The 288358-nt window shown below is 41.4% G+C and overlaps 9 protein-coding genes and 1 long non-coding RNA gene across 15 annotated transcripts; 7 read left to right on the forward strand and 3 right to left on the reverse strand.

Annotated features, from left to right (window-relative positions):
• Positions 1 to 1212: 1212 nt before the first annotated feature.
• arhgef2 (rho/rac guanine nucleotide exchange factor (GEF) 2) lies at positions 1213 to 36536 on the forward strand. Its single transcript, XM_062987631.1, has 22 exons — positions 1213 to 1495; positions 13867 to 14029; positions 23314 to 23381; positions 24116 to 24179; positions 25020 to 25152; positions 25595 to 25704; positions 25944 to 26087; positions 26665 to 26915; positions 27054 to 27179; positions 27318 to 27435; positions 28495 to 28746; positions 28847 to 28923; positions 29513 to 29685; positions 29934 to 30001; positions 30101 to 30289; positions 31194 to 31292; positions 31384 to 31439; positions 32142 to 32183; positions 32839 to 32889; positions 33016 to 33363; positions 33861 to 34011; positions 35246 to 36536. Exons 1-22 carry the CDS (start codon positions 1421 to 1423, stop codon positions 35314 to 35316), a joined length of 2829 nt encoding a protein of 942 aa, XP_062843701.1. The 5' UTR covers positions 1213 to 1420; the 3' UTR covers positions 35317 to 36536.
• A 1315-nt stretch (positions 36537 to 37851) lies between these two features.
• On the forward strand, positions 37852 to 42624 carry LOC134302511 (annexin A2-like). Its single transcript, XM_062987633.1, has 13 exons — positions 37852 to 37905; positions 38010 to 38090; positions 38527 to 38620; positions 39048 to 39142; positions 39289 to 39402; positions 39722 to 39812; positions 39887 to 39966; positions 40840 to 40899; positions 40987 to 41077; positions 41169 to 41264; positions 41895 to 41953; positions 42048 to 42158; positions 42413 to 42624. Exons 2-13 carry the CDS (start codon positions 38043 to 38045, stop codon positions 42473 to 42475), a joined length of 1002 nt encoding a protein of 333 aa, XP_062843703.1. The 5' UTR covers positions 37852 to 37905; positions 38010 to 38042; the 3' UTR covers positions 42476 to 42624.
• Positions 42625 to 45854: 3230 nt separating this feature from the next.
• LOC134302776 (tropomyosin alpha-4 chain-like) lies at positions 45855 to 60976 on the forward strand. Of its 4 annotated transcripts, none has more exons than XM_062987979.1 (8): positions 45855 to 46486; positions 49756 to 49889; positions 51596 to 51713; positions 51802 to 51872; positions 53139 to 53214; positions 56420 to 56482; positions 57128 to 57197; positions 59777 to 60976. In XM_062987979.1, exons 1-8 carry the CDS (start codon positions 46355 to 46357, stop codon positions 59857 to 59859), a joined length of 747 nt encoding a protein of 248 aa, XP_062844049.1. In that variant the 5' UTR covers positions 45855 to 46354; the 3' UTR covers positions 59860 to 60976. The 4 variants fall into 4 exon arrangements, with proteins under 4 accessions (XP_062844049.1, XP_062844050.1, XP_062844052.1 ...); XM_062987980.1 differs by lacking the exon at positions 53139 to 53214 and adding an exon at positions 53923 to 53998; XM_062987982.1 differs by lacking the exon at positions 59777 to 60976 and adding an exon at positions 57280 to 57362.
• A 1208-nt stretch (positions 60977 to 62184) lies between these two features.
• On the reverse strand, positions 62185 to 64790 carry pmvk (phosphomevalonate kinase). The gene is made up of 5 exons (XM_062987930.1): positions 64699 to 64790; positions 63749 to 63812; positions 63519 to 63671; positions 63014 to 63143; positions 62185 to 62801 (listed from the first exon to the last, which is right to left on the reverse strand). The coding sequence occupies exons 1-5, from the start codon at positions 64788 to 64790 to the stop codon at positions 62620 to 62622; spliced, it is 621 nt and encodes a 206-aa protein (XP_062844000.1). The 3' UTR covers positions 62185 to 62619.
• A 1658-nt stretch (positions 64791 to 66448) lies between these two features.
• On the forward strand, positions 66449 to 70201 carry eaf1 (ELL associated factor 1). Its single transcript, XM_062987723.1, has 6 exons — positions 66449 to 66660; positions 67749 to 67843; positions 67947 to 68083; positions 68205 to 68371; positions 68536 to 68748; positions 69102 to 70201. The coding sequence occupies exons 1-6, from the start codon at positions 66558 to 66560 to the stop codon at positions 69149 to 69151; spliced, it is 765 nt and encodes a 254-aa protein (XP_062843793.1). The 5' UTR covers positions 66449 to 66557; the 3' UTR covers positions 69152 to 70201.
• A 650-nt stretch (positions 70202 to 70851) lies between these two features.
• On the forward strand, positions 70852 to 176872 carry bbs9 (Bardet-Biedl syndrome 9). Of its 2 annotated transcripts, none has more exons than XM_062987587.1 (22): positions 70852 to 70915; positions 72780 to 72895; positions 73265 to 73415; positions 74904 to 74968; positions 75368 to 75481; positions 77106 to 77280; positions 80680 to 80764; positions 80962 to 81145; positions 82715 to 82844; positions 87295 to 87476; positions 90070 to 90146; positions 90470 to 90523; positions 90903 to 91005; positions 97410 to 97514; positions 102456 to 102596; positions 103242 to 103337; positions 103489 to 103661; positions 104726 to 104878; positions 121155 to 121337; positions 127158 to 127383; positions 135605 to 135727; positions 174801 to 176872. In XM_062987587.1, exons 2-22 carry the CDS (start codon positions 72784 to 72786, stop codon positions 175007 to 175009), a joined length of 2841 nt encoding a protein of 946 aa, XP_062843657.1. In that variant the 5' UTR covers positions 70852 to 70915; positions 72780 to 72783; the 3' UTR covers positions 175010 to 176872. The 2 variants fall into 2 exon arrangements, with proteins under 2 accessions (XP_062843657.1, XP_062843659.1); XM_062987589.1 differs by lacking the exon at positions 70852 to 70915 and adding an exon at positions 71175 to 71217.
• A 2469-nt stretch (positions 176873 to 179341) lies between these two features.
• bmper (BMP binding endothelial regulator) lies at positions 179342 to 197002 on the forward strand. Its single transcript, XM_062987225.1, has 14 exons — positions 179342 to 179453; positions 184310 to 184395; positions 188219 to 188318; positions 189669 to 189751; positions 190646 to 190736; positions 190840 to 190922; positions 191895 to 191994; positions 192465 to 192712; positions 192862 to 192966; positions 193102 to 193147; positions 193449 to 193775; positions 193859 to 194195; positions 196351 to 196481; positions 196695 to 197002. The coding sequence occupies exons 1-14, from the start codon at positions 179342 to 179344 to the stop codon at positions 196874 to 196876; spliced, it is 2031 nt and encodes a 676-aa protein (XP_062843295.1). The 3' UTR covers positions 196877 to 197002.
• A 3018-nt stretch (positions 197003 to 200020) lies between these two features.
• On the reverse strand, positions 200021 to 211192 carry nt5c3a (5'-nucleotidase, cytosolic IIIA). 2 transcript variants are annotated; one of them, XM_062987465.1, is made up of 9 exons: positions 211040 to 211192; positions 204571 to 204669; positions 204007 to 204076; positions 203847 to 203893; positions 203660 to 203745; positions 202798 to 202887; positions 202551 to 202713; positions 202205 to 202405; positions 200021 to 202118 (listed from the first exon to the last, which is right to left on the reverse strand). In XM_062987465.1, the coding sequence occupies exons 1-9, from the start codon at positions 211175 to 211177 to the stop codon at positions 202017 to 202019; spliced, it is 996 nt and encodes a 331-aa protein (XP_062843535.1). In that variant the 5' UTR covers positions 211178 to 211192; the 3' UTR covers positions 200021 to 202016. The 2 variants fall into 2 exon arrangements, with proteins under 2 accessions (XP_062843535.1, XP_062843536.1); XM_062987466.1 differs by lacking the exon at positions 211040 to 211192 and adding an exon at positions 207015 to 207211.
• Positions 211193 to 212698: 1506 nt separating this feature from the next.
• LOC134302457 (uncharacterized) lies at positions 212699 to 213883 on the reverse strand. The gene is made up of 3 exons (XR_010007535.1): positions 213749 to 213883; positions 213359 to 213446; positions 212699 to 212768 (listed from the first exon to the last, which is right to left on the reverse strand). It is a non-coding gene; the product is annotated as an uncharacterized LOC134302457 (long non-coding RNA).
• A 3704-nt stretch (positions 213884 to 217587) lies between these two features.
• Positions 217588 to 227545, forward strand: sri (sorcin). The gene is made up of 8 exons (XM_062987504.1): positions 217588 to 217742; positions 224669 to 224737; positions 224976 to 225045; positions 225217 to 225260; positions 225443 to 225590; positions 226005 to 226118; positions 227084 to 227142; positions 227250 to 227545. Exons 1-8 carry the CDS (start codon positions 217695 to 217697, stop codon positions 227274 to 227276), a joined length of 579 nt encoding a protein of 192 aa, XP_062843574.1. The 5' UTR covers positions 217588 to 217694; the 3' UTR covers positions 227277 to 227545.
• The last annotated feature ends 60813 nt before the right edge of the window (positions 227546 to 288358 follow it).

Genomic DNA, 288358 nt, shown 5'->3' on the forward strand with positions numbered 1-288358 from the left:
GACAGATCGCTAGTCCGTCACAGGACACACACACACACCTAGGATGGTGTTTCATATCTCTAGCCATCCTGACTGCATGTCTTTGGACTGTGGGACGAAACTGGAGCACCCGGAGGAAACCCAGGAGAACATGCACACAGAACTTCACACAGAAAGGACCCGGACCGCTCCACCTGGAAATCGAACCCAGGACCTTCTTGCCGTAAGGTGACAGTGCTACCCACCGAGCCATTGCATAACTGTCTACACTATAATAATATAAAGTGCTGTTTGTATATTGTGACCCGACTTATGAAATAGGCTGTGCGGCTCAGTGGGTAGCACTGTCGCCTCACAGCGAGAAGGTCCTGGGTTCGATTACCAGGTGGAGCGGTCCTGGTCCGGGTCCTTTCTGTGTGGAGTTTGCACCGTGTCTGGGTGGGTTTCCTCCGGGAGCTCCGGTTTTCTCCCACAGTCCAAAAACATGCAAGTGAGGTGAATAAGAGATACAAAATTGTCCATGACTGTGTTTGACATTAAAAACTTGAACTGATGAATCTTGTGTAAACAAGTGACCTGTTTTGTCATGAATGTAACCAAAGTGTGTAAAACAGGGACAGTGGTGGGACAGTGGGTAGAGCTTTGGGCTCAGCTATGCAGCCACTGTTGGGTCCTTGAGCAAGGCCCTAAACCCTGTCTGCTCCAGGGGCGCCGTAACGTGGCTGACCCTGCGCTCTGACCCCAGCTCCCAACAAGCTGGGATAAGCGAAGAAAGAATTTCATTGTACTGTACACCTGTATATGTATATATGACAAATAAAGGATCTTATCTAAAACTGTGAATAACTGTGAATGAATAAATCTGTTAAAGAAAAAGAACAGTTGCAGAAGACATCATATAAATAGAGACTTTTGATTGGTGGAGCGATGAAAGATCTACTTGATTAATAACTGAGATCGCGGTGAGATCAATACTCAACGCTGATTGGCCAGAAGTATGAAAGCCGTTCGTAATCAAACGATGTTGAATGAAGGGGGCGTGGCTTATCTCCGCGTCGCTTGGCTACCGAGCTCTCCTCACATCTTCAGCAAGTCCCGCCTCTCGCGCTCTGATTGGTGCATTGTTTGCGGAGTATGCCCTGCTAGCCTATGAGAATCGAGAAGGCGGTACTTAGAGAAATGCATCTGGGAAAAACTAGCGCTGCTGCGCCGGGTTTCCTGTGTGCAGAAAGTGTCGAGGAGACGAGTTGCTTTGTTTTAACGGTCAGGGATGAATGCAGAGGAATAAAAGTGAATGGAATCTCGTCTATGCACTTGTTATTAACACGAATACTCACTTCTCATAGTAGTCGGGTTGGAATCTATTGTAAACGTGTGAGTATTGTTCTGGTGGTGAGGCTGGTGTTGAACCGAGAAGTAGGATCTGTCTGACCGGGTCCTGATGCTCGGTATGTCCCGTGTTACAGACCCGTTAATGAGAACGCGTCAGGATAGAATGAAAGAAGTAAACTTAAAGGTGAGTGCTGCTTCATTTAACACACATGTCGACGTTTAAGGTCGGGAACTAAACTTGTGTGTTTATTTAAACGTATCTCATATTTAAATTTAAAACGTACAACTTTTAATTTATTGTTCGGTTAAAAATAGTCCGTTAGCTTAGCATAGTCACCGATTTTCCTCAGCAGACTGCGGCACATAACGGCTCGCGCTCTTCATATCACTCATTATAAAAACAAATATTTGTTATTTTTCCCGTCTCGCCTCGTTTAACCTTATTATTCCTTTCAAATAATTGTGATGTGATGTTTGTTTAATTCTGGTTCACTTTGTTACTTTTATTCGCCATGCCGTGTGTGTGTGTGTGTACAACTAAACTAGGGAGAAAGCGTGGCGGAAAAGTCCGGTCCTGTCCCAAACAGCTCTTGTGTGTAAACTAGTGCACTAGATAGGCTGCATAGATCATCGTATTTGTACTACGTGTAGTGCTGGTAGGTAAGGGAGGAGGCATGCGTTTGAGATGCGGTTACGGTTTTTTCTGTGGAAAGCGTTATCCAAGGCGGAGGGAGAGAAAATGAGTGGGGGATGGAGCTGAAAGATACGGCTTACTGCTTAGTAGTATTTATAAGCTTACTGTGCAAAAATAAAGTCGTTCTCCACCTGTACGCTTGGAATCCTATTGAAAACAAATCCATATAGTGTATTGATATCTAATTATAAAAGAAGACGTTATAAATCTAATTGTAAAAAGAGAAATGTATGCAAATAAAGGATAGTTCAGTCCACCAGAAATATGCATGCATTGGACTTAAATGATGTACTTTTTCTTGTTAATAATTATAATCAGCTACAGCTGGTCACTTCACTGTGACAGAATAAATAGGGCTAGTTTGACTGCACAAATGACACGAAGCCACATATATTACAGCTGGGAGTACCTGATGAGTGAAAGCAAATCATAGCTTCAGGTCCCAATGTTTATCTGTACAAACAGGTGTTGATAATTGCAAAGTACAGTATATGGAACAGTGGTCTCTTTGCCAAGGTCAGTACGAAAACTAAAAAATGTCAAAATGTTCGAAGCTGTTAGAACACACAGTAAGGCACTTTACCATTATGGGCTCAGAGGTCGCTGTGACAGCAAAAAAAGACTTAAAAAAGACTCAGATTTGTGAAAGGTGTTTTAATCGTTAATTTCATCATTGATTTACAGAGAAAAAGAAGTCGCACAAAACGACTAAAACCATACATGTCCCTTACAAATGTATGCCAACTAAACTGGACAGGGCTGCGCTTTACACATATACTCATTTACATATCCTATATCCACCTATGGTATGGGAGGCAGGAGGAAACCTGGACCTTGAGAAAGCCCATGCAGATTCTTACTGGTTCTATAATGTATGTGAAGTATCATACTGCAACTCAATAGAGAGAGTATAAGGGAAGATATTTTCCTGAGGGTATCAGTGTAGTTAAACAACATATGTTCACCAACTAAAATATTTAATTACCATGTAATATATATGTTATTACTGGTTTAGTAAGAGGAACTGACTCAGTGTTTTGACACAAAGAACTGAGTGTGACTGTTTGTGGAAGAATCAGTGTTTCTGTTAGTTATTTGTATGATGTTTGATGATAAAGGACAAAGCCAGTAGAAAATGTCAGTGTGTTTATACGCGTGTCTAGCCCATGTGTCAGAAGTATAAGGAAAAGGGAAGTACTTAAACTGACTTGTCAGTCCAGTAGAGTTCAGTGGCTTTATTGTATTTCAGAGGTGACAGTTAATGTAATAAACCCACAGGACACACACACACACACACACACACACACACACACACATGGGAATGCACAGATGCTTCTGTATGCACAGATGTCCTGTATCTAGCGCAGGAGTATGAAGGCTGGCGTGCGTTTACACTGACACACACTAATCAGAACTAACTTCGGAGTGAGAACTTGCACACATTTACCGAATGATGTCATTGTGAAACCCAGTTCAGGAAGGCTGTGCAGATGAGTGCAGATGCAACATGGTTTATAAAAAAAAAAAAAAGCAGTTCAGCAAGTTTTTCCCCATAGCAGCTTCGTATAGTATGACGTTATATACTGTCTGATGGTAGAACGATAGTCTACGAGTAGAGATTTTGCTACGGTATAGCCAGATCGTTCACTCCGTTGTGTAAACTGTCATTAGACAGTGGTGTTTATCTGAAATACACAGGGAAGGAACTGCTTTGTGTATTTTTCAAACCTTCTCACTAACCAACCGCGACAAACATGCCATTACGATAGCACGACAGTTCTGTTATAAATATATGTTGGTTTATGTCGCTGTAGATATAACAACAGCAATCTTCACCAGCATCTCAAAACGAAACACTTGTTGTAGTGCTGCCATCAGGTCTGACGTTTTTAGATGTACTAAGATTACATTTATTAGTAGTGGTTGGTAAACGTAGCAAAAGGAAAGTAAAGTCTGCAGCATGGTGTTGCATTCAACATAACGTAGACCTGAAAAATTTTCTTAGTCATTTATACATTTAACTTAACAGTGTTAAAGTAAATATATATATTAACATGTAATAAAATAGGCATATAGTAAAGCATGAATTAATTTACTATTATTAAGTAAATATTTATTCTATGCTAGATTTTTATTATAATTTTGTATAATTGGCGTACATAAGAACCAAAAATAACTGCTGTCAAAACATTTGCTCCTTTAGTTTTTGTTTGTGTAACTTGGCATTTTTAATTGCTTTAATAAGGTCATCAAAATATATACAAGTGTATAATAAACATCCTCTTGTTTTTGTTTTGAACCCTTGGAACACTTTCTTTTTTTTCTACAAAGCACGCGTCCCGAATTAAGGCAGCCCGGCCTTTTTGTCCTGTCCAGGGTGAGCCCATTTTAGTCCCAAAATGTCCTAAGGGCAGCCAGACGTCAATAGAGACAGAGTGAGGAGACACGGAAATGATTGTAAGCAGAGCCTGGGGCTTAGACATGAGACAGTACACATACATAAAAAGCATCACTAACAGACCTTCTATTATCACTGGAGCGCTCGCAGCGTCGACTTCACCTCAGCGCCCCGTCCCATCGTCTCACGGAGTGCTGCCTGAATCGGACTTCTGTTCCGCCGCGAGCTACGCTTACGGCTTTGTACCACATATAATAGTGGCACTTCGTCCCTGGACCAGAGTCGTGTGTGGATGCATGACACAGTTACGTATTGTGTTCGATCAGTGACTTCATTAAGCAGCAGCCGAGAGCTTTGCGCGCATCGGCCGACTCGAGGTGAACGACATGGTGAAGGTCGGCGGAATGGAATAACCTGCAGATAAACCTGTGCTGTGGTAGCCAATAGGTTATTAGAACAGGTTACAGGGATCCTGTTTCACAGGATGCTTCACATCATCCGATATATATGGGTGACGCCCTTACAGTAAATAAGCTGACTCTGCAGCGTGTGATTAGCAACATCCATGTTCATTATTTATTGGCAAATATAGATGAATAGTAATCATTGATATTGGTCCTGATATTAACTTATCGTGGCTTTAAAGCAGCATCTGTTATGTAAAATGTTTAAAGTCTGTTTTGTGGTACAGTTTGAATGTTTTCCTAACAAATTTAGATGTGTAGGAGTTTGTTTTTATGTTTCACCCTTAGCTCATGTCATGTCTTGAGTTGCACATTAGTTTGCCTCATGCTTTGAAACAACAGCTGGACTGTTCACAATTGTTGTGGCTGAAACACGTGCATTCAAAATTAGAAGGGCGTCCCCAGTGCTTTTGTCTTGTCCGTATGATGTTTTTATAGTATATGTGGGTGTTTACACCACAGTCACAACAGTCTGTTTTGCTGTGTGTGTCAGTATTTTAGTAGATGTACTAGGTTTTGTCTTTATATGACAAGATTGTCGTTAATCCAGCGAAAACAACAACAACAACACAGAAAAGCTGCGCCGCCGTTATGCGTACAGGTCAAATTCTGACACATTTTGTTCTGGTGTAACTTTAACAAGTCTGCATGTAGGACCGAGGTTTATCTGTGACTCAAATCTAGTCTGTCGCATTCTGTTGTGGCAGTGAGACTGAGGCTTTTTCAAAAGGAAAACACTAATAGCCGTACAGACGAAGGTATGATGTGTCTGGTTCTTTTTCCGTGTGTTTGGACCTGCTTGTATACTCTGAATGAAATTTTTTTTGGCTCTATTTTGTGCTTCAATAGAAACTTTAGAACAATATTGATCCATTTCAGTTACTTTCTGCTTATTGCCCCATAAAGTTGCGTGTATAAAAAATTTCACAGTATTGTATTGCCTAAAGCTCTGCTGGGATGTACAGTACTGAAATAGTTTTCTATCTACAGACTTGTGGAATTGCTTTTGCCAAGTAGCATAAATGTCATGTTGGCTTCAACCGGTTTCAAATTTAGAAGACACCACAGGACAGAGAAGATATTCTGGACTATTTATATTTTAAGCAGGCGCCCGATCCTGGGATTCGGGGTTCGAATCTCGGCAGCGCTATCGGCCGGTCGGGCATCTGTGTGGACACGATTGGCCAAAGGTTGGGGAAGGGGGTGGCCGAAACACCCGAGCAGTTGGGAGCTGCGCTTAAAAAATAGGAGGGCATCCGGCGTGAAGACGGTGCCAAGTCTGGTATGTCTGGTATGCAGACCAGATCTACTGTGGCGACTCCTAAATACAGAAGCAGCTGAAAGAAAGAAGTATATTTAAGACAGTTCTTTTTTCTTTCTGCACAACCCCTGACCTCTCCTGCCCGCAGCCAAAAATGCAGGTGTTGAATATTGTAAAGCTAATTACTAGCACATTTCTATTCACCGATAAACAAAAGACCCTCAGAGGTCTTTAATTCCCATTCCCAGCTTCCTCTGGCTGTGACAGTTCCTGCAAGACCATAGCTTATGGAAGTGGTTTCGCTACAGTTAAATACTGACTGGAGTGTTTTCCAAGTGCTCTCTCATTATACACCGTTTTGCCCTTGGCTTGATCACACACGTTGTGATGGAGGGGGGTCGTGTTGTAGAACAGCTTCCACGGAATACAGCCAGAACAGGAACGGTGTGTTAATGTTTTAAACCCGTTTCATGGACAAAATACAGTTTATAATAATCACAGTAATAATTCTAATGCATGAGAAACACTGGATGACGACTGAGTGGAGCTTTTGTCTTGACATTGAGCCCAAGTCATGTGCATATTAAACATGTACTGACAGTCTTGATTGCTCGTGAACAATAGCAAACTAACATTATTAAGCGTTTCGGTTCGTTAGCACGAATGTTTACGAAGCAAACAGTGCAAGAGAGTTGTGTACACATCTATAATTAATGCTGTCATTTCAAGAACACACACACACACATCAACACACACATACTTAGGCCAATTTTTGGCAGCTCCGGTTTGCCTGACTCTATGTCTTTATGTACACCAAGGCGTACACAGGGAGAACATGCAAACTATGCACAAACTGGACCCTGGCCGGGGAATTGAACCCAGACCCTTTTTGCTGTGAGGCGACAGCGCTACGCACTGCACCACCATTCTGCCCAGATGAATAAAGTGATTGTATAAATTGATTGAAAAATACTAGGCTTCATTTAGTTGTTTGTATAACCATTATATTAGATTTTTTATGTTTTACAACCACTTAGTCCTGGTCAGGGTCACTGTGGGTCAGGTTACCCAGAATCTCTCGGCGCAAAGCGGTAAAACACCCTGGATGCCAATCCATGGGTCTCTTCCCTATTTTTCCTTGTTTGTGTTAAAGTGACATTTCTACGTCAGCAAATTATTTTCATATCACAGTAAAGATATAAATGCTTGAGTGACCATCTGTAACTCAGGTCTGTTTAGTAAACACTGACCATTTCTTTAATTCCTGACCGGTATTTCCAGTTTTTGTAAGGCACAGAGATATATACTTATATTCTTAAAAGACTTAGGTATTTCTCTATCATAGAACATGTGGTTAATAAAGCCAACACACAAGGATGATTTCATTTTCAATCCAGTGTTTGGACTCCTATGCTGCCACCCCACCTGCTTAAGCTGCAAATGGTACGGTCCTCACGTTACGTATCCTCCGCATCCTATCGATTTCGACGTAGCGCTCGCGCAGTGCATGCTGGTTACAACGTGGCAGAATCTGTGCAGTCAGGCTCAGCTGCGAATGCAAATGAATCCAGCCGCTGCATTGCGTTTAACCTATCAGGCGAGGGCTCGACAAAAGGGAAGGCTTTTCTGTGCCATAACCAAATCCATAGAAACGGCAAGCAGAGAGGGGGGTTGCGATGACATGCGGTGACAAAATGCGCTAGTGCAGGCAGAGCGCCGAACCTGTTCCACTGCGTCTATAAACAGGGTTATAAAAACGTCACTCTCTCGTGATCTGCTCAGTAATGGATGGATGTCCTGTAGATCTGGGCACCTTTTACAGCAATAGACATGTGACCTGTATTTTAAAACAAATTAAGGAAACAATTTGTGACAAACAAAACAAGTGCAAATGCAAAGTGCAAGATCCAGACAGACTGCAGTACTGCATGTTGCATAGGTGTGATAATCATCCGAACATGCTCTATAGCAGGGGTATTCAACTAAAATTTAAAGGGGTCCAGTTAGAGAAAATTTCTTGAAGCAAAGGTCCAGAATGTTTAACTATATATATATATATATATATATATATATATATACAGTATATATATATATATATATACATATATATATATATATAATGTAAATATATTGATATTTACATTTTCAGCATTTAGCAGACGCTTTTATCCAAAGCGACTTACACAATGAGCGGAACACAATGAGCAATTGAGTGTTAAGGGCCTTGCTCAGGGACCCAACAGTGGCAACTTGGTGGTGGTGGGGCTTGAACCGGCAACCTTCTGTTTATTAGTCCAGTACCTTAACCACTATAACATATATACAATATAGTATAATGTAGCCTAGTAGTTGTATCAACATCTGCATGTTATCAATAACTGTCAAATCAAATGTCTGTTTATTTATTAGGATTTTAACGTCATGTTTTACACTTTGGTTACATTCATGACAGGAACGGTGGTTACTCATTACACAAGATTCATCAGGTCACAAGGTTATATCGAACACAGTCATGGACAATTTAGTATCTCCAATACACCTCACTTGCATGTTTTTGGACTGTCGGAGGAAACCGGAGCACCGAAGGAAACCCATGCGGACACGGGGAGAACATGCACACACAGAGAGGACCCGGACCACCCCACCTTATCAAACCTTTCTCTTATCAAATTAAGAGAAAATAAAAATAAGTTGTGCTCCAGTGGGAAGTAAGAACAGAAATGAGTCTCTCCATCACGGATTAAATGCTGTAATTTCGCTGTACACGTTTCTTTTTTGGAGAGCGCCATTTGTCTCCTGTCTCACTCGTCTTTTTCTCAACTTTCTCCTGCACAGTTGTCTGTATCTCTCCCTTCGTTTTTTCTACATTCGCTATCTTTCTTTTTCTTTCCACCGTCTTTTCACATGTAACTCGCCTCTAACTCTCTCAACTGTCTGCACTGCAGTCGCAGTGTTTACCGGCTGGAATGCACAGACTTGATTGGCTGAGTGGTGTCACGTGATTGGTTCTCATCCGCTAAACCGCTACCGTAAAGACTACAAAAGCTGCGCCGGTTAAAATAGAAGCGCTGCGTCAGGTTTCAAATCCTAACTTTCTGTTTTGGCTGTAGGTCCGGGTCCGTATGGGACAGCTTCTGGGTCCGGACCCGGACCGCGGTCCGCCTGTTAGTGACCTCTGCTCTATAGGATGTAGAAACTTGATGAGCAGGTCCAGTTTCATTTTGGTCAGATGCAGGGATACAGTAATTCACAGTAAGGCCAACATGTTTTGTGTATCGTTCAACGATTAGACAAAATAAAAATAGGTTTATTGTATTAAAACGAGCTGAACAGATCATGAACAGAAGGCTAAAGATCAGAGGGACAGAGGTGGACCCGAAGCACAGGAACGCACCCTTGCTGTTTGAAGTTCGGAGTGATTAGGCTTGTTATTGTCCACATGCGGTGTGGGGTGGAGGGCAGCTGTGCAAACAGCAGGACCAGAAAGGTCTTTGTGTGCTGTCAATTATGGCCAGTGAAGAACCTCTTTAACAGCTGAATACACAAGTACACAGAAGGAGGTTTACATCGGGCTCAGTCTGAATTCACTACCAGTACCTGTTGTGTTTGTTTAGGAATGAAAATGAAACTAAGTTTTACATTTTTAAGGGGAGTTGCTACGGTGTTTTTATTATTATGTTCCGGGTACCGATCTTAGCTGTGCTATCCACTTGGGGGGAGGGTGGTCAATAAACACTGACTGCATCATCAGTGTCCTTTAACCCACCTGTCTTTGGGCTATCAACCGACAAGTTAAGAGTTTAAACCCCAGCTAATATCGGGTAGTTTCTAGTACAACCTGCCAACAACAGCCATAACAATGATGATGACTAAAGATATAAGCTGGATCGAAACCACAAGATCAAAGAAACCAAAGATAAAGAAGAGGAAACAATGAAAAGTGCCAACTTAGATTACTAAGAAAAACAAAATGTAAACAAAAAGCACATGCATTTGGAATTGCACTGCTAAAGCTTTGACATATTAATAGATAGTTTATGTTCTGGCACTCACTACTTTATTCACGGGCTTATGGGCTAGTCCGTGTTACCGTAATCAGTTTTTTTGTTAGAACAGTGAAACAAGAAGATGTGGACGTAATTCTTTCATGGAAAGCCCCTGCGATGCACTGTTGCTTTAGTTTGCATGCATTCCGCTGCAGGACGGTTTATCCCTCGTTAAGAACACATTCGTCGAATCTTTACATTCTCCTTTTGCAAGAGTGCTTCGTTTTTAACGACCTCAGGTCTTCAGGATCGAGCCTAATCTTCAGGTTTTACTAAACCTTCTGCTCTTGTCTTTTTGCCTCATCTTTGTACATCTCCAAATCGAAGACACATCCATTGTTTTTCATGTCTGCCTCCCCAGCACACTGGTCTTGTTTTTTATTATTATTATTCTGCTTTTTGTTGCTTTATCTCTCTGCCCCTGCTCAAAGACTCCCACTGGTACCCCTCCATGGCCTCTCGACGCAGGTCTTTCTTCTCCTACAGCAGAGGTTATCCTTTGAGCTTTCTGTGTTCACGTCCCAGACCAATGCTCTCTTTGTTTTCTTTTTCAACCTGAAGACGGAGGCGTGGTTAATGTTAAGTACCTGCAGAGCTGGAGTATAAAGACCCTGTTGTTGGTTGCCAATTGTGATCTCATTTAGACCTCATCAGTTTCCAACTTTATTGCGATCTGATGACAAAAAAGGACATTTTGTGCATTAGGAGGTTAAAGACAGAAGCTTTCTGGTTAAAAGTTAAATGTCAACTAATTATGACCTGTATATTTTGGCACAGTTTTCATCCCCAGCTGATACTGATGCTGTTTCGATACTAACATCATCACAGAAGAAGCTAATGCTGTCTATGCAAGTTAGAAACTTGTTAAACCATGTCTTCCTGGGCACATGCATACTGGAACAGAGAAGGGCCTTTCCTAAACTGTTGGCGAGAGGTTGAAATCAAAACTATAACAAGTGTTTTGTGCAATAACTGGACTAGCTGCAATCACTCGTTTTCTTAATAACTTCTGCTCTGTCGTGTTGCCACACTCGCCCTCTGTCCTCTTCCTGCTTTCCTTGTCATTCAGATCCCCTTCTAGGGGAAGTTCGTTTGATGAACTTCCCTTGCAAAAGGTTGTGTGTAACAATGCTGATTTAAAAAAAGGACAATCAGAGGGATTCAATGCAAACAGCTTTGTGTGTCTGTGGGATTTCATGTACTGGCGTGTTACAAAGCACATCCAGTACTCGATCGTCATGGTCATGATCGTTAGGGTAAAGTTGTCGACTCTAGATAGATAGAACAAGCGATGTTACAAGGACTGTCAGTTCTCGCAGGTTCCGAGGTCGGACGTTTGCAGATGAGACGTGATAAGATGAAATTCTGCACAGCCGAGGCCTGAAGAGGAACTAGAACTTCCTCTGTTGCTATGAGAACTGATAAAGCAAACACAGCTTATAGACCATTGTTTAGAACGCCTGCTGAAACACGCCCTGTCAGCTGTCTTCAAAAATAATTAAGATCTGTGCTAACTGTTGAAGGGGAACTGTCAAATCGGGCTACTTTTAATAGCAGTGAGGATGCAATAACAGCAGGCCACTGGAATTTCATTATGCCCAGCCTTTCTTCATGTCTTTATAGTTTGTGCGAAGTTGGAAGTCTATAATTTCCTTTATATCATTTTTTTTACACCTGTTAGCAATTATTGTGGCCGAACTGCAGGAATTCAGAAATAAGAAGGGGTGTCCCAATACTTTTGTCCATATAGTGTAAATGTCTAAGAGCCTTTTCATCAGTGGACTGGATTTACAATGAGCTCCGTCCCAGTTTTAAAAGCACCACAATGGCAGATTTTATACACATTGCTTGGTAGCTGAAACTGCGGTGGCCGATAAAGCAGATTAAATGTTTAATGTTGTTTTTATTAAGAATAAAAGGGGTCAGCGTGGAGATTTAACTAATCCAGATTAGTTTTATCAGACCTCATGCTGCTGTCGGCTCAGTAACTTCTTTTCTTCTCACAAAGGAGAACTATTGCTGCTGTGGTACATTTATCTTTAACTTTTAGCGTTGTCACGGAAGGCGTGATGTAATATTTTACTATATTTGACACGAACAGTATAGTTTGTGGTCACTTTTCATAATTATTTTGGCTAACAGTTTTATATGTGTTTGTTATACAGTTAGACCAGAGACACCCAAGTAAAAAAATCTCCTACAAATTCATTCATTTTTTGTTTTAAATAAGAAGAAATGTGACTGATGTGCCTTTCATATAGTGTTTTGAAGTGGAGGTGGCATCTTGTCGTAGATCTGGAAACCTGGTCGCTCCAAGCTGCTACGGCTTTCTGCAAATTTGCAACTGTGATCCTCTTATAAATGATTTCAACAGATTTAATAAGGCTTTGCTTTTATTTAAACCTCATTATTGCCAAAACAGTAGATATGGACACTTTATTTACACCAATGCCTTATATACAGAGAGTAAAACAGCTTTAATCTTCCCCATGTTGCCTCTGTGTCACCTCATAGTTTCTGTTGTATAGGGTTGAGCTTATCAGCCAAAAAGATTTCATGTCGTTTTCCAATTTTTACCAAGAGTGGCAAAGATGGGCGGCACGGTGGCTTAGTGGGTAGCACTGTCGCCTCACAGCAAGAAGGTCCTGGGTTCGATCCCCAGGTGGGGAGGTCCGTGTCCTTTCTTTGCGGAGTTTGCATGTTCTCCCCGTGTCCGCGTGGGTTTCCTCCGGGTGCTCCGGTTTCCTCCCACAGTCCAAAAACATGCCACCAGGCTAATTGGAAACACTGAATTGTCCTATAGATACCTAGCCGCTTGATGCACAAAACCAGCGCATTGCAGTGCCGGTCCCAAGCCCGGATAGAAATAGGGAGGGTCGTGTCAGGAAGGGCATCCGGCGTAAAAATTGTGCCAAATCGATGCGCGGTTCGTGATCCGCCGAGAGCCGACCCCGTAACCGAACGGGACAAAGGCCCAGGAGAAGAAGACCAAGAGTGGCAAAGATTCTGGAGCTGGATTTTTTAGGTTTCTCTAGCAAAGGTTTGAAAAGTCGCTTCCCAGCCCAGCGAGGAGCCAACCGCTCGAAGCACTGTGTATTAACGGGTCAAATGGAAGTGCGCAGAATTAAGCGAACCCCATGCTGGGAACAGCTGGATCAGACGCTCCCATCTGGTCTGGTTCATCCCACAGTTCTAAAACCAGACTCGCCTGTCCGGTGCATTATAAAGCCTGTCAGAGACGTGCCTGCACAACTGCATGTTTTAACAGATCTCTGTTGTGCAGGGTGTCCCAGAACAAAAACACCTTTTACAATCAGGATAGAATTAGAATGCTAATATGTGGCTCTTTGTTTAGGAGGGCAAAAATGTTTAGGATTCTTGGCCCTACATTATTTTAGGCACATGTAGACTTAAAGCTGGCGGTAAGGCTTGATTTGTAGCCCACTATGGCTGGAGTCCATGGTTTGAATACTCAGAGGTGCTATCAGCCGGTCGGGCAACTACATACCGTGTGTGTTGCTGCATTGTGTCCAGTGATTCTGGGGACACTAAACCCACCACAAGCACTTCATTTGTTCTGTGAATAGTCTTTACCAAAAAGGATTGGCTATTGCTAGTATACAGTAGATTGAACTAAAGTCGGTGTGCTGCTGCTGATCATCTACGCATTGTGTTTTCCTCTTTGTGCGCAGAACAAAGAGAAGGAGCGAATGAAGGAGCGGGAGAAAGAAGCCAGAGAGAGGGAGGCTCGTCTCAGCAATGGCCACTTCTTCACCTCGCTCACCGTGTCAGCGACGACCCTCTGCTCAGCCTGCAACAAGAGCATCACAGCCAAGGAGGCTCTCAGCTGTCCTAGTGAGTCTCTCACACACACACACACACACACACAAGGCTTTGGATTGGCACCCTGTTCAGGGTATTCCTGCCTTGCTCGGGTAACACAGTGGTAATGTACACTAGTCTACTACCCCATGGGATCCAGGGTTCCAATTCCCAGCGGTGTTATCGGCCGGTCGGGCGTCTACATACGGACATGATTGGCTGTGTCTGAGTCGGGGATGGCCGAGGACCTGCCATGGATTGGCATCCTATGTGGGGTGTGTTACTCCGTCCAGTGATTCCAAGGATGCCAGACCCACCACGAACCTGACCAGGATAAATCTGTGCTATCTGTTTTTCCTCTTTTGTTTCTAAAAAAAAGTCTAACAAAATTATTCACAGCTATAACTCAGAGCGTGGCGTCTTAATGAGCTCTTCTCAGTGTCTTGGTTAATGTGCTGCTTGCCGAGTGTGTTCAGCATAGGCATTAACACTTGGCGTGTGTGTGTGTGTTTGTTTGAAAGCTAGCATGTGCAATTTGTCATTTAAACCAGTGAAGCATCTTCACCACCCAGTAAAGAGTGCCAGATCTGTGTGTGTGTGTGTAAGTGTGTGTGTAAGTGTGAAAAGGGGGTGCAGCCGAATAATACAAATCGTCGACGGGAAGACGGGACGAGAGAGATGAAAAGGAAATACCAGTCGATCGAGAGCGACTAGGCAGGGAGCTAACTGCAGGGATTTCTCCTGCCACCCCTCGCTGCGCTCCCCCCCCCTCCATCTCCCGCCTTGTAAAATCGATGGGCTGCGGGCTCGCAGCTCCACCCCCACCCCCAGTCTGTACCTCACACACAATGGAGTCAGTGTGTCAGTGTGTGAGGAGCCTGCCTCGCTCTCCTCTGAGCCAGCAGAACAGCTGGGGGATAGAGAGATGCAGAGAGCCAGAGCGTACAAAGAGAAGGAACCAGTGAGAGATACTGGGACTGTAATGTGATACGCACCAAGCAGAGTAAAAATCAGCTGTCTGGCAACATCACCAGGTCACAGAAACAACAACATCCGACCAGCTTCTGTCCAAAACACAGTTGTAAATAAGATAAGATAGAACTTTATTTATATCTTGTAAATATACCTTATATTTATTCATAGAATAGATATCAATATAAGAAAGGTAAAAATTGGAAAGTGGAGAAACAGAATTGTGCATAATATCACAGTTAACATTAGCAGTGCTTTTGAAAAGTAATTAATTTCTATACATTTGTAGAAACAATACACATACACCGATGAGGCAAAACATTACGACCACCTTCCTAATATTGTGTTGGTCCCCCTTTTGCTGCCAAAACAACTGTAATTAGAACCAGAGCTACAAGAGCTCGTCTGTTGGATCGGACCACTCTGTCGCCGGTTTACCACTGTTCCTTTCAATACTGACCACTGCAGACCGGCACACCCCACAAGAGCTGCAGTTTTGGAGATGCTCTGACCCAGTCGTCTAGCCATCACACTTTGGCCCTCGTCAAACCCGTTCAGATCCTCACGCTCGTCCATTTTTCCTGCTTCTAACATCGACTTTGGGGATAAAATGTTCACTTGCTGCCTAATATAATAATATATCCCCCCCACTAACAGGTGCCATGATGAGGAGATAATCAGTGTTATGCACTTCACCTGTCAGTGGTCATAATGTTATACCTGGTCGGTTTAATATTGATGTTATTAATATAGAATGATGGTCTAAAAAATCCCTATGTTTTTATTATGCGTGACAAATTATGTACTTTAAAGTTTTCCACCACATGACTGTGTATAATGTACTTATAAATAATGACATTACAGCTTTGATCACTAAATAAAGCAGAACAGCACACCAGTTGCGCTCTGCGCTGAGACTAATCAAACGCACTTGTACTTTGTTCCCGGCCAGTGAAAGGTCCTTTTGTTTTATGAAGATGAATGACCACTCATTTAAAGAAAGTAACCTACACTACACATTGTGTTTTTTACAGATATCGAAAGAACACTGTTCACTGCACTTGAACTGTTAAGAAATAATCTGATATGGCGCTCGGGTGGCGCAGCAGTAAAATATGCTGGCCTACTAAGGACGTGCACGTGTCGGTTCGCTATCAGTGCCAGGCGAAAGCCCGGAGAAAAATAAGGATGGTTGATTCAGGAAGGGCAGTCGGTGAAAAATCATGACAAATCACACCATTAAATAACAATACGTATACAAATACATAAATACATAATCTAATACCATTTTAACAGACTGCATTATGGGGATACAGTAAGAAAGAGATTCAGATATTAGGAGAACACACAGAGAATCAAAGTGAAAGAGATAATGAAGGTGTGATGATGATGGAGAGATGAGATATGGGCACGAAGAAAAGAATGAATGGACTGCAAGGTGCTGCAGAAGGACCTTGGTGTTGTTGGAGCTGTGCTGAGATCAGCACTGCATCTCGCTGACCTTGAAATGAGCCCTTACAGCCCTTGTACTGGTACTGACAAGGAGATGTCCATTTTCCATGTAGCTGTCAGTGTATCTCACTATTAATAGAATTAATTCATTCATAATAATATTAAATCTGTTAATTACATTATTTTCTGATTCAGCTCTTTGCATTGATGACCTGATTGCTAATAAATGGATTAAACAATGTCTGTATGAAACGGAACTATAGTCAGGTCCTGAAATGTCTCGTTGGAACCACTAGGGTGCTAAAATGCTTTAATACTGACTTTAGAGATGAACTACAGTCAGTAATTGTAGAACTACAAAGTGCTTTTATATGGTAAGTGGAGCTGATAAAATGGACAGGTGGTTTTAATGTTATGGCTGATCAGTGTATGTATACAGTATATGTGTGTGTGTCTTGATATGTAGGTGTGTAATACTATGGACTATTATTTAATGTATAATTTTATATACCTCATAAAGGTTTAGCCTGTTTGTCTTCAAGTCTTTTGAACCGTTAGTTTAGATATGCACCATATACTTTACTCCAGGTCATAATTTCATGTCCTATTACAACACTGGAAATAAGGTCCGCTTCTCACCGCGGGTTTCAGCATGTGCATCAGGTTCAGCCTGCCCATACAACCTTGACACGCTGTGCCCGTGAAGTAGAACGAAGAGCGGGGGGGGATGGGTGTGTAGGGACGGTCTGTAGCAAAGACCGTAATTGCGTACGTCTCTTGCCAAGGGCGCAGATAGAGTCTGTCTGTCCGTACGTTAATCACCGAACGTGCAAAGGAATCTCAGAGAAGGGCACTCGGAGCAGGACGGCGTCCAAATCGTCCACTTGCGATGGCGCATTGATTTGGTCCCAAGGGTGTAATTATACTTGGAAGGAGGTATTGGACTTGAATGGAGGCGTGGCGGATGGAACTGAATAATAGATGATTAACACTGGCGCAGCGGGTGGGTAAAACATCTAATGGCTGTGACATTGTATATCAGAGGAATAGGGATTCCTTTTTCCTTTAATAGTGTTTGATCAGTGATTCATACAGTGATTAAGAGCCTCTTTGACCTTAGCCTGCCTTTATCTGGATGCATAATATAGTGTAAAACGCCTTTATTGGTCATGTATACGTACACACCACGTGTTTTTTTCCGCATATCCCAACCTGTTTGGAAGCCATCAGTGCCAAACAGTGGCTGTTTGACAGAGCTAAGATTCAAATCCACAACCTTTTGTTCGATAGCCCAAAGCTCTACCCACTGAGCTACCACAATAGCGCGGTAGGGTTCAAGTGTAAGCACCAAGTACTACTATTCATTACCACTTAATCCTGTTAGGGGAGCCGGCGCTGTTTTATTTTTTTTTTGCATGTTTTGAGGGGTCGGAGGAAACCTAGATCCAGCAGACACTGGATAAGCAAGCAGGACTTTAGGAAACTTGTTGCCATTTATATCATCTCAAAGAAACAAGACTGAGACAAAGTCATTTAGCTGTTTCTTTGGGTTCTGGTCAGGTGACTGAATTGGACCATGGCAAGGTCTTAAAACTATTTTGTGTGGCTTTGGTGAACCATTGGATGGTGAACCACCCCTCCCATATTACCCTCTTGACAGATACACGCCAACATACCAGTTAGGGTCTTTTATTTTATATTTTTGTTTAAACAAAAACATGTTTGTTCTTTTATATAAGTAGCATTCAGTCTTGTTTGGGTATAATTTCTATGATTTGTGTACTTTCTAAAATTAAGACTGCATGCTTGGATTTGGAACATAAATGCTGGTCCTTATGGCCACCCAGTCCACCATCATTATACATCCAGTCAGGCATTATTTCACTGGCACAAAATTACAGTAGAGCGATCATCCCTGGCTTTATAGGAAAGTCTTCCGTTCTAATTCAGCATGTGGCTCTTTTGTCCGCAAAATCTTAAAATCCTTTTTCTGCATCGTTCACAGCTGCTGCTCCCCTTCCCCCCCTTCAAATGTAATCCGGGAATAGCGTTGGCAAGTGTGGAGAGATTACCACGCTGTCTGTCACACCAGAACCCTTCGGCTCATGCGCACTCTCGCACCCAAACACCAAACCCACAGAAAGCAGAAGTGCTCAGGGGTCATTTACATCGTCCTCAGTGTGAGTTAAATAGACCGTCTTGTATTGATCGGCCCATTTTGGAAGCGGTATTGACATTCGGCTACTGCGTTCTAAGTAATGGGAGCGAATTGCTGCTCCCTTTGGGAACTGCGGCCATTGAGTCAGACATGGCTGTTGAAACCACACCACATGTTCCTATTTCCTAACCCGCCCCCCATTATAAAAGCACTGTGGGGTTTCCAAATCTAACACACACACACACACACACACACACACTTGACCTGGATCCTGAAATGTAAAAGCTCAGCTACTGAATTTTGTGTGATAAAAAAGGTCAACAATGCTTGAAGATTTAGTGAAGACATGGTGGGATCAGAAGTGCTAGATTCCACACTGCTGTCCAAAAGTATTTGGACAACTGACCATGATGTTAAAATAGACATTTACATTTCCAGCATTTAGCAGACGCCTTTATCCAAAGCGACTTACATTACAGTATACAGTCTGAGCAATTGTGTATTAAGGGCCTTGTTTAAGGGCCCAACAGAAGCAACCTGGCAGTGGTGGGGCTTGAACCAGTGACCTTCTGATTGAACCAGTGACCTTCTGATTACTAGTCCAGTTCCTTAACCACTAGGCTACAGCTTGCCCAAATAGAGTGACCTCAATGTGATCTTTTTAGCTATAACAACAGCCACAATTCTGAGAAGGCTTCTCACAAGACTTTAAAGTATGTCTGTGGGAATTTGTGTCCATTTGATCAAAAGAGCATTCGTATGGCTGGGCACTGATGTTGGCCAAGAAAGCCTCGGTTGATGTTACAGTTCATTCCAAAGCTGTTGAGTGGGGCTGAGGTCAGGGCTCTGTGCAGGACACTGGAATTTCTGTAAGTCGAGCTTTTTTGTGCACTTATTCACGTCTGATTTCTAATTACCACTGACCTCATGTGGGCCGTTGGGGACAGCCAAAGTCCCCATGGGGCCCGGGGTCTGTACAATGCCCCGGTGTGGACTAGACTTTGATTTGATTAGACTTGATTTTTGTTTAGGTTAGCAAAGAGTGTGAAAAGATGGTGTCTACAGACGCCTGGGAATGCTGGTTGGACAGTACAGACAGAAGTGTGTGTTATTTTAATCACTTAGACTGTTGATCAACAGAACAAGCCACTGTATGCCAGACAAAACATGTACTTAGTAGGGTTTGGCGGTGGGGGGGGGGGTTTACAGTGTACAAACTTTACAGTGTAATCACAGTATTCAAATGTTTTATTTAAAACAATTAAGCGATCGGAACATCAAACATTGCTTATCCTATCTGATCTATAATAAATATTTCACGCATAAGTGTAAATGCGTCTCTTTATATATTTTTTTTATTTCTGCGCAGTTCTTATCGCCTGTAATCCACCCGTTCAGCTTGGCATCAGTAGAAGGAATCAGTCAGTCATAATAAGAGCTGTTTATTGTCGAAATTTAAATCCGAAAACACTTTTAATTAATATCGCGGAGGGCGAGCGAGACACACACACACACACACACACACACACACACACAGAGAGAGAGAGAGCGAGAGAGTGGTAACCGAGCTACAGAGAGAACATACAGAAAACGAGCACAAATAACTAAGAAATAAACTGATAAACTTAATGATGTTAAATCTGATTATTTCATGGTGCGTATGTTTTAAAGCAGAAATAAACACAGGCACATCTCTGCACAAGAGAGGATTGTTCTGAAACTTAATGCGATGCAACCACAGTATGTCTCTTCTCTGTAGTTTTTTCTCTTCTTTTAAAATAAATCTTCTTTTCTCATTTAAGTGTTGTTTGAATTAGGCCTACATTTAAGGCAAGGTAGCAAAATGTTCATGATTGTTCATCATTGATATTAATATCGGGGTCTTTTAGTTTACCCAGTAGCGCCTCCCGAGGAACGAAGAGTCATTTTTTTGAACGGCTCTTTAAAGGGAACCGAGCCAAAACATCCGGCTCCCTTCAAGGAGCCATAATTCCCATCACTACAACCAATCAGTGAGCTCCAACCGCCCACCCCCCCACCCCTCCCTTACTGTGGATGCGCGAATGTCTTAAAGTCTCAGTTTTCAAGGTAAACCTGAAGCAGAAATTTGGCGCTTCACATTTTTTAAAATACCGTCACCATTTTAAATACCGTCAACATTTTTAAATACCGCGGTATACCGTAATACCGTCATACCGCCCAACCCTAGTACTTAGCACGGTTGTTTGATTCTTGTAGTGGTCAGCTCTTTCTGATGGCTTCTTTAAACACAGACAGAAGAGCTTACATGAAAAAAAAGATGAGACGAACAACAGCATCACAAGAAAGTCCACGTCTGTTCCCAAGCGCATGAATAGAGCGGGATTGTTTTAGCCATGTTGGTTTAGTTACTCGGGGCATGGTGTGTTTATTTAGCGTTGGTGGGGCTCTGTGTGTGTGTGTGTGTGTGTGTGTGTGTGTGTGTGTATGAAAAGAATATCAAACCAGTGCAGTGAATGGTGCTTACTGTGTTCCTTGTAATGAGCTTTTGGGCAGAGTACATTCTCTGCCTCATTATTACAAGGGAAGTTTGCCATATTGCATGTGCAGGTTTATTCCGAGACGGGCGTGGTGTTTAAGTGTAGTGGAAATGCGGCTCAGTCTTTAGGAATGTGTGAGGTTTGGTTGGTACTAGGGAGGCAAAAGTGGCCAGTTTCTCTTAACCCACAACTGACAAACCTAAAGTGTTTTTATCATATAAATAGTGTACACACCCCTATCTATCTATCTATCTATCTATCTATCTATCTATCTATCTATCTATCTATCTATCTATCTATCTATCTATCTATCTATCTATCTATCTATCTATCTCTCTCTCTCTCTCTCTCTCTCTCTCTCTCTCTCTCTCTCTCTCTCTCTCTCTCTCTCTCTATCTAACTATCTGTCTACTATCTATCTAAAAAAACCTGGATTTTATGCTGTAAAGAATAATAACTAATTACATAAATACTATCAGAAATCTTTCCACCTTAAATGTGACCTATAATCTGTGCTAAGTGAAATAAAGTAGTTACATTTGGGCGGCACGGTGGCTTGGTGGTAGCACTATCGCCTAACAGCAAGTAGGTCCTGGTTTTGATTTCCAGGTGGGGCGGTCTGGGTCCTTTCTGTGTGGAGTTTGCATGTTCTCTCCGTGTCTGCGTGGGTTTCCTCCAGGAGCTCCGGTTTCCTCCCACAGTCCAAAGACGTGCAAGTGAGGTGAAATGGAGATACTAAATTGTCCATGACCGCGTTTGACGTTCAATGTAATGAATCGTGTGTAAAACATGACGTTTACATCCGAATAAAATAAATAAATAAATAATTGGGGATGTGGCTGTGATGTGGCAGAATGAGCCAATCACATTCAAGCTTGTGTTAACTAGAAGTCAGTACCTGCCATGAATTAAAGTGACTCAGATTAACCTTATATAAAGTTCAGCTCTTCTAGGAGGAATTTCCTGACATTTACTTAGTAGCGTCTTACAGCATAAGCCACTGTTTGTAAAGTTCGAGTGGTCCGGTTTCCCTGGAATTAATGGGCGCAATGCAGTAACACACCTTCCAGTCCATCGTGAGGCCTCGGCTATCCCCCCTTTACCACAACTTACTGCTGCATGACCTAACTTTACATCATAAGTCATAAAAATATTCTGATATATTTTGGCGTATTTTCCCAAATGTGTAGTTTCCCACAGACACACTCCACTAGGAATTCCCCTCAGAGGGTTCATGTCACACTAATCATTGTTACAAAACCTGGATGAAGACCATTTACCTCTTGACAGATGAATGCCCCTTACAGCCCCCCGACATGGTTACCCGTGACCCTAATCACCCTTTAACTGTTCTACCAACCTTCGCACACTTCCTGCCGCACAAGAACAACTTCCCGTCTACCAAACACTGCACAGGAAGCCGCCTCTTTGGAACAATGCGGAGACATGAGAGCTCCGAGGGGGCTGGAGGAAGGGATATCAACAGAGAGAGAGCTGAGGAAGCCTTTTCTTTTGTTCTTGGCTCGCTTTCATCCAGAATGAGGAATGAAGATTTGAAAGATCAGCCCCGGTGATTAACTCGCGTCCCAAAGCTGATTGGTGCTAGCGCTTTTAGCTGCGAAACACATCGATAAGAAGGTTGATGGATTTTAAACGACCGTTTCAGCTATTTTTTTTTGTTGCTGAAGTTGCAGATTTTCAGCTAAAGAATCAACAACATGCATCCTAATGAAATAAGAACAGAAATGAATAGCATCAAGACTGATATATTTTAGTACACTCTGGATAAGGGGTCATCAGTTTCATCTCTCTAAGCCTGAAAACCCGGTGATGGTTTGGTCTAACATCCTACCCAACCACAGCAGACATGGAGTTCCAGATTTTCGGTCTCAGCAATGTTACAGACTTATCCGAGCACCCAACGGACACAATTGGCTATGTCTGAGGGGGGTACGGTCGGACAGGGTCTCTCCTCATCAGGAGTGCTGGAGAGACACACAGGGTATAGCATGATTTGTTGATGGTGTCACACAACCAAGAAGTGTCAACCATCATAAGTCTGTGTTCTTCTAACTAAAGAAACCATAAGGCCGAACTGTCAGTATTCACTATGCAGATGAGATATTGATATGCGTGATATTGCAGCCTTAGTTATTCATGAAGCGCAAGGTCCTCGATCCACATGCTAATGCATCCATTTTTTTTTGTTTTCGCAGCCTGCAATGTCACCATCCACAACCGCTGCAGAGACACACTGGCCAACTGTGCTAAAATGAAGCAGAAGGTAAGAGCATAAAGCAGCGTCACGTCAGAGATAACATAAAAGCAAAATGTACATAGAGGTCCACTATAAACATTATGATTATTGTGATGATCTAGTACGCTAGAGCCCTACGATACAGCTGTCAGCTGGCTGGCTGTCTACTTAGACATGATTGGCATTGTCTGAAGCCCTACGATGGACTGGCACCTTGTCCAGTGCAGTGTGCACTCATGAAGGATGGAGGCTTCATAACAAAACCCAACATCCTAACCTCATCAATGCTCTTGTAACAAAATAGAAGGATAAAACATATGGATTTCGGTGCCCAGGTGGTGCAGCGGGATATTCTACTATCACACCAGCGCTGAGATTCTGAACTCCTCGGTGTTGCCACCTGTCAGCTGGACGCCATCTAGCGGGCATAACTGGCAGTGCCTGTAGGGGGGGATGACCGGAATATGTGGACGGGGTCTTCAAACGCTGTGTAAGGACCCTGATTGGCGGATAGAGCCGCCTGTGCGGAGTGCAAGAGTGGAAAAGAGTTCCGTTAAGGGCTGCGCGCGGGTCGGAGGAAGCTTGAGCAGCAATGCACCCACCTCAACTGCAAAAAATCGAGGATCCCCAGCAGCGGAAGATGAATTGACTACGCTAAATTGGGAGAAAAATGCATAGAATGTATTTGTCATTCATGCTGTCATTAAATATGTGCTTTTCTGTGGGCGTTATATCTAAAATTATACATTTGATTTATGCAGCAACAGAAGTTAGCGCTGGTGAGGAACAGTTCAGCTCTACCTAATGTGGCACTACGCACCAAAAGTAAGTGTTTCCTCTATTTTGTGTATTTGTGCTTTCTTCCCCAACAACTACCTCTTGTTTCTGGTTTTTTTTACCATCTTGGTTGTCTGTGTTCAGCTTTTAACACACATCTACTCCAGGTCAGTGCACTAGCGCAGCAGATCTGTCTCCTGCTGCTGATGCAGTTTTTGTACACGCTGCGTATCTGATGTAGTTAGAGATATCAGGGCGGTCCAGGCTGCTTGGATTTTCCACACAGTGTTAATCTTATTACACAGAAGGACTCCCGAGTGACCAGACATGAATGATGTCTGATTTTTTTCCCCCAGAAAAATTAAAGGTCATACTCTGATCAGATGAATATTTTGTTATGTTATCAGTATTTATCACACTAACTTTAAAATCTGGACATTCTTTCTATCCTGGGCGGGTCCGGGTTCCCTGGAAACACTGCGTGCAGGGCAGGAATACCCCAAACATGGTGTCAATCCATTGCAGGGCTTGGGTCACCCCCTTTTACCCCCCAGATAAAGCCAATCACATTTGTGTGATGCCCAGCCGGCCAATAGTACCTCTGAGATTCACACCCTGATGAGCTAAAATAATAGCTTCGATTTTATATATATTTTTTTTTCATTTTGGTTTGGATCACTGTGAGTCTGGTAGCACTCAGAAACATAAGGCGCAGGGCATAAATACACTTAGAACAGGGCGCTTATTTATCGCACCTACAATACAGGTGCCATGTCTTTGTGACTTTGTTTGTGCTTCATATTTCATTGTTATTTTGTTGTATAAGATTTCACTTTGTTTGAGAAAGTAATTTAGACTCATTTATCCTCGACTCTTTTTTGTTTTCAGCTCCCATTATTAAGGAAAGACCGAATTCGGCCATCTACCCCTCTGACAGTCTCCGCCAGTCTTTCCTGGGCTCTCGGCGAGGACGTTCCACCCTCTCCCTAAGCAAGAGCGCCTCCATCAATAACATTGCAGGGTAGGTCAATGGTTAAAAACTGAGAAGTTTGGAAATGATCATCTTAAATCAGTGCACACTTAGTGCTGGGCCCAAGCCGCATAAGCCAAGTTTAAAAGAAATCGTTCATTCATGCTGTTTTCTTGTCCATAAGAGTTTATACGTCATGTCCCTGACGTTAAACTTGCACAACAGAGAGAAGAATCGACCTCTTTGTATATGGTCAGTCTAAATTCAGCCTAAATGCAGCTGTGATTAGGCCGTGATTTGGTACATTTCACACTGTTGGCTGCATTATAACAATTTAAGGAATTTCATCATTCGATGAGCATTTGAAGGCGGCTTTATGTGAGAGATATGTGATGTGTTTTACATGTTCTCCTTGTACCCAGAATAAAAGCAGTGCAGTGAAGTTGATTCAGCGTGTGTGTGTGTGTGTGTGTGTGTGTGTGTGTGTTTGTAGAAATCTGAACGACGACTCTCCTCTGGGCCTGAGGAGGATTCTGTCTCAGTCCACAGACTCGCTGAACTTCAGGAACAGGGCCATGTCCATGGAGTCTCTGAACGATGACGGTAAGACGCTTTTAAACATCGTACAAATTCTGGCTCATCCGCTGGCTGACCTACATTTTATATTTAACTTTAAATGCTTTAAATGGAATGTTGGTAAAAATCTGGGACAGTGGTGCCAATCCCTGTCGGCATGCTGAGCGTTTGGCACCAAAATGTCTCATTTGACACTTCTCTGTGAGGGGCTGGCATAACCGGATCGAAATGTTCACTTTGCCGATCTCATTTCCAACCTCCTACAGGAGAGGTGTATTATGCGTCCATGCTGGAGGAGCTGGAGAGAGAGGGAAAGGACTTCCAGGCAGACTCGTGGAGTTTGGCGGTGGACGCCTCCTACCTGCAGACTCACCGCAAAGACGTCATCAAGAGGCAAGATGTTATCTACGGTGGGCATTGACAAATTACTACTTTTTTTAATAATACACCTGTAATATGTTTAAGCATCTGCTACTATTTTTTTCGGGTGCAAAAGCCAACCACTGTATTGTCCTGGTCGGTGTGCAATGCGGTACATACCCCAGACAGGATGCACGTCCATCCCATAGCCCTGTATTATGGGAAACAAATCCCCCCCAACTATTTTCTAAATAATTAAATTATTTGTTGAAGGGCTCTTATCTAAAGCGCAAGTTCGAATCTCAGCAGAGTCGCTGACCCGTCTAGGCATCCATACAAACACAATTGGCCGTGTTAGAGGGATAGAGGTAGGAAAGGTCGAATGGGGTTGGATTCTCTTCCCACTGAGTGGGATACGGCTTTTCGTGGGAAGCTAACACTGGCAGGTGATAAGAAGCGGCCACTGGAAGAAGATTGGACACACACGTCGGAGGGGGTATGTGGTGATCTGGCTTTCCCAGATCAGAATGGGGGTTGTGCAAGTCTTAAACAGGACTTGAAAATGACTAGATTGGAACCAGAAGAAAATGAGATTTAAACCCAAGCGCTTCTTTTTTATTTGCTCAGAGCTGATTCAGACCGAACTTCACCACGTAAGGACGCTGCGCATCATGGAGGGTGTCTTCCGACGGGGTATGCTGGAGGAGGTGATGCTAGAGCCGGGTGTAGCGCACGCCGTCTTCCCCTGCCTCGACCAACTGGTGTCACTGCACTCGCGATTCGTCAGTCAGCTGCTGAGCCGCAAGAACCACAGCCTGGCACCGGGTAGCGCCACCAATTTCACCATCCACCAGCTTGGAGACCTGCTGGTAGAACAGGTAGGGTGGGACCTGATGAGAAATAAATGTGAATAATAAAGGACCTGTAGTGCATGGTAATACATTTTAGTAAGGAAACAGGCCAAAAAGTACCTGGAGATTGTAAATATAAATCTGTTATTTCTTTCTCTTGTCCAGTTTTCAGGTCAGCACTCTGACGAGATGCGCAAGTGCTACGCAGAGTTCTGCAGCCGACACCTAAAGGCCGTGAAGCTCTACAAGGAGCTGATCGCACGCGACAAGAGGTTCCAAAACTTCATCCGGGTAAGTGAGAGGACGCACAGACTCGGCGTCGTTGGAGTCGAGCGGTGAGAAAGGAAAGAAGGGAAACGTGTAGCGAGTGTGTGCTTTGCGTAGGACGTGTTCCATAAATCCTAAAGCTGTGTGTGTTTTCCTGTGCAGCGAGTGAGCAGAGGCCCCCTCCTCCGCCGCCACGGAGTCCAGGAATGTATCCTACTGGTCACACAGCGCATTACCAAATACCCAGTGTTGATCCAGCGCATACTGGACAATACGAAAGGTGAGACACGCTGGACGTTCGGCCTTCAGGGCAGGGGAGAAACAAAACACCACACACTAGTTCACTTACTCACACCTGTGGGTGCTTAGAAAAGCTATTCCACCTGCTGCATGTTTGGGAGGTGAGGAAACCGGATCAACTAAAGGAAACCAATACAGATACAGACATGGCACATATAAACAAAGCCACGGTTGATTAAACAAGACCCTTGTGTCTCTGTGTTACTAACTGTACCAGCTGTGCCACTAAAACCACTAATATAGGTTATATGTTTGTTAAAGTGGGCTGCATGCGACCAGTTTATCTCTAGGTAATTGTGTGCTGCCCTGCGATTGATTAGCACCCTGTCCAGGGTGTGTTCTAGCCCTGAAATTATAAACCATCTCAAAGAGCACATGCATGGTGCAGCAGACTAATACCCTAGCCCACCACAGAAGAGACTGAACGTCCGGTCCTACAGGCATTTAATTTATTCCATTTTTTATGTTTTACCACCTCTTTATCCTGATCAGGGTCGCAATGGGTCCAGCTTTGCCAAGAATCACTGGAGTAACAATGCAGCAGTGCAGTAACACACACCCCCTTTCACTGAAGGGAAGCCAATTCCCAAAAGCCTACATAGCCAGTGATGTGTGAATGTAGACACCTGACCAGTCAATAGCACATCTGGGGATTCGAACCCTAGATTCCATCGCTAGTAGTCCGTAGCAGTACTGATTTATTGATTAACTAAATGATTCCCCAAGAGGCGTCCCAATGGCTAAATTTGACTTTGACAAGCAGATAAATACAATCAAAATTCAATACAATCTAGGGCTGTTCTGACCATATAAGCCTTTAGAATACTGGTCCCTCACAGGCTGGAATGTCCAGATAAACCCTTTAACTGATAACCTACTGATCGTTCACTGCGTCCCGTTTAACCTTGAATGCTCCAGATACGAGTTTTTTGTTTGTTTGTTTTATTGTACATCCAAGTGTTTCTGGGATGTATAAAAAAATATGAGAAAAAAAAACGAAGTACAAGCTAACCCGACGTGTGTGGTGTCGGTTGTGCAGGTAGCGAGATCGAGGCGGAGTCTCTGAGCCAGGCGCTGCTTCTGATCCGTGAGCTTTTGAGCTCGGTCGACCAGCAGGTTCAGGAGCTGGAGCTCACGCAGAAGCTCCAGGAGATCCGGTCCCGTCTGGACCCGCGCACCGAGACTGAAGTGAGGGGCGGAGGAGCGTTCCGTGGTGGAGAGCTGCTCCGCAGGAGACTCATCCATGAGGGAACGCTGCTCTTGAAAACCGCTCAGGCTTCCAGGCTGAAAGGTAAAGTGTGTGTGGGTGTGTTCGTGCAGGATTTTACTGGAACTCTGCTTTAACGTTCGTCAGTCACGGGGGTCTTCTGTGTTTCCGTTTGTTCTGGTAGACGTGCAGGTCTTGCTGATGACGGACATCCTGGTGTTGTTGCAGGAAAAAGATCAGAGATATTTTTTCCCCTGTCTGGTGAGTCAATGCTTCAGAACACAGTGTGGATTCATGCAGAATGTCTATTATTTGCTACAGTATTTTGTATTTGAGCAAGAAGGAGACTATGAGAGTAAATACCTCGACTCCAAATTTCATTTTAATACACCACGTCCGTTGCTAACTTGCACTTTTGACGTCTCTTTAGTACTTAGATCTTGTTAAAAGTTCATTTTAAAATTCCACATGGTGTCCCATTTCTTTTTTATTCTTTGGTTTATGTTTAACTAAGTAGTTTTCTGGGTGCTCGGGTGGTGCAGCGGTCTATTACGCTAGCCCACCAACGCTGAGATCCAGGTTAGAATCTCAGCGGCGCTATACAGGCATGATTGGCCGTGTTGAGTGTGAGTAGCCGAAGCATGCGATGGATTGGCGCCCTGTCCAGGGGATTTCTGCCTTGCAGCATGTGTTTCCCAGTGGAACTGGACTTGACGCAACATGAATTACACACAAAGGTTCACCAATTACATTTGAAATCTATTGGAATTCAATATCTTGGTACATGAGGGTCTGAACGTATTACAAAATGTAGAATATGTGCGATATTATTTCTCTTTTTTCTGTACAGGACAAGCCTTCCGTTCTGTCACTGCAAAACCTGATCGTGAGAGTTATAGCCAACCAGGAGCGAGGGATGTTCCTCATCAGTGACTCCACCCCTCCGGAGATGTACGAGCTCCACGCTGCCTCCAAAGAGGACAGAAACAACTGGATGAAAATCATTCAGCAGGCAGTGAGCAGGTTAGCGTCACTTTCACTGACCATTACTAATACTGTCACTGTTAGTCCACGTCAGGCTGCTGAAATGTCAAATTAAATAATGGCAATGATGAAAAGCAACCAAATTCAGAAAGGAAGACATGCAAGTTAATGTTAAACCATGTCATTCCTTTATTTATTTATTTATTATTCCTTTATTATTTAATGTGAGCAGTAGTTAAATATTTAATTAATATGAATCATCTCTCATTAATATGACTCTCTCACAGATGTCCATCCAGGGAAGACTTTCCACTGATTGAGACAGAGGACAAAGCTCTTCTACGTCGTCTCAGAGGTCAGTACCAAGATAAACCCAATAAATCCAAATCTTGTCATCATTTTTAAGCATTACCACAGCACTGTCTCTGTGTCCGTGTGTCTTTCTCTCCATCAGCCGACATTCAGCAGAAGGACCGAGAAGTTTTGGAGCTGCTACAGGAGCGTGTGACTCTGTTCTCAGACCTGGCAGAGGTCACAGGTGGTCAAGAGGTGATGCTGCCCACCAGCTCCAGAAATGTGTTCAGAGCAGACACGCCACATGCGCCCCAGGCTGAGAAATTACTAAACAATGCAATCTGTGAAGGTATGGCAGCAGTTACAGCGTACAATGTAATATATAAAAAACAAAACGTGTTTAACCCTTTGATGCACAACCTGGGTCAAAAGTGACCCAACTGAGTTTTTATTTTCTATATCTTTGCAATAAATTAATTTCGTCATTCAAGCTTCCATGAATTTTTCAATTAACTTGTTTTTGATCATCACAAATCCTTATTTCAGTTTTATATCTTTTGCTTTTTTTTAATAAAAATTAATTTTTGTATCACTACCCTCCTAATGCACAACATGGGTCAAAAAAAGGTTTACATATTCTAGTGTAGATAGCTTTTATTAGCTAAGACAGCAAATAGAGTCAGAGTCAGAGTCAGAGAGGTTTTATTGTCATTTCAGCTACATACAAGTACATATTGAAACGAAACAGCGTTCCTCTAGGATCACGGTGTAACACGGTACAAAAAGTGCAAGACAAAACAGTGTAAATACAAAACAGTGTAAATACAAAAAAAACAGTGTAAGTACAACAATAAATACAAAAAATCCTATAATAAATAACTACAAAAGATATTCCTAATTATCCCTAATCTAAACAAGTAATTAGAAGACAGGACTAAAGACAAGTGTTAGTACATGATGGTGAATAGATGGTACAATGGTTCATGAGGTAGTGACATGTTGTACATTAGCAGCGTAAAATTGGCAATGCAGATAAGGTGCCTAAAAAGTAAATATGGTGCAAAAATACATGAATAACTGACAGATGTGCATATGAAAATATTCTAGAATGGATGAATATGGGTCATTTTTGACCCATGTTGTGCATTAGAAGGGGTTTGCTTAGCTTGTGCATCAAAGGGTTAATAGGAGCAGGTTAGAGCAACAGTTTAACCATGAAACATGGTGCTTTTTTTTTCTTGTCTCTGAAACAGTGGATCGATTGAGCGAACTGCTTCTGGGTTCCAACTTCGAGCTTCCTCGCTCCTGCACTTCCAACGGTGACCAGAACCACACGGCGGCGCCAGTGAGCAGTGCGTATTCGACTTTCTTTAACATGGACGTCAAATCATTCCTTTCTGTGATAAGAGATCATGACACTTATGCTTCCTTTTCATTTTATAGATGGAGAGACGGTTTCAGTCAACGGAAGTCATGATGGGAACGATACATCGAGTAAAGTAAGAGGATGATTTTATTGTATTGCACTGCAAAGAGAAATGTGATAGGGTGGCAGGGTGGGTAGCACTGTCGCCTCACAGCAAGAAGGTCCTGGGTTTGATTCCCAGGTGGAGCGGTCTGGGTCCTTTCTGTGTGGAGTTTGCATGTTCTCTCCGTGTCTGCGTGGGTGTCCTCCCACAGTCCAAAGACATGCGGTGAGGTAAATTGGAGAAACAATATTGTCCATGACTATGTTTGATAGTAAACTTGAACTGATGAATCTTGCGTAACGGTTAGAATACTAATAAATAATTAAATAAGAAGTGTACTTTGCTTGAGTGGTGCTGCAGTCTGTTTGAATCTAGCTTTTTCGTCTACCATAGTCTTTTCTCATTAATATTACATATGCGCCCTCTGCTGGCTGGTTTAAGGCACCTGCACCTTTACCAGAGATGATGAATAATACAGGGGAGCGTGTGACTTTCCGTACGTGATGCTGCTCTCTGTGTGAAACCGTCTCTGGCAGGTGAAAAGAACCGCACACATGCCAGAGCAGGCGTGTGTTAGATATGGCCCATTTTGGTCAATATAGGGGTCTCCAGCAATAATGGAAAGACACAAGTTATTGTATAATAATTAGATATGATTTTTAAGCCTGCATTTCAGTCTGAATCTGAATCTGAAACGATATGAAACAGTTTATTGTATTTTTTTTTTTGCAGGACAAAAATGGTAACCAGCTGCAGGACAGAGCACCCAATGAGGTAAAGATATGTTACTGTAATTTTCCATTTCAGAGGTGGCTCAGCTGGTAGAGTGGATGACTCTGGTTACCTCTCACCTTTTACAAGGATGCATGTAGGTTTAATTGTCCAGACATGTAAGTGAATGGATGAAGATGTAAAGAAATGAAAGGATGTTGGTGTTGGACCCATTGGTTATAATTGCTGAATTAATGTAATCAGCTGGCTATTTAGTGCAATGAGTAGTCGGGCATAATTATGCTACATACATGCAGAAACACACACTGGACTGGCTGGCACTTCATATTTTGGCAACACACACTCACAAGGTGGGTGGAGACTCAAGTAGCCAAAGAAAATCCACACTCCTAACCAGTGACCAGAGTCAATATTATGCCCAGGTCCTCAAAACCTGTGTTTGCTTGACTTGTACCTAGAAGCAGTTTAGAGAGGTCATTCTGGGAAATCCATGCTGACACAGGCACGGCAGTGACCTGTTTTTGGGCACCAATCAAACCCAGGATCTTAAGGATTAATGTTGCTATGCACCACCCACTCTACCAGCTGCATCACGGTTGTGCACCACTAGCGAAGCAGTCTGTTTGTTAAATGCATCATTGCATTTGGTTCCTCCCTTAAAAAACAAGCTTTTCATTTTGCTGTGTTTTTGTTTCAGGACGTTTGCCAAAGGCTGGTGAACCTCAGCACACATCTCCACGCACTACAGGTCAGTTTCTGTCCAAGAAACACTCTGCATGGATGTTTATGATATTAATTTTAGTAGACTATTTATAGACTATAAATCTGCATGGATTTGTAAAACAGTTTCTCTTCATCCTTTCTCTTCCCTTAGGCTGCTGTCATCAGACAGGACTCCATCCTAGAGCTGTGCATGCACGACGGCTCCACCTCCTGCTCGACTCCATCCACAACCTCCCCGAGTCCCCTAGGTTCGGCTCCCCTCCGCCTGAGCCGCTCCCTCTCACGCGACGCCCTGTTGGAGGGCGTGATTCCCGGTGTCGGTGCGGATCAGGCCCTGCTGCAGCGCCACTACTCCATAATGCACGAAGAGCTGGTCCGTCTGCGCCCGCTCGAGGCCCGGCTGAGGGAAAGCGAGCGGGCGCGAGCGCAGCTGGAGGCACAGCTGAGAGAGCTGCAGAGCGCACACAGACGAGACAGCACAGACTCCATCACACTGCAGGTGAGTGGGTTCATGCCAAGTTCAGTGAGAAATGCCAGAGAACTGGCATTATTGTGGGTCTGTCATTAAATCCTTTCTGTAAAAAAGTTACACAACAAGTTTGACAAGAAGTCAGACTCCATGCTGACACAAAACCTTCGTTTTGGATTTTAATGCCTAATAGTTCTGTGGTTTATTAATTCAATTATATAAATGCATAAAAAGAGTTTCTGCTTGGATTTATAATGTCAAACAATGATATTCCAGCAGCAAAATGATAAGGATCAGGATTTAAGATCCTATGACACCAGTAATCAGGTAGCAGCTTAACGTATTTAAAGGTGGCACAAATTGTAATGGGATTTTTAAAGCTTTAAAGGTGAAAAAAAGCTTTACAGCAGAGGCTTGTTAAAACACACATTTCATTCTTTACGTTTTTCTTATTTTCGCGCACAAAATAAGTTGGCTTTTCATTCTGACTTGTGTAAAACTGATCTACCGTTATTTTCAATCCTCAGAGGAGAGGAAGCGACGGCAGTCACGCGTCTCTCGCCCCGCTGGCCTGCCAGGAAGCTGACCAGTTAGACGGCGTTCAGGAGGCAAGTGAGGAGGAGGATTCTGAAGAGGAGGAAGAGGTTCGAATTTCCCCTCGGTCAGACAGTCCCAGAGGTGAGCAGAGGAGTTTAGGACTAAAGTGTAATGTTGTTCCATTGTTTGATTCTGCAGGTCTGTTGCAACAATAACCTGTTGATTTATTAATAGTATTAATAATGAGCTCATGCTAACGTCATTACATCCAACTGCATTAAACAGAGCGTCTTCTAAATTAGTTTCAGTAAGGAAATGGTACGGAATAATGCTTTGGCGTACCAGGGGGTCTCCCCACAGTCTCAGTTGTTAAGTATGCAAAGGACATGATTCAAAAGCCGCAAGGGCCGAATGGTGGCGCTTCAAAACAGGGATTCGTACTGTGTAGTAGAAGAGCGTGGAGAAAATAGCCTGATCAGCCATATAGACTTAGACCGTCTGACCGAATCTGACTCAGACCTGCGCCCCTCCTCAGCCAGCGAGGGGTTGTGCAACCGGCAGAGGTCGACCAAAGTGCAAAGGAAAACTGAGTATATCTAAAAGGGGGATAAAGATACTGGCAACAATAAAACTTCATCAAAATCACATTTTTCTTCATTTGTAGGTAGAATTTGAGGTTTCTGTCTCGTCCTGACCCTGAGTAGCATGCGGTATTCGGACCGTCTCTGTTTCTGTTTACACTGTGGGTGGTGCCACTACTCTCTGTCAATATTTAACTATGCAGAACATAACATCACAGCAAAACCACTCCCAGTTCACACACACTTGAAAAGATATCCACTTACAACCTTTGATCACTCATTCAGAATGCAGGCTTTAAGTTACCCAGTAAGCTCCAGTGGCCAAGCAGTATGAAATCCATAAACATGCGGTCCATTGTATAGTCACGCTACATCACGCCTGTGTCTGAGGGAGGGACGGATGGCCGATGCCTTGCGATGGATAGGTGGAATGTCCAGGGTATAACTGCCTTGGTGGGACCAGATAGGCCACAACCAGTTGCAGTCATAGTTTAGTGGTTAAGGTACTGGACTAGTAATCAAAAGGCTGCCACTGCCAGGTTGCCACTTGAACAAGAACCTTAATCCTCAATTGCTTAAATCGTATAGTCTCAACTGTAAGTCGCTTTGGATACAAGCGTCCGCTAAATGCTGAAAATGTAAATGTAATGTTAATGCAACCCTGACCAGAATAAAGCAGTTGATTAAAATGAACACTGAACAAACAGCCACTTGGAAGACATTCCACTAACTGATGCTGGCAAATTCCATTTTACTATCTGCGTAACCTGACGGAGTTCTTTCTCTGTGTTTAGATCTACAGGACATCCCAGAAGAGAGCGAGTGTGTGAACGAGGCTCCAGACGGCGACTCCCCGAACAGTTAACGCTGGTGCAGACTCTGGTTTCTGTACACGTCGCTACGTACCGCTTCTGCTCCCCAGCTCTAAAGCTTGTATGTTAATGAGAAGCTGTGCTGTACTTACGGACTGAACTACTCAACCGCATTCGAGATACCTGAAAAACCTTAAAAACCTTGCTTCAGTTCAAGCAGGGCGGAGAAGATCCGAAGGACATTTGATGTTTGTATTTGTGGAATTTAAGCCGTCGAAGCAGTTTGTAAAATCTCCTATCATGAAGCGTCGCCTCCGACCGCCTTTCTTTTTATATTTTCCGATATTTAGCGCGAACGGCTGACTGAAACGGAAGGAAGATGAAATGTTAAAAATATAAGAAGGATGTAAATAAATGAGTCATTTCGGCTGCTCCTGTTAGGGGTCGTCAGAGCGGACGATACGTCCACGTATTTCACTTGGTGCGGTTTTTACTCCGGACGCCCTTCCTGATGCAGCACTAAGGGTGCACTGATATGTGCCCCCCAGAACGGCTAGGTCTATGTAATGCCATGCACCTACTGTACTTGTGAGCCCAGCCTGGGATGCAGTCCTCCAGAACTCGGGCACTGCTGTATTTAGCGCTGTGGCTCTGCTATTAAATATAAAAGGATGTAATAAATGGATATGAATTCATGTACTGTATTTTGATGTCAGAGCCCAGACTGAGTTTGACAAGGTCGTAAAACACTTGAAACACAATGACCATGAAGACAGGGACTTAATGAAGTACCAGCCACAGAAGAAAAGCCTCTAATTGCAAGAGAAAAAGACCAAAGTTTTTAGCCAGTGTGTAATCTATTACATGATATCTATAGACTAGATGAAATGTGTAGAACTTTGGTAAATGTTGCATGAAGGACATAGGGAATCGTTCCGTTCCGTCCCCCCCCCCCCCCCCCCCCCCCCCAGACACCGTATTGGCGTAATCCATCTGCTCAGTGTCGTTCTCTTCATTCTGCCTCACAGTTACAAACTAGACAGACTAGATTAAAAGGTCAATATAGGGTTTTGTTCTGTACTATGTATATTATGTATTTGTATAAATATTTGAAGGATTTGACAAAAAGAAAAAGAATGCTCTTTTACATGTACACCTTGTATCTTTTTTTAACTTTTATGTTGTAACTTTATTTTTTTTATTTTTTTTAATTATTACTTGAACGTACCGCTTGTTTTGATTGTGCTGGTCAAATATAGCCAACTGTAGGAAATTCAGTGTGTTTCTGCTTCTTTTTTTCTGTATGTGTGTTTTCTGCATGCCACACACACACACACACACCACTGATATTATTTAATGACTGATCAGGGTCTCAGTGGCATTAATTCACCATGACTACATTTTTCTTTTCTTTTGGCTGCTCCTGGATTTAAGAGTCACCACAGCGGATCTGAATTATTATTATTTTCTATATTCTGATGTAGTCAGTTGAATTTTACAGCATGTGGTTATTGAACAGGTATAAAGGTAATGACAGGAAACTTAAACTGACATTTCTATAATGAGAAGGTATAAATCTATATACCTGACACCTGAGTATAAGCTTATTGGACATCCTATGGTTACCAGCCCATGGCGCCTGGGCAGAAGTGGAGGAGTCTCGTGCGAATCCACCGAGGCACAGGCGAAAAAGAAGGGGGGTCAAGGAACTGCGGAGGGGCGTGGGGCAGGCGAATATTCCCTCCTTGGATACAATCGGGATCCCCAGCAATGGAAGACTAATTGGCTACTCTAAATCAGGAGAGAAAGGGAGAAAATGCATAAATAAATAGACAAATGCTATTAAAATGTGATCTTTTCAGCTATAACAAAAGACACTTCTGAGAAGGCTACTCACAAGTATGTCTGTGGGAATTTGTGCCCACTCAGTCCAAAGAGCATGTGTATAGCTGGGCACTGATGTCGATGTTCCAGTTCATTCCAAAGCTGTTCAGTGTGGCTGTGGTCAATGGTGCAGAACACTGGAGTTTCTTTAAACAGGGTTTGCTTTATGTCCAAATATTTTTGTAATACCTGTGTAATAACTGCAGCTGGAAAGTGTAGACAATGATTTTACACTATTATTGCGATGGCAACAAGAATATAAAGAATTTCAGAGAAACCCAAGACACTCTTTGTGAAAACTAGAACTGGAGAACTGCGAGAGAAGTTTCATGATAAAAAAAAATACTGACCAAGACTTAAATTCATTTAGTCTGTATTTCTAGTTTTTTGTTTATTTTGATTCCATGTTACTATTTTAGTTTAAAAGCAAATATATTTTTGTAGTTTTTTGTTACGAGTGATGACAGAGAACTCAGGACTTTCTGATGAAAAAGAGGGTTGAATAGGTTTTTTTTGCTTTCTAAAACGGGGCGGGGCCTTTGTGATAGATAAAAGCACCATGACTGACTGTATTCTACATAACTTCATCCTCGACCAATCCCATAAACCTCCCGCTGTAAGTGAAGAAGCCAAGTCCAGTGTTTGACAACAGCTGATCACGCCCTTGTCAGCAAACACAAGAGGACGACTCCGGTACAACAGTCGTTCACCTGTGAAGAACAGTCGAGTTACAGGAACTGACAGGATCAGGATCTTTGGTGAGTTGTTATGGAATAAAGGACCAGGGGTTTAAGGTAAGGCATGGTGTTTTGGGTAAATACAGCATTTTGTCTTTACCGTTTTTTATTCTGTTGTACTGCAGACACGTCTGTCTCTACTGAGTCGCTCTGAAGAAATGGAAATGGAACCAACCACCGTTGAGTATTTTCCAGCCAAACAGACTGTATGTATCTTTTTCTTCTTTTCTGGACTAAACCCGTTGACATTTACATTTTACAGGTTTTGTTTAGTATTAATTTTTTATCCAAAATTACCTTTAAGTCAGTCAGAACCCAGTTCAAGTAGTACTCATGTTCATATCAGACTGAGCTGTTATTTATACAAAGGGAGCCAAACAGAGTACACACACTTTAACAGATGTTAACTGTGGACTGTTTAAGTTGAACCAAATTATGTAAGCGATAAGTAGTATAATTTAGGATGTAGGTGACACATTCATCCCTTGATGTTTGTATAAATTTTGTGTAACTTTTATACAAGTCTGTAAATATTTGGCACATCTGTATGTATTTTATATTAAATTATAAACAAAATTTTAGAATTTGTTCATTTTCATTCATTCCTTCATTATTATGTTTATCTGTTGGCTTTTATTTTAGATGTGGTGGGGAACTCTTGGCACTGTCCGTCCATTTCTGCTTTTTGATCAACATCAGGATGCTCGGGAGATCCACGTTGCGCTGGAGAATAAAAGTACGACCCTGAAGTAACAGTCTAATGAAATTAACTGGAATTAGTTCAGAATTTGCTAAAGGTTACAGTTCTAGATTTCCCTTACAGTGTACACTGTATGTCCAAAAGTATTTGGACACCTTACCATGGGCGCGTTACATAGAGCCACCTCCAAATTGCAGTTTTTACCTGTAGTGTGTAACTTCTGATTCAAAAGCATGTAAGCTTTGTAGGTAAAGTTTAAAAACTCTGAATCCAGTCCAATGATCATGTAAAATCAGCCCAAAAGCAACTGCAATGTGAGTTTTAAGCCTCACTGAACAAATCAAATTTACAATAAAAAGCCGTTCACGTATAAAGCAGGACCAGTGTGTGAGCAGTGGAGTTTATAGGGACAGGGTTGCACCACCGAGCATCTTTGCAAGTTCTAGTCTTGTGTGTGTATCAGATGTTAATGTGATGACCCTGGTGAAGATACTTACCAACAGGACCAACAACCAAAGACAGAGCGTTGCAGCAGCCTATAAGAAACTCACCCAGAAGGTATCTGACGTCACACCTCACAGTAAACACGTCTAACCTTTAAGCTTACTTTCCTTCCTTTCTTCCAACCCGAAAGAATGAAATCTGAACAGTTTCTAGACTTTTGATCCGTTGCTGTAAAGAGCTGCGTGTTTCATTGTTCACAGGATCTGAGTGCAGCTCTGAAAAAAGGCGTGTCGGGCGCAGTACAGGAGCTTCTGCTGGCTCTCATGATGACTCCAGCTCGCTTCGATGCTCATCGCCTCCGACAGTCCATGGAGGTAAGGCTGTAGCATGCAAAAGACTGATCAGAACACTGTAGGGAGGGTCCCTTCCTGTTCCAGCATGACTGAAACCCCTGTGCACACAGCAAGCTCTATAAAGACATGAAGAAAAGCTTGGCCCCTACTGAACAGCTTTGGAATGAACTGAAACATCAACTGGGGCTGAATGGTTACAAATTCTCTAGAATAAATACTTCTTAAATTCTAATTATCCAGTAATCCCAGAGTGACATGTGTAATAATAATTACGTACGAGGATTTTTTTATAATATTAAAAATATATGTGTGATGATATGATATGTGTGTGATTTTGCAGGGTTTGGGCACCGATGAAGAAGCTCTTCTGGAGGTGTTGTGCACCAGATCACCAGATCAGCTCAGAAACATTACTGTTACATATCATGAGGGTAAGAAACGAGTGAAGTCCAGAAATTATTGAGGAAATGCATGTCCACTTTTCTAAGCTGTTTTTGGTGTGCAGAGTTTGGACGTTACCTGGAGAACGACCTGATCAGTGAGACCAGTAAGGACTTCAGCAAGCTGGTGTTGGCTATACTCAAGGTACAGTCTAAGATACAGAACATATCAAGAGAGGGAAGGAAATGGTTATTAAAATCTAAATAATCACAAGTTCCTACTATGGCCAAAAGTATATGGACATCTGACTTTAAGGTTGCTGGACATCCCATCCAAAATCTTGTGCTTTAACATGGAGTTAATATGGAGACAGCTTCATGTCTTCTTGGAAGGCTTTCCACAATATTTAGGGTTTATTTTCTGTAGGAATTTGTGCCCTTTATGTTTAAAGAGCATTTGTAAAGTCAGGCACTGATCTTGGATAAGAATGCCTGGCTCACAGACAATGTTCCAGTTTATCCCAAATATGTTCATAGGAGTTAAAATCAGGGCTTTATCCAGGTCACTGTAGTTCCTCTGCACCTAACATGTCAAGCCATATCTTTATAGACCCACGCATATCATTCATTAATTCCATACACGTTAACAATGGGTGTGGCTTAAACACCTGAACTAATTAATAGACCGGGGGAGAGGTCAACAGATCCAAGCTGTAAAACATGCTGTCGGATCTGAAGTGTTTGGGGGGCTGATGATTGTCACTAAAAGTCCTGGGAATCATAAATCCCGTAGAGTACCTGGAGATTTTAAATGTAGCCCTGATTGCCTTCCAGCAGAACATTTAAAACATGTGTCCACACTTAGACAGAATTCCATCTAAGCAATGAGCACAGAATTAAGCACTGGCATTTGTCATCTCAGTCCCCTGAACTAGATCTGAATCCACTGGGAGAACTAGATGCCTGGAGGATCTGAAATAGTTCTAAGTTGTGATTAAGTTGTTAATGATTAAAGTCTGTGTTATGAGGAATACCAGCGATGTTGAAACTCACTGATTCATCTCTGTTGCGTTGACAGAAGGAGGAGCAGAACACACAGGGCATTCTCGATTATGAGCTTATAAATCAGGACGTCACGGTGAGACTTTGTCTCTTTCCTTCTAAGTGTTTTATAACGTCACGTCCGGGAGCATCAAAGCACTGATGAATCTTTATCTGTGTTTAGAAACTGCAAGATGCTGTCAGTGGAAAGAAAGCTGACCCTGCACCCTGGATTAATGTCCTGACCTCCCGCACTTCTGACCATCTCAACAGAGGTATCTAACATTGACAACCGTGTAAATGAGAGGAGAGCTGGATGGGGGGATCACCTTATTCACCTGATGTGATGCTTTCCTGTTATGCTAGTGCTTTTTAGGTTAGAAACTCTGAGAGGAGAGGAAGTGGAGAAAACAATCCAGAGCAAATTCTCAGGAGACCTCAGACTCGGCCTGCAAATTCTGGGTGAGGAGACAATTTTACACTGTTACAGAGATGTAACTGGATTTAAGTACAGTACACGATTGAAAATATATCATGTATAATGTCAGCCATGAATTCTCAGTGTCACAGTGTGTCAGTCTAGGAGCAACAGCAGCTCAGCCGTAAACTAATTAGGCCTCCGAATTTAAAAATCATGACAGACTGAAGCATGTAGCAACTTTCTCACGGTTTGCAGACACTCAACCTGATACTCTTCACATTTAAGCTGGACTCAAATATCAGCTGTAAAACACTGTAAAATAAGATAGCCCACCAGGGCTGAGATTTCAAGCTCTCAAGTTCAAATCTAAGCTCTGCTATGGGCCAGCCAGCAACCTTCACGGACATAACTGTCTGAGGGCGGGAGGGCCGAATGGATTCCTCATTGCTGCTGCAGTTGCGGCCTCTGCTGGCTGGTCAATGGTGCTGCACATAGATGGTGATTAATAGAAGGCATGTGTGATAGGTAAGGCCCTTCCTGGTCAGGGTAAGGGTCTGCAACAGTGGAGAAAATACATTTAGGTAATTGGATAAGACTATATTGGAAGAAAAAGTAAAAAAAACCTTTTGACAGATTATTGTTTGATAATCACAATCTGAATGTCGTTACAGTTCAGTCGATTCAGAATACCCCACTTTACCTGGCCCAGCGCTTACACACCTGCATGAAGGTAAGTGACGCTATATAAAGTTCCTACTTTGTATAGTTAGTAGGCTATTGTATAGAGAAATTTGATAAACACATCAGCTGTGCTTTTGGGTTAGAAAAACGCTGTGGTTCGAGGCATAATGGTGGCTCGGAGTGAAGAGGACCTGCTGTGGGTGAGGGTCGAGTTCCGCAAACTCACCAAACTCTCACTCTACTCCACCATACAGGTCAGATACATTTCAATCAGAATACTTTTGTTTTGCTTTGCATTTTAAGTGAGAATGGCAGCAGGATGAAGCTGTTGCTGAAAGTAAATTAATTAATTAATTAATACTTAAAAGGTTCAAAGATATTTGTTGTAAATGTTCAGCTCTGAATTTCAGATTTATTTATTTGTAAATGTTAAGATTTGATCTAAAGCTGTGCCCATATTTCCTGGCTTTATGTTTACATGCTTTCTTCCATTTCATTAAACCCATAGAAAGAATTCAAAGGGGACCTGCAGCTGGCACTTCTGGCTCTGTGCCGATCTGAGGATGGGTAGGGGAGCTTGGAAGCAAGACAGACAACGTTTCTTGTTCATGTGTGTTTGTGGAAACCTGTACAGAATTCTTTTTAACAGAAATTGGTGTTCAGATAAAAAACGGCATGTTTAGTGGGTAACTGTAAATGACTGGACGCACTATTTGTGAGGTCTTTGTGAATAAATTAATGTTATTAAATAAATTATAAAATGTTTTCTGTTTCACTGTCTGTTTTACTCTTGCTTAGCTCTAAATAAACCAGTATACAGTATGCAGGATATTCTGGGCAGTTTACAGTACACAGTATGCAGTACATACTGGGAAGTATACAGCAAACAGTTTGCATTACGTACTTGGCAGTATACAGTACACAGTGTGCAGAACATACTGGGGCATCATACATAATGCAGTATATACTGGTGTGCATACAGTATACAGTAAATACGGTGGCATTATACATTATGCAGTATATACTGGGACAGTATACAGTAAACAGTATAAAGTAAATTTTGGGACAGTATGCATTACGCAGTATACAGTGTACTTATTTAGTTCCAAAGAAGCTGGGAAATGCAGAAAAAGAATTTCATTGTACTGTAAAGTGTATATATAAAACATAAATGCGTTTCACCTGCCCTAGATTACCCTTACCTCTTAGGTCTAGCAAGCTGAACTTGCTGTCTGTCCCACGCTCCCGCTTAAAGACTCGTGGGGATCGCGTGTTTGAGGTAAACGCTCCAAAATTATGGAATGCACTACCCAACTTTTTAAGATCTGCAGATTCTGTAAATTCTTTTAAAAAACAACTAAAGACTTACCTTTTCAAGCAGGCATTTGTTTAATGTTGAATGAATTGTTTATTTATTTTTATTTTCTTATTTAATCATTTATTTGCTTTTTTATTTATTATTATTATTATTGTTGTTGTTTAATTTATTTTATGTTGTGTTGTATTATGTAGATAAGTGTATATTTTGTCATGCAATGTTTTTGTAAAGCACTTTGTGATTCTTATCTGTGAAAAGTGCTATATAAATAAATTTTACTTACTTACTTACTTACTTACCACAGTGCAGTATACAGTATCTAGTGTAGTGATGGAGTATGCAGTGTACTGTACTTATACCATATACAGCAAACAGTAAACACTACGAGAATGAATGAATGATTGAGGGTGGCAGGGTGGGTAGCTCTGTCGCCTCACAGCAAGAAGGTCAGCGGTGGGTTTGATTTCTGTGTGGAGTTTGCATGTTCTCCCCATGTCTGTGTGGGTTTCTTCCCACCAGGGGCGTTACTACAGGGGGGGGGGGGGGGGGGAGGGGGGGGGGGTGCACTGGGGCCCATTTAAATAACTAAAACTGTGCATTAAAAATACCAGAGGCATTCATATATATATATATATATACAGTGTATCACAAAAGTGAGTACACCCCTCACATTTCTGCAAATATTTCATTATATCTTTTCATGGGACAACACTATAGACATGAAACTTGGATATAACTTAGAGTAGTCAGTGTACAGCTTGTATAGCAGTGTAGATTTACTGTCTTCTGAAAATAACCCAACACACAGCCATTAATGTCTAAATAGCTGCAACATAAGTGAGTACACCCCACAGTGAACATGTCCAAATTGTGCCCAAATGTGTCGTTGTCCCTCCCTGGTGTCATGTGTCAAGGTCCCAGGTGTAAATGGGGAGCAGGGCTGTTAAATTTGGTGTTTTGGGTACAATTCTCTCATACTGGCCACTGGATATTCAACATGGCACCTCATGGCAAAGAACTCTCTGAGGATGTGAGAAATAGAATTGTTGCTCTCCACAAAGATGGCCTAGGCTATAAGAAGATTGCTAACACCCTGAAACTGAGCTACAGCATGGTGGCCAAGGTCATACAGCGGTTTTCCAGGACAGGTTCCACTCGGAACAGGCTTCGCCAGGGTCGACCAAAGAAGTTGAGTCCACGTGTTCGGCATCATATCCAGAGGTTGGCTTTAAAAAATAGACACATGAGTGCTGCTAGCATTGCTGCAGAGGTTGAAGACGTGGGAGGTCAGCCTGTCAGTGCTCAGACAATACACCGCACACTGCATCAACTCGGTCTGCATGGTCGTCATCCCAGAAGGAAGATGACGCACAAGAAAGCCAGTAAACAGTTTGCTGAAGACAAGCAGTCCAAGAACATGGATTACTGGAATGCCCTGTGGTCTGACGAGACCAAGATAAACTTGTTTGGCTCAGATGGTGTCCAGCATGTGTGGCGGCGCCCTGGTGAGAAGTACCAAGACAACTGTATCTTGCCTACAGTCAAGCATGGTGGAGGTAGCATCATGGTCTTGGGCTGCATGAGTGTTGCTGGCACTGGGGAGCTGCAGTTCATTGAGGGAAACATGAATTCCAACATGTACTGTGACATTCTGAAACAGAGCATGATCCCCTCCCTTCGAAAACTGGGCCGCATGGCAGTTTTCCAACAGGATAACGACCCCAAACACAACCTCCAAGATGACAACTGCCTTGCTGAGGAAGCTGAAGGTAAAGGTGATGGACTAAACCCAATTGAGCACCTGTGACGCATCCTCAAGTGGAAGGTGGAGGAGTTCAAGGTGTCTAACATCCACCAGCTCCGTGATGTCATCATGGAGGAGTGGAAGAGGATTCCAGTAGCAACCTGTGCAGCTCTGGTGAATTCCATGCCCAGGAGGGTTAAGGCAGTGCTGGATAATAATGGTGGTCACACAAAATATTGACACTTTGGGCACAATTTGGACATGTTCACTGTGGGGTGTACTCACTTATGTTGCCAGCCATTTAGACATTAATGGCTGTGTGTTGAGTTATTTTCAGAAGACAGTAAATCTACACTGCTATACAAGTTGTACACTGACTACTCTAAGTTATATACAAGTTTTATTTCTATAGTGTTGTCCCATGAAAAGATATAATGAAATATTTGCAGAAATTTGAGGGGTGTACTCACTTTTGTGATACACTGTATATATATATATATATATACACACAGAATTGGCCATGACTGTGTTTGACATTAAACTTCTGTAACCAGTAACTACTTGTCTTGTCTTTAATGTAACCAAATCCTAATAAATCCTAATAAATAATAAAGATAATAAATAATAATGGAATGAATGAATGATTGTAATGAATTAAATGTAAAGGAGCAGCGCCATCTACTGGCGGCTTAGTGCCAGTATACTGTACAGACAACATTAAATACGTGTATCATGTATATTTTATATAAATTAACCAAACCAACCCCGCATTTAATTAGATTTAATATTTATTTTCTTTTAAAAGACTTTTAATGAGATGAATGCGTGATTTATTGCGTCATTTCTGGTTTTCAGGGCGGGGTAAAGCGGAAGTGGGTGTAATAGGAGGGAGAGGAGAAGAGTTCACCAGAGAGAAAAGCGAGACTGAAAGGCAGATAGAAGCACCGACGGTCTCAATTTACTCTTCGTTATTCGGTTCCTGCTCTCTCTTCCTGGTCGTTGGAGAAACTTACTGTCGAATAGAACCGAAAAATTCGACGTTTACTACAAATTCCGGTCGAGCCAATTTTATCAGAGCTTTCTGAGCGTTAGCATATTCGGCTAACGGCGGCGAGTCTATGCTAAGCTAATGCTAACGGTAACTAGAGTCGCTCTGCACTAAAACTGTTCACAAACTGCAGAACGTTTATATTTCTTTAAAACTTCAGTGTTTGTGAATTTTCAGCGACACTAAACTGTTTACTTTGTTTCGTATTTGTGCAAAGACTCGAGTTGAGTTTCTGAATCTCAGTGTATTGAGTTCTAGTGGAAGAGCAAACCTGCATTGTTAGACTTATACAACTTTATTAGTTATAAATCCAGCTTATAATTAATTATATTTGTATAAAATGGCCGGAATAAATAGTGTAGAAGCTGTGAAGCGCAAGATTAAAGTTCTCCAACAACAGGCGGATGAAGCTGAGGAGAGAGCCGAAGTCCTCCAGAGACAAGTGGAGGAAGAGAAGCGATCCAGAGAGCAGGTACAGTTTTATTCAGTTAAACTAAAGTTTATTTCACTGTTTTCCCTTTGACTGAACGATTAAAACATAAAACTTTATCCTGGAAGTGACGAATATGACCAAAGATCCTTAACCGGTAGTGGCTTGGCCTTCTAATTTCACCTTCGTGATGATTCACTGCATCTGCTGACTTCTGTGCCCACATAAATAGGGCTAGTTTGCCTGCACCCGTCTGCCTAGGTCATAACCATAACAATAAAACGTGTCGAACGCTTTGTACAAATTCCAAAATGTGGATCTTACACTTTCACCAGCCAGATTCATTTTCGCTTCCAAGGTCACAGTTACTAATGACATGGAACAGTGGTCGTTTTGAAAGGATATTTGTCCAAGGTACCAAGATGCATCAGCTGTAAATTAGAAACTGCTGCAACACAAGTGCCCATGCGAGAATAGAGTGAAGTTTGTTTCTACTGACCTGGACAGGGCGGCATGGTGCCTCACAGCAAGACGGTCCTGGGTTCGATCCCCAGGTGGGCGGTCCGGGTCCTTTCTGTGTGCAGTTTGCATGTCGTTGGACCTACAGTCCAAAGACGTGCAAGTGAGGTGAATTGGAGATACAAAATTGTCCATGATTGTTTGACGTTGAATTTGTGAACCGATGCACCTTGTGTAACGAATGATTATCTCTCCTGGCATGAAAGTAACGATATAAAACATGTATAAAATATGATGTTAAAATCCTAATAAATAAAATAATAATTACCTGGGCTAAGAAGAATTCTTCTGTTTGAGTTTTGTGATCATTTAAAAAACTGCTACTCCTTGAACAAAATTATGTTTAAAGGAAAATGTCAAACCCAAGGCGTTTAAACCCAACACCACTGTACCTACTGTTAAGCATTGTGGTGGGGATAGTAGTATGTTCTGGGGAGTCTCCTGGAGCTTAGGGTGGCTTTCTGTACTCGATTCGACTCTGTGTTGGAAGCCAACGCTGGCAGGTGTTAAGAATCGGCTGGCGGTGATGTTCCAGTTTATTTCAAAGCTGTCGAGTGGGGCTCTGTGGAGGCCACTGGAGTTTCTTTCCCTTTGGACCGTCCCTAAACTGTTGCTTTTGGAAGCATATAATTAAGTTACAGTTTCTATTATGTTTTTTTTTTTACAGGAAAAAACACAGGAATCCAGCAATTAGAAGGGGTGTCCCAATACTTTTGTACTTTTTTCCTAGAGAAAACTGTCCAGTTACATAAAAAATAATTTAAAAAAATAATAACTGAAACCATCACATTAGTCGTGACGACGTCCTGTTGCTTCAAGTCATTTAATGATCTGCAAGCAGTCCTGTTTTTAGGGTGTGGTCACACATTTCAATTGTTAATGGATTTTTAAACGCATTGACGTCTCACAATACTCCCTCGGCTCAAACGAGTTCATCGTGATTTTAATCATATATTTCTGTATCGATGGCTGTTGTGTCCGTTCCTAATCATTGCTCAAAAACGTGATTAAAATCCAGTGAGGAAGGTTCATGCTTTATTAATGAATGTAAATCATAGCGTCAAATAAAACCCGTCGATCAGATGTTCAGCGTTATGAGAGAATGCTTAAAAATAGACGTGATGAAAGAGAAATTGTCGCCATCAAGAAATGGTTAGCATTGTGCAATGCTTTTCACTAGTATTACCCTGAGAGCTAAACAATGAGCTGTCGGACTGGTTGATTTGGTTGCTCTAAACAAGAAAAACAATTTGCACAAAGCCGTGTCAACCTTCAGAGCACAAATGAACGTGGGGCTAGGTTAAAGTTGTTCTCCAGTCTTAATGGAGTCACTTGTAGCTGCCACAGGAAGTGTGCTTGGCGACTGATTGCGGTCCATCCTTTAGGATATTCCCGGAGAGGAAACGATGTTTACCGCAATGCCGTCCGGTTTTGTTCATTTGAAATGCAAATTAAGCTCAGCGTGCTCATTTTAATAATGGTCCTACAGGTCTTTGAACAGGGGCACTTTTGCTGTTTGTTTGCTTTGAGCAGGCCTGACTCAGTTTGATATCCTGGTCTAGGTCACAGTGGGTTCGATTCCACCGGGAAACACTGAATACCCTGGGCTGGATACCAATTCATCGCAGGGCTTTGGCCATCCCACCAAACCAAACCAGACATAGCCAGTAGTGTCTGATTAGAGTCCTGGCCGGTCGATAGCACAGCTGAGATTTAAATACCAGGTCTCAGCGGTGGTGAGCTAGTGTCATAGACCACTACTTCACCCGAGCACCCAGAGCAGCCCAATTGTTAATCTGTTCTTGTGCTATATTTAACAATGACTGGCTCCTTTTAGCGGCCACAGGTATTAAACACACCTAACAGATGCCAACAATGCAGTAAAATGCCATAAAAATATCAACTTTACCATCTGAAATGCCATTAGGAAAATTATAATGAGGGGGGAGTGTGAAACTCGAGGCAACGCCACGCCTAGTTGTTAGTATTTGTACTGCACACTTTGCCACTTATACTATCGGTGTAAAATAAGCAAAGTTGACTTACAGAGCCCTGACCTCAGCCCTACAAAAGCTTTGGAACGAACTGGAACTTTAATTGAAGCTTTCTTGACCAACATCGGTGCCCGACCTTATAAATTCTCTTTTGACTGAACTTCCCACAGACGTACTTCAAAGTCTTGTGAGACGCCTTCTCAGAGGAGCGGCTTTTCTAGCTGAAAAGACCACATAGAGGTCCCTCTATTTTAATTCCAGTTGTTGTTGAACTGGGATGTCAAACAAGCTCATGGTCAGCTGTCCAAATACTTTTGGGGATATAGTATAGGACGTATTGTCTCTGTTTCATTTCAATGGCAGAACGTCCTCTCTTTCCAGTCATGCTCTTTGTGGTTCACTTTGCTTATTGTGGAATTCTGGGCTGCATATTTTGACCTACTTGTGCACATTCCAGCGCTTCCCATGTGGTTGGAATTTTCTGCAGCACCCCACCCCCCCCCAGAAAATGAAATGCTACCCATCTGCTTTCTCATTTATCTCGTGTTCCTACCTTAGATCCCAACACTTTTGATCCTGAAGTGCTTCAGGGTACAACAGAAAATAAAATGAAGTCGAGTATTTAGAGTTCCCTGGTACCCATTAGGTTATAAAAATACTCTGGCACGTCTGTTCAATCCGCCTGCAGTTCAGTCAGGCCTGGCCTTTTGCTGAGCTGTAACCCGGGTGGTCCCCCCCCCCCCCCCCCCCCCCCCCCCCTGCATTCCTATTCATTTCTCTCTCTCTTTGTCTGCGTAGGCCGAGGCGGAGGTGGCCTCTCTGAACAGGCGCATCCAGCTGGTCGAGGAGGAGCTGGATCGAGCCCAGGAGAGACTGTCCACGGCGCTTCTCAAACTGGAGGAGGCCGAGAAGGCCGCGGACGAGAGCGAGAGGTGGGTGTGGAAGCTTGGCCTGAATGAACCAGTTTACAGTTTAGAATGAGGGGTTTAAATCATATACTAATAGCGGTTTCAGTCCACATTCCTTACATACCTCATACAGTTAGCAGATTGGCGTGTGTTTGCGTTTCATGACATAAAGTCCCCTGGGATGCAGCTTTCGGCTCGTACTAATGACTCGGGCTTTGATTTTGGCTTTTCCCACCACATGTTTGCACCCCTTAAGGTCCAGTTCACATGTAATTGTGTTTAAGTGCTTCACATTTAGGATTTCACATGCTTAAGAATTTGGTGGGGGTTATCTGAGTCTCAGTTCAGTTCTTTTAACCTGCTTTCAGACCAGTTTACCCAAAGACCTGATCCTGGAGTTCACCAGAAAAGCTTTTCTTCTTATTTTTGTATAAATATACAACAAAATTATATGTATTTTTCCACTGCTAGTCCCCAGACAGATTGCCAGTCCATCACAGGGCTTCGTGCATCCCCGCTCCCTCCCCCTCAGACATAGCCAATCATGTCTGTGTTGGTGCCTGGCTGGTCAATAGCAGCTGCTTAGATTCAAACCCAGATCTATTGTTTTGACTGGAAACAACATTTTTAGGGAAAGTAAACAACATTTGGTTTTGTTTTAACTTCTCACTGTCCTATAAACACTTCTGGACTTCTAAACTTGTGATGATGGACAAATTAACAGTAGCAAAGAAACTACAAAGCTTCAAGCCAAACATTGCGAAATTCATACAAGCTATAATAAGTAATAAATAAATGAATATGATCGTGGGTGCTTTTAAATGCTGCTTTGAGTTTCTCAGCATCTGGTGATGCTTCTGTGCTTATTACTAGGTTTAGGTACTGGACTAGTAATCAGGTTGCTTGTTCACGCCCCACCACCCCCAGTGTTGCCACGGTTGGGCCCCTGAGCGAGACCCTTAATGCTCAATTGCTTGAATTGTACTCAGTTACAACTTAAATTCCTAAATGTAGTTAATCATTTTGGACATTAATTGAGCGCTTCGATCTCTTGTGGTCATTCAAATGAAAAAAAATGTGTCTGAAAAGGACTCTGGACTCTAGGTCTTGTACCAACCCTAAAAAGAAGCACAGATTACTGAGAATAACATGTGGCTGGTGGCAAAAACACCGAACACACACCCTGTATTGCTCAACTGAAAGATAAGAGCACTTACGGCCCTCCGAGTATTTAAATAATTTGACAACTGGCAATTCAAGATTTTAATGTGCTTTCAAGACCACAAAATATATGTTCACGACTATAATAGTCTTAGGCTGCTCAGCCCAACAGCACAATCCACTTGACCGGGGTCTTAGCTGATCTAAGATTAGCCCGACTAACACATGGTCAGGTAATACCTGGCTGCTGGCTTATTCAGATTAGATTTAGACACGTAAACATGAAACGGAAAGGTCAGTAGTGAAAGGGCTGCAGTTACTGGGAAAGGAAGAAACGTCAAGGGTCAGAATATGGTCGACTGGATTCCTCATTGCTGTTGCAATCGCTGCCTCAGGCAGGTGAAACAGAAGCTGTTGGCTACTACACATGTATCGGAGGGGGCATGTGTTGAATACGGCCCTGCTCGGTCATCGCAGGGGTCTGTGTAATTAAATCTGACTTTTTTGGGATGGAAAAAAGGAAAAAATCATAAAACGAATTAAAAGAAAAGTTAATGTATTCATTTTAGGGGCATGAAGGTGATTGAGAACCGCGCCCTGAAGGATGAGGAGAAAATGGAGCTGCAGGAGGGCCAGCTGAAGGAGGCCAAGCATATTGCTGAGGAGGCTGACCGCAAGTACGAGGAGGTACGGTCTCACTCTTATATTTTGTCCTACAGGTTGGACATTTGCTTCGTTCCTTGCTGTTAACTCTGTTCGCTTTTGTGTTGTTTAGGTGGCTCGTAAGCTTGTCATCATCGAGGGGGATTTGGAGCGCACAGAAGAGAGAGCACAAGTTGCCGAAGCGTGAGTCAGGCTCACAGTCGTTACACACACACACACACACACACACACACACACACACACACACACTGCTAGTTCCAAGTGGCCAACAGTCCAACTCGTACGTTCTCCCATTCATTAAACACTAACACCACACAGCAGTGACTCGGTGCTTGATCTTAGACTAGCAGCAGACTTGTTTCTCTCTTTTAGGCCCGGTGCACACAGCACTTAACATCTGCTTCACCTCTGTCATTTAACAGCTTTAGGAGACATCAGGTGGTGCGCAGTGCCTTTAGTCTAGTTTTACCCCTAATTGCGTGGTGTTCTTGCTCACATCAAAAGCCGCCCCACCTTTATGTCCCACCCTTTTTTCCCCCCACAGCGTCAGCATCAAATGGGTGATTGCCACCAACAGCACAGACTACTGAAACCTGTTGGCTCCAAAATCACTTATAATTCTAGTAAAAAAACACCTGGAACGGCAATAAAGGCGTCAGTTAAAGCTCCACCGAATTCACAGTAGTTAAAATCGCGTCACGTACCATGAAACGTTCCGATTTAACATTTTTCAATCACGTAGTGTTCAAGTGCCTCACGTTTACTGGTTAATTTGCGCTACGAGGCGTCCTAGCAATCCTACGGCAATTCAGTTAGCACCGCTTGGTCAAAATGCCCAATGTGTCAAAGTGTAAAGCAGCCATAGCATGTACTTACATTTACATTTTCGGCATTTAGCAGACGCCTTTATCCAAAGCCACTTACAGTACACAGTCTGAGCAATTAAGGGTTAAGGGCCTTGCTCAAGGGCCCAACAGCAGCAACTTGGCAGTGGTGGGGCTTGAACCAGCAACCTTCTGATTACTAGTCCAGTGCCTTAACCACTAGGCTATGGTTTGCCCTTACATACAGACACGCTTCATACGTTCAGTATGACTCCCCAACAATCGGAGTTTAACACGGCATATACGAACACACAAACTCCCCCATCCACTAAACACGGGTCAAGATCACTGCTGAGATAAGAGCTGTGGTGTGTTACCTGAATATCTGGTACATGTTTACCTATTTAAAAGCATTTATGAAACAAGGGCTTCCTAGGATGTTTTCTATCAATCAGAGAGGTGGAAATGCCATCATAACTAAAGTTACCTGTGCTTCCTTTTTCCCCTCATCCGTGTGGCTGCGTGCATGTTCCGAAATACCCACCAACCCATCCCAACCTGCATGCGCTCTGCGTCTGTTGCGCCCATCCCACCACCCTCCTTCCCTCCCACCTCGACAAAACAGAGCCAAGCGTCAGTTGGAGGAACAGCTGAGGAATTACGACCAAACGCTGAAGAGTCTGCAGGCGGCCGAAGACAAGGTACTGGCCCGGTTCCGTTTCCCAGCGGGTTCCTCTTACAGGCCCCCGGGGGCCGAGCGGATGCGGGGCTCGTCTTTTTCGCCGAGCTGCCTACCGTTTCTGTGTGAGCTCGAATTAAAGGGTTGCCATGTGGGCAAGTGAGAGTTAGGTGCATGGCCTCTTGGGGAAAAAAAGGAAGGTTAGAGTTTTAGGCAGGTGTCGTCAGCTTCTCTCCCGCTCTCGTCCGGTTGTTTATCCCCCTGCTCCTCCTTATTCATCTTTCTTCTCATTTCCTCTTGGCTAAGTGAATGATCTGTGTGCATGAAAGTTCCTGCATCCATCCCATCATTTATTGATTTATCATTTGAATGTGTTGCCTACCTGCTCCCCATTATTGTCCTGTTTCCACCTACAGCAACTTCATTTTTCACAAATGTTCAAATATAGAGTGATTGTTCCACCCAGATCATGCACTAGCAATCCAGTGGTTTTGTTCTTGTCTTCTATATGTGGTTTTTGTTAAAAATGGGTTATCTTTTTTTTGTTTTGTTTCCCTACCTACTTGTTTCATATCCATAATATTTCCCCATTTATCTCCTCCTCATTCACTACACTGTCCTCATTTCTCTCCTCCACATCGTGACTCCTTATGTTTCCATTGTCCTCTTACTTTCCCCCCCATTTTCCCTTCCTGTCTCGAACGTCGACACGGGAAATTTAAAACTGCAGCAAATGTGCCGAATTGGAGGAGGAGCTGAGAAATGTCACCAATACCTTAAAGTCTTTGGAGGCCCATGCTGAGAAGGTAGGAAAAAGAGGGATTGGTGAAAATAAAGAGGGAGGGAAGGATGATTCTTGCATGTGTGTGGATCGTAGTAAGTACTTTCTTTAAAGCACTCGAGTGTAAAGACAAAGATTCCCAAAATGTGAGCATGAATTAAATGGTTAACTCCTCTTGGGTTGGATTTTATGTGACCAAAGTCATAATTTTCAATGTGAAACAAAGGATTTCTAACTACTGCCAGAAGAAATGATTTGAAGGGGTGTTGAAGGCTGACGTCTAAGATTTTTAGGTTTTGATGTCTCTCTTTAGACTACAAAACCGACATTATTGATTGAATGTAATATCATATTATTAGAGAACGATTAAAACCACAGATACTTGTAAATAAAAAAACTGAATGTGTGTTGTTAACTCTTGATTTTAGAAGTTAAAATTAGGTTTAGGGTGCAAATAAAGTGTTAAGAAAAGCCGAAAAGATCCAATATGGATAACCACCACTGTTCTTCATGGGTCATTTCGTTCTCCTTATGTCCGTAATCTGCCACAATTATGACTTTGGCAGCCAAGAAGAGACTTGATTTTAGTCAGTGTGTGTTTTTGGAGCTGTGTTTACTGCATCGAGTACAAATGAGCTTTGTGTTCTGTAGTAAACGGACCAGAAATGTTTAGGTTTAGGACGAGGAATTTGTAAACACTACACATACTACCACGTTATAAATGGTAGCAACATCTCGGCCCTTTCCGTCTGTGCCAGGGTCATTCTTACAGCTCTAGCCAGATGATATAAGTGTATTAAAATGAAAGCTTTGTGGTTTAAACCAGGCTGTAATTATACTGAGAGAAGTAAGGTTATATTTTCCAAGGAATTCCTGCATGCTCGTTCTTGATTTGACTTCAGCTCGAGTACCACTCAAGATCTAAACCAGCCATCCAAGAGGTTTTAACCATTTAGAAGCTCTGCAGCATTTTTAGAAATAGTTAATTCCGTTGCACATATTCATTCATAGTTTGAAAGGACCGGTTTTGGAGCACTCAAGATATTAGGATGGTCCTGAAACCACAGGGTTTTGTGGAAGTGTGTTCGAGACTAGTAAGAGCCTCTTACTTATCAGCCTTGTACAAGCAGGGTCTTATCAAAAACCCATGGCTGCTTGTTTTCAGTAGCTTTGGGCTTCTGTGCTGTATTTACGCATGATTGAATGTCTGAAACCACTTCCTTATGCAGAATATTCTGGTGTTAAACTGTTAGCTGTTGTCTGCCTGCTGAATAAAGAACTCATGTTGCAGATGTCATTGGGTCTAAAAATGTCTCTGGGTTGTTTTTCCTTTTTATGAGAAGCTCATTAATGATTCTGTTCTGTGTGTGTGTGTGTGTGTGTTCTTATCATGTTCATACTTTTGCCATAGATACCAGTCAATATTTTTTGCATGTTTTTTTCCTGGCAATATTGTCATGGAAACATAAAGTTCCCGCATGCTGAGTAGAATCAGTGGGAAGCGGTGTTAAGAATGCACCAAGGGTGTGTGAATTTTAGTCCTTTTTTTATTGAGAATGCCTAATTCCAACATGTGCTGTGCAGTATTTTGCATTGCAATACGTTTTCAAGTTGTGAGAAGCCTGTTGGTACATGACCTGGGCTTGTTCTGACCACCTGCCCTTTGGCAGATAATTATGATGATTGGACTTCAATAACCTATGTGCTTGTAAAACTTGGTAGCTCCATCTCTTTATAAAACATTTCGTATTCAGCACTCGTTACAATACGGATACGCATTCCTAAATAATGATCTGAATCCAGGCTGGACGGAAATAGCTCGCAAATAGTCCCGTGAATCCTCGGCTCTTTCCGCCCGACCCTCGAGGCCTGCGTACATGTAAAGAATGCTCAGGTCTAGTCACTGTGTGTTGATTGCAACATACCCATCACTTCCACTCTTTACTTTCCACTCCCTCTATAGTGCAGCTGGCTTCAGCCCACTGAAAGAATGCTTTTCAGCTCCGACTACTGACATCAGCCCTGCCCCCCCCACTTCCAAATTTTTTCTTTTTTAATCCTTCCATGCTCTCGAATGGAAACTGAAATCTTGCCGTGGTGTCTGTGTATTGGATAACTGAGGCTGATTTTTGCCCTTTAGTCTGTCTCTACTGCTCTGACGTTTCTTCAAAGTAATAGCAAAGCAGAGCATGGGAGCAAGTTTGCCTAGTTTCAATGGGAAAAAAAACATATCTAGCAAGCATACGTCCGATAGAATGTCAGATATCTGATTGTAGATTTTAAGTGTTGCCTTAAAGTCAAGGGCTTTTAAAATGTGCTGTATGTATGTGTGCATATATTGGGGATTGTCAACTGCTTAATAATGTACGGCCTTGTTATACCTGTTAAAGCACCCGGTTTGAAAAGAGGTTCTCTGATTGGCCTCCGTCGTTTGTTCTTTTTGCAGTACTCCCTGAAAGAGGACAAGTATGAGGATGAGATCAAGATCCTGACCGACAAGCTGAAGGAGGTGAGCTGCAGTTCTGTGTGTTGGAGCACACAGCTGTTGAGTTTAAATCTTCTTTAGTGAGATTTGCTTTTGGACATGCTTCTTGCTTTTTAAGCCCCAGGTTGCTACCGTCGGGCCCCTTAAGCAAGGTTCTTAATCCTCTGTTGCTTAGATTGAATACTGTGAAGGATAAAAGCGTCTGCTAAATGCTTCAAATGTAAATGTGATGTCTTAATATTCATTTATTAATGTAGAACACGCTCATGGTCGTATATCGACACGCCTGTATAGTGTACTCTCACCAAGATAATAATGTTAGTTTCATGCGACTGTACGGACGGCACAGTGGCTCGGTGGGCAGCACTGTCGCTTCACAGCAAGAAGGTCCTGGGTTCGATCCCCAGGTGTAGCTGTCCGGGTCCTTTCTGTGTGGAGTTTGCATGTTCTCCCCGTGTCTGCGTGGGTTTCCTCCCACAGTCCAAAAACCATCTACCAATATTTTTGAGTTTAACACGTCAACCAAGGAGTAGATACAACCCAATCAAGATTATTTAAGTACAGCTTATTTTTACCCAAGTATTTAGACTCAAAGTAAGCTCAACCTAATGATCATTAAAGGGTTAAATCGGTATGAAAGTCATTTTCCATCTTTTTTGTCCTCTGTAGGCTGAGACCCGTGCCGAGTTTGCTGAGAGAACCGTGACCAAGCTCGAGAAGGCCATTGATGATTTGGAAGGTAGGCGTTTCGTGAACCTGTCCTGAGCCCTCTCTTTGTTTTGTCTGTGTACACCCACTGATCATTGTGTATACACCCACAGGTGAGCCGTGTGCACAGAAATCGCGGTGCAAGGTCATTAGTGAGGAGCTGGACTGTGCTCTCCGCGACATGGTTTTCATGTAAATACCTTTTAGCATGCGTGTGCGGTGCAGTGCAGTGACCTGCATGAGGGTTTTCTCTCCGTCTCAGAACGTAGAGCTACTGATAGCGGCACTTTATCACATAAAGCTACGTATCTAAAGAACACACTAGGTTCTTTAATTAACCCTTACTTGGAGTGTAAAATCTTTGAATCCTGCGTGTAAATCAGTATAAACCCCAGTGCTTCTAGTACAGATGGTCTAGCTTCTGTATACTGAAAAGACAGAATGGAGAAGAAACCTGATGTGTTAAAGCTTTGAGCTTTTTCAGTTTGTTTAGCACTTCTGCTGTTAGTCACCACAGACCAGAATCACTATGACAACTGCATGATGCCAACAAACGGACCAACGGCTGCAGGTTTTGCGATGGTAGGGCTTGCAGTGCTGATTTAACAGCAGTTCCTGTCCTAATTCTAAAGACTTTCAGCTTACAGATTGTGCTGGAACTACAGTATAACGTTCTTAGCATTCTTACAGAATTTTTTTTCTATTTATTTATGCATTTTCTCCCCTTTTCTTCTGATTTAGCATAGCCGATTAGTCTTTCTCTGCTTGGGATCCCCGATTGCGCTCTTAGAGTGTATATTTGCCTGCTCCACGCCCCCTTAGACAAAATAACCTTTTGTGCTACCGATTAGGCCAAACTGGAAAGACGTATAACCAGCGGCGCTTAACCCTCACTTGCTTAGATTGTACACAACACAATTTTAAGTCGCTTTGAATAAAAAGCATCTGCTAAATGCTGAAAATGTAAATATAAGTGTAGTCCTCAGGCTTAAAGTTGGAACGTTGGCAGATTTATAGTGAGAAGTGTTGCACACACATCAGGTTCCCCATTACAACGTCCGTATCGTGGTTCTTGTATGCAGTCATGGCAGTGTGTTACAGGTTAGAGAGGATGAAAATAGACCTGTTCTTATCCACCCACATACTGCACTGTGTTGTGTAACAGCAGTGTGGAGACTGCTAACGTACAGCTCCGGTTTAAGAGCAGCGTCGACAGCTAGAACTCACTCTAGGTTGGTGTATAGAACACTTTGACAGTGACGAGGTGGTAAAAGTGGTTTCCTGCATGATGGTATTGCAGTACATATGAAATGGTGCTTGAACAATATGTTGCACAATAACTAAAACCACTCAGCTGTCCGTATGTTAATATTTGGCCAGCTCTCATAGGCTGCCGCTATGCACAGTGCATACACGATCACAGTCACGAATGTTAATGCTGACTTGTGTTCAGTGTGTACACAGGGTTGCAAAACTTTGTCTTTAAATGTTTTGTGTTTATTTTAAAACGCAAAGAAGGTGTTGGCGACTGCTCATGTATTTTTGGGTGGGAGGGGGGCGCGGTGATGGTCTCTGGCTCAGTCACAGTTGGGGTCTGCAGCAGCTGAGAAAGTTGTAGTTGGGGAATTGCATATGACTAGATAAGTAGAACGTAAATATTCAACTTTATATCCAAAATCCTTACTCGTACTTAGTCGTACTGCCTTTCGAATGAATCCACACATTGTACTTGCTAGCTAGTTAAATGCTTTACTTGGCCTTAATCAGTGTAGACTGTTCATTAGATTGTCACATTTTGTTCTGGCTCCTATTGTCATTCATTTTTGTTTTCTTTTTTATCAACCACTTTATCCTGGTTGCAGCAGGTCCAGTCCCACTAGAGAACACTGGGCGTAAGACAGGAATACCCTGTCTCTCTCTCTCTCTCTCTCTCACTGGCACAGAAGCTGTTGGCTTGGCTAGGATTCTGGGTCACTATATTTAAATCGTCCCGTCTGCCCTATCTTTTCTCTTGTACACTCACTGCTTAACTTTCTCCATGCGTTAAGTCTAAAGGAAGAAAAATGTTTAATGTGTTAGGAAGTCCACACTGTATCTACTCGGACCTTTAAAGTGCTTCTACTTTTATAGAAGAAACAATACAACCAAAAATTAACACACGTTGTTTCTCATTCCTTAAATATCAGCCAGTAAATCAGGTTTACTGTAGTGCAGACTGAATCACTGAATCATGACCCATCTTAAAATACGTAACCGGGCGGCACAATGGCTCGGTGGGTAGCACTGTTGCCTCACAGCAAGAAGATCCTGGGTTCGATCCCAGGTTGAACAGTCGGGGTCCTTTCTGTGTGGAGTTTGCATGTTCTCCCCGTGTCTGTGGTTTTCCTCCAGGAGCTCCGGTCTCCTCCCACAGTCCAAACACATGCAAGTGAGGTGAATTGGAGATACAAAATTGTCCATGACTGTGTTTGATATTAAACTTGAACTGATGAATTTTGTGTAACAAGTAACTACCTGTCTTGTCATGAATGTGTAAAACATGACGTTAAGATCCTAATAAACTAACTAAATAAAATGCATAACCTGGCAACTGTGTGCTTTGCTTTCTAGAGAGACTTGCCACTGCCAAGGAGGAGAACCTCAAGATCCATGCCACGCTGGATGCCACCCTGCAAGATCTCAACAACTTCTAAAGTTAGCACAGAACCCAACCCACAACCCCTGTCCCATATGCACCCCTTTTACCCACCTTTACTCCCCTCAGTTATCGCTGGGTGGTTGACCAAGGGCAAGGTGCTTTTTGGTGTAGGTAGCACTTGGCTTCATTCTCACCTCCCAGCCTGAAGCCCTCGGTATTTGCAGGGTTTATTTCTTCCCCTTCGTTTTTGTCTCGCATCTAGCTTTCTGTAGGCTCTTTCTTTCTCTCTTTAGGCAGACACATGCCGAACGTCTTAAACATTCCTTTACTTGGAAATATTTCTATTTTGATTCATTCCTGTGATTGTGTAATAACGCGACGGCTCTCGTGGCAGAATGTTGTGCTCTTTCAGTCCAAACGTGCATTTTTTTAATACAACGTGAAGCATTTTCCTAGAGCACGACATGATTAATCTCTTAATGCTGTTTGTTTTGGTAGAATTGCTTCATCGGTGTCATTGCTGAGCTCTTTTTTCCGGCCCCGCTCGTTTTAACACTTACTAGGCACCATTTGTTACCAGATATTTGTATTTTACTTTGCCAATTCCATGTGGGACCATTATGTTGTACTTGTATCAATGAATTATGCTTCAGAATGCTTTATGCTCCCAAATATGCTTAATTATTGTAATGGAATTTACACCCTGCTAGTTTCCCCACCTGATTATCACATAACGGTTTTCTTTATCGCTCTATTTCTCCCCAGCCCTAGAATTTGATTTGGCCTTTTTGTTCTTAGGTGATAAAAATTTACTTTGCAGCCTTTGTCCTTTTTAGGTGAGGCTTTTTCTTCCTACCCCTCCAAAGGTCATGACAGGGTTAGAGGCAGAGGGAGGGAGGCGTCACATTCCACTGCCAAAAATCGAGGTGTAAGGGCCAAAATAGAAAGCAACAGGAATGAACAAAAGTTGAAGGTATTATCTGAGCATCTCTTCAGTGTACTGTCTATTATTATCTGGAAACGTAAACATCAAGGCGCCAAGAACCTTTTTAACTGGAACTGAAATTGCGAAGTTAATGGTGTAAACATTTTGCATTTTGTCGACAGTGTTTCATTGTAATAATGACAAGATCAAATTTCCTCTTTTTTAAATAAAGTACCGTAACACTTAATGACTTTTCTGAATGTGTTGTTTTTGCTTAATTAAACATTTAGTGACCGACTAGATGCAGAAAAAGACTAGTCGACACCTCACCAGGTACATTTTGAGATAAAAATGAGGGCACAAGCTTCTATTTCTGTATTATAGTTTATTTAAACCAAATCCTGATCATGTTTCTCTAATCTAATAGCTTTTGTAGGTTCAGCTCTGTAGCATTTTGGCCACACTGTTTTCACTGGCAGTGTGGGACGTGTCCCTGTCATACAAAGTGCTTTAACCAATACAATCACTTCATAATGTCTTTAATGTAATTGATTAATTCTAATGTAATTGTATTGTGCTTTGACAATAGAACTTTAACAACAGCTTTACAGAAATCCAGGTCCAAAAACCCCCCTCACAAGCAAGGCTTCAATGACTGGCTTTTTGAGAGAAACCATGAAGGGCCCAATACTCAACAGGACCCATCCTCTTTTGGCATGGTATTTGGATTAATTAGCTTAAACACGTGTAGATGGTTTATAAATCAGGAGACCTTACAGATTAGAGTTCAGAGTTTAGTCAGTGTGAAGGTCTAATGGTGAGTTTTTTTGGACATCAAGGAACTAATACACATTCAGGATATTACCTGCATTTAGGTGGCTTGGACAGGACGGTCCGACAAAGGAACCCTGCAGCAGAAGATGGAAGTGGGCTGTATCTGCTATCTTTTATCTAAATATTACATTTATAGGATAGCTGGACTGATTTGTCTCGCCCGATTTCAGGGTGATTGTACATGAGTATCTTGTCATGTTAAATTATATATAATCAAATTTAAACCACTCCTATCACAACTACCAAACTGGGCCCAAATCATAACAAATTACATGTTTTATATTTAAGGTACTGGGCTATTGCTTTTACAATCCAGGGTTTAAGCCGTACCACCCACAAACCTCAAGTTCTGAGCCCTCAGTTGCTTGGATTGTATCCTGTCTCAGTTGTAAGTTGCTTTGGTATCTGCCAAATGTAAATAAATGTCTAAAATTTAAATAACTCCAATTTCTGAAGTGTGTATGTCTTGGTGCAGAAAGAGGAGGGGGATATGGACTGTCTAATCTGAAAACAATATTGATATAGTTCATGGATAAAATAGTGCAGAATTCAGCATGTTTGACTTAATAAGGGTGTAATTAATGGTAGCAAGTATGATTTTAAAGAAGTTCATTCTGTAAATATATTTATTTATAGTTCATGTACAACACAATTCCAGAGCAGCAATTACGTGTAAAATACTTAGTCTAAACATTTGAGACATTTTAAATGTAAAACCAGACGAACCTGTTCAACATTTAAACTGAAAATTCTATCTGAGCGACTTGGCACAGCTTGTAAACTGGAGGCCACAAAGCAGCCTGGTCCTGGAAACCTCAGTTTGTTCCTCTAGCTTTACATGTTCTTTCATTTTTCTCTGGTTTCTGAATTCTGCCCAGCCTTCCAAAAACATGCAGAAGGTGGATTGGCTGATGTAAATTGACCAAAGTTGGTTGTGAGTGTGTGCGAGTTGTCCATGTGTTTCCAGGTGGCGCTGGACCTGAAATCAGAATACTGTCCATAATGTTTTGAGGTGTCGAAAGCAATGCCTTTTCCCCCCACCAGGATGTCTCATCTTCATCGTCCATTTAATCTGATGCTGTCTTGTGTGCTTTGGTCATTTTGTGTCCTCTCTTTAGCCAAAGTTAACAGACTTTCAATCTGTCTGTCGAGAACAGTGGCATCTCCTTCGTTTTTTATGGTCCAATCAAAATTCGCAACTTGGTCCAGACCACATTCAGACTCGGCATCATCCACTCCTGAGGAGAGGCAGAGAGATCATAGCGTTGTTTAGTCTAACAGTTATGACTCTTTAATAGTAAGTTTTATTTATACGCAGTTGCCAATGCATTATTTTTTTTTGTCCTTTACTCAGTTACTCCCACTATGCACAATGTAAGGCCCATTACCTCTCAGATCTGGATTTAAGTGTCTCCACTGGTCTAATTGGAGACTGAGTGGTTTATTTTACCTGCTGTGAATCTCCAACCCCTTTGAGCTCTGGTTTGCTCTGAAGCCTCCACTCTGACAGTCACACACTGCTGTGGGTACTCGCTCCAGAACCACTGCAGATCAGACATCCGCCTGCAGTCACTCACAATCTGATACAGGAGACCGACAGAAGATATTAGATATTAGGTGAGCACAGGGAGACAGTTCGTTATGGATCCTCACATCCATCTACTTCCTTCTCCTACACTTCTCCCCTTCCCTGTATGAATGACTGGCTTTATCCTATTCATCCTTCCCAGCAGTACTGCTGTCAGTTAAGAAAATGTCTTTTTTTTCCTTTGTACAATACATGAACCATCAATCCACTAAATCAACACAAGCAGGATCTGTTAATCTCAAGACTTCACCTCAGGTTAACTTTATTTTCTAGAGTGTTTATTATTATCTGACCACGTTGTTATTTTGGCTTATAGCGAGTCAGTTTATGATCACGCATTTCTACTGGACTCAGAGGTTGTCCTCACCCACACAGGCTGGGAGGCTCTGTGTACTGCCATACGACAGAAGAAGCCCGGGTCCTTCTCTCTCCTGTTCTCCCCCCAGTGGATCATCTCCGCCCGATGCTTCTCCTTATAGTCCCCCGCTCCAAGCAGCTCCTCATAGTCCAGACTGTGTTCCTAAAAAGGGAGGAATTATTACATTTTTGATCTGATGTTTGCAACGAAGTGACATTTAACAGTGGGATGATGGGTACCTGTGCATATTGTTCTTTGAGGGGTCCAGACAGCCGAAGAATACAACACACCTTTGATCCCAGTCTGTAAATATATAAATTAATACTGTTTTGACAGCTTACACACTTCCATACAGTTCTAAATAAACTGCAAGCAGTGATGTTAGATGTAGGGTCACAGTCGGATCTCTCAGTTATTTTTACACCACTATTATTACAAATAAGAAGTGTTTCAATTGCATTTATTTCTAATTATTATTTATTAGGATTTTAACGTCATGTTTTACACATTATGGTTACATTCATGACAGAAACGGTAGTTACTCGTTACACAAGAATCATCAGTTCACAAGTTTAACGTCAAACACAGTCATGGAAAATTACCTCACTGGAAACCGGAGCTCCCGGAGGAAACCCACACGGACATGGAGAGAACATGCAAACCACACAGAAGGGACCTGGACCGCCCCACCTATGGATCGAACCAAGGACCATTTTGCTGTGAGGTGACAGTGCTACCCACTGCATTTATTTCTAAAGGTGGTGCAACCTGTTACTAAGTTAGGGGTGATATAGGTGTTGGGTAGCTTTGTCCATTTGTCATTTGTGCTTTACAAAGTTTGTTTTATTTTCACTCAAGTTCCCTTTGTGTAATGCCATGTTGGTTTAACGATTGAACCTATTTAATGTCATTATATTTAATATAGCCAAAAGTATGTGGACACCCAGGAGCAGGAGCAGACCTTCTTTCTTTCCTTGATGTACTTTTGAACTAGCTCTATTTATATGGGCAGAGAGAATTCACTACCTGCACTCCATTATAATCACAAACAAGGAATTGTAAAGCCATACCACAAAGTGAAATAACGTTAGAGAATTTTCTACACCACCTGTATTCTGCATATGTTCATAAAGCCTACACTGAACTTTATAAACGTGTTTGGTGTGTAAAAGTTGAAAGCACAGCTCACCTGTTTTGAATTAAATCAGTCACATAGTCCTTCCCTGATTTCCTTTTCCCACTAAATAATAAAATAAGCTGAGGTTGTTGTGCAGCTGTCATTATTAGATTCTTTAGTGGGTTTCATTCAGTCTCTGTGTCTCCGGTACGATTCCTTAATCCCACCGCTTTTCCGTCATAGGCACGCCCCTTTTCTATTTGCTGCACTGTGATTGGTTAAAACACTTGCTTGAGCCTGCGCGTTTGCTTAGCGTAATACACACAATATAGGTTCTTTGTTGTTTTCATTGTTCATATTTTGTATATCTTAAGGTTTTATTGTTTTCAAAAATAGATAAATATCAGTCTTTAGTGTGTAAAATCTATTTCTATTACACTCTGCACTTTCACATACGTCTCTTTTTAAGTGGTTTATTCACTGTGCGCGTATATTTGTATTTTTACGGTAATCGAAAGCCCGTCACCCCATACGCGTCGGTGTCGTAGAAGTGAAACCACCTGCAGGTCCCAAACCAAGTCATGTCCCCTATGTAGTGCGCTAGTTATGTTCTATTTTAGGTCATAATTTACGCACTAGGGTCCAATGTATAAAATCTAGTTTATGTCAGATATCTCACAACATATTGCAGTAGGTTAGAGTCCAGACAACCAAATCCAGGCATGTCGAGCACCCATCGTGGGTTTAACCCTTCGTAGGGTACAGTGGATTTATTTAACACAGCATAACATGTTGGTTAAACGCTTCAGAATGTTCCTAAAACAAGAATCCTCATATTTCAGATTTTTGTTTACAACATTTTGGATTAATTTGCACATAGAACATATTTGTTATCTTCATATTTCTAAAAAAAATATGCCAGTAGGTGGACTGGGTGCTCTAAATTACCACTAGGGTGTAAGTGAAAAAGGACCAGCCAACAGAATTAAGGAGCTAGTAAACTTGATTAAATAAAAATGCGTTATTATCATTATTATTATTGTATAATAACGAGGGACAGTGGGAGCCTAGTGGGTAGAGCTTTGTACTATCAATTGAAAGGTTGAGAGTTCGAATCCCAGCTCTGCCATGCAGCCACTGTTGGGCCCTTGAGCAAGGCCCTGAACACTCTCTGCTCTAGGGGCACCATATGATGGCTGGCCCTGTGCTCTGAACCCATCTTCCAAACAAGCTGTCATACGTAAAGATATATATGACAAATAGAGGCATTCTATTCTATATAGTCAACCTTGACTCCCTTTATATACCTAGTATATACGACAAATGCAAAAATGATAATTGACTGGGTTGCAAGAAGGTTTGTGGTGGGGTCACAAATATTTTAAGTCTTTAAAATAGGACTGTGTGGCTTGGTGGGTAGCACTGTCGCCTCAGCAAGAAAGAAGGTCCTGGGTTCGATTCCCAGATGGAGTTTGCATGTTCTTCCCGTGTCTGTGTGGACGTGTCTCCGGGCGCTTTGGTTGCCTCCCACAGTCCAAAGACGTGCAAGTGAGGTGAACTGGAGACACAATATTGTCCATGACTGTGTTCGATATTAAATTTGTGAACTGATGAAGTTTGTGTAATGAGTAACTACCGTTTCTGTCATGAATGTAACCAAGAGTGTAAAACATGACGTTAAAATCCTAATAAATAAATAAATAAATAAAATAGGACCAGTGGTCAAAGAATCACTTCACTAGATCCTGTGCACTGTATCAGGTTGTGAACTTGATTCGGAGACTTTTATTTTGGTAAGAAGAGAAACGCATTTCCGTCAACACGTTCATGTCGAGTTTTGTTTTGATCAGATTTTACAGTGAAGGTTTTTAACTTTAATAAAGAACTTTATGAATAAATGTAGATGATATTATAGTGAATAATCAGCAGTGATGAACGGGAGCAGTAATCCTCAGTTAGATAAACAGGAGCACGTGTTAAAGCTCGGAGAAAGCTTTGAGAAAAGACCAAAATCTTCATTTCACACCATCAGATGTGAGTCACACAATCATTATTATTCATTATTTACCTGTAAATAATCAGATCTGGTTCTTTTATTTACTAACCACACAGTGAGTTTACAGTGGAGCTGTTATTTACAGACTAGTCATAAATAAAATAAAAAGCCCATATGAGTGTAGTGTTGGGCCACCAGTGTTGATGGCTGTGGTTTTATGATGGTGGTGGAAAACATATTCCAAGACGGCTCAAATTCTCCAATTTATGTTTAATTGGCTTGATCTCTGAGTTTGTAGTGATTACTATGATTTCCTAAAAGTACCTGGTTTCACATAAACAAATGTTTAGACCTACAGTCCAGTACATATAGTCCAGTACATATCTGGCACAGTGGCTCAGTGTGTAGCACTATTGCCTCACAGCAAGAAGGTCCTGGGTTTGATCCCCAGGTGGAACGGTCCTTTCTGTGTGGAGTTTGCATGTTCTCCCCGTGTCTGCATGGGTTTCCTCCAGGAGCTCCGGTTTCCTCCCACAGTCCAAAAACATGCAGTCAGGTTAATTGAAGATACATAATTGTCCATGACTGTGTTTGACATTAAACTTGTGAACTGATGAATCTTGTGTAACGAGTAACTACCGTTTCTGTCATGAATGCAACCAAAAGTGCAACAAAGTGTAAAACATGACGTTAAAATCCTAATAAATAAAAATGAATAAACATATCTAGTACAAAAATCCACTTCAAATTTCTACTTACAATGGTCTTTATACATCAACGTTGTTTGCTGTCACTTTCATTAACTGTTTGGTATATTTTTATATCATTTTAGCGGAGGTGCAGGGTCAAACACACGCCTGGTCGAAGTGCATATAAATAAAAGTGTTTATCAACCTAAGAAAAAATATCATCTACAAACTAATATCAAACATTTCTGTAAGAATATTTTTGACCCAACAGATTTTGTCATAATTAAAAATAGAACAAAAATAATCAAAAATCAATGTGTTCCCAACAATAGTTATGTATAAAGAACAGCTGCAGAAATAATTGAGATCCTGAGATTGCCTTGTGTACTTGTATGTAAACGCCTGATCATATCTGACTGTGTTTCTTTTATATGTAGATGATTTTAAGCCAGCATCCATCGACACCTCCTGCGAAGGAGAGCTGCAGGTTGGGAAAGGAGACGAGGTCACCATTACTCTACCTCATATACCAGTAAGCAGGATGTTTTCTGTCATTTACAGCACATTTATTGATATCATGTGCCTTAACACAGTATATTGTGCTTAACTGTCTTCATTCCATATTTAATAACAAGGGTTCAACGCCTCCCATGACGGTTTTCAAAGGAAACAAACGGCCATATCAGAAGGACTGTGTGCTGATCATCAATCATGACACTGGGGAATTTGTGCTGGAAAAGCTTAGCAGCAGCATTCAGGTCAAGAAGACCAGGTAAGAACACTAAAATAAAGTCTGTCGCAATAAGAAACCAATCTAGCATGTACTGTACCTCATTTATATAGGAGTAATATAACTAATATTTCAGCTATGTTAACCTCTACTGGTTTATCAGAGCCGAGGGCAGCAGTAAGATCCAGCCTCGGATGGAGCAGCAGTCAGTAAGAGCCAATCAACCTCCATCTCAGTTCCGTACCCCTACAAAACTCAGCGCCGGGGCCAAGACCTCCCCGACTAAAGATAACCCGTCTCCTGAACCTCAGCTGGACGACATAAAAAGAGGTAAATAAATACGTAGCTCTTTTCCTATCAGTACATACATTTTATTCTGAGCTTTTATTCTGTATACAGCTGTGTACTGTCAATGCATATCTCAGGACTTGGATGGAAAAATGATCTGGAAATATGATGATGCATTAAATATACCTTATAATTATTTCTGTTAGAGCTGAGAGCGGAGGTGGAGATCATCGAGCAGATGAGCAGCAGTGGCAGCAGCAGTTCCTCAGACTCGGGCAGCTGTTCAGGCAGTGGGGATGACAGCTCCAGTAGTGACGGAGAGGAGGAGACCCCCAGCCTCCACGTCTCCCCTAACAGAGATTCCCAGAGTAACGGCGTGGATAAACCACAGGGCAGCAACCAGATTATAAACACACTCAGTAAGCATCGCACACAGCTACACACAATATACCGGCACACACTTACAATACAACAACATATGTGATGTGATGTGATGTTGTCAAAAGTATGTGGACACCTGGCCATCACATTCCAAACCTATGGGCATTATTCTGGATTGTGCACCCTGCACTCCAAACTAGTTAAACAAACCATGTCTTTATGGATCTTGCTTTGTGCACAGGGGGACGGTTATGCTCAGATGTTATGATTTTATATTTTGACAGTGGGTGCGACTGAAAGTCAATAATAAAGAGGGGTGTCTGCATACTTTTGGATATATAGTGTTTTTAAACATCTTAACATGATGATGTTTTCGCTGGTGTGATTGTAGGAAATGATCTGCAGCTCAGTGAATCTGGAAGTGACAGTGACGACGATTGAGGGCTTCCCGTCATCATTTGCTCAGCATGATACTTAGCTTGCTGATCCTAAGCATCATGTCGAGCTGCTCTGCTCTAGTTAGATTTTTGAGCCAATCAGTATTTTTATATATGTATATCTTATCAGTACAGAAATGTATAGTTTTTATTTTAGATGTACATTGTAGATCTATATTTTAGTTTCTTTGTTGTGACAAAGCTCATGAGTTATTAAATGAAAGCTTTTAGTGCCTTGAAACAGTATTTATCTCCTAATCCTGGCCTGATGTCTGATATAATTGTTGCCTTTTGAATGGTCTTGCATGATCATTCTCCAAATTTGCACTTCTGTATGATCATATTTTGACTTAATTTGTTCTGTGGACAGTCTCTATCATACTGATAGACCTTACAAAGAGTTGACCTGTAAATAAGCTGAAATAGTATAACAGAATTAAGGAGGTTAAATACTTTTCAAGGCACCAAGATTGTTTAGAAAAACCTCAGCCTAGTGATTATTTTGCTTAGAGTTCTTATGAAGTTTATCTTAACCTACCAGATTGTTGCCATGATAGTTAATAGTCAGTAATATATTATACAAGTCCAGGCCTGTCTGTCTCATTTTAAGGGAAATCTTTCATGTTCTGCTGTCTGAGATGAATTATGGATCTTCTGAAGCTTCTTAAGGTTTTGCTTGAGCTTCATTTGGATTGAACTAGGTAGCTTTGTCAGTCTGGCTGGAGAGATGAACACTCAAGTAATGTATTACAGTCTGAGCACTTGAGGCTTCAAAGCCTTGCTCAAGAGCCCAACAGCAGCACCCTGGCAGCGGTGGGGCTTGAACCAGTGACCTTTTGATAACTAGTCCAATACTTTAACCACTAGACTACAACTGCCCTTGTAGCCTTGTCCCGAATCTGACTTAAGAACATACGTATATTATGTATATGTGTACTTTTACAGTCCAGTACTGACAGATACAATCCTAATTACTCTAGATAGAATCAACTTTTGTGTGTATGTATGTATGTATGTATTGTTTGTTTGTTTTAATAAAGAAGCATTAACAAGCTGTTTCTCTTTTGATTTGAGTACTGTGGTTTCTATATGTGATGAAACAATAAGTGAGTGTTAAACACAAGACACAGCGTGAGCGGTCCTGACACCAAAGCTACTACATTAACATCTATTTTTAAACTGAGGCGCTAACACCACCAAGTCCTCCCCACATATACAGCATAGGGGCGAATAGGGGCGGCACGGTGGCTCGGTGGGTAGCACTGTCGCCTCACAGCAAGAAAGTCCTGGGTTCGATCCCAAGGAGGGGCGGTTCGTGTCCTTTCTGTGTGGAGTTTGCATGTTCTCCCCGTGTCTGGGAGCTCCGGTTTCCTCCCACAGTCCAAAGACGTGCAAGTGAGGTAAATTGGAGATACTAAATTGTCCATGACTGTGTTTGACATCTTGTGTAGTGAGTAACTACCGTTTCTGTCATGAATGTAACCAAACATGTGTAAAACATGACGTGAAAATTATAGTAAATGAATAATAAATGAATAAATAAAGAATATAGATATCATTAAACATTTCCAGACTCATGATCCAAACTTTTATTTTGGAGAAATCAGATTATTCAGCTGGTTTTGCATCACTCTTAATCACCGTTGGTGTCGCTGCCATGGCAACAGCGCCGCGAACGCACGCGCTGCTGTGCGCGAGGTGAGATGCACGAGCTCGTGAATGACCGTTAAACGAATTCGGCGCGGCTTCGGTGTTCCAACAATTAACGGTAAACGCGCAAATATTATAATTTCATAAATACTTACGCTTAGAAATGTTCGTAAATTAGCTTTCTTGTGCGACTGTGTTGGGGTGAATACCAAATAACTCGGTTATATATGTATAGTGCACTACACGGTGTCGAAAAAGGATTACTGTTTACCCTATGTAGGTCACCTATTTAGGGATTTTAAAGCCATTTGGGATACGACCTCGGGTTAGCCCCTTCTTTCAGCAAGCTAGCATTTTCGGCTACGTCCCAAACAAACAAGCATACTACAATACTAACTAATGTGTAATAACAATAACGCTGTGGGTAAAGTAACTGTTATTTTGACATGTTATTTTAATTCAGGATGCAGCCTAAGAACTTCAAATAATTAGTATATCTTGCTAGCTAAGCTTTTTAACGGATACGGGTAATTTATTCCTTCTAGACATCACTTATATACTTATATAAAGTCCAAACCAAAACAAATGCGTTTTGTTCCAGTAGTTTCTATAACCGTGTTGGTATTATTTACTAGCCAGTGATGCTGATGTACACGTCCGTTACATTATTCCTAAAACATTCAACAGGCTGACTCCATCCTGATCCTTTAGTATTCCAAACATTAGTTTTTCCTAACCCATGATCAGGGTCGCGGTGTGTCTGCCGCCACCCGGAAACACTGTGAGCAAGGCCATTCCATTTCAGAACAACACACTAACACATTTATTCATTTAGAAGCAGTCACAAGATCCCAGTTTTCCTTCTGGTATGTACTGAGTGGTGGCGGATTACCAGTGTACCCACTTAAACCCACTCGTTGGGAGAACATGCAAAAGTCTGACTGAGGAGAGGTCTGAACCCAGGATCTAGGCTGTGTGCCACCCATTCTTCAAGCTGCACCACTATACACTGTCATACTGCATACTGCATATTACATACTACCCCAGTATATACTTTGATACTGCATACCACACCCGCACCATTATATAGACTTATAGAGAACATGCATACTACACAAAGAAAGGACCCTGGACCTACTTGCTTACTGTGCATTGCCCTAGAATAAACTATACATTACCAGACTGCATACTACCTCAGGATATACTGCATGCTGTCATACCGCCCCAATTTATAATGTATACATAATGCATATACTGTATATAATGCCAGAGAACAAGTATTGTGCCTTGTTTGGCAGTTTACACATAGCCATTGTGTCCTTCTCAATTTCCATTTCTTTCCTTCTGGATTGGATTAGCTGTCTCTTCCACCTGCTCAGCAGCCAGAAATTAGTCAAGCTGCTTGCCTTCAAAACAAATCCTCTCCACGTGACACAGGGTACCCAGTCAGTGGCATGACTGAGATCTGTCCAGGTCACTGGAAATGCTGGGATTACAGCACTGTAGTACAACCTAAAATAAGTTCTCTCTTATGTGTCATTAAAAAATACTGAACAAACCCAAAAGACCTACACTATAAACTATAAGAATTGCATAAAATCAATGTAGAATCAACTTTCATATTTATATTAGCGGTTTTATTAAATGTATTCTTTTTAGTAACCACTTAATCTTGGTCAGGGTCTTGGTGGGTTAGGCAATATTCTGGAAACACAGGAATTCACCCTGAATAAGCTTTTCTGTTGCAGAGTAACACTTAGAGTGAAAATTATGAGTGTCAAACCTTTCATTAATGGAAACCTCTGGATTTGGAAATAGTTATAAACAGGATCCATTTTTAAAAATTTCGTTTCTGCTTGTCAAACTCAAGCACTCGAGTGTCAGTCAATCTGGACACTTTCGTTCAGCAGTGGCCGTAATGTGAACAGAGCCTGGTTGAGTTTCCAGTGATTGACCGACTTTTTTACCTCCTCCCATCGCAGTGAGATGTCTCTGTTTAAGGCACGAGACTGGTGGTCGGCAGTCCTGGGTGAGGGAGAGGAGTTTGACCAGGGCTGCCTGTGCGTCGGAGATGTGGATAACAGCGGCAGCGGCTATGGTACGTCTGATATTTTTTCCTTGCCTTAATATGCACAAGGAAATGCATTCTATTTGTACACCTCTAATGATGACTGATTTACTCAGTTCATTTCATATTGTTGTTGCCCTTTCTTATAACTTTCCACACCGCTTAGTTAATAATCCATATTTGATATATTTTTAACTCAGCATATTTTCCCAAAATAAACCCCCCACGATAAACCAATAAACTCAAATGAACAAAAGCTTTTTTGAATGAAGTAGTGTGTGATCATTCAATCACAGAAAAAGAACAAATGCAAAAATATCTGTATCCCTTTGTGTGTGTGTGTGTGTGTGTGTGTGTGTGTGTGTGTGTGTGTGTGTGTGTGTGTGTGTTGCTGTGTAGATAAGGTTGTGGTGGGCAGCTACATGGGAATGCTGCGGATCTTTGCCCCCCATGCCACAAGGTCGGGTGAGCTGAGCGGACTAGATGCCCAGCTTCTGGAAGTGCAGCTAAAAGATCCCATCATACAGGTGGAACTGGGGAAGTTTGTCTCGTAAGTTTTCTCTCTCAAAGTCCTGCTGTTATTATCATGGCTGTAATATTGGCCAGCTGTGTGCAGTGTGTTATTCAGGATAATCCAAAAAATCTGATGATTCAGATAGAGCTGTGGGTTCATAATGGATATTCTTAATTATAATCAAACTACAGCTGAATAAAGCAACACAAAATGCAAAATAAGGGGCATGGTGGAATACACTGACACCAGTATATACTTATATACTTATTTAGCATTTATTTACCCTAAATGTGGGGTCCCGGTTATAACCAGTATAAATACACAGCATCTTTACCTGCTGTACAGAGATTTAAACTAAATAATTTATGCCCTTATTTATGCAAGACACATCTTCACATTTACCCAGCACGCTGTCTGTTTTTTTTAGCCACGCAAGATGACGTCCATGTTTACACAGCCCACAGGAGTGATTTTTGGCTTTAAGTCTTAAATCCTATGTGCTACACAGTGTGTAACTAAACCATCGATCGAGATCTAATTAGACATGCTATTTAGTACGGTAGAGTGCACCTCGGAACACAGCCGGTTATAAACACTGCTGTTTTATTAGGCTCCACTTTCAGTAAGCATTGATTGGCTTATTATATTCCAGATATGTTCTGTTCTGCCCTAGTAAGACTTCCTGTCTTTCCTTTATTTAACCCAAATCCCTTACAAGTATTTCCAGAGCCGTCTGGCCCCGTGAGATGAGCACTGAACAGAACCCAACCCAGACACACACGGTCTCTGCATAGGAACATCAGCCAGTTCCCCACTTTCTTCCCATAACACTACACGCTGTGGTAAAGATTACTCACGTATTTGGATGTTTTGGTTCGTCATTGTTTTAGGAAGCTCAGTTGAAACCTATTATTAACATTTTTATATCTTAATGGTGTGCCAAGACAGAGAAGATTTAGTGTAGTGAAAGTATTATTACTGGCACAGCGCTTCATGCTTTGGTCTGGTGCCACATTTATAAACTCTCCTTTTTGTTTTTTGTTCTCTAAACCTCATTTAGGGGTTGAAAGATGTGACAGGTTTGCAGTAGAAACCACAAATTGACCTCACTGGAACAGTTTCTTTCACATTTCTCTTATACTGGGAATGTTTGTCTGTGTGTTTGGAACGCAGTCATGCCGAGCGTGCCCAGTGGTCCTCCAGCTAAGACTTCTTAATTGTCTGATTGCACACATGTGGTGTAAACTTGGAACACTGTGAAAATCCTATATTTTGCTCTATGTAATCATTGCCAAATCCTCTGTTGCAATTCTTTTTGCCGCATGTACCACACCCTCGCTGGCCGAGGATGTCTGAGACCCTGACCCGTGTACAGCTACCAGCTGCATCTTTTCACCTGCCAGTGGCGTAGTCTCAGAGGTTCAACTTTCGTGCCTGTTTGGACACTGAGCCAGGTTGATAGTGTGATTTTGCTTTTTAATATGATATATTTTTAATGTGATATATATTTTGGTTTTGCTTCAGATGCTCAGAGCTGCTTCACTTGGCGGTGCTGCATCCAAGAAAACTCTCAGTTTATGCCATCTCAGGTCAGTGCCCTCCTGAAAAAATCTATTTTTCTTCACTTTGTTTTATTCACATATAAAATCAAAATCAAGAATATAACGTTTTAATTTTGAAGGATTTGTATGGCTAAAGATGCATCCACAACCTCTCCCACACATATTTAGTGTCCAAACTATTGAATCTATAAAATCTAATCTATTAGGCTAAGGTAATCCATTTCCTAGTCACATGCTCACTTTCTCTGTGTCTCATTATACCTCATAATACCCCAATCACCCGTTTTAGCTCTTGTACAAACCTAAAGAAGCAAAATTTGAACCCCAGGTATGACAGAGGTCTATATGGATTGGTCAGCATTTGCGAAACCCCTGCTTGTGCTTGTAATATTGTTTTCTGCTCCTGCATCATTATGTCATTATCAGGTACTGCTGGGAACGTGGAACATGGGGATCATTACCAGCTTCGTCTGGTCTATGAGCACAACCTGCAGAGGACGGCCTGCAACATGACCTACGGCCCTTTCGGAGGGGTCACCGGTGAGCTCATTTCTTCAGTTCTTACAATTCAGTCATGTTTGATTTCTTATTACAATTTGCTTGCTGTGTGCTGCTCTTAAACACTGGCCAAGGCAATAACTCTTGTTATTGACCCTATCTTGCATGCTTTAGAATTCAATGTACTGTATGTGTCTTCTGTTGAAAATGAATGGATTAGTAAAATTTTCCTTTGGATGTCTGGTGGAATCCATGCCTCGGCAGTTCAGAACTATTTGACTGTAAATTAGGCGGGTGGACCTGATGTTTTGGCTCATCAGCGTTTATCTTTTTTACACACTTTATACACATTATGTCTGTCAACTAGGCTCTTGAGTGGCGCGTCAGTAAATTACTCTAGCCCACAACGGCTGGGATCCAGGGTTCCAATCCACAGTGCTACGGCGGTTGAGCAGCTATGTATAGACATGATTGGCTGGGTGGATGGTCGATGTTATGCAATGGATTGCTAACGGATTATGGAAAACCAGACCCACTGCAGCCTTGATCAGGTTATGGTGGTGGTAAAGCAATGATAATGAAATGAAATTTCTGTCTACTTTTTATTTATAAATATGAATAATAAATTGTGTATTTCTATGAATAAATAACAATATTACAAAAAGTTGATTAATTAATATATCTTGTACTTTAGAACTGTTCAATTATTATTATTTTATTTAAATTTAGTGGCTTAAAGGCTGCAACGCGAAGAAAACTATTTTATAAGTGTCTACCTTTAGTCTCAAATTCAAGAATCTTCCACAAGGTGTCAGCAAAGCTTGTATTTTAGTTCCTTCGTTGCTCATTCATGTAAATGCTTTGTGCTTTTATCTAGTTCATGCAACACAATTTTATTTTCAGCTTTAAATAATGACTTTTTGTCTGCGAGTGTGAGAGACAGTAAGAGAGACTGCTGAAATGAGCAGTCAGAAATTCAGCGGGTGGAAACGCCGGGGAAGCAATCTTCCTAAATGGTCTAATTAATCATGTAGATGGCGATGTTAATGAGGTCCCCGGAGCAGGAGCAAGTCCAGGAGCTGAAAAACAGACAGTAGTAAGAATGAAACGGAATGAACTGTACAGCCTGTTCAGTATGCTGGGTGGCCCGGTGCTGACCCGAAGCCGGTCTGGACTGGCAATTACACCCCTCGCACTACATTAAAAGTCATTACGCCGTGCTGAACCTTCCAAAAAGCATTAACACTCACTCTCACCTAGTTAGTCATTCATACACGTTGTGTCTGGTTATTTCAATACGCAGTGGAGATGTGTGGTTCTCGCTGACCCCTCGTTGAAAAGTGAGCATAATTTTAATGGCGCAGAAAGACCTAATTACTGCCTTTGTGTGCAACAGCTGCTGTTTTACAGCTGAATACAAGGCAGGCCTCATTTTCTGTGATCGGATTTAGACGTGTGAGCCACGCTCTTGAAACAGCGTGACTGGGAGAGGGTGTGACAAACTTTATACACTCAAAAGCACCAGCATGAGGAAGCTTTTAGAACTGCCCAGCATCACAGCACAAGCCAAGTCGTTCATTTATTGTGTGTGTGAATAGTTCTGCTATAGTTTTGCTATGTTGCTCAGGGTGCTTTTCTTCTGTTTTGTCCTCTGTGGTGTAATCAGGTCATCACTTCATCTGCATCCAGTCCATGGATGGCATGCTGATGTTCTTCGAGCAGGAGAGCTATGCATTTGGCCGCTTCCTTCCTGGCTTCTTGCTGCCAGGGCCACTTTGCTACTGCGCCCGCACAGACGCCTTTATCACCGTCTCTTCTACCCGCCAAGTGGAGTGCTACAGGTAAAAATTGGTAACGCTTGATTCTGTGGTCATCAAACCATTTAGTTTGGAATTGGCTCGTTGATTCTGACTCTGACCAGGACAAAGCAATGGTAAAACAAAAACAAAATGAACTATAAAATTACTGATTTTATTGCAGAATTTGCCGGCAGGTATAAAATATAGAAGAATTAGGTATGCATTAGCAATAGAAAAAGGTTCCTTTAATTCGTCACTGTGGAGTATGAGCCGGGTGCCTATACAGACAATGATTGTCTTGTCCACAGCAGGATTGCCGCAGGGGATTCCTCATAACTGCTGCAATTACGACCTCTGCTGGCTGGTCGATGGCGCCTGCGTAGGTCTCTGTGTGAGATATCGATCCCCCATATGAACCTGCTGGTGCAGGTGAAAAGAAGTGGTCGGCTGCTGCACAGGTTCGAGGTGTGTGATATTCACCGCCCTCCCTGGTCAGGAGAGGAGGTCAGCAGCAGTAGAGGAAGCGAAATGCGATGGGATAATTGGGTGCAACCATATTGGGGGGGGGAAATTGGAAAAATGCGTAAACGAGTGTGCGAATGATCTCTTTTGAGGGCCTCATCCAAACGCCGAGCAGTGGTTTTCTGAAAGTGCTTAGATTTGATCTCATCTTGCAATCAGTAGCGCAGAGCCTTAGCCACTGAGCTACCGCTACTGTAATGATTTTGCACATGAAGCTTTTTTAATGAGGTTTTAATGAGTCCAGTGTACTTGGCCATGGTTCAAAAGGTCAAGGGTTCAATTCCAACTGATTTCTCCCAGTGCCATTAGATACTCTAGCAAAGGACTTAGTACAAGGCTGCCCCAGGGGGACACTTACTGAGATTAACTACTGCTCCCACTTTCAGTGTTCAAGATTTTGTAACCTTGACTCATTTACAATACATTTACATTTTCGGCATTTAGCAGACGCTTTTATCCAAAGCGACTTACAGCATTGTGACAGTATACACTCTGAGCAATTGAGAGTTAAAGGCCTTGCCTGATTACTAGTCCAGTACCTTAACCGCTAAACTACTTCTGCCCTGACTCGTGTTTTGCTTCGGTACGTTCGAGTAAGTTCGACTTTTTACCTGATGTTCGTATGTGGACCTTATACATGTGAGTGGAGAACGAGAGGAAGCCAATCTTAGTCTTCCTTGAGTTGCTGTGCCACTGACCACATCCTCAGTATCCGGAGTCTGAGGGAGGACAACACGGTGGGGGTTTATGGTGAAAAATAATGGCAGCTGGTCGAGTGGGCGTCGCGTGGCCCTGACACTGTTACTACAGCTGAAGCTAGTTAACGTCAGGCTAAGCGGACATTTTTCGGACAACGTCCTGATAGCGTTGTCACTTGTCTATCGTCACCATTTTTTCGGCGCCTGCAGGCAGGGATCGCTATTAGAGAGTAATAACAGCCCAAAAGGACAGATAGATTCATTCATTTATTTATTTTCACTAAACGCCTCATTCAGGTCGGGATCACGGTGAGTTTGGTCTATCTGTGAATGCCAGGGTGCCAGTTTGTCTTATGGCAACACACATGTTCACATTAAGTAATTCACACACTCACTACAAGGAGACAATTGAGAGCAGCCGGTCCAACTTCAGCTTATTTTTGGAAGCAAAGTCAAAATCAGGGTAGCTAGAGGAAATCCATGCACATGAAGAGAGCATAAGAAACTGCTCGTAGATAGTGAACAGAGGTAAGAATCAAAACCGAGTACTTATGGCCCATGTTTCTGTGCAGCATCAGCGCTACCAGCAGTGACAGCCCTGAACTAAATGTATTATAAGCCTAAACATGTTAATAAATGAAATTGATTGGGAGAAAACATTAGGACATATATGTAGATATGTACACCGAATAGCCATAACCACTCACATTAATACAAACCACCCAAAAAACAGCTCTGACCTGCATTTGGTACCTGGACTACTAGCACGTTGTGAGGTGGGACATCCTCCAGTGCATCTAGGTGCCACCTCTGCCATCTCTTGGAGAAAACAGGATTCATCTGACCATACAGCCATAGAAATCCTATTTTGATTAAATGGGCACAAATTGTGAGAAGCCTTTTTAAAAGAGTGGCTGAAAAGATCACCTAGAGGTCACTCTATTTCAGTCCAATTTGTCTTTGATATGGGATGTCCAACAAGTTCATGATTAGGTGTCTAAATACTTTTGGCCATATAGTGTATGAAATGTGCACATTCTGCTAACAGAGTGAAAACATGTCCATTTTGATTTTTGTTCGAAATGTCTAACTCCCACCTCGAAACAACTTTGGCTATTAAATCACGCCTCATTCTGCACGTTCAGCCACCCACTCACACATATGCACCCTCCACACGCGGCTTATATATTCCTCATGCTAGCACGTGCACGCACATGGTCGCGTCGCCACAAACATAAACTTCTAAATGCATGCGTGGGGCGAAAAGCGTTCCCTGGGCGGCCTGAAAACGTGCATTCACATCAAGCGCATGAGGTGGAATAATCAGCTCTACCGCTGTTTCTTTTCTTTGGCTGTTGGATGTTTTTTATTTGGATTTCTACATTTGCAAAATTTATTGTACAGCTGGCTGCATTTTCTGACATGTTATATATACTAATTACTGTCTTTATACTCTTTGGAAAAGCCTTGGTTTACATTCATTATTAATTAATGTTTTAAATCAATGAATTAGTTATTTACATTCCAACTCAGACAAGTATGTTATTTGTCTCTGATGAATGAGTTTGGAGACTAGCTCAGTGAATGAGCTGAGATTTAAGGAGCTTGTTGTAACGTTGTCCTGCCGTATTAAAAAAGCTCCCAAACACCTAAACAAATTTACAAGCTTAATAAGCCACTGTAGCATCGATAAAGACTTACATATTCATCTGTCCACGTTAAGATAAACCGTTTAAAACTGTTGCAGCTTTTCTTATGAGTGGTTGTCCTGCAAAGAGCTGAAAAAAGAAAATAAACAGTAATAGAGAAAGATCAGCAGAAGTATAGAGAATATTCATGTTATCATCTGTAAACTGTTAAAAAATAATAAAAAATTAGACCTTTCCCTGGGAAGTGGGTGGCCTGCAAAGTTTACACCAAGTGCTCAGTGTGCAATGCTAAATTAATTAAGTGTGATAGCAGAACTCTTTGGAAGTCGTTATTTGTGTCCACTGTATAACAGTAAACAAAAACACAATGAGAACTTCTGCTTTCCAATAAACATTGATGTCATTTATGAATACGTAAGACGAAAAATCACCGCGAATAATACCCTGAACTCTAAAACATGACCAGAATTTACCTGCTGATTACACATGATAAAAATATTGTTCTTGTTGTAGTGTAATATTTTGTATTGCCACAGTGCCAGTCTGACTAGTCTCTTTTTTTCTGAATGCAGGTACGAGACGCTGGCGGTCGCAACGGACGCAGACACCAGGCAAAACTCGGAACAGCAAAGCAAAAGCTTTGGGAAGAGGCTTACGGTCAGTGTGTGATGATTACGTGAGTTTTAAAATTGGAATCCTATTTGTTGACAAAAATGTAAGCTGTGTCTGAGTTCTGGCGTTTGAATCCTGGGTTTGCGCATTCATTCATACTGTATATTATGTAAAGCATCCAAGTTCTTTAGGTGTTAATATATTTGTACATGAACTTCTACCTGAATCTGTGTGTCTCTCAGGCCGAGTGGACACTAATACTGGGAGAACAGGTGCTGGACATCTGCGTCCCTTCAGTCTCTCCCTCGGCCTCCTCCATCTTCATACTTGGCGAACGGAACCTGTTCTGTCTCCGGGACAATGGCCAGATTCGCTTTATGAAGAAACTTGAGTACAACCCAAGCTGCTTTCTCCCTTACACCTCAGGTAATGATACAGTCCAGTCCCTTCTGGCCAGCCTTCTCCTGAAGTGTCACAAATCTGGATCACCTTTGCTTTTTCCGGGTAAACGCCAGATTGCAGTTTGTCAAACAACTGCCGGGACAAAATGTAAAAAAAAAAACAGATACATTTGTCATCTCATGGACATTCAGTGTGTATTCAGTGCACTAAAAATGGACCGCTACTCATCAAGTCAGTCATTCTTAACCGTTCCGTAATGGGAAATCCCCTGAACTTGCTGCTCGTTACGTACGACTGCACAATGCACAAAGCTACCTATAGCCGTGAGCGTGCTAACATGCCAGAGTGCCTTTATTTGTGCACCATTCTGGTTTTAACAGATTACACATGCAGATTTTAGGTCCGGCTGATCCGAACACAGAGCCTTTCTGTGGCTCAGTTTTGCCCTGTGAGAAGGAAAATATCAGTGCGGAAGCTCGAGTTTCATTCAGCACTTCATTTTTAACCCATTGAGACAGGATGGTTTGCGTTTCGGCTGCCCCATGAGTGCAGTCTGGCTTGTTAGGGCCCAGTGGGACAAACACACCTAAAGGCATTTGCAATCCAAACCAGCTGAAGTTTATTTATTTAAAGTAAAATGCATATGATTTGGTGTGCCGTGTCTGTCATCTATTTCCTTCCCCTTCCAAAAAAAATAAATAAATCTTAAAAATGCTGATCAGTGCTTTTGTTAGTATTAAATTTGGTTCGGGTTTTTGGATGCAAATTTCTCAGCAGCAAATTATTTTTGATGGGATTTCTGACATTCAGGTGGCATTTTCAGTCAATCACGAATCACAAATACGCAGAGGGTGGCGCAGAGGTAAATTAAGCTAGCCCACCACTGCTGTGACCCAGGGTTCGAATCCTCAGTGGTTTTATCAGCCAGCCGGGCATCTACATATGACTTGATTGGCTAAGTCTTTGGGGACACGGGGGTGCAGTTAATGGTCGAGGCCCTGTGTTGAAATGGCGGTCTGTCTGGGGTGTGTTACTGCTTTACACCCAGTGATTCTGGAAACCGAACCCATTGCGACCCTGACAAGGATGAAAAAATTAAAAATAAAAGTGGACCTCTCTTTACCAATGACACCAGCAATTCTGGTGCTGATGGTATGAGGCATAAAGTGCTTTTTTTGCCCATATGTTGCCGCTCTGATCTACAAAGGCTTTAACACAGTAATGACTGTGTGCCTCACCTTCACATACTCAAACCATCTCAAGATGCCATTTAAGTAAAAGCCATTGATTTGCCTCTTTGATAAAAGATTTGCTTTACAGGCTTTGGACACACAAGGGTTTAAATAATCTCTAGGCGTTCTCCCTAATCCCAGGGCTTTTTGAGAAAGTGAGAAACAAGTGAGTTCAGGCTGTTTTGAAGTGGCATTCAGGGTTAGAACAGGAGCCTGTCATTAACCTGACCTCCCTGACACTCTGCTCTGTGTGGGACCACACACACACACACACACACACACACACACACACACACACACACCTCATCCTTCCCCTTGTACGTTTGCGTGGCACTGACCGACCGTCTTCTTCTTTTTACAGTTTCCGAGGCCACCACCAACCTCCTGCTGGCCAACCATAACAGCATGCTGCTGGTGTATCAGGACACAACCCTGAAGTGGGCAGCCCAGCTGTCGGACGTGCCCGTGGCCGTACGCATCGCAAACTTCCCGTAAGCGCACCCGATTCGTCCTGCGTCACGTCACGGCGTAGTTTCATATCCCATTTCATCTGGGTATAAAACGGGAAAGGAAAGTTTAAATGTTCTACATAATTATTTATTTTGAGGTTAAGGGTTTGCTGGAAGTTTCAGGTTGGGAAATGATCCATGCAAGGTCTGGAACATGCTCTCTGCTATTATTCAAAGCCACTGTCTCCGCTGAGTATTGGAAATGTCCATTTGCCGAACTGTCTAATGTACCCTATAGATATTTATAGATATTTATTAGAAATGTATTAATTCTGCTGTGTCGTTTCCTGAAAACACAAAGCGCCCTCCTTTTCTCAGACACGGTCGGTTTTTCTGTGGCTGTACCTGTGCCTCGGTGGTTGTGCACCAGCCAACATCTCTCCAAAAAACACACTCTTAATGATACGTTATTATTTTTAGCCTGTTCACGTACTGCTCCGGTAAGCGTCAGGCTGTCTGCAGCATCGGGACCCATCGATGTCATGGGTAATGCTTGGCGTTATAAGATGGGTCTTCATGTCAAGCATAAAATGTGCTGCGTGTTTGTTGTTCGGTCCGCTCAGGTTCCTTTTGACCTGATAAAGTAACGGATACCCCTGTAGGTCGGGATGAGTAAAAGTTCTCAAAAAGTTCTCGGCCTCCCCCCTCTCTCGCTGTTTCTTTCTCTTTCTCTTTGGGTCACTTGCTCTGGGTTTGTCCTGTGCTCTTTGCTCCTTATGCATAAGTGTCGAAAGAGCCCGTCTGTCAGCACCGTCCTAATGAACCTTTTTGTCCAGACCTTCTATCTCCACCACACAAGGATCGAAATCTTCTCCACACTCACACATCCTCTGTAGGTTTGAATGAGATTCCCGAGCATCAAAGCACGCCCTTTTTTGTAAAGAATCGGCCCTGGTTTTCCACCGTTCTAATTAACCATACCATCTTGCTCTGCTAATCTTCCTAAGCTTGTTTTCGGAAACCAGACCCTTAGATAGAGATCACAACTGGATGCATTTATTGCCTTTGTATGTTGCTTAGCGCTGTAAAAACTCATTGGCATGCGCTTATTTATGTCCTCATGCACCCTCGCAGCCGATTCCATGCATGGAAATTGCTCCAAGATGTTTCGTATCGGTTCGCCAATCCAAACAGATAAGAAGCGTCTGCAGCTCAAAATATCACATCTCAGACTGCCATAATCGCACTGCAATTCTCAACAGTTCTTATCCAAACATTAATGACTAATACTGTGGTTATAGTTTTACGTTCAGTTCCGAGTGAGTTTACAGAAGCCACTTCAAGCCCGTACGTGCGTCTTTATTTTTGTCTTTGATCGTGCAGTCCTGTTCCTCCTGGGATTTCTGGGAGTCAGTTGTACATTTTTTGAGGGTTACATAGTAAAAATGTATTCCACAATTCTAGTGTCCATCTTTGCTACTTGTGGCCTGTTGTAGCTCAGGGGTTAACGTACTGGACTAGTGAACCACCACTGCCAAGTTGCTTCCGGTGTGGCCCCTGAGCAAGGCCCTTAACCCTCAAGTGCCCATAACTGGTACATACCATGGCCATAGCAAATTATTGTTACACTGAGGATTCTTCCACATGGACGTTCTTAGCATTTGTCAGTTTTTTATCGCATCATTGGCAAACTTGCATGATAAATCAAATACAAAGTATTAAATAGTATTTAAATAGTGACAGCATTAGTGTTTGTTTACTAATTTATATACTATATATATTTTTAGGTACTATATTTAACATCTTCACTGGCCTGAATGACTAAATCTCAGTTCCTAATTGGCCGACACATGAAGACATGGTGCATTCCTTAAAAAGTTAAAATCTGGTGAACGTTTTCGAAGGCTGATGGAGCGTGGACATTTCGTCCGTGTGTACAATCCGGCAACTAAGGCTTCTCACTGAAATCAATAGACGCAGAACATTTTTGACAGACGTCAACAGACACCATGTTAACACAGTCATATCAAGATGATTTGTTGGACCTCAGTAACGTCCTGAACAGTACAAACATCTGTTTGTGTGCTTGTTTAGGCGGATTGTGTGTGTGTCCATTATTACAACACAGATCAGAAAATCAGACCATATTTGTACGCAATTCATATAATCCATATAATCCATATAATCCAGATAATCCCAACAAGATTGTCAAGCATCCGTATGTTTTGTGTAGCACAGCTACACAGCTGGAGCGTTTTACCACCCAGCTCGAGGAGTAACCTACACTGACCTGCCCACAGCAATCGGCCAGCACAGCAAAGCAAACACAGATCCCACACACACACTCCGCTACCTACATTGCACACATACAAACGTTATAGTTAGATGAAAGTAAATACACGCGGCAATTACAGCTCGAACGAGCGCTGCTCAAAGAAAAAACACGGTCATGTTTCATGCAGTCTACATCAGAGAGCTAATCTCTTATCTTAACAGCGTCAAAGAGCGCAGATGGTCGACGTAATACACTTTATGTTCACAGTTACAGATATTATATTGTTTTGGTCATTTATTAAAATGTGTGCATTATTAAAATCAGTCAATTTTAAATAATAATAGGGGATGAGGGGTGATGAGACATTACAGAGTTTTGGACGCTCCTGCTTGCAGCCGGACTACCAATTATTCAATAAAATGTGAAGACATCCAGTCAGGCGGTTCAGATTTATAAATATGTTTGAATGTCTTTTATGGTTGTGCTTTTTATTGTTCACATGATTTATTTATACATTAAGTTTCCTAATTATAGTAGCTTAGTAACAGTGGCTCAGGCAGGTAAGACTTTGATGACAAACTCTCAATGTACAATCATTTGAATACATGGATCTGGATCTTGATCTCGATTTTTAAAGTAAATTCTGGACTGCTGTATTTTATTTATAAGTCCTGCTAAATTGTATTTATATGGCCTGCTCAATTAGCTCTGAAAAAGAAGTGGTAGCAAAAATAATATGGATACAGACAAACCCATTGGGGGAAAGCATTGATCATGGGTGTGATCGCTTGTTTTGGCTTGAATTTTTACAGAAAAAAAGAACCAAAGCGCTTTTGTGTGAACAAGCCGCCAGGGGTCTTTGGGCTCGTCTTGTAATTTTCACATATGGCTGTCAGATCCCTTTTCCTGTTATGTTTGTATGATGTGAAACGGATCATTTTATGTACCGTAAAGCTTCCATTCCATGAAATTCTCGCAATCGCTCCAGGGAACCGTGATAACTTGGCAAAAACAGCCTAAAGTCGTGGGCGTAGTTATACAGCAGGTCATCGTGAGGTGGTTACGCAGTTTACGCCTGAGAGACGCGGTAAAAGAGTAAAGACGCACAAGAGTGCGGTTAAGGTGAAAGCCTAGGTGAGTGAGGAAAGCATCAGGTCAGCTGTGACCATCAGAGGTGAAAATAAGGCCAGAGGGCACTAACCTTACTGAGAAGCATAGAGTTCTTTGGTAGAAGGTAGGGGATGTCCAGTGAGTTTAGGACCTCTGGCCTGGATTGTGGAGTTTTATTGAGAAAAGAAGCAGATTTTCACCTCCCTTTGCAGGTGCAGCCGCTGTGCTGGATCTCCCACGGCCAGTTAAAGCCTTACTGGCCTGAAAAGTACAGCACATCTGCTTCCATTTAGCATTTAGCACTGTTTTCAGACCTGTAGAGAACCATGATTCTTATTTACACAGTCTATCAATTTCAAAGCCGCACAGCTCTGAGATCAGTGACTTCTTAAACGCCACACTGGCCTATGCTGAAACGCACAGACACGTCCTTAAAAACCCTCACACTCCTTACTTTGTAGCTGCTAACAGGTCCAGATTTTCAGGCTCACAGCATCTTTTTCAGGGTTACACGAACTCTGCAACATTAGCAAACCATTCGTTGCAAGTTCACATTTCTGTTTTACCTGTTTGAAGTTTACCTGAGTACTTAGAAACTTAATTTATAACATACCCTTTCACTATAGTATAAATATGACGTGATACTTGATTAACATGATGCAAATGTGTCAAACTCTATATATAAAAAGGCATCAAGCTATCTGCTTGGAATACAATGCAAGTGTAATTGGCCACCCACTCATGTTAAGGAATGTTTAAAGATGCGAATGATCTCAGTGATCATTTAATCCATCTGTGTGTAAATCCACATTTACACATAGATGATATGTCTATGCTAGGACACTAACTGGAATGTTGCACTATTTTATGGGCAGCGAGAAGTCACTAGCTATAGTCAATCATAATGCCTAGCAAGGATTAGGAGGCCATGCCATTATTGTAAATGACGTTAAATGACTTTCAATGATGTTGCTGTATGTCTATTGTTAACCCAGAGGGTTTAGTTATATTACTGAAACCCCAACTCTACAAATGTATGTACAAGTTTGACTTCAATTGTATACCAGGATCTTTGCTTAATATGTTCTTTATCCATTTATGTTTCAGGGAACTCAAGGGTTTGGTGGTGACCCTGAGTTCTGAGGGTCACCTGCAGTGCTCTTATATGGGCACCGACCCTTCTTTCTTTACCGCGCCAAAGGTGGACGCTCGGGAGGTCAACTACGACGAGGTGGATGCCGAGATGAAAGCTCTCCACAAGGTCATTCGGGAAGCCACCCGGAACCAGGGTAGGAACCTGATCGTTTAAAGTTGGTTGCGCTCAATATAAAAAATGCATCATTCTGCTCCTCTGAATTTCGGGGCGAATTGGAACATCATTTGCGAGGCTTTCTTGTCCAACAATAGTGTCTGATCTCACAAATATATATTTGGACTGAATTAGCACAAATTCGCACAGATATACTTCAGAACCCAAGTAGTGGGGAGTGGTGGGGGCAACATATTGATGTTCAGGGTTTCGGAATGGAATATCTTACAAGCCACACAAATTACTGAGCCGCTGTTCTTCTAGAGAAACCAGCATTGGCGTTTAGCCAGATGATTCAGGAAAAGCTCTGACAAGCAAAATAACCTGGTGTGTATAAGAGAGGACAAGCTAGACACTCTGAAAACAACCTCAAGACAGGTGTGGCCCACCGGCCGAAGTGTCTGATGAGGAATTTTGACCTTGTTGTTGCTAGTAGAGTTGAACGTTGGGTCATTCTATCCTGGGATTAAGAGCATTTCTGTGCATCCTGGTACTAGCAGCAATCACGAGAGCTCTGTGATTTGAACTTAAACATTAACCATCAGTGTTTTCTCTAATAACAAAGCCCATGCTGATGGCGGATTTGAGGCCTGATCCTGACCCGACTTAACCCACAGACGGTGCACGAGACTGGAAGCTTTTTGTGCTGTAGAACAGAGCCTTTGTGTCCTGTAGAAGAAGGGAGGGTGAGAGAAATTCACTCTTCTGTTTTACGAGCACGTGTGGTGAAATGGACGTTTGCTATGTTATGAAGCCGTCAGGGAGAATCTGCAACGTATATCTGCGAGCTTCATATCTAGACGGTTCGGGCCGGGCGGTGGTGCCTGGTACCTTTCAGAGCATAACATCTGATAAGGAAGAAAACACTGTGATGCTGGAGAGGGTTGGGTCACTCTGGATTTGTTTAACTCAAAGTAGATTAACTGAAATGTTTAAATAGTTCCAATACATTTATGTTATATGACCAGAAGTATTTGGACACCTGACCATGAGCTTGTTGGACATACCATTTCAAAAACAAATGGTATTAAAACGGAGTGACTTCTTCATGATCTCTTCAGCTATGACAACAGCCACTCTTCTGAGAAGGCTTCTCACAAGACCTTAAAGTATATCTGTGGGAATTTAAATGACATTGATCAAGAAAGCATTAATTAACATTCCAATTCAGTCCAAATCTGGGACTGAGGTCAGGGCTCTGTGCCGTCCAGGCCACTGGAGTCTCTTTAAACGTCATGTCTTTCTTTATAGAGCTTGCTTCATACACAGGGACACAGTTGCTGCTAAATTGGAAGCATGAAATTTCCTATTTAATTGATTTATTACACTGATAGCGACTGCTGTGGTTTAAACACACAAATTCATTGTGTACTCATTAAAAACTGATTAAAAATGTGGTTTCGCCGCTCAGGTGGCGCAGCGGTAAAAGACACGCGCTGCAACCAGAGCTGGATTTCGAAGGAGCGTCGTTTCGAATCCAGCTCTGCCTTCACGGTCGATGCTGGGCGGCTATGGACAACGATTGGCCGGTTGTCCGGGTGGGGGGCGGGACTTGAGACCGTAGGGGATGCTCTCTCAGGAACGGGGCGGTCGCGCCCTCTGCTGGCTGGTTGGTGGCGCCTGTATGGAGACGGGAGGGGGTGTGGCGGGGTGTGTGATCCTCCGTGCACGGTACTCTGCCACGCTACACTCGTCAAGTGTGGGTGATAAGACGGTCGATTGGCTGTGCACGTTTCGGAGGAGGCGTGGAACGGCCTCGTCAGCCCCAATCAGGAGCAGGAATCCGCACTAATGAGAGGATGATAGATGGGACGAAATTGGACGTGCTAAGTTTATATAAAAAAAAAAAAGTGGTTTCAATTAGCAGTACTTTGTTGCCAGAGCTGAGAAACCCTTAAAATCCTTCTGTCTTAGAAAGTAGGCCTGGCTACGGTCTCTCAAACTCCAAGCAATGGATGGCCGTGGCAGCACTGAGGTGTGATCTTCTGATGGTCATGCAAAAGGTTTTCTGCTGTGCGACTCATGAGTCCTCGCTACAATTTTACTTAAACAGCATGCTTGTTAAACCCTAGCACATTCCAAAGAGGCAGATGATACGCTGCAGATTTTTGGATGGATTTTTTTTTTCCTCTCTGAGTCATTTTTGGTGTTTTCTGTCAGGACGTTTTAATAGCTTGGCTGTTCTTACTGAGTCTGTACATCGTCACGGTTTTCCTCAACTTTTTATCTGTCACTGCGGTTGGATATGTCTTCAATGTGTGGGCTATTAACAAACAGAACGCTTTGAAGTTTGTCTTGGGTGTTGTTTTTTTTCTTCAACATGCAACACATTAAAGACAAAAGTGAGTCGGCCATGAGTCGCAGTGCTTTTATTGACCTACGCTATATGGCCAAAAGTATGTGAACACTCACATACATATCATTTTAAACATGAGGTCTGTCTGAATTATGTATGACTTTACAGTTTAGACACTTTAAAGCTACATTTCCTACGTACACCAAACAAAATGTCATTGTGCCTACAATTGTGCCTACTTCAGCATTTTGCCTTGTTATATCTCTGTCCCTCCTAGACATCATCCCCAAAACTGAAACTGAGGATGATCTGATTGTGACAGCCATCGCATCTCCCAGCCTGGATGAAGTTTCGGTACCCACAATTTCTACACTAAGCACATACACACACAGAATCCAGTCTTTTCAAAGCAGATTTAAAAACCTGAAACACACGAGGTCAAAAAAGTGTCACCTTATCCTTAGGGGAATCTGACACTGTCCACGTTTGAGCAAACTTTGAGTTTAGAGGATGCCGTGCAAGAAAAAGAATCCCTGAAAATATTAAAAGCAGAATAATTGCGACTTTACCGTGACTGAATTGTGTTGTTGATCACATGGACAAAGATCAATGCTTGATCTTGGGTTAAACAATGTTTAAATGTGACGATCACTTTCAGATCTTCTTTCTCTCCACAGCAAGCTCTTATTCCAGAGATGAACGGCGTGACTGTCCCATCAGTTACAGTAAAGGTATAAACACATGTCTGATATTTCACCATTATTATTATCATGTTCATGTTTTACCATCGCTTTATTCTGGTCAGGGTTGTGATGGATCCGGCTTCCCTTTTATCACTGGGCGCAATGCAGTACACACCTTTGGCATCCCCCCCAGACATAGCCAATCATGTTAGTATGTAGATGCCCAACTGGCCGATAGCACCACTGGGGGTTCAAACCCTGCATCCCAGTAGTAGTGGGTGAACAGCCTACTTATTGGGGTTTGCACTTGTCCCCATGGCACTAAGCTCCCACTGCCCAAGTACTCGATCTATAAACACAAGTCCCATCACTAAAGCACATGTGATAAAACTCGCCCCCATGCTTTATTTTTATTTTTATGTTTCAGATCAAGGTGAGCAGCCGCGTGCCCGTTCAGAACCCGAAGATCAGTGTGTGTGTGCAGCCGCCCCTGGCTGTCTCTCAGGACCAGTTTGTGTTAGACTCTCTTGGTACGTCCCGCTTTTATTTTTCTATTTCATTTGCAGAACACTGACGTACCATGAGAGGTCATCCCTTTTCATCAAACACCCCCCAAATACCCTTGTGTCTCTCATTTGTTTTCCACGAGTGTCTCGTAAATGCTCATTATCAGCACTGTAATAGATCCAACAGATCAAAGGCTAGTCAGTAGAAAGAAAGATTAGCAGGTTATGTACTCTGTGTGTGTGTGTGTGTGAACATGTGAGAACTTCATTCAGGATTGTACATCAAAACCAGACACACCGTACCACAAAAACACCCTATATGAACACACACTATACACAGTACCACAAAAACACACATTATATACACACACTCATACACAGTACCACAAAAACCACTCACAGAAACACACAATCAGAAAAACATGCTATACACACATATACACACACTACAAACAAACCCATTTATACACTATATACACCACACACACACACACAGAGCGACAGGAAGTCTGACTGACCCCTTTGATCACTGATGCAGGTTAAAGGCTGCTGTTTCCTCAGCCTTTATCACCTTGACTGATGTTAACAAAAGATTCTTCATCGACTGACAGGAAGTTGTCATGATGTCATAAGTAGGGTTAAAAAATCTGAGTCCATTACCGAAAAGCTCTTTTATCATTGCTGTCAAGTTACTAAACTAAGAGGTCTAAAGTTTACATACACTTGTACTCATTTAGCTTTATGGCAAAGCTTCTTTATTTCACAGTAGTGATTAGTGACTACAGCTAGTGATACAGAGTGACTGGAAAGTCAAAAGATCTGTTTTTGGTGGTCACTAGATTTGACCAATCAGGGTGCCAATCCAGGGCAGGTTCAGCCAGTCTAGTTTCTGCATGTTTTTGTGAGATGGGTTAAAAATGGAGCACACTGAAAATGCAAAACCCAAGGGGTGTGGATGGAATCCAGGTCTTTAGGACTTGGCTGACTGTTGCTCTCCGCCACCTTCTCTACCAGTACTGTACTGTGTACTGTTGTCCGTAATGTGTTTCTGAACTAAAGTATTTTATTATCTACTAGTTAGCTAAATCCCCTTTTTTAGATAAAAACATGTAGTTTATCATGGTTTAAAGTGTTGTTTTGTTTGGGTCACCTCACCCATCATTCAGATCATCAGCACTGACTCCCGACAGCCCCAGAGACCTTCGCTGCTAACATTGAATCACAACATTGTCCCCATAACAATGACAACACTGTCTTATGAGATCAAGCTAATTAGTCCCTGCTGCCTTTTATTTACACGTTAACAATTTTGGCCCAGCCTGTCCTTTGAGCTCCTCTTAAAGGAGTCCACCAAATCATCTCCTCTCTGCTTGAGTAATAGCTGGCTGAGATAAGAGAGACAAATGTTTCTCATCTGTTGGCCTCCGGCAAGGGCTTTTACCTCAGCCGCTCTCTTCTTAAACCACAAAGTGTGTGTACGGGTGAGACACAAAGCCCTAGACCACTTGCACTTGACAGGGGAAGACAAAGCAGCAGCAGGCCAGCGCTTGCAGAAAGTGGGACGTTTGAGACTCACATTTCATTTACGGTGGGGAACAGTAGAATCAAACACGCCGCGTGGAACCATTAGGGCGAATTTTTTTTTTTTTTAAGTTAGTCAAAGGCATTTTGACCTTTCAGGAAAGGATCTAGGGGCAGTTAAATGTTAGAAGAAGGCTTTGCTGATTCAGTGCACTTGAGTAAAGGAAGTTCTGAGTCCGACAGGGTGAGCTGCACTGGAAAACTGATCTCAAGTCAGCTTACAAAGTGAGTCATTAGGAAAAAGGCAACAATTATTTAAAAATCATTAAAAACTGTATGTATACACTCAGCAGCAAGCTCTTTTATCCCTGTGTTACTTTACCTTTGCTTTAAATAATGTATGAAAGTCATATAAGAACTGAGTGCATCAGTTGTTGCATATTTAAAATCTCCATAGAGTCGAGAATGGCCTGTATCCTAACAAGTCATGTGAGGAAAACAGCCCCAGTTTATCACAGCTTCTCTGTCAAACCTACCAGTGCAGATTAGACTAATCTTCTTGTATGACATCTCTTTAATTTTTGCTGTCGGAATAGCTCTGGTTTTGGACCACAGACCCAGTTTCAGTCAAACTTACATCTGTGGTTAGATAAGACTTTCATTCTTTAATAGGACTTTTTTTTAATCAAATGGTGGAAACGTCGAGTTGAGGTTTGTCAAAAATAATGATGGAAAAGCAAAGAGCTCATAAAAAGACCCAAAATACTGTAATACCATGGTAACCATTTATGCACTTATAATGTAAACCCTGAATGCTGAAAATTTGACCAGTCCTGTTATTTAATACCTGGCGCCTGGAAGCAAATGGAACACACGACACATTCCACATTCAGGCTCAATTAGAGTGAGTTTCAGACTATTTTCAGGTAGTCTGGTACTTAAAAAAACTGCTTTCATATTGCCAACAACACAGAAGCTCTGGTCCTAATAGACAAGGTTGTGGAACATGGGTGTAAAAACACCAATTAAGATTGATTCTTATTTCCGTTAATGTTCAGCTGTAACACTTCAGTATTTCAGGATTTTCTCTGCAGAATTTCCTGTACAGACAAAAATTTGTCAACATTTATGAATTATTTCTAATAGCTACCATTTAAGGTTCATTGCCTACATTTCTTTGCATTAAAATATTGACTTACTTCTCTACTGAACTGTACATTCAGCACCAAGCTCTCAGTCATTATGGAATAAAGCATTCAGTGAACACAATCCAAAATAAATCAATTATTAGGTAAAGAGATGCCAGCGCTGCACACACGGACCTTTCACTCCCAACACCTTCGTCTTAGGTTTCTCCAGCTCCCAAACTGTCATCATCCAGACCGGCACGACCTGCTGAGCCATTAGAACTTGGCAGCGGACGCTAATGTTTAAACGCACACACTCAGGAATGGTAGGACTGCTGAGAGACGAGGAGTTCACAGGCATCTGTCTTGATTTGGCTGCTGCTAGTATTCCTGATTATTCCTGTTTTTCTGGATCAGGCTCTGATTTCGGCTGATAGAAAAGCCTGGATGAAGTCTAAGAACTGCTTAACTGCAGCGTTTACACATTTGGAAAGAAAGAGTAAGGCCTTCAAGTGCTAATCTGTACATGTTCCATGTAACGGCTCTTGATTTTTATCTCAAATCTGAAGGCAAGTTTAGTCTGTTTGTGCTTCTGTGCTATATATACACAGACTGTATACACTCAGATACAAAAAACAGACCAAATAGCAATGAATGGCCAAATATTAACTTTTAAATAGTCAAGAATTAGCAATGTACTTTAACAGAAAGGAGAGGACTCAAAAAACTGGAGCTTACTTGCTTTTCAGTGGTGCCAAATACTCACTCACTTCAGCAATTGACTGTGTTGAATAGCCATGGATTGGCATTCGGTCCAGGATGTTTCCTAGGATGAAATGGTCACTATTGATGTATGAATGTATGTAATGTATGAATAAAAAGATAATAATAAATAATGGAATTATAGTAATTTAGAGCAATAAAAACACACCTTAGATTAGATCATTGTCGGAGTTCCCGCTGCACTCGGTGCTCACAGTGGCCAATTTCAGTCAGACCAGCTGCTGAGCACATCAGGTTAAGAAGTGGATCAGGGTCAGCGTTCAGTAGTGGGTCAGCGGTTCCAAAGTGAGCTAAAAATTTGGCTAATGCAGGTCATTTTGATATCATTTGACCCTGACTCTTACTGGCAGTGACTCTTCACAGCGTCAGTGCGTTCCTCTCCAGGGAAACTCGACTCTCTCTCTCTAATCCTGGTATTATCTTTCTGTCTTTCTCTCTCATGCTCAGTTTCTCACCATTTCATTCACTCCATGCTGTCTGTGTTTGCGTGTGTACGTTCATCACTGAAGGCTTGTTTAGAAAAGTGATGCCAACCCTCCCTGGTTTGGCGGGTTCATTATTAGCAGAGTCACAGCACTCTGTATTGTTATTCCAGCTCACGTGTCTCGTAGTGCTTTGATTTCATTCTCGGTTTCTTGCTCGTACATACGTTTTCACTTTCCATGCTGGCTTCTGGTCTAATATGGGTGTAACCATTAAAATATTTCAGGTCATGCAACAGTACAATGAATGCAGTTGCAATAAAACACGGAGTGAGGTGTTTCAACTAAACCCAGGAGTATCAAATCTATTACATGCTTCCAAAAACGAGGTCCATAAGGACATGGTTTGACTAGTTTTGTGTGGAGGAATTCTAGTGTCCTGCAAAGAGCCCTGACCTCAATCTCACTAAATAGTTTTTGGATGAATTGGAATGTTGTTTCTGAGCTGAGCCTATTTTTTAAATATATATTTAGATATAAAACATCCTGTGTGCTATGTAGTGTATAACTACATAATTCTTAGTGCATCAAGTAGGTGTAATATGTAGTACAGTAGTGTGCAAATTGAGTCCCACCAAGATGACGTTTGATTGCCTTATAAAATTAATATAGAGTTTGTTTCCACCCACCTTTAAGCCAAAATCTATAATAAGATTATTCACAATATATCAGCAGAGGTTTGTTTACCTTCTGTCACCTGAATTATTTAACATATTGGTTGTATTTCTGGGATTTTAAGTCCAACAATTGCACCACAAGTTTAATTCCATTATTAACTTCATTAAATATCATAAAATAGCTTCTGTTAATTAGCCCGGCTTTAAAATAAGAACTGTTTGTAATAATTATTTATTAATTTTAGTTTAATTATGCTCCCAAATTCTAAGATTTGTAATCAGATGACTGACAAAGCAATGGTGGCCAGTCCGTAAAATAAAAATAAATAATGCATTAAGACGCTGCCCAGCATAAATCTTCACGTTTAAGCTTGACTGAAATTTGTAGCTGATCACCTGCAGGTACAGGGACTTTTTTTACCCAGCAACCTCTGAGCCCATGTCGGTCCTGTGGACAGTGCCACCTGTGTTTCATTAGCTTCAGATTTTTTTTGGTAGGTCTTGCATTACGTCTGGCCATCAAGACAAATTTTCTCTCTGCGTTTTTTCCGACTGGCTTTTCTTTCCAACCCTACAAGACCAACGTTCCATGAACTTTTTGTTGGGTGTAATTAACCCAGCTCTATTTAACTGGGCACAGAGAAATCACCAGCTGTACTCAGCCCTAATTAGGAGGTCATGTTACAAAGGTTTATGACAGATTTAAACTTTCGACACCATTTCTTTTTCACAGAGATGTATGTGATTTAATCTTTAAGCCACAGAAAAAGAACAGTTGCTAAAATCATTAAAATCCCCAGACTAACCACGGCGTACACGTTCCTAACAGGTGTACGCAAACTTTTGACTTTAAATGTGTAACTGTGAATTCCTGTACCCACGACCCTGTCTGACGTCTCTAAACGCCAGTCTAATCTGATCCCAAGTGTTCAGGGGGGCAAGCCAGCCACTGTTTTTACACGCCCTGTGGGTCAAAGTTTGTCATTTCCCTGTCAGCCAAGACGCGGCTCCCAAAACGACCTCACACGTTCCCAAACGCAGTTCCAAAATGTCAAATCCTCCCAGATGAATAAGTTGACTAGTGAATGCCTCCCTTAAGTGCTTCTTTTGTCCGGTGTGTGAAGTGTGTTTGGGCTCAGCCATGACCCTCTCAAGGGAGGGACGGTTAGGTCAGCCAGGGTCAAAAGGGGTCACCCAAAATGTCCTATGGTTTACTCAAGCCCCTGAGGGCAGGCTGGGACCAAGTGAGTTATTTTCCCTTGTTTTTAATGTTGTTGCGTTTTCCTTTTCTTGCTGATGTGAGTGGTGTGGGACCGAGGTGCAAGTGGTGTTGGGATTTAGGGGAGGGGGGAGTTGGTTTGCAGGGTCATATGTTTATCCAAGCTATTGGAATTACAAGGTTAAAAGCTTGCCCTTGTTAAAGGGTTGACAGAGTGTGACAGGTTGGCATGTATGAAATGTTCTGAATAAATAATCATGTAGAGAAAGAGAAATATGATGGTCATTCATTCATTCATCTTTATTAATCATTGTGTCCTGATTTGGGATGCAGCAGGACGCTAGTCCATCTCAGGGAATCATAACTTCTACGTATGTTTTCTTATTTACTCGCATCTGAGGGCAATAAATGTTACAGTTTCTCACGGAACTCAAACCTTGGACCTTTGATTTACATTTACGACCTCTACATGTCTAGGCAGCAAAGTGGGAACATGGATGTCTTCACTAAAGTATGTCATAGATATATAAGCATTTCATTCCAACACAATCTGTTCTGCTCACAAATGAAACCAAGGCAGATTTAATTTTATGATACTGTGAGTATATCATCCATTGCTGAGCCAGATTTGTACCCTGTGCATCTTTAAATCTGTGTTTGTAAATGCTTGTGCTTACAGATCGTGGATCTCAGGTAGTGGTGGCGTTCTCCGCTTTCCTGAATGGCCACTACACACCAGCCGATCTGACCGGAGATGTTGCCGTGTCCTACAGTTCTCCCACAGGTACGCTCTGACATGCAGGTGCTTTTCTTTCTCTACGCCCATTTCTCTAGGTACGATTCCTTTTCATTATAAATGTATAGAAAGTATTAGGACTCCATAGAATCTGTTGACACGGGTTAGATGTAATCTGAGTGTTGTCCAGGTTGATGGTAAGAATTTATGTAATTTTAATCTTGCTGGGATTAATTTCCAAGCATCTAAACGACTTTAGAATGTCTACTAGTAGGCATAGTTCTCTTACTATTAATTCTATTTTCCGAACACTTAATGCATTCATGTGTATTGAGCTTGTGAGGACACTTCTGGATCCAGGCAGCGTTTAAGCTCTGGAAGCTTTTACCCTCATCTTTCAGCAAGCCTCTTTGTTTTAGCAGAAATGTCACGGCGCTTTTTTTTATTATGATTTTACTCATTTTGAAAAGTTCTCCTAGAAAAAGTGAAAAGGCGGCTGTTTTTACCGTTGTTTCCCTTGGACTGTGTATAGGTTGGCAGAGGCTCATGGAAAGCTTCCTAAACGAGCTTAAAATCTGGACGGTTTTTATGGTTAGTCCTCTAAAAATAGAGAGTGGAAAGGCCGTCTCTCTCTCTCTCTCTCTCTCTTCGGCTCGGTTTGACATATTAGATCACAAGAAGAAGCCAGTTTTTCTTTTCTTTACACACCCTGCCACATGGACCATTTACTACTGACTGGTTACAGAGGGGAAACCCCACTTACAATGAACATGAAGCAGGAGAAGGACCATTTACTACCAACACAGACATCAGACATGGAAATCAGCCTTGAGCGCTCTTTCTCTCTCTCACACACTCTCTCTCTTTCTAGTTTACTATCGTCTTCATGTACAAATGTCATTTTTCTCCTGAAGAATCTGGCACTACCCGTGGGTCATTATTACCTTGACTAGTTTTATTATGCGGATTGATGCCTTAATTTCCAATGCTGGGACTGTAGGGGCTGTATGGCTGTGGTTACAGTTCCTGGAAGTAAATGTGCCATGGTTTGGTGTCCCCAATCAATCATAGTAGACAGGAACCCAAAAAATAGGAATGGCCAAAGATAGGCAGGAGGCATGGCTGCTGTGCCCACCAGTCTTAGTGAAGGAGGCACATCATTTGCTTCGTCATTGCTTATCAGTCAACTTAAAGGAGGTTTTTGTTCCTGTCAGTCCCAGTGACAAAGTTCATTCTCTTGGTGTCTGTCAAGCTTAGCGAAGACAGTTTTTATCTGTATCTGTCAGTATCCCAAAGAGGGGGTGGGACTTTGTGCCAGTCAATCACTTTGAAGGCATGGCATATGTGGCGGTCTGACTCGGATAAGAAAGCTCGGCCTCTGTACCATGAGGCTGTTGCTCTTTATCACTGTTTACAGTTGCTCCCACCCACTAGCAGATGTCCCATTACTCATTCACTGTCTCTGCACCTCATACACAGCGAAGTCTCCAGGGCCGCCGCTCGTGTCACATTAGCACCTGCTGCTACCATGCTAGCATGGCCTTTGGCACCCACGGGGCCAAAAAGAAGCACAAACATCATAAGGGATTTGCATCTGTCAAATCCACTTTAAAAAACACTCTGCTTGGATTTACCCAAGTGGGTCATCTTTCTGAATGTCTGTCTCATAGAGTAAAACAGCTGCTGTGTTTGGCTTCACAAGCTGTTCAAGCATGAGCTGAACTTTTGAGATTTAGCTGCTGTTGCCCCGATATCCTGAAGATTTCCTTGTGTATGCATGTCACTGCAGTCTTAACATTTCCAAGTTCTTTTTCTGTGACTTTATATTTACATATTAATGAGAAAAAAGTACATGGAACAGTGGTCTTTTCACCTAGGTTGAAAAGAAAGCTCTAACTGAGCTCTAACTGGAATCAAACAAAATTGATTCAGGAAAAAAGGATTTGTTGATGTTTTTAAAAAAGGATGATTGAGGCAAAACGCTCCAATTAACCCAATAAAACATTTCTGACCCATACAAAAATTTGAGTGTTTTTGACAGATGTGGTGCAAACATTTAGTCACAGACATAAAACAGTTGCAGAAATTATCAGAATCCCAGGATCACAATCTATTTTTCTATCAGACTACACAAGCAAATGAGTTCTGTGTGTTGCGTAAACACGGTACAGCATCTCCCAGATCCAGGCTAAGCTACGCGCTAACCCACCGCTCTCAGCAGCTGGCAGCACACCGAGCCAAGAGCCAGATGTTGGGTTTCATCACCTCTAACAAAGCATGAAATACACAGTAAGGAAAGGCCATCATATTCGAGCCCTTACAGAGGAGCTGCTCAAACCTCACACAGACCTTCGCTGTCTGAATGTTTGTGTATGGGGGGCTGGGAGGATTCGCTCCTTGAGATATAAAGCTCATGCATCAGAAGTTTTAGGAGGCACTGTATGGTCAGAAGTTTATGGACATTATAAACTTGTTGGATGTCCCATTCTAAAATCATAGGCATTAATATGGAGTTAACTTTATAGGCTGTACTCTTCTGAGAAGAGCATGTCTGTGGGAATTTGTGCCAATTTAGTCAAAAAGCACTTGTGAGGCCATGCACTGATGTTTCATGAAAAGCCAGGACTTTTTCCCAATTAGAGTAGCCAATCCTCTGCTGGGGACCCTGATGGCATCCAAGGAGGGTATACATTCACCTGGCACACACTCATTCCAATGTGTGCGCAATCCACCAATCTCTTCTTATTTGCCCATACTTTGGAGAGCCACGACCCGATCTCTGCGCTCCCCCACTTTCTGTACAGGCACCCTGGGCAACCAGGGTCCTTACACAGCATTGATAAACCCATCCCTTATTAGTTTGGTCTTTTTCCAACCAGCAGACTGGAAGCCAATTTTGTGCTGCAGGCATTAGCCAATTGTGCCCAGCCGACTGGTAGCAGAGCCGAGATTTGAACCCGGGAGCTCAGAACCTTGGCCCTGGTGTGCTAGCGGATTATCTCTATGTGCCAAGATCACTGGAGTTCCTCCACACCAAGCCCATCAACCATGGACACAGTCATGCTGGAACAGGAAAGGGCCTTCACCAAACTTCTGCCAATTTGTTACAAACATAAAATTATTTCTAGAACATCTGAAGTTAATAATTAAGCATCTATCTGTCAATCTTTTGGATGTACATATAATTTAATGGTCCTAGTGTGGACAGTGGACCTAAATAAAAGCCATAAATAAATACCACCAGCATATTGGTAAATTTCACAAAATTCGGAGTCCAGGGAAATACCAGGTCCCGGTTCAGCATGAGACCCATTTAGCTGCGAGCTATTCCAGTCCACTGCTGATGAATGAGTGATTGGTTGCAGGTTAAGACGTAGTGTTAGACAGTGCTGACAGATTTAAACTTTTACTCGCCAGCGCAGTAGGTAATGCTGTCGAGAGGAGTGCTGTTTTCGGAAGCACGGTTTAAGTGACTGATGTGGCCACTACTTAAAATGCCTAGCCTCGTACGTAATGGCAGTTTCTCCCTCACAGCGAGGCACGAGGGCTTGCCCAGGGTCGTTAGAGTTTCCGTTACAGCGGGCGGGAGGTGTGTATTCTGAGACGGCTCTGCCCAGCTGAGCCACAACTGGTCGTGGAAGGGGTTTTTAAGGCACGTCATGGTCCAGATGGTGACCGTTCCAGGTCCGTCTCAGGTGTTTTTATTTTTTTCAGAAGGTGTGACGCTGGCTTTAAAAGCAGAGCGTCACAGTTCTAATTGCCCAGAGCAGACGAAACTTAAGAACATAAAGGTGTTTTTAAAAGGGAAAGGTCCTGTTTTAAGGGAGTTTGTTTTTTCATTGAGGTGCATTCGAGAACTTTTTCCCCTTGAGTTTTGTCAGACTTAATCAAATGTCCATTTGTTTTAAAGACTATACAAAGGGGAAATGTTTCAAAATGTCTATATAATGGAAGTATTTAGACCTAAATCTGTTGTGTATTTCATTTCAATTTGCTCCCCGTTGTGTCTGTACTGCAGAAAGCAAGATTTATGAGCTTATTTACTAACAGTGGACGATTTGGGCTTTTAAATGAGCGAAACATCACGTTCTGCAAAACGATACAAAACACACAGTGGAGCCAAAAGTCTGGTGAAGACTGATCACCTGTTTCTATGTTGCTTTTTCCTTTATTATATTGCTGTACTACTGTGTTTTGTTAACGGTAGAAATAATATCCACCTACATTTAAAGCTTTGTGTGACTGTATGTCTTTTTGTATTGAGTGGGCTGAGAAAATAAGCTCCATACCTTAATGTAACGTAACTCGGTTGTTTTTGCTTTTCTCCCTCTGCTGCCTATGACAGAACTGAACCCTGCAGGTAAGTGCAGCCGTTACCCAGAGACCTTGAGCAGTTTCTGTTGTTCTTAAACATGGCTGTTGTCTCTTATACACAGATGAACAAAAACACCCCTTTTTACCTTCATTTGCTATTTCTCATTCACACACACACACACACACACACACACACACACAATTCCTCTGTACAAATACGCCTTCCACCTACTGAATGCATGCATGCCGAAATCGACGTACTGATCAGCACACAGTAGAAGCATGGCACGTTTATGCTTTCATCCTGATATCTGAAACATCATGAGCCTGAGAGGAGCTAATAAAATTAAACACTCACTGGATGTAATGGTGTCACAGTGTCTTCAATGGTCGGTCAGTCCTTACAGAGCCCAACTGGTTACATAACAGCGACGTGTATAAAAATGTCTTCTGTTTGAGGGGTTTAAAAGAAGCATTAAAAACCATGTTGGACCTGAGGGTTAGCTTCACGTGCAAGAGAAGGTTTAGGGATAAACTCTTTGATCTCCGGACTTTTCGGTGCTTCCACCCATTTAAGCCTGCAGATCTCGTCAGCGTACTCTCACCTTACGTTTACTTCTCAGTGTCATACAGTATTTGGTCTCTTTCTAAAATGTGGTGTGTTCATTCTGCCAGGAGTACCACGTGTAGCTCAGTGCAAGTTCGTGCTGCCGCTCTGCCTGGTCTGCTACCCCACCACACCTTCCAAAACTGCCAAGTACAAGATCACTGTGGACACCAACAAACCTCCAGTCAACCTCAACGAAGTCTTTCCAGGTACATCACAGTTACATCACTAACTTTTGTTATTAAGCACATCAGTAAAGGCCAGCGGTCAACGTTGGCGACTTATGATATTCGAGGATATTTTCCTCTGTTAAGTCCCTATTTCGGTCATGTCTTACTCCCTATTTCATATAGCACGCACAGGTTTTAAGCACTGGAAGTGTCCAGACTGTTATCTATTATTTTAAATCACTCATCACTCATGATAGCTTGGTGACAGGGACCTGTAGCTCTGTAGCTGTAGTCTCCTTCTTTATCAGCTGGTTATCTGGCTGTGCTGCGTGGGCACCGAAGGGGGCACTGTAGCTCACTCGATGCAGCAGACAGTGGGTCATGTGGACTTACAGTATTTCTATAAGATAAAAGCAGGGGCTGAAAGCAGGGGTTTAGATAAGGGGCACCGGCATTGTGCTCACTTCACCTTGGCTGGCGTCCTGCGGGAAGATAAGAGCGTCTATCTCTGTCTGACATCCCTCCTGCCACACAGCAGGACGGTCTGAGAACTGTGTGTGTGAGAGAGAGAGAGTCTGATAGACTAACTGGATTAAAGAAAAACTCGATTCTTATTGTCTAATTCTTTTTTGTTTGTTTTCTTCTTGTTGTCTCTTTCTATCTTTTCTTCTTTCAACTTGAAAGAATTTGCAGGAAAGACTGAAGACAAGGAGGGCAACGCCCTGGCCTTTCAGTTTATCTCTGGCTCCCGGGTCACCGTCCTGGCCTCCAAAACATCCCGTAAATGATACACACAGTCACATTCATCAGAATGAGTTCTGTGATCTGCTTTACATTGGCAGGAGCTAATTACAGGTGCCGGGTAAAGAGTGATCACGCTTTGTGTGTGTGTGTGTGTGTGTGTGTGTGTGTGTGTGTGTGTTACCTGCAGAACGATACAGGATCCAGACCGAGAGCTTTGAGGATATCTGGCTAGTTGCCAAGGAACTAGTGCAACGTTTCGAGCAGCACTTTGCCAAGCACGGGGTCAAAGACTTCCGGAACAGTTTCTCGGGTCCGATCCCCCTGACTGAGTACTTCGAGATTGTGGATCAACACTTCGAGGTAACATGAATAAATGAACAGTTATAACCTCCTAATAAAATGTGCAACATACGACAATAATCAACATGAGTTACCTTAACCTTACAAACAAGTCATTTACAGTATGTAGGACAGATAATTCCTCAATAACTCCCCATGTTTGTGGCTATAACAGCCTCCACTCGCCTGGGAAGACTTTTCACACCGTTCTGGTGTGTGTTTATGCAATGTGTGCTTGAATAATCTTAAAATCGATCAATAAAACATAGGATTCAAAGGCAGGGCTGCTAAAACATGAATGAAACTGACCACAGTCAAGCAAGCTTTGCATTTGCAGCTTATAATTAATGACAGGCCTGTTTTTAATGGTTTTATGGTTTTTAATTTACATGTAGCCTCCTGGGCATAATGCCACAGTAGCATGTGGCTCTGTTTAGGTTTTTTCATGCCCTTTGTAGCTGGTGCAGTTAAACTAGCCCCATTTATGTGGGCGCAGAGACGTCACCAGCTGTAGCCAATATAATCATAATCATAATGACTAATAAGAGGTTTGGAGGCCATGTTACATGCTACAAAGATAAATTACTTTATACTCCAGATTATTGTTCATTTTATTCATTGTTCTTATCAACTAGTTATCCTGGTCAGGGTCACAGCGGGTCCAGTTCCACCAGAAAACCCTAAGTGCAAGGCAGGAATACCTTGAACAGAGAGCCCTTCCATTAGACATAGCCAATCATGTCTGTGTAGGTGCCCCCCTGGCTGATAACACTTCACCGTTATTGAACCTGGATCCCAGCGGTGGTGGGCTAGCATAATAGACCACCTGACCTCCTCTTCCTCCTTATTATTATTATTAGCATTTTCTCTTTTCTTCCTCTTCTTCAATTTAGACATAGCCTATTCCTCACTGCATTCACGACAACATATGCTGGCCAACAAGGGGCTACAGTTTCACACACTCTGCATTATTAAACACAATTATGAAGCATTTTACCTACATAATATACTAAGATCTTCTGTTAGATTGTATAAAATTAGAAAACAATAAAAACTACTAACATGAAGGAAACGATTTTCTGCAGCTGCGGGTGAACGCACAGAAGTATCAGGACCTGCTTTCAGAGCGAGCCGTCCAGTTCAGAGCAATCCAGCGCCGACTGCTCACCCGCTTTAAAGACAAGACTCCCGCGCCTTTACAGAACCTGGATACACTCATGGAGGGGACTTACCGCCAGGTCAGCATACACACACACACACACACACACACACACACACATATAGGGCTGCAACTATCGATTATTTTTGTAATCGAGTATTCTATCGATTATTCCAGCGATTAATCGAGTAATCGGATAAGAAATACTTTTGCTTTAACAAAGAGCAAAAACAAATACATATTAGATTAAATAAGACATGTTTCTTACACCAAACTGTACATTTGTATTCCTTGCATACAGGACAGTTTAACATTTTTTAAATGCAAAAATATATAAATCAGAAATAAATCAATTTACTTTTAAAATGTAAACAGGCAACCTGAAACATCAGGTCATCAAGTCATAAATAATAATAAACAAAAATACATGAACATAAGCCTGTAATTTGTGCAACTTTCAAAACTCAAAGTTTCAGCTACAGCTCACGCAGAACATAAAGCTTTAATATTTTGTTGGGAGGTTTTGTGGTGTTTGTAGGGGGATAAAAATCTGTCAGGATTGTGTCTCTAGATGAGGTAGATCTGGTGTGTGTGTGTGTGTGTATGTATGTATGTGTGTGTTTGCCTAAATCTTCATAAAAGCCTGTGGTGGTTGAAAGGAAGTAAAGTCAGTAAACATGAGTAAAGTAAACACGACGCTCTGATGGTGTGGATGTTATACTGAGTTTTAGTTTTATCAGCTTAAAATGATCTCAAACTTTCTGTGGTTTTCTCTGTCCAGTCTCCTCCTGTTCGCTATTTTCTCTCTATATTTTGCAGTCCGCGCTATCAAATCTCGGCTGCGTCCTAAACCGATACGTTCAGTTCGCAGGAGCGGCGAACGTGTCCAAATACGTAGTGTTCATTAAACTGTCCGCAAAAAGAACCCGGATCAAGTCCTGTTAAGTTCTGTTTATGTTTAAGATATTTGGGACGCAGCCCTCAGATGATTTTTAGTAATCGATTTACTGGAGTTACTCGAGGAATCGTTTCAGCCCTACACACATACATACAATTGTCTGCAGTGATAAGTCTGACCATGGTTGTCCATGTTCATGATTGTTAAATACACTTCTTATGGTTGATATTAACACGTTTGTAAGACTTTTGCAGTAACACAGGGGTTTTTCTTTGTTGTCCTAATTGGATTGATGACCCTTCTCAGTTCTGGACAATACCCCATTCGTGTCTGTAGGAATGTTCAAGGTCTTGGTCATTTGGTGTGATGAATCGATTTCCTCTCCCAGCTTTTGTGGCAGCCCCTTAGTTTTCACACACTTGAATCCCTGTGTGGTGTTTATATGACACATCACAGCTGAAGCCGATGAAGGCTGGCTATTAAGTCCCAATGGTTTAATCATGTTGTAACCCAACTTTAGGTCATACAGTCCAGCAATAGGTTTTAGGATCAGCAGTATTATGTAGGGGTAAATATCCTGCTGCTTTAAAACACTATACAATTCATTTTTTGTTCATTTGCTGCATGATTCATCTCATAAAGAATGAATTTAAACGGGCAAAATAGACACAGATTCCCACAGGCATACTTCAAAGTTTAGCTCACATCTGTTTTTGAAATGGGACATCCAACAAACTCTTGGCCAGGTGTCCAAACACTTTTGGCTATGTAGTGTATGTTGAGAGTGGAAGCGGTAGTGTTTGTGAGCACAACAGTAATTAGAATATTTAAACCATGAGTTCTGACATTATCTCCTTCAATGGCACCTTTTGTGAGCTCAGAGTGTGTTTGTGTGTGCTGGCGTGTAGTTGTGTGATTATGAAGTGATGGTCCTTTGAAAGAGCTGTTTACAACACCAATCCCTCTTAAATAGCTTCTATTAGCATAGGGATTGTAATGAAGTTGTTTCCGAACTATAGGGGGTGGTCGTGTGCCCTCTAGCAGGTGCTGTGCTGTAATGTAAAGTGACGTGTGTAATGTCAGCGTTTGCTCATTGCTGATTGCTCGTTTAGTAGGGATTTTACAGTAGCACGATATTCTAGCAATTATTCCGTAATTTGGTTATTTGTTGGTATGTTTATGGCTTGTTTGCATCTTTAGCCGTTACAGGACGTTTATGGGAAAATGCAGATTATAGAGCTCGTTTCCTATTCATGCTCTTCGTGCCCAGGACATGCGGGAAACGGCAACACCCTATACACATCCTGATGTAATGTATACACACCAGCAGAACAGAGTGTATTGATGGGGTGAGAGATTGATGCACACGCCGAATGAATAATTCAATAGTTCAAATTCGTTCTCTCTCTATTACACACACACACACACACACACACACACACACACACACAGCTTCATGCAGTGTTTAGACTGTCATAATGTAATGTAAGGAAACTCTACTTCTGACCCTAATTTTATTATTTTGCTTTTGTGAAACACAAGCCTGAAAGGGGTTTAGATTAGTTGACTATTAACTAGTCCTGTGGGCCAGATATGATCTCTGACATGATTAAAAGAAACGTTTGGCTTGTAGGTGGGCGGGAATAAATGCTGCGTTACTGTGAATACTTACCTCTGGATGTAATCCTCAACCTTTGTGCTTTTAAACTACAGAACATTTAAAAACATTGATGTCTTCGGTAAAGCTTAAATATACAAAGTAGGAATAGGAAATCGTTACTGCTTGAACAATTACCAGTGTTTGTTTGAATTAAGTCGTTATAGTCACTTTGATCTTCCAGGGTAAGAGCTGAGTGGTCCTTGTTTAGGACTGTTTAAGGAAGCTAGGTTCAATAACGTCTGTATGTTTTACAGTCGTTAGCTTAAAGCGGCGGTGCCCACCCCGGAGTTCTAATCTTCTCTAGAGTTTAGTTACAACACATCTGGATTTAATATCCAGATGCTACTGTGGACCTTGATTAGCTGTATGAAGCTAAAGACCCCTTTCAGTATAAAGAACATTTCCATTTTACAGCTCATTGTAGCACAAACTATTCGACTATTGAAATGCTGAGCACACACAGCTCATACGTGGTATTTATTAGCTGTAAATATTTATTGGGGCCAGAAGAATTCCTATTGCTTTACTGGAACCAGTGGTACAGCCCTAATTCCCAAAAAGTTGAGACAGTAGGAAGAATGTGAATAAAAACAGACAGCAATGACGTTCTGATCTGTGTTTAATTGAAAGCGTATATAATGTTTTAACAAAATAATTTCATTGATTTTGTGTGTGTGTGTATATACTGTATGTGTATGCCACCATGGCTGGTGGACCTTGGGTGAACAGCGATTTGATGAGACCCCATCAGCATTCATTAGCAAGCTGCGGCTTGTGTAGCACAGTCGCGGTGATGTTCGGCATGCTTGTGTACGGCTAGGATTTCACCTTCTCATTCTTCTCTCTTACACTTTAAGGATATTTTATTCATAAAGGGATGATGATGATGATCTTGGTTTGACAACCTGATGGCTCTGATTTAAGAGTACAAACACATGCACAGACACGAGGGTCAGTAGCCAGGGTCATTGGAGGGCCCTGGTGGCTTTGCTTTGAGCTTTGCTTTTAACCCCTTGCTGTCAAAGGCCCAAAGCTCTGGCAAAGACTCTGGCAGATGTGGAGGATGTCGAGAGGCGTGGGGAGAGTTTCAGGGAGGGAGGAATCCTCAGAAATCCTTCTTCCCGCAAATATTTTTCTTGTGCAGGGGCCTTAGAAAGGTCTTAGCGTTCCACTTGACAAGGCTGTTAAATTCTCCGGGCTCCCTGTAATTAGTAGCTGAAAGGTGTAGGAGGTTGTATTTTGATTGACGGTCTCTCCTGACAGGCCTGATTTATTTGAGCCAAATTGGGGAGCTAAACAGGCGTAAATGCTCTCTAAAAGTACCCAAACAAGGCGCAACACTGATCCCCTTGTCTCCCAGAGACCTGAAGTTAAAGACCAATGGTTGGAGATGTGTGCGTGCTTGTTGGACGTCCAGTTTGAAAAGAGTCCTGTCAGTCAGTAAGACTGTTTTTGTAGCACATGAAAGGCCTGAGGGAACCTATCCAAGACTCCATTTAGGAACCTCCTTATCAAAGGAGTCATGTGATTCGTTTCAGATTTTCATAGGCAGCTAGCGTTTAAAGACAATGAGATACGTCTTAGGTGTCGTGATTGAGATAAGAGGAGGAACAGTTGTCCCAGCCAAAGGCGTTTGATATGTTAAGTTGCTTGTCATATTAGAAGAAAACTTTGTAAAGTACCTTCTCAAGTGAATCATGCCAACCGTGCCAGGAGGTGACAGGCATTGTTTGATCGTTCCTGAATATGAATCCTGCAGTGTTTACAATACTGTATCTAGCTACTCTAAACACTGTGATATCCTTGTTCAGGGTGTCCAGGTGTTTGCCCAAAGGGAGGTAGGCTCAGTGAGGGGCTGAAGCCCAGGCATGTTGGCAGAGCTTCTAAAAGAACCCATTTGGAAGGATTTTCTACTGGACCTACAGCTGGCATCAACACAATGGCATGGACGTTGAAAACAGAAGCATCAACTGAAACTGCATTTAGTTTCCCAGCTCCTGTCCAGGGCTCGTCCCCTCCTGCATCATTTTTGTCCCTGTGTGATACCAGTAATGTAATATATCATCTCAGTAAGTGGATTTAGAAGCTACAATGGATGGCTGTCCACCGGGAGCGCCTCTCTAAATCAGCTTGCCCTTGTTGCCATAGAATCGTGATGGTATTAAGAAATGGAGCATATCTTCTCCCCGCTGCTCTTTTGTACGGGACTCTGAGCTGCCAGCACCATGCTAACAGGATTACCTGCTTTCTAATTAAAACGCCTCCCCACCACCCTCAAAAGTCTTTTAAAGAAATTCTTTACGCCAGTCACGTTTTAATTTAGCAGACATCCGCATCCTTCATACAACTCGCATTCCTTCTGTACACCTGGGTAATGAGTGATTGTCGACCTGTTTACTCCTTTTTTCTTTTCTTACGCTTCTTTTCAAAGATCATCTCTGGTATGTGCATGCACTTAGAGCTTTGACTTGGTGCCCCTCAGGGTTCAATTGTGGGCATCTGACTCTTTTTGAATGTGCCAACACGCTTGGCTCCAACTTGTGCTTGGATCTTGGACACCCAGGCTTTACATACCTCCTCTGAGATGTCTGAAACCGCCGACCTGCAGCGGATTCTTACAGAAAGCCTCAGAACATATGGAGGATCACGCTACCTCCTCTGTATTCCTCCACCTTTTATGCAACAGTGGGAGTCACTATTGAAGATCCTTAGATGTGACAAAACTTGAACTTGAGACTGAAGTTCACCTGAGCCACCACCTGTAATTCATTCATTCATTGTCTGTTTTACCACCTCTTTACCCTGTAGGGTCTCGATTGGTCCGATTCACTGGGCGAAAGGTAGGAAACAAACCAGACAGGTTGCCAGTCCATCACATGGCACCACCTCTAATTTCCAGCTGAAGTTTGAACATGCTTGTGCTTGGATCTGTACATAAGAGGTTTCTCGAGGCTACATTGTGGGTCAATATTTCTGATTCTGTATTAAATGGTTCCTGTGTATGTTTGGAACCTAATGTAGCATTTCCCATCAATTTTGTGACATGAAATATTCATAAGATCAACTAGAAGCTTGTTCCAGCTTGTGCGTGGAACTTGTGGCGTTCCTCAGGGCTCCGCTGTGGGTCCGCTCAGGTAGTTAAAGACCAGTGCTTGGCGTGCCACTGAGTCTTTTCATGCTTCGCTGCTACAGAACACACATACACACATGCACATTATGCCTTGGCAATATTGCCGCTCAGTAGTAGTTCTGGTGAGGCTTTGGATACTTGCCTGGCATCTGTAATTTGATTGATACTTTGAAGTATGCATGCACGGGTGGGAGGCTAAACCCTCGCCTGTGGTTTAATCTGATGTGCTGCCTTGTTTCCCAAAGAGAAAAAAAATCATATGTGGAGTCGTCGTTTTTGAAAGACGTCGTTTTTTAATGGTATAAAATCTCTCCATCGGGCTCAGTGAAACCCCCGCGCCCCCCCCCCCCCAAGCCCCCGCCATCTCTGCAGACACGGCGGTGACTTGAAAGCTCACGCCATGCTCTTTCATCAAAAGATCAGGAGATAAACATTGTTTTAAGGCAACATGGAGTTGATTACAGTGTCATCTTGAATTCCAGGATATAATCTGACCGAAACGATTGCAAATGGGCCTGATGTACGACATTTTTAGGTTCGAAGGATGGAAGCGAGGGCGAGGAAAATATATAGCCACTGGCAGAGAGCTGCGTTCTGCAGGAAACGTCTCATTGTTTGATTTAAGACTTCCTGATTTGGCTGGGTTTGTTTATATAGTGTTGTTCATGAGGTGGAAAAGGTGAAGACACATTCATCTTCATCACTGACCTTTATGAATAAGTGTATATGTTCCAGCTCTGCATGAGCACCTTCTGCAGGTTGGGAAAGCAGGAGCAGGATGTGTCCAAGTTTCCAGCTGCATAAAAATGAAGATTAGGATCCATGTGAAGTTTTTCTGTGCAGTTTCATGCAAGTTAGGCAATATTTTGTTCATTTATGTGCCAAAGTTTGGACATCCTTCTCAGTCAGTGCTTTCTTACACCCCCTTCTGGCAGATGTTTGTGTTGTAGCCAGCTTAAAGTCACTTCTGGTTCTGAGATGATCTTCACCTGTCCAGCATGCACAGCCTATTTTAATCTACATTTATGCAGACGATCTTATCCAGAGTGGCTTACAAAAGTGCTTCCATAGTGAACAACAGTAGACAACCATCCAAGTCTGCTGAAACCCTGTTAGAACCGAAGGTCTTTTTTAATGCAAGAAATAAATAAGAGCATTAGTAAGTACATTTCAGCTTGAGTGCTTAGAAAAGAGATGTTTTTTTAAGACAGCAAGAGACTCAGATGTTCGGACAGACAAGGGTACAGAGAAGAGCCTTGATGCTTGTCTTCCTCGAGTTCTGGGTAGAGGATCAATTTGACGGAGACTGGTGGCTCAGAGTTGCGTGGTACAGATTATCTACCCACAGATAATAATGTTTAAACCATTGGACCAAGTCGGCTATTTCAATAGTTCATGGTGGTTTTTGGGATAGGATTTGGGGTTTTTGACCTTTTTCCTTCTGTACAATCCAGTCTTTTTACTACCTGTGTGACATTTGCTTATATTTAGTGGCATCCATTCTTCTATCTACATGTGCAATGTTTCCGGTGCCACTGGCTGCCACATAAGTGCAAGGCTTAATAGATTCACACACATGCTTAAAAGCTGGCAAGGTTCTCTTTTCATCAAATGCAGCTTAGCTTAGCTTATTTTTAATGACTGTGGAAAATGGATTTCCACTTTTACTTCATTAATCCACAGCTTTTGTTTTCAAACTGCTTTGTGTAATGCAAAAGATTTACATGTGTAATCATCATACAGGTACGTTTCTCTGGTTAATGACCCTTACAGATGTTTGTTCAAGCTGTGCTTGATCTTTGTGGGTGTTTAGTTTCCTTCCACCTCTTAGAAATACACAGAAGATGGATTGAATGCTTTAAATTAAGCATTCTAAAGTAGTGAGTAATGGATTGAATCAGTAAGAAGTGTCGCTCTTAGATGGATTGGCACCCTGACCGAGTAGTTTGTAAATATGAATGGATGATACCGGTCTGTCAGAGCAGAGTAAACAAAGTGAGCTTTGCAGAAGGCAGCGCTGCACCACTGAATGACGACTCTGCTAAGCCTCTTTCTCCGAAGTCGATCCATCCTCCGTGTCCACCTCAGCGCTCCTGCCAGCCAGATTAGCGCGACAATGGCAGATTTATGTAATTACACCTATTTTCTCTGTAATCAGAGGCCCCGCATGGCAAAGCCTGGCCCTCGCCGGATATTTATCTTCGCGCTGTAAATCCTGAGCCGCCCCCCGTGCGTCCGTGTGTGTTTTCTTTCGTCCTCCTCGAGCGGAGCCGTTCAAAGGGGCCGTTGAGAAAAAAAAGCAAACGGGTACGATGGAGCCGAACAGGAGCGTCTTGAGATCGCCTACAATCAGCCCACTGTCAGCCCACACAATTACCATTAACGTAGAGTGGGACACACACACACACACACACACACGTGATCACTTATATACATAAACTAATCATGATTATTCACACACATATAGTACATACACACGTATGTGTGTGCTTATACATCATATTAAGCACACACACACACATACACACCAATCATCATGCACACACACACACACACTTATACACAGTTATTATATACATACACACAAGTGTACATTCATTTATACACAAGCATGTATTATAAACATGAGCACACATACACACTATCACTCTTTATGAGTACACACACACACATTGTGATCCACTTGTGATCCACTTATGATTGTTCACACACACATATACACACTCTTATACATATGCATTTATCATGAGCATGACACATTGTGATCATGCAAGCACACTAATCATCACCATGCACACACACACACACACACACACACACACAGGTACTACATACATACACACAAATACACATACATTTATACACAAGCAATTATTATAAACATGAGCACACACACACACACACACTATCACTCTTCATGAACATACACACTCACACTGATCATGCAAGCACACACACACACTCATACACACTAATCATCACCATGTACACACACACACACACACACACACACACACTCATACACACTAATCATCACCATGCACACACACACACACACACACACAGGTACTACATACATACACACAAATACACATACATTTATACACAAGCAATTATTATAAACATGAGCACACACACACACACACTATCACTCTTCATGAACATACACACTCACACTGATCATGCAAGCACACACACACACACTCATACACACTAATCATCACCATGTACACACACACTTATACACAGGTACTATATACTGTACATACACACAAATACACATACATTTATACGCAAGCATTCATTATAAACACACACACACACACTATCACTCTTCATGAACATACACACTCACACTGTGATCATGCAAGCACATACACACTAATCATCACCATGTACACACACACACCTACAGTGCACAAATATCCTTAAAAAAATCTATTTCTAACCAACACTTACACACACCGTGAACAGCAACTGACCCACCATGAATGCTTAAAAATAATAAATCCAGATGAATCTTCTGTTAATCTGAAGAATATAAATTCTGCAAATGATTTATACATTTTGATTCAACTTACCAGTCAAGTACGTAGACCTTTTCTGTTCTGACCTTTCAGCCCTTTTGATGTAGCCAATTCTACCGATGACTTTGCCCAAACTACCCACTCCGGAGCTTTATGGCATCTATAGAGACTTTTTTAAGGGCGCTCAGTGCTTTTTATGTTAAGTCGAGCCATTCAACCGCAGTCAGAGGCTTATTTTATATTAGTCATGTGGCATTTCTCCCTCTAAGCTTTCCACTTTCCCAGCCTGAGCACAGAGCCGGCCTGCCAGTCACACGTCCATTAGCACTTTATGTCGCGTATATATATATCTGAGTAAATTCATCCAGCGAGAGCCGAGTACATGTCAGATCTGTTACGCGCCCCTGAAGAATATGTGGTTTAAGGGGATTGCAGAGGGCAATGAAATGTCAGCAGGGTCCGCTTTCAGAGAAGGGGGATGGCATGAGTCGCGCAGTGAAAGGGAGAAGGAGCATTAGAAGCCCAGGTCTAAGTGAATTAGAGTTTGCCTACATTAAGAGACTGTATTCTGTGAAGGTCATTTTTTGTCTATTCAGACGAGGGTGGAGTACGAGTCTTCTGTTTCAGAGCGTATGAGTGTATTTTCTGTATAGAAATCCCATTTTATACACCAGGAAAAGACACGTTCTGTTTTTCAGACTTGACTCGCATACACTCAAACATGCGCCTTGTCTTTTGATTGAGCCGAAGATTGGGCTTTGAAAAACAAAGTAACATCTCCTCTAATGTTGTGTTGTCTTAAGGGGAGTGTTATCTTCCATTGTGGCGTCTCAGGCAGGGTTTGGTCTTTCTCTTGTTAGTGCATCTCTGATCACAAACACGAACACAACAACATACTCACCCGCTTTATGGCTATAAGAGCCTTTCAGGGCGGCTTTTCCCAAGATGTTGGCTGAAAATGCTTGTGTTCTAATTCGTCCCATGGGTGGTTAATACCGTTGAGTTCTGGGCTTTTTGCAGGCTGGTTCAGTTTCTTCACACCATTTATGCTGTTTATGTGGTTATGGGTGTGTCCTTGTTGTGTACGGAGACAAAGTTATGCTGGAACTTAAAAAGGCCTTCACCAAACTCACATATCACAAATATTAACAATTTGTGAGACACCTCAACTCTTATTAGGAGGGTTGTCCACATACTTTCTGGCATATCAGATTGAATGTAAACCTAGAACATCCAGCGACGGTTTCAAAGACCAAAATACTCGTCTGTGTTTTGACACCCCCCTCTGCGTCCACAGAATTGGTTGAGAATTTTCCAAACTCAGTTACCCGAGTCGTGTTTTTAGCTGCTTTACACTTCCACATCTTGGACGTTTTGACTAAGCAATTGCTAACTGAATTGCCGTAGGATTGCCTAATTGTGCAAATTAACCAGTAAACGTGAGACACATGAACGTTACGTGAATGAAAAACATTAAATCGCTAAACACAAACTTTAAATTCATTGTTTCGTTTCATGGTCTGTGGTGTCATTTTAATGGCTGTGAATTAGGTAGGGCCGTACATACAAATGTATTTGAACATATATGTGCAGTATAGATTGGGTCACTGTGGAGGTGGCCTGGCTGCAGTACGGGAGGTGAATTTGGGCTGGTGATTACAGAGCAGGAGCGAGCGTCTGCTAAAATGAGTAGAGAAAGCTGCTCTAATGAAAGGTCTCCTCTCCTGCCTCCCGGCTTCTAAATATGGACACTTAAATAAAGTGGGAATGAACGTACACACAGCTCCAGCAGCTCCCTAACCTGGGAGATTCGGCTGACTTTTGCTCCTGTACCCCGTTGACCTCTGTTAAAGGTGTAGAACTACAGCAGCAGATCGAGCTTTTCCTGGACGAAAGTATTGGGACGCCCCTTTTAATTTTTGAATTCATGTGTTTCTGTCACAGCAATTGCTAACAGGCGTATTAAGCCCCACTGAACAGGTTTGGAATGAACTGGAACATCAATTGATGCTTTCTTGACCATCAGTGTCCAACCATTAGATGCTCTTTTGACTAAATGGCCTCACATTCCCACAGACATACTTCAAAGTCTTGTGAGGAGCCTTCTCAGAAGAGTTGCTGTTATTATAGCTGAAAAGATCACACAGAGGTCACTCTATTTTAAAACCTTATTTGAAATGGGATGTCCAACAAGCTCATGGTCAGGTGTCCAGATACTTTTGGTCATATAGTATACTGCTGTGTAAGTGATTCTACGTTGGCAAAAACATGCAGAAGGTGGATTTGGAATTCCCAACTGCTGTTTGCTGTAAATCTGTAAGTCTGTAAGTGTTGCTCTGCGATGGATTAGTGCCCCTTTTCCAGGGTACATTTTTGCCCAGGATGTTTTCAGGTGGTGCCAGACCTACCGTGACCCTGACCAGGAGAAGGTGTTTATTCTGGAGTCATGTGGTTAATCCTGTACTATAGTAAGATCAGCCTCACCGAAGAGCATGAGGATTAACAAATTCAGGAGAACGAAAACAAACAGTTTGGCTTATCAAGCCGTGTGGTTTGGAGCCTTCCACGGCGACGATAAGCTGATCTCAGGTTGCCCACGCGGGTCGGCAGATGCTATCGCGCTGGCGAGTCTTTCTCCAGCCTCCCGGAGTCTCCGCTCCAAAGAGCAGGTTTATAAACAAGCATTGTCTGGGCCAAGTCACCGAGAGCTATCGAGCCGAGCGCTATCTTTACACCATGACCGAACACAAAAGCAGTTACTGTCTAGGATCATTTGTTGGTGTGATCTTGATCTCTCTGTCTCTCTGGTCAGGGCCTCTTTTCCTTTCCCACACACATATTTTCAGAAATATACGAGCACAGACTCTATAGTTACTTCCTGCTTGTGTAGGATGCGTTCAGTTCCTGTTTTTGAAGCGTGATCTTTCCTGCGGGGCTCACGTTTAACGCTTGACTCTGATCCCCTGTACTTAAAAAAACTCAGCTCATGTTTGGGAGATACATTTAGACACAAACTCTTTTATATATTCTAAAAATACCTACAATAAATTGCCAAGAGTTTGTTGGTAATCCTATTCCAAAACTGTGGGCATTAACATGGAGAAAACATCAGGACCACCCACCAAATATGCTGGGTCAAAGCGGCTTTGACCTGAAGAGACATGAACTTCACAAGAGTCCTTATGTATTAGGTGCCAGGACATTACCAGTAGGTCCTTCAACTTCTGTACGGTGTATCCTGGTGCCTCCTCCATGCCGTCCACTTGATTTTTAAGAAAACTGGATTCGTCTGACCAGTCGACCGTCTTTCATTGCTCCGATGTCCAGTTATGATTCCTGTCTGTCCATTGTAGGTGCTTCAGATGGTGGACAGGACCTATGTCTGGGCAGCCCCACACAGAAGGGTTCGATCTACTCTATATTGTGTCACATTCACCTCATTACCAGGATTATTATTGGCAATTTGCATCATACCAGACCCCATAGCCTCCATGTCCTTTGGGATCAATGAGTCTTGGCTGGCCAAAAACGTCCAAGGATCATGGCTTGTCCCCTTTCTGACCAATGTTAGTAGGTACTTACTGTGGTTGTCTGTGAGCACCCCCTGCTCTTTCAGAAATACTTAATATTTCAACCCTTATCAAAGCCTAATCAGAGTTTGCATAGAGTGGTGCAAAAACATCCAGTGAATGGCAGTTCTGCAGGTGGAAACATATTAAGAAGAATGGTCATTCAAATAAACACGTTTTAGATCACACAGCATGTCAAACCCTGAGGCACAACAACAGCAGGATCCATTCCTAACCTATACAGTATATACAGCACTCACGTTAAAGTGCCGTGTTCCTGTAGTACTGGATGTCTTTTTTACATACTGGTGTGAATTGTAAAAGCACCACAAAGCCGAGCTTGTTTTGCATCCGCATCTATTTCAGTGCGAGTCCACATAAAACCAACTCATTATGAAATTAGCTTTTTCAATAACTCATGTTCCCGCGAACAAACCTCAGGACGAACCTGACCGTAATCCTGCCGTCATGTGTTTCAGGGGAAGTCCGCTCCTCCCCGCCGCAGACAGTCACACCTCTCTACTGTAGTTTTCCACCGGCTTATCTCGCCCTCATCGCGTCTGAAAAGTCGCCGAAACGCTGTGCCGACAATCCGCTGAGGTCAGGGATTTGGATGAGCCACTTTTCTTGTCAAGGTGCAAGCAAGACCACAAACCAAAAGCATCCCTCGCGTTCTGAGCCAAGGAGCAAAACACCAGATGGAAAAAAATGAATAAATAAGGAGTGTTTATCCCAGCTGAGGAGATATTTCTGCCTCGGCTTGTGGCTACGTCCCTCGGGAATAATGGATTTGCTCGGCCCGTTCTCGCCACTGGTCGTTGGTCACGGTTTGTTTTGGGTCGTAAATGTTTCATCTGAAATAGCCGGATATATTTAGAGCGTGTAATTTTTGCAAAATATGCCTGAGGGTCAGTGGTGGCTATGGTGTGTGTGTGTGTGTGTGTGTGTGTGTGTGTGTGTGTGTGTGTGTGTGTGTGTGTGTGTGTGTTTGTGTTTGGACCTCCCAGCGCAGATGTACTCCTCCAGTCATCAATATTCTGTTTAAAGACACACACTTGCTCCAGAAGAATAAATACTATTTATTACCTTGAATGTGATTTTCAGTATGATGAAATTGCAGGATGCGTAATTTTATTTCTCAGAGCTGCTTGTGGTTGATTGCCTCTTAGTAATTTGTGTGTTGTATTTTTAGGGACGTTTCAGTAGTGCTGAAATTCATCCCCAGTTACTCTGACGGTGATGCGTGTAATTACACAGTTTGAGCTTCTGTACTAGCGCCACGTACAGGCCTGTGCCTGTAATGTCTGAGCTCACTAGTAAACATTTATTTAATTTACTACATTGTTTTTCATCACAAATCTTATTATTCATGTCATGTCACTACGCCATCATCATGTTGCCATAGTAGTTCCTTAAACCATGTCTTGGTGGACCTCTCTTTGTTTAAAGGGGCCCAGTCATGCTGTAACGGGAAAGGGCCTTTCCCAAACTGTTCAATGGTCATTTGAAAGCATGAAATTCGTTTTCTATTATTAATTTTGTACACCACCTAAAGGTGTGCACATATATTCTTATATATGTTTATATATTATGCACTATACTTATTGTGTAGTACATATTAACCTCTGTTAATACTGTGGGAGTACTGTGGGAGGAAACCAGAGCACGCAGACACAGGGAGAACATGTAAACTCCACACAGAAAGGACCCAGACCGCCCCACCTGGGGATCTAACCCAGGACCATCTTGCTGTGGGGCAACAGTGCTACCCAATGAGCCACGTGCCGCCCCTAAATTTATTATATAGTATTTGTTATTATGTTATGAAGGTGTTTTGAAACACCTTTACCTGTTTTTTACACCACTGGTTGAATATCCTCTGTAATATACAGTAAGTCTATGTTGGCAGCAGGAACGCAAAAAAAAAGGATGCTCAAATCCATTTCTAGGTAAAAGGCCGGAGAAATCTGGACCAATTGGATCATTGTGTCTGTATCAGGGCTTGTATGGACATATATGAAAGCTGTTATTTTTCCTGCACATCTTAGATTATGTTGCTGCAATGAATCCTGGGAGTTGAGTTCTTTACCCTGCATGATCCTGACACACTGGACTCATTTGTCCAGTTTTTTTTATTAATGATTTTGATTCTGCTACCACACACACACACACTCTCGCATACACACACTGGCCTGGCTAAATGTGCCTTTGTTCCTCCTCAGCTGGCATCAATCAGGCCTCGCGCCGGTTCTCACAAAAGCCCCTTCACCACAGCTCAGTTTGCCTTGGCACAACAGCCCGTTTTGTCACCGCACACCGCTCTCCGTTAGCGAGATTCGCTTTCAAAGCCGGCTTCCTGGTTCTCGTTCCTCCGAGACCCGGCAGTTCGCGAGTGATTAAACGTAAATGAAAGTTCTTAGGCTTGCAGGTGACGGGTCTCTTTAGCAGCACCGCCGATCTGGGAAGTGAGTCTGAGTGCAGCGTGTAAAAATAATATCAATATCGGGCTCTTAAAAAAAATCAGGTTCTGGTATTCATCCCTTGATGACAAAATCTGGGTTTTTTTAGCTCTGAGTTGATTGGAAGCCTTTTATCATAAAGTGTGGCCTCTCTTCTCTTCCTTTCATATTCTGTTCAGCAATCACTCCCGTCAACAGGCCGTCAGTAGAGACGGAAAAAACCCTCCTTGTGTGAGGTTAGAGCCAGTGCATGCACCTCCTGTTCCCTCCCAGTAGATTCGCCTGTTCGGATGTGGTATGAACTATTTAGATGTTTCTGAGCTGGTAATGAAGTTCCCAGCACTCAGAGTTAATGCAAGTTTACCAGAGATATTGACACACTCTGTCAGCTAATATAGTGTGGCAGGGTGATGCTGATGTTGAAGCGGCGCACCTCACAGCAAGATGGGTCCTAGGGAGCTGGATTTGATTCTTGGGAAAAAAGTCTGGTTTAGGGCAACAATCCAGGATCCTAACTCACCGCTGCTTAGTGTTAAGCCGGGCAATAACCGACTCCACTGGTAATGGCCATGTCTGAGGGCTTTTTTTCTATGTATTTATGCATTTTCTCCATTTTTTTTATCCAGATCTATCGCAAATCCACTTAATAAGTCCGGTCTTTTTCCACACGGCAGACTCAATGGCCAACTGTGCCCGCTAGGTGGCACCCAGCCGATCGGGAGCAGAGCTGAGATTCGAACCGATGGTGTGCTAGAGGAATATCCCGCTTTTTATGCTGCAACAGCGACTCCTACTGTCTGGTCAAGGCGCTGGCATGAATGACAGAAGAATACAGACAGACTAGTGTTGTCCTTCATATGTGCCGAGACTGTCTGTAAGAATCTATTGCTGGTCATTGTAAAGACGTGTTGTAGAAGGCGTGTATTAGCCTGCGACCCTCCTCAGCCAGCGTGGGTGTCATGCAACCAACAGGGGTCGCCAGAGTGTTCATGTAAATTCAGTATATCCACAATGGTATAGTCCAAAAAAGGGAAAGTTTAAAAACTACAAATAATCAACCCTAGGAAATCGTTTGCTCACCTACCTCCACCCCGCTGCTTTCTGTTTTCCAGATGATAGCATTAGCGGATGCAGCGGAGGAGAACCGGGCGTGTTTGGTTCAGGCGTTCTCCAGGTTACGCAGCGCCACGCACCTGCTCATCCTGCTGGTCTCACTGTGGCAGGGACTCGGCAGCGATCAGACCGCAGTACTGGAGGCCACGCTGCTTCCACTGCTGCAGGACACTCCTCAACTGGTAAGAACCTTCACAGGTCGTATGTGTCCTTTTCTTGTTGGGGGCCAGATGGAGTAAAAAGATTCTTTTGTAATAAAACAAATAAAAATATAACAGACGCACTTCATTACTTACGATTCCACTATCGTCGACAGTGTCGTGTAAACTAAGATTTTGCCAATTTCACCCACCAGTTTATAATCCTAATGGGAAGATTATTATACTTCTTTAAATTAAACATACCCACTTCCCTCTCAACTTAGTGAAAAATATTCATTGTTCCATGTTCAAACAGTTTAAGCAGTTTCTTAATACCTGCTTAATAGCGGCCTTCTTTAATTTTATTCCTATAAATTACGAATTGCCCACGGGGGCCATAGTTCAGTCATCCGTGTCGTATGTGATGTTAATAATTTATGATGTCTGAATTACTGTTTTTCCCCAGTGGTATCTTTTTTTCTGCTTTTTGTCTACATCATCTCAGTTTGGATATACCAAATTCCCCTGTGCATTTTTTCCCTCTTCTTTTTCTTCTATTTTTTTCTATATATTTTTTGTAAAAAATTAAAGTGGTACATCAATTGATTCTAAGACTGGCATTGCGTTTAAAAGATTGAGTTTCAAGGTATTTTTTCACATAATGATGTATGGGAAACCTGTTAATGCTTTCACACGTCGATTTTAAGGGAAACGTCAAGTTTAAGGGTACAAATGTCTCCACGAAGTGCGTTGAGTTTCAAAGATTTCGAGTTTAGGGGACCTACAAGGTACCACTGTGTTACTATTGTGTACATTACATTTTTCTTTGTTCTTTAGTGCTAAAAGTGACCGGGCAGTTATAAAAAGCATTTCACTGCTAGTTATACCATGTATGACTTGGTATATGTATGTATGTGACAGATAAACTTGATTTGACTCTGACAGCCTCAGCTGGCTGCACTTGACCCTTGATTGCTGGGCAGGGCTGTAGGCTGGCACATGCCTTCTCTGCTGCATCTTTACACAAGCGAATTGTGCAGCGAATTCCTACCGAGAGCCCTAGCACCCATGGAGAACCTCTCTCCGTATTCTTTCCATTCCCTTCCCTTGATTTACATCTCATCATCTCCTAACACGAGCTGCTTCTATTACAGGCAGACGAGGGTCAACATGTGTTATTATTTCTTAAGAAAATGATTAAAGAATTTTGTAATGAGTTGAAATGTAGTTGGTTTGGCGTCTGTATGCCTGGTGCCTGGTGCTTTGCCCAACTAACGCACGTGTAAACATATGTGTGGGAAACACTGCACACACAGCGCCGGTCAGACTGCTACAGCAAAGACTGCGCTACTGTTACTGCTACTATTCAGATCACCCACACACTGTCACTTTCTTTTCTAAGCACCCTATTCCGGGTAAAACCCTTGACCTCAGAGGCCCTTCAGTGTAAACGCAGGCCGTGTTGGCTGATGCCGCTGAAAGCTGCCACATTGTTTATGCTCTTTAGGAACAGTACCGGGGGAGTGTATGTGCTAGTGGGTTGTGGGGAGGGGGCTGTCAAAATGAAATGGTCCCTCTCAATCAGTGACTCATTCCGTGCCATAAACAAACATATCGAAAGACCGAGTCTATCGAGCACTACCGCCCGCTGACAGATCAGAGAGAGACCGTTCAGCTTTGGTTTTCTATTTTCAGCTCCCGGTCATTTTCAGAAGAAGCAGAAACATGAGAGGATACTACAGTTTCATACCAAATAAACAGGGGTTCACAAACTATTCAGGGCATCTAGTGAAGCATTACTGGCACCTGAGCGTTCACTTATTCTGCCATATGTTTTATTCTGTTGTACGATTCATTTACACAACAGGTAATAATAATAATAATTTTTATTAGAAATATAATAATAATACAAAAAACATTAGTGATAAAATTATTATTTATTTATTTTTTTCTATTTTATTGATGCATTTTCTCCCTTTTTCTCCCGATTTAACGTAGTCAATTTGTCTTCCGCTGCTGAGGATCCATGATTGCGTTCGTGGAGGGTATATTGCTGTTCACGTGCCCTTTGACGTGTGCGCAGTCCTAGTGGACCCCTTCTTTACTGCCCGTGCTTCTGCACAGGTGCCTCTATCAGCTGACCAGGGTCCTTACACAGCGTTTGAAGACCCCACCCACCTAGTCCGGTAATTTCCCCACCCAGCCGATACGATGGCCAATTTGTGTCCACTGCAGGCACTGCCAATTGTACCCGCTAGATGGTGCTCAGCCGACTGGTAGCAGAGCCGAGAATCGAACCGGGGTGTTCAGAAGGTCCAATTTAAGCTGAATTGGAGATACAAAATTGTCTGTTTTTGACTTTAAAAATCCTAATAAAATAAAATAAATAAATTATTCTGGTCAGGGTCACGGTGGGTCTGGTTCCACTTGGAAACACCGGGCACAAGGTAGGAATACCCTGGAGAGGGTGCCAGATCCATCACAGGGCTTTGACCGTCCCCCCTCAGACGTAGCCGATCATGTCTGTGTTGACACCCAGTTGGCTGTTAGCACCTCTGAGTCGAGTGTTAATGAAGCATCTAAATCACTGGAAGGGGTGTTCACATACTTTTAACCATGTTTATGATTTAAATGATTAGAATTTAGAATTGGGACATGGCTCAAGCTCTCTGCAGGGGAGGGCCAGAGTATTAGACCTCAGTGCTACATGAGGACCAATATGACCTTCTTTAACGACAGCATTGAGCAATGATGCTCTTGCTAAGCTTAGATATTCAAATTCAAGCCAATATGAAATTCTTCTGGAATGAGAAGTACCTACTGGGGTTAAAGTGCTCCAGATCGACAGGTGGCATTCAGTTACAAAAAGATCGTACATGCAAAGCTCACAGTTAAGGCGGCATCTAAAAAAAGGCATCCCTGTGCAGCGTTCGGAGCAGTTCCATATAAAAATTCCTAGCTTCTATATTTACGGCCCCGCCACGTGTGAGCTCATGCAGATAGGACTCCAATTAAAGGCAATTACAGAGTAATAGTTATCAAGCAAGTGCACAACAAACACACAAAGTCACTCCTTAAACCTGGCATGAACCCATCATCTGGTACGAGCTATTTTAGTCCACACAAACTGAACCACTGTTACCTTTATTTTTGCCCAGGATGAGGAAGAAGGAAAGTCAAGTGAGCCATAAAAGTAGCAATGTAGATCAAAATGAAACATGTTTCCTGAAGGAGAGCTTTCTGGAACGCAGGCTTTTGAAAAACCGCAGCCGTCCCCGCCAGTCCCGGCTAGTGGAGCGTAAACCCCAGCAGCGTAGCAGTCGCTGACGGAGGAGGAAAGTGTTTGGTCGCTATAGTTACCGCTCATTCGGGGAGTGTGCCTGCGCTCGAGAGAGTGACACATGGTCCAGGCTCCGATAGAATCGGTAAACTGAGCCAGCCTCTCACTAATGATCTGTATCGTGTGCTTTCTCTTCTGCTCGCTCTCATTTCCTGTCCCACCTTCACGTCCCCAACTCCAGCAAATCCGATCGGAGTACGTGTCAGGTCAGCACGAATGCACACAGAGGCCGTCGCCCGCCCGGAGCCGCGGCCGCCGTAGCTACCCACCGTCCCTCCCTTTAACGTCTCTTATCTCCAAAAGCAAATAATCCTGAGTAAGCCAGCCATCACTGGAATTCCACGGGTGCAGTCGGCCATGAGGAAAGCACTCAGGTTCTACTCACCTGTGACCAACTAAACTGAGATGATGCCAACCGCGCACCATGCACGCTTCTGCACACATGGGCATTTATACAGAGTTGGGCAGCACATTATGGAAAAAAGTATGTGGACACCCGTCCTGCACAAAACGAGGTCCTTAAAGACGTGGTTTCAAGAGTTGGGAGTGGAGAAACTCCGGTGGCCTGCACTGAACCCTGACCTCGACTCCATTGGCCATATTAATGCCCATGGTTGTATAATGGAATGTCCAACAAGCTCATGGCTAAGTGTCTATTTACCATAGTGTCAAATATTCACTTTTTCGTTCATTATTTTAAACCTCAACTGGTGCCAAAGAACTGGTGACAAACTCCTCATAGACATTGGCTCAGTGATTCAGTGATTTAAGTCCTCACTGTAAATGAATTAATGAAATGTGAACAGGATATAGAATGATTACGTTTACATTTTTTTGGCATTTAGCAGATGCTTTTATCCAAAGCGACTTACAGTACTGTGACAGTATATTGTCTAAGCAAGTGAAGGTTAAGGGGCTTACTCAAGGGCCCCTGGCAGTGGTGGGGCTTGAACCAGCAACCTTTCAATTACTAGCCCAGTACCTTAACCACTAGGCTACAACTGCCCTGATGAATTAAGAAACTGTTAGACAGAACCTACATTTAGGCTACTGATTTGTACCCTGTGTGAAACATTGGGAATGGTGAACATGCCTTAAGGTATGAAATCATTCGCATCACTCACTCGAACAAGAAGTAGGATCTCTCATTTTTGAGAGAAACCACACAAAAGCAAGGGAATGTCAAAAGGATTCAGAACTTTCACTTATTACATCTGCATTCAATCCACTGGAGGTTTACTTCTGGTGCATCTGTAATTATGTTTCCTCGGGCTCTACAGGAGTCTTCAGCGGTGGCTACTAAATCTTATCTGCCCCCCTCCAAACCCGTCTTCATGTTCCCTCCCCTCGGGCTGTAAATGGCTTCTCCCTGTCATCATCATTACAGGACTGATTACCTGTCATTAGGGTTCATTAAGGGCTATCTGGATGGCGGCAGGGGACAGCGCGGCCCTGCCCAGCCTGTCAACACCCCGGCCCATCCGACCGATCTGGGAGGCTCAGACACACACAGACATTCATCCATGCATGAGGCCGTCCGTACAGGCTGTCCGCACGCCCCGCCTGATTTTCCAGTTGATATTACCCTGACGTCTGGTGTCTCTTCTGCCAGAATTCCACTTGTCGTTATTCCACGGGTGAATAAAAATATGTATGCTTATGTTCATGTATTAAATCTGTCTTTTTAATACAGTATATAACCAAAATATAGTTTAGACCCCTGCTCCTGTCATTGTTAGACATCCCATTTCAAAACGCATAACAGCCTCAAGTCCTCAAGCTGTATTTAGTCATTTAGTCATTAGAATTTATAAGATCAAGCACAGTTGCTGGACTAGAAGGCCTCAAAATTAATGTTCCAATTCATCCCAAATGTGTTCTTCAGAGTTGAGGTCAGAATTTTGTGCAGGCCACTGAAGTTCCTCCACCCGAAACTTCATTTATTTATTAATTTTATAAAACAGCGCCTCAGTGGGTAGCACTGTCGTCTCACAGCAAGAAGGTCCTGGGTGGAGCGGACCGGGTCCTTTCTGTTTGGAGTTTGCATGTTCTCCCCGTATCTGTGTGGGTTTCCTCCAGGTGCTCCGGTTTCCTCCCACAGTCCAAAGACGTGCAAGTGAGATGAATTGGAGATACAAAATTATCCATGACTGTGTCAGCATGTGAAGAAGCTTTCATGTCACATAAGCATCGGATGTTGTTCCTCGTATAATAATAAAAAATAAAATACGCTAGGCCTCTACCACTAACATCGGGGGTTTGAATCTCAGCTGTGCTATCAGCTGGACGGGTTTCTACATGTTTGGTGGGTCAGTGTGGACTCGGTGCTGGTCACAAGCCCAGATAAAAATAAAAAGTGGTGCATCAGGGCATCCGGTGTAAACAAATTCCAAATCAAGTATTCTCATCAAGTTTCTCATCATTTAAAACCAACATTTATTAAATATTTCATTTGATGACTTGTCTTTTGTTTTTATTCATTTATAGTGACTGTATTTAATCCCTCTCCACCTTTCTTTCAGGGCTGGGAGGAGTGTGTGGACGCCGCCGTGTCTCATCTTTTAAGGACTTGTCTGTCGCGGAGTCCTAAGGATCAAGCCATGAATCTGAGCACCACCCAGCTGAGCATGCGCAGAGATGCCTCACGCCTTAAGAAACACATCACGCTGCTCTGCGATCGCATCGGCAAGGGAGGCCGTCTGTCTCTGTCCTCCGACGCTAACGCTCCGGCACCTGTTATTATGCCAGGTCAGAAATGTACATGTGAATACATCATTAATTTAGATATTTCTTTCATCACAGTTGCTTTGTTTTCATAAATGGGAGTCCCACAGGGCTCAGTATTAGGATCAGTGGAATTTTTTCTATTCTTGCAAGAACATTGAGGTTTTTTTTACTGTTCCGCTTTTATTTGTCCTGAGATGTCCTTCACTCCGAGAATGCCCGTTTAAAAGTTAAGAGCTTTCGAAGGGTGGTGTAAAAGCCCATGTGTTTCATTGATCAGGATGTTTATTGTCTGTCTCTGTGCTTCTGCATACCTTAAAGGCTCCAGGCCCTCAGCGGGGCCCAACAGGATAGAGGCTCCTACGCATCATTAAACCCCAACAAAAGGGCCCAGTAGGGGCCGCAGAAGCCGCTTGTAATCCTCTGTTTCCCTAAAGCACCTAATTCTGCTCTAGCTCGCCCCAGACACACTGATCCGTCCTGCCGTCTGCTCATAGACATCCACTCAAAGTCAGAACATCATTCTTCCTCTGTAGAGCTCTTACCTATTTTAGATCGTGTCATGTCGGTGTTTTAGTCTGTATTATTTGAATCCATGTGTTCCTGGATGGATTGTTTATTTTGAGCAAGACGATGATGTTCAGCGTTAGTTTTTCTCTTTTTTAACTCTCAGTTTCAGGCGATTGGTGGTTACATCTGGAAATGAAACCACTGACACTACTTGACGTTACTTGGAGACGAGCGAGGAATTGTTTCTGGGAAACGAACCCAAGAAAAATGTTTTTTCAAATCTGGCTTCAGTCTCAGCAAGTTGTTTCAGCAGCATTAAACAAAACCAACCCGAGTCAACAAAATCATTTCCACGAGTTTGATGTGCTGATTATTTCCATGAATTCTTGAAAGCTGAACCCTGAAGTGCACTAAAACAAATCAAAACGACACAAATCGATACCAAGCGACACTGACAAATCCTGAGTGGGTTTTCATGCGTAATAATACTCCGATCATGATTGAATTTCAGATTTTTCCAGTGGTTAGACAAACTGCATCATTTAATAGCAGCTCTAAAATCTGAGTATGACTATAATTGGATTTGAGAAATGTGATACAGTCAGCTGGATGTTAGCCCTGTAATCTTGTAATTCAGCTGATTTAAACTCCCATCTGACTCCTTGGTGATCTATCTGATTTCTTAAACCATCAATGTGCAAGAACACCAGTTATTTCATGATGCACCTGTAGAACACAACACTGTACAAAGCAAAGCAGGACAAAGGGCTTGACCTGCAATCAGTATTTCAGTTTAACACTGTCGATCCCCAGGCGGGGCGGTCCGGGTCCTTTCTGTGTGGAGTTTGCATGTTCTCCCTGTGTCTGTGGGGGTTTCCTCCGGGAGCTCTGGTTTCCTCCCACAGTCCAAAAACATGCAGTCAGGTTAATTGGAGACAATGAATTGCCCTATAGGTGAATGTGTGTGTGTGTGTGTGTGTGTATGTGTGTATGTGTGTCTGCCCTGCGATAGATTGGTGCCCGTCCAGGATGTTACTGTGTACCTTGCGCCCATTGAAAAGCTGGGATAGGCTCCAGCACTCCCCCGCGACCCTAAATGGATAAGCGGTTAAGAAAGTGAGTGAGTGAGTGAAAGCTGTTTATTGGTCAGCGCTCTGTGCACTGGATTCTTTTACACACGTTGTGTCATACCATGTTTTTATAGACCTTTATAGACCTCGCTTTTGCATTGCTGGAACAGGAAAGGAACTTTCCCTAACTGTTGTGGCAAAGTTGAAGGCTTGTAATTAATGTTAAGGGGTGTCCAGATATTTTTGACCATAGAGTTTGTCCTACAAGTGTGTGGCATCCCAGCCATGCGTTCAATGCCGGTGCTCACCTGACCTTATCGCCTCTCCATATCTGCAGCCGTGATTTCTCTAGTGTCTCTCACTTTCTCTCCTCACCTCTGGCTGGAGGCCAAAACACACAGCCGACTCCCTTTCGACCAAAGGCCTGTCAGGCTGTAGATAAACAGTAATTTATTACCCACCCTGCTCCGGTTGCTTTTTCAACCGGCTGTGAATGCAAAGTGTTTATGTTTCCAGCAACAGAGGCCGCGCTGCCGCCCGGGTTTCCCATTTTCGGCTCCTGCGTTTGTGTGTCGGTGTGTGTTCTAGTGTTTACGTCTCTGTGTTGTGAATTTAACGGTTGGAGAGTCGTTGATACCTCGGTGAAAAAAACGGGCAAGGAGGGGAAGTGATGCATGAGGATAGAGAGTAGGGTTGTTGTCGTGGGCTCATTAAAAGCTGCAAAATGTGTGAGGTTCGAGCTGTCTACAAATCAAGGAAATTCAAATAGTGTTTTCATTCTTTATGAGGTGGGCGTGACAAGGTTAGACCGAGAGCACAGCGTGCAATTCTAAAATTGGAAAAAAGAAAAAGCAATAATACAAAAAAAAACCCTATACAAACTGTAAAACCTGGTTGGTCAGTTGTAGCCTAATGGTTAAGGTACTGGACTAGTATTCGAAAGGTGGCTGGTTCAAGCCTCACCACTGCCAGGTTGCCACCGTTGGGCCCTTGAGCAAGACCCTTAACCCTTGATTGCTTAGACAATATACTGTCACAGTACTGTAAGTCGCTTTGGCTAAAAGCGTCTGCTAAATGCCGTAAATGTAAATGTAAATGGTAGAGGATGCACCATGGTTTGGTACTGCGTACTAAAGAGGGTCCTTGAGGAAAGATCTAGTTGTCTTTGATGTGGCAAAAATGAAACGAGAAATGCATGAGGACAGTTTAAAATATGTAAAGAATCTGGGATTATGCAGCTGTACTTGTTGTACTCTTTATAGGACTGGGAGTCTCGCAAAGATAGCACCAAGAGCACAATGTGCTGTACGGAAATGGGTAAAATAAGCAATCCCAGTAATGTTAATGTGTCCCCTTCAAGAAAAACACCTAACAAGGACATTTTGCAAAAGACTCCTGGATGTACTGTGGTAAAATCTATTGCTAATTAACAGCGCTACAAAACCTTTTCCCATCTGTAAAACGTGGTGGTGGGTGCAGACCCAGGTGTCAGTGATACAGCAGGAACTGAAGTGTAACAGGAAGGGAAAGATAAAAATAAGAAGGGGTATCGAGGGGTCCGTCTGTTAAGGACATGTGAAAAGCATCGTCATGTCCTCACTGGTTCTCCAGCCTAATCATCACATCAGCGGTCCCTGATCAGATCCCCTCTCCTCCCTAACATCTCCGTCAGCCCCTCGGTCTCCCTCTCTCGGCCGAGAGGACTCCTCATTCGCAGCAGCTGGGACGTGTAGCTCGCCGATGATCTCATGCCGTCCTCCTCGGTGATGGTGAGGCCTGATACAGAGAGGAATAAAGTGTGAACGGATAGATTGCATGGATGAAGACTTGCAGAGGAGAGCGCAGAGGAGAGCACGGAGCTCATCTCAACCCATCCAGAGAGCATTCCTTCACTCTGATGAACTACGTCTGCATGACACGTAACTTCAACTCCCTCCGCTCGCTAATACCGAGCTCAGGACACAGTAACACACAAATCACCGAGTCCAGACGGATCTGATTTGTGGGGGGTTTTCTCGAGGAGTCATACCTGTATAGTGCAGACATTCGGAGTTTTGTAATCTCGCCAACCCTGGCAGATAAGGATTCCACCAAGGTATTGAAAGGACCGGTCAGTTGCAATTCAGCTGCAGGTTGTGGGCTCAGGGTTTTACCAGTGTCACTGCACATTGAAATTTAATATATCCAGATTGGGATAACGGATTCCAAAGTGGGAAAAAGACACCACAACACTGTAGGAGAAACACTGTCATACACCGATCAGGCATAACATTATGAACACCTTCCTAATATTGTGTTGGTCCCCCTTTTGCTGCCCCATATGCAACAAACTGTGATGCTCTGTGTATCCTGACACCTTTCAATCAGAACCAGCATTAACTTCTTCAGCAGTTTGAGCTACAGTAGCTCATTTGTCGGATCGGACCACAGGGGCCAGCCTTCGCTCCCCACGTGCATCGATGACCCTTGGCTGCACATGACCCTCTCGCCCGTTCACCACCGTTCCTTCCTTGGACCACTTTTGATAGATACTGACCATAGATTCTCTGACCCAGTCGTCTAGCCATCACAATTTGGCCCTCGTCAGACTCACTCATCCTCACGCTCGCCCATTTTTCCTGCTTCTAACATCAACTTTGAGGATAAAATGTTCACTTGCTGCCGAATATATCCCACCTACTAACAGGTGCCGTGATAAAAGAGTTAAGCAGTGTTATTCACGTCATCTGTCAGTGGTCATAATGTTATGCCTAGTCTGTGTATAATAACACACGTACATTTGGTTACTACTGTTGGAAAACAATACTATAACTGTAAAGAAAAGAAATCGGTGTGTGTGTGTGTTGGGCGGGTGTTGCCAGTAAGTGTTACCATATTGACTCGCCCTCTATATTGTGTGCCAACAATACAGCCAGAAAGCAGAAAGCCATGGTGCAGTTGCATGGGCTAACAAAATGTGCTAGCAGTTACCATTCGAGCCCTTCCTGAACCCTTTGCCCCTGCGCTAGTGCACCACAACGCCCACATCAGTGTCTGAGCCAAGTGACTGCAGGAGTGTGTGGCTTTCTTCATCGTTCCTCCATCACTCCCTCTCTCTGCTGACTCTGATAGTAAGAAAATCAATATATTTACAAAAGTTCTGGTCTCTGTGACCTTGATCAGGACAAAGCCGGCTTTGTGTTCCTGTTCTGAATAAGTGTTTTATTTATTAGACTCGGTCCTGTATAACTGTGTTTCACCCAATGAGCTCGATGCTTTTAGCTCACAAAGTCAGGGCTCCTTTACTGCCGCGTCCACCATTCAGCTTCTTTATGGAGGCCTTAAATGCATTCCGCAGTTCCTGTCCGCTGTCAGGGGAGTCTTTTTATATCGCCAACAAACCGTCTGAGTTTATCCAGGAAGTGTTTTGAGTTTTTCCCACAATCGTGCATTTCCTTACCACCTTTGAAGCCAAGCTGACAGCTCGCTAGTGCAAAATCACTAGTGAGCTCTTGTTTTACTAGTTAATGTGCGTCCAGTGCAAATATCAATCTAATTAAAATGTACACAAAACAAATCTGTATAGAGAAGAACATTTATAAGCTTAAACAAATACGAGGGATCTTCAAAACGTTTCCTCACTTTTATATTTTGGTTATAAACGGTGAGGGCAGTGAGGGAGGGAGGGAGGAGGAGTAATCGATCGTGTCTGAGAGACACTTATAGTCCGGATTGAGCGCCATCTGATTTCCACCTTTTTGGACGCTCAAAAAAGCTTTAAGGGGAAGAAGATTTTCATGTAATTATGAACCAAAACCAAAAATATTTTTTGCTATTGCCGTTAAAAAGTTGGTACAAGGCGCCCAGGTGGCGCAGCGGGATATTCCGCTAGCACACCAGCACCGAGTTTCTGAACTCCTCGGTTCGAAACTCGGTGTTGCCACCGGTCGGCTAGGTGCCATCTGGCGGGCATAATTAGCAGTGCCTGCAGCAGATGCTAATTGGCCACCGTACCTGCAGGGTGGGGGCCAGACTATGTGTTGGTGGGTGGGTCTTCATACGCTGTGTAAGGACCCTGATTGGCAGAAGAGACGCCTGTGCAGAATACAGGGGCGAGAAGAGGAGGGCTGTGCACGCGTCGGAAGAGGCGTGTACAGCGGCGTGCTCTCCTTGAATGCAATCGGGTATCTCTCAGCAGCGGAAGACAGAATTGGGTGTGCTAAATCGGGATTTAAAAAAAAAGAAGTTGGTACGACGCTGGCTACCAAAAAGTGTGAAAACTTTTTGAAGAACCCTCGTGTACTGCATGTTCAGGTGCTCAGGTGGGGCAGCGGTAAATTGCAGTAGCCCAGTACCACTGTGAATTAAAGGTTTATTACAATATTATATAAAAGCAGTGGGTTTACGACGTTTACGAACTGTGTGTGTGTGTGTGTGTGTGTGTGTGTGTTGGATTTATTCACATTTATATTACTCTCTTGTTCATTATTGCAGTTTTGTGTAAAGAAAGCAGCCAGGCTCAGCTGAAGAATCCAGTCCAACACACCTGCAAATGAGTTTTTCACACATATTGTTTCCAGTAAGCCTCTTTCTGGAAACCTGATTATCCCACTTTACGTAATATGTCAGGTATAATCAAATTTCCGCGAGCGTGAATCACGTATTGTTAGTTAGTAAGGGCAGTTAACTGTAGTTAAGTGTATTTACATGCAGAAAATGGCGAGTTGCGAAAATGGTTGCGTTGTTTCTGGCAATTTGTCAGAAGCCCTCTGAAGATCGATCCAAATCCCTGCTACGCCGTTTTCCTCCAATCATGACGCTGCTACTGATGCTTTTTCAAGAGCCCAGGCGTCCAGGATCGAACCGGTTTTCCTCACAAAAGCCGTTCGAATGGCGGTTCCTCTCCTGCAACTTTTGCCTGACAGGAAGTTGGGAAGACGAGGTTAGACACACTCCGCTAACTTTTCTTACGTCTGAAACCTCAGGGTTTGTTTGGACGTGTTCCAGTGGGAACGTGCTTTCCACTTGGTTTGACTCCAAGCTCCAAGGGAGAAAAGAGGAAGCACTCGGGAGAGGAGTTAACAGGCTGAATGAAGGATGTGTGGATGCTGGAGTGTGTTAGCGGGTCCTTTGTAGACAGAAATTCCTTATGGTCGCTCACACTTGTGGAAATGCTGGTTTGTGTGAGTCGTGTCGTCGATTGAGGGTAAAATAAGAGAAATACAATTTTATTTCATGATTTTGGTGCTTTTTCTTCTAAATATTTGGCAGAAGGTGATCCTGACCCTTCTACAAGGCTAGTCGGCAAGATTATGGCGGCACTAAAATCTCTGTATCATTTTTCTAGTTCTAGACATTTTTGCTTGAGGTAACAGACAGCTCGCTTTTCTTTGAGAACAGATTGGCTTTATTGAACGGATAAATATCAGACTGGAGATTATCCCAATCAGTCTGGAGGAAAGGGGGCACGTGTGCTTACCATGTTTAAGGATGTAGAAGGAATAGGGAAACAACCCACGGAATTATGAAAGGGGCTTCAGCGCAGGAGGGTGTGGCATAAGGCATCTGATTTCTAAGAACCCAATTCAGGCTCCCCTAATTCAGCCTAATCCTCCAAAAATCCACAACAGAGACCAGGAGGTGCAGTTTGGGGTTTAAAGGGTTCTTAGGTTCTGGTTTCAAAGTGTGTACATGAGAATTTGGGAAGGTTCAGGTGATTCTGATCCTTGAATTAATGGGTTCATATTGACACCTGGTGCTTCATTGTTCATTACAAGCATTGCTGCTAATAGTGGGTTTGTTTATGTTCAGTTAAAGTCAAACGTTTACATACACGTGTAAGGGAAAGTTCCTTTTCTGTGACTGAATAAAGGGGAAAAGTATTTATTTGTCAAAAGATGAATTTAACTTCCATCATAAGGTCATACGTTTTCAAAAAATAGGGCAGTTGTAGCCTAGCGGTTAATAAAGTGGACTAGTATCAACAGGTCGCTGGTTCAAGCCCCACCACTGCCAGGTTGCCACTGTTGGGGCCCTTGAGCAAGGCCCTTAACCCTCAATTGCTTAGACAGTGTACTGTCACAGTACTGTAAGTCGCTTTGGATAAAAGCATCCACTAAATGCCGAAAATGTAAATGTTGTGTCAAATGTTTGTAGGGCAGTGCTAGCTGAGCGGTTAAGGTACATGACTAGTAATCAGAAGGTTGCTGGTTCAAGCCCCGCATCTGCCAGCTTGCCACTGTTGGGCCCTCAATTGCTTGCAATGTATTATCTCAATTGTAAGTCACTTTGCATAAAGGTGTCTGCTAAATGCTGAAACTGTAAATGTAAATATATAATTGATTGTATAATTGACACTATAGCTGGTGTACATGTAAATAGGGCTAGTTCAACCGCACCTATTAAAAAGTACCTAGGACGACTGTCTTTTTGCCAACGGCAGAAAGAAAATTTCTGAGAGGAAAATTCGTCCTGATGATCAGATGTGATCCATAAACCATCAAAAATCAGATTCGCCCTGAATTACAAGCTGTTGAAACATGGGTGACTGTCCACAATCAGACTCAAGACATGCAGTCAGCATCTTTGACTCCATCTTGAATTTAGCTGAAACAGCATCTTTATGTGGTTAGTTACCCATGCAGACCCTTTAAAAACCAAACCTGTGTGTGTGTATTCTCTTCCAGTTGGATGTGAGGCCATCCCTGAATCAGTCGCAGAAGAGGAAGAAGACCCGGCCCTGCATCCAGAGGCTACCGAAAAGTTCATTAAGAAGAAGAAGCCCTCCAAGAAGGTGAAGAGCAAGACAAGTAAGTGACCATTTTTCTTCATTCACATCCATGATAAAGGTGGTTTGTGGAAGATGATTTAACAGGGAAGGTTCTGACCTCACAACCTTCTGGTCACTAGCACAGAAGTTACCACAGAACCACCACTGCATCAACGTCCTGTAATGGAACAAATGAAAGAACCCACACGAGAACAGTCTCCACATGTGGTTCTGCCCTTGTGGGACTCCGTGGTTCTTTCTGTGGTCCGTTGGTGCTCTGCGTGTTCTAGCATCTCACGGTCCATCTGGTTCTACTCTCCTGTCCTTTTGTCTGATTGGGCATAATCGCTGGAGAATCCCAATCTTTCCACCCCTTATAAAACTCGAGATTTTGCAACACTGATCCAAGTTTTTTTTTTTTTTGATTAAATGAAGTAAAGCTGTGTGATTCGCATCAAGCAGGAGGATCCTGAGCCAGAGTCTTGGTATATGAGGTTCTGGATCACTAGGGTTATAAAACAGGATTAAATTGTGCTCTGAAAGGAAATGTGCAATGTTTTATATACACATTATTTGTGTACTTTTATACTTGACACTGGTATGGTGTCGTGGTGCCACGTTTTCATGATCTCTATGATGTTATGCTATACTTTGTGGCAGCAAATCCTGTTTAATCATGACTGCACCTGTACCTAAAGTGAGGTTTAAAAGACATGGTTTGACATGTTTGGTGTGGAGGACGTCCTGTGGGCTACATAGAACCCTGACCTCTATTTTACTAAACATCTTTGGGATTCCAGGCCTTCTTGTCCGAAGTCAGTTTACATTTTCGGCATTTAGCAGACGCCTTTATCTAAAGCGACCTACAGTACTGTTACTGTACAGTCTGAGCAATTGAGGGTTGTAATTGAGCAGCAACCTGACAGTGGTGGGGCTTGAACCAGCGACCTTCTTATTACTAGTCCAGTCCTGTAACCACTAGGCTACATTTACATTCAAATTTTCGGCATTTAGCAGACGCTTTTATCCAAAGCGACTTACAGCACTGTTACAGTATATTGTCTAAGCAATTAAGTGTTAAAAGCCATGCTCAAGGGTCCAACAGTGGCAACCTGGCACCAATGGGGCTTGAACCATTGGCCTTTTGATCACTAGTCCAGTGCCTTAACTGCTGGACTACAACCGCCAGTTCCTTAAAAAATTCTATTTTTAAAAAATGGGGACAAATTCCCACAGACACAAGACTTTCCAGAATCAAAATGAAATGAGAACGAGTGGAATTTAATAATAGATGTTAAACAAAAGGAATCTGACTTCTTGCAGGGTGTGGTGTCGTGTTACATCTGATGCCCTGCTTAAAATAACTACATTTGCTTTGAATCAGATCTGGAGTCTGACCTCACTACTGTAGAACACACGTGAACGGAAGTGTGGGGTCTGCACGTCTCAACAGGCTCGATCAGCAAGCCTTAATGTGGTTAATCTGCCCAGGCGTCACGGCTAATGAGCAGCGCCGCACTCAGGAGGCGAGAACAGCTGAGTGACACTGTCTGTCAGGTTATTATATTATTTTTGTTATGAGTAATTGTATTTAATTGTGGTATGTGGCTGGAAGAGTGGGAGCTGTGCAGCATCATGGGTCCTGTATGGAGTTTTATGTGGTTTCCCTGTGCCCGTGTGGGTTCTGTCCAAATAATCTCCAGGATCCCTGCCACCGTCTGTGAGACGCACTGTATGTTCCCCCTGTAAGACATGCAGAAGGTGGATTCAGTGCTCCAAATTAGCCCTAGTGTGTATTCTGGGTGGCATCAGACCCACTGTGAGACTGGCCAGAGATAAATGTGTGGTGTGCACCAAGAGAACGGCACATGACTAATTATTGACTTCTTGGAAAGGCCAACTGCAAATCAGTGCAGAGTTATTCTGATTGATCAGCTGACCAATAGGGAGGTGTCTCATTTAGGACAACAATGCCCCTGTTTTGAGGGCATGAGAGGTCACCAGATATTGTAACAGGTATTAAAATGATGTGAATATCATGATTTGGCCTTTACAGGGTAGTTGTAGCGGTTAAGGTACAGGACTAGTAATCAGAACATTGCTGGTTTAAATCTTACAACTGCCAGGTTACCACTGTTGGGCCCTTGAGCAAGGCCCTTAACCCTTAATTGCTCATACTGTACTGTATTTGGATAAAAGTGTCTGCTAAATGCTGAGATTGTAAATGTTTACAGTCACCAGATCTAAACCCACTTTAAGGCCTATAGGAGATTTTAGAGCGACATTATTTTTAGAGGTAAGAGGACCTGGGTTTGATACTAGCCTTTACTCCTAGCCTTTAGGAGTTTAGCATGTTTTCCTAATGTCTGCCAGGATTTCCAGAGTTCCCTCCAGCCTCAAGAAAAATGTGTGTGAGTGGGTAAATGCCATGCAATGGATTGGTTGTGGCACCAAACCTACCGTGACCCTCATCAGAAAATTATGAGTTGAAATGAATGAACGGAGGAAATTTGTTCATCCGTCTACCGTTACGGAGAATCAGTGTCGAGGAGAAGCTGTTCTGGTGACTCATGGCAGCTCATGTGTCATCCATCCATGTGAATTTGTCATAAGTAAAATGTTCTACGACTGTAGTGTAAAACTGAGCAGCAATGTACCAGCTAAACAATGCACATTCAGTAAAACGTCCAAGTCATTAAATGAGACGGAAGCAAGAAGTGGAATCTGTAATAGTCTGCAGATGTCACACATTCAGAACCTAATTATAAAATTCACCACAGATTTACAAAAGTTACTATGGATTTTTTCATTTCTAAAATGATAGTTTTGCTATTGAATTCACCTGTAATTACTTTAGACAGGAAATTAATCCCATACCCGCTTACCCACACAAAGAACGGCGTGCCAGCCTCCTAAAATGAAAGACACCGGCGAGCGAGCACGTTCAGCCGTCGTTGGCTGCTCAGCAGATCCAATTAAAAGAACGAAAACAAAATAAAAAGAATAGCAAACATTCAAAACAAGCGCACTTTCCTGTGTGCCGCTGGTTAATGTGAGGCGATGCCACACAGATCGTAAGCACCGGTGCAATCTGCAGTGCAGCAGGCAGCATTCCTGAGCGGATTAAAGACGAATTTAAGATGTGATTGATGTGCCGGGAAAACAACGTTTACAGTTTTGGGAAAGTTAAAGAAATGCTGTGAGATAAATCAATCATTCTGATGTGATGCCACAAACATTCTCAACACAGATGCTCCTAATGTCACAAACTTGTCACTCACTTTGGATTAAATGTGTCCATATTAATCTAGAATGTCCATGATACCTTAAACATGTCTCTCATTTTGGGTCAGATGTGTCCATATAAATCTGAAATGTCCATGATACCTTAAACATGTCTCTTACTTTGGACCAAGTGTATTTATTTAAATCAGAGATGCTCCTAATGTCACAAACATGTCACTTACTTTGGGTTAAATGTGTCCATATAAATCTGAAATGTCCATGATACCTTAAACATGTCTCTCACTTTGGGTCACATGTATTTATTTAAATCAAAGATGTCCCTAATGTCTCTCACTTTGGGTTAAATGTGTCCATATTTATCTAAAATGTCCATGATACCTTAAACATGTCTCTCATTTTGGGTCAAATGCCTCCATATAAATCTGGACCATCCATTATACCATAAACATTGACTCTATAAAGCATTTTATTCTTCTTTTTTACTTCATCTGAGAACTCCTGGGACACCAAATCAGTCAGACATCATCATACTGATGACCGACAGACCACTTGTGCGGCATTGCCCTCGTGTTTAACTACAATTTTACCCGTGCGTATGGTACAGGTACCAGAAAGTGGATCGGCCGGTGTTGGCTTTAGTCATTTATTGTACTTTTTACTCCAGTCATTACTGAATTAAGATGAACAGTTCATTTTCTTTTTGACTGGCCTGTCAGATTCAGTAAACAGTCTGATCTTCGTCCTTCATCTCGCCACCCCTGTTAATAACCTGTCCTAGAGGATAACGTTACCATTCATTAGTAGATTTAGCACAATTCTCCAGCGTTAACTGCTGCTTTGATGCCCAGCTCCTTACTCCACAAGGACAGTCAGGAAGCTAAGTGACGGCCTGATAAAATGTGGGAAGCAACAACGGGATGCAACAGATACCCATAGTAAACGGGGACATTAATTATCCCGGGACTGACTGTTAAAAAGGACAATCCCAGGAAAACCAGACAGGACCAGTGTGTTGACCTTTTGTATTCTTGCAATGGCTATAAAATAGTTACAGACCTGAACGTGCACTTTATATTTTTGTTCAAGGGTGCTGGGAAACCTAGAAAACCCACAATTAACATTTTGGTAGACCTCAAATGAACTTAAATTTATGAAAGTATCTTCAGACAAACCAGTGTGTGTTCCAGTCATTCAGTCGCAGAAAAGCACAGCTGCAGAAATGATTAAAATCTCAAGAGCATCATGAACCTTTGACTTGAACTGTACGTACAATTGTGCCATGAAAAATCGGATCCATGCTTCAAACCCAGAATTGAAAACCAGGAGATCAGAAATGTCTCTCAAGCCTTTAGCAATCCAGATCCTTCAGAGCTCTGTGTGTGAACTCTCTTGTGGTTTTCTTCTTCTCTGGATTCCACCTTTGCCAAAAACAAAGCTCTTCCATCATCACAAGAACCGAGGGGAACCAGGACACCTCAGATTCTTCTAACAAGTGTTGTTAGTTCCCAGGCTGCAGAGAAGAAGGAAATGAATAATCCCTAATTAGGTTTGTTTGTACAGAACTTCAGCTCAGGCCAGAAAGAAGAAATCATCTGTCTGGACTTGTTCTTCTATAGCCACCTCCTTCAAACCCATCACAGATTTAAAAAATCATGTTTCCCTTCTCAACACACGAAATGAAGATAATTAGGGTGAAGAAACCATTTAACAGGGTGCAGGACAGGCAGGAAGCATCTCTAACAGAGTTGAAAGGCTTCAAATGGTGGCTTTGGATATGAGCTGCTGCTCTCCTTGAGCAGAACACATGAAAGGAAGATGAAACGGAGATAAAAGGGAGAGTACCTTTTCTTTTGGTCTTGTACACCCCCAGCACACACACACACACACACACACACACACACACCTGAAATTACACACCACCAGCAGAGTTCTCATAGATCCGTTCACTGCTCTGGAGCCAGGATGAGACCCTGAAGTGTACATTGCTATTGAGACGGAGATCTGACTGGCTGATGTTTACAGATAGTGGTGAAGGAATGTCAGTACGAGGTTCTGAATCCAAATGATTCAAATGATCGAATAAGTCTGTTTGGAAATTTCAGTGACCAGTACAGAAGTATCCAGATGCTTCTTTTACCTTTGTTTTGATTGGTCAGTAGCCATTCTATTAATTATTTTGTAGGCTGATGGTTTACTTTTTTGGGAGTCTGATGTCCTTTGTTTTAAGTGTCTTTTTTTTTTTTTTTTTTTGGGGGGGGGGGGGGCAGGGGGTGTTGGGGTTGGGGTCCTAATGCCCTCCTTTTTGGGGTCTGATCTTCTTTTTGGGGTCTGATACCCTCCTTTTTGGGGTTTGATGTCCTCCTTTTTGGGGTCTAATGTTCTCCTTTTTGGAGTCTGATGTCCTCCTCTTTTGGAGTCTGGTGTTCTCCTTTTTGGGGTCTGATCTCCTTTTTTGGAGTCTGATGTTCTACTTATTTGGGGTTTAATGTTCTCCTTTTTGGGATCTGATGTTCTTCTTTTTGGGGGTTGATCTCCTTTTGGGGGTCCGATAACACTGGTAACATGTATAAGGGCAGTGGTAGCTCAGTGACCTTTTGTTAAGGTGGCTTAATACAAAGGATGTGAATTCTGCTTTGGGACGTGGCCTCCAAATTTCTTTTTAGTGATTATGATTGCTCTTCTCTGTGCTCATATAAATAAGGCTAGTTTGACTGTAAAAATAGTTCATTAGTCATTGATTTCTTATCAAGCTTGGGAAGAATGCTGAGAGATTATGTGTCTGGGTGGTCAGAAAAAAAAAACCCCATAAATTAGAAACTGCTGGAACAGGGGTGACACTCCTGAGTGAGTGAGCTTTACATCACCGTGGACTTTGGGTCTGGAGGCCAGCAGCAGTAAGACCGTCCTCTGAAATCCAAGCAAACCCAAACAACACAAATCCAATTAGCCTGCATCAGACAGAACCATACGGCTCTGATTATTAGCATCGCAGTTCAGACGTCCATTTACCTCATGTGTACTGGAAACTGTGCAAACGTAAAATATTTGATCTTTTTTCATTAATCAAATGTCAATGCTAATGTAAATGCAAATTTACCCAGACAAGTCAGTCTTTTTATGCACTCCGAATGTCCAAGCGGGACCGTAAACAGCTAAAGATTCAAGATGGAGTTTCATCAAAACCTCGATCATCTGCTCCAGCTGTTAATCCTCCACAGGCTTCTCCTGGGAGTGATAGCGATGTGTGAGAGAACCTACACTGAAACAGATGCTAGACAGCGAGGGGAAGTACCCAGCCCCAGGATCGTATTTTATGACCTTGCTATCCTGGTTGGGGGGGGGATTGCAGGTACACAAATCCCCCAGTGGGGCGTCTGCCTGCCAACTCTTAACCCCAGCTCATGTTTTTGTTTTTTTTCGCTGAAGCTTCTTCCTATTTCACGTATCTGCCAGTACGCTTGCTACAGGTTCTGATCTATGAATTAGAAGCTGTTGGAACATGGGAGACACTGTCCACAGTCGAGCAAGCTTTACACTGTCATTGCTGTGCGCTGTTCCAGCAGCTTTTTAATCTTAGCAGAACTGTTTTTGTAGTTCTTGGATTACCACAGTAGCACAAAATCCAGGGTTCGAATCCCCAGCAATGTTATCAGCCTGTCAGGCATCTACAGGCATCTGCTGATCAGGGACGTGGTGGTTCTCAGGTCCACCTGCTGCATCACACAGCGCTGCATATATTTACTCTTTTATACACACTAATGCTGTTGGCGCTGCAAAGTATGCCTATGGTTCTGGAATAGGTCAGGTGTCCACATATTTGTGGCTATATAGTTTATAAAGAGTTTGGCTGTGTCCCAAACCACATACAACTGGTGACCTTTAGTTAAGGTGGCTTAGGATACAAAGGATCTGAATTCTGCTTTGGGGCGTGGTCTTCAAATTATGATTGCTCGTGACTTCTCTGTGCACATATAAATAAGAACCAGCCTAATTATTCAGGCTAGCACTGTGTATTAGAACATTTGAGATCTACATTAGCTGAGGAGTGTTTGTGTGTCCTTTACTTGTAACCAAATTTCTTTAATGGCCTTTACATTGTAGTAATGTACTACAGTGGTAACAACCTGGTAACAACACGGTAACAACCACCTACCTACAAGTGGTCACAAGTCCTGATGTTTGAATATTGTCTTGTATAGTATGTATTGTAAGATCTGATTATGCTCCCACTGTAAATACTTCTTTGTAGGGTGTACACGACCATTCCTTGACTGCTTCTGCTGTTCATTAATGCCAAATAAGACCTGATTTGCTGTATGCTTATCATCCTTATACTATAATAGTACTGGAATGTCTTATCAGATCGAAACGACTAGCTGGATATGAGGACAGCCTGCTAGCATCTTAAAACAGGGTCTGAACGTTTGCCTGGACCTGAGCCTAATGTTTTATGTATCAGACATCTCAGTCTGTCCACAAGACTCATAAAAATCTCATTAAGTGTGACCGAGCAGGAGTTCGTAATGATATCACTGAACCTCCCAGATACAGACGCACTTTCTTCTTTAATTTTAATTCTTCTTTTTTTTAAGGTTTAGTATTCTAGATCCAAACCAGACCTATGAAGCCCGGTGGGTAAAATCCAGCCCAGTTTAATTTAAAAATGGTATGTGGGCAAATAAGCAGAATTAGATCATATCTGCTGATTGCTTCAGGTAGAAAAATCCTATTTGTATTCAAATTGAGCACTGTTTTTAACCTACACCTCCTTATAAGCTAATATTTACCATGTTGCTTTGGACAAGGATTTTTTTCTATTTATTTATAAATGCTGCTGTGGATCCCTGATTGAATTTGAGGAGGGTATATTGCTTCTCACGCCTTCTCCGACCCGTGCACAGTCCTTAGCGGACCCTTTCTTTTGCTGCACAGGTGCCTCTACCTGCTAACCTGGGTCCTTACATAGTGTTTGAAGACCTCACCCACATAGTCCGGTCATCCCGCCCTAGCAGACACGGTGGCGACGCCGAGTTTTAAACCGTGGACAGGGATTTTTAACCTGTCGTCTTAACCTAGTGGTTAAACTTGAAACCCAGGCTTTTAGGCCTCTGCGTTAGCTGTTAGAGTCCGTTGGGCTTAAGCTGTACTTGCAAGACTGTTCTTTACTATTTGCCATCCAGCATCGTTCAGGGATTCAAGTGGTTTAAGGTTTTACTATAAAGTGAGAAACAAATCCCACACTGGTTTCAGTATCAGTAGCTCTCTGTTCAGTATCAGCTGTTCACCAGTAACCCCTTATTGACTTCATAGAATTATTAATAGAATTATTAACACCCCCATTATGTGTTCCTGCTAACGAAAAATCAGTGTGAAGGAGAAACAACAAATCTCAAACTGGTTTCAGCACCAGTGGCACTAATCAGTTGATCACCAGTACCCACTTATTGACTCTACAGAAAAATAAACACCCCCATCATGTGTTCCTGCTAATGAAAAATCTGTGACCTAACTAATAAAAACAATCTTGCTTGGAATTGTGTGCTGAAGCATGCCGCATAGAGAAAAGTTGTCCTCAGATGCAAAACCTACTACTGAGTTCCAAACTTTGCCTGAAAAGCCCAAGACCATGGTCAGTACGAGTGGTATAAAGCACAACTTCAGTGGACACAGGACCAGAGGAAACGTGCATTCTGGAATACTGAATCATGCTTTATCTGTCTGATTGATGAATCTGACTTTTCTTCAAGCATAAAGTTTAGGGAAGGCCCTTTCCTGTTTCATCATGTGCTTAAAGCAGTCGACCGGTCTGCACATAGTTTTGATTGTAACCCTACTCAACACCTTCAGGATGGACACTATAAATACTAATCTTCACAAACCTTCTCCAAATCCTTCTGATTTTCCCGCTTGACCCTTATTAGCAAACTCAAATCCAAACGTTCTTTTCAGCCGTGAGAAACTGAACCCACTTCCACTGTATTTAGTGGAACGAGACTTGATTATTCACCAAGGTACACGGACGGCGGGGAAAGTCCTGACGCGCTCATGCGCCGGGGGCCCCAAGCGAGCCGTATCCCTTACTAAAACAAAACAATCTGATTGGGAAGCGGGCCCTACAAAGAGGCCATCGGTTTGCTCAGTAATAAAAGCTGCTTTCGTTTGACAAGTTCTGTTTTCAACAAGAGGCTTTTAATTTCGCGAGAAGGAAGCAATGAATTGTAAAATATACTTTTCCAGAGCCGGCCGTTAAGTGCGCCGTGTAGCTCCGACTTCACATGGGATCGACCTCGTGCAATGACTTACATATGTGCTTTCCATCTTTCTTTCTCTCACTACCTTCCCTCACGCTCAGAACCACACCACTCCTTTTTTTGTCGGGGGAAAAAAAGCTCTTCTGTTTTCTGTGAACAATATGCCGACGGCCGGCGATGACAGTCTGGATGTCCCACGGCACTGCTGACTGTTGTATGTTAAATAGAGGTCAGCATTGGGGTCAGCAGCTGAGTTGTGCGCTGTCAGTTGCTATAAGCTAAAACACGGGTTCGAAAGCATATAAGCCTCACCGGGGTCACCGCCTGCACTGCTGATCCTGTTCACAGCTGCTCCGGCTGAATGTGCTCCAGGTCTTTTTAGAAGCTCCGACTCCAGTTTGTGTGCTTGCATTGCGTTTATGTTTGTTTCCCTGGTGGAGGATTTTGTATGTACGCTGCACAGATTTAACGTAAACCGCCGTACATTTGGCAGCTGATGAGGTTGCAGGACATGAGAAAAGCACAAACTGGCAGATCTGTGATTTTATTAAGGCAAAATACTACAGCAGCAATACTACCTTCTGTCTGTCCACTCTTTGTTAGACAGGGTGGACAGAAAGATAGCTGACCTGATGTACAGGCGTGATCCGTGTTCTTCGTTACCCTGTAAAAAGGGAAACGTTACATTCAAAACGTTGAGAGATACATTTCCAACTGGATAGCTTTCCCCTCTGCCTTCAGAACTACCATAACACAACGGGGTGTGGACAGAGGGACTTCAGCAGATGGTTTTAATCGCTCTAATTAAATCATAAATATTACTCTGTCAAGAGTGAAAATGTGAGCTCGTACACTAAGGTCACACGGGTCCAAATCCAAGTCCGAATGTCAGATTCCTGTAAGGATCTTGGAAGCAAATATTCCAGAGGATTATGATTTCGGCGAGGCGCTCGGGTGCCTCAGGGGTCTCTTACAATGGCGCATCACAGCTGAGATCCAGATTCGAATCTCAGCCGGCTGGATGTCTACACAGACGATTGGGTCAGTATGAGGGTGGCCAAAGCCTTGTGATGGGTCCTGTCTTGTGTCCAGTGGAACCAGGGATAGAACTGAATGAAAATGACAGTCCCAGTTTTTCTGGTATCAGGCATCGTACATGCCGGCTACATTTACATGCGACATTTAGCAGATGCTTAGATCCAAAGCGACTTACAATTATCACTATATACAGTTTAAGTTATTGAGGGTTAAAGGCCTTGCTCAGGGGCCCAACAGTGACAAATTAGCAATGGTGGGGCTTGAACCGGCAACCTTATGATTACTTATGAGTACCTTAACCATCAAGCTACCACTGCCCTGATGTTTTGGGGATTTATCTTTCAGTGAGGGGGTCTCAAGTTGATCATGTACACTTTCAGCATTTAGCAGATGCTTTTATCCAAGTCACAGCCTAAGCAATTGAGGGTTAGGGGCCTTGCTCAAGGGCCCAACAGTGGTAAGGGTTTGAACCAGTGCCTTAACTGCTAGCCTACAACATGCTGATACCAAAGTACACAAGTCTGATAAGGATCAGCTGGCTGAAGAGCTGAGTGGGTTTATATACACCAGACCCACTCGACCCACACTATCAGATCAGATCGTCTTTGTCCACTAATCCAGCTTCCGGCAGAACATGGGGCTCAAAAGTTTGGGTCAGCACTTTCATATGCTGCTCCTGTTCGACACTGTCCGGCACTGTAGAGCTCCACTACAGTCACAGTGCTCTGCCAGCTTCATTCATAGGCAGTTTTATTCCCATGAAGCAGAAGAAGCTTTTGCAGCCAGTTTCTAGCTGAAGGAAACTCCCTACCGAACCCGACCTGCACTGGACGCTTCCAGGCAGACCTCTGGCTCGGCTGGCTCTGGCTCTGGTGGCTGCCACTTAAACAGATTTATGTCTGTCCGCTTAATACTGACCAAGGGACTCATGGAATAATAGGAACAGTTCTTGGAAGGTGCGACCTCCTCTTGCTGGATTGGATAGTCGCCTGTGTGTGCTTTTACACAGTCAGGGTGTGTCAGCCAAGTGGTAGCCATGGCTGACTTTATATATAGCACAGTTTACCTCTTCCCATGTTTATTTCTTGCTTCATGGGTATTATGGGTACCCCACTGGAGCTCTGGCACCATGTGGGTTGGGTTTCCCTCAGCAGACTAGGAATCCCTAAGTAGAACTTGAACTTGAGGTTAATTTTGTTCCTGCTACTTCTCTCATCCTCTCTAATTAAAGGAGTGTCGTGTCTGCACAGGATCTACAGTTCATCCAAAAGAGATCAGTAACATAGAGCGGGCACAACTGGCAGTGCCTGCAGCAGACACAATTGGCCATCAAGTCTGCTGGGTGGGACAAGACCGGACTAATAAAGTGGGTGGGGTCTTCAAATGCTTCAAGTGCAAAGACCCTGGTTAGCAGACCAAGGCGCCTGTGCAGAAGTGGAGGAGCCACAAAGCTAGGGGCAAAAAATAAGGGGTCGAGGGACTGCGCACGTGTCAGACGGGGTGTGGGACAGGTGAATATACCCCCCTCGGACGCAGTCGGGATCCCCAGCAGCAGAAGACTAATTGGCTACGCTCAAATCAGGAAATAAATAGAAAATAGAAAACCAAGAAAGTAGTGGTTTGCAGTCTGTAAACATTTAACCCTTTTTCTTTTTTATTATTTAAACTTACACTTAACTTATATTAAGTGTATGTAAACTTTTGACCTTGACTGTGAATAAAATATGGAATAGTTATACATAAAGGCAGCCTGTGGTTGAATCCAGAGTGTAAGACGTCCAGAAAATGCAGAGATGTTTTTCCCCCGTCCGCCTGCCAGGTCATGGATTTCCCGTACTTGCCGTACTCGTCCCCGGTTCCGTAGCTCGTCTAACACACACACTCCTTGGCTTACATCTGAGCAGACAGCTCAGAGCCCGAGAGTTCCCAGGGGACGCCTGGGGTCAGACAGAGGTCAGCCGTGCTTTCCCCTCTCCGGAGTTCTTATCGGATCAGCGCTGGCTGCATAGCTGAGGCCGATTTGTGAGATGCTTGTGTGTCAGTGAGATCGGAAATGTTTGTCCTCGTGCTGGTCTTCAGCGCTGAAGCTGGCAGCCTCACAGGACCTGCGATAGGCTTTCTGTCGGGAGGGTTCTGTTGTTTCCTCTCTTCTTACGTCTTGGATCTTTTTTCCATTGCTTCTTTCCTCTTTCCTGCTTTCGTCACCTGTTTTACGCAGGCTTCCTCCTAAATTCTTCTCTAAGTCACATGATATCAAATCTAAAATTATAAATAGATCTTGATCCCAGATCTCAGGTTCTTCTGCTGTAGACTAAGCCTAGTCCAATGACGAGATGGATGGTTGCACTAGTTTTACTTTACTTTGTGATCCCATCTCTCATCTTTTAATATGTACATTCTAATGTGTGCATTAAAGATACACAATATGGCAAAAGAATGTGGACACCCCTTCTAATTGTCACGTTCAGGCATTCCTGCCGCATCTATTGCTACTTCAACAAGTTCAGAAGAATGGAGGCAGTTATATCCTCAAGGAGGGAGGGTGGCACCTCTATATTAATTGCCTATGGTTTGGGGATGGAATGTTTCCAGCAAGCTCAGGATGGAGCTAATCATTAAAATTTGTCCATATTTCATCCTGTCACCCAAAATTAAATTCTTCTGCCCTGGATTCCATAAAGTTTTAAAAACATAAAGCAACCAGTTAGGGAATGTTCTTTTAGGAGGCTGGTTCTTATATGATGCCCTGCCCTCCAGACTTCCTTAAGAGCGACCAGCGTAGGTTTTTGTTGATTGATTCCATTTTTTCACTGAAACAGAACCATGTTGCATCTTAAGCAAAGTGATTTTAAGTTTACTGCTTTTTTTTGACAAGCCAGAAATAAAGATCAGTAAATTCTAGGTATCTTTTCAACAAGCGTTAAAATATCAGTCAATTCAGGTCAGATTTACCTCAAACCTGTCTGATAGGGCTTCTCATACTGGAATTAGACCAGCGGTAGGGCAATGCTGTAGAAGGACTGTAGGTGGGGAACTGTAGGTGGGAGACCTCTGCTTTGTGCTGTGATGATTACATGGTAGATCCAGTGTTAATGTAGCAGAGCTTTAAGGCTGCTTAATCTGAGCAAATCAGTTCATCTAAGAACAACAAGCTCGTCTAGTCTGCACTCTCATATAAAAACAGCCGAGTGCCCTTAACCTCACCAACCAGCACACACATTCCCAAAACCTCTCCCACCCCATGTCTCGCTCAGAGTTATTCCTGAAATGAGTTTATTGCTAAAGTTATATCCAGGTTATCCAATTGTTATTGTTGTTGCCTGTATACCTTGGTGAACCTTTCAGTTGATGCACTGGAGGTACAAAGCTGATCTATTTAACAATTAAGAGAAAATCATAATTGCTATTTTGACTCAAGCTGTATCTATTTCTTAGACAAAACTTGTTTATGATATTTGCCAAGACCAGATTTGTTGTTAAGACCTCTAGATAGTAACTCAAGAGTATCTGATCAGAAAAAGTATTTATTTGATCCACAGTCCAATGCCAGTGTGTTTGACATCATGGCTTAAGAAAATCTGCCCAGTGTAAATATACATACAGAAACTTAGAACCTGCAACACCACCAAATTATTTACTTGAAATATCATAGAAATGTGTGGCTGTAGCTGGTGACTTTTCTGTGACCATATAAATAAAACCAGGTTAACTTGACCTGCTAAAAAGTGCATGAAACGATGGTCTATTTACAAGGTCAGTAAGTAAAACCAAACTTTAATCTTAACTGGAAGGAAATTTGACCATTTAGACTGCTTCTGGATCATCAGCAGTCGGGGAGCTTTACAGCATCATGGGCTTCAAATCTACTGTCCTATAGTTTGACTTCAGATTGTTGCTGATCACATAGACAGATCACTTTGTCTAAATGACATGGAATCTTAATAGTGGTGTAGAAAGTTCTACTAATGCTGTATGTAAAAGTTTTTTGGTCCAGTCTTGCATATGTGTGCACACACACAGGACCTTATCATAATCAGCCTAAATAAATATTGACAAATTGCCTTTTGCATTTCTGAATAGAAATTGTTATTTACACACGATCCAATTGTTTGTTATTATTAAACATAGGCAAAAAACTAAATGCAGATTTAATAGCAGGGTTCCAGTTTTAAAGTATTTCCTTTGTAAAATATATCCTACACTAAATGCCCTTGGGTTATTGTTTTTCCTCTTTCTAATCCATTTAAACTTCTCCAAGCATTTACATTTCTGTTCCGGCTGCCAATGTTCCTCAGCTGTTATTAAGTATCCTTCAGTATTTGTTTTCCTTCACAGTTTAGAGAGAAGTGATTTAAGCCAAACTGATTACTTTTTATAGTGGATGAGAGCGTAAAATCTCTAACTGCAATGGACTGTGCAAAATTTATAACCCGAGAGAGGGCTCGGCAGTTTTTCATTCGCACCCACTTGTGTATTTTTATTTTTCGCTTCTTGCTCCGACTCTCCTGCTCCCCCGTGTCTCCATTTCAGCCCCCGTTTCAACGTCCCCCCTTTCAGCCATCCATCTGTTAGCTGGAGCTAGCCTTTATTTGGCCCCACGTCGCTTGTCTTCAATGCCAAAAATGTTTTTAGCGGTGCTTAACATGGAGCTTTGATTAATGCTGGATTAATCAGGTTTTAAAAAATAACAAACAAACATCATTAGTCTTTTTAGGACAAACTTCCTGTGGGCTGCTTAATACAGACCTGATGATGGAAGCTTGGCTCTAGTTTTGGTCTCACTTCTCTCTCAGTTCAGGCAAGCCAACGTTTGTGTCAGGCTGATTTGAAATGGCAGCAGTGCTAAAAATGCTAAATAATGTTAGAAAGGAATGTGGTGAGTAAGAGCAGTAAGCTGAGATGACATTAAATTTATGGTCAAAATGGGTAAAATTATAGAAAGAAATTCACCTCAGTGTTTAGGACCATCGCAATAAACTATTAACCCTTTAACCATTTGGTTGATCTTACTTTGAGTCTGAATACTTGGGTAAAAGTAAGCTGTATTTAAATAATCTTGTTTGGGCCGTATCTACTGCTTGGTATGTGTTAAACTTAAAAAAAAAACAGCCTTTCTAACCTATATGTCAACTAAATGACCTATCTGACCTATATGAGACCATTAAAGGGTTAAGCATGAAAGAGGAAAACATTTCCTTCAATTAGATGCTGATTGGAACTGGGTTATATTGTCAAATGGGAGAAAAACAGAGCTCATGCAAAAATAATTTCATTTCAGTTGGTAAATATGATAAATGATTTTTTTTTTATTCCCTCCAAAGACCCTGAGAATCTTGTACCAGAAGATTTTTAAATAGCAATTTGGCTGCCTGGTTTGTTCTCACAGACAAAGTTTGTTCTCAAGACTTGGGTTCAAATATTGGTGGTGGCATCAGCCTGAGGGACGGTAGGCCAGATAATGCATGATTGACTTGAGGTTTAAACCACACCACTACAAAATTGCCATGTTGGGCCCTGAGCTAGCTCACCCCTTAATTGTATCAGGTCTCGCACGGACAGCCACACTACGAACTCATGAATATAGCACCACTGGTGCAGGCATCTTGACCACACGGCAGAGGTCTCAGTTACTACATTAGTGAAGGTTATTCAACCAACCTCTCCCTCAGACACAGCCCGGCGTTAGGGGGTATCAGGCTAACGCATTACACTGCTGCGCCACCCAAGCACCCAGATATCCACAAAAGTACGTCCATATGTTTTATATCTGTATTAATCTCGACACAGTGTCAAAACTCAAAATTCCCCCTCCTCTTACTCACTAAGCAAACGGTAAGTAATTGCTCAGTAGTGATAGTGATCTTTTAACATCGCTCTTTTCTGTTTGTACAAGTGCTCGAGTAAGCTCCGTTCGTCTACTCCCTCGTCTAATCCAGAGAGCGTAGCGGTCCTCGGTTAGGTCCAGCCTGGTCTTAATATCTAAAACCACAGAGCTGCTGCACCAAAATCCAGTAAAAACACTAAAGGGACATTTATACCCAGCGCTGTTCTGTGTACGGTAAGCGCTGGCGAACCTTTCGCCGTTTTGTTTGTATTTGTTTAATATTAGAAGAACTCGTGAGTCACACAGGCTGGCCTAGCGCTGTCAAACCTGGAGGCTTCCCTCACTGGTTTCAGTGTCTGGATCCCATAAAAGGGACCGTGATCGGTGTCAAGCATTGGGTTTCCTAGCTCTAGGGACAGTCTGAGGTCCATTCCTGAGACCTATTGACAGGCTTTTCATTACTGAGGTGCTGTGTGTACGTTGAGATGAAATTATCCCCCTTGTAAAAGGTGGTGATTTATTTGAATCCTTCTCTAGGTTGCTAGCAGTGATGTGGAGAAGTGCGCCTGCTGTTCCCACTCCCCGCGCCAACTCCTGCGGTCAGTCAGATCTCTGCTGCCAGCCCCCCTCTGATCCACATATTAAAAAAGTGGTGTGTTTTAGGCAATAGCCGCATGTGTGTTTGGGTTGCCTTTGCAGGGTTAGTGAGAATCGAACCCCTCAAACTCACACGGTGGAGCTAGAAGTAGTTTTACTAGCACCATTGACATATTGCTTTAAAACGACCCTAAATAGGCTGTCCACGTCCATGACACATTGTATCTCACCTCAAACAGGTCAAGTGGTCCCTCTGCCCTTTGTTTTATTGGCAGCTGTTGTTGAAACCCTATCTGCTCCCAGGAGAGCTCTTCGGTGGAGGAAACCTCATGTTTGGTATAAGTTTTTTTTCTCGTCTACATAAAACGAATTAATAGTTTAATGGCATCCAGGTTTTGTCCTCCGCCTGGCATCAGTTGTGCTCATAAAACTAAGGAGACATGAGGAAGGTGCGAAGGTTTATTGTGTTCTTTATTGCCGGTCGTTTTAATGGCATTCAAAGCATTTTAATGGAAGTTGAGCCAGGACCAGTCTAGCTTCCTATTTCTTCATAGGTTTCTTTTAGGTTCTCCAGTTTCATCCTACCAAAACGACAGGCAGAAGGTGGACTTGCTGTTCTAAAAGGCCTTTAGGCATTATTGAATGATATGCCACCTTGTTTGGGGTGTATTTCTGCCCTGCATCCAGGGTTTCTGCGTGTTATCAGACCCCCTGCATCCCTGCTTAGGATAAATAAATGTATTTTTGTTCGAGTACTTAAGGGATTTAAAGAAAAGTTAGACGTTCTCTGTCTACAATGCCGATTTGATGGATTCCTTGCTGTGGCTTTGCAATCATTTACTTTGGCCTGTTGCTGGGAACCAGAGTTGGGATTGGGGACTAGAGCAGCACCATTGGCAGCAGCATGGGTGCTGAAGGCTCCCCAAACCGGAACCTGTTGGTACCAAACCTGTAAAGCGGTCCATTCACTTTTGGCAGTCTGAGCTCGTCTGTTTGCTTCCCAGTGTTAATGTAGCTCATCTCCATCCGCTGGAGCCGCAGGAATCTCTCCGGCTGAGTGAGTAGAGCCGAGTTCTCAGGCTAAACACGCTGTTACTCCTCACCGAGAGCGCCAGGTCTGTTTACACTCGGTATGCACTGTCGAGCACAGACAATATTCAGTACTGGATTTGTCCGTGTGAGTCCGATTCGCACTGCTGGTTATGATGGTGGTCTTTATTATTTCAAAGTCATCAATGAAAACCAGGTGACAGGATTTTGTCTGCAGACTAATTCATTAATTAATTGATGTTATTATACAATTATTTACCAGCACCTTTGTTCAAAATATACATAAAGTCAATCAATATGACAGCATTTGCTGGTTTAAAAATATACAAAGTTCTCAGCTGATATTTGCTTTTGTGTTTCTTAACAGTGATTAGTCTAGTTTGTTGGCTATAATCAAGCTTTTGGTACCATGCTGGAGGGATCTTTGACCAGAAAACCCCACAGATTCTTCATTATATTCAGCCATCCTTCTACGTGAGTGTTCATTGCGAGGAAAAAAAAAAGCTTAATTTTGACTTATTTGACCACAGAACCCCGTTTGAATTAAAGTTCTTGTAGTTCTGAAGAACTCTAGGCTTTTACACTTGTGATCTGATGCCTTCCAAAAAGGAGTAGGAGGACAGAGGAGTAATAAGGCGTCTTACTGAAGATTTTAAGACTTGGTGAACCCAAAATTCTACTGTTTTCTGAAAATCTTAATCCTTATCCTTATTATACAATTCTTCACCAGCACTTTAGTTTAAAATATCCATGACGTTTATTAATGGTTTCTGAAAATATGGCAAAATCATATGGTTTAAAAAAATGAAGTGCACATCTGATATTTGTTTGTGTTTTTCTTAACAATGATTAGTCTGGTTTAATAGGCAATAATCAATTATTTTAGTACTATTCTGGTGGGATCTGACCAGAAAACCTCACAGATTCATTATACTCAACCGTCCTTATACTTAAGCCATTATCACCTTGAGTGTTCATTGCCTAAAAAGCTTAATTTTGACCTTTTTTGACCACAGAACCCTGTTTGAATCAAAATTCTTGTAGTTCTGAAGAACTTTAGTCTTTTACACTTGTGGTCTCATCAAAAACGTTCTTATTGAAGATTTTGAGACTTATTGAAAATTCTACCATTTTCTGAACACCTTAAGCTGTGATCCTTGGGGAAGTTTTTGCTCTTTGGTGATTTATGAAGGTCTGTTTTTTATTCTTTATTTAATGTTGATAAATGACTAAAAGAATTTGCTGTCTGTGCCACCCAGCATTTCCCCTTCAGCAAAACAAAAATCCACTGATGAATGCTAAAGAGTTCCTAAACACTCTGGTGACCTTTGAAAAAGAAATTTGAATTGAAACATGCTGCAGCTATGCATTGTTCATCAATAAACTTCTTGGCTGACTGCATTTGAAGTAAGGACACTGTATTAATCAAAAAAATTGAACTTTAACAAAGCTTTTTCATAAGCACTTGTTCATTCCACCAGTTTGAGACTCGGCGCAAGTGTGAGAAAGTGTCTCTTGCTGCACGGTGATAAATAACCGTACGGGTTAACCAGGCCGCCCGTGTCAGAGCGCACAGGCTCGGATTACTGTTTGTGTAAGCGCTGCAGTGGATAACTTCGAGCCCATGAACTCTATATCACTCTCGCTTTCGCTCCAGAAATTCTTAAAGATGGAGATGAGCTGGTGGTCGACCTTCAGCCAACAAATCACGCCGTACGCTTGTCTCCTCTCTCAGTGACAGCATCTGCTTTTCCTTCATTCCTCTCTCCAAATAAACAAGACGTCCAGCACCGAGTTCCCTCTTTAATCAAGAGCAATCGGACCCTGCAGCGCTGTTTGCTCTTGGTCCTAAATGAATCTGAACACCAGCGGCTGATGTCAGCGATCAGGGGACTGGATCTTGGACGCTCTTTCACCTCTGTTTTCCATCTCTCTACATCTTTTCGGCTTTGTGTGCTTCAATACTTTGATCAAAAGACTTATGTTTCCATGTGTCTGAAATGCTGAGCATATTTATTAGATTCATTTTGAATTAAAAGAGATATGGCTTTGCAGAGGGTCCCCCGGCGTTTCCATGCCTGAAGGGACCTGGGTCTACCATGTGGTCTTTGTCCAATGGGATATATCCATACAGCTCCAGGGTTAGTCCACCAGGGGTTTATCTAGTGGGTTTGATGCCATGGTTTATGGGTCTCTGCAAATAAATCTCACAGATCACCTGGTCCATATGATAGTAGTCCTTCTTTTCATGGTAGCAACTCTGGATAGCAAGCACAGAGATTCTGAGCTCCAGAGTTTGAATCTCGGCTCTGCTACCGGTTGGCTGGGGTTATCAATGCTGGGCGCCTGTACAGAAGTGGAGGAGCGCAGAGATCAAGGCGTAGCTCTCCGTACGCAAAATCCACCGAAGTATGGGCGAATAAGAAGGGTTTGGTGGACTGCGCACACATCGGAGGCGAATATACACCTTCCTTGGATGCCGTCGGTGTCCACAAGAGCGGACTGGCTATGCTAAATTGAAAGAAAATGGGCGTAAAATGCATAAAAAAGGATTGCAACTCCAACCGTCAGTCACATTGGGTCACTGAATAGTCTCATGAGAGTAGAAAGTACTTGTACCACCATTATTAACAGACCAAATAAGGTGTTTTATTCCTCCAGTTCCAGGGACATGTAGCAGGAATGCTAAGGCACATTGAAGCTGGACTGGCAGCTTGTGGGAGCCCGACACCTTACCAAGAGACTATGTTGATTTGTCCTTTAACTTTTCACACGTCTGTAAGTGAAGTCGTTTGGTTTATCTGAAGACATGAATGGGACTTTTCAGTGTTGTGTGTAAGAGGAACCAAAGCGTCTGACCCGGCTCATTATAAGAACCTGTCTTGTTTTTTCATAATTGTATTGAAAACGCGTTCTGAATGCGAGCATTGTTCTTTGTTACCCACAATGCTCTCCTCCCTCTCCCATTAATCTCCTTACTGGGACTGCGGTACAGGGCTTAAACCCAAGCTCCCGTCACTAAGCCTACACACACTTTCTATATCTTCGTCAAAGAGCGGAATGGACAGAATTCGCTTCCCTCTCTTTCTCTTCATCTCACTCAGTCGCTTTGTTTGTTTCTCGTTCTCGCTTTAATCAATCTCACGTCATCCTAATCCACGTGGGAATACAGTTTGGGATTTGATCGACTTCCCGACTCGACGTCGTTAAACACACACAAGTACACAAGCCCTCGGACCTGCCTCCGCAAAACCAGGAGGCTCGTCTACCGAGCGCAAGCGTTCCATCTCCAACATAGTGCACCCTTTGTTCCCATTGTCCGGGAATAAATACACCTTAAATATTTACTTTACACCAGTGTGCACAGCGATCTGATCAAGATTAATGCCCACCCGCTAACCTCAGGCTGCATGCGCTCGAATCAGCCCACGTCTGATGAGTCAAGTGTTTGGGCATGGGCTTCGAACCCTCCCTCTCCTTCTTCGATTTTCCTTTTTCTCTACTATGTTTGGAGGAAGTGGAGAAATCCTGAATATTTCCAGTCCTGGCTTCCTTTTCTTTCATTTGTACAGAGGTTGTTTATGGTCAGCGTGTTAAGAGTTGTAGATAAGAGTTGATGACAGTTTTAAGGGTGCTGTATTCAAATAACTCAAATAATGCACTGGTTTTTGGACTGGCGACTGGTTCGGGGTGTATCTTACTTCTTGAGTCCTTTCCAGTGTTGGTAGTGGTTTCATTTGTAGTTTGTATTCAACATCCTTAGAGTTGATGACAGTTTTACTGGTTCTGCATTCAAATATTTCAAATAATTCAAATAATGCACTGGTTTTTGGACTGGCGACCAGTCCGGGGTGTTTCCTATTTATCGCTTCCTTTCCAATGTTGGTAGAGGTTTCATTTGTACAGAGGTCGTTTGTTGTCAACATCTTTGGAGTTGATGACAGTTGTACTGGTTCTGCATTCAAATAATTCAAATAATGCACTGGTTTTTGGACTGGTGACCAGTCCGTGGTGTTTGCTATCTTTCGTCTGGTGAATTGTACCCACCGCGGCTCTGAGTATGATAAAACGGTGGCAAAAGAGACGATGAATGCATGAATGAAAATATGAACTGGTATAAGGCATAATTGTATTTTGTTTTCCTGAACTGCTTTATCCTGGTCAGGGTCACAGTGATTCCAGTTCCACTGGGAAATACTGAGTGTAAAGCAGGAATAGCCTGGACAGAGCACCAGTCTGTCAGACATAGTTAATCAGGACAGTTGTAGCCTAGCAGTTAGGATACCCCACCACTGACCACTGCTGGGCCCTTAACCTTCAATTGCTTAGATAATATACTAATTGGATCAAAGTGTCTGCTAAATGCCAAAAATGTAAATGTCTGTATAGATGCCCGGCCAATCGACAGTACTGCTGAGATTCGAACCCAGGTTTCAACCCATAAATTGTATCTATTGACTAAGCTGTTCTCATCAGTGACTCAGCTTGCTCACAGTTCATTCATGTGCATCCTGGAAATGAGGATAAAGTTCATTCACACCAGTGAGTGAGATCTGTGCACTATTCCCACCTTTCCTCCCCTACACAGACCACACAGGCCTGTCACCCAGTCCTGTACAGAGGTTCTCATACACTCTGTAGCTCTCTTCGCCAAATAGAGTCACAGTTCAGCGCCGACTCAGACAAAGTACCTTTTCCCGAAGTGTTAGCAGCCTGACAGCAGGAAGTGTGTGTGTGTGTGTGTGTGTGCGTGTGGTCAGTTTAAAGTCAGGGCAGGCTCTATATGGGGTATGTTTTCCTTTTACCAGTGTGCACAGGACACGCGGCTATTAGCGGTGATTAGTAGCATTTTAAACAGGATGCCAGCTTCACCGGAATCCGTCGCTCTGGATGAATTTGTTTATGACCTTGTAAAGGAGTCATTTTTTATTTTAATTTTCCTCCTCTCGTCCCAAGTCACAAATCTTTCTAACCCACCAAGTTTCTCACAAAAAGCCTCTATCCTGCCTGCCTGCACTTTCCGATCCTCTCTTCCGATCCTAGAGAGCTTCCACAACTCCACCTACTTACTTACAGAAATTCCCTTACACACTCGGAGCCGGAGTAACTGGAGTGACGTGTTAGCCTTTACATAAGCGCTGCACTTCTCCCACGACCGCCAGCATAGCTGTGGAACCCCCCGTTCTCCTCTCAGTGTGTGTGTGTTTGTGTGTATGTGTGTGTGAGTATAAGGTTTAAACCCAGGGGATCCATCTCTACGTCTCCACTGTTGTGGTTGTGGGTACGAGCGCACAAACCCATGTGGCCAGATGTGTTCCAGATGAGGCCAGCACTCCCACCCCTATAATACTTCTGCTTATGCTGATCAAAGCGATCGGCTGGTGAAATCGATACACCGCTTAGAGGGAAAATCGTTGAGAGAGAAGTGCCGAGACCGAGCAGTTTCCGAAAATCACTACATGATCTATTAAAACCTGGTGCAGAGTCTCCGAAACTTTACTGTACTGTACAGATTTTGGATTGGGGTTGTGCCATTAGAATATTTCTCTGTGTTATTTCTTTTTTTGTATTTAAAAAAATCAGTTGCCGAGGAGAGCCGCAGACCCTCAGAAGTGTGCAGCTGCTAGACATTTCTTTTACCCTAGCCAGCAGTGGATTTTGAGAGCCATGATGCATATGGAGTGTCACCCTATATCCAGTGCGTTTCTCCACAACTTGTGTCAGCACCTCAACCAGACAGCAGAGGTCTCCCAATCTGACCTCCCCTCTGTCAGGGGACTGCACAGCTGAGAGCTTGAATGATGGGATTACGTTGACAATGTGCCATCATGCTGCATTTAATAATAATGTTACATGTTGGACTGTCTACAGTCAAGCAGGCTTTACAATTGAATGGACATAGAGGCCGCAAGAAAGAAGCCTTCTCCTGCTTTTTGTCTGTCAGTGTAATCAGCAATAACCAAGCTTGCTTGGCTGTGAACAGTAACCGCCTTGGTCCTGCAGCTTCTAATTTATATCAGCCTTTTTTTGGTGGTTCATGTATTACATCCGACCATCTGGACCGTTTGGGTTTTCCTCCTGACCTCCTGACCAACAAGGGGCAGTGCTACCTCAGCGGTTAAGGTAATCGGAAGGTTACTATTCAAAGCCCCACATCTGCCAGCTTGCCACTGTTGGGCCCCTGAGCAAGGCCCTTAAACCTCAATTGCTTGCAATGTATACCGTCTCAATTGTAAGTCACTTTGGATAAAGGCATCTGCTAAATCCTAAAAACCTAAAATGTAAACGTGGATGATCTGATGAATACTCAGTGCTAATAAGAAAGTAATCCCTCAGTCATGTTCCGAAATGTAGAGGAAAGGCCAGGATGATGTGAAGTCTATATACTTTCGGTTATGTGGCGTATCTGTCGATTTATTGACTTATTATTTCCCTGCTTCCTTCTCTTCTTTCTACACTTTCGAGTGGCTCTTTTGGTTGCCACACAGACTGGCAACCCCAAGCATGTACACACAGTCCCATTCAAACACACACTGACAGATGGACACAGTCCCACGCCAGAGGTTCCTGCGTTGTTTTAAAATGCGTCCGTCACGTTAGCGGTGGAAATGAGACCCTTGGCAGCTTCCTCTATTGGAAGCACAGCGTCTGAGGCGACCGGCTCCCGGTCGGCTAACCGCAGGCCTGCGTGAGAAAGAGGGCGGGGGATTCGCGTCAAAGACACTTCAGTGTATATTCTCCCAACCTAAATAAATACCTCCGTTTCCCTTCCACAAGAGAGAGACCGAGATGGGTACAGGCTATCGATCGTCTCACATCTGGTTTTCTGAGTCCTTCCTATAAGACCGGGGTCAGACTTCATCTATTCGTCAGTCACACGCTTCTCATGTGCTCTCAGTGTTTGCCCCATCAGGGTTACTGGTAAATTCTTGGAATGTGTAAGACTGCAGAACAGAGCAGTAGTTTTCTTACTATTGATAGAAAGAAGTTAATCATTATTTCAGCGCTAAAGGATCCTGCTGGTGATCGGAAGCTAGTTAAATCCTAGACACTGCCAGGCTGCTACTCTGTTGGACCCCTGACAGAACATTTAGCATGTTTCTCCCAGTCTAGTCATTGCTAATTCCCCACTTGCACTTCTCATGCTGATTGTACTTGCCTGGGTGGGGCTGAGGCTCACGGCTATGGATCCCTGATTGCATTCGAGGAAGGTATATTGCTGCTCATGTGCCCTTCTACACGTGCAGTCCTAGCGGACCGCTTCTTTACGCCCGTGCTTCTGCACAGGCGCATCGGTCTGCTAACTAGGGTCCTTGCACAGTGTTTGAAGACCACACCCACTTGGTCTGACCAATTTTGTGCCTGCTGCAGGCACTGGCAGTTGTGCCCGCTAGATGGTGCCCAGCCGCCCGGTAGCATTCATAATCTTGGTGCTGGTGTGCTAGCGGAAATATCTCGCTGCTCCTCCAGGGTGCCCTGCTTTTTCATTTTGTTTGTTTTTTGGTGGTCTTTAAAGTACTAGATTATATTTTTGGACACCTAGAAATATCAGGGGCAGCTCTCCTTGTACTTTCAGATTTTTGATCTTTTTTTTGGGAACCTCTTAGGTTTCGTGAATGCCTGAGTACTCACTGTGTTTGGAATTTGCCCAGTTTATAATAAATCAATCTATTTGAAAGTCTTTTTTACTTTCTGCAAGCTAATGACTCAAGGCCAAGAAAGACACTGTCAAACAAGTACTTGTGGTGCACTAGAGGCTCGGCCCCACCAGCTGTTTTATGCCAGGAGCTGGAAAATTATAAATCTGTGTAAAAACAGCAGCCGTGGTTTAATAATTGACGACTTGTCACAAAGCCCAGGAGAGGCAGGTTCTTCTGCAGCTAACCAATCAGCAGCATAGGAAAGTATTTGTCTGGGGTGGTCAAAAAATGCCCTCTTGATTATGTGGTTGGTGTTAATAGACAAAACAGTAGCGAGATGAATATCCTGGCACTGGTATTCTAGTAGCGCAGCTGAAAAAGCATTTATTGAGAGGCAGGACCTTCATCTGGGTTTGCCGGACCATCGTAGGGCATCACATGCTCAACTATTTACCTGGGGGCAATTTAGAGCCAGTCCAACACATGAATGCTTTGGGAAAAGGGAGAAAGCCAAAGTACCCAGAGGAAACTCACATGGACGTAAGTCAGGTCCACTGGACCCTGGATCTGTGTGTCATCCAGACGACCTGCTGCATCACAACCACGAGCAACAAATTGTTGGGTTTGAGAATTCCTATTTCAGCCACTCATGCAGCTGTGGTGTTTATGGGGGCTGATGTTGTTTTGAGTAGCGTGGGCACGCCGTGTGGCTCTCCACCATCTCAGCTGGCTGGAGGACCAGCGGCCGAGATGGAATGTCTCTTGGCAAATACTTCAGATCTAAAATTAAAACCCTTCTCGAACTGCAGTTTCATAAAGGAATTCGAGAGGTATGGGTAGGTAAAACGGTGGAGTCAGATTTACAGGACCACGCAGGGTACGACAGGAAGGAGAGGCAGGGTTGAAGGAGATCCCCATATGGGGTGAGACCTTTGTGGTCTCGCTCCCGTACAATCTGCTTCAGTGTTCCTGGGACTGTACTCGCCTTCAAGAGCACGTCAATGAATCCCAATGTCAATTGATGCCACTGTGCTTTGTGAAGCGCAAAGGGGCTTTTTATGGGGTGTTGAGGAGGGGGGCATCACCCGCCAGGTGATAAATGCTATGTGCGGTTGTAGGGGGGAAGAAGGTTGAAAGTTTGATGGCTCGCAAGCTAAAAAGGGCTTCTTTCATCGTTCCTCTCTCTCCCTCTCTCAGTGGGCTGAATGAATGGCACGGGCAGGATGAAAGTTTAAACAGAGGGCTGTTTGCTCTCGCCAGGCGCTGCTGCCGTTCCTTGGCCTTCTTCAGAGCACTGGAGGCCGGTGATTAGCTCGCTCGGCCGTGTTTGTTATCCTTCTTGTCACCACAGATTTAAATGCCTTTCGCCTCCCTCTGGCTGCCTGGCTCGCAAATTCGCAAACGAGGCGACCCGGGCCTTTGCCCTCGACTCTCCCGACTCACAAATACACTAAAGAAAAGAAAGATGATCTGTGATAAAAATAAATAGACCTTCATGAGACAGTACAGACTGTAGTAGGGGCCACAGTTTGCCTTTATGTCGCTTAAAAACATTTCCACCACTGGAGCCAGGATCTGTTTTAGTTTTCAAGGAATGATGTTACAAAACTTAATTCCATTAAAGTTTGGACAGTATTTAAATAATAAAATTAAACAGTGCAAAGTTTTATTTTAACCTTCTTGTTTTTTGTAACTTGCTTTTTTGTCCACACTTATTTTAACATGACAATGCCAAGCCACATTCTTCATGTTTTACTACTTCATGGCTGTTTGAGTTTTGAGTTTGAGTGCTAGACTGGCCTGTCTGCAGTCCAAACCTGTCTACAATGCAAAACACGTTATGAAGCGCAAAATATGACAGCAAAGGTTCTGTATGGTTGCACGGTCTTATAGGATAATATGAAAATTATTATTATTATTATTGCTGTTTGTACTGTCATATTATTATTATTGTTTATATTATTAATATTATTTTTATTATTGTTTTTATTTTTTACTCCCAATTTTTGTTACTTTCAAGTCAGTATTGCTAGTCGGCCTCATGCACCACATGACCAGCTACAATACCGAGTATGTACAGAGAAACACTTTACACTCTGTATTCTTTCACCCTTGATCAGGCAGTAGCTGTTGCTGCAGCCAGTCCAGTTTTCTCTGAGGTACATCTCAGAAATAGTATTAGGTAAAATTTAGGTTTTCCTTTCCTAGTGTTACACAGTTACAACCGTGACTCACTTTAATCTTGCGCTAAACACACTAGAATTTGGCTTCACGATTATCCAAACAGAAGAAGGGGAGCGGGATATAATTAGGAACTAACAAGCAGAAGTAGAGTTGCACCAGTTACAGAAGGGGGAATGTCAGTGCTTGTCTACACTACATGTTTCCATGTGCTTTTTTTTTCGGTACGTGTGTATATAAGAGTCATTTTGGACTCGAGCCCGGAAGCGCAGGATGCTGCCCACAGTCCCTGGTGAGGAGACCGGCCACAAAGCCACCGAATGCCAAACAAATTACGGCGCAATTAGGGATGAGCGGGACGAGCTGGCTGGCTGCAGATTAGGACGGATTGTTTGGCTACGACTGCGTGTTACCAGACTCCGCGTGGAATGTAGACTTCCACAAGAAAGGGGCTCTGAGATTTACAGCCGGAAACCCAGCACTACGCTGAGGACTTTTTAATTACGCCCTCACTCGCTCGCAAAGTCCTCTTGTGCTTTTTCGGTTGAGGGGTGTTTGTGTTCGTATGTTTGTGTGCTTACACAAGTGAAGTTTACATACACTTGTAAGGGACGTGCACGTCATAGCAGTCGTTTGAATTTAATGAACGATCCTTCAGTCCCCTCTGTGACTGAAGGATTGGAGCACCTTCTTCATCTATAAAATCTTATTTTATGTCTTATGAACTTATAGACATTTAAGAAATTAATAAACAAATACATGGAGCAGTGGTCTCTTTGCCAAGGTCCCAATGAAAACAAAACAAAACTTTACGAATGACTCAGTGAGTGTAAATATCAGATACACTATATGGCCAAAAGTATTTGGACACCTGGCCAAACAATCCAAAAACAACTGCCATCAATTAGAAGCTGCTGGAACATTGGTGACTCTGTCGACAGTCAAGTGAGCTTCGCGTCGACATGGACTCAGAGACTGCTGTTTAAAAAAGAAGCCCCTGCTCATGTTTTTTTTCCCCTCAAATAGTTCGGAAAGAAACCTCAGTCGAGCTTAAAGCTGCTGATTTTTCAGCAGTGGCTTCGTTCTTGAACAGCAGCCTCCGAGCCGCCGTAGACCGTTGCCTTCCAGGCCAATTGGACTACCAGAGAGAACCCTGGAAGCTTCTCACTTTCACACAAGCACGTCTGTGACACCGTTCAGGCAGTTAAAACAACACCAGGACACGTCCAGTCCACACGCTGGCCCATTTACAAAGTTAATTAACAGCGTACAAGATGAATGTCTTCCAGATTTTCCTTTTTCAAAAAAAAAAAAAAAAAAGCCAAGGTATCGAGTAGCTCTGGGCCAAAACCTCCCAGTCTGCCTCCGAGCTCCGACCATTTGTTAACAATTAGTCACAAATAATTTTGGTCGCTCCCAATAAGCGAGATTCCACGAGTATGAGTAAAAGCACTGTTCCGAATGGGCAAAATTGGAGCGTTCCTGCGGTGAGTTTCTCAGGGATGGTTATGTGTGGTCAGCGATTCCACCTGAGCACTGGCACTCAGACATAATAATGAATCTGTATTCTTGGGCTTAACATTAATATGCTGTGGCATACAGTAATAGGTAAATTTTTGTGCCGCTCTAGGCAACAGTGTGTATATGTGTATGTGCACACACACTTCTGCAGCTTTTTGGGCTGCTGGGCTCCGCCCGCTGTAGTAGATCTGGACTGTTTCGTATTTAAATCCCTCTTTATCTGCCAGTGCATGGAGGTCAGTTTTCAAGAGTATTATAAATATCTACAGAATGCTTTGAACTGGACATTTCTGCCTTTTCATGGTGACTGGATCTGCACCGAAATACCCAAAATCATTTCATTAGCATGGCCACGACCTCTAACCCACCCACACACAGACCTACACAATGTGCATGTCATGAGGGGCACTGTGGTCTAGTCTGCATGTCTCGCCCACTGACAGCCTGGCTCATGTCTACAAGAGGATTTGATCAAACCGGGATGATAGATGGCATAATGAGGGGGTCTGTGTGTGTGTGTGTACACGTCCAAGAAAGTGCCTAAACCCTAAGTTGGCTTATCTAAAATAAGACGGAGCCCGTCTCTGACTAAACCGTATGTCGACACTGTCCTTGTCATCAAGCCCAGACTATATCATAATTGCTTTGGCTTCTTTCAGTAAGTTTGAGGGCGAGTGTAGATTTTTTTTAGGATGGAAAGAATAATGCAAGCAGGGCTACACTGACTTCTGACTGGTGTCTGGTGTTTTTTTTATGTGTTTTTTTTTTCTTTCTTACTTTAAAGTTGGTGAGTTTTATCATGAAGCTGCTTTGACTGCTCATTGTCTCCATTTTAATAGTAAAGAGATTTGGGTTAGTGCTCAAGCAGTGAATTCTGAAGGCCTGTAATCAATTGCAGACCTTAAATGTAATAATATCTGCTCACTCACAGCTCATCTCTCAGTCTGTTGGTTCTCCGGATCCTCTCTGTTGCTGCAGAGTTACGGCTCTGTTCCGGTACTTGATCTCCTTCTTCACACTGGTTTGTGATGTAGTTCTTCATTTCCTGAGAAGCTTCATAGTCACCTTGTCAAGGACGTTTTTGCAGGTACAACATGTTTGGGTAACTGTGGATGTATCATGAGCTGTATTTATAAAAGTATGACTTTTTCAGAATGCTGTTTATCCTTGTGAACTTCCTTGGTAGTGATCGAGTGACCGCAGTTTGGGAATCTCTGTACAGATCTCAGAAAACAGATCATAGATTTGAGTGACCTTACTAACCATCAGTAAGTCTAAACCAGTGAGACAAAAGGTGTTTAAATGAACCTGTCCAGCATCACGCCAAGGTAAAGAAAGCAGGCACTGAATGCCAGTAGTCTTTAAAACCCAGCCACTGTAATTGGGTCACGTTAAGGATTTAATCAGTTCCTACGTGACTCTTCCCACATAAAGTCACTTTTGTTTCCATGTTTGATTGGTAAATTTCCTGTATTTTTTAGTTTTAGAGGAACACATGGTTTATACAAGCTCTTTGGCAAGGGCTAGCCGGCAAGCTGCCACAGCACTCATGACCAAAAACAGAAATCTACCATCTGGCCAGCCGTTTTCCCTCTTCCCTACTTGGTCAAGTGATGATATCTGGTGTTTTGTGACGTGCCTGTCATAGTTATTGAGGTTAACGTTGGAGCGTTAGATTGGAAAGGCTGATGGGAAGCTGTGGGAAACAGCAAATTGGAAACAGTAGCCTGGAACTGGTTCTTCTAAAAAATGATCCGAGCAAGGTGACAACTGAATTTTACTCGGAAATGCGCCGCTGCGTGTCTCTTGGGCCTTGTGGGTTTTGTCAGGGTTCATGCCTTTATATAAACCTACTTAGTGCTTGGAAAGGACTGTGAGTAGAGTCCTTTTTCACCATTCTTTGCTCCCCATTTCCATTCCCATTTGCACTGTGCCCAGTTCAAACCAGTAAGAATACAAATGTCCATACTAGAACCCAAAGCTTTCTTGTTTTTTTGTCATCAATGAGTCTTGGCCACCCAGCCTCAAGTTGGTGGTTTCTGTCTGAGTCGCTTTTATCATGTCATATTATAATTGGTGGCGCTTTGAAAAGGTCAGCGGCAAAGTGGGTCAAAGTTCAATCAGGTGGCAAGTGCAAATATCACAAACTCAATGTGGCAGAAGTGTGCCACTCATTTACATTTTCAGCATTTAGGAGACGCTTTTTATCTAAAACAACAGTATACTGTCTAAGCAATTAGGGGTTAAGGGTCTTGCTCAAGGGCCCAACAGTAGCAACCTGGTAGTGGTGGGGCTTGAACCAGCGACCTTTCGATTACTCAGTACCTTAACCGCTCAGCTACAGCTGCCTAAACTCCATGGGAGCGAAAGTGGTTTTGCTGCTTTTCATGTACCTAAGTGGACAACTCTTCTAACTCCATACTCTTCCACCCCTCGTGCTAGTGCCTCAGCCCGACAGTTGGAGTCACTGTTGCAGCAGCAAGGAAGTGATCCCTATTCAGCCTTTCTTCCATCAGAAACAGCAGATTGGGTCTGTTGGTGCCAGCACCTTGACTAACAGGTTAGACAGCGGCTCCGTCAATCAATAACGTACTTTTGAGTGGAACTCGAACACTCTCACATTTACATTTACATTTTCTGCATTTAGCAGACGCCTTTATCCAAAGCGACTTACATTACAGTATACAGTCTGAGCAACTGAGGGTTAAGGGCCTTGCTCAAGGGCCCAACAGCAGCAACCTAGCAGTGGTGGGGCTTGAACCAGCAACCTTTGGATTACTAGTCCTGTGCCTTAACCACTAGGCTACGGCTTGCTCTCACAAAATTTGAGCAGGTGCTTTTGACAAATACATTTAGCAGCCCAAGGGAGAGACAAATCCAGCAACAGAGGAAAAACAGGATGTCCTTCACCATGGGACAGATTTATGATTCTGCAAGCCTGTAGGGAGGAGTGTGGCCGGGCGTCTGAAATAACGCCTGAGTCTGAGAAAGCCTGACCCTATAGAGGCACCATTACCAGCACTGACCAGCCACAATCCCAAGTCTCCAGTCTCCAAAGAAAAAGTTTTGAAAATAGCCTGTGATATTATTTTGTTCCAACAGCACCTGTTTGAGGTTTGTGCAGAAATATGAGAACAAGGGGGTAAAAAAGTCCCAAACCCAGACATGCATATTTCTGTGAGCTGGTGGTTGGATTTTTGTGAAATCATTGGCTTTGTGGTTGCGATGCCAGTGTGAACCAGCAAAGTGGTAAAAACCCATTTAGTCCCCTGCAATGTTTTTCCAACATGCCGTCTTCAGCACTTCTAAAAAGAAAGCCTGCTACATACCCAATGGTCCTAAAGAAATCCAGCACGTGTGGTTCTTTTGTACCCTGTATGTTTTTGTGTGCTTTCTTTATGCAGATATTTAAATTAAAGGTGCTTTAAAGCATGGTGTGTGTGTGTGTGTGTGTGTGTGTGTGTGTGTGTGTGTGTGTGTGTGTGTGTGTGTGTGTGTGTGTGTGTGTGTGTGTGTGTGTGTGTGTGTGTCGCTATACATTCAAATGTAAAACTCCAGATCTGGTCTGTGTTTATGGGGCCTACCAGTTGAATTGCTGCCCTTAGATGTGGTCAGGCTCTGTGTGGGTAGAATGCAGACTTTGCAACCCTTACGAGACACTAGACCAGAGTTGTGAGTTTGTTAAAAAGAGACGTCCCGTACCAGGGCGTAGACAAGAAGGGAGAAAATATCTCCGCTAACCACGGGAATGATCACACTTGCACCACACCCTCGCGGGCAGATCGCTCCCCAATGCTACGATGCAGGCACAGTGCAGTGTTCTTTTTATGTACATTAAACAGATGAACACACTCTTGCATGTGCATGTTCCTGTGAACTCAGACCTCTATTCCAGTTATTTATGGAAATAGCTTTCACCAAAATATGCAAATGGTTCAGCATGATTGCGCTCCACGACCCCAATCCATGAGCAGGAATACTATTAAGAAACCAAATCAGCACAACAAGCCAACTACTGTAGCCATCCGTTCTGCCGCTGTCTATCTCCAGCTTCATCCTTTTCTTCATACGTCTTCTCCACCCCCCTACCTTCACAGTCTCGCCTCCTGCCCAAACACATCAACCACAACCCGTCTGGATTTGGCACGTTCTATTGTGAATTGCCAACCACCAGAGAAAAAAAATCCCAACTCAAAGCCAGCGAGCTCATCCAGTTGCATTGCGGGCGAATGTAAACTAGGGGGATTTTTCCCCAAGTGGTCAGCCAGATGAGATCCAGGTAATCCTCCCTCGCTCGTTCAACTGCCGGAACGTTTCCAGCCCTGTCGAGTGTCAAGGTTATGACTTTCGACAGGGCCGTAAGTACAGTGAATGGCGAGGTATAATGTTCACTGTGTGGTTTTCCGTGTGGGAAAGTTAATCACGTGAAAATGTGAAAGATCCGAAACTCTTAAACTTTTAAAGCCCTGCTCTGCATTTTTTCCATTTATTTCAGTTTGACTGCATATAAACATTTCCCAGCGAGGACAATACGCCTCAGATGCCTGTCAGAGCTTTTCAAAAGCTCCTTCTCACTTAACAAGCCAGTATATAACATTTTATATTGTTTATAAATAGCTATAGTGATTGGTGTTAACCTATTGCTTTAGGTTCTGTTCTGTCAGTGTAAATAAGTTGCTGTTCTTCTGAAACCAAAGACCTGTTAAAGCCTCAATAAATGAGCCTGCTTTATTGTTATGAGTATTGCCCATTGTTTTGGAATTAGATGTTCAGCAAGCTCCTGGTCAGTGTCCACATATTCTGCCCATTTACTGTGAGTTGGGTGGCACAGTGGCTCGGTGGGTAGCACTGTCGCCTCTGTTCAGTTCCCAGGTGGATCAGTTGAGGTCCTTTCTGTGTGGAGTTTGCATGTTCTCCCTGTGTCTGTGTGGGTTTCCTCCGGGAGAAGACTGCTTGACATTAGACTTGAACTGATGAATCTGTTCTGTCATTAATGTAACCAATGTGTGTAAAACATGACATTAAAATCCTAATAAATAGATAAATAAACTTACTGTAAGTTATACAGGTAAACATTATAGCATATCAGTAGCCAGTGATTTACCTCTTTGTACCTCTGACCCAATGCGAGACCTTCATGATCATACTGAGATTCTCTTCTGTACACTGTCCCACTTCATAACAGGTTTGATCTGAAGGTGGTTTGCTGGAAGGTTTACTAGCTTAGTCTGCATGACTTTATGGGATTATGGTTTGCATTAGTTCATCCGTTTTTCCTCTCCCCCAGGCACGTACACACAGGCCGACAGGCTTAGGCTGCGTTCACATGGACATTCTTGTCATATGTCAGATAATACACTCATGTGCATTGTTACTGATGTGTTTGAGGGTGGAGTTTATTTTTCCCACATCACTCAAGCCACATAATGCACACCAAATAATTTTTATTAATAATGTCACTAATAGTGACATACTAATTTGTATTAAGGATAGAATGATGTGGATTGGAACACAGCCAAATTACTCACTCACTCACTCACTGTCTTAACCAATTATCCAAATCGTGGGGGGGTGCTGGAGCCTATCCCAGCTTTTCAATGGGCGCAAGGCACACAGTAACACCCTGGACGGGGCGCCAGTCCATCGCAGGGCAGACACACACACACCTACACACACATTCACCTATAGGGCAATTCAGTGTCTCCAGTTAACCTGACTGCATGCTTTTGGACTGTGGGAGGAAACCGGAGCTCCCGGAGGAAACCCACACAGACACGGGGAGAACATGCAAACTCCGCACAGAAAGGACCCGGACCGCCCCGCCTGGGGATCGAACCCAGGACCTTCTTGCTGTGAGGCGACAGTGCTACCCACCGTGCCGCCCACAGCCAAATTGGTATATTTAATACGATATCTGAAAACAGTGTGATGTTTACGTCAACAAAATATTGTATGCATTAATACACGTTAGACATCTGCGCCACCCAAGTACCCTCTAACTGGACCAAATGTTACCCTTGAGTTTTAATGGCTGTAGAACTGCTGTAGTTATTTGCTGTATCTGTATTAAGGTTTGGTGAAATTGCAGGTTTGATGATGTGGACAAAATGTAGAAGCTTTAGTTTCCATGTGTTTAATGTTATTATGAATTAAATTTAGAATTTTATTGAGCCGGACCTTTTGGGTCTGTTTTTTTCTTCTAAATTTTTGCTGAATTTGTCTGCTTCTGCTCTGGCCCGGTGTTATTTGTGAGAAAACTGACAGTTGATTTACATTTCATTAACCCCAATGTTTTAAATATAGCCCATGTATTTACAGAGCTACTTCTGATTTATTTGAGGTCTCATTTTAGCCAAAGAAAATACACTTTCATCAGTGCGTTTTGGACCGATGCTGAATGTTAGTCACCTGACCCTCAAACATAACTGTTCCATCAGGCTGAGTCAGTTCAGCTCTGAGTAAGTCCATTTATTTAACTAGCTTGCTCTTTAAACCAGTAAAGCCGCAACAACTCCTGACTGTGGATGGCACTGGTTCCCAACGTTTCCACTTCCACATTTAGGCAGCACACAGACCTATGCGGCGTGGAGAGCTGAAGTATTTATAAAACAGTGGGAACAGCACTGAAGCCTCCCGTATCGAACAGTCCAGAGGGCCATGCGGGCGCACTGTGTGTTCTCCTCTGTTTTGACTATGGCTGTCAGAGGAACTGCTGTCGGACTGCTGGACCCGTCTCACATACCCACCCAAGTGGAAAATCAACTCTTTGAAATCGTGATACGTGCATTGTTGTTGGCCGGTTTTATCTAACTGTTTACCGGTGCGCTTCTTTGTCTGTGGTGCTGTCGGATGAGATAGCAGCGCACTGCGGAAGAAACACGTGCTGCTCACCTTTACCTAACCGAAGTCGCTTTGAAGCTGCTGCATGCAAATAACGAGGCTGATGTTTTATTCTGCCTCAGTCCTGTGTGCACACCGGTGGGCACCCACTTGCAGGCGGGCATGTTTAGTCTTCATATGGGTGTGTTTTTACACCCACATCAGTTTGTCATCTATCTAAACGTTTGTCTCCCTATGCTTTAGTCTTTGTACCCATCTCGCAGTCTGTTTGATGCAGTAAGTTAAATGCTCACATTTACCATGTGGTCAAAAGTATGTGGACTTCCTTCCTAAATATATGTTTCAGTCACCATTAATGCTAACAGGTGTACAACATGGGATGCTGTTAATGGTCACTGGTTTAAGCCCCATCACTGCCAGGTTGCTGCTGTTGGGCCCTTAAGCAAGGCCCTTAACCTTCAGTTGCTTAGACAGTATACTGTCACAGTACTGTAAGTCGCTTTGGATGACATACTGAAAATGTAAATGTAAATTTATTGGGCGGCACGGTTGCTCGGTGGGTAGCACTGCCACCTCACAGCAAGAAGGTCCTGGGTTCGATTCCCAGGTGGAGCGGTTCTTTCTGTGTGGAGTTTGCATGTTCTCCCCGTGTCTACAAAATTGTCCATGACTGTGTTTGACATTAAAACTTGAACTGATGAATCCTGTGTACCCAGTAGTTGTAGCCTAGTGGTTAAGGTACTGAACCAGTAATTGAAAGATCGCTGGTTCAAGCCCTTGGTTCAAACAGGTTGCCAAGTTGCCACTGTTGGGCCCTTGAGCAAGGCCCTTAATCCTCAGTTGCTTAAACTATATTCTGTCACAGTACTGTAAGTCGCTTTGGATTAACTTGTGCTTGTGACAACAGTTTGAGGAAGGCCATTTCCATTTTCACCATGACTGTGCCCCTGTACACACACAGCCATGTGAAGACATTGAAGTCCTTGAATTTTGGTGTAAAAGAATTCTAGTGGCCTTCACAGAGCCTGACCTTTTGTTAATGAGTCGGGCCTTCTAGCATCTGACCCTACAAATGCTTTTTTGATTAAAAGGCTACAAATCCCCACAGATACATCCCGATTTTGTTAGGAAAGTTGTTAGGTGTTTATGTATTATTGTCCACATGCTGAAAATCTGCCATGACAAAAAAATGCTAATACAGCAACTTAGATGCTTAATTTGTTGTTAATTCGTTAACTTGGATGATTTAATTCCTCGTTAGTGATTTTAATTGGCTACAGATTGTTTTTTCTTTGCTCATAAAGTTTTTTCCGTATTGATGTGATGATGTTAAATGTTCGTAACCGAACAATAACATACTAACGTTTTAATTAACTGTAAAAGATCTAAGAGTCGGGCGGGGCGGAGGGGCGCTGGTGGCGGCTCTGTGTGCTTTTAAAACCCTTAAAAAAGCATTTCCTTTTATATAGACTGCAGCTTTATTACTGCTTTTCCGCCTGACATCACACGAGCTTTTTGGCTGTGCTGGAACGTGTGGCTTTTTAACGAGTCTCCCTTTTGTTTTATATTTATGTATTCCTTTCTTATCTCAGCCTCATGTTTTGGTTTAGTGGCAGCTGCACGGTACTCATTTGCATTTTGGGGTTTTCGTCGTATGGAAGCACTTACGAGTTTTTAGACAGCTAATATGCCAGCACTATACTAACAGCCCGGCGTCCAGGCTTTAAAACTTTCTCTTATATTGTCTTGTTTTCATTTGCATGTTAATAAGATGTAATGATGGTCTCGACTGGACGGCCCTGTTCTCACCTTATCAACGAGTCGATCGGTGCTGGGGGGCTGAAAAGTGCGTTCATGGTTCTTTTGTTATGCGTCAGGTGCTGCTGTCGCTCTTTGTCAGTCACAGTAGACTTTGTCAGAGTCAGACACGTGGTGGTGACGTGTCCACCTAATCCCCTGTTCACAACACACCTTCTTTAGCTGGCCACTAATTTTGGGGAGGTGTTCAGGTCCATGTGCACCACTCACACCTTGTGTAACATTTTTAGTCCTCCACCTCTCTGCATTGGTCCAGCTCTGCACCAGCTTTGTGTGTTCACATATACGTAATAGCTTCGGTTGATCTCTATGTCTCAGTGTTATCTCTGACCTCTAAACGTAGGCTGCGTGCGCCACCCGATAAGATGTTCTGTGTAGAATTAATTCACCTTGCTGTTGTCCTTTACAGGCCTTCTACATAACGTCTGATAAAAAGTTTGAAATGAAATGTTTGAAATTATTATTATTATTTAATGCAGCACTGTGTAAAAATAATAAAATCCAGGCCATTAAATCAGCAGTGAAGATTTATATTCGCTATGGGTCGTATCCAGAGTTGGCACCTCATGCCATGGCATTAAAACCACCCACCTAATATTCTGTCAATATGCTGCGAGTGGGGTGTAGAAACAGAGGCGGCCTTGATTCAATTTGGTGCCTGTTGTTCACTGTGTAACTTGTTCCTTCTGTTTTCAGGTCATCGTACAACTTTTTTTAGGTGACTGCTGGCTTCTGTCTTGCATTTTTAGTGATGTCCATAAAGACATGGTTTCACAAAATGAGTAAAATTTTAAATGAGTACACTCTTTACACTTAAAACTCTTGAGGAAAGTCTTTAGAAGGAATCAAGGTTGTTATAGCCACAAAAGGAGCAGGAATTAACTCCACGGAATGGCTCATGATCCACATACTTTGTGCCTGGTAGTTTACATCCTACAGAACATGATAGGATGCTTGTATTTGCTTTAATCTATCTTGCTGTACACGAGTTTGGACGCATCTGATGTAAAAATGTTTCTCCACTCAGTCATTCAGTTTCTTTCTTTTATTACCCATCAGTAGATGGTCAGAATTATTCTGTTAAACTTGTTTCTTTCTCGTTCTCAGGTTCATCAAAAGAGAAAAAAGAGAGGGAGTCAGAGAAGGACTCGTCTCCTAAAGACCTGAAGGAGTCAAAAAGAGAAAAGAAGGAACTGAGCAAGGAGAAAAATTCAGCCAACGAGACGGAGAAAGAACCAGAAAAGGTGTCCAAAAAGCCCTCTGTCAAAGCCAAAGAGAAGAAGAAGGACATGGAGGGGACGGAGCAGATGCAATAAACACATAAACACGCAGGGGCCGGGCTTTTACCCTCCCAGTACTGAAACCTTTAGGAAGCAGCCTGTTTGTGTATATCTGTTGGCTGAAGCAAGACCCTAGCTAGCATCTTATCTGTCTGTCCTGGCGACTTACACTGTGAAGCTTCCTCTCTGTGAAGGAAAACAGGAGCGAGTCGGGACCTTTCGGCTCGGCCCAGGGTTTATTTTAGAAATGCAGGGGAAAAGGGAATGCACTGAATCCCAGAGTGCTAACCAAGCCACCCATGCAGGACCAGCGTGACGTCTAACCCCAGCCTCTCTCTCTAGCTTTCTTCACCACTCTCTCCCTCAACACGCCCTACGAAGCCACCTCCTCGTCCCCTAAAATAGCCCGAGCCGAGCCGCAGCCGGGTCCGCCGAGGCCACACTCTCGCCGTCACCGTCGCCCTCCGTCCTTCTGTCTGTCTCCACCACATTCCCCCCTCCAAACCTACACATGCATATTCTCTCTCACTCTCTCATCTGAAGCTGTGGACTGCTCAGTCTAGACCATAGATGCTCAAGTCAGCAGATTCGCTGCACCAAACTGAGCTGTGACAATCCCACACACAGGACTGCCAGCTTTAAGCTCCGAGTGTCTGTCGTTTGGTGTGTAACGTAGGATCGTGTGTGATTTTAGATCAAGTGTTGTCCGTGTTCCATAGGTAGAAAGACTGACCACCTGACCAACACAAAAAATCCAATAACAATTTTAGATCAACAATCAAGTCACAAAAACAGGTTTTATTTAAATAATGAATATAACCTATATGGTCAAACTATGTGGATACCCCTCTAAATTATTGAGTTCAAGTGTTTCAGCCACACCCTTCCATCAAATAAAATAATTTTGATATTGTCAATGATTCCAACATGACTCTGCCTCTGTAAACAAAGCAAGGTCCAGTAACACATGATCGTTGTGGTGAGGTTGGTGTGAAACGACTCCAGACGCCTAAACCCTATTATACAAGCTTAGAATGAATTGGAATGATGACTACAAGCCAGGCTTTGTGGAAAGGCTTCCTAGTGGAACAGTGGAAGCTGCTACATCTCAACGTTAATCCATGTTAATTTGAAACGGGATGTTCAATCAGTGTGGTCATGTGTCTACATAATTTTGTTTAGATTTTGTTTCTGTTAGTTTATTTAAGATAAACAGCAGTGATCATGAAAAATCAGACTAACTTATCAGACTAACTAACATCATCTGTACACCTGTTAGTAGTTTTTGTGGCTGAAACACGTGAATTAAAAAATTAGAAAGGGTGTCCCAGTACTTTCGTCCATGTAGTGTAGGTAAGGGTTTCTCTTCATCTCGGTGTGTAGATTATGTATAACGTCACAGGTCTGATATGTGAATGTAATAGTGAGGCAGGTGAACACATGAACAATCAGAATGTACAGGATTTTTTAATAATCATACTGTGCAGTTTTTAAACACAGTCACTTAGAATATTATGACTGTGGTTGCTTTTGCATAGCTGCTCAGTAAAGGAGAATATTGGATGTCGTGTTGTGTTTTAAAAAGGTAGTAAATAATACGTTATTTAGTGCCAGAGACGCCGTGAAGAGTCGCCAATGATTAGGATTTGATTACAGCTTTTTGAATGATGTTTGTATTATTTTTATAGCAGCTTTTGATGGCCAAAGGTGCTTCTTATTGCTACATCTTACACAGTTCATTTATTTACTTGGCGTCTCCATTCAGGCCACAGAAATCCCCCCCGCGAATGTACTGGGTTCATTTTATACCTCAAGCATATAGCCACCATGTTCTAATTTACTCAACCGTTGTTTTATATTGCTCAACTTTAGATCTTTAATAAAGGGATTAAATCTTGAGATCCAAATCTGAAGCTTTTGTCTTTCCAGCTCGACAGCTTTTCTGTTTATGTTTCGGATTGCCTTTGATTGCATATTTCTCATTATAAATTATTTCAGTGCATTAAATAAAACGTACTAGAATCAAACATACTAGAATAAAAACACAGCCAGGGTAGCTAAGTAAACACAGCCAGCCTAGAATCTAAATTGCACTTGTCTTGCAACAGCAACAGCTTCACTAGGAAATGACCAAACATCTTTCTTGTCTTTCTAAAAATGACTTTTTTTTAAAAATATAAATAAGTGTTTTTTTAAACGTACGTTAATGTTCAAACATACATTCATAATCGTTTTTGCCAAGGAGAGTCTTGGGGGAGGTAGTAGAGGTTTGGGATTTACTGTCCTCTGCATAATTAAGACCATGACTTTAGCCACTGCTCACTCATCCTGCCATGGGTCACCGGTCATGATCTGCCTTTCCAACAGCTGATTGAGTGGTGCCCAGGAGTCTGACCAGCTGCCCCAACGCACACACACACACACTGTGTGTGTTGCCAAAAGTATGTGGACTCCTCTCCTAATTCTCGTGAATCAGGTTTGAAGCTTTCATGCTCCCAACATCGGGGCAAAACTTTGTAAAAGGCTCCTTCGTATACCAGTATGACTGTGCCCCTGTGCACCCAGGGCTAGTAAGGTGTCAGTCGGAAACACTGCGCACCAGGCTGGAACATACCCTGGACAAAGCACCAATTTAGTGCAGGGCATCACTTACACATGTATTTTCTGAGATTTGAAAAATCAAACCCAGGGAGCAACCCATGCTGCTGTACTGCACCCACACCACCAGCCGTGCCAACATGAATCACGTGAATGTGAAATGAAGCTGAAAATGCTGGTGCAGCAGGTTTTATGGATGTTCATGAGGAACCAGGATTCAGTCCTCCCTTCTGATACTGTGAGATGTTCATTATCATGTGTGTGAGTGTGTGATCCTCCACGACTAGGAAACGCTGAGTGCATGATGGGAAAGCACTCTAGATATGGCGCCAGTACCTCACGCACAACACACGCTTGTATATTCACTCACTCATTTGCACTTGGAGCTGATTTGGAGCCTCAGACTCGGTGTTTGCATGTTTTTAAAAGGTGGAAAGAAACCTGGAGTATCTGGACGGAAGAAAATGCGTCCTGGAGGAGTGTGACCGAAAGAAAGGAACGAACCCTGGTGCTCAGGACCCCTAATGAATCATGACAACTCAAAGGGAACTCCAGTCCCTATTACTGCACTTGTTAATGTGCTCTTTGGTGCCATCTAGGGGGTTCGTATTAGTGTAGCTTTATTAATGAGGACTGGAATGTTTGTAGTGTTTCCTGCGCCAGTGAGATCCAACATTCAGCAGCTTCTTGTGGTTTTTGCATTTAATGTTCCACATGAAAAGAAAAGAAAACGTTGTTCCTAACAAGATAAGGGCTGGGTTATAATTGCTGCTTTGATGTCTGAGTTGGGAACTCGTCTTTGGATGTGCAAATTGCTCTGGATCTCTTGCTTTATCCGGTCTGTCACGTTTGCATAATAGAAAATCAGTTAAAAGGACAGCATTTGGCCCTGTTGCAAGATCCATTCCGTGTAATGTTTAATGCATGGCTCTGCAGCCGCCTGGTCCCAGATCACGTGAATTGCTCGCTGGTGTTTGCACTCTCGTTAGTGGTAAGACGAGCTGACAGGAAAACAGGCGGATCCCCCGCTGAGGCGTGTGCGCGGTCGTGCTGACTTCTAGAGCCGAGCGGCGGACGGCGGGTCGCTAATCGGCGCTCAGACAGCAGGCGCATTGTCACATTATTAAACCCCAGGCTCTGATATAAATACCCGTGGGCAGATCTGCTCGGACTTGGGAGGAGGTTCCTGCATCGCGGGAAGGTTTAACTAGAGGAGCGGAGTTTTGAAGTCCCACTGTGCATGAAGTGCGGAGCTGCCACTGCGCAATTGCGCCTCCACTTCACTGGGGATTTGGATGTATACTGGATTGGATTTTCTTTACGCTGTCACCAAATTTATTTGGTTTTTACGCTCGTTAAATGTCTGCGCATTTTTCCAGCACCTCAGCGGCGACTTCACAAAGACAGGACCTGATTCAGAATGAATGAACACCTCTGCTTGTCAGTTTTACATTTACATTTTCGGTATTTAGCAGACGAATTTATCCAAAGCGACTTACAATAGTGTGACAGTATACAGTCTGAGCAATTGAGTGTTAAGGGCCTTGCTGAAGGGCCCAACAGCAGCAACCTGGCAGTAGTGGGACTTGAACCAGCGACCTTCTGAAAACTATACCAGACTTTTTGTAGGACACCAAAAGAAAACCGACGCACAAGTGTAGAGGAGACATTTCCCAAGGATTTAACAACAGCCGTTTATTGTGGACTTGGATATACACCGAATTTTTGTTTATTATTATTATTATTTTTTATCAATTGGACTAATTGATGATGTTTTTCCAAGCCAGTTCTTCTATGAACACTTATTCCAAAATCATCCGCAGAGTCTTTTTCTGCCTCGTATTATTCCAAGCGCCGCCGGTGATCGCATCCTTAATCACAGGTAAGACGATGATGCGCCAGACGCACGAACTTCTTTACTGACTTGACTGTGTCAATCTGTTATCGGTCGATATTATAAATCGCAAACATGATCAATGCTGCACTGTTTTTACTCTTTGCTCTCTGGATCGATTCTGTTTAGCACGCATGTACCATGAGCCTTTACGCACCGAGCTCCAAATGCGCACAAAAGACAAGACGCTGTATTATATTCATTTGTTAATAAATATAAAATACCTGAAAGAGAGAGAAGAAAAAAGAAATAATAGCGTTAGGAATTAAACAATTAGTTCCATTAATACAAACCATTTGAAAGTGATTTAAGGAGATATGTATGCAGAACAATGTATGTCGACTGGGAAATTAAAGTAAGCGCACAACGAGCATCAAGAGTGCAGGAAAGGGCGATGGTTAAATCTTTCAAGAGATCAGTAGCAATTATGACAACTTTGCAAATTCATACAGTTCAAAGCAGCATACACCTGCAAAAGCACATGAAAAGTTTGGCACGACAGTCTTAAGATTTCAGTTATTTTTCTGGGACTAAATATCTGAAACTCATGCATCAGTTCCCTGCTGTAAAAACTTCCCTGTAATTCTTATTCTTGTTTGTCATTTTTACGATCTAAGACAACTAACTGTATTGTGCTTGACTGCACCCATTACAAATGACATGGACCAGTGATCTCATGAAACAAGGTCAGAAAATAAAACCAAAACTGTAACTCTATGTTGAGAGAGAATTTCTCAGGGTGCTCAGACAATAAAAAATACCAAAAACACAACACTGACAACAGTCAAGCATGCTTTACCGCTGTGCAAAAGCTCCTGTCCATGTGCAACATCTAATTCAAAACGAACCTGTTTTAGTGTTAGATTAATTTTCTCCAGCATTAAGTGACAAACTGAGGTTTCTTCTAATGCTCCATAAAGAGACCACTGTTCCTTCTACTTTTGCATGGGTGCAATCAAACTAGCCCTATTTGTATGAGCACAAAAAGTCACCATCTATAGTCAATCATGATTACTAACGAGGAATTTATGTTTAAATAATCAACAAACAAGCATGTTTGAGTCTTTCAGTCACAGTCACTCAGTCACTTTCCTTCTACTTTTGCATGGGTGCAATCAAACTAGCCCTATTTGTATGAGCACAAAAAGTCACCATCTATAGTCAATCATGATTACTAACGAGGAATTTATGTTTAAATAATCAACAAACAAGCATGTTTGAGTCTTTCAGTCACAGAAAATGCTACCATGAAGTGCACAGAACGAACTCATTTAAATCCAGTTTTCTTTAAGCTCTACGACATATTAATGCATTAATACATAAAGGTTCAATGCAAGATATTCCAAACCAAAGAGAAACATATCTTGTGTGCACAAAAAGTGCCAGAAGTGCGCAATAACAAAATGCCAGCTTATTCTTTTAGGTGATCATTCAAACACTTGTTGAAAAAAAAAACCCTTCAAATTGTGTTAACTTAATATCACCAAAGCACCCTACCAGCTATTCTAGGTTTTAATGCACAAATCAGACCTACAACTGGGGGGGAAAAGACGAAACGCACGAAGCACCAGAATCGTAGAAGATATAAAGACAATTTAATCTTTTAATAATTCATTAAACTCTAAACTATAGAAAATATTGACATTTTAATGATTTATCAAATCCAATCAAGTTAAATTAGGTATCTACAAAATGTATATGTGTGCAGAAAGACAATATATTTTATTATATTGTAGAGCAATCCCATGCACGAATCAATCCTGGAATAAATGCGTAAAATGAGCATAAAGAGGCTCCAGTTCAACCAGAACTAATCACTAATTACTGCATTACTATTATATACTATTACTATTATACTATTATACTATTATATATTCCTTTGGAACAGGTTCTTCCAAGCAGAAAGTCTGTCTCACACAGACAAGTTAAATTACGAGAAAATGAAAAAAAACAAATCGTTCCATTTATTATTTAAGTTTAAATTGTAATTGTTAAAGTGTGTAATGTCTGTTTGATCTGTTTGGTACAATTAATAATGCAGATGTGTGATTTCTGTCACTTCCATAACAGCACATAAATGAAGGCTGTATTCTTGTGTCCATTTTATTTTTCATTACTTCATCTCAAGGCTGTTTTTAATCGATCAGTTCTGTTGCTCGTTAAAGAATCGGGTCTTTAATTCTGGTCCTATAGGATAAACATTGGGAGGTGATGTGATGGAGTTAAACAGTTAAAACAATTGGATCCCGAAGCTTTTTCACCAGTGATTAAAATTTCTTTAATGGATTAATAAATAACCAAACCAGTCAATTAGTAGAACAGTTTATACTATAACTGACTGGCAAAATGATTCAAGTCACAATTAGACTTTAAACAGCTGAAACAGTTTCATATACGCTACATAAAACCTGCTGTTAGGTGTATTGATTCAGATTCTAATCTACATGTCTGTGAGACGTCCAGTCATCATCTCGTCTAAGGTTTATTTATTTATTTATAAATAAATGCCACCCAGCAACATGAGTCCTGAGGACCTGGATTCGATTCCTACCCTCAGTTTCTCCCTGCGTCCTTAGTTTTCCATTTTTTTCTACAGCATGCAAAGGGTTGTTTGACTGTTTAACTGTTTGACTGGCTGTTGAAGCGTCTAGTAAAAATAAATAAATACATATTTATGAGAAAAACTGAATGTACGTAGTTTACTGTGAGACATAAAGCTTGTTCTCGCCACCTAGAGGTGAAGAAAAAACACTCGTAAAATGTTGTCACAATGTTTTAAACTTTTTTTTGTCCTGAAATATTGATTATCCTGAAACGGGCCTCCATACACACGTGGTGTTTATTTTGTGTGGTAAACAATATTGTTAACACTGAGTAAATTGTATATTTCTATAATTGAACATGGCGGTAGGCTAGCCATCAATTAGCTAGAGTATTACATGTTGTCATTGTGAAGACCTACATGAGCGTGTTATAAAAAGCACATTTGAAGTTTATTCTCAATTATATATTGCTTGATAAAACACATGAATATTACTTTTAATATATATTTATAGTCCAAACAGTTGGTGACTCAGTTTCAGTGTCTATAAATACTGTAATGTTTGATGCTAAAGTTCAGCTGTATGGAACACTGGCTGCCTCTGGGTGTTTTGGGTTCTTGGTGAGATATTAAAAAGGCCTCTCTCTAACATACCTCGTTCTTTAAAACAAAAATCCCCTAAAAAGCTCATAAAATTAATGCACACATGAGAAGCCGTTCTCAGCCGAGTGTTGCTGCACTTTAAGGCACTTTACAGCACTTCTTGGCAAAAAAAGGAATTATAAATGACCTGAGATTCTGTAAAAGAAACAAAAATGCCTCGTGTTACCTCCCCATCCCACCTTCTACAATGTTTTATGCCCAGGGCAATTGCCTATATGGCCTAGTGACCACCTTGGAACTTGTTAATATGCCTTGTGGACATTAAAATTGGACGCTTGGGAAACCTCATAAAATTGTTCATTCTGTCTTTTAAAAGAATGCAATAAATGTCAGACAAAAATGCTTAAATCACTCAATTTTAGCCAGTCACATTCATTCAGCCAATTTTCACTAGCTGACCCCCTGTAAAGAACCCAGGAACTAAATCCACACAGAGCTGATTACAGTTTCTGCTCCATTAACATTACATCTTAAGAAGAATGCACAGTATAATCTAAAGACCCGCATTACAGAGCCTGATGTATTAACAACACAGGCTCTCAGAAGCATGCACAGAGTACTCAGGCCATATTTTCTATGTCTTCTTTCTAATAATGCTGCAATTGGCCCCTAATATGCAGCTTGGGACATGGTCTTGGTGACCATAACAGTTTCCCATTGTGTCACACCGTTTAGTAAAACATCACTGTGTGGTTTGGGACGCAGCCAATTCATCTCAATGTCTTCTCTCGGGACCGCACTGTCGGAACGGGACACTCTTTCCATGAACACAGAAGTGAAAGTGCTATTAGAATCCAGGATGTGGTATTACGCTTGTGCAGACCAGGTGGAAAAGGAAAGCTCATAATTATCATTGTGCAGTTTACTTTGAACTGGACTCATATTAAATAAGTGCAAAAATGAAGCCCTGGACTTTAAATATTCTTACAATTGCACTTATTTGTAGGTTAAAATTAAACTTACATTTTTACTACAATATTAATGTCATTTTTTATATATAGGACTGAAACATTATTAACCACAAAATGCTACATTTATGCTGCTAATTTAACATTAACAACACTAATAGTAATAATAATAAAGACGCCACATTTCAGCGTGTTTTGGAAAAATGGACATTGCGTTCTTTATGCCAAAGAATGGACCGTTCATACTGTAATTATTAAAAGGTGCAAAAACACACATTTGTCATGGTATGGGTGTGCATCAGTGCCTATGGCATGGGTATAAAGGTATCATTGACGTGGAGGCATATATTAAGATTTTAGAGACATAGACTACCATCAGGGTGATGTCTTTTCCAGAAGTCAATACCAGGTATCATTATACACAGCTGAGAATAGATCTTTTGGGAGAATAAAGTTCTCTTCAGTAGAGTTCTGTAGAATAGACCTGTAGAATATATGCAAAGGCACATTGTATATATTTTGGTGGTTTTTGCTTGCCCAGAGCCTTACAAAGACACTTTTATCTTGAATGTTCAGCAATTTTATATAAAACCCGAACCAAAAGTATTCATTAGTGTCCAAAATTATCAATCCTAAGTTGCTGAATTGAATCTTATGATGCATTTTTGTGTTCATTTATTTGCCAATATAAATTTTCCTTTTTGTTTGTTTCTCCTGTTACTTTAATGCAGGGACGGAGGCGAGCTGTGAGAATGAAGGAGAAGTGTTACACATCCCCAACATCACTGACAACCCCTGTATCTCCTGTGTCTGCCTGGTGAGCTGAGCTTATCGATACCATATACCTATGCCATATGGCCAAAAGTATTAGGTACCCCTTGTAATTATTGAGTTTTCACCAATTACTACTGAGTGTATTAAATTAATGACATAAAATGTAGTATATGCTCTCAAGTTTGTGGCAACAGTTTGGGGAAGGTCTTTTTCTATTCCAGCATAACTATGCCCCTGTCACAGTGGCCTGCAGAGAGCCACGACCTCCACCCTATTAAACACCTTGATAAACTTTAGATAGACATCGATTTCAAGCCAGCAGTACCTGACCTCACTAAGTCCCACAGACACTCCAAAAGTCAAGAATGAGCTGCAATGGGTGAGTTGGGAGCGTTTTGCGCAATGTCAATGCCCATAGTTGTGGAATGGGATGTCCTGCAAGATTATGGTCAGGTGTCCATGTGCTCCAATTGTTTAGACATGGAAAAAGTGTCACTTAAAGGTGTACGTACATTTATAACTTGCATAAATGCTCAACAAACGTGAGAATAAACAGCAGCAAACTGATGAAGTTCAAACTGAAGTTCCGCTGATTAACTAAATGTATGTTACAGTTCAATTAGTGTAGCATTGACCACTTATTCAGCGTGTGCCCTCCTGCTGCTGTCTCTCCAGCTTTGATCCTGTTATATCACTGTGCTCTTGCTACGACCTTATCTAACCCCCATCCCCTCCGCTCCCCCATCCTCATGGGGTCATGTTCCGTCTTTCATCTCCCCGCCGGGCAGCCTGTTGCACAGGTCTCCTGGGAATGCAAATCTCCATAGAAGGCCATGGCTCCGAGCATCACAGACCTCAGTGTCTGCTAATGGCTGTTCAAAAACCCCAATGGGGGTTCCGTGCTTTGTGCCAGTCATCTTTTGCCCGTCATTTGAAATGTTGGAGGAGAGACGCAGCTGTTGTTTAATGAGTTCACCGAAAACACAGCCATCATAAATGAAGACATGTTTAGTCACCGTGTCTGTTCTACAAAGCAGCAGTCAATTAATAACTGCATAAGTTTGTGAACCCTTTTTATCTTCTGTATTAATTTATCGACATATGTGGTTAAAGTAAAATAATAGAATACTCTGCAATGAATCACAGTCTTCAAACCTCTGGGCTAACGACTTATTCAAGTTGTTCTACAGGAGGGGGATGTAGTGGACACTTGACCATGAGCTTGTTCGACATCTCATTCAAAAACACTGGCGTTTAATTTCAAGGTTTGCTGCTGTACCTGTCTCTATATTTCTGGGAAAGCTTTCCTCAAGACTTTGGCGTTTGATTCAAACTCATCAGTCAACGTCCAAAGATGTTGCTTTGTGCACAAGGATAAGTGCTGCAGGGTCAGGAAAAGGGCCTTTCCCAAACTGTTCCCATTAAGCTGGAAGCATATATGAGGCATTTATTTAATATAGTTTTATAGTATCTTTCACACCTGAGAAGACCTGAGATACCTGAATGTTAATAGTTAGAAGGGGTGACCACATTCTATGGGTTATAGAGTGTATTAATCAGGCCTTAGCTAATGAGTGCCACTGATCACATGTAGTTCATGACCTGCTTGTTGTTCAGAGGAAGGTTAGGGGTCAGAGAGTAAGGTCAGAGGCATGAGGGGAGCCATGAGTCTCAGACTTTTAATTTGATTAGAGGACTGTGTCTCTTTCATAATTATGATGGAACCCAAACTTCACTTCTCACAGTCACCAGAGAAAGGGCGGAACTGATCTCGGATCATAAATGTCTTACAGATATTTAGTGTATGTTTTAAGAAAAGCAGTGATGGATCATGGGGAATTTTACTGTTATCCTCTCTGACGTCTCATTTTGGGAGCTTTTAAAGGCTCCGAGTTTAATCTCCTACAACCTTTGACCTGCTTCCAAAAGGGTAACAGGGCTTTGTACCATCACTGATAACGCAGTAGTAGTTTTCGATCAGCAGTAATTATAGAAACCTTTAGAGGTGTGGCAGAAGAATTGCACTTAATCCTGGTTCCTGCTGTAAAATTGCATCTTAACAAGTTCCTGATGATGTTGCTGAGAAGGATCCAGAGTAATACAGCTGGACAAATGCTCATGAAGTGAGCTACTGCTCGTCAAGATGTGACTGGCTGGTTAAATGTGTTTTAGAGAATGCTACTGACTCCTGAAAAGGTTCTTGCTTTGGAAACAGCATTCTAAAGAACCTAATACAACATCCCAAGGCTTTGTAAGAACACGTATTGTATGAAACAGTGAAATTAAACCTGAAATGAAATATTGTGGCTCACAATACGTTGGGAAGTGATATGTGAAGCATCAAGCAAACAAAAATGACGTATTAGATGTCGCTTATAAGAAAAATCCTTGCTCCGAAAGCTTGAAGGAATCATTAAATTCTTTTAAATCTCCCTGATGAGGCCTTGGGTATTTTACACAGGTCAAAGAGGGTCAAGAGGAAACGACAGTGTACATGTGTTCAAGTCAAACATTATGTCTTTAACCCAATCAGTGTTTTGAGGCATTCGAGCCCGGGTCTGCATTGCAGGCGGGGCCGGTGTCAAAGGGACGCTCAGTCTCGGTGGGACTCTCTGGTTCTTTGCCTCCATCTTCTCCTGTCATCTCTGCGAGGTGATGTGATGGCTTAATGAATTCCTTGTATTGACTTACTCATGGCTCTGACTTTATGAAAGGAAATCAATGGAGGGCGGATTGTTGCCGGGCGGGGTGTAAGCCGATAGCTCGCCGTCGCTCTGAACGGCTCAGACAGCTCTCAGGAGCGTGAGATGTTCCTTTGACCTTGGAAAGGTTTGAAAAACAGAAATCACTTCAGATCGACTGATGTTGGATTTGGTCTGGGTTCGACTTTCTCTGATCCTCATGGGTTTTACAGTGGGAAGAAACGAGGATTCAAAAACCATTGTTTCCAGTTCAAATTTCGTCTTCAATTTTACACACAGTTTTTTGTACTTATTAATATAAACAAAATTATGAATTTATAAACATAAACAAAAACTATTTAATACATTCATTGAGAAATGAGTATTTAGACACCCCAAATAAATATCTTTGAGGTACTTTGTACTTTGTTGAAACTTCTACAGTAAGAAGTAATGCATTTTCTGCAGCATTACAGTTCAATTTTGACCCATATGTCTTGGCTTATTAACTTACAGATAAATATTCAGTGGGATTCATGCCCAAAGATCTGTGTATGTGTTTAGAACATGTAAATCAATACTAGGCTAGTGTGTCTACATTAAATCTGCAAGTCGCCTGTAATATTCAGCCAATGCAGCAAACTTCCCATGGACTTGTAATCAAACCCAGAAACATTTTCCAACATCACAGTTTTTTCATCAGCATTTTCATGTCTATGAGTTTATTACAGTGATATTTTTAGTAGGTGTTTGTTTTGGCAAGATATTAAGAGCATAAAAACATTTCAGATGCTAAGTCTGTTTCTAGCTCTAGGTTCTGTTGTATGTCTGTGCATCTCTTTGTTACTCATCTCTGGTTATTTTTATTAAATAATGAGATTTACCAGGCATGTACGTTTGAAGCTGAGTCAGTTCCAACTATCATAAAGCAGCTCTGCAATATCTGCATAAATTTACCTTTGCTCTCTTAGCCACCCTTTCATTTTGACCTGGAGTTGGTATTCACTTAAATACTGGTCATATAAATGAAAATACTCGACTATAAATTCTGTCCGCCAGACACGTAGCTGTAGATGGATCGAGACTCACCGCAGTAAGTCCGATGATAAAAGATGAAAGTCGTTAAGCGCGGCATATGGACAGAAATAACTGTGACTCATTGTGCTTCTCGCTCTGTCTCTACAGAACAACAAAGCAGACTGTAAGCAGGAGAAATGCCCCCTAGTGGCAGATGACTGCGCTCTGGTGGTTAAGCAGACCGGCGCCTGCTGTGAAAGATGCAAAGGTGAACACAGCAACACTCACTAAACATTCAGAAGCTCTGGACTGTAAACTATCCTCACTTTAAATTCCCGTTACTGATACTGAAAGTGGACGTTTAAGGCTGAAGATATATGAGTGGGCTTTGACACAGGCTGTTATCTGGTGAATATAGAGTAGGGATTCTCACCCTATTCATGCCAAAGCCTACGTATTTATCACTACTATTTAAGAAGGTCTGGGATCAGTGAAAATGGACATTGTCTTATGGGTATGGGATGGAAATGCTCTCCACACTTTTGGATCAAGCAGCTGCTCAGTCTGGATGGAAACAGACAAACTGGGTGCAGATTGTAGTTTATGGGGTTCTATTGTTCTAGTTTTATCCACTTGTATCCAATTCACCAGTTCCTCTACTGCTGCAGACCCACATCCTGACCCAGGAGAGCTGCAGACTATCATGTACCCCCACCAACATGTGTGCAGTAGCTAAACCCTGCTCTCACATAAAGCATTATCACAGTATTGCGTACAGAGTAACCCATTATAATCCATGAATCAAGCATCCCTCATCTAAATGCCTTAACCAGCAAGCAGAGGCCGCAGTTGCAGCAGCAATCCCGCCCCCGGACACAGCCAACTAATAGCACAGCTGAGATTTAAACTCGAGCACTTGAGATCTCAACGTGTTGGACTTGCACTTTAGATCGCTGCGCCACCCAAGCAGCCTATAAAATCCTATTTTGTCAACAAGCTTGGATTCTCCATTAACAATCTCCATTACCAAGCTCCATTCTCTTTCTGGTTGGGCCCGGTGCAGTCATCATTCCATCAGATATGGCTAGCTTAGCTGGGGTCACTTCAGGCTGAACTAGCCTCGCAGCAGGGGTCCAGGCTTTTGTTTGGGATCTGTTTCTCTGTCTCTATTTTCCTCCTTTTATTTTTTATGAGTCAGGTTTATTAAGGATGCCTGGGCTTTTTTAAGTCGATGCTCGTTTTGTTAGCTTTGAATGGAAAATCCAGGTCGTCATCTTTTGTGTTATTCCCTGGTTTCCTCCCAAGCTTGCGGCTCCACGCTGGTTCCTTTTTTCTGGGCCATATTGAATTTGTTTTATGTGTTATAAGGTGGGAGGGTGGGGGGTAAAAGGGGTGCAGGGTTTGCCTTGCCTTCTGCCCTGTGCTTTACCTCCTCCAGAGGGTTTACGGTAAACTCCACATATCCACATGGAGCAACGTTTCCATCCAAACAGTAGTGACTTAATGTGTTTTCTGTTTAAACTATGCAGCGGTAGGAATACGGAGAGATCAGTGGTATGCTTTTCATGATTTAGAATTAATGTATTTTTCTTTCTTTGCCTGTTTTGATTTTTTTTAGGTTGTCAGCTGGAGGGTGTGACCTATAATAGCTCATATTCCTGGTCATCTGCGATTAAGCCATGCATCACACGTCGATGCCAGGTACATCTTGGACCCTGTCTGTCCTTAAAATATCTTTTCCTTCGCCTGTACAGCATAACAGTTGCAGAATTTGGGTTGTTTACATGGGATGTTATGGGGTTTATATGAGGTTTATAATATTAAACTCTCGACTCTCATCATTTGTGTATGTTTGTGCTGCGTATGCACTGATGAGCCAAAACGTTGGATGCCTATTTTGTAACAGTGACGCGTGTCAGGGATGGGGATCTATTAAATGTAGGGCTGATTGTAGTTCTTTGTTGCATAAAAACCTGAGTGACCAAATTATTATGGCCATATAATGGACAGTGGTCTGAGGAGGGACAAGCAACCGCCCGCCGACAGGTTGTTCAGCAGCCAAGACTCTTTGACGCCAGAGGACATAAAGGCTATTGCCCAACAAAAGGCCCAACAGAAGAGCTACTGTGGCTCAAATTTCAGATCATTTCAATCCTGGTGATGAGATGACACAACACACAACATATCGAACCCTTTTATGTATAGGGCTGCATAGTTACAGGCCAATTAAAGTACCCATACTTACTCCTGTCCACTGTTAAAAGCACCTTTGTGGAGTCTGGTATTTTTTGAGGTGGTTGATTAGGGCACAACAGCACTGAGTCTTCTTCTATAATGCGTAATAAGATGATAGAATCCAGAACTATGAATCAGAGCGGTCCTTTACATACAGAATCTGCTTAGATGTTTTAGACTCCTAGATTTTTTCTGATGCTTGATATTGACAGCGAGATCTTTAAATGTCCTGGAACTAAACTGATTCTATGAAGCCAGACATACTGGCATAAGGGTTATGCGGGAAACAATGCTCTCAGTTAGGAGGTGATGGTGACCATAAAGACTGTAAAGCCCTAACGCGCTTGGTGTTTGGGACAGGAAGGTGTTATTACCGAGGCTGAAATGCAGTGTGTGGTTCCATGCAAGAATCCCAAGATCCATCCCAAAAAATGCTGCCCATCCTGCCCAGGTGAGTGTGTGTTACTATGAAGCTTTACTATTATTATACAATAACATCAAAATCCTAGAAACGTAGGTAATCATTTGAACTGAATTGTGTTTGCTGTGTTCAGGCTGTATTTTTGAGGGTCGTCTGTATAGAGAGAGAGAAGAATTCCAACCTGAGGGAAAACCTTGCGTCAAATGTACCTGCACTGTGAGTACTTCCACCTGTCAAATCTGCAATGCACCACCCCAATGCAGCATTTACATGTTTTTTTGTTTTTAATATACTCACAATTCATGCCCATTCATGCATCCACTTTATTTTTACATGCAAAGTCTTTTGACATTTGTACTTGAATAAAAAGCATATATTTATAGGCAAGGCAATTCAAGGCAAATGCATCTGTGAAGATTACAGAAAAATGTTGTAGATATTAATGCTCCAAATAAAAATGCACCTGCTATTTTTACACATTAAGAAGTGATCATAGAGAAGAAAAAGGAGCTGAAGTTCCTAAAATTATTAAATAATAATTATTAATCCAGTCCAGGGTGACAGCAGCAGAAGAACACCATGTATTAGAACACTTATTTCTTTGCTGACTCGAAAAGGTGCTTCTCTGAGAACAAAAATTTATTACAACTACAGCTTTATCTATTAAAATACGTTTAAAAAAACACATAGGCATAGCTGACTGGCTAATGGATTTGTCTTTGAATCGACAGGGAGCCACCGGGCTTGACTCACCACCCTTTAACAATAAACAAACTTTGCAGATAAACACATTAGGTTCTTTACTGTGCTTCCCAGTCAATTACTGAGTTTGTGTGTGTGTAAGTGTGTGAGTGTGTGTTTGTGTGAGTGTGGGTTAATGGAAGTGCAGGGACAGAGCTAAACTGCTGGCTTGTGAAGGCTCTTCAAACTGTTTATTTTGGATGTCCAGACGGGTCGTTCCTTCCACTTCCAGTTCTTACATTCCTGCATATGCCAGATTCACACACCAGTTTTACACTGCCGCCATCCACAAGCATTCAATCCATGATTGGTCAATAGATGGTCCACAGTGGAGCTTCTCTCTCATCAGTGGTGTTGCACCAACATCATACCAGTCCTGCATAATATGATAACTGCAGTTTGCTTTTATTAACGTGACATGTTTGTCTGTGTGTTTGTCATTCTCAGGGAAGCCGAACCATGTGCCATAGGGAGGTGTGTCCTGTTCTTTCTTGTCCATCTTATTTGAGCCATACCCCTCCAGGCCAGTGTTGCCCCAGGTGTCTGGGTAAGATTTCCAGAGTTACAGACATTTGCATGCATCTCAGGGGTATCATTGATGATAATACTGTAAATAAATCCTAGTATATGTTTACAGTAGAAAGCAAGAAATAACGGTCTATTACGCTGGGTCTGGTCAGGGTCACGTTAGGTCCTGTTTCACTGGAAAACACTGGGCACAAGGCAGGAATACTCTGTGTCTTCGGCCATCCCCCCTAGCCCCAGACATCAGCAATCATTGTTATAGTTTTAGCACAGCTTTAGCTATAATACTTGTTGTTATATAGATTTCTACAGTACAGTTCAAGTTTAGGTACACTTGTAAGGTTCATGTACAGTATGTCATGGCAGTCTATGTATATATGCAGCATATGTACAGGTAGTACAGGTAGATTAAGAATTTGGTGAAGCAGTTATACAACATCAGTTAACTTTTCCACCCCTTAAATGAATCTGTTGTGTCTTTGTCTTGTGTAGGTCAGAGAAAGGTGTTTGACCTGTCTCTGGGCAGCTGCTTGTTCCACAGCGAGGTCTATGAGAACAGCACCTCCTTCAGCCTCGATAACTGCACGACTTGTACATGCCTGGACTCAACAGTGGTGTGTAAGAAACGTTGTTCTCCACCAGGGAGCTGCCAGAATGGCGTTTGTCCCTGTCCCGAGTGTCTGTCCTACTTGAAGATGGAGGACGTCAAATACTGCAGAGTCAAGAACAAGATCTACAGGGTGAGATGAGAGTGGTGTGTCTGAATACTGGATAAATGGACACATGGGTGATAAGTGACATTTGTCCACATACCCTTGGCAATACAGTGTATCTATGAATAAATGTATGTGTGATGCTTTTCTAATGGCTGTTTTTACACTGTGCATAGGATGGTGATAGGTGGTCGTCTGTCAACTGCACCCTGTGTACCTGTGTAAAGGGAAACATTGAGTGCCAGCCTAAACACTGCGTGCCAGTCACCAGCTGCCCTGCGGTAAGACGTCTAAACACACAAAGACCAAATGACACACCTTACAAATACAAATAATGTTTGAATCACCAGTTAATTTAGAACTGCTTCTGACTATTTTTTATTTGTTCTGTTTTGTCTTTGGTTGGTGTTTTTCAGAATAAAATACTGAACCGGACCGGCTGCTGCCCTGTCTGCACTGAAAGTAAGTCTAATCTTTACCCATGAGCTGGTTGGAGCTATTTCTGTGTGTATATTTTAGTTGTTTTATTATTATTATTCTTTATATTACATCTTTTATATTACTGTCTTTAGTTCATCTCTTAAACTTTGGCATTAAGTTAGATTCTCCACAACATTTTGGAATGTGTCTGTAGGGATGTCTGCCCGTTTATTCATTATTGAGCATTTGTTAGGTCAGACATTGTAAATATGGTGTCTACATGTTCTTCCGTTGATTAAGTAGTTGACATATCATCACCATTATGATTTGCTCTCCATTTCAGAACCAGGAGTGTGCACAGTGTTTGGTGACCCCCACTACAATACGTTCGACGGGCGCACCTTCAACTTTCAGGGCACGTGTCAGTACGTACTGACTAAGGACTGCTCATCGACGGGAGGTTTTACCGTGCTGGTGAAGAACGATGCCCGACGCACACGCTCCTTCTCCTGGACCAAGTCAGTGGAGCTACGCATGCCGGGTCTCGTCGTGAGCCTACACCAGCACTTAACAGTTCGTCAGAATGGCACACGCATTGCCCTGCCCTTCCACAGCACCGGTGTCCACATAGACCTCGACGGTTACCTGCTTAAACTCACCACCATCATAGGTAAGGACCAGAACATCGTGATTCTCTCAATTAAGTAGCAGCATTAGAAAAACAGTCGTTTACACTGGTTCATTTGTCTCCAGGGCTGGAGATCACATGGGATGGTGACAGTTTGGTGGAGGTGGTAGCAGCACCTCACCTAAAAGGTCGACTCTGTGGCCTGTGCGGCAATTACAACGGTCACAGACGTGACGACACGGTGGCCAGCGACGGCCTGTTCAAGTTCGACGTTGACGAGTTCGCCGAGTCGTGGCGTGTGGATGGAAACGAGATGTGTGAGCAGCCGACCCGCAGACACACACCGTTTCTGTGTCCTGCATCGGTGAAGGTGAAACTCCGCGCCCACCGTGCCTGCCACAAAATTAAATCCTGGGAGTTCCAGAAGTGCCACTCTGTTATCGAATTCACCTCATTTTATAGGTAAGAAGCACACTTTTAACTACATATATGCGAGACTAAAGAGATATGGATGTTTTATGTGCATTACAGCTGTAGTTTTGGAAATTTATACATATAAAAATACATTCATAAATCTAACTATCTCTCTGTATGCACATTTTGGGGGGGGGCGTAGTGATCCTAATGTTTTGGCTTAATAATGTGTGTAGGCTTTTGACTTCTTTATTTGTCTACAGTTTCCTAACTAGGGCTTTCTGGTGGCATATCAGACTGCGGTCAAGCCAGCCTCCACTTCGAAATGCTCAGTCAAATCAGCCCCCAGGTTGTTTCTAAGGATGTGCGTATACTAAACATTACGGTTTAAAAAAAAAGCTTTTATTTAGAAATGACATCAGAATTGCTTGATAATAACTGAGTGACATCTACAGATGGTGCACTATCATTATGAAGTGGAATTATTATGTGGAAACTAGAGAATTCTTTTTAATAACAGTTTAGAGTTAAAATAATAGAAATTTGACAATATAAATTCTTTTATTTAGAAATGACACATCAGAATTGCCTGATATTAACTGAGTTTAAACTACAGATGGTGTACTATCATTATGATGTGGAATTGTTGTGTGGAAACTAGAGAATTTTTTTAAATAACAGTCAATTTTGAAAATAATAGAAATGTTGCAATATGAAAGGCCTTTATTTGGAAATGACACATCAGAATTGCTGTTAGGTTATTACCAACTCTTTTTTTCAAAGCTTGAAATTGTATCTCTAATACAGTTTGCAGGAAGAAATGGGTTTATTAATTTTTTCATTTTTAACTCATATATGTAGGCCTATATATATTTTTTCATTGATAAATGTATATATTTTAACTGATATATTTATATATTTTCACTGATATATTTCTATATTTATAACTGATGTAGTCACGTTCAGGTCGTCAGTGACTTTTTTTTAAATCAGTTTTACCAGACTGGTAAAACGATTATTTACGCTATTACCGTAATGTTTAGTATACGCACATCCTTAGAAACAATGTGGGGGCTGATTTGACTGAGCATTTCGAAGTGGAGGCTGACTTGACCGCAGTCATATCAGCTGGGTTTATGCCAATTAACTGTTGTTGACACAGGTTTACATGGCATTGTAAGCCTGCTTAAAATATCAAGTGGTACTTATGGTAGGAGAATTAGATTAAATTGGTTTAGCTGACAAAAACAGAACAAAACAAACAGATTTGAATGCCAGTCTATCTGCTTAATGAAAATAATAGACGAGACAACATATAAAGTTGCAGTATTCATTCTAAATCAAAAGATTGGGATTATCTGGTTAAAGTGTAACTTATTTAATCGATATGTAAAAAGCATTATAATTCATCTTCAAAGCTCTAAAGTATTTCATTCTAAAAACTAAAAGAACCAAGTCTTTGTCGTAAATGACAAAAACATTCAGCACATTTAGAACATGAACACTAGATGGCGGACCAAGCCATGACTTCATTCTAAACTCTATAGAGTCGTAAATAAACAAATAATGAATAAATACAGTGAGAAAAACTAAGAATGATTTAAAAAAAAAAGAAAAGTATAAAAACGCACCATTAAGTGCAATTCCCACTGTATCCGCAGAGGTGCTGTGTCCCAAATATCACACTATTGACTAATAAGTGTCCTAAGTTACTTCACTAATGGTGGGGGTCATTATTCCGAGCACCTTGTATCTCATTGCTCACTGGCCCAAAGAAGTGTATTTCCTCTGCTTTTGTCATTATTTGTTAAGATTGTCTGTTATTTGACCACTGGACTGGCCAATGATGGACACTGGCATTTTAAATGGCCAAGTGGTTGCCAAATTTATGACCGTTCTACATTCTAAAGCCAGAAGCTTGTTTACAAAGGTTTAGACAGCAATTAAAAGTTTGCTTGTGAACACCAGGAGACAGAAGAGTGCACAGTAACATTCTGGACAGATCAACCACTAATCCTTAATGATAGCATTGCTGCCACAGTCGTTAGTGTTTTAAGCTAATTAATTTCTGTCTCTGTGTGTATTCACATACATAAAAAACTGTCATTGCTATAAATCTATAATATTCAAATATGAGATGCTTTGATTCGTCCACACGTTTACATTTAGTTGACAACTCATGATTTGACTCGTCTCTGTTTAGGTCGTGTGTTACGGACATGTGTGAGTGCCCTGTGCATAAGAACTGCTACTGTGAGTCGTTAATTGCCTACAGTCGAGCCTGTGAGAGGGAGGGAGCTCCTGTGCTATGGAGACCAGAACAGTCCTGTATAAGTAAGTAACACGTCCCTTGCTCTTACTTATGCCTGGCTCACAGTACAGGGTAATTAAATCATTTATTTTGGCCAGTCTGCCTCTCCTAACAATCACTCAAATCACTAAGATCACAGGAATGCCATATCAAGTGTATGTAAACTTTTAACTTTAATTGTTTATGTGTCCTGTTCCGTTTTTCAAACCAAAATGTCTTTTTTTGTCTCTGTGCAGCCACACAATGTAAACACGGAGCTGTGTACGACACGTGCGGACCGGGCTGCACCAAAACCTGCGACAACTGGAACGAGATCGGCCCATGCCACAAACCCTGTGTGGCGGGCTGCCACTGTCCTGCCAACCTGGTCCTTTATCAGGGACGCTGCATCAAACCCATGACCTGTCCTGGCCGGTGACCCTAATGATCACGACGTCTAGGCTGAGGGTGCTGAGAGGGCAACGACACTCACAGACAGCCAGGACAGTCTAAAAAAGGGCATGTAGTGACCATTCATGACCGAACATGCCTCAGGGAAACAAGACTGGATAAACTTGGCCTCTCTGCACAGACTGAGCTACAGTCCAGGAGCCTCCCATCTGCTATACTGGAAGCTGTGGGTGCTGTGTGTTGATGTCTACGTTCGACCGGGGACACAAAGTGTTATATTTAAACAAAGAAACGGAAATATGTCAGCAGCACAGTGGACTCAGATGAAGAGGAGTGCAGATGAACTTGGTACAGACTTTAAATAAGGACTCCAAATACAAACACTAATTTTATTAAATATGACTTAATGGGAACTATTTATGTATTTAGTTTATTTAGATGTGTTTACTTTGTAAATGCTGTGCCTGCACCAAGATTTGGTGGACTTGGGTGCTAAAAGCTCACAGGGAAATGTACTGTCTTGTTGAATCTTCAGTGTAATTCTGTGTGTGTGTGTGTGTGTGTGTGTGTGTGTGTGTGTGTGTGTGTGTGTGTGTGTGTGTGTGTGTGTGTGTGTGTGTGTGTGTGTGTGTGTGTGTGTGTGTGTGTGATTGTACAGTGGTGTGAAAAAGTAATTGCCCTCATTCTGATTGCCTCTGTTGCACATTTTAAGCAGTATTGACTGCAACTAAACACTATATAATTGTATTATTTTAAACCATGATTTTAAACGTTGTTTTTAAACCATGAGAATTTTAATTAGACAAAGGTTTTCAGGCATGACATGCTCATCTCTACTGGGTTCGAGTCAGGACTTTTGTTTCTTTATTTTAAACAGTAAGATGTTGACTTGCTTTTGAATTGTACACAAATATTCTGGTGCATAACACTATCAGACCTTAGTTTCAGCAAAAAAAACACTTTCCTTTTCTTTTTTTACCCTTTCACTTCCTTTCGTCGCCGCTGCTCCCAAGATGCCACTCCCAAGATGTGTAGGGCAGAGGTAGCTCAGTGGTTAAGGTACTGGACTAGTAATCAGAAGGTTGCCGGTTCAAGCCCCACCACCACCAAGTTGCCACTGTTGGGTCCCTGAGCAAGGCCCTTAACCCTCAATTGCTCAAAATCATGTTCAGTCATAATTGTAAGTCGCTTTGGATAAAAGCGTCTGCTAAATGATGAAAATGTAAATGTAATGCCACTTATGGGCCCCTAAACGAGGCCCTTAACTCTTACTTGCTTACATTGTATTCAGTAACAAGTATACATCACTTTGGATAAAAGCATCAAGTCAAGTCAAATTTATTTGTATAGCGCTTTTTACAATGAACATTGTCTCAAAGCAACTTTACGGAATCCAGGACCAACAGACCAAAAACCCCTACTGAGCCAGTGGCCAGGAAAAACTCCCTTAAAATTACAGGACGAAACAAATAAAGGTAAATGAGCCAGATTTATATTTTACAGGGACCAAAATCTTGCTTTTTAATTAAACCTAATAAGTAATAAAATACCCCCAAAAAATGTATAAATAATAGAATAAATAATTTAACACTATTAATGATTTTTAACACATATACAATAACAACAAGCAATCAGAACGGACGCAATCACATTTTCACGGCACTGTGTTTGTGTGTGTGTGTTTGAGATGTGCACTTGGTTTGTGTGTAACTGTGATGAACTTTCTGTAAAGCTAACTTGTCTATTGAGCAAATATTTATGAACCACATTATTAAGGACTCGTATCCTTAAAGCTGTCTCCTTGAAGAACTGTGTTCAGGCTTGTCACTAGGAAAAGAAGGGCAAATTATGAATCGTTTGCCCCTATGGTGGCAGAAATGGCCAAATTCTTATTATTGGCTTTTATTGTTTAAAAGTCAACTGTGTTTAATACATGTCATGTTTGGATGAGCTGTCCATCAACAATTAAAGAATTATTCACTTGAAATGTGTGAATTTTATTCACCCTGTCTGTACAAAGATAAACTGCTGATTAGAGTTGCAATTTTACCAGTTTACAAATCAGAACTATGAGTGGAGTTGATTTATTTGGTTTTGTGCAGCAGTTAAGATAGCTTTTGTTCTGCAACTGTTACAGAGATGATCCACAATGCAAAATATTACATGATGATGCACACATAACGTAAATAATTGTTTGCACTTTTCTGTATTTTTCTCAAGTTTATCAAATCAAATTAAGCACTCACACACACAAGCTGAAATAAGTAGGCCAGAAAAGCTGAATTATGTCTGTTTTCCTAGCTGCCGTCACAGGTAATATAGTGCTGCAGAGCTTTAAATTTGATATTTTGGGGTTCTGCTGTAATAAATGGGAATATAATATTAAATTTGTTTAGAATTATATGTTGCACACTTACCTGTAATGCCAGTGCACCACATTTCGGATCACAGTGCTTTTAATTTGCCATCTGAGCAGCAAATTAACAGGATAGTGGATGTAACACACTTTCAGAAATCTGGCAACCCTTGTGTTGTTTAAGCCAAGCTACTGTTTAAATATAGGTCGTGTAAGCACATTATTCAATCAATACATAATCAAAAACCCTGCCAATAATAAAAAGTAAAACAAAAAGGAAATAAATATGACACAGTTGTTATCCGAGTATAACATGTATGCAATGCTGTAAATATATAGATCTTAGATGTTAATGCCAACCTGTTTCTAAACTAAATATATTAAATGGAGTGTGTTTGCTAAGTGTAGACAAGCCCAGGCTAAAAAAGCCTAGAAAAAAATGCAGTATGAAAGATTAAAAATATTCAAAATTATTAGCCAATGATCAGCAAACCACAGAACTCTGCTTTACTGGAGAGCTGGATATTATAGCAGTAAAATTACCAAACTATTTAAATAGATGATTGTTGTTTGTAGTAGTAGCAGCTGGGTGGTTTTATTATATCTTGTTTTCATTATATGTCTTAACCTTGATTCTGGCCAGTCAACAAATTCTTTCTGGGATCATATTTATGTCCTTAAAAGCAGAACATGTAAAATGTAAACAGCTTTTTGGAGGAAATGTGGCATCCTAATACAATTGCAGTCACTAAAAAAAAGAAACTGCCAAAGAAATGTGACAAAGCCTAAAGAAAAATTAATCAAAGTTAAAAAATATTAAGACCTTTATACTTTTATTTAAAGCATTTGTGGTTATTCCTTACATTTATGGACATGCCCTTTCTCACCATCTAACATTTTACTTCGAGGGCAAGAAGAGGCAACATGCAAAACAGCAGCACAAACACAACAGATGAAACTTTAAACGACTTTACCAACACACACTATTGCAAGTCAAACTGAATACAAGTGAATTTACCCTACGAGTGATCATGTAAAGAAGCAGTACATTCCAAATGCTAACACTGCTAATGATAAATGCCCCGTTAGCATTTTAACTGAACTGTTCTTCTTAGAGGTAGTGAAATCTTACCAGAATTATGCTCACCAAAGCTCATGATCACATGAGAATACACAATACACTTATGATAATGTAAGCTGTATTGCTGTGGGATTGGGACGAAGAGGCTTTTATGAACCAACCACTGATAGCTGGTAATTATAACTCTAAAGATTGTGGAATCAGAAAATGAACGTTTATATATAAATGTATGAGATTTATGTTTAATAGAAACCAAACTTGTGTATCTAATAAACTGGCAATCATATAAACACACGCGCACACACACACACACACACACACACACATCGAGGAAGCTAGCAATGAGGAACATGGTCCCGCCACCTGCCGAGCCGGTCCAACCTGACGTTATACTGCATTAGGTAAACAAAAAAGGGTGTAAAATCAAGACTCTGGCTGTAAAACCACTATTATATTTCAAAGTAGCAATAAGCAAGTTTTCTTATTAAAAAAAGACACCAAATCGTTTGCTGAAAATGTTTTAGTTTAGTTTTTTAACCGTTTGTAAGATTTTTCTGTTTGTTTTTACATACACACAGGATAATGAGTCAGTTCTTCTTTGCAAGCTTTGCCAGTTAATAAGCCAGTGTGAGAATTCACACTGACAATAAAAACTGAATTAAATACAATGAAGGCTTTTGATCTGTATTCACATTTACAGCTAAGAGTGTACATTGTTTTACCAGCATATTTATCTTACACTTGTACTCAGCAGGGTGTGTTTAAACCAGTACAGTAATAACACTCAGGAACACTGGTGTTGTACTTCAACACATCATACTGTAACTGTCATACTAGAACCCATCATTTTGTAATGATAGCAGCATTCTTCAACACGTTTAGTAATACTAGAATCATGTACACTTTAGGAGTTGGGATTAAAGCAGCTAAACATTAATAGCCAAATATCTAGCCATCATGTCATTAAAATTAAATCAAGTATTACATAAGCTAGGTGCCACACTCTGCCCAAGCAGTGCTATAGGCTATGTACATGTCCTGCATTGTGTCTAGTGATTCAGGGGAAACTGGACCCACAGTGACCATGACCAGGATAAATCAGTGTTAAAAACATGAGAATTAAATGAAATGAAAAAAACGACATAAGCTGCCCCTACACAAACAGGCTTTTGTTGCAGTAACCAAAAATTAGCAGCGTTAAATCAATAGCGTCCGCATGGGTACTGATGATGTCAGGGGGGACCTGCTCGGCAAAAGGCATCGCCTCATTCACCAGCTCTGTCTTGTGCATCTTTGCAGCTATTATTGCAAATTTTAAACTCTAAAATCAAACAACAGTAACAAAAATAATGCAAATAATAACAAGTATAATACACACGTGAAAAAACTCTGATAGTATATCTCTTTTACTACACAGTTGGTTTGGTTTTCCGACACCACTGACTGTATTAAAAAAGATAAAATCCAGAACCACTGTGCACACACACAAACCCACACACACACACACACACACACACACACAGAAAGGTTCAAACACGCAAAAAAAGGTTCAAAAGAGTTCGTTTGTTAGGGACATAGTGACGTTATTTATGGGTGGTGAGGTGTGTGTATGGCTTTGTGTGTGAGTGAGGGCTGATTGTGGCAGAATGACCACAAAGCTGCAGTTAGATCCATTCTGTATTTGAGTTTGTTTTCACCAGGGGGCGCCACTAGAAGCAGTTTCACAAACACTTATAAGATCTTCTGTAAGATAGAATTTGGTACTTCAAGGGTCTCGTCCTTCACTAAAACAATATCGTAGGAGTCCATGTATTTCTCCAGACTCTCCTCCACCTGCGTGAGCCGGATAAAAAAGCAATTTGTCATGATGATGTAAATAAATAATAGCGTTTTATGAGGAAATGTAAACATGAGCAGACCTTGTCATTAAGGAATCCGATCTTTAGGATGTTCTCTACGTTTGGGACGCCGTCAGCCATGGTGAGGTCCCCGAGTGAGTCTCCGAGGATGATGATATTGCTGTTGTCCTTCAGCTGTTTGAAGTACTCTGTATTTCTTAGTGCACCATCGTGCTTGTTGTAAACATGGATCAGCTCACCTTTAAAACCTTTTATGATGCCCTGCAGGATGAAAGCAGTTCATCACAATCAGCAAAAAACACACACATTCCTGCTTCATTTATTTACTAACACACACACACAAACACTCGATAGTTAAATGAGTGTATTTTCTATTTCTAACATGATTGTGATCCTCTGAACTTACGTTTTCATCGAAGTCCATGAAGTTGGAGACGACTTTGACGTTGGGGAGATAAACTCCAGCCTGTCTGATAACTTCCTCCAGCACGTCGCCCAGCCCCGCCGAGAATATAAACACGGGAACGTTGTGCTGATGCAGCCGGTCAAAGAACTGTTCATAACCCTCCCTTCAACACACACACACATAATACACATCTATAAATAAAGTACACACAGATACTCAGTATTTCCATTGTTGGTAAAACTTGTACCTGAGGCTGATGTCTGATTCTCTCACCACTTCAGGGAGTTTGTCCTTCTGTAAACGCTGCTCCACGAGTAACGTGTGAGACTTAAAATACCTAAAGAAAAAGGATAAAGTGTATACAAAATACATTATATATCTATAAGGCCATGTCTAAATCATAGACCGTGAAATCAGCCTTTTCATGTGTAATATGTAATTTGCTGAGAAATTCACGATTTAAGGTTTGTGTTTGGTGATTTAACAGTTTTCACTCATGTAGTGTCCAAGTGCCTCAAATTTACTGGTCAATTAGCACTATGAGGCGGTTCTAGTGTAACCGAGCGTCTTTAGAGTTTGCTGAGTTTATAAAGTAAGAAATAAACTGTACATACACAAACTATCGGGAGCAGAATACTACAGCAGCACATACTACAGAGAGATGATCATATGTGTAGAGAAGCACACTTTTCCAATGACTATGGAATTCCCAAAGGGACAAAATGCACTCAGTATGTAAACACATACATCATACATTGCCAGCACACTACAGCACAGAAAAAGTTACAGTAGCAATCCTACGGCAATTCAGTTAGCAATCGGTTAGTCAAAATGTCCAAGATGTCAAAGTCTAAAGCAGCTAAAAACACGATTCGGGTAACTGAGGTTGTCAAAACACACTATTAAGGAGTGTTTATTAAGATTGGTGTGCTGTGTATTGTAATTTCCATTTATTCTATCATTAAATTTATGAGTGTAATTTAATGACTGCAGTAAATGTGGCACATTTCTTTACAAATCGGTGCACATTTTTCCATGAATTCAGTAGGGCTCTAATTATATATATAATTATTTATCTGATTATCTGAGGGTAAGTGTTGTCCACTCACCACTCCACCATAAACGGGTACTTCTCCTCCATGGTTAGATGTGGATCTATCTCGATAGGGTAGTACGTGTCCTTCAGCTGAAACAACTGGTGAAATATCAAAACACCATTAATTAAGTGGAAGTGGATCCTTCACAAGCCAAAATGCAGAACTGTGAGACTATTAAGATGCAGAATGACAATCTTACCTTTTGCCGACATTCTTCTGTCACCAGCTTGCAGTTGTCGATTACATCTGTGGAAAAATAAAGCGTCTGATAATAAAATTGCTATAATGCTGATATACTTCACTCCTATTCTGAGTTTAACTTCATTTAGACTCTAGCTTAAGTGGTGAGTTTGACTTACTGTGGCAGGTGAGGCCGCGCTTCCCGTTGACTGCAAATGTGCTTAACGTCATATCAAAGTCTGTGATGATCTAAAAGAGAAACACAGCGATTAGTCTCAGATCTCCTGATGACTAAGTTAGACTAAGTTTCATTGTAATAAACCTCATTTTTTACTAACTGCTTCAACTTGATTGGGATCATGATGGATCCGGAGCCACGCAGATACACACACAAAACAGATTTTACTATATTTTAGATTTATAACTATTATTATTATTATTATTTATAACTAGATACTATAACAGATTTATAACTATTATTTTACTGTTTTATTGTGTAATATAAATATTTAAATAAGTATATTTCCTGGTGGAACCGGACCTGGTGCAACCCTGAGCAGGATAAAGCAGTTAATAAAAAAATACATACAATAATAAGGATTATTATTTTGCTATTTAATCAGGCATGTGGTGTAAGAAGTCTTGAAGAAATACCACTACGTAAAAAGAGAGTTAAAGAGTTTAAAGTTGTGTTTGCACCTGCTAATTACATTTAATTCTATTTCAACATCTGATATTTGTACCTGGAGTTTGGAAGCACCACCCTTGATCAGACCGCAGATGACCTGCTCCACCCTCTCAGGATCCTTGATGTGGACCGTGCTCTTTTCAAACTCGGGCATCTGTGGAGATTAAATGGAGACTAGATGTTAGTACATTGTAATAAGCAAATCAGAAATAGTACAAATGCACAAATTTGAATCGAACGTCGATATATGTACAGAAAACTATCCAGTCCACTGATGTGTGTTTACTAAATCTTAAAGAGCGAATACAGCTGACACACATGCAGTCGGTGTCCACTTCTTTTCACCAGCCAGTGGTGGATTTGCACACAGAGCTGTATTACATATGGAGAGTTTGCTGGTTACAGGCTCATCACAGCTAAGCTGCTACTGTAGGGTCCCTGAGCAACACACTTAACCTTTATTTGCACAGACTGCATATGATTGCAATTGTAATGTACCTATGTTAAATGTATTTATTTATTTCCTTAATGTACGGCAGGGTCATGGTTGGTCCTGTGCAGCTTGGAAACACCAGTAAAATGTTGCACACAGTCTATTCGGGCTACGCCTTACCAACCGCGCCCCTACCCAGAATTAAAGGAATAAATAAATAAAAGAAAAATGTGTTTTATTATTACTCAAGTTTGTGTATTTTTCTTTGTAATCAGTGTGTACTGTCGCTTTAAAGGTTATTAGATGACCGGTGGAATGGAGGAGGGCTTTACGAGCTGTGAGGAAGCAAACAGACTGATCTCAAGCACACAAAGTCAGACATAACAACACAGAGCACCAGCTGCTGTTTGGACCCCTTTAAAAGACCTGAGAAACCAAATAGTTCGGCTCAGATCGGCTCTTCCCCGGACACTTTCTAAATAAACTGTACAGGTCTTCTACAAAGGTAAGTAAATGTTTAAATTGAACTATATAACTTGTGATTTGTGACTGACTCTCAGAGTTTTAAACCTGGCTCAAACATGATACTCATTTTACACATACATCTATTCTGGGTTGCAGTGGAAAAGTCACAGCGTGGCTTGAAACGACCCCCAAACATTTCTGTGAGTAACTGGAGACGGTGTATTTTTAAGACAGCTACTGGTGGCATGTAACCCTGACCTGTGTTTGTGAGGCTGTACTTGTGAGTAGGTTAATAACACATAAACAAGTCCAACAGCGCTGAGTAAGCAGCTCATCCAAAACAAAGTCTGGGTGTGTTTTTATACCTTGTTTATATCTTATTGTAGCGTATGACAGGTTGAATCAAACGTCTTGAGAACACACTGGGCTGGTTACTGATTGAGCCGTGCTGTCAATTTTATTATGTAATAAGAGATAAGAACTTGCAGAATTGACTCCAGCAGACAGTGTGTCATGACAAGCTGGGAATTTTATAGATTTTTACAACTGTTCTTTCTATGTTACTGAATAATTGAGAGGGATACATTGGTACCCAACTAAAAAAGGAATGTACACAAATCTGTATTGTTTAAGGTTTTTTGGGGGGGATTTTCGCGTCAATGCACAAAAACAAAATAGTAAAAAAACTGGCATTAAAACCCAAAAACTGCTATTAAATTCATGTCAATTCTAAGTGTCTGTAAACTTTTAACTAACTGTATATACATTTAGGGAGGAATTTAAAGGTGCAGTAGGTAACATTGCCAGGGCACCGTAATAGACTGGGGTCCTGTCAGCTGTGTATTTTGGGAAAGCCGTTCCCACCGCAACCCTGACGAGAATAAAGCAAGGTAAACATGGGCATGAAATGAAACGAAAACTTAATGGTGGCAAGCAAAATGTCACTACAAGTGCATGTAATTCCAGTAGTGTCTGAGGTTAAGGCGTTACATTTTATATCCAAAACAATTACAAATCTGACCTTAATATATTAGATTTTTTTTAAAGCAATACAGAAATACTATTACATACTGCACATTCAGGTAGGAAAGAGGGTAAAATTGAGCCTAAAATTAAACATGGTTCATTTTAATGAAGTTCTTTACTTGCTTCAAGACTCTTCAGAAGTCAAATGGTTTCTTAAAGACAGTAAACACGACTGCCTGACTCACATAATTATGTTTAATCTGCTGAAAAAAGAAAATTGAAAATACACCCAACATGTGGGTGATATGAGATAAAGGAAAGAAAAATCTACATTTGCTTAGTGTGATGAGACAAACCAGAAGAGCAAAGTAGATTAAAAAGCAACAAATGGTTTCTTAAAGACAGTAAACACGACTGCCTGACTCACATAACTGGTTTTAATCTGCTGAAAAAAGAACAGTGAAAATACACCCAACACATTTACTGTTTACATACTGGCCGACGGTCACGATTTAGACACAATAATGTCAAGAGGCACATTTGAAAACTTAAAACACATCTAAATACACCCGACAAACTCAGAACCTTTAATGCAAGCTGTTTTCTGTCTTGTTCCCTCTAGATTTTGTGCTTACCTCTGCTGTTTGGCGTGGCAGCTTGGTGAAAAACAAGAGAAGAAAATTCTTTCTGTGAAACAGGAGTTTATATAAGACGGCCACAGAGTGGGAGTCGCCCTGACGGGCAAACAGATAAGCTCCGCCCCTTCACCCCTTCTAGGCCACGGGTGCACAAACGTACACTTGGACAGCACAGATGTCAGGAATGTGCAAAATTAGCCAACGATGCCTTCAGCATTCACTTAAGTGTTTGCATTTGATCCTGTCGCTGTTATTATTTGAACCTTATTTGAAAAAAAAGTTGGGACGGTGTGTCAAATTCAAATGAAAACAGACCGCAGTGGTGGGTATATTCAAACCAAAAAACTGTACAAAGACTATGAACTCTTAATCTTTTTTACATTTAGTAAAATAAATGCTTTGAAACATTCAAAAACCGTCTGGGTACGAACACGCACCCTGAGATAAAGAACAGCCTCCATCACTTCTGCACTTAAAACATCCAGATTTAAACCCAAGTGACCCCGTTTCTTCGAACAACATAGAACATACATTCCACAACCCCACTGCTGAGGCATGCCTTTCATTATCATTCTGAATTTAAGCCCTCACAGGGTCCCTCGGTCCCTCATGGACACATCAGACAAGATGACCTTTCCTCCTGTCAGCAATACGGAGGCATGAGATAAAGCGGTGAACGCCGAGGCGAGGCGGTCTGTTCAGAAAATCTAGTCAGTGTTGAAGATATCAGCTGAAAATATGCACTGTCGGACAAAGTGAAAAGGAAATCCAATCAGGTCAATTAATCACCCGAAAGCATTTCCCTATCTGCACTGTTTCACAACGGCAAGATAGGAAGCGCTACTGATGTACGCTATTGATCAGCAACTAATGAAGTATCGCGATAATTTTTGCAATTACAGTGCTGAACAATTATTCCCCTTTTTAAATGATCCCTATTACTTCATAGTGTACAGTAAATAATTTTAAATGATTACAAAAAAACACTGTAATAAACTTCAGTGGATGTTTCCAACTTCTTGGATAAGTTTTCAATCACACCTTTAAAAAACGTTACACTCGTGTGTACATTAACTAGCTTTTAACGTCATGTTTTACACGTTTTGGATGAATTCATGACAGGACAGGTAGTTACTGGTTACACAAGATTCAACAATTCAAGTTTTTAATGTCAAACACAGTCATTGACAATTTTGTGTCTCCAATTCACCTCACTTGCACGTCTTTGGACTGTGGGAGGAAACCGGAGCTCCCGGAGGAAACCCACACAGACACGGGGAGAACATGCAAACTCCACACAGAAAGGACCGGACTGCTCCACATGGAAATCTAACCCAGGACCTTCTTATTGTAAGATGACAGTGCTACCCACCATGCCGCCTCATTTGGAGATAATAGTTCTCACTGTGGTTCGGTAAAGTCCTGGAGCTTTAGAAATAGCTTCATAAGCCTTTCCAGACTTTTTTTCTTGCTCATGTGGTCTGCATTCCAGCTTTGGCAAGTGTACCTCATAATGGCTAGCCTGTTTGGCCATCCCTGTCCTCAGACATACCCAAACATGTCTGTGTAGACGCCCAACCGGCTGCCGGCACAGCTGAGATTTGAACCGCAGTATCACTTGATGTTCCTCAGATTCTTTGGCAAAGATTGGGAAACAAACAAACATTGGCATTCATTGGCTGTAGTGGGCAGCTTATCAGAGAGACACACGCAAGTAAAGTTCAGAACATACAGGTAAGTGCAATCGGTTCAGTCTATGTGACCTCTGACCTAAGACCTGATTCTTCCACACGTGGCCAGTTTTTACTTATCAGGAGCGGAAAGAAACCACGACTTCAGTGCATTTACTTTGCAATATTTTACTTAATTAAACTTATTACTTAAATCTACATTTGTTTAGTGTAATAAGACAAACCAGAAGAGCAAAGCAGATAAAAAGCAACTGAGATCATTTGAAGGCTACAACACATTAAAATGCAGCTTTATATAACTGGTTACACCAATTCTGTATCATTGTGTTTAAATGTTGATGAGGATACACATACATGCTTAAGAAGCACTTTATTAGGTACACCTACAGTCACAATTGTCAATTTGACTGCTTATTCAAATATTGAATAGTCTATTTGTATTTTTGCACCTTATTTACTTTTTAGGCTCCATTGCCAATTTTACGCTGCTAATGTACAACATGTCACTACCTCATGAACCATTGTACCATCTATTCACCATCATGTACTAACACTTGTCTTTAGTTCTGTCTTCTAATTACTTGTTTAGATTAGGGATAATTAGGAATATCTTTTGTAGTTATTTATTATAGGATTTTTTGTATTTATTGTTGTACTTACACTGTTTTTTTTGTATTTACACTGTTTTGTATTTACACTGTTTTGTCTTGCACTTTTTGTACCGTGTTACACCGTGATCCTAGAGGAACGCTGTTTCGTTTCAATATGTACTTGTATGTAGCTGAAATGACAATAAAACCTCTGACTGACTGACTGACTGACAATCAGAAATATCCAACCCACATACCCCCCCGAAATAATTTATAACTCTAAACTCTTCTGCAGAGTTATCTCTTGCCTTTGTAGTTTTTTAGAGTAGCAGGATATTTGATAATACTCATTCAACACAATCATTCAACCCCTACATACCATTACTGATCTAAAACCTACTGCTAGTCTCTATGGAGAACTGTGTGGCCTTATGGATCAGCGGTTTGTCTTGCACAAGAAAGGCCAGGCTTATGACCAGAAGAGTATTATTCTTACAGTCACGCGTGGAGGTGGGTCAGTACAGGACCTAGCAATCTTGACCGTGTGATTGGCATCTCAGGCATTTTGAAGAGGAATGTTAAGCCTTTTGTAGTAAAATTCCAGTCAGACAATGAATATTGGAGGACTGGCTTTCTTAGTCTAGAACTGTCCACTACTTAATATCTGGTCAGTGGTGGTTTTTTTTCACTGGGGTCAGTGTGATGAGAACTGTCCACTACTCAGTATCTGGTCAGTGGTGGTCTTTTTTCACTGGGGTCAGTGTGATGAGAACTGTCCACTACTCAGTATCTGGTTAGTGGTGGTCCTTTTTCACTGGGGTCAGTGATGAGAACTGTCCACTACTCAATATCTGGTTAGTGGTGGTCCTTTTTCACTGGGGTCAGTGATGAGAACTGTCCACTACTCAATATCTGGTCAATGGTGGTCCTTTTTCACTGGGGTCAGTGATGAGAACTGTCCACTACTCAATATCTGGTCAATGGTGGTCCTTTTTCACTGGGGTCAGTGATGAGAACTGTCCACTACTTAATATCTGGTCAGTGGTGGTCCTTTTTGATTGGGATCAGTGATAAATAGGGAATGATGATGTGTACAGTCATTAAAGCACAAAGTGCATCTAAATGCTAGATGTAGCTCATAAAATGTGCAATAAAGGCACAAACTGCGAGGATATTTCATTTTTCACCTCTTAAGAATGTTTAAGCTGAAATATATAATTAATAAGGATTATTTTAACATAAAAAGACTTAAATACCATAATAACAACCAACTATGATAGAGTATAGTGCTATTAGTGTAAGTCGCTTTGGATAAAAGCGTCTGCTAAATGCTGAAAATGTAAATGTAAATGTAAATATTATTTTGTACATGGTAAACTATAAGACCATTAAATAGAATGTCCACTTTTCTTTAAAAAAAGAAATGTTCTTACGCAGTAGTTGGAACGTTTTGTGTTAATATATTACTTAAAATTTGTGTGTGTGTATGTGTTACAAACTGTATTTTTTAATATTTATATTGTTTACACAGCTACGCTAATACATATAGCACCGGCTACACTAGCTCTGACCTCTACTGGCTGCTCACTGGCTGTATCCTAAATAACTCGCTTGCTAATACAAAGTGCACTACATAGGCCGTTAATTGTGTATTTCCCAGTGCACTAGTGTAGTTATAAAGAAGTGATTGAATATACGGCCGTTATTTTTGCTCTCAGACAGGGGGAACAGACCCGCTCACCATTTCGATGATCTTGGTCTTCTTGCCCGCTCGTTTCTTTTTCGCTACGACGTACTGAGCGAGCACCACTCCACCGAACAGGACACACACACTGGCACTGGCCACCGCCCCGACTTTCACCACCGCGGTTTTATCCATCACCAAGCGATTCAACCGTTCAACATGCAAAGCTTCTTCTTCCTGCTATTGCATGGCGCCGCCCGTCGACTGTCACTAGGACCAAACCGACTGTTAACCCGTTCCTACCCGGTCTACACTGTAGTGCCAAAAGTATATGGACATCCTTTTTATTATTTAGTTTATTTGTTTTAGCCACACACTTACATTGCTAACACGTGTATAAAAATAAATTATATGTGCACACAAAACAAGCAAATAAAGACTGAATTCATGAGATATGAAGGCCATTCAGCGGCCTCTCCAGAACCCTTAATGTAGTGCCCTCACTGCCCCTGACTAGGTGTCGGCGGATCCTAGGGTTGCCAACTTTCAGAACTGGAAATAAGGAACACCCTGGGCTGGCGGGTTGGCAGAGGCCATAGGGTGGAGGGTGGGATGGCAGGCAACATTTTTACATAATCCATCTTCACACTGACATGCAGCCCCGGTTCTGGACTGCGTTGCTTAGAGGGGGCAGTGAGAAAATCTGGGGCGGCAGTGCCCACCCCAGCGCCCCCATAGCGCCGGCCCTGCTTGTGTTGCTTTAGTTTCGCCCCAAGACGGAAAAATACGCGCGATGCGCTCTGCCCACTGCGCTACTCAAACAACGGTGTATTAAATAGGTTGTTATGCTGATATGCCTGCGCACACGGGGCGTTGCTAAGACTAAAAGTGAACACTACTTAAAATAATAACCAGATGCTTTCTAATTACCACAGTAGCAGCAGTTACCTTCTGTTTCATACATATTTCGCTGTCTCAGTCTAATCTGCAGCATTTCTCTCCCATTGATACAAATACGGAACAAAGTGCATCCCGTATCAGTTCAATACGGAATGCGATGTTTAGTTTCCAAATAAGGAACGATTTCGTATTTTATGGGACGGTTGGCAACCCTAGCGGATCCACCTTGCACACCTTGCTCCTCCCGTCCTGCTCTGCTGTGTTTTGTGGTCGTACCGTCTCATTGTTATGTTGTTAAAATCCTAACAGACATCAGTACATTGGTACTTTGCATTGCACATACAGAAATAGGGGACATTTTATGGAAATAATAGCGTAAATTATACGTAGTGAGGCTCTCATTCCGTGTTTGTGTTTTGATGAATAAGTGCTCTTTTCTTTTGACTTTGTGCTTATAAATGTACACAGAATAGCACCTATTCTTTATTTTAAATTAACAAGGACACGTATTCTATCATTATTCACAATTTACAAATTTATTCACCCAGCAAATACAACTATGTGGTATGAGTTAGTCGCTTGGTGGTGATATGCCATGATGGTAACGTTGTGAGAAAGTAAAGCACCAAAAACAAGAAATCTGACCACTTTAAACAACTGAATATATCTACAACCCTAATGAGAGCAGCTACTCACAAAAATGTATGTATTACAATATAAATATGATGAAGAGTTATTAATACAGAGTGCTTATAGAAACAGAAATCACTGCAATTAGCAGGTATGATATATGCTAAATAAAATACACTAGTAATGTAAATGATTACAGCTGCATGAATAAACTGAAGCAGAGTCCATCACATGATTCTCCAGGCATCCATCACATCTACAACAAAAAGGTAAACAGGGGCAGAATGAGTGCATGTTAATGTAATGTCGATTAATGGTACATTTGTCAAGATTTGAGCCTTCCAAGGGGTAAGAAACTGCAGTTTGATAAAATAGACAATTTATCCCAAAAATGTTTAATGGGGTGCTGGAATGGCACAGTGGTCTGTTACGTTCGCCCACGGCCGCTGAGGTCTAGATTTAATATTAATTGGTTTAATTAATGCCTGCAAAATGTACCAAAACCAGGAATTACTAATGTTCACTTTACAATCACTTATTTTTTAACGTATGGATTTTTTGCCGGGCTTTCACCCAGATTTAATTTTTACAGTTAACATCATTTCTGATCTTAAATTGTCTCAGTCCCAACGTTTTGAAACATGTTACAGACATCAGTATCAGAATGAGCATTTATAAATAAAAACAATGAAGTTAATAAGGTAAAAAAATATATATATTTGTACTGTTTTTATTTAAATTGAAACTACTTTTATAAATCAATGCTTTTTATTGACTCACAGTACCTTTTTCTTTTGGAAACTGGGGCTTGTGATTTAGCAGCAAGATTCAAGATTGTACACTTACATTGTCTGTGTTTCCATGATTTCTGTGTCCTCAAAGACCAGCTCTTCTAGAACATCCACCTCAACACCGACCACCACCGTGTTCCTCACTGAACACAAAGTCACACACATTTAAACATTCACTCAGGGCAAAACAGGAATACAAAAATCAATCTCCAGCAACATTTCTGTTACAACATTTGGCACAGGCTTTTATCTGAAGTGATTTAAGTGACCAAAATTACGCAAGCACTTGAGGTTTAAGGGTTTTCTTAAAGGGCACAACAGGGGCAGTTTGTTGTTGGTTGGGCTTAAACCAGCAACCTTCTCACCAATATCCAGAACCTTAACTGCTGATCTACCACTGTCCTATACAACACACTCACACATTTTGATTAAGAATGATACACACCATTAAAACAGGATGGAGGTAAACATGGCCACTGGTTGCTACTCCATGGATCTTCAGCCCTGCACTGGCATAAACAGTCTCCTCTTTGTTCCGATTCCTCGTTCATTAATTGACTGGTGGTAGAACAAACCACTTCAACATTGTCAGTTTGGTTGCACTGCCCCATCTGGACATGATGAACATCCTGCTGCTGTCCAGTGTCTCCAAAATCACTTTCAGAATCACTCAAGCAGGAATCAGTCTCAGTCTTATTGTATTCATGGGCAAGATCACCGTCACCTATAGGATTAAAAATGATATTTTAAATTACAGTTTTTTATTAAAATGTATTATTTAAAAAAGCTTTTCAGAGCAAAATGTTCTTAGCACCTTAAACATCCTTGTAAATATGACTAATTCAGCAGCACAGGATGGATAGAAAACAGAAAGGTGGTTTTGTAGCAGGATGACGTTATGCCATGCACACAGAATGTGCCAGCGGGCATGCTGAGATCGGGTATGGCACTACACTGCTGGTCTTCTGCTAATGTTGGCAGGCCGGACACGACAGATTTGTAGAATCCAAATCAGACCCACAGCTTACCTGAGCAATAACAAGCATTAGGATGTTCATGTATCCACTGAGCATTACTGTCTTCTTCCTGCTGCTGTCTGGATGAGTTATATCCAAATCCACCATTATGTCTCCTCAAAGTATGAGAATAGCAGTGTGGTTTATCTAAATGACAGCAGTGCTGATTTTGGTGATGCATCGCTCCACACTCTTGATGGATGAGTTATGTTCAGATTCCCAGAACCTTGTGAGTCTGGAAGGGCAGAGTGGTGAAGGGTGCCACCTCTAAACCTCCCACGTCATTTTGTTTCCTCTCCTTACTGCTCCACCTTATAGTGTTCCATAAAAGAGGGGTTCATTTATTTAACTAAAATATGGGCAGCTGAAGAGACTCATCATCATCTGTACAATTTTCAGTACTTCTGTGGTTTCAAAAGAATAAAAATACAGTACCCAGTTTAATGTTAAGGACCAGTCCTATAGATTTGTTAGAAGCAGCAACTTTCACTTCATTACTTAACATCTTGTACAACATTTGTACATACTTCACTTTGTCAATAAAACAGTTGCAAAAGCAATTGGCTTTCTTTTAATTCTAAACCGTGCAGGATGAGACAAATGACATTAACAATACCAGAAGAAACATCAATCAGACTGACAATTAGAGAAACTAATTGAGAAAATCCAGGCAAACACAAGGAGAACCTACCAAAATGCACAGTGATTAAAGGTGACTTTATTTAAGAATACATCTTCCTTTCCTCATTTAGTGGCACAGTGCAACATGAAAAATAATTGCTAAAATGATGGACATTACCAATACTAAAAAAACCATTGGATTCACATTTTTAAAATAATTATCTAAACTATAAATATTACTGTTAAGTTTAGTGGATACAATAATTAAAAATAGTTTGTGATGGTTTGAGTGTGGTGTGAATGAATGGAACAGTCAATTAGGTAATTTAGCATTAGCATTAGATAAATAAAATCAGGTAAAAACACTTGTAAAAATGTTATGTAGTTATTTTTCTTTTTGTTGTACAGTATAATATCTGTGGTTCATATCTGCTTTATTTGACAGATTATGAAACGATCAGCTTCAGACAGCGTAAACTGTCTTTAAACGTTTTAGATGGAGGTCACGTTGCTGTGACCTGGGATCTGACCTGGGATCAGCTCTAATTACTAACATTATAAACCACTCAGACTGACCTCAGATCAGCTCTAATTACTAACATTATAAACCACTCAGACTGACCTGAGATCAGCTCTAATTACTAACATTATAAACCTCTCAGACTGACCTGGGATCAGGTCTAATTACTAACATTATAAACCTCTCAGACTGATCTGAGATCAGCTCTAATTACTAACATTATAAACCACTCAGACTGACCTGAGATCAGCTCAACTTACAAATATTATAAACCACTCAGACTGACCTGAGATCAGCTCTAATTACTAACATTATAAACCACTCAGACTGACCTGAGATCAGGTCTAATTACTAACATTATAAACCTCTCAGACTGACCTGGGATCAGGTCTAATTACTAACATTATAAACCTCTCAGACTGATCTGAGATCAGCTGTAATTATGAACATTATAAACCACTCAGACTGACCTGAGATCAGCTCTAATTACTAACATTATAAACCACTCAGACTGACCTGAGATCAGCTCAACTAACAAATATTATAAACCTCTCAGACTGACCTGAGATCAGGTCTAATTACTAACATTATAAACCTCTCAGACTGACCTGGGATCAGGTCTAATTACTAACATTATAAACCTCTCAGACTGATCTGAGATCAGGTCTAATTACTAACATTATAAACCTCTCAGACTGACCTGGGATCAGGTCTAATTACTAACATTATAAACCTCTCAGACTGATCTGAGATCAGCTCTAATTACTAACATTATAAACCACTCAGACTGACCTGAGATCAGCTCTAATTACTAACATTATAAACCACTCAGACTGACCTGAGATCAGCTCAACTAACAAACATTATAAACCTCTCAGACTGACCTGGGATCAGGTCTAATTACTAACATTATAAACCTCTCAGACTGACCTGGGATCAGGTCTAATTACTAACATTATAAACCTCTCAGACTGATCTGAGATCAGCTCTAATTACTAACATTATAAACCACTCAGACTGACCTGAGATCAGCTCAACTTACAAATATTATAAACCACTCAGACTGACCTGAGATCAGCTCAACTTACAAACATTATAAACCTCTCAGACTGACCTGGGATCAGGTCTAATTACTAACATTATAAACCTCTCAGACTGACCTGGGATCAGGTCTAATTACTAACATTATAAACCTCTCAGACTGATCTGAGATCAGCTGTAATTATGAACATTATAAACCACTCAGACTGACCTGAGATCAGCTCTAATTACCAACATTATAAACCACTCAGACTGACCTGAGATCAGCTCAACTAACAAATATTATAAACCACTCAGACTGACCTGAGATCAGCTCTAATTACTAACATTATAAACCACTCAGACTGACCTGAGATCAGCTCTAATTACTAACATTATAAACCACTCAGACTGACCTGAGATCAGCTCTAATTACATCTATTACAACTTATTACATTAAGCAAATAAACAGTAGTTCTACATTAAAATGTGCAGAAATGTGCTCCCTGTTCCTTAATTGGTACAAAACATGCAATTGAAGCAGGCACGTATAAACTTGTGCATAACATTAAACAGCAGCAGTACACATCTGTAACAGATTTAAACACGTCAAAATACGTTTTCTTTGCATAATATCTACATATTATTGTAAATCTAAATTAATAGAAATGATTAAAGAAACAGAAATGAAACATTTAAAGGTACTGTTTACTTTTTTGACCCCACCAGAGATGCAATTAGTTTCACAGAAGTATTTTTTCTAGTTTTGGGCAGACAAATCTAACAGAAATGTCTAGTTATTGATTACAAGTCACATTGAACAATCACAGTTTAGACTACATATTTACTTATTTAATATTCACATTCATGTCATGCTTATAAAAACACCAGCTACATGAAATGACTTTTTGCACGTATTAGTTTTTGTGGTTGCAAAAATATTGAGCCTTAAAAGAGGAAAATAGTCTTAAAACTTAAAAAGTTTAGACCCCCTCCACTAGGTTCGCACTACTGTTAAGCTGAACAGTCAATCAGAACAAAGGGGGCGTGGTTTATCTAATACGGGTGGGACAAGAAACCCGGAATGTCACTACAGTCACCACCGGGGTTTAGGAAACGCCTATTGCGGAAGAGGGTGTGGTTTTGGTGTAATATAAAATCTTTCTAAGCATCATTAAGGCATCAAAGCGACAAAAATCACTTATCATCCAAATATGAATCACCCCGGGTTTGGAGCTCCAGCTGCTGGATTCCCAGGAGCGGTAATTATCACATTTGTCTTGGTTATTAACAGAGAGAGTGTGTGTGTGTGTGTGTGTGTGTGTGTGTGTGTGTGTGATCGATGTTTGGTGCGTTTGTTTGTTACTAAATTTTTATTCTAGTTATACAGACATGAACAGAAAGATTCTCAACAGTTTTAATAACACATAATCACTATCTGATCTATAATGGCTTTTGTTTTTTACTAGTCGGTATGTATCAGATTACTGCTGTATTATATAACACTCACAATGTACATCATTACCATCAGTAGCTCGTTATAACATTCACTCATATTACATGTACATTAATTGGTCATTTTATGAGCTCCACTTACCATATAGATTCACTTTATGTGTATACGATAAGTAATAGTAGTCAATGTGCCACCCCATAGCTCATCCATTAATGAAAAACTCATTGACCTGATGCTGCTGCACTTAATACACTCATACCAACACAACACACACTATCATGTTATTACCATGTTATTGCAGTGCTGAGGATTGACAGTATACAATCTAAGCAATTGAGTGGCAACAGTGGCAACCTGGCAGTGGTGAGGCTTGAACCGGCAACCTTCTGATTACTAGACCATTTACATTACATTTACATTTTCAGCATTTAGCAGACGCTTTTATCCAAAGCGACTTACACGATGAGCAATTGAGGGTTAAGGGCCTTGCTCAAGGACCCAACAGTGGCAACTTGGTGGTGGCGGGGCTTGAACCGGCAACCTTCTGTTTACTAGACCAGTATCTTAACCACTAGGCTACAACTGCCATTTAACCCAGCCATCATTAGAAAGTTAAGATGTTTAGTTACAAGTCCAGTTGCCTGTTTAATATCTACACTTACATACTATCTAATAAATTATAACATTTTAATATGGTCTATTTAATTGTGTTGTATGTTAATAATACATCAGATGTAAATAATATTCCATCCATGAATTATAAACAGCATAAAACAACTATTTAAATATACAGTGTAGAGATGCATGAGTACTGATACTAGTATCGGGTATTAGCCCGATACTATGGAGGTAAATATGTAGCAAAAGTTTTGCACCTGTGAAAACGAAATCTGTAAAATTTGTACCTGTAAAAAAAAATCTGTAACTGTGAAAAAGATTTGTACCTGTAAAAAATAAATTTGTAACTGTAAAAAAAATCTGTAAAATTTTTCTCTGTAAAAATAAAATCTGTAACTGTGAAAAAGATTTGTACCTGTAAAAAATAAATCTGTAACTGTAAAAAAGATTTGTACCTGTAAAAAATAAATTTGTACTTTTATTTTCGATGTGAGAATAAAAACATTGCAGCACAGTTTCAAATCTGCCCGCCACGAGTTTTGCAACAAATATCTCAGTCAGCGTGTTGCAAAACTGATCTGTAACTACTACTGAGGAGATAGACGTAATTACCGACCAATCAAAAGAGCTGGTTTTTAGCGCAGCAGAAGCGTGTCAATCACAAAGTTTCAGTGTAGTGGGATCAGAACATCATAACTCACGTTATAACATCCTTATTAGTGTTGCTGTGGGTATTATGGTGGATGTTTGCTGCGTGTTGTCTGCTAGTTAATGTGTTAATGCGTTTAACCCTGCTAGTTTTATACTGGACATATTGGACACTCGGCCTGACATTCGAGTTTCTTTCATCTCGTTCTCGGCTAATAAACATTCAAAAACGAATAAACCTGCACGAACTGACTCTGCAGTAAGCAAAGCACAAACTACAATCTAATATGTTTTTAAAAGTCTTTCTGTTTATTTTTATTTAACGCTATTTCGTGATTGTGAGCTTTATCTGCCTTGAAAAGCCAAGGGAGCCTCTCAAAAGTGCATAAAACCAGGTTATAGTTCTGTATTACCTAGTGACATGTACCATTCACCACAACTGTATTAAGTCCTACAGTACTGGTACAGTCAAATACATATCGTGTAAAAGAAATCTAAACGTACATTTTAATGTAATAAGCAATGTAGTGACATGCACCACCTACTACCCCTAAATTACAGAAAAAAAGCTCTACAGTGTGGGTATAGTAATGAAGAATAAAATATAAACGTAGAAATATAACATAGAAACGTAAATTTGTATACAAAAAAGGTTGTAGTAGTTACCATGTCACTTGCACTACTCACTATTTTACATAATAGTCTTACAGCAGTGATAAATCATACAAAGTCCTACAGCATGAGTATAATAATAAAGAATGAAATATAGAAAATTTTAATTGCAATTTACATTGCTTATTACATTAAAATGTACATTTAGATTTCTTTTACACGATATGTATTTGACTGTACCAGTACTGTAGGACTTAATACAGTTGTGGTGAATGGTACATGTCACTAGGTAATACAGAACTATAACCTGGTTTTACGCACTTTTGAGAGGCTCCCTTGGCTTTTCAAGGCAGATAAAGCTCACAATCACGAAATAGCGTTAAATAAAAATAAACAGAAAGACTTTTAAAAACATATTAGATTGTAGTTTGTGCTTTGTTTACTGCAGAGTCAGTTCGTGCAGGTTTATTCGTTTTTGAATGTTTATTAGCCGAGAACGAGATGAAAGAAACTCGAATGTCAGGCCGAGTGTCCAATATGTCCAGTATAAAACTAGCAGGGTTAAACGCATTAACACATTAACTAGCAGACAACACGCAGCAAACATCCACCATAATATCCACAGCAACACTAATAAGGACGTTATAACGTGAGTTATGATGTTCTGATCCCACTACACTGAAACTTTGTGATTGACACGCTTCTGCTGCGCTAAAAACCAGCTCTTTTGATTGGTCGGTAATTACGTCTATCTCCTCAGTAGTCCCGCCCCCTGCACCCCTAAGCCCCGCCCCTGCAGCTACAGGTACAGATCAGTTTTGCAACACGCTGACTGAGATATTTGTTGCAAAACTCGTGGCGGGCAGATTTGAAACTGTGCTGCAATGTTTTTATTCTCACATCGAAAATAAAAGTACAAATTTATTTTTTACAGGTACAAATCTTTTTCACAGTTACAGATTTTATTTTTACAGATAAAAAATTTTACAGATTTTTTTTACAGTTACAAATTTATTTTTTACAGGTACAAATCTTTTTCACAGTTACAGATTTTTTTTTACAGGTACACATTTTACAGATTTCGTTTTCACAGGTGCAAAACTTTTGCTACATATTTACCTCCATAGATACCGCGCTCATTAACTCGTACTCGTACTCGCAAACGAGGCTCCGATACTAAACATCCGATACCTTGTACCTAGTGCACGTTGCTGCGTTAACGCAGGGAGATTTTTTTACTTCTAAAACTAAAGCAATTCATTTTTCACCCACGGGAGACAGATTCAATTATTCTCACTGACCACGCTCACACGCACGTTTAATGTTATTTAGTTCCGTTTGAAAAAAAAACAAAAACCTTCAAAATAGAGCTAACAGTGAAGATAACCGGTTACAAAAGCAGCGACCGCTTTTATAGGACGTGTGTGTGTCTTTAATACTCTGTTCACAGTGTCGATACAAGTGATTCGGGAGTCGACTCATTTTAAGCGCAGTTTCTTTTCTCAGTCATCTCTCCGTGTTTACTGTTATAATGAACGATGCGGTTGTAAATAAACACCAAATACTACAGAACATTTTGTGTGACTCGCTTACATTATAAAGCTCAGGCTTAATTATACTGGTTATTACCACAGAGCGGGAGCCGACTCAGAGTCGTTTACGATTTACCGAGGTGAACCACGAATGTACGTGCTGATAGAATCGGCTCAGATGGGATCGGACTGTATTATCCTTTTAAAGTAAATATTTCAATCAGCAGAATCGCATCTCATGTATGATGTGCACAACGTTAATTACGTGCGTTTATTAATGAACGTTAGCTTGTCAGAAGCTTTCTCAATGATGTCTGTGCGGTGTTTTTTTTTTTTACAATTAGTGATGGCAACCCAAGCAACTGTTCCACTGCACTATTTTACACTAAAAACTACACTATTCCATAATGCTCCAGATTGCATCATTCTAAATAGGTATCGGTATCGGTATCGGCGAGTACAAAAATACATGTACTTGTACTCGTACTCAGTTGGGAAAAAATGGTATCGATGCATCCCTAATACAGTGTATCACAAAAGTGAGTACACCCCTCACATTTCTGCAAATATTTCATTATATCTTTTCATGGGACAACACTATAGACATGAAACTTGGATATAACTTAAGAGTAGTCAGAGATTTACTGTCTTCTGAAAATAACTCAACACACAGCCATTAATGTCTAAATAGCTGGCAACATAAGTGAGTACACCCCACAGTGAACATGTCCAAATTGTGCCCAAATGTGTCGTTGTCCCTCCCTGGTGTCATGAGTCAAGGTCCCAGGTGTAAATGGGGAGCAGGGCTGTTAAATTTGGTGTTTTGGGTACAATTCTCTCATACTGGCCACTGGATATTCAACATGGCACCTCATGGCAAAGAACTCTCTGAGGATGTGAGAAATAGAATTGTTGCTCTCCACAAAGATGGCCTGGGCTATAAGAAGATTGCTAACACCCTGAAACTGAGCTACAGCATGGTGGCCAAGGTCATACAGCGGTTTTCCAGGACAGGTTCCACTCGGAACAGGCTTCGCCAGGGTCGACCAAAGAAGTTGAGTCCACGTGTTCGGTGTCATATCCAGAGGTTGATGGACTAAACCCAATTGAGCACCTGTGGCGCATCCTCAAGTGGAAGGTGGAGGAGTTCAAGGTGTCTAACATCCACCAGCTCCGTGATGTCATCATGGAGGAGTGGAAGAGGATTCCAGTAGCAACCTGTGCAGCTCTGGTGAATTCCATGCCCAGGAGGGTTAAGGCAGTGCTGGATAATAATGGTGGTCACACAAAATATTGACACTTTGGGCACAATTTGGACATGTTCACTGTGGGGTGTACTCACTTATGTTGCAGCTATTTAGACATTAATGGCTGTGTGTTGAGTTATTTTCAGAAGACAGTAAATCTACACTGCTATACAAGTTGTACACTGACTACTCTAAGTTATATCCAAGTTTTATTTCTATAGTGTTGTCCCATGAAAAGATATAATAAAATATTTGCAGAAATGTGAGGGCTGTACTCACTTTTGTGATACACTGTAAATATGGAGTTAAATTACTGTTTGTTAGTTTCTAAATGTTTCATACTGGAGAAAAAGAAAATTAAAAACATACATACATGATGCCATACCATTAAAACATGCTACATTTTACATGCTACAATACCCTAGACAGTTCACACCCTACTTAATCATGTACATGTACAAACCTGGCCGCCCAACAGCAGTGCTGAGATTTAAACCCGGATCTCAGTGGTGGTGGGCAAGCTAAATACACCGCTGCACCGTCCGAGCATACGAACAATATGTATTTATTATTTGAGAGTACTGTGTAAATACTACGCTATACAGCTGAGTGTTTAACTAGTCTGAATATGCGTCAGCCTTAGAGGAGAAATTCCTGTTTGACCAGTAGTGAATCTTGTTGTAGATAAAGTCAGAGATGTAAGGTGTAAAATGGTTAGACACTGAGAAAGGTTTTGTCCGTTTTAAAGCATTGTTAGGCTATAAGCTTGCTATGCAGTTTGAAATGAGACAATATATTTAACGTGAATTACTGTAAAAAGGAATTTCCACTGTAAAATCTGTAGCCGTCTAAACTGTAACAACCTTAATAAATCTGGCTCTGCATTATATGGTCTTAATTGAATCTGGGGCATTGGATCTCACTGGCACCAGATCTCACCCACTTACCTACCACAAACTATGTAAACCGAAAAAAAAATCCAAGCGTCGGTTCAGAAGCAGCACCCACAGAATGAGCCAACATGGTGCTTTATAGAAAACAGGTCACACCACACACAGAGCTGTTTTCCAAAGGAAAATGTGACACCACAAACGGCTTTAATGCAGAGGAGGAGTAAAGGCTGATGATTAGTCCCATCAAAGGTTCAACCACATAATCAAAACTAGTCCACACAGTTTATGTACACTTATAAGAGACCTGTATTTAACAGTTGTTCAGTGTTAATGTAACATCATTAATAGTAAAAAGAGTTTTTCGATGTGTTTATTGTGGTGATAAAGTTTACTTTAAATATACAGGTACATACATCACACATAATATCTGGTTATATTATAAATTAGCTCTGTAAACTTTTATAAGCTAATATTAATAAACATAAACAAGCCTCTGGCACAGTATCTGGTTTGATGGTAACATGCATGAATATGTACATGAATGCTCATGTTACATCAAATTAATATAAATATAAAAGAGAAACTTTGTAGGTTACAAGAATCAGTTACATTTGGATAATTGGCATTAACAGTAAATGGTTAAAACGTTAAACAAATGTCTTCTTTGTGTAACAGATGCTGATGTTATCTGCCAGGAGATTAATACACTGCATCAGATTTTACACAACAATGCATTTGATTTTTATCATTTTAATTTGTTATTCTATTTTTTGTTATTTTTGCTTTATAAATAGTGCATTTTTAACATGTATATTATTTAGCATTTTAATTATAATATAATTAACTCACTATGCTTTGTTCTATTTTAATACATTAATAAATGTATTTTAGGTTTTTAATATATTTGAAATCACATTAGGAATACAATAAATACCTTTTTTCTAATCTATTAAAAATGTATTAAAGTTTAATATTTAAGATTATTGTAATAATTTGCTCTTATTTCAGCACTTTTGTTATAGAAACATACTGCTGGCCTATTTCATTATTTAATATTTGAAAGCATTTTATTTGGAACAATTCAGTGAAGACAGTGAAACTAATAATACAGGTTGCAGTTGTGAGAGTAAGAAATGTAAACAAATTTAAATATGTTTCTTTTATTATTTGTCTTTCTTGTAGTTTCCTGGAGGATTCCCAGGCGCGCAGCAAGATCCTCTGTTTGGATATTTCACTGCGGTCGCTGGACAGGTAATTCCTCATAAAGCCAATTCCATCTGTGTGGTCAGTGTGTATTACTGCTTACCAGTAGAATATTACAATGATTTATAAATACTAGACACATAATTCATTATTCAGTTATAAAATATTCACACTTAGTTATTACTGTACAAGCTTAAAAATGTCATCAGTACTAAAACCTACTTATTTTAGTGTGAATGTAAACTGAATGTAAATTGTAAATGAATGTAAATTTACTTTGATTTAGGATGGACACATAACCGCCGAGGAGCTTCAAGCCTGTCTGACTCAGGCCAACTTTACTGGGGGCTACAGACGTAAGACTGTCATTTGTTTTAATGGCTCGATTCATGATTGAGTTTTATTAAAAGATTTTTGTGCACATTTGATGCTTCTAACTTTGTGACATGAAGTGCATGAATAACACGGATTTCATTTTGTACTCATTTTATTTACAGTTGTACATTTTTTTATATTTTATTTTACAGCATTCAACTTGGAGACCTGCCGGCTGATGATCGGCATGCTTGATGTATCCTTCACAGCATATCAAAACAATGAAAGCACCTTTAACGTTTTACTAGGTTCAGAAGCTAGCAATAAGTTTGTAGAAGTTATTATTATAGGCTTATTTAGGTGTCAGAGTAGGAAAAAAAACCTGATTTGTACTGAATACTGAGAAATAAAGTTGGTTTCCATTAACTTGGCTGTTAGCGTGACATGTCGGGCAGTATGAGCTTCAATGAATTTAAGGAGCTGTGGGCGGTGATCAATGGCTGGAAGCAGCACTTCATGTCCATTGACAGAGACCAAAGCGGAACGGTGGACCAACAGGAAATGACCCAAGCAGTTACATCTATGGGTAAAACACTTTGACATTCATATTAATAAATGTTTTTTTTTTTAAAGTATTTTAGTTTTGTTTATATAAATTCAATAGGATTTAGATCCTAATTTTTATTAAGAAATGCTTTTTATAATCAGAGTAAAAGGTTGCAGGGTAAATTTTATTCCACACATATCAATGGCTTGAATCTAAACATCAATTTCATTAAAATGATTCGATTCCATTAATAACTACATGGATCATGTCAGGAAGCAAAACCCAAGCTGTCAGCTTATGCTGAGAGAAAACGTCTATAAACAGTCCGAAAAAAAAAAAAAAACTGACCTAAATTAGAAACAAACATGATGCTGTCCTTAGTCAAGCAGGCATACTTTAACTGTACCTATTAGCAGGCTGTATTTGTATTAAGAAGGCTTTATGTGTGTACAGGTTACAGACTGAACCCTCAAGTGATGAACTGCATTGTGAAACGCTACAGTAACAAGGGAAATATCACCTTCGATGACTATGTGGCATGTTGTGTCAAACTAAGAGCTCTGACTGGTAAGTATGAGGATATGTGATTCACTGTGTACTGAAATGGAATTGTTAATCGTCAAACAGCGACAGAAGGGCCTGGGTTCGATTCCCTGTCCTTTCTGTGCAAGTCCAAATACATGCACTCAGGCCTATGGGAGCTTCTAAAATTACCCGAAGTGTTAATGTGTGTGTGTGTGTGTGTGAGTCTGTCCTGTGATGGACTGGTGATCTTTTCAGGGTGTTTCCTGTCTATTGTCCAATGAATCTGACCTACTGCGACCCTGACCAGGATGAAGCTGTGCTAAAAGAGTTGATTTTAAATTGCCAGCAAAGCCTAGCTTAGACATGATCAAAACAGTTTGACCATAAATAAACAACATAGATGTTTTCAAAACACACAAAACACTGCAAATTCTGGCTAGTGACCACCAAACAACCAGCATCAACATGCTCAAAACACACGACATCCCAGCTGTTGACTGATCGATGTCAGTATGAAAACATGCTAATTATATACAGTATATATTTATTCTATAAATCAATGTTTATATTTGTACTAATAAATGTTAAAGAATGACCAGCAAACTGTGTTAATGTGTTCAAAACACCAAGGGCCTTTTTGATTTGTCTGTCTTTATACATGTGCAGTTTTATATTTATGAAGAGTTTGAGGACTGTTCCAGCTTTAAAATATGCCTGATCAATATATTATATATATAAATATTGAACGATCCTGCCATGAATGTAACCAATGTGTTTCAACCAGCTCTGATGAGCAACCAGCTAATGCTGATTTTTGCCATTTTTACATCAGAGAAACAACATATCATTACTGTACACTGTATAAATAGTATAAAAATGATTAATCTGGTGTGTCAGCAGAAGTAAAGAGCCGTCTAAGTTCATAGAGAAAACAAAAATTGTTCCTTTTTGTATGTACATGAGATACGTGTATTCACTAACACTAACCACATAACCTTTGTGCTCAGAAATTTTCCGCAGGAGGGACCAGGCCCAGCAGGGAATGGCTTCGTTTCAATATGACGACGTAAGTCTTTACACTTGACTACTTCAAGTAATTATTTTAGTTAATTTCAGCTTTAATTTTCAGCAGTACATCTCTCTCACATCCTCTTCCTCTCTCTCTCATTTCAGTTCATCCAGTCCATTATAAGCATTTGAGAGAAATGTTGGAACCAACACACCAGACTCAATTCCAGCATCTTCTTATATATAAAGTAGTATTTAGAGGGAATGAGCTTGTTTTTATACGAATGCTTTTTTAAATTTGCGCCTACAAACAGCATCTGAAAAGAGTTGCTTTTAATCTGTTATGCTTTTAGTCCTGGACTTGCACTGGTGAATAAATGAAGCATCGTTTTATGGGACCAAACCACTGCGAAAAACAGTGTAACCCAAGGATTGTACTCAGTAAAGCCAAAATGTTGATATATTTGCTTTGGTGTCCTTTATTGATTGACATATGCTCACTGGCCACTTTTATTACATTTATTAGGTTTCCCTGTATGAGGTTTTAGACGTTGTGGTACTGTGGTTTGTGGAAACGCTTGGCTGTTGTTCTGAGGTCTGTGTCATCCAGAAACCCAAGTATGTGGCTAAATAACCCAAATTCTTTATCAGCTGTGATAAACCTCGTTTTAACTGTCTCACGAGAATGGAAATGTTTGTTACCATCATAGTAGAAAACAATCTTTTAAATATATAGAGGTAGTTTTGTACTTTTCACCCTTGATATTAAAATCGTGTTACTGGTTTGGGTCACATCTTCATACAGTACCTTCAGGAACTTGTCTTTGTATCTTAGGCATCAGTGAAATATAAATAATTGAATATATTTTCAGTTCAAATGCATTATTAGAGCTTAAAAACATAATTTTAAATTGTTTAAACCCATTGGAGCTGTTTTTAAGTCATTGAGAAAATACTAATGCTAAAACAGCTAATTGATTGGGCTTTGTTTCTACTATAAAAATAAGACATTCTAATAAAAAATGAGTTTCCTTTGCCTATATAGTGTATGTGTAAATAAAATCAAAACAGTATTGTTTAAACAAACCAAATAAAAAAACGCCCAGTCTAATGCTCTTACACAGCTTACTCAGTTTGTTAGGTCAACACCAAGCCCTTCATGCACCAGTCCAGGTGTGTCAATGCAAGAAAGACAAAATATGCAAATATAAATGCAAAAATAGATGCAAATCACAATCCAGCATAAAACTGAGGCTATAACCTATAGAACACACTGGTTGAGCAGGTGAAGTTGAGTGTGTAAAGATCATCATTAAATTATCAGTACAGTACAACTTGCCACAGTCTACAAAGAAAGAACACAGATAACAAATGGTTATAACATTTTATTAACATTTAAAATGCTTTGATATCCCTTTCAGTAAGTATAATGGCAAATTATGATACACTTCACCCAGCATAAGAACACCTGACGAAACACTGAACACGAATTTTACAGGATTATAATTAAACTAACTACAGTGTAATGTCTTTTGTATAGTTAGTTTACTGCACACAGTGCACAAGCCTTTATTGTATATCTTTCATAATAATATTAATAATAATATTTACACAACACCGATACTTGTGCACTCTATTTTTAACTCATCATGTTAATATTGTAATACATTCATTCTTGTAAGCAGCTGCTCTCAGTAAAGTTGTAGATAAATTCAGATGTTTAAAGCGGTCAGATTACTTGTTTCTGGATGTTTTACTTTCTCACAACGTTACTATAATGGTGTATCACCACCAAGCAACTAACTCATACCACATAGTTGTGTTTGCTGGGTGAATAAATATGTACATTTATAATAGTAACCCAATATATGTGTCCTTGTTAATTGAAGATAAAAATTAGATGCTGTTCTGAGTACATTTATAAACACGAAGTCAAAAGAAAAGAGCACTCATTCATCACACAAAATTCATCAGTTCACAAGGTCACATCAAACCACCTCACTTGCATGTCTTTGGACTGTGGGAGGAAACTGGAGCACCCGGAGTAAATCCACACAGACACTGGGAGAACATGCAAACTCCACACAGAAAGGACCCGGACTGCCCCACCGGGGGATCGAACCCAGGACCTTCTTGTTGTGAGGCGACAGTGCTACCCACTGAATTGAATGTTCAGCTCGAACTAAATGTGTTTTTACTTCTTAAAATATGATGTTTAATCACACATTGAACCTGTCTGTTTTCTTCTTTTGACATGAGCAGTAGAGAGTGCAGTGCCAAAAATACTCGTAAATCAATTATAAACATGTGCATTTATTACTGACCAAAGCTCCACTTTTCTGGCTTTTAGTAAAATAAACAAAATACACAAAATTATTAAATAACTTACATTCATTTTCAGTTAGAGGTTTTTTTATACAATCATTTACAATAATATAATAACAAAAATAATTTTCCTCCTTTCACTGCACTTCTGGCTTACAGAAAATGAAGTACACACAATTATTACTGGAGAACAAATGTTTTAAAACCTTTATTTCATTTTTTTTTCATTTACTGCAGTAAAACATCCCCACACAGCTCCTCTCTCTCTCTCACTGCTACATGTGTTTGGTCTCGCAGTGCCATATTTAGTAATATTTGTAATAAGTTAACATTTCAGTTTTGATGAATTTCACTGTTTCTGTAATGTAATCTTATTTTTATTCTGTGTAAAACACAATACACACACATGGGCTGAAAATACTCTTATTAGAAAAGTTCTTTAATAAATGCAGTATAGGCCAATTGGAAAATGTTTGAGGTTTGAAGGTCTGTGAATCCACACCGTGGTCAACCTCAATACCATGACCTACTGGAAAATAGCTGGCAGATGCTGGTAAAATAATGCCTGACAAACCACAGTTTCTCTCTTTTAATATTGTTAATAAACTGACACACATGCTTATCTCTCTGTGTGTGGGGTGTTTGTGTACAATACAGTGCTCTAGCACTTTTGCATGCAGTGTGAACAGTCTGCAATATCTTATACTGGAACCCAGTCTGACATCAACCTCGGTATGGACATCCAGATCAGAATGTATAACTCTTTACGTCAGTCTTTTATTAATATATGATGGAACACTGGAAAAAGTCTAGTTCATGTTACAGTACCAGTAACACTAACACTAGCGACTAATATTAACTAATTAATATTCATTTTAACTAATGTATTTATTTATTTAGTTATTATTATAAAAGATATAAAGGCTTGTGTACTGTGTGCAGTACACTAACTATACGAAAGACATTACAGCTGTGAATTAATATCCAAGATCAACACAATACTTGTTAGCTTAGTCGCACTGTAATGATTCTGTTTCTATAAGCACTCTGTATTTACAACTCATCATATTAATATTGTAATTCAAATATGTTTGTAAGTAGCTGCTCTCAGTACAGTTGTAGATACATTCAGTTGTTTAAAGCAGTCAGATTTCTTCTTTCTGGATGCTTTTCATTTTTCACAACGTATTACTGTGTTTGCTGGGTAAATAAATATGTACATTTCTAAAAATGACCGAGTATATGTGTCCTTGTTCATTAAAATAAAAAATAGATACAAATCTGTCTACATTTATAAGCACAAAGTCAAAATAAAAGCCCACTCATTCATCAAAACACAAATATGGCATAGGAGCCTCACTACGCATGCGCAGACGGAATTTGCGTAGGATGCGCAAAGTGCGTCCGTACTTTCCGTACGTATAATTTATAATTATTAAAAAAACGTACAATCTTCCAATGCCTGTAATGATGTATGTTAGGATTTTACCAACGTAACAACGTGACGGTACCACAACAAAACACAGCAGAGCAGGACGGGAGGAGCAGGGTGTGTATGTGAGATGTGAGAGAAGCTAGTCTGTACACACATGGTCTTTATTTTATTATGAAACGAGAGAAATGTACTGAATCTGGCGGACAAAAAGTAAAAGTGAATTATCGATCTGATTCCAATATGTTAGGTTTTTAACATATCATTATTAAACATAAATTACATCCAGACCACATGGTCTATTGTTCAAAATGACGCCGTGACCCGGATCCCCCCCCCCCTGACTCATACCGAAGGGGGGAGGCGGAGCCCGGGGCTTTTTAGCACATTTCATTGGCTCCAACAGCAGCGGCGTAGGAGGAGCCTAGACTAGTTTTAAAAAAGGGATGGCGGGCTCAGATCGGCCTCTTTCTTACGTGGTGTGTCTAGACTGCAGGAGAAAAGGAGCGCCGGCCGGCTTAGCTCTGATATATATTCACAGATTATTTTTACACTTAATAAAGTGTTTTAAAGAGTACTTTCTGGACTTCCTTCGACTGCTTTCTTCAGGACCTTTTGAACAAAAGATTTATCCTAACAAATGGTAGCCAGAGGATGGTTCAAGAGGTCTGAGGATTGCATCAGAATTAATTCAGCTGACTGAGGTAAGACCAGGAATTCTGAAAAAATCTTTTGTACTCAGTACGAGGCGCGCCTGCTTAAAGTAAACAGACGTTCTCTGTATATATATTAGATGCATTTATTATTTAGCGTACTGAGTGTGAAAGTGAATCACAGAATCCGTAAGTGTCTGATTAAATTACTAAAGTATCATTAGATAGTTTAAAACTGTGAATATATGTTGGAGCTAAAAATGTGTGTTTCCTGATATCTGAATTTGAACCAAACCGGTTAAAATAAATGTTAAGGGCGCCATTGTGTATGGAACACTATTGGAGGGAAAGGGGAGTCTGTCTGCTATGGGAGCGAGACTCGTCTAATTCGAATTGTTCTACATTTTAATTAGCCTGACTGTTATGGGAGCGGGGTTTAATTAATTTGATAGTTCTAAATTATAACGAATTTGTCGGTTATGTACGGTGGCCGAGAAGTGCAAAACAAATTTACATTTCAGAAAACAAAATTACAAAAAAACAAAAACAAATTTACAACAAAAGCAAAAACAAATTTACAAGTGCTCGGGTACCCAGTGTTTGTAAATTTGTTTTGGCATATGTAAAAGTGTTTCAGCACTTGTAAATTTATTTTCGGCATATGTAATTTTGTTTTCTAAAATGTATATTTGTTTTGCACTTCCCGGCCGCACATTTCTGACGGAAAAGGCAGGGACAATAAACCGGAAGTGCGTGTTGCTTACCTGCTGTCAATCAAACTGTTTCTCAGCGATAAAGTGAACGGAGTTTGTGATGGTGACGATAAACAAGGTTTTGTCTAGTTTGTGGAAATCATTTTATCCAGTTGACCCGCTATTGTTTTTCTTGTGGAAAGTTTTGTGCAGATGTTTAGACGTAGTGTGTGCATCTCTATTTACCGTCCGCTCTTCTAAACATCTAAGTAATTCCCACAAGAACAACAAAAGCGAAATAATGAAAATCATTAACACAAAATGGACAAAACATTGTTTATTAGGGACGGAACATTTGATACCGAGGCTTTAAAACTTGTTTCACTTTTGTAACAGTGGACTCAGTGTATCGGAACTTATATTAAAGCAGCAGCATGTGCGGGACTGATGAAGCTTTGGTGCTGTGTTTTATCTCACTCACTATATAAGAGACAATCAAACCAGGGTTACCCACCGTCCTGTAACATACACAATCCTTCTTTATTTGGAGACTAAACACCGCGTTCAGTACTGAACTGATACAGGACGCTTTGTTCCGTATTTTTATCAATGGGAGACGGTGTGGTGTATAAAACAGAAGGAAACTGCTGCTTAATTCATTATATTAAGTAGTGTTCACTTTTATTCTTAGTAACGGTGTGTGTGCGCTGGTTATAGCAGCAGGGGGGGACCTTACACAGTCATGAGAACAAAGGTTTTATTTATGGTGTTTAACATTTATTATTTTCATTCTTTATAATAATAAGTCAGAACCATATTTTAGGCAAAACAACGCACTCCGCCCACTGTGCTACTCATACAGCGGTTTATTAAACAGGTTATGTCACGTTACTAAGAATAAAAGTGAACACTACTTAATATAATGAATTAAGCAGCAGTTTCCTTCTGTTTTATACACCACACCGTCTCCCATTGATAAAAATACGGAACAAAGCGTCCTGTATCAGTTCAGTACTGAACGCGGTGTTTAGTCTCCAGATAAAGAAGGATTGTGTATGTTACAGGACGGTGGGTAACCCTGGTTTGATTGTCTCTTATATAGTGAGTGAGATAAAACACAGCACCAAAGCTTTGAATCAATCCGCACATTCCTGCTGCTTTAATATAAGCTCCGATACACTGAGTCCAGTGTTACAAAAGTGAAACAAGTTTTAAAGCCTCGGTATCAAATGTTCCGTCCCTAATAAACAATGTTTTGTCCATTTTGTGTTAATGATTTTCATTATTTCGCTTTTGTTGTTCTTGTGGGAATTCCTTAGATGTTTAGAAGAGCGGACAGTAGCTGGAGATGCACACGCCACGTCTAAACATCTGCACAAAACTTTCCACAAGAAAAACAATAGCGGGTCAACTGGATGAAATGATTTCCACAAACTAGACAAAACCTTGTTTATCGTCACCATCACAAACTCCGTTCACTTTATCGCTGAGAAACAGTTTGATTGACAGCAGGTAAGCAACACGCACTTCCGGTTTATTGTCCCTGCCTTTTCCGTCAAATATGTGCGGCCGGGAAGTGCAAAACAAATATACATTTTAGAAAACAAAATTACATATGCCGAAAATAAATTTACAAGTGCTGAAACACTTTTACATATGCCAAAACAAATTTACAAACACTGGGTACCCGAGCACTTGTAAATTTGTTTTTGCTTTTGTTGTAAATTTGTTTTTGTTTTTTTGTAATTTTGTTTTCTGAAATGTAAATTTGTTTTGCACTTCTCGGCCACCGTAGTTATGGGAGCGGAATTCGTAAATTCGTGTGGGAAATCTTGAAAGAATCTGCCGGTGCTGGAAACGGGATTCGATCTATAAGATTGTCCTATATACGGGCTTGTCTGTTACGGTAACGGAGCGCCGTTTAATCTTGAAAGAATCTTTTGGTGCTGGAAACTAGATTTGATCATTAAGATTATTCTAAATTCGGACCTGACTGTTATGGGAGCGGGGTTCGGTTAATTAGACTACTTTAAATTCTAAATCAGGTTCGAAAAACAGTACATCAGGAGTTTTGTTCGTCAGTAAGTCTCTGTGTATGTTTGTCTGTGAAACCGTGTGCTGGATGTGCAACGTGGTTTCTTTTGTTGTCGGCGCCATTTTGTTTCTTGAGAACGCAGCGTGGCTTTCTGTCTGTACGCCATTTTGTCTTGGGAATGCAACGTGGTCTCCCGTCTATCCGCCATTTTGTTTCTTGAGAACGCAGCGTGGCTTTCTGTCTGTCCGCCATTTTGGCTCTGTCTGTCCGCCATTTTGGCACTGGGCAGCGTGGTTTCTTTTGTTCGGCGGCCATTTTGGCTCTGGGAGAGCTGAGCGTGGTTTTCTGTCTGTCCACCATTTTGGCTCTGGGAGGGCTGAGCGTGGTTTTCTGTGTATCCGCCATTTTTGGCTCTATGTGAGCAGCTTGCCGTATCTTTGTCCATCGGCTATCTTTGTACGCCTGGATTGGGTAAGTGCTGCAGTTAATTTTATAATCAACTTTATTTTTATAATCTTAAGATAACTGAGTTAAGATGAAGTATGTATGGTACCTTATTAAGTGTGTTTTAAGGTAGATAGCGCTCTTGAACTTTAAGGTTCTTAAACCAGGAAAGAGTGGAATTCATCCATGTGTGACATAGGACATTTTCACACAAATAGTTAAGGAAAATCTCCTTAATCAGAGTTGTTATAGTGAATAAGATTAAAAAATTTTTTGACTAACCCAACGCTTGTTAATCGTGTTAGGAGCTTTGCATGTATTGTTGAGAGATTGTTATATTGTTTTAATGTGTGGGGTAATGCTGGGCAATAATTCGACATCAATATGTCGCAAGTGGGGAATGTTTCAATAGCGGGGATATGATTTTAAAACAAATTCGATCAATACACATACATACACGAATCCAGTGCTTTAGTGTTACCGCTCTGATCGCACTGGTTACTGTAACACAGTAGTTTTTAAAGCACATTTCACAGACTGTAATTTTGCTTTTGCTTAAGTATGTTTTGTATTAGTAATTGTTACATTTTGAATAGCAGCTGTTACCGAGCAAAATAAAAAAAAAATAAAAAACGCTAAAGAAATCGCGGCTGTGAAACTGCTGCAGCGAATTTTGCGACAGTGAGTCGAGTCTTTTGTCTCGGTTCCTTTTGAAGAGCCGCGTGTTTACATGGCGACTGCCGGAAGAGTCGGTTCCTTTGTTTCGGTTAGAAGAGCCGATTCATGGATTCGAATCATTTTACGACACATCGCTAGTGGGTGTCTTTGAAAAAGTTTTATGTCATTTGAAATGACACATTACACATCCCTAACTGTTTTAAGTGTTGCATCAACATGTTTCTTTTATTGCTTTTGAGTTAAGGACAACGTTTCTTCTATTACATTTGAATTAAAAACTACTGTTGAGGTTTGTATCCACTCCTGTTTACATTACACAGAGGAGACCCCCTGCTGTTTACTCGGTGAGTACATTTTAAATGCGTTACTTTCTACTTTTTGCTTGAGTGGATTTTCAAAGTAGTAACTTTGCTCGTAATTGAGTAAAGATTCATTAAGGTAATAGTACTTTTACTTGAATACAGTTTTTTTTTGGTACTCTTTCCACCTCTGATTAAGACATGTGTTGATATATTAGATTATATATTGTCAAAGCTTATGTTTATTTGAGTGATGTCGTGTTTTTCACTGTGTACAAATGCTGAATACAAGTAAAAGGTAAAAGCTAACATGTTACTGTTTCTAAAATATTGTGTAGTTGTAAAGAGTGAGATTTCATAGCCCTATAAATCTTATGAGGTGTGATCATTTGTTTGCCTCTGGAATTAAATTGGAAATAATGCCTGAAGGTACCACTATTTCTGTACAAGACAGGGACTCTGATCCCTTCTGGATTTGTGCAGAATTTTCTTTCTGTCTTTGCTACAGAAATATCCGTAGTTATACTAAGTGATCTTGCCAAATTATGTTCTATAACTGAAAGGAAAACATCTCACGTATCAAGTTAATGATTGTATAAATACTACAGTGTACTTCTAAAATTGAACATTATTATCAAATGCTGTAATGTACTTAATCCTACCACTTTTTACAATGCCAGAGGTGACACTGCCGACAAAGCTGTTGCACACCTTCCACTGCTCAATAACGACATTATTTGTTTTACAGGTCCAGCTAACACCAGACTTTGATTGAACTAACTTTAAAATTCTGTGCTTTCCAACAGGATAAACACATTTAGAAGGTTTATTTAATATTTTATTTTCAAGATTTGATTGTAAAATTTGAAAAAGGGGGGAGTATTATGGCAGGAATAAGAATTTATGTTTAATATGCCGCTTTGTGTATTAAATCCTGTGATACATTGTGCTGGGGCAGCTGGACTGGCAGACCTACGGATATGCATGCAGATTCAGGTATGTATATGCATGCAGATTCAGGGACGCCTGGTGAAGGTAATCTTTTGCGACCCTGCGGTCACATATGAGGACATTACATTTTGGTTTTGTTATGCCTTATTCCTTGACCTGCTAAACTTCGATCGATTGTCCCCATTAGTGGACACTTTTGTCTGCCAGCTAGTGGTAGCAAAAGTACTAGAACACTAATAAAGTTTGTTTGCTTCTTTATTAAGATTTTGACGTTATGTTTTGCACTTTGGTTACATTTATGACAGGAGCGGTGGTTGCTCATTGCACGGGATTCAGGTTGTATCGGGCACAGACATGGACGGTTCAGTGTCTCTGGTTCGCCTCGCTGGCATGTCTTTGGACTGTGGGAGGAAACCGGAGCACCCGGGGAAAACCAACATGCGGGCTCCGCGGGAGGGGGGACCTTCTTGCTGTGACGGTGTGCGACGGTACTACCCACTGAGCCACCGTGTCGCCCAACTAAGGTTAAAAACATAAGGAATAGGAAAAATGCATTGAAAAAATCAAAGCTCGGGTCTCAGGAGATTAAATATAATTGCTTACACGGACTCCGGTAAGATTCAATTTAATTGGTAATATTTTTTGGAAATTGGTAATTGGTAATTGGTAATATTTGATGCTTGTGTTGTATCCGATGAATCTTTTCTAGCTAATTGATCAGGTCAACTCACTCATTTTATACTATATAGTTTATTGAAGAAGTTAGATTGGTTCAATGTGGTGCAGTAAACCTTGTGGCAATACTATGCATGATCATAGATGAGTGCAATTTAAAGATTGAGGGAATAGTGAGAAGAAAATAACTTGTTAGGAGAGAAGTACATGAAGGGGGGTGACTGGAGACCCAGGTCATAGGTTTCACAGACACACAGCAACCCAGCGGGGGGTTGAGGCCATAAACTGCAGGCCCTGCATGAGTAAAGAGAAGTCTGATATTTAATCTACTGTGTACTGGCTGAGGATGGTGGACACTTATGCAGTACCAAAGATGATGTAAAAATTATGAATACCAGATCTTGCAGATGTGTGTCATGGCTGTTGTTGCATTCTGATGTTTGAGTAAAGCAGTGTTCAAGAGGCATATGGGGTGCTGAGGTACAGAATGCCAAAGTAATGACATCAGACAAGAGGAAGGGAAAGCTGATGTGAGACTGGATGGAGACGTTATGCAGTGAAATCTCAAGACCGTGTGGGACAGTAGTGTGTTTTAATAGACATCCACCTGAAGATCTGGGTTCCATAATAAAAAGTGAGGGGTTCGGTAACATCTTATAGAGGTTTTGGATGTATTTTACAGTAAGGTATTAGAATAACAATAATTCGTGTAGAAAAAGTTTTGGTTACAAGAGTAAATTAGAAAGAGCTACAAGTGCTTGTGTTTTAGTGAGAGTAGGGATGCAGGTACCATAGTGATGTGGGGTTAATGACATTTGTAGGGAGATGTAACAATAATACAATAGAGATAGTATAGGTTGGTAGTACTTTGCAGTGAGTTAACTAAATGGAACTGTTTAAGTAGAGTTTAATGTGATTCAAGAAAGCCAAAGTGGATCAAAGCGCTGGTGATGATGAGCATGAGGGATTGGCTGACTAGGAGCAGGAGATGGTCATGTGAGAGTCTGTTGGATTATGGGAAATGGAGTCTGTATTGTTAGAAGCAGGATGTGTGTTAGTACCAGTGACCAAAAGTTGGGGTAAAAATCTGAATGAATAAATAATATAAGTCAGGGGTTTGTAGGACTGATTAGAGTTGATATAGCAGAGCTGTTGTTATTTTAAGTATGGCAGAGTAAATAATAAATAGTGGATTGGTGATTTTGTATTGGAAAAAATGTGATTTAGAAAATTTGAAGGCTCTCTAGCATACGATGATGAAGTAGAATAAGTGTAGAAAATGTTAGATGTAATGTGTATGCACCTTCTGCTCTGATCAGTTTGAAGGGGAATTTTATATAGCAGGAAGGGTTAATGCAGTATGAGACAAATAATGAAGTATATGTTTGTTTCCATAGGACCATTGTCGGTCGCTGTGAAGTAATTGTTTGTTTCCAGGGGATCACTGTCGATTGCCCTGAAGTATATGTTTGTTTCCATAGGGCCATTGTCGGTCGCGGTGAAGTGATTGTTTGTTTCCAGGGGATCACTGTCGATTGCCCTGAAGTATATGTTTGTTTCCATAGGGCCATTGTCGGTCGCGGTGAAGTATATGTTTGTTTCCAGGGGATCACTGTCGATTGCCTTGAAGTATATGTTTGTTTCCATAGGACCACTGTCGGTCGCGGTGAAGTAATTGTTTGTTTCCAGGGGATCACTGTCGATTGCCCTGAACTATGTGTTTGTTTCCATAGGACCACTGTCGGTCGCGGTGAAGTAATTGTTTGTTTCCAGGGGATCACTGTCGATTGCCCTGAACTATGTGTTTGTTTCCATAGGACCACTGTCGGTCGCGGTGAAGTAATTGTTTGTTTCCAGGGGATCACTGTCGATTGCCCTGAACTATATGTTTGTTTCCATAGGGCCATTGTCGGTCGCAATGAAGTAATTGTTTGTTTCCAGTAGACACTGTTGTTGTACTGAGGTTTACGTTCTTTTGTCTGAGTTGTGTTTGGACAACCGAGTGAGTTGTGCCAGTGAATGTTAAAAGAATACTCGTATTCTTCGACTAGGCAGGAATCTTCTGTTCTAGGGTGTATCAGTTTATCTTTGTCTTAATACGTGTTACAGATTTTGCTCGAAAGGTTGTTTAAAGCGGTCTAAAATGTCTAATTTAACACATAGGGAATTTATCCATGTCTCACCCACTAACTCAGGAAACAACTCCAACCAACATCAAAGCTTATAAAGACAATTACACCTGTTTCAGGAGCAACAAACCAGAACCGATAAACAGGGGACATTTTTCAGAAGGGATGTGTGTATGAATGGGTGTCTGTCCCTAAAACACTGAATGAACTGCCAAAGGCAGCTCACTTGCGGCCCTGACGCTAACCTTCCTTACTCGCCGGCGCCACATTGGTGTCAGAAGTGGGATCGTGGTGTTTGGGTGGCTCTGATGGTTTGGTGAGCCAATATGCCCGGTCTGTCGGAGTGCGCTAGCCCAGGTGGCTGTAGGGGCAGGGTGCCCGGTCCAGCAGTGGGTGGAAGAGCGACTCGGCAGTGTAATGGGGTGCGGTCCGGACATGGAGCCACCCAGTGGACGCTGGTGAGTGGGTCACCGGGACGGTTGACCATTAGGGAGGGGACAGTGTAGCGTCGCCACTGGGTCTGGCACGGGCTTTACCCAGAAAGCCTTGCGGCAGTGGTGTCTAAGCTCACCGTGGCCGTGTATCCCGATGTTGGGAGTGGGGTGGCTGCGGTGAGGGCTGGGTAAGTAGCTTATATGTTTGTCTGTTGTATGATTGTATGTGTGTATGAATGGGTTAAGTGGCTAGAAGGGATATTTGGACCATGGGAGGGAGTTATTGCAAATTTGGTGATGTCAGCATGCGTGGGAACGGCAATTTTAGTGGTATGTGGTTGTTGTGTCCCATGTATCAGGGTGTTAATGGGAAGATTTGTAATAGATATAGTGAGTAGAGGAAGCAGAGGGGGGCAGGATCCACCAGTTATCCAGATGGTGTTGGCTGATTTGTCGAGATATCATGTAGATGATGATGAGGAGGATACCCTTGAAGGTGGGCCGGAAGACCCACTTCGAGCAGTATAAGTGCTACTAACTCTGCTTAATTAAAGGTAAAACCGACCAGACAAGATGAGGAGAGAGGACCAGCACTACTAATCACACACCGTGATGAAGGAAGGAGACTTGGAAGGACTGGCAGAGGCAGACACTGAGGGGACTGGAAGACCCACTCCAAGGGACAGAAGTGGCACTAACTGGACCTGCCTACAGGGAACAACCCACAGCAGAAAAGCCCGACAAAACCGACTATGTGGAAGAAGAGTCCAGCGGAATCAACGGAGCGGAACAAGACGAGGGGGGAGAATTTAGTTAGACTAGGAGACAAAAACATAAACATATAGTTCGCAGACACATAGACCATCTTTGAAAACACTAGTTAAGTGCAACACACATAGTTTAGCTACAAAACGCAAGGGGTTAGTTCAGGATTGTTTACAATGTATATATGTTTGGTACTCTGCTATTTTTAGGAAATGTTTGTGCTGCTGTGGAAACAGGTAAGACCGACAGGGGAGAATCCATAAGACATTAGGAGTCATGCAGAGACACAGGAGCTATGGGCCCCTTCTGAATATCTGCAGCTCCGTCTGGTGGAGGACAACCTGAACGGACTTCCTGTGGAAGCTACGCACCCATTGTGTTTATTTTATTTTTCTTCTCTTTTTGATTTCCTATTTTTTAAATTACTTTATTTTTGATTTCCTGTTTTTATTATTTTTTGTTTGTTTGTTTCAGGGTTAGGAGCTGTTGCGATAGGTACGGTTCCTTTAGTTTAATTGGTAGCCTTTTTATTTTTAGAAACGTTTTATTGTATAAAATTCAGCCCAGTGGCCATGTAGTCAGAAGGGGTTAAATTGGGGGGTTGCTGACAGCTATCCTTATCTCCTGGGATCTAGAAACACCTAACCTATAGTTAAAAGTTATTGTGAAAGCATTAAGATGCTTCCAAGGGGGGATTGTTAGGTTTTTAACATATCATTATTAAACATAAATTACATCCAGACCACATGGTCTATTGTTCAAAATGACGCCGTGACCCGGATCCCCCCCCCCTGACTCATACCGAAGGGGGGAGGCGGAGCCCGGGGCTTTTTAGCACATTTCATTGGCTCCAACAGCAGCGGCGTAGGAGGAGCCTAGACTAGTTTTAAAAAAGGGATGGCGGGCTCAGATCGGCCTCTTTCTTACGTGGTGTGTCTAGACTGCAGGAGAAAAGGAGCGCCGGCCGGCTTAGCTCTGATATATATTCACAGATTATTTTTACACTTAATAAAGTGTTTTAAAGAGTACTTTCTGGACTTCCTTCGACTGCTTTCTTCAGGACCTTTTGAACAAAAGATTTATCCTAACAAATACCAATGTTGGTATGGATACTATGGATATTTGAATCGATCCGCCCACCACTACTGTTAATCTCTACCATACACGTGAAATGACTATCTCACAGTCAGTAGATATTACGGTGTGAGATTTAAGTACATGTTACTCACTTTATGTCAGTTATGAACATTAAATTGCTCTTAATAGTGCCGAATTTAGGGAAACTTGAGTGTTTACGTCACCCATACATTGCAACATAAGGGGACCCGGTGACGTCACATTCGTGGGCAGCTAACAGGACTTAATAGACTTTAGTAGAACCAAAACATTTACTGGTACTGTAACATAAACTGGACTTTTCCAGTGTCCCATCGTATACTAATAAAAACGGACATAAAAGGTTATACATTCTGATCTGGATGTCCATACCAAGATTGAATTCAGACTGGGTTCCAGTATGAGATATTGCAGACTGTGTTCACAGTGCTAGAGCAGTAACTTGACCTAAATTAACATTATTTTCTGCGTTATTGTACATAAACACCCCCCCCCCCCCCCCAAACACACACAGAGATACACGTGTGTCAGTTTATAAACAATGTTAAAAGAGAGAAACTGTGGTTTGTCAGACATTATTCTACCAGCATCTGTCAGCTATTTTCCAGTAGGTCATGGTATTGAGGTTGACCATGGTATGGATTCACAGAACTTCAAACCTCAAACATTTTCCAGTACACCTACAGTACAGGCCAAAAGTTTGGACACACCTTCTCATTCCTGTGGTTTTTCTTAATTTTTTTAAATTTTCTACATTGTAGATTAATACTAAAGACATCCAAACTATGAAGGAACACATATGGAATTATGTAGTAAACAAAAAAGTGTTAAACAAACCAGAATATGTTTTATATTTTAGATTCTTCAAAGTAGCCATCTTTTGCTTTAATGACAGATTTGCACACTCTTTGAAATTTTCTCAACCAGCTTTATTAGGTTTCCACCTGGAACGGTTTTCAATGAATGTTTGTGCCTTGTCTAGAGTGAATTTTTGGAATTTGTTGCTTTTTTAATGTGTTTGAGACCATCAGTTGGGTTGTGCAGAGATAGAGTTGGTAAAATATAAAACATATTCTGGTTTGTTTAACACTTTTTGGTTCACTACATAATTCTTCATAGTTTGGATGTCTTCAGTATTAATCTACAATGTAGAAAATAAAAATAATCAAGAAAAAACATTGAAGAGAAGGTGTGTCCAAACTTTTGACTGGTGTGTCCAAACTTTTGGCCTGTACTGTATATTACATTTATTAAAAGCTTTTCTGATATTCTGATTTACACTGAATAAAAATAAGATTTCATCACAAAAACAGTGAAAATGTATAAAAACGGAAATGTTAACACTTTACAAATATTACTAAAACTGTGTAGATTAGGTGGAGCCTTTTTTATTCTTATGTGTTAAAATGAAATAGCCATTTCGTCAATACATGGTACCTGAGTGATCAAAACGATTATGATGATGATGTAAAGATGGTCCTGATCCTGATAAAATAGTTACTGAAGATGATTTAATGTAACCTATTAATTCATTTCTATTTAATTAATAGGCTACAGTAAACTAATTAATTTGTGAATTAATTATTGAAGTCATACTTTCTGGGTGCTATACTAGGAAAATGATGTGTGTGGGGGGTCTGATCACAGCTGGGGTCTGATCATATAGAAAAGAAGAAATGAACGTGCAGAGTTTCTGTTATTAAACATTCGTTTTATTTTTATATTAAACAGCAAGTTGTTCGTTTGTTAAAGTTACCTCTGTACAACAGTAGATGGCGCTAAAGGTCTTGTTTTGTGCAGTTTAAGAATGGTAGCGGCTCATGATAAGGATTTTTAAAATCAGGGATTTAAATAGATATGAGTAGTCAAATTCGTTTTAGATTTTCTTTCCTACTACAGCTTTAATCTGGTCAGGGTAGCGGCGGGTCAGGGCTCCACTGGGCGCAAACCAAACCATCGCGGAGACTGTAGAAATTAAGATTACCATTGATGAAAGTAAATGTATACATGATAGATAAGATATACTTTATTTGTCATATATACATATGCAGTTGTACAGTACAATGAAATTCTTTCTTCGCTTATCCCAGCTTGTTAGAAAGCTAGGGTCAGAGCGCAGGGTACTGGAGCAGATAGGGTTAAGGGCCTTGCTCAAGGACCCAACAATGGCTGCATAGCAGAGCCTGGATTTGAACCGCCAATCTTCCGATTGATAACCCAAAGCTCTACCCACTAGGCTACCACTGTCCCAATACCACTTAATTATAAATGATAAATTTATAAATGCATTGTTTTAATGATAAGTAAAACAATGCATTTATAACAAGTGAACGTGTAATTGTTTCACTAAACATTATTTTTATTAAAATAATTAGCATTGAATCAGTAAAAATGGATTTGACAGCCAAAACTGGGCTGGGCATTGTGGTGATTTGCTAATATTTTAAAGATCACTCACTTTACTTCACATTCAGAGTGACTTCCCAAAAACCTTTAGTTCTAGCGAAAGATTTGGGCAATGAGTTGTTCCTGCTCATATGTTCAGTTCTCAAGCACAGTCTGATCAGATTCTGGACTTTTACAGATTTATTCATTGATTTTTACTTTATAACAATTAATTTTAGTTTAAGGAACTCCAGTGGCCTGCACAAGAACACTGAACACCTTTAGGATGAGCTGGAACATCCTTTAAGAGTTTTGTAAATCCTTCCCAGAAGAGTGGAGACTGTTACAGCATGGATTAAAATGAATAGTGTGTGAGCTAGTCAGAATGATTCAGTCCTGACTTAATTGAGAATGGGAAATGCCGAGTGAGAGGGTGAGATGGGGGTGGGTCGGGGTTGGGGTGTTCATGCTTAGTTTATAGGTTTATGAGTTAATAAAGGGATATTTGAGGAGGCCTATCTTGTAGTGGCCCTGACCCACCCTGATACCCCCCTCACCCCCCGGCATTCAAACACACAGTGTTGTCTCTAAAACTTTCAAGGAGCACTCCAGCACATATTAACCTGGCCTGATTTGTACACACACACACACACACACACACACAAAACCTTGTACTTATTGCGCTGTGGGGACACCAGTCCTATTTATGCTTTTATATAATTCTATTATTACTAAAATAAAAAAATCCCAACATAATAATAATTAACAACAACAATAATAGTAATACATTGTATTAATCTGATGCTTTTCTTACACTGAATGTTTTTTTGCTTGTAAGCAGCACGAGTTTCGTCCCCACAATGTATCTTATCCCTAAGGGTTGGTTAGTAACCTAGATTGTTGCCCAATAACGAGATAAATTTAACCCCTTGACACACACAATCACACACTCTCTGTTAAAGTAGCGAAAGCCTAATTACACATGGACTCCGGCACTTAGGTTTTGAAACCCGCCGGGGTGACCTGGGACACCACAAGGGCATCATTGATTATGACAGTGCTGTTATGCTAAACGCTTTGACCTGCCAGAAAGGTCAGTTAGCTATCACACACTTCTCATACACTTTGTACCTGATTAAACACCGAACAAGGAACCAGGATTTCGTGAGCTGGATTTTTTCCCCTTAAATCGAAAAAAAGAGGTTTGAAATGACTTTAAACTACTCAGACATCAATGCTACAAGTAAAATGTCTGGAAAGTTTTATCTGTGTTTTATCTAAACACGTCCATAAGTGTATTTATGTATAAGTCTTGGGCAACCACACGTCACCAGAACAGCCTGGCACAGCTTCCACAACTGTCTGGAACTCTCATTGTGGGATGAAACCCAAACCTACTAACATTCAGTAACTCATCTTGCCCTGTGGATGAGGGCATTGCCACTCCTATCAGGATAGAAATGTTCCACCCTACAGGGTGATCAGTCAGACATTTACATTACATTTACATTTCCAGCTTTTAGCAGACGCTTTTATCCAAAAACACCTACAATTGTGACTGAATACAATACAGCAATTGAAGATTAAGGGCCTTCTGATTACTAGTCCAGCACCTTAACTGCTGAGCTACCACTGTCCAGTATGTGTACTGGACATATAAAATGCCAGCCTCATTACTGTAGGGGTTATGAATTTGGTCTGAACTGTTCTCTGTGTGTGTATCGCACATGCCCATGATATACAATAAAACACAGAAAGCTGGCTGAACAGTCCTTATGATTAAACCTGTGTTAGAAATATTTTATATTAAAGCTGTAGACATGAATTGAACATCTACTATTCTTAAACACTTCTGCCAACTGATGGGAACACTGACGGATCCTAACATTACACAAAGCTAGTCAGTGGAATATGTTTATTTATTATTTTGTACATCAGCATTTTGAGCATATCTGAACATGGGGGACACAAATCAAGACACCCAAGTTGGTTTAGACATCAGTGTTAAGGACCTTTTTATGTTTCAGCATGTGGACTTCCTGTTCTGTGAATTTTCTAAATGTTTTTACTTTACAAAATGACACATAGAGCTGAGCTGCTGTTTTGCTTTGTCGTGTGGCACCCTGTCACACTACCACATTAAAAATAATCGAGCTCTTATATTCAGCACGACCCATTTTGCTGCCAATGTTTGTATATGAATATTTTATGCTCAAATATTGGAACGACTTGTGTGTGGACACCTCGGCTAATGATTACATTTGGGTGTTCCAGCCACACCTATTGCTAACAGGTGGATAAAATAAATGATGCTTCCAGAATTGTGACAACAGTTTGGGGAAGGCCAGGTGAACAAACCGAGGTCCATAACAACATAGTTGATAAGTTTGCTGTACAAGAACTCAACCTCAGTGCCAGACCTCACATTTGACTCACATTTGACTGAAGTTGCACAGATTACTACAGACACACTACAAATTCTTATGGAAAGCGTTCCCAAAAGAGTGGGCCCTGTTATATCTGCAAAGGGTTTGTCGGTTTTGAAACAGAATGCCCAACAAGCTCATGGTCAGGGGTCCACATACTTTTTGTATATATAGCTAGCATTTCCACCACGGCACATCACATGCTATTGCTCCATGCCTGATTTGAAGAGAGAAAGGAGTGGAGTCTCTGTTCAGGTAACGACCCAGATAAGGCATAATGACTAAAAGCATAATTTAGCAAATTTAATTGGACAGGGTCATGTATGACCCCTGTGTGTTTGCCCCACTCTCCGGTTTCTATAGTGACTCCTCCTCGGCATGTGTAGTTACAGGTTAACGCAGGGCTTGGTATGTTCTGTCAGTAGAGCATACACACTTTAACATGTTCCTCCTGCTAACAATGCTCCTTAATGACCCTTGAACGAGGCATGATACGATGCAGAGGAGATCACGCTGCTCTGCAAACACCGCACACGATAAAAAAGTGGCAAAATACCCAATGCGTAGCTTCACCTTTCACAAGAGGGTTAATTACACTGATTATTGGTGCAATACCGTGTCAGCCCTAATAGACGAGAGCATGAGAAATTTGTTTTTAATGTGCTGGAGGTGTAACTGCATTTACAGAGTGGGTGGGGGGGTTCAAACGGCTGCTCTCACGCTTTACTGATAACATAAGTCGACGTGGGTGGGGGTGGGGGGGGGCACGAAATGCAAATTCTTCTGTTCATTCAATTATTTATTTATCCGTTCATTCATTCATTTTCACTAAGTACTACTACTCTGCAGGACGCCAATTCAAATACTGTAATTAAATGTTAGGATCAAACCCAGATCATTGTTTTTTTCACTGTGTATGTATTTATAATCCAACACCAAAAGTATGTGGACACCATCTTATTGTTGAGTCTAGGTGACTGTTTCAGCATCAAGTGAGTTCCATGAAGACATAGATTGACTAGTTTGGTGTGGAGGAACTACAGAGATCTGTCCAGAGCTCTGACTTCAACCCACTTGAACATCTTAGGAATGAATTAGAGCATTGATTGAAAAATCATGTGGAAAACAAGCTGTTATTGCCACAAAGGAGGGAGGATAACAAAATCTCCATAATAATATACATGGGTTAGGAATAAACATCCAACAAGCTCATGTGTGGGTGTTCACATACATTCAGCCAAGTACTGACTTTTAATGATTTTTTTTCAGCGCTTTTCCAATGAGCTTCAGTGGCCCCGGGGTCTTTCGGATGCCCCGTCACCAGTACCGGTCCTCTCCCTGACGTATCTAACCTGATGAACTGAGCATGCACCCGGAACACCAAACATGCATACTTATATTGTCTTTTTAAACAAATACAGAATGGTGTACACATGTATAACCAACACTAAACTAAGCAGTTGTAGCCTAGTTATTAAGGCACTGGACTGGTAATTAAAAGGTTGTTAGTTCAAGCCCCACCACTGCCAAGTTGCCACTCTTAGGCCCTTGAGCAAGGCCCTTAACCTTCAATTGCTTAGATAATATAGAGTCACAGTACTGTAAGTCATTTTGAATAATGCTGAAAATGTAAACGTAGTTTTGGTAAATGAAGTTATTGAACCTTCCGCTCTCAAGACTGAACTCTCAAGACCGCCACGAGATACACAGATGCGAACGTAGACTTTCATTCATTATACAGCACATTTATTCAACATGACTAGAGTCTTATTGTGTCAGTCTGATCTCTGTTTGACCTCCCGGGTCACGTCCACATTGTCCACGTCGTCTTTACTATCTCCTTATTTTCATCCCGAATATCTGATGCATTTTTCTCCCACTCTTTCACTCTCGGTGTGTCTCTCATCCCTCCGCCTGCCGTGCTCCATCCTTCATCACGTCTCTTTCTCTTTTCTCACCCCCCCCCACCCTCTGTCATCACTGAGACCTCAGTGTCTCCTTCTGACCCCTCCCCAACTTCAGTTAGCATCCTGTCTCAGGGGCTATCAGAGTCATCAGGAACTCCATCAGCGGCCCTATACATCACACACTCGCTCTGGACCAATCAGGGAACGGATTTACCAATCCATGACCTGTCAAGCCATCTCGACACAGAGGCTGATTGTGATGTGACTAATACATTTACATTTAAACTTGTAATCTTTATGTATTTAGGTTCAATCTAATCGCCGTGCCATGATGAGTAGCTGTAGAACCTGAAGAGGTCTCGGCCAGCTCCTGGGACAATACAGACCTGATGTCTTGGGAAGTACATTGAGAAAGTTGTAAATCACAGCACTAATGCGTCATCAAAGTGCCTCTTCAGAGCCATGACAGAGAATGAGAGTCGGTTTAAGGAGGGCAGGAAGAGCAAATAAAGATCGCAGGAGCCAGGGTGTTCTCTACTGTTGCACAACACACACTAAATCAGTCAGTCGTGAGAATGTACACATTTTCAACAGGGCCTCCGCTTTCCCTCTTCGCTCTCTGGACTGTAAACAACAGAAATTCACTGGTACCAAAGTCCTCAGTGATAAAATCTGTTCGTTCTTTGTAAATCGAGAAGAGTTTTCTTTTTTTCAAGTCCAGGCTCCTATCTGTTTAAATAGGACGAGACGTTTATTTATTCATCTTCTGCAACTGCTTCATCCTGATTAAAGTTGTGGTGGAAACTTTGGACGGAAAGCTGGAACAGATCCTGCACAGCATGCCAATCCATAACAACGTCATTCATTCAATGACTTACATTTATGGGGAATTTAAGGTAGCCAATCTAGCATCTTCCTACTTTTATTTAAAAGGTTAGAGGACACAGGAGTACCCAAAGTAATCCTATGCATGTTAAATTCCTTTCACACAGGGACTGGAGGCTAAGTTTGAAACTTGTAGCATTGTTATTGACTTGGACTCGGCCTGTTGGCCAACCCAGTGTCCTCTCTGACACAAGACTCACCTTCCTGCAGTGGTATCACCTTTCAGAGGGTCGCCAGGTCAGAGGGCAGCTATTACTGCTCTCCACTCGGCTCCTGACAGGTCTGCTACAGGGTCAGGCTGAGCCGGGTGATAACGTTGGCGATCGCGGGGCAGGAGCCGTCATCACTTTTCCACTGAGCATCAGTGGCCCCGGGGGTCTTTTGGATGCCCCGTCACCCGTACCCGTCCTCTCCCTGACGTGTGTGACCTGATGAACTGAACATGCACCCAGAACACCAACACTAAACATGCAACAAATAAAGAGATGGAATGGTGGGAAAATGTATAAATATAAGAACATATATTTAAATAGATGTGCAGTGCTGTGCCCCCTTTCCCCGAAAGAAAAATTGATTCATTACTATCCTCACAGATATCAAAATTTTACCTCGTTCCATTGGGGAAAAAGATAGGTTAGACATGTTCTTTCAATGTTTTATTTGCCTTACAGTCAGTGATTGAAGAAAAAGATCGAGCAAATTGACTGGATGCGGAACTAGATACCCTCCACAGCAGGTATGAAGGGTGTCACACAACATTATGGGTCTTAGGGAGACTGTAAAGTGTTTATGACTGACAATCCTGATCAAGATCAGATAAAAATAGCAAAATAAATTATAATCAGACTGTTACGTAGCCTTAGAAGTATAAGAGTCATAGAATTCCCAAATCCGACACTCATGTCCCCAGTAAAGCCCAAAATATCAAATAAATCACTTCAGACAATCGAGAGCGGCGCTCTTTTCCTGTTGTTTACCCCCCTCACCCTTCCTCAACCCGGAACCTGATGGGGTGACCCACTGGTCAACAGCACAGCATATCAGAAAGTCCATATATCACACTATTATTAGGAGGAAGTCATTACGGTGGGCCCTACCCCTCCTTGACCCCAAAGGACAGATTAAACTGTAGCCACAGATCAAGACGGGGGTCCCATTACTGCCCGCTACTCCCTGACGAGGCTGCCTTTCACTGCCAGCACTTGCGGTGTACAAGCGCATGCTTTCTCTTCGCTGGGTTCTCGGTTGGATTCGTGCCTGCTGGCCTCTGTCTGGACTTGCATGCCAACGGTGGTGCTAATAGTAATGCTATATTTGTAGCACATGACCGGCGTAGACAGAAAAAGAGTATTAGACAAACTATTTAACCGCATACACAACAATCCCAGTCTTGAGTCTTGGTCTTCACCAATAAAACAAATACTGATCTATTTATTTACTGGTTTACAATGTGCAGTGTTGGTTTTCTGCAGTAGTAGGTGGTGAATAGGGACATCTTATGCAGGGAAGCTATGGTCCTTAAACCCTAAAACTGAATTAAGTGGTCCTGGTACTTCCCTCCTGCAAAAATAGCCCCTATCAGCTGGTTTTAGTGGTAACCAGCATTGGTCATGTTTGGAACATGTTTATGCCTATTTTTCTGCAGTATTTGCTCTGTTTTAAAGACAAAATCAGTATTTACCAGTATTTTGAAGCTTAATAGTGGTATTTGCTCTTTAGTGTTGTCTTGATCTTGTGTGGTATGGGTCTTAGACTTGAGCTTGGTCAGTCACGACTACAGTGCTGCCTCCAAGATCCGGTAAACATGGTCGTAATTTTGCGTCACTGCCAATGTCCCTTTTATTATTAAGCTGAACAATGTGGCTCTTGACAAGCTGTTTCCTGCCACCTTTGAAATCCTCATTAATACACACACACACACACACACACACACACTATAGTCTGAAGTTTAGCTAAACCAGTACAGCTTTAAAGTAATGGATCTGGCGTGTGGCGTCATGCTTATAAAGTTTTATCGCCCTTCATCCCAGTGTCTGAGTGTGTGAGTGTGTGTGTATGCGGGGACATGGATACTTGTGGGCAGACAGAAAGAGACTGGACGCAGACTCATCACTTTGGCAGCCCGACTATTTACCAGGCATGTGATTACCCCTCCAGATCCCTGTTAATGAGAGAGAGCGAGAGAGGGAAAAAAAACCCAGAGAGAGTGTAACAGATACTAATGAGGTCATATGAATACACAGCGCAGATGGCGGACGGAAGATACACCGAGCAGGCCCAGTTTCCCATAAGCGCCATGGGACAAAACGGTAAAACGTGCATCACTTTCTTCCCGGTGTTAAGATGAGTCAACTAGTCAACACATCAACTAGTTTAAAAATCAGCAGCTTAATCGCTTTTGGAAAATGCTCGTACAGGTCAGCGGGGCTCTGTGGCACGCCGAGCATCACAGGTTCCTGTATCTGAATAGGTTTTCCTCCGGGTACTCTGGTTTACCTCCACCTCTCCAAAACATGTTGACTGGCTACTTTAAATTCTCCCTGAATTTAAGTAAGTGAGTGAATTCCTTGCCTGGAGATTGTCTGGCACCATGAAAAACAACCCTATCGCATGTATCATACACAGCACCAGGGTGTATTCCCGGCACCATGGGACAAAACGGTAAAACGTGCATCACTTTCTTCCCGGTGTTAAGATGAGTCAACTAGTCAACACATCAACTAGTTCAAAAGTCAGCAGCCTAATCACTTTTGGAAAATGCTCCGGGTTTGGAAAGTTCCTCCGGGTACTCTGGTTTACCCCCAACTCTCCAAAACATGTTGACTGGCTACTTTAAATTGTTGCTGAATTTAAGTTGGTGAGTGAATCCCTTGCATGGCAATTGACTGGCACCATGAAAGACTACCCTATCACATTTATAATACAGGGCACCAGGGTGTATTCCTGCTTTAAGCCCAGGGTGCTTCCGAAAGATGACAGACTCACCACAACCCTAAATATCTGAACATTTAAAAAAAGGTGTGTGTGTGTGTGTGTGGTTTATTAGCAGTCTCTATACCATAAACCCCTGCCATACTGAGAATATTGTCAAGCTAAGTGAGGGGAAAATAAATTTAGATTTTATTAAAATTACTTGTAGGAGGAGTGTTAATCTGGACAGAAAAAAGAGGAGGACAGACCACTGAGTCTTGAGGGACTCCAGTGGACAGGCTGCATTAAGCAAATTTCGATTTTCCTGTTTTAAGTGTAAACCAATACCATGCTGAGCAAAGGTAGCGGATTACAGATACAACTATGACCCAAAATGGTAAAGCGGGCATCAGTTTGAATGCTCTGTCTCTGTTAAACAAAGTAAATATGGTTTTTGGAAACAGACCTGGACTTGGAAGAGATACGATCTCCCAGTAAAGGTAAAACAGGACGTGTGAGATTGACCAGTAGGGGGCGACATGCCGTTACTCAATAACTGCTTTGACCTGAGACGCAAACACCATACTTAGTTTGGCTGTACGACTGGCATGACTGGTCACTTTTTCTGGTAACTCGCATTTTTTCTTTTCAAAACACACTCTCTCTCTCTTACACACACACACACACACCTGCATGCTCACTCTCAATGCATACCCAACACACAAAGCGGTGCGAGAACACGTTATCCACAGCTGTGGAGAAAGCTCGCCACATCCTCCCGCCTTTCCGGAGAAACAATGGTGGCGGGACAGGTGTGGAGAACATGTGAGGGAGGACAGAAAACAAAGAGAAAAGGATGGAGTGAAGGAATGGCCAGTCAGCTTCCTCCGCCGAAACACCCGGAAGGGGAACAAACAGCTACGTAAGCGAGCACAGCCTGCTCATTATGAGGCTCTGAGACTTGGACTTCCGGAAGGAAGAAAAAACAACACAATAAGACCAAAAGTATATGGACATCTGACCATAAGCTTGTTCTAAAACCATTGGCATTAATATAAAGTTGACCCTCACTATTTTAGAATCAGAATCTTAATTGGCCAAGTATGCTCACAGATACAAGGAATATCACACACAACTGTCTCTCTAACACACACTCACACATTCACATGTGCAATTCCTTCATGGGTTAAAGGTGCCATACTTTTGTGCAATATAGCAAATACAGAAATATAAACAAATATATGAACAGGAATAAAAGTGAACGTGAAAGACCAGTGTATGCAATGTTGTGTGTCATTCTCTATATATCTATTTCCTCGGCTGCTTCCGTTAGGGTTTGCCGGCAGATCGTTATCCGCATCATTGATTTGGCACAGTTTTTACGCCAGATGCCCTTCCTGACACGACCCTCCCTATTTATCCGGGCTTGGGACCAGCACTACGATGCACTGGTTTATTGATCCTAGATGTCTAGGTACCTCTATGACAATTCAGTGTCTCCAATTAGCCTGGCTGCATGTTTTTGGACTGTAAGAGGAAACCGGAGCACCTGGAGGAAACCCACGCAGACACGGGGAGAACATGCAAACTCCGCACAGAAAGGACCCGGACCGCCCCACCTGGGGATCGAACTCAGGACCTTCTTGCTGTGAGGCGACAGTGCTACCCACTTAGCCACCGTGCCGCCCAATGTTGCATGTCATTATAGAAATTAAATAGGTTTCACAGTTCAGTAGTTTTCAATTGTTTATTAGCATAATGGAGTGTGGAAAAAGCTTCTATGTAGCCCGGTCATTCTGGATGCCGAAACAGGTTTGTGGCAGTAACACCCTCCACTAGTTTGGGAAGGCTTTCCACACATTTTGTACTGTTTCTGTGGAAACTGTTGTCTGTTTAGTCAGAAGAGCATTATGAGGTCAGGTTCTGATGTTGGACATAAAGACCTGACTCTTAATTGCCGTTCCAATTCGTTTCGTGTTCAGTGTGGCTGAGGTCGCAGGTCTCTGTAGGCCAGTGGAGTTCTTCCACACCAAGCTCATCGAACCAGGGACACAGAACAGGAAAGAGCCTTTCCAAAAGTGTTGCCACAAAATTTAAAGCATGTAATTTACTGTATATAATTAATAGCATATAAACTTAACTTTAACTAAACAAAACCTGCTAGGAGCTAGGATCTGCTTAAGCCATCACATTCCCATAGTGACAGTCACGTGTGTGTTTTGTTTTGCTGTAATTTCTCCACCCATAAAAGTTTAGTTCATGAGTTAATTCCCTAAAGTGTTTCATCTGCTGTCAACGTTCCATTTCATTAGTTTTGAATCTAATCCCTCAGTGTGTCTGTGTACTTTGCGAAGTGGTGTCGTCCTGGTAGCCTAGTTTCTGTTTACCTAGGCTTGTTTATTCCTCGTCTCTTGCTTCATGATCTTGCCGTGTATGACCTGCACCTTTTGTTTTCATTCACAAATATACACTGATCAGCCACCTCTTTGTTTCTACACTCACTGTCCATTTTATCAGCTCCACTACCCTATAGAGAAGCACAATTACTGACTGCAGTCCATCTGTTTCTCTACATACTTTTTTTAGCCTGCTTTCACCCTGTTCTTCAATGGTCAGGACCCCCACAGGACCACCACAGAGCAGGTATTATTTGGGGGGTGGATCATTCTCAGCAGTGCAGTGACACTGACATGGTGGTGGTGTGTTAGTGTGTGTTGTGCTGGTATGAGTGGATCAGACACAGCAGCGCTGCTGGAGTTTTTAAATACTGTGTCCATTTACTGTCCACTCTATTAGACACTTACCGAGTTGGTCCACCTTGTAGATGTAAAGTCAGAGACGATCGCTCATCTATTGCTGCTGTTTGAGTTGCTCATCTTCTAGAGCTTCATCAGTGGTCACAGGACGCTGCCCATGGGGCGCTGTTGGCTGGATATTTTTAGTTGGTGGACTATTCTCAGTCCAGCAGTGACAGTGAGGTGTTTAAAAACTCCAGCAGCGCTGCACACACTAACACACCACCACCATGTCAGTGTCACTGCACTGCTGAGAAAGATCCACCACCTAAATAATACCTGCTCTGTGGTGGTCCTGTGGGGGGTCTTGACCATTGAAGAACAGCATAACAGGTTTCCCAAACATCCTAATGGAAAAAAATACCTTAAAACTTAACGTCTTTTGAAACTTGATGCCACTCCCAGTTTCAAGGTCGGCATCAGGTTTCAAGGTACCTCCGTATAATGGAAAACATGAATATTCATGCATCCACCCAATGGGGGTGGGTAGGGTTTGAGATTGTGTGTGGAGTCCAGCACTTCCTGGTTTGTTTATACTTCTCACACACTTTTCTTCCTGCCAGGCCTGGATTTAGATTTCCTCTTCTGCTGATACTATTCTGAGAGCTGCCCCCCCCGTCCGTCCACTCTCTGTATACGTGTGAATGTGTATGTTTGTGAGAGAAAGAGAAAGGCCGGGCGAGAGAGCCCGACAGATGTGGATCTGAGGAGGACAGGACCAGATGCTCTGTGAAACAATAGTCTGAATCCAGGTGCCAGCGCAGCCAGTGTGTGGGCATGTGGGCGCGCGGGCATGTGTGATGAGAAATCCACTTTCATTTAGTGCATGAGTTTGTGCTAACGCTGCTACAGGAACCAGATCAGATATTTACAGGAGCATCTTGAAACATGATGTTGAGCTGAAAACAAACGTCTGTGTGTGTATGTGTGTGAACCTTTTGATCCAGAGCTTCGTCCTTCCTGTTTGTCAATGTTTGCTCATCAGCCCGAGGATACTCAGACCCCCCGCACAGGTCCTGCCATTAGACTTAACTCTAAATGATGTGGCAACCCACCACTATTCATCCACTAGGACTGCTTTGCAAGACTATTCACATATCAGGCCTGCACTACGTGACCGAACATCCCAGTTGAGAACCATGGGCATTATATTATATAGAGCTGCTTTTCATGAGATTTTGGAGTGTATCTGTGAGAACTAGTGCCCTTTCGCTAAGAAAAAAAACAATTGTAAGTTCAGACACTGATGTTGGATAACAGTTCGTTTAATTTCATCCTGAAGGTGATCTGAACGTCAGGCCTCTGACCAATCTCCATTCTGTCCAGTGTCAGCAAACCACGGCTGCATCCGAAATCACATACTTGGACACTCACTCACTTTCTTAACCGCTTATCCAGTTAGGGTCTCGGGGGGTGCTGGAGCCTATCCCAGCTTTTCAGTGGACGCAAGGCAAACAGTAACACCCTGAAAGGGGCGCCAGTCCATACACACACATACACACGCCCATTCAACTATAGGACAATTCAGTGTCTCTAATGTTTTTTTTGGACTGTGGGAGGAAACCGGAGCTCCCGGAGGAAACCCAAGCAGACACGGGGAGAACATGCAAACTGGGGATCGAACCTAGGACCTTCTTGCTGTGAGGCGAGAGTGCTACCCACCGAGCCACCGTGCTGCCATACTTAGACACTACATACTAAATTCGATGTAGTGTGCACTGCTTGGCCGGTAAAGCAGTAAGCTCTTTTAGTACGCAAGTGCACAGTATGCACACAACCTTGGGTGTACTACGGTTACATTAAACGTACTGTTTAATGAACACTACGTATTCGGACACACTACCCGCTCTCGCGTACTGCTTCCGCGTACTGTTTAGTATGGAAGTATGTGATTCTGACGCAGTGCATGTCTTCATAAGCCTTGGTCCATGCGTAGGGGCATGTTTTTTTAATCACTAAATGATTGGAACATACTTCTTTGTCCACAACGTACAAGTTTGTTTTTTTCAAGTGTATTTGGGTTAATAAACCTTCCAGGTCAGAAATAAACATACAGTAAATCCATGGCAATATAAAGCTTGCTTGACTGTGCCACTTATGTTCCATGAGTCATTTCTAAATGACTTCTTGTCCCAGAATTGTGCTTATAAATACATTAAACAGTGGTTTTTTGCCAGGTCTAAGAGTAAAACCCAAACTGTGCACTTTATGCTGACAGAAAATTTGTCTAGACGATCAGATGTATTTTAAGAGCCACTGAAAAACAGGTCTAGCATGAATTGTGCCAGACAAACTATGGGCTTAAAGGTTGCCAGGCAAAAATTAAGATGTATTTTTTAGCAGCCAATTCATGTACTGCATGCTTCTGGACCCAGGTACCGAGGACCCATGTAGTTGTGTGGCACCTGCTCCACGAGCTGCACCACTGACCCCCCCTTCCGTCCAATGGATAAGTGGAGTGTAAAGTGAATGCACATACCGAGCAGGACACTTTCTGCCAGATGAGCCATGATGTATTCTGGGTTTGTTTTTAGAAGCCCTCCTCTTGGCAGATGTTCATGTAAACGATCATTTTCTGCTTCTTTTGCGAGCAGAACTACTTTATTGAAGAAGGCTTGCGGCTTGCCCGGAGACAAAAAAACTAAACCAGAGCCAAGACCTCGGGCGAAACCGCTCAGCCCGCGAGTCAAAATTTAGGCTTATTTTCACTCTCGTTCGGCCGGGTCGTTTTTTGGCTGGCACGCGGATTGCAGTGCTCTCTTTAATGAGACGAGGGATTAACAGAGTGACCGTCCGGCGGCCCTGCGAGTCCTCGCTCCGTCGCTTTACACTCTAATTACCGGCCTGGATGTTTGTGTGTCTGCAGGATCCTCCAGCGACAAAACAAAAAACCACAACAAAAGTCGTTTCCCCCTTTTTCACAGAGCTCTGATGTTATTTATAGGCCTGTTTATTAGTCGCCAGAGAGAAAGAAAGGAAGAAAAAATGACAGATGAAGGAAAAGAGACAGTACGGATTAAGGATGGCACTTCTGCCAACAAATGACAAAAATTCCCTCAACACATCTGTGGTCTGTTCAAGCTGGGCAGTGACACCATCACCGGTCTCTAACGTTTCTGGATTGCAACACAAAATCTCGGACGCTTGTACGTTTGCACTTGTTGACACGCTGAGCGTATGTCGAAAGCTCCCGTCCGCGCTGACTCAGAGCCGCTTAACACACAAACGTGTATTTACAGTAAACAAAAGATCTACACTTCAGTCAAAAACAGCCAGATTTTTGTTATTTTTGGGTTTTAACTCTGAAATGCTCCATTGAGAACGGTTAAAGCGTAGCTGTGTGAAATCAGCAGGCCCACACAAACCAAGAGGTGTGTTACGACCATGACGGGCCGAACCCTCAACAATAGGCGAAGGAGAATATCCGTGTGTCATCCTGAAATGTGGCTTCTCTCCATTCATTTCTGGAATTACCATTGACCACATGGGCTAAGCTGTTAGTGCATGTCATTCAGGGGGTTTCAGTGTGGTCTGTCAGTTCGTAACCACACATTAAGACTGGCATAGTGTGTCGCAAACTGCTTTGAGCTCGGTTTGTTCCCAACACGTGGGTGGTACAGGTGATTTTAGGGTGTGTACTCTGCAACAAGCCATGATTCAACCAGTACCAAGAATAGAGAAAGCCAGCTGTGTTCATTTTCCATGTTAAGTAACAGGAATGAGTCGTATGAACATGAGTTAGCATGTTTGTTATTATCCGTACAAGTGCGCTTGTGTTTTTTGTTGAGGTGGTTGGTGTCTCTGATGAACTCTTGTGTTCATCAGAATCAGAATCAGAATCAGATTTATTGGCCAAGTATGTGGATACACACAAGGAATTTGTTTCCGGCTGATGGTATCTCTCTAGTTCATGATGCTTTATTCATTTATTTGACTGTTTTACAGAAAACTAGGATGCAAAAACATTTTGTAAAACGTACAGAGCTGCCACGTCACACATCAATCAAAGTCAGGCAGTCAATTTAATGTTTTTACATCAGCATTTTGCCACAATCTAAGGAAAGTAGAAAATTTTAAAATATATTTGACTGAAAAGCCTACAAATAAAATTTCTAGGACTAAGTGAACCACAGTAAGATTCAGTATTTTCAAATATAGGTAGTATAATGTTGTGGGGGTGCAAAACTTAGTTATGCAGCAAGACAATAATTCAAAATACAAAAAATAAGGTCACATCGGAATGGCTAAAAACAAGAATTAAAATTTTCAAGTGGTAGAGTCGAAGACGTATAGAGATGCTGTGGTGTGATTTAAAAGGATTTAAAATAAATAAATAAATAAATAATAATAATACTGGTATTATTATTAATAATAATAGTGGTATTAATAATAATAATAAAAAAAAAATAGTGGTATTAATAATAATAATAATAATAATAATAATAATAATAATAATAGTAATTCACTTAAAAAGGATTTAAGAATATTCAAAATAAATTATTAAATATAACTATAAGGTAATGAATAAGGTATTTAATAAAGCTTAGAGAATTAACTTGTACCACTATTCAGCTAGTAAGTTACAGCATAATAATCACTTTATTTTTAGATGTAACAGCACAATCAGATTGTGTGTTCAGGGCTACATATAAAGGGGTGTGTTCAGGGGTTGTATAAAATGCAGAACACAGATTGGGTAAAGCACTGGGTTTGCTTTTAGTTAACATATATGCCAGACAGGATAAGGTATTGATGCTTCAAATACTTTATAAATGTGTTCATAATAAGTTATGAAACTGAATGTGATCAAACCTATTTTTAACTCCTTCTGGAGACTAAAGATAACTGATTGTGCCAGACGCCCATCATCAGCTCTTTTTGTCACCACCAAAAGGGTAAAAATAGCAGGAAGGAAGTGACGTTTCGTGTGGAAGAATGGAAATTTTAAAGTTATTCATAGTTTCTCTCTTTTTCTTCAGGCTGAATTTATTTTCTTACACTCACGCATTCACACATCATTATTATCATCATCAGTAGTGTAATTGTTATCAATAAATTTACTCTACCACAGCGGTTCTCACCCATATTTGTCTGCTGGACCACAACAGTGGCACGAATAAATCATTGTATAGTAATAATAGGCTTAAAATAATCATAATACAAAAAAGTAGGCCGCACCTCTATGTCACGTGCCACAGATTAAGAACCGGCTGCATTAACAGTCTCAAATTCTGTCTAAAAAAAAAAAAAAAAACACATTCTGTCAGGATGTGTGTTCAGTCAGTCAAAAGAGCATTTGGGAATTTAAGAAAGCCTGACTCGCAGTCGACATTCCGATTCATCCCAAAGATGGTCATTGAGGTTACATTTTGGAGCTCTGTTCAGCCCACCAGAGCTCCTTCACGCCAGACTTCAAACACAATCAAACCGTCCTTTGAAGCTCGGTTTGTGCTCAGGGGCGCAGTCATGCTAGAACATAAAAAAGAGGCTTTGCTAAGCTGCTACTTCAAAGTCGGAAGCACATCATTTATTTCCTGTAATAGATTTTATACACCTGTTAGCAATGGGTGTGACTGACACACGTCTTCTTAGTAATTAGGAGAGGTGTCTACATATTTTTGGACATGTAATTTGCATTTTGAACATCACTCTTCACACCCATACTCTTACTCTCTTGTGTGAACCTTGGGTCGTCCTTTTCCCTATAATAATTCCATCACTTCCCCGCCAGTGTTACTGCCAGTCCGTCCTCTTCCTCTTGAGTCCCCCCCACATCCGTCTTCCTGTAAACTGTTCCTGTAGGTGTCTAACTTCCAGAAATACACCTGTACAGGTATCACGCGTGTTCATGTTTGTTATTATAACACGTTAAACTGCACAGTTTGCTCCAGTAACATGACTCAGTTTGGATCGGCTTCGGGCCACGCAGCCAATGATTTGTGGCTGTCAGCGTAAACAAATGAGTGCGTGCATCAGCATCTAACTCGCTGACGTCCCAGACGCCCGGCATTTCCCGGCGTCTGTGCGAGAGCTTTCTCGTATTTCCACATTTCTCCCGGAACAGAGAAAACTTAGTCATGTTCTGGAAACTGAAGCAGTACGTCCAGTGCATCTCACGCCTCAGGATCACAAACATCAGTGCAGACCAAACACACGGCTGCCCGGCCACATGACTGTTTACAGAACTGGACGCGAGAGCTGATGCTGTTTATTGAGTGGCAGGAAAATATGGACAAATAATCCAGACATGTTTTGTTATTTTTTGGCAGATAAAGCTCATGTTGATGTCACATTTGTTCCTGTTAATCAAGGAGGTCAAGCTTTCCCAGGCTCTCAGGATAAACTGTAAAGGTTGATGTAATTCATCAGGCCATCAGAGGTCATCTTTGGCAGACTTTTTATACAAGAATTATACTTACAATATACGGTCAAAAGTTTGTGAACACCAGTTCCAATGCTTAAATATATGAGTTTCAGCCATGCCTGCGACTACATGGTGTATAAAATAAATTCCAGTGGTAGCTTGTAACTTGACCCCCTTTAAACTTGAAATCTTTGAAACTCAGCACCTTTCGACAAGAAATTTGTACCCTTAAACTTGATGTGTTCAGCTTTTTTATAAAATTAAAAAAGTCACTTTAAGTTTTGTGAAGCGACTTTGCCTCTTCTCATGTGAATGCGCCTTTACTGAACGAAATACGGTATTCCAAGATCAAGAATATCCATGATTAAGAAGCATAAGGAAACAATAAAGAAGTAAAGCTAAAGTGTAGCTTTTATTGTATTTTTTATAAATTCAATTGTATTTCAGTGTTTTATATTTCATTTGTGTTATTTTCAGTGTCTAAGTGTCAAAAACAACCCCATTACATTACATTAGCCTAAAATATATGCAGTTCCACAGGACCATGGAACGCATTAACAGGTTTCCCATCAATACTTTGATTACTTTAGGAAATGCCATTTCCTGTTCCAGCATTACTGTACTACTGTCTGCAAAGCAAGATCCATAAAGACACAATTAAGTACAATTAGGATGAACTGGACTGCTGACTATGAGCCAGGCCTTCTGATACCCAATATTAGAATATAATAGAATAGATAGAATACATACAGTATACACATGTACAGTACAACGCAATTTTGTTATCACATATAGTTTGGAAGCTGGGGTCAGAGCTTTTGTACGGTGCCCTTGAAGCAGACAGGGTTAAGAGCCTTGCTCAAGGGATCTAACAGTGGCTGAATGGTAGAGCTGCTTTTGATTGAAAGCCCAAATCTCTACCCACTAGGTTACCACTGTCCAAATCAGTGCCTGCCTTTTTGCCTTTTGAAATGCTCTTCTGACTAAAATAATGGGCATAAATTCCCACAGACACACTCCAATGCAAACCACATATGCCGTAAAAATGCAAGATTTAAGGACTGTAGTTCCGTTCACATCACTTTCTTTTATGAGTACTTCAGTGTGGCGGGCGCCAGAGTGTTCTCAAGCCCTAAGTACATGCTGAAGTGACTCATCCGAGTCACGAACCCATAAGGAAGAGGGTGCAGAGGGGTAAAAGTGTCGTGGGTGGGGGGTTACGAGTGTTCCTGAAAAGGTGAGGAGGGGTAAAAATAACACACTTTCAACAACTCATCTTCCATCAAGGACAACATTGCAGAGATCCATCATTCCTCCAGGCTGGAAATCAAAATGTCAGGTATCAGTACAGTCACACAAATATTTAACTTGGCATCAACACACACACACACACACACACACACACACACACACACACACACACACACACAAAGTGGCCGTTATAAGGCGGATGAGGACCAATAGATCAAATCTGAAAGGTGGCACGGTCCAGCTGAATCCACGGATGGGAACGTTCAATTAGGAACACTCTCAGAGACCCTCAACATCTGTGAACCACACACACACACACACACACACACACACACACACACACACACACACACACAATCTTTGTTACATGTTTTTGCTTTACCACAATGAAACACACTTTTGTTTCCTGCATGAGCATTATTTTCAATTTCCTTCCTCTGCTCAAATAATAGGTGAAATTGCTATCATGTATACACACACACACACACACACACACCAAAACATATACAAGTATACACACACACAGACCAAAACATATACAAGTATTCACACGTCTGATCTGACAGACACAAAGACACATAACACACGCTTGTAAAGTCAGATAATTACCCCAAACAGAAAGCAAAGATGACACACACGGGTCATTTCAACACTTTGGGTTTAATCCGCCGTAGAGTCAACAGAAAAAGTAAAATCGTAAATACAGGATTCATGTTTGAACCCTGTTTCATTCTAACAGCAGATCTGAATGAGAGTCAATGTCAAGAGTCATTGGTTTTATGGGCTTATTGGACATTCCACTCAATTTTAGAAGTATAAGGTTTACTTACAGTCATAACTAACAGCCACACTGATCTGGGAAGACTTTTCACTAGATAGTGTGGGAATTTGTGCCCATTTAGTCAAAATGCTGGATGAGAAGGCCTGAACCTGCTCAATAGGGTTGAGTTCAGGGCTCTGTGGAATATGCTGGATTTCTTTATTTATTTATGCATTTTCTCTCTTTTTCTCTTGATGTAGCATAGTTAATTTGTCTTCCGCTGTTGTGGATCCCTGATTGTGTTCAAAAAGCGTATATTGCCACCCACATGCCCGCCGACGTGTGCGTACCCTGGCGGACCCCTTCTTTATGCCCGTACTTCTGCTAACCAGGGTACTTGCACAGCCTTTGAAGAACGCACCCACGTGGTCCGGTTATTCCCCCATCCAGCAGACACGGTGGCCAATTTGTGTCTGCTGAAGGCACTGCCAATTGTGCCAGCTAGATGGCGCCCAGCCGACCGGTAGCAGAGCCGAGATTCGAACCCGGGTGTTCAGAATCTCGGCGCTGGTGTGCTAGTGAAATATCCCTCTTCGCCACCTGGGTGCCCGCTGGAGTGCTTTTACATAAAACCATAACAGGTTAATGGACCAGGGCACAATCATAGTAGAATAGGAAACTACCTTCCCCAAACTGTTGCGACCAAGCTGGAAGCATGTATGTACTCTAGCAAATGTATATATATATATATATTGTTCTTGTCATATGGCTGTGAGGGGAATACACACACTTTGGCTATAAGAGCTGCAGGAACTCAGGTGTCACTATCCACAGTCAAGCCAGCTTCACATGGACTATGTCATGGGCTCAACACTGAAGCTCCTGCTCCAAATTTGGCACCATAAAAACTTGACTGAAGTTTGCTGCTGATCACATGGACAGAAAAACAAGAGCTAGGGCTTCTTCGTAAAGCTTGCTTGACTGTGGGCACTGTTCCAATCATTTACGACAAATTTAAATATAAGAAAGCTTGCTTTTGGTATTAATTACTACCGTCATTTTTTGTCAGGTCAGATTCTTTCACATGAAATAAAGTGTAAGTACAGAAGAAAAGAGAGCTTGAGGAAAATCAGTATGAACAACAGTCTTCCTGTCGCATGACATTACCGCGCAGGGTAATGATGTGGTCCGACCTGCTTTTCTGCCACGCTAATATCGGCGTTTCGTGTACAGATACTGTAATCAAAGTCTGACTTCCGGAGACAGTAATACAAACAAGCAACCCGGAGAGAGACAGTAAGGTAGAGACAAAAGAACGAGACAAGCCTTTAATTTCAACACTGGGGCAGATAGCGATTTTAAGAGGTGGACTTAATGACAGGAGAAGCTCTAATGGAAGCTGCGGCTTCTAATGAAAGCCCGTGATTGGCAAGTGACAGCGTCAAGTGACAGCCAGACTTGGTGGCACCCATGTCACAACACCAGTCTGACTGACTAATTCACGGCCATAAATGTGCTTTTAACTGACAGGCTTAAACATAGCCAGAAATAGAAAAGTCCCACGCCGGTCGCGTGCATTACTCTGCCCCACAATCAGCGTTCCAGATCTCTGAGAGAAAAGTTATCACTTTTTATTGTCTCTCAGGACACAGTTCATGCTGATATTTGAGATGCGTGGGCGTGCTGAAGAATGCGTGAGCTTGTGTAATAACAGGGTCCAACACGCTTCGTCTTCACAGCAACAACAAAAAAAAAAAATCACAAGGCGTCGGCGTGACGTCTCCGGCTCTTCCTCCTGATGTACGGTAAACAGGAAGAAAGAAACGTTCGTGGTGGACAGCCGTGATACATGTGACCACCAGGCATGCTCTTCAGAAGTCCACATGTGATCGTTTGGTTTTATGGTCTAGTCTGTCAGTAATATTGAGATTTGAGGCATATGTAAGGCTGCAAAGAAATTGAAGAGGCATTTATAGTGCAGGAGGGGAGAGGTTCAGGCCGAGGCTAAAGCTCAGGATGGTCCAGCCAAGATTCATAAGAATTAATACACTCACCAAGCACTTTATTAAGTGCATCTATTTGGTGCATGAATTGTTTAATTTTAAAGATAAGCAACACCCACCATACAGATGAACTTTGTAGTCCATCAGATGCCCCTGCATCCCATTTATCAACCAAAACTGACCCTTATAGGACCCCAATAACCAGATATTATTGGGTAGTGTGGACCATGCTGAGGAACAGCTTCTTACCCAGAGCTGTGACCTCCATCCAAACCCTTAAAAACCAATACACTTTTGCACCTCATTTTTGCTACTTTGCACCCCATATCTTTGGTGCTATGATTGACTGCATGTTTTATGTCTGTATATGATTCATTTATATTGAGAAGTACCTCAGTATTTTGTTGTACTATGTAGAATGACAAATAAAATCTCAGCACTGTAGTAATACCTACATGTAATAACAGTGTAGTGTGTGCTGTCCTGCTATAAGTACACCAAGTGCAGCAGTGTTGTTAGGATTTTTAAACACCACAGTGCCACTGCTGCTAAAGAATAGTGCACCAACTAAAAACAAGGCAAGACAAGTTTATTTGTATAGCACCTTTCATACACCGTGGCAATTCAGAGTGCTTTACATAAGGAAAAATTGCATTAAAGCATTAAAACATTTCTACCTCAAAAAGGCTTTTTGCAAATATAGTTACAATTAAAAGAACATGAAATTAAAACCAGAGAGATAAAGTGCTTTACATAAGGAATGAAACCTAAAAGTAAATATAAAGTAAATCAGCCTATAAAAAGTAAGTGCAGTAAGATTTGGTAAGACATACGCCAACAGCCTCCTGTGTTCAGAAACATGAACAATGAAAACTGCTAAAATCTCTAAGACTCTAACTGTACGCCTACAACCAGTGCGAACAGGTTATGTGTTCCTAATGAAGCGTTCAATTAGTATTTAAAAATCCAAACAACACTGCTGCACCTGATACACTCATATCAGAACAGCACACACTACCATGACGTTACAATGTAAGTGTCATCACAGTGCTTAAAATGATCCAGCATCCAAATAGCAAGTTGGCAGTTCAGGTCCTATGAAAGACCCTTTTGATTGGTGAATGTACAGAACAACAGATGGGCTACCGTCAGTAATTGTACACCCACAAGTTTATCTGTATGGTAGGTATAGCTTATTAAATAATTATAATAATAATTAACGTATGAAGCAGATAGATGTACCTAATAACGTGCTGAGTAAGTGTGTATAGTAGCCTAGAATATTATAGTATTATATTATAGTATCTCTCACTTTCAACTTGTCAAATTAATTGTATCTAAGGGAAAACATCCAGTGCAATAAGTCAACTACATGAACAAACTAGAATAATTTGACTTCTTTACATTTCTCCTAGTTCACAGGAAAAAAGAACCAGGTGACCAGGTGCAGAAGAGGTACATGATGCTTCCCTTAAGGACAAATGGTGAAAATGTCTCCTCAAAGGTACAACAGTGGTCTTTAAGGTCTAATTATTCCCTTTAATGATGCTCCTTTACAATTATGACCCTTTAACTAAAGGTACAAAAGTTGAACTCCTCAGGTTGCCGCCCCACTGACCAGCATTTGTGTCTTAAACACCCTGTTAAGTAACTTGGACTGTTACAACAATAATAAGTCATTGAATTCCATATTAATGAAGAAATAGTTCAAATGAACAGTTTAAATCTCAGCTTTCTAATTTGTAGGCTAATTTTTTACACCTGTTAGTGTATCTCTAGTCTTTATTAAAGTCAAAGTCATATATATTCTTTAGAAATATGGAACAGGCTTTGCATTAAAATGTACTAGTCAAACCAGTTGGCTATATAAAAAAGAATAAAGAATGATGTATTGCTGTTGTATCTTATTATTATTATTCAAGCTGAGTAAATTTTAAGGTTTTAAGATCTTTTTTGGGAGAAGGCAGCCGACCCACTTTGTGAGATTAGAACCTGGATCTGTGAGGTGCTGGGCTGGCGTAATAAGCCGCTGCACAACCTGAGTGCGTTTAATAAATTGTATGGTGTGTGACAATAATCGAGAATCGATCCCATAGTGTGCGCTACCCTTTACCAACCAAATGACAATCACAAGCGGTCGAGTTGTGTAACGTCCACTAGGTTTCACTGTCCTACACGTGTGATCTTTGACCTGTGAGTTTTATCTACTTGATGACCCACCGGTGACACCCTGACCCCACGGTCAGACTGCTGTTGAGTCCTATATATCCCTAATACACGTGCATAAACACACACACACACACACACACACACACACACACACACACACACACAGAGCCACTGTACCCTTCCATTATCTGATTTCCGACAGGGTCTTGTTGAGTGCAGTCTAGTCTCTCATGTCGCCTGTCTGATATTAGTGCTGTGTAGTATCAGTATCTGAGCTGTCTGTGTGTTTTGGTCTAATGTGTGTGTGTGTGTGTGTGTGTGTGTAAAAGTAGGAAGCCAGGCTGATGTAAACTATATTTTGTCTCTCCTCAGCAAAGGGCCACATCGTCTGCGAGGTGCTTTTGATTGCCGGGGCCTTTGATGTGTGGACGGAAGTGTTTGGGACTGAGGAGGAAGGCAGCGAAGGGAGGAGCCATAGGGGACAACACCAGCAATTTGGTCTACAGGTGTGCCCGCTGTTTTTTTGGAGAGACGCCAGCTTCAAAAAAAAAGAAGAGAGGAAAAAAAGTGGTACCTCTTTCTGCTTCTGATGAAAGAGGGTCTCTCTTTAATTGTACAGGGGAGAGAAAGACACAACAAATAAAGCCGAGAGAACTTTCTAGTGTCTTTTTAACAGAGACACAACAGTGCCAAAAAATATAAATAAGCCCACCAGTGATGGGGGCATGATGACACACAATACATCTATCAATACTGATGTCTTCACTCGAGCGCTTGTGGCTAATCAGGCTGAAGAATTGACCAACTTTAGTCATATTGTAGTTTGTAAAGGTGTATCGTAATTTCCAGATCAATACAAATACAAGAAATTAATGACCAATTTCAATTACCAGGCAGGATAGATGGTGGCAGTAGTGGGGCATGAACACACATCCTATTGATCAACAGTCCAGTCCCGAAAGTGTCTTTATGTCTTTAAATCTGTCTCATATTGTGACCACAATGCCAGAAACATGCGTGTCATCCGTATTGGGCAGTCACATGAAGATGTAGGTGGACGGAATGATTTGCTGATATTTGCAATATTGTTTCCCAGAAATGTGATGGGAAATTTATAAAAGTCTGATTTACTCAATCACAAAAGAATGGCTGGTGGGCTGGATGATTTGCAGAATTGCAGATGTGCTAAAATTGTACCGAAACTGTACTGTAAGTTCTGTTGTGATTGTCTGATACATCTCAATTCTCTTAAAGTGTGTGGGCCAAAGAAATTGTTCTACCTACATGGTAGAACACAGATTTAATCCTTTCAACATTGATTGTTAGTAGCAAATCATAAAAAAACACCCTTAAATCCACCTGATAGGTTGTGATATAATTAGGTTGCTTGATTTTCCCCATTACATTTTTAATAAACTTTAAGATTTAATATGGACACTATGCTAAGTGTTTGATGTTGTGGGTCATAAAAATATTACCCAAATATCAGTTGTAGCATATTCAGTTTAAGATTCCACCAAGGGAGAACTTAAGACCTACAGTGATCATGTTTACACCCACAGCTCTTCCTTAAATCTTTAGTTTCCAAATCCAAATAGTTATGCTTCTTCATTCATTATTAATCATCAGTTCTATCTGAGGAGTCAAGGTCATAAGATGGTGGTTTAAAATGATACAATAATTTTCTTCTATCTATCTATCTATCTATCTATCTATCTATCTATCTATCTATCTATCTATCTATCTATCTATCTATCTATCTATCTATCTATCTATCTATCTATCTATCTATCTATCTATCCATCCATCCATCCATCCATCCATCCATCCATCCATCCATCCATCCATCCATCCATCCATCCATCCATCCATCCATCCATCCATCCATCCATCTACACAGCAAATTAATTAATGCCAACAGTACGCCAATTAAGTCTCTGTATAAATCAGACACAGAAATGATAAAGGTCCTGCGAAACTTTAAAAAAAAAAACACTTAATTAGCCATAATGACAAAATGAACACGTTTTGGGCTGAAATCTCATATTCACAATACAAATGTAAGTTTTCAGACCCTTTGCTCTGTCATTAGTTCTATCTGGACCAGTCGTTGCTCATACTGCGACCACAGTGCTGAAAACATCATGTGTGTCATCCTCATTGGGCAGTCACATGAAGACATAGGTGGACAGAATGCTGTCTGGAACTGCAAATTGCGGTCAGTTCACCTTTCAACAGTCAAAACAACATTGGAGTGGCTTTGGGCGATTTACAGATGATCACCATCCAATCTGATGGACCTTGAGAAGATCTGCCATGAAGAGTGGGATAAACTGCCCAAATCCAGGAGTGCAAAGCTTGTACAGATGTATCTATGAAGACTGTTTATGAATGCTGTTAAAATCTACTGTACATGCCCTGTGCTCATATTTTAGTATCTGATGTGAATACTTGTAGTCCGTATTGTGTTATTTCTAATTGAATATAAATGTAACTGTACTGAAGTTCTGTTGTGTTCTTAACTTTGGTTTCTACTCTAATCTAACTTACAGTTTCAGTGTTAGATGAGATTATCTGATACATCTCAATTCTCCTGAAGTGTGTGGCCCAAAGAAATGGTTCTACCTACAACACGAACCTAATCCTTTCGCCACTCTTACCCAAACACAGACATACCCCGGGCTTAACGCGAGAGTGGCAACAGGGCAACAAATCCCGATGAGCTTTACAGCTTAGCAGCCAGACTACACGCACACGGCTGATTTTCAGGGCGTAGGTTTAGGGCAGTTCCACTGTGTCATGCTGGGGGATTTATCAGAAAAGAAAGCATGCGACATCCTCCCTTCTGTAGCTACTAACAGGGTGAAAAAAACACCCACGTATCACTTATATGGTACCAGAGCTTTATGAAGGGGAATCTCATTATTATAGATTTATATCGGTTTTTTGTTTGGTCGGACACAGGCCCAAATACTGTCTCATTTATATTTGTTGCATTATAAAATCATTTTACTTACTAGTGTATTGAAGTGTTTTTTCTTTTATATTGCTTCATTAAAAACGTAATTCATTTGTAAATGAATTTAATATTTACGTTATTATTATAGGGATTATTATATAATATATATACAATTAAGATTTAGTACAATATCCTAATACACTTTTTTATATAAAATTATTTAAAACTTACATTTATAACATCAAAAATAAAGTTTAAAGTATTTAATAAAGCAGAGTAGCCACAGAGTGGCCAATTGACCAGCAATATGGGTTTGGGAACCTGGGTTTGATCCTTGCCTCCTGTCACTGTATGTCTGTGTGGGCTTCTACCTGGAATTAAACAGGCCTTTAAAGTAGCCAAAATAAATAAAAAAAAAATCAATAAAAATCAATATTTTGAAATGCTTTAATATCTAAAACTGTGACTCTATAATAATAAGTGGGCTTCATCCTGTAAAGCCATTCAACACAAGTGGATTTTTTAAACAAAATAAAGTTTTACATTTAATAAATAATGGACAGCTTGTAAATTTGTATTTATTAATCTTTAATGATCTAAGAAACCATCACTTAATTATAACTTAAGTTTTATAACTACATATTTAGAGAACTATATGTGGCAAATGTACCGTTCTAAAGCGTAGAATATTTTTTTCATATCGAACCTATGTCTTATATCAAATTGTGTTTAAAAAAAAGACAAAAAGCAAGCTATCATAATGTACAAAATATTATAAACAAAAGCTACTATGAATGTAATAATGTTAAATGTATTTGTCATTAAGCCATGCTCTGGTTAGTTATGATACATCCTCTATAAAATTAACAAGATGCTGGCAGGATTATGATTATGCAAATATTTTTTTTAAATTATATTTTATTTTAAAATGAATTACAAATAAATAATATTTAAATGAATAAAGAAAGAGACACTGAGCTTTGAGCTTCCATTCACACACATATTTTACTGCTTCTTACCTCAAGTTTGTTTCTTTACAACCCGACAAAATTCAATTCAAATAATTGTATTTTTTTTATTTAATAATACTTTTTGTCTGATGATTTGTTTGAGCTTTTCAAAATTCATTTAAGACAGGACACATCAAATAAAAATGATTTAAATGAGCTTAGCTAAAGATTCCATTACAGAAACAACATATCTGATAAACTGAGGGACGGAGGTTTGCAGCAATATGCCAGTTGGGTCTGTTAGTTAGATGGTAACCAACTGTACATTTAAAAGAAATGAATGATTGTAAACAAGCAAGCTTCTCTGGCTCCAAAAATACAGTCAAACTCTCCAACTTTAATACTGCTAAGGATTCAACCCCAAATTTACATTCAGTTTGAAGCACATGCACTTAATTATACTTCACATAATTATACTTATAAAACTTATAACATTTCAAAAAGTCCTAAAGCTTTAATAATATTTTACTAGTGGGGGTCAGCACAACATCACACTGTGAAATGGTTTTAACTTTTTCTAAGCATTAGGGTGTGTTTATGTGATTTTAGACAGAATTAGATGAATATAAACAGTCAACCACGGCTTGTTTTTCAGCACCAGTGACTGACTGACAGCTGACAGTGACAGCCATGCTTTTGTGACTCGTCTGAGTGAATCTGTCTGTTGTTTTAGTCTGGATTGAACCACGTCTCTTTTTTTTCTGACAGAGTTTGGGCTAAATTGGTTAGATGTGATGCTAATCATACCTAATCCAGGCAGCAAAACAGTCAGGTTATGAAATGCAGCAGTGAGTCATGGATCTTCATGCTCAACTATTATGAAAAAAACACACATCTGACCTTAAATAGACTTGCCCTCTGAGAAGACTGACACTAGTGCACACACTTAACAAACACTATCTTTGGGTGGGTGGACATGTGGGTGTGTAAATCATAAATGGACTTTTGATGACCATAAATGAAACCAGACACATTTACATATTTACATGATCAGCAACTCAGGTTGAACCAGCCAATGCTGTCACAGCCTCAGAGTTAAAGCAGAAACCCGAAACCTGTGACTAAACAAGAAGTGCAGATAGAAGGCTCTGTAGGATCTAAGCAGTCTTACAAGAGACAAACGTTCCCCTCCCGGACGCTCGCTGTTAATTAGCATGGCATGTTCGCAGCCCAAGATACCTGCTGACAAATAAACACTTTACCATTGCTGAGATTAAGGCCGCTCCCTTCTGTCCGCACAGCGTGCAAAACAAATACTTGTTTAATGATCATGTGTACAGAACATTTAATGCCGAATGTTAAGTCACTGCAACAAGAACAAACAAAGGGTTGATATGGGGCCATAAAAATGCTCATAAATTCACTTCTATTAAAAGAGTGTCAACACTTGAATATCTAGATTAAACACGCTTACCAAAATAAATAAATGATTGAATAAAACTAGAGCGTGTTCCCATTTATATTTATATCACTTTAAGTGGACGTTTGAGTGGGCATCTGTTTGTTTCTCTGGAATATACAAACGTAAATGTGAGGTAAAACCAAGGCCATTTTACTTTGTCACTTATCACTTATCATTGACAAGATTAGTAAATATAGAAATAAAATTTGACAAAGTGTGTTTATCTCGGGATCAGCAGTGGAGTTTGACCAAGTTTAAAAGTTTATAATTACACACAACTTTCAATCAACCACTGCATGCCAAAAACATAAGCTGCTAAAGTTCGGTGGATGACCTGTGATGTTTTAGGGGTGTTTGTCCTCCCAAAGCCCTGTAAACCTTGTTGGGATACTTGGCATTAGGGACTTGATGAAGGACCATTGGATTTCTTATGATGATTAATCTAAAATCTATGTTGAAACCCATATAGAATGAGTTGGGGTGCATAGAATCAAGCTTTCACCACAATCCTCTGGCCTAAACCCAGGGCTGACCTGAGGAGGAGTCCACATGAATCTAAAGAGTTATTAAGAGAGTACATGATTCTGGAAGCTATCAAGCTTTTATAGGCTGTATATTGGCAAATAGATTTAACCGTGTTTAACATCAGTGCTATTATTTTAGGTCAGGGGTCTGTCTAATGAAGGGGCTTCTGAATATATTATTATTAATTACATTTCATATCTCTGTGACAAACCCCAGTGTTTCCACATTCATTTTCATTGGAAATGTGTCATGGCTCACAGTTAATCCATGTCTGGAAGGCAGCCTTGTCTACCCACACAGTTCAGACTGTACTGAGTCACGGTTCAGTTCTTCTTGGAATCGTTTTTACGGCAGGTAACTAAGACACCTTAAATCTTGCCTCACCTCAAGTGGATTTAGAGCAACAAGTCTCTTAGTGCAAATGGTATTAGCATAAAATGTCTCTGAGATTGCTATGTCCTCACTCACTAACCTCAAATGAGAGAGAGTGAATTCCTATCGTGGATTTGAGTGACAAGTATAATAACAGCTTCAGCGACTTCAGCAATAACAACAAGACAAAATGTAGTTTGCCAATGAAGCAGTTTGATTCGTGTTGCACTTTTTTGGTCATTTATTTATTTAAACATTACCTACAATAGTTAATGTTAAAATTTTACACTTGTACAGAAATTATTTGTCACATAACTTGGGATTTAATGCAACTTGGGAGTTCTACAACTGTTCTTTTCTGTTTTTCTGTAACTAAATGATTGGAGCACATTTCTTTGAATTATCTGCTGAATTATCTGCTGAATTAATTCAACAGTGAGTCGCATTATGAGCTGTGTCCTTCTGTGCTGTGTTTCTGTCATATTGTGCCCATTCCCTGTTATATCCACTTTTGTGTCACTGTTGTGTCAAAATGTGCGCACAGCAACATACTAATTTGGTGATGTAAAACGTTTTAGGTCAACTTGACATGACCACTTGATCCTAATTAGCTATTATGATTTACTACAGCTGGTGAATTCTCTGTGCTTATATAAATCAGGCTAGTTTGAAAGCAGATGAAATAGTGGCCTCTTTACCTAAGGAAATCTGGATGGTCAGATGTAGTCCAGGAATCACCAAAAACTGTTCTGTTATTGATAATAAGCTGCTGGAACAAAGACTGTACACAGTTAAGCAACCTCAACACTGACACAGGCTTAAAGGCTGCCAAGCAAGACAGCTGAGAGCTGTTTTTGTTGGTTATTGGATTAGCACCGGACTATCACCTCATAATGTGACAGTTTGGGTTGTAATAGGAGCTCACTGTTTCATATTCTTTTTAAACTAGCCCTATTTATATGGTCACAGAAGTTACCATCTGTAAAGAATCATAATGAATGATACACAAGTAGGAAACAATGCCACAAAGTTAAATTACATTATTTCAGCAGATTTGTAAGAAAACTCACAAGTAACTACATCTTTGTTTATCAAAGTATGTTTTGTATCATGTAGTCACAAAAACAACAGCATTCAGACGATATAAATATGAAGATGAAGATATAAATGTTGAATATAAATGGTTAAAAATCGTCGCTTATTTAATGACCTCCCTCCTTCCTAATTTGTTTATAGCTTGAAGCAGTAACGGTTTTAAATGTAAACATCTTATTATGTTATCTTTGCATTGTAATAACAAATTACACCCAATAACTATTTAAAAAGAAGTTCCTTTTTAGTTTTAGGGCACTGTAAGTATGGAGACACTCCAGAAAGCTCTTTTGTATCGTCTCCCACACAAACCAAACTGAAACCAAATATTGGTTGCATATGGGCACAAGCCCCACATCAAGCAATCATAATAAAGATCAAAACAATCAGTTGGATATACATTGGGGAGGGCAAGAATTAAAGCACTTTTGTTTTCATTATTTTATACACTTTTAGTATATATCAACGTCCAGTTTACTCACATAATGCTTTGTAATTATATAACTTTTATCATGTTCTACAGTATACTGTATATTAAAATAGATTTACTGTATGTTTGAAAGAAGCTATTAAGTTAATGTATTTTGTTCTAATGATGAATGTGTTTAATTTATATAACAAATATGAGGCAGTTTTACAAAAACAAATACATCCTATGGTGCCAACGCTGTTTAATAAAGATATCCCTATATTAAATGTTCTGGAGCAAGTAATTTTGCAAATCCTATTTGTTTAACTACTAGATATTAAGAATAATAATTACAGACATGCTTCTATGAGCCCTTTCAAGTAACTGATTAGATAAGCTTTCTCCTTATTTCACTTATCAAGTGATTTTTAAATACTTCCTGATTTAAATCATGAGGGGGAGCTGCCAAAACACTAAAGTGTCTGGAGCTCAGGAACACTTACAGTAAAATGCTACAGATGGACATTATGGCCCATAAATTCACAGCTTCAGATTAACAATGTTAATGTTGATTAGGTTCCCTAGAATACCCTAGCATGTCTCTACTCCCTGTATCCAGATCACCTGACTGTGGTTCAGCCATGATGTCTGTGTGACTCATGGCCAATGGCTGGAAACAAACACAGGGAGTGGAACCAGTCTACCTAGTCAGAGACACTGGGACTTTCCAGTATGGTTGTGCTTTCATCCATATGGCTGGAACCAGACTATTTATCAGGGATGCAACAATTTCCATTAAACTGATGTAGTGCTTTTTAAATGCTTGTAGTTTTATACAATCATATAGAATTATATATTATATAGAATTTAATTTGAATAAAAATTTTTTTATAATGAAATGTTATAGAGAATCCCTCCAAGAGTTTACTCTGGCATAGATGATGATTATTATTATTACTATTATTATACCTTACTACTACTGGTACTGTAACTACAACTACTACTATTATTATTTATTATAATGATTTTAGCAAAGACATGACATTCCTTATTGTTTAGCTTTTTAACTCTCACCTTACACTACTAGTGTTTTAGAATTATTGCAGAAATTAATAACTACACCACACACACACTAAAGCGTATCTAGTTCACTAAAAACCAGTATTTTTTAAACATGCATAACTGTGGTTTGCTAAATGTAAGCAATTCAAAGCAGTAAAATCTGACACTTTATTTCATTAAAACATGTTTGCCAGTGTTTGTTCTTTATCCTGATAAAAGTGCTGATATAAACGCTGACATTTAATTTCTGTGAGTGCTCCATCATCTGTGTTTATCTTCATCTGTGACTATAAAGGCATGTTTGCTTACAGTGCCATGAATATTTGCCCAACTATGTCACAGCGAGATATTGAGTCTGCTAAGCAACCTAACTTAAATATTAAATATTTTCAGTTTTCTACGCTGCTGATTGACTGATGTGAAAAATTAACTGAGTCATTGTTGTCTTAGGATGCATGTATCAAAACTAAATCAAATCAAAGTTTATTTACCACATACATAGTCATACATGGTATAACTAGCAGTGAAATGCTTTGATAACTGTCTGGTCACGAGTAACAAAGTGGAACATATTTTAGATGTTTTACATAGCATTTGTGGTAGAATATATAATTTACTTATTTTATATAATTTTAAAATGTATGTTTTTAGTGTTCGAGCTGATGGGGTGGTCCCTCAGTGACCCTAATGAATGAAGCACCCCTGTCCAAGCAGTCAGTTGGTTTAATTAATATGTTCATATTCACTTAAAATATATATATATATATATATATATATGTGGAGTTTGCATGTTCTCCCCGTGTCTGCGTGGGTTTCCTCCGGGAGCTCCAGTTTCCTCCCACAGTCCAAAAACATGCAGCCATGTTAATTGAAGACACTAAATTGCCCTATATGTGAATGTGTGTGTGTCTGTGTGTGTGCCCTGCGATGGACTGGTGTCCCGTCCAGCAACCCTAATTGGATAAGCGGATAAGAAAATGAATGAATGAATAAATGAATGAATAATAATACTTTTTATATCATGATATGTGTGGCACAGTGTGCACTGGGTAGCCCACTGCTACTAAAAATAACCCTACATATGAGCATGTGTATAAAGGTGTATGTTTGTGTATCTGTATTGTAATGGACTGGCGTGTCTTCTTTTTGCCTTTCGCACAATAAATCAGACCCACTGTGACCCTGACCAGGATAAAGCAGTGGTTAAACAGACAATGAATGCATGAACTAATAAAGCTATACATTTTTTACATGTAAGTGTATATCTGTGAGTGGGGGCCTTCGTATATTTAGCAGCTCTGCCTTGTAAGAGTTTGCAGTATTTACTTATGGATTAAAGAATGCTCCTTTTTAAAACAATGGATAATCGTGGTGTAAAAACTTTTATCGGAAATAAATTAAGCAAGAGCTGTCCATAACAAACCCAACAGGAAGCATTTAATATTAGGAAATACTTAATCAGCAATCAATCACCTTATTGTTAGGTTCAATATTAGTTCTCTTATGCAACTCCGAGCTGACAGGATGATTTAAGAATGAAGCCTTTTTCCCCCTGTTGTAACCTGGGGGGCATGGCTGTCTTCCAGTTAGCTCTATCCGTTATACCTACAGGTAAGGTAACACGTGGCACAACAAGCATCACTGCAGTTCCAGCTAGTGACAGTTCATCAAAGCATTTCGAACGTATCTAAATCAACTCGTCTTAAGGTCAGTTTGTGTTTGCATTATGCAAAAGAATCTAAAGCACAGCTGTACATCCGAGCCGTCTTCTAGATTTTGGGTGAGCCTGTTCGCTGCCTATATCGGATCTGACAGTAGTATCAGGGGAAGGATTAATGATAGGAATAACAGCTTAACACGGGTTGAGATAAACACATTTAATGTCACATACTCCTCCAAGGTGGTTTTAATATATCTGCTTTTAATAAATGTTTTCTATATCATCCACACAGCCTTAATGTTTAGTTTAATGTGAATAATGACTTTTTAAGAGCGTTCTCAGTTCTAATTAAAAGTGACCTGATCTTATTTAAATTTAAGTGTCTACAAATTATGTTCTTCATACTACGTCACCCAGATCTATCCTAATTTTGCCCTGAGGTCCTAAGTTAATAGAGTTCTCGGTGATGCTGCAGATAAAGTATACAGTGGTCCACATTAATAGCCATGGTTTTGGAATGGGGCATTAAAATATCCAACAAACCCATGGTCATGTGACCACATACTTGTTGCTATATCTGTATTGTTGTATTCGCTTTGCATACGTTCATTTATTGTTTATGTTTATATGTACGTCATAAGGCATCATGTGTGTACATTTGATGTGAATAAATGCACCAGTATATTAAACAAAAACGGTTATGATGATTAAACACAAGATTAAACACTTGTTTCCCTTCAGTGTATTTATATACACTAGCAGGAATTAGCATTTATAAATGTTTATATGGACGTTAATAACAGAAATAATAAGCAACAATACATTTATTAGATTTTATACAGTACAGTCTACTGTGAAGGCTCATCTTTCTGATAAAAAACATTTCATAAGCTTTTAATTTGCATGCTGAGGACATCGGTGGGCCGTTTGTCGGCTTGGCTTCCGTCCAACGGCCATCCTGTGCCCACTCTCTTTCTGTCGTAAATCAAACGTGTGGATTTCCTTTAAAACTGGCATAAAAATGGGTTTCTCTAAATGCTGTGTACACTCTCCTGCTGCTTCCACTTGGTTCCCTTTTTTCTTTCTTCTCCTACCTGTTCCCCCTCCTCTTTTCCTCTCGGCTTCGAGGTGGGTGGTCTGCACTCCTCCCAGCTTCCTGGCGACACGCTTCTGGGGGCAGTTGCAGGACTTCCTCCTCCCCCTCACTTCCCGTGGAGCCCCTCTTGAAAGAACCATAAAGCACCCACACAAACACATATGAGGAGATGTTTCTTCCTCTAGCATTTGGGGTTAACCGCTAGTTCTTAATATGCCCCCCTTCCCGTCCTCTCTCGTCTTTTTACCCCGCCACCCCAAAAACCTGCACAGGACGCTGGGTAAATAGATACATGTGCAGGTTTTAGATTTTACACCACGCTTTTAAGTCCCTCTCCCAGGCTTTTCCAGCTCTGGCTTCCACTCTCAAGCGGGACATTAATAATGTTTGGCACACGATTGCACACCGAGCACAAAATGAAGCGGGTAAAGGAAATGCTCCTGATAAGCCGTACACTTCCACTTAGACCCTAGACAGAAAATCTGAATCCGAGTGAGGCGAGGTGACGCGTTCAGTCTGTTTGACCGGTTTAACAGAGGAAATATGCTCGAGCAGCATCAACGCTAGATGAAAGTGCCATGTGTCACGTCCAAACATTCAAACATCCCGAACAGGATGTTTGAAAGCTGGCTGATCTGATCTCGCCCACCGTTTATAGATCAATAAAATACGTCGGAGGAGATTCGACATCAAAATCAGTGTACGGAAAAACAACACACCAAGAAAAGTTTACAGTGCTTCAGTTTAACATGCCATCACGTCGAGATACTCTGAGAAAGTTCAATAGGTACATGTTACTGCCAAAAGTATGTGGACACAATCCATGAGCTTGCTGGACATCCCAATCCAAAATCACATGTAGTAATACAGAGTCCGCCGCTCCTTTGCGACTATAATAGCTTCCACTTTTCTGGGAAAGCTTTCTACCAAATTCTGAAGTGTATCTAGGGAAACTTGGACCCATTCAGTCGAAAAGGTATTCGTAAGGTCAGACACTGGAGTTGAAAGAGAAGGCCTGGATTGCAATCGACATTCCAATTAATTCCAAATGAGTTTTAGCCAAACAGGATTTTAGCCATAGGATTTTAACGTCATATTTTACACTTTGCTTACATTCATGACAGGACAGGTAGTTACTGCTTACACAGGATTCATCAGTTCAAGTTTTTAATGTCAAACACACAGTCATGGAGAATTCTGTATCTCCACTTCACCTCACTTTGGACTGTGGGAGGAAACCGGCGCTCCCGGAGGAAGCCCACACAGACATGGGGAGAACATGCAAACTCCACGCAGAAAGGACCTGGACTGCTCCACCTAGGAATCAAACCCAGGACTTTCTTGCTGTGAGGTGACAGTGCTACCCACCGAGCCACCGTGCTGCCCCCATGCCAACAGATGTACAAAAGAAACTGTATAGAATACAATACATGCTTTCATTTTGTGGCAACAGTTCAAAGAAGGTCCTTTCCTGTTCCAGTATGACTACACACATGTTTATTAACACATGGTTTATATGGTTTAATGTGAAGGAACTCCAGTGGTCTGCACAAGAGCCTGGATCACAACTCGTATCAAACATCTCTGGAATGAATGGGAGCATCTAGACAGTGGTAAGCCTTTTTAGAGTAGATGGGGCTGTTATTGCTGCAAAAGTGTGTGTGTTTGTGTGTGTGTGTGTGTGTGTGTGAAAGGGGGACTGTATATTCATGTGCTGGTCAAACAAGCTCATTGTCATCTGTGAACATAAATTTGAAACCACAATTACCATAAAAATTATATTCTGTACATTGACATACAGTTCAGTTATCTACAAAAACACTTCTTTTGTTTTGCCATATTGCCTTAAGTTCCTCGTTTGTTCTTTTCATTTTAGCCACAACCTTGAGTAAACACTTTCTCACATACTTTCTTTTATTCTCCTTCAGAACAGCTCAAGCCAGTGGGCACCTGGTCAGCCACGACATTCAACTGCAGCTTCATCTAGTATTAAATCTCAGAGCCGGAGCCATATCTGCAAGATCTTGTGAAATTCTGATGTATGATGGTTCTATTTATTAAGAATTTAAAAACAAACTCCATCACTTTTCTACATAGTCGCCTTCCGATGCATTTTACCCGGCATCATATTAACTTTTTAATGCCATCAGCAAACAATGTTTTTGGTTGAGCACGTAGCCACTGATGCAGTGCTGCTTTCACATCATCATCACATAAAAATCTTCTTCCCCTTAAAGCTTCTTTAAGAGTCCAAAAAGGTGGAAATCAGACGGAGCTAAATACGGACTATAAGCATCTCTCAGTCTCTCAGACATGACCGATTACTCCTCCTCTCATCCTCATCGTTTGAAGATCCATTGTGTTTAAAACAAATATTACATTTACTGCAATAAACACAGTAAACATGTGATTTACTCTAATAATATTTATTTCAGATGCAAGTATGTCAGAGTATTTTCAAAGTATAAAAAGTAAATCAATCTGAAGTGCAACAGTACAATAACATAAATCCTGAAGGCTTATTCAGAAGACATGAACCATGTCTGGAGAAGATGAATTTCCGGGCCACCTTCCAAGCACGAGGCTTCAGATGTCGGCCTGTTCATTACCGAGGCTTCGTTTAAACATTCCAGTGTCTGCTGCCGAACCAGACAGCCTCGTCGAAGAGAAAGTGGAAATGCTACGGTAGCAATTTTCCAAACATTAGTCGATCTGTTATCCCGATGAGCTCATGAACAATCATGGCTGACATGGACTTTAATTCCCTGATTAAGTCTTCGTGAAGATACAATCCCATCTGCCTTTATTCCCTCAATTTCTGCACTCAGATTAACGACTGAGCGTTTGAGATTGTTGGAGCTTTTTAATGAGTCATGCATTTTTTAAGCAATTAAATCCACAGTGTGAGGCTTAGATTAATCCTAAACCTACATTATACAGGCAAAAGTATGTGGACACATCTCTGAATTACACATGGTTGAGCATCACTCGTTACATTTTCATTTACATTTTCAGCATTTTAGCAGACGCTTTTATCCAAAGCGACTTACACAGTGAGCGGAACACAATGAGCAATTGAGGGTTAAGGGCCTTGCTCAGGGACCCAATAGTGGCAACTTGGTGGTGGCGGGTCTTGAACCGGCAACCTTCTGTTTACTAGTCCAGTACCTTAACCACTGAGCTATCACTGGCCACTTGTTAACATCACTTACACAAAATAAACGAGACAGTTTGTAGAGGGATATTCTCTTTTTCCAGTATGAATGTGTCTGAGGTTTAAAGAGTTTGATGTAAAGAATCACTTTTAGAATGAATTGAAATATTGGTTGCAACCCAGTAAAGGCTGTTGCAGCCACAAAGTAAATAAATGCACATGATTTTGGAATGAAATCTCTAACAAGCTTATGTTCAGGTGTCTGAATACTTTTGGCATTATATTGTATATTAAATAAAAAAACAACTCTAAATTAGGCAGTGCAGATGGAGATATGTGAATTGAGTAACAATTACGATTGCACCAGACTGTTTCTAGATCAAACAAGACCTGTGCGTGTGAAAAATACGGAACTGGACTCATGACATCACGTCCACGCCATCTTTCCGAACAGTCTGACTCTGTATTTCTTTGTTTCCCACACTCACACACAAAAGCAGAAGCATGGAAGGAGATGTTGTACTTTTCTTTGAGTCTGGCCTGCGCTTGCACACTGGTAGCTCGTACGTAACTATAAGAAAAGTATTTTTTGCCATGCAGTCATTTTTACTAACAAATTTATCCTGGTCATAGTTGTGGTCGTGGGTCGAGCTGGGTGCCAAGTCGTCCCACTGCATTGCACAAATACTTACTTGCAACTATGGGCAATTTAGAGTGGGCAGTCCACCGAATGCATGTTTTCAGAGTCAGAGTTGAAAGAAAATAGAGAACTCCATGAAAGCTTCAACTGCTTATAATAAAACAAATGTTTCAAAATTTACATGTGTTTTGTGGAAGTCTGATCACATCTCAGATCAAGACTACAAATTAAATTTTCAACAGTAAAGAGAAGCTTTAGAAAAGCTGTCCTACATATACATTGGATTTAAAAACACGGGCGGCATGGTGGCTCGATGGGTAACACTGTCGCCTCGTAGCAAGGTCCGTTAGCTGTGGTAGATTAGATAGCAAGTCAAGTCTTTCCATGCCGTACTTAGATGTTTGATGGGGTTTAAGTGTAGGTCTTTGGTTGGGCCACTCATGGCCACTCAGACAGGCCACTGTCCACTTGAGTGTTGTTTTTACTAAGGGTGACATGAATGACAGTGATCACTGTTGGATCACTGTTGTGTTGAAAGGTGTTGTGTGTGCTCATTGGTTGCATTTATCTGTTTGAAGATGCGGCTACCAGCTTAGCCAGAAGATGAGCATTTTCCTTTTCAAATGATTGAGACCACCTTATATAATACCTTATATTGTTTTATATCCTTGCACTGATCTGTGTCTTGCCACAATTTGATCACAGTTTGTTTGACAGCAGTGTAAATCGTGGACCATTATGGACCAAAGTGTGTTCCTTCCAAAATGTCCAATCAGTTAAAAATGCAACAGGTGAAATCCGGCTGTGTTCTAGACACATCGCTATGATAGTCAACAGGATGCGTCTGATCACAGCATAAAGTGTCACAAGGGTTTAAATAATACCTGCTCTGTGGTGGTCCTGTGGGGGTCCTGACCATTGAAGAACAGCCTGAAAGGGGGTTAACAAAGCATGCAGAGAAACAGATGGACTACAGTCAGTAATTGTAGAACTACAAAGTGCTTCTATATGATAAGTGGAGCTGATAAAATGAACAGTGAGTGTAGAAACAAGGAGGTGGTTTTAATGTCATGGCTGATCAGTGTATAAACCTCCTGATCTGCTGTTTACTTCTAATTGTTGCGCATAGTGAAATAAGCAAAAAAAAACATGAAGTGAAAATGTGAGAAAGTGAAGGTTAAACCAGATCTCATTGGCTCATACAGGAAAGGTTAGCATGATTGTGGTTAAATCAGGAAGTGAAAAATGCTGCCGAGGGAATTCTGTTTCGCTAAATTCACACTGTATGGGCTCTAGTCCAAACCTTGAAGCTAAATCATCATTGCCATTGATACTGATTGATTATTTATAATGATAAATAGCTAAGGAAATTTAAATATTTCCACATGCACTGACAACCTAATGTAATATTGACAAATACGTAATACACAGAGCAATGTCATCTAGTTTCGTGGTTAGGTGTCCTGTCTTGGGATTTAAATCATATTTTTATTGTAACAAATGTGACTTCCTTCAAAAGTTTATTTTGTGCTCAGTGAAAATCTGCACAGTCAAAACAACCTCATTTATGTGATGCTGTAGAAAGTCGTGAACTGTCATGTAATTCTTTCTTAGTAATAATGATCCACTAGCTGACTACATCACATTACATTTATTACAAGGTACTACAAACCCCATTTCCAGAAAAGTTGGGACATTCTGCAAGATGCAACAAAAATTGTGGTTTGTTAATTCGATTAAATATTTAACTTAAGAACAATACAAAAAAAGAGTTTCAATCTTCTGACCAATCTTTTTACACACTTTGGTTACATTCATGACAATAACGGTAATTACTGCTTACACGAGATTCATCAGTTCAAGTTTAATGTCAAACACAGTCATGGACAATTTTGTATCTCCAAATCACCTCACTTGCACGTCTTTGAACTGTGGGAGGAAACCGGAGCTCCTGGAGGAAACCCACACAGACACAGGGAGAACATGCAAACTCCACACAGAATGGACCCATACTGCTCCACCTGAGACCTTCCTGCTGTGAGGCAACAGTGCTACCCACCAAACCACCGTGCTGTCTCAAAGCTCATTTGTTGTCTGTTCTATTTTTACCTCATGCTTGTGTGCAACTCTATTTTTACTCTGCCATGCTAGAAATGGCATAATTTCCAAATTCCAAAACATCTGCACTTCCTACAGATCACACAGCTTGAGACGCATTATAAATATCCCATTACTCATTTTCAGTCCACAGTGGAACGTCACTCATAACCACACGTGTTATTTTCACCGCATGTTCTCTTTTTGTTTGACTAAACTCCTCATTTTTTTGCTGTGTAAACAACAAAATGACTGCCGCGTCCAAACTCGGTGTATCTGCTTTCACGTATTCTGACGCGTGTGTACGCGTGGTGAGACAACCTGGGATTCAAGGGTATACGTGATTACTGCAGGATGTAGTTGGTGAGATTAATTGGCTTTGGCAACATGCTGAGGTGGCCATGTGTCGTTTTTTGTGCAGTATATCTTGAGTGGGTGTATGTGGCTTAGTTTTTGGGGGATTTTTGGAGGGGGGGGGTTACCCATCTGTTGCTCCATTTCACATTGACTCAGACTGAATTTTTGAAGTATTTTGTCGAGCCTTTGCACACATAAAGTACAGTACATTTATGACAAATTATGATGAACTGGTGTTGAAATTGGAATTTCAATTATTGCTGCTAATGTACTATATATTGACATCTGCACCAAGAGAAACTCCTTGTACATCTGGTACTTGGTGAATAATAAAGATTCTGATTTTACTCTTCTTCCCTAAAGTGTAATTGATTTATTACACCTGTTAGCGATTGTTATGGCTTGAACACATAAAATCTAAAATTAGAAAGGGTGTCCCAATACTTTTGGTCATATAGCCTCTACAGCTTTTTCAACCACCAATCATTTAAACCAGTGAACACACAAGTTGGGAAAAAAAACAACCAGTTGTGCACATAGCATTTGCATGAAGTCACTGGGCAGTTACTGGGCAAATTGGTCATGGACTGTATACATAATAACAAGGAATTGTACACTGGGATATTACACCCACTGTCATCAAAAGCATCTGGAATCCTGTAGCATAACAGATACGGGTTAGTCACACATTTTACACGTCTGAAATACCTTGAGAAAGTTTTCACTCCCTTTAACTCTTTCACCCACAGACATAAGATCTCTATCAGTATGACAAGGTAGACAGATAGATAGACAGATAGATAGATAGATAGATAGATAGATAGATAGATAGATAGATAGATAGATAGATAGACAGCCAGATAGACAGTTAGATAGATAGATACTTTATTTATCCCAAAGGAAATTATTGATCTCCAGTAGCTGAACTAGAACAAAAGAAAAAAGAACTAATACACTGTGCATGTATACAATATACAATATGCAAATAAAGACAAGATTGTGCGTCTGATACTATGACTTGAAATATAAATAAAAATAGCAGCAGTAGTATATCTATTCTTATTAACAATATATACACATATATGTATTACCCATACACATTATGATAATCAAGACTTTAACGTCCTAATTACTCACTCACTCACTTTCTTATCTGTTATCCAATCACGGTCGCGGGGGTTGCTGTAGCCTATCCCAGCTTTTCAATGGGCGCAAGGCACACAGTAACACCCTGGACGGGGCTCCAGTCCATCTCAGGGCAGACACACACACACACACACACACACACACATACCCATTCACCTCTAGGGCAATTCAGTGTCTCCAATTAACCTGACTGCATGTTTTTGGACTGTGGGAGGAAACCCACACAAACACGGGGAGAACATGCAATCTCCACAAAGAAAGGACCCGGACCGACCTGCCTGGGGTTGTGAAGCGACAGCACCCACATCCTAATTAATTGAGCATAATTAATTGAGCATAATGTGCTGAAGCATTGTTAGTTCTTTTAAAATTCTTTAAGCTTTGCCAGGTTAATTGGGAGCTGCACTAACAGCACACACTACTGCACTACTACAAATGTTGCAATTGGCAGTGCCCATCTTTTTTATGCCTGAAATTGGGCTTTGGAATAAGTGTAAACACACACACACACACACACACACACAAAAGGTACAGCAGTGGGAATCTGCTCAAATTGCACCTGCTATTAGCATTTAATTTACTAAAGCTGTAGCTCATCATGCAAACTGAGCTTGGATCTCCTACTAATAGTCTTCTCCCAGTTTTAAACTATGCCTCTGGGTCTTTGTGCCAATTCATAATCACAATCTTCATTCTAATTCATCCTAAAGGTGTTCAGTGGGGTTCTGAAGTAAATCCACAGTAAACTCCACCCATCAAGCCGTGTATTTGTGGACTCGCTTTGACCGTAGCAACTCCTAATATATACTCATAAACTTATCAGATCTGATTTGTCCGGCTGTTAAATTGTACCAAAGATGCCTGCAAAGCCAGAATAAACGGCCCCATGCTGCAGGTGAGAATCTGATTGGATGACATGTGCAGCTCAGACGCACGAAGAAAAGTTGCGTGTTAGTGATGAGTGTGGATTTTCTCAGTAATGCAGTGGACGATCTTTCCCAGCAGACTACACTCACTTACGATCCTCAGCATTGAGAAATCTCTGAAATTCTGGCCCCGTCTACACTCCCGACAAGCTCTTACCCAACACGCCAATGCCACACAAAGGAACTGAAAGACTCTGATGCTTTCCAGCACTAGATTATCATCACGGCCGAGATCACGTCACAGCTCCTAAACCCCGTCCATATACAGTATCTTCCAACCCTAAAGGTCGTTTCTGCCACCGGACACATCAAACACTCCCACGCCGTTCTGAATCGATGAATTGAAATTTCATGCGTTCAGAATGATCCGGCTTTCCATAAACAAGTCGTTCGAACTGAAGATAAACACATTCTGTGGTAATTGGTTTCAGATGCTGGCACAGGTGGCCGGACTGCTGACGTTCTTCGTAGGAAGTTTGAGGAACAGCTGGTTGTTTGGACGTTCTTGGGAATAGATAACAATGTAATATAATTATGTACAGTACAGGTCAAAAGTTTACATTCACTTGTAAGACGTGTATATCAAAGCACTTTTGCAACTGTTTTTTGTAACTGAATATTTAAAAAACATAATTTTGAGTATTTTCTAATGTTCTTCTAACAAATAATTGAGTCTTGCTGGGTGTAAAACATAAAAATATCACAACCATGATTTGATGTGATGAAGTTCTGTATTGATTTTCATTTAGTGGCATGGCAACTTCTCTCCATCCATATAGATAGCACTAGTTAGTTAGCACTAAACCTAAGTAAGGTACAAAAGATCTTCAAAAAGTTTCTGCACTTTTATAGTTTGGTTGGAAATGGTGAGGGTGGGAGGAGTA

The sequence above is a fragment of the Trichomycterus rosablanca genome, chromosome 25 (genome assembly GCF_030014385.1).
Source record: "Trichomycterus rosablanca isolate fTriRos1 chromosome 25, fTriRos1.hap1, whole genome shotgun sequence".
NCBI lineage: Eukaryota > Metazoa > Chordata > Actinopteri > Siluriformes > Trichomycteridae > Trichomycterus > Trichomycterus rosablanca.

Bases quoted from the DNA above. Each gene is read 5' to 3' on its own strand.
- arhgef2 (XM_062987631.1), top strand. From the start codon at position 1,421: ATGCTCGGTATGTCCCGTGTTACAGACCCGTTAATGAGAACGCGTCAG. The intron at 27,436-28,494 runs GTGAGACACGCT...TCGGTTGTGCAG, and splicing joins CATACTGGACAATACGAAAG to GTAGCGAGATCGAGGCGGAG. The intron at 30,290-31,193 runs GTATGGCAGCAG...TCTCTGAAACAG, and splicing joins AAACAATGCAATCTGTGAAG to TGGATCGATTGAGCGAACTG.
- LOC134302511 (XM_062987633.1), top strand. From the start codon at position 38,043: ATGGAAATGGAACCAACCACCGTTGAGTATTTTCCAGCCAAACAGACT. The intron at 38,091-38,526 runs GTATGTATCTTT...CTTTTATTTTAG, and splicing joins ATTTTCCAGCCAAACAGACT to ATGTGGTGGGGAACTCTTGG. The intron at 41,265-41,894 runs GTGAGGAGACAA...ATGTCGTTACAG, and splicing joins ACTCGGCCTGCAAATTCTGG to TTCAGTCGATTCAGAATACC.
- LOC134302776 (XM_062987979.1), top strand. From the start codon at position 46,355: ATGGCCGGAATAAATAGTGTAGAAGCTGTGAAGCGCAAGATTAAAGTT. The intron at 49,890-51,595 runs GTGGGTGTGGAA...TATTCATTTTAG, and splicing joins GCCGCGGACGAGAGCGAGAG to GGGCATGAAGGTGATTGAGA. The intron at 51,873-53,138 runs GTGAGTCAGGCT...TCGACAAAACAG, and splicing joins AGAGCACAAGTTGCCGAAGC to AGCCAAGCGTCAGTTGGAGG.
- pmvk (XM_062987930.1), bottom strand. From the start codon at position 64,790: ATGACAGCTGCACAACAACCTCAGCTTATTTTATTATTTAGTGGGAAA. The intron at 63,813-64,698 runs GTGAGCTGTGCT...ATATATTTACAG, and splicing joins ACTGATTTAATTCAAAACAG to ACTGGGATCAAAGGTGTGTT. The intron at 63,672-63,748 runs GTACCCATCATC...CTCCCTTTTTAG, and splicing joins TCAAAGAACAATATGCACAG to GAACACAGTCTGGACTATGA.
- eaf1 (XM_062987723.1), top strand. From the start codon at position 66,558: ATGAACGGGAGCAGTAATCCTCAGTTAGATAAACAGGAGCACGTGTTA. The intron at 67,844-67,946 runs GTAAGCAGGATG...TTTAATAACAAG, and splicing joins TTACTCTACCTCATATACCA to GGTTCAACGCCTCCCATGAC. The intron at 68,372-68,535 runs GTAAATAAATAC...TATTTCTGTTAG, and splicing joins GCTGGACGACATAAAAAGAG to AGCTGAGAGCGGAGGTGGAG.
- bbs9 (XM_062987587.1), top strand. From the start codon at position 72,784: ATGTCTCTGTTTAAGGCACGAGACTGGTGGTCGGCAGTCCTGGGTGAG. The intron at 103,662-104,725 runs GTAACATGAATA...GATTTTCTGCAG, and splicing joins TTGTGGATCAACACTTCGAG to CTGCGGGTGAACGCACAGAA. The intron at 127,384-135,604 runs GTCAGAAATGTA...ATTCTCTTCCAG, and splicing joins GGCACCTGTTATTATGCCAG to TTGGATGTGAGGCCATCCCT.
- bmper (XM_062987225.1), top strand. From the start codon at position 179,342: ATGTTTTTCCAAGCCAGTTCTTCTATGAACACTTATTCCAAAATCATC. The intron at 190,923-191,894 runs GTGAGTACTTCC...TGTCATTCTCAG, and splicing joins GCGTCAAATGTACCTGCACT to GGAAGCCGAACCATGTGCCA. The intron at 192,967-193,101 runs GTAAGACGTCTA...GGTGTTTTTCAG, and splicing joins CAGTCACCAGCTGCCCTGCG to AATAAAATACTGAACCGGAC.
- nt5c3a (XM_062987465.1), bottom strand. From the start codon at position 211,177: ATGGATAAAACCGCGGTGGTGAAAGTCGGGGCGGTGGCCAGTGCCAGT. The intron at 202,888-203,659 runs GTGAGTGGACAA...CTTTTTCTTTAG, and splicing joins TACCCGTTTATGGTGGAGTG to GTATTTTAAGTCTCACACGT. The intron at 202,714-202,797 runs GTACAAGTTTTA...TGTGTGTTGAAG, and splicing joins GAATCAGACATCAGCCTCAG to GGAGGGTTATGAACAGTTCT.
- sri (XM_062987504.1), top strand. From the start codon at position 217,695: ATGAATCACCCCGGGTTTGGAGCTCCAGCTGCTGGATTCCCAGGAGCG. The intron at 225,046-225,216 runs GTAAGACTGTCA...TTTATTTTACAG, and splicing joins CTTTACTGGGGGCTACAGAC to CATTCAACTTGGAGACCTGC. The intron at 225,261-225,442 runs GTATCCTTCACA...CTTGGCTGTTAG, and splicing joins TGATGATCGGCATGCTTGAT to CGTGACATGTCGGGCAGTAT.